This window comes from Somniosus microcephalus, chromosome 2 (assembly GCF_052327205.1).
Source record: "Somniosus microcephalus isolate GS21.2 chromosome 2, FLI_Smic_1.0, whole genome shotgun sequence".
In the NCBI taxonomy this organism is placed as follows: Eukaryota; Metazoa; Chordata; class Chondrichthyes; order Squaliformes; family Somniosidae; genus Somniosus; species Somniosus microcephalus.
The window spans coordinates 273,501,892-273,722,041 of record NC_140988.1 but is presented as its reverse complement, the minus strand read 5'-3'; the positions used below and the strand labels follow the sequence as shown (position 1 = coordinate 273,722,041).

At 45.8% G+C, this 220,150-nt stretch overlaps 2 protein-coding genes across 3 annotated transcripts; both read left to right on the top strand.

The window, feature by feature from the left end:
- Positions 1–12,496: 12,496 nt before the first annotated feature.
- On the top strand, positions 12,497–202,932 carry LOC147123409 (sodium channel protein type 9 subunit alpha-like; the record flags this gene model as incomplete). The annotated part of the gene is given in 14 exon segments (XM_085965975.1): positions 12,497–12,694; positions 57,182–57,365; positions 60,058–60,227; positions 64,851–65,094; positions 75,225–75,397; positions 77,809–78,186; positions 96,332–96,549; positions 98,316–98,403; positions 131,730–132,002; positions 137,562–137,615; positions 139,311–139,440; positions 162,554–162,663; positions 191,287–191,557; positions 199,527–202,932. Coding segments are annotated over 14 exon segments (3,498 nt in total), but the record flags the coding sequence as incomplete, so codon positions are not given.
- Positions 202,933–207,323: 4,391 nt separating this feature from the next.
- On the top strand, positions 207,324–215,503 carry LOC147123408 (follistatin-A-like). Of its 2 annotated transcripts, none has more exons than XM_085972509.1 (6): positions 207,324–207,551; positions 208,824–209,015; positions 209,446–209,664; positions 210,098–210,325; positions 211,565–211,792; positions 214,456–214,695. In XM_085972509.1, coding segments are annotated over exons 1-6 (954 nt in total). In that variant the 5' UTR covers positions 207,324–207,466; the 3' UTR covers positions 214,458–214,695. The 2 variants fall into 2 exon arrangements, with proteins under 2 accessions (XP_085828635.1, XP_085828634.1); XM_085972508.1 differs by having other exon boundaries at positions 207,334–207,551; positions 214,670–215,503.
- The last annotated feature ends 4,647 nt before the right edge of the window (positions 215,504–220,150 follow it).

Here is a 220,150-nt window from a genome sequence, read left to right as displayed (position 1 = left end):
AGCGCCTTTCCTGAGTGTCTTGCTCTTGGTGCGGAGGCGATTCTGGCCCCCTGTCGTCGGTTGGTTCATCAGTTTCCGATGCTACTGTTTCTGGGGTAGATGCTACATGTATGTCGGGTTCATCACCAGGTACGCGAGACATGGGGTTGACTCGTTCCTGTGACTCTAGGATCTGGTCAACATGGCGTTTCACAATGTTCTCCCCAACATCCACTGTGTATATTAGTGGCCCCTGCCGTGTGCATATCATTCCTGGTTGCCATTTCTCTGTTCGGTAGTCGCGGGCCAAGACTGGTTGCCCTACATTGAAGCTCCTTGTCGGCTTCTCATTGATGTGCTGGAATTGCTTATTCTCAACATCTCTTCGTACATTTGGTCTGAGCAAATCCAGACGAGATCTCAACCTTCGGTTAAAGAACATCATGGCCGGGGTCTGGTTGGTGACTGCATGTGTCGCATTTCTGTAGGCTAACAGGAAATTGTCCACCTTATGCTGCAGTGGAATGTCGTCATCGCACATGGCCTTTACTGCTTTTTTAAAGGTTTGTACGAACCTCTCAGCCAATCCATTTGTGGCTGGATGATACGGGGCGGATGTGTAATGCCTTACCCCATTCCTTTTCATAAATCTTCAAAACTCTTCGGACACAAACTGTGGTCCGTTATCAGAGCAAATCTGCTCTGGCAAGCCGTTCCTGGCAAAAATGGTCCGTAGGACTGCAATAGTTTTCTCCGTGGTGGTGGAGGACATTTTCATCACCTCAGGCCATTTCGAGTGCGCATCCACGGCTATTAAAAACATTGAGTCCATGAATGGACCAGCAAAATCAATATGCACCCGTTGCCATGGAGATGAGGGCCACTCCCATGGGTATAGAGGGGCATGTGGTGGTGCATTTTGTGGTCCTTGATTTGCTGATCGATCCCCGGCCACCACACATAAGCCCTAGCAAGGCTTTTCATTTTCACCCCTCCCAGATGGCCTTCGTGAAGCTCATTGAGCACTCTCTCCCTTAACTCGGGTGGAATTACCACTCGGGATCCACACATCAAGGTCCCCTGGCATACTGACAGCTGTTCTCTTCTGGATGAGAATGCTGGCAACAGTGAGTCGCCATGTGTTGGCCATCCCTTCACCGTCAAGTCATATACCCGAGACAGTGTCGGGTCATTTCGGGTCTCCTTCTCTATATCAGCGTTAGTTACTGGCAAGCGTTCAATTATAGTCGAATAAAATATTTCGACAGGGTCCACTGCTGGTGCTTCCTCCGCAGTAGGCAGTGGCAGGCATGATAGCCCATCAGCGTTTCCATGCTGTTTCGTGCCGTTATACTCGATTTCATATTGGTTCGCCCCTAGAAAAAGGGACCATCTTTGTAGCCGTTGCGCAGTCATCACCGGAACGCCCTTCTTTGGATTAAAGATAGATACAAGTGGTTGGTGGTCAGTCAGCAAGGTGAACTTCTGCCCGTGCAGATAGTGTTGAACTTTTTCACTCCCCACACTAGGCTGAGGGCCTCCCTGTCAATCTGGGCGTAGTTACGCTCGGCTGAGGTTAGTGACCGAGACGCAAAGGCTACTGGCCTCTCCGAGCCGTCTGGGAATTTGTGCGACAGCACCGCTCCAATGCCATAGGGTGATGCATCACACGCCAACCGAATTGGTAGTGCTGGGTTGAAATGAGCCAACACCTCTTTTGATGTGATCAATTCTTTGCACTTCTGGAAAGCTCGTTTACATTTGTCATTCCACTTCCATGGTACCCCCGTTTGCAGTAGGGTGTTCAGTGGGTGTAGTACTGTAGACAAATTCGGCAAGAACTTATGGTAATAGTTCACCAGTCCGAGGAACGACCTCAGTTGTGACACATTTTCCGGTGCTGGAGCCTTGACTACTGCCTCAATCTTTTCAGGGGACTTATGTAACCCCTCTTCATCAATAACGTGGCCACAATACGAGATCTGCTTCTGGAAAAACTCGCATTTGTGGCGATTAGCTCGGAGCCCATATTCCTTCAATCTAGTGAGCACCTGCTCCAGGTTGGCGAGGTGATCACTGTCATTTTCGCCCATGACCAGGATGTCGTCCAAATAACACTGGGTCCCTGGAATCCCTTGCAGGACTTGATCCATTGCCCTTTGCCAAATAGCCGGAGCTGATGCTACCCCGAACACCAGCCGGTTGTATTGGTAGAGACCTTTATGAGTGTTGATCGTGAGGTACTGTTTCGAGGCTTCTTCTACCTCCATTTGCAGGTATGCCTGGGCCAGATCAATCTTAGTGAAATGTTTCCCTCCAGATAGTGAGGCGAAAATATCTTCAATCCGCGGAAGCGGATATTGTACAGTGTGAAGGACTGGGTTCACTGTCACCTTAAAGTCCCCACAGATGCGAACCTTCTTTGGTTCCCCAGGCGTATTACTCAACGACCTCTTCATTACAGTAAGGATGGGTGTAGCCCACTCGCTCCAGTCCACTTTGGACAGTACTCCTGAACGTTCCAAACATTCCAGCTCTGCTTCGACGGCTGGGCGGATCGCATAAGGTACCGGTCTGGCCTTAAAAAACTTTGGGCTTACATTTTCCTCTATTTTGATCATCGCTGTTCTGCCTTTTAGTGTTCCGAGTCCCTCCTGGAACACTTCTTGTGTGTCAGTTAGCATTTTTGACAGTTGTCCAGGTGTGACGTCATCATCCTTTTTGGCATCTACAGTCAGTGCTTGTATGGAATGCCAATCTAGCTGTATCTTCCGGATCCATTCATGTCCTAGTAGTGGTGGTCCTCCATCTGGCAATACATATAGGTCCATTTTTGGTGTTTCCTTGCCGTTATATATAACGTTCACCCTTATTTTTCCTTTGGGGTAGACTTTTTGCCCCGTGTACGTCTTCAAGACAATCTCTGTATCTCTCAAGGGTATATGTGAGAATAGCCGCTTGTAGTCCCTTCGGTTTATCACTGTTAGGGCTGATCCTGTGTCCAATTCCATTTTCACTTGGACTCCGGCTATCTTGAGCGTGACCCAGATAGTTTGGTGATCCTCCGTTTTGATCACATTATGTAGTTTCAGACAACCCAGCTCCTTGCTTCCAGAGTCTGTATCACTTTTCTGTTCATCTGCACTACTCTCCGTCACCTTATGTACCTTCTTGTACTTCTCCTGTGGGGATTTCTTGATGCTGGTTTTCTTTTCCGACCTGCAGACTCTTGCTATGTGTGCTACTTTTCCACACTGTCTGCACACTTGGTCCTTGAACCAGCAATCCTTATGGCCGTGTGTTGTTCTGCCGCAGCGATAGCACTTCACTGTTCCGTATGACATTTCATTTGTGCCATATTCTTGTGGTCTCCGTTTTATCTCTGCCGCGCCCCGTGCTGCTGCTTTGTGTGATACTGCCATGCTGAAAGCCTTGTCCAGCGTAAGATCCTTTTCTGATAGAAGCCGTTTCTGGGTTCCTTCACTTTGAAGCCCACACGCAAACTTATCCCTTAAAGTATCTGCTAGTCCCGTTCCAAACTGGCAGTGTTTCGATAGCTTGCACAGTTCCGTTAAAAACTCAGCATTACGTTCATCTTTATGCTGGTTCCTTTTGTGAAACTTAAATCCTTCCGCTATCAGCAGAGGTGTGGGGTCTAAGTGGTCCTGTAGGATTTACACTATGTTTTCAAAATCCTTTTCCACTGGCTTCTCTGGGGTTACTAGGTTTCGCAGTAAGCCATACGTTTTTGCACCCATTGAATTCAACAATACCAGCGCTTTCCTGTCATCTGGCACTTCATTCGCCTTGCAGTACACTTCTATGCGTTCGACGTATGTCGTCCAATCTTCGACTTCATTGTCGAACGCTGTGACACTGCCACTCTTTGGCATCCCTGGGTGTGGTTAGACTGGCTCAAAATGGCGTCTCCCGCGCTCTCCATTCTTCTCCGCTGCGGCTGAAAATGGCGTCTCCCGCACTTTCCTTTCTTCCCCACTGACGCTGCTCGGCCCTTGAACACCGGCTGCGCTCTGCGCGTTTTCCTGCGCGCCTCTCTCTCTCGTTGACGCTGCTCAGCCCTTGAACACCGGCTACGCTCTGCTCTCTCTCGTTGACGCCGCTCGGTCCTGAACACCGGCTGCGCCCTGTGCGCTCTACCCTTTCTCTTCTCCCGTCGACGCCTCTCGGTCCTGAACACCGGCTGCGCCCTATGCGCTCTACGCTCTCTCTTCTCCCGTCGACGCTGCTTGGCCTTTTTCAGTGCCATCAGTCGGCTCTAGCCGCCGCTGTCCGGGAAGGGTCTGCGCCGTACCTGCTGCCAGCCCGTTTCGCTGGACCACCGTGACTGGAGAACCAAGCCCAGCTCTCAACAGCCTCCCCTGCGATGCTCAAGTCTCCGCTGGATGGTCGACGCCCGTGCTTCTGGACTCGGCCTTCTTCTTTCACTGTTCTCCAGGAGCGAATCCCTGGGAGGTGATGCAGAGTTGCAGGTAGGTTTGAATCTTCTCGTCGCCAATGTTAGATCCGTGTATCTTGATGTTGTGTGTCCTTCAATACTTAGACAAGAGACTGCAGGGAACAATCAACAGGTGTTTACTGGATGAGGGTTATTCTAAAACTAACTGTACAGATCCCTACTCAGGGTTTATATACAGGTGTGGTCACTGCCGGTACTACAGTATACAGGAGTTGTAAAAAGTAGTTCTCCCCTTAAAGGTACATACACTACAACTGCCTTCTGTGGTAGAGAATTCCACAGGTTCACCACTCTCTGTACGTCATTCCTGCCATCCCAGGTATCAGTCTGGTGAATCTTCGCTGCACTCGCTCCATGGCAAGAACATCATTCCTCAGATAAGGCAACCAAAACTGCACACAATACTCAAGGTGTGGTCTCACCAAGGCCCTGTACAACTGCAGCAAGACATCTTTGTTCCTGTACTCGAACCCTCTCACTACGAAGGCCAACATACCATTTGCCTTCTTAACCGCCTGCTGCACCTGCATGCTTACCTTCAGCGACTGGTGCACAAGGACACCCAGGTCTCGTTGCACTTCTCCTTCTCCCAATCTATTGCTGTTCAGATAATAACCTGCCTTCCTGTTTTTGCCACCAAAGTGGATAACCTCGCATTTATCCACATTATACTGCATCTGCCATGCTTCTGCCCAATCACCCAACCTGTCCAAGTCATACTGGAGTTTCTCGGCATCCTCCTCACATCACACATGCCCACCCAGCTTCATGTCATCTGCAAACTTGGAGATATTACATCTAGTTCCCTCGTCTAGATCATTAATATATATTGTGAATAGCTGGCGTCCTAGGACCGATCCCTGCGGTACCCCACTAGTCACTGCTTGCCACTCGGAAAAAGAGCCGTTTATTCCAACTCTTTGCTTCCTGTCTGCCAACCAGTTCTCTATCCAAGTCAATACCTTGCCCCCACTCCCATGTACCTTAACTTTACACGCTAATCTCTTATGGTACAAATGAGTGGAGCGTGCACAGTGCCTGCTCCAGCCATTTGTACCTGAAAATTGTGAACAGGTGTCCACAATGGGCTTAGGGCCCAATTTGCATATGCAAGCAGTCTCCAGCCTGTTTTAGGTGGGTGTGCTAAAAATTGCATGAGGCAGGCCTTAGGCATTGAAGGGGCAGCAAAATGCTCATTCCACCCACCAGCCCCCCACCCTGATTTTCTTCTGTCAGACACCCATTTTTCAGGCGAGAAACAGGTGGGCAGCAGGCAGTTGAAAATCACCCCCAATATTGATTTGAAGATGTCATCTAATTTAATACATCTGGCCAGTCCCACATTTCAAAGTACACTGTACATGATTCTGTCTCTCTTGTCTATCACTTCATACTGAGGAGCTGCTGCTGCAAAATACGACTTTGACTAAACTAGTGGAGAAAATAAAACCAGCTCTAAGGACTCCATCAACATTTATTATGTAGAATAAGGCAGGATGGAATGTGTTTCAAAGATGTAATGCAGGGTTTAGCTGGTATTGTTAAATGATTTGAGCTTTAGTCTTGAGGTGTATAATGGAGTCTGGGCAAGATGACACCTGAATGCATTACTATCTCATAGCATACTCCATTCTACAATACTGGCAAGAACTGTTAATTTGCACAAGGCAGAAGCTACCTTTCATCAGCTATTGACCCTGTCGGGGGAAAGAACTTTTATAGAAACATAGAAACATAGAAGATAGGAGCAGGAGTAGGCCATTCGGCCCCTCGAGCCTGCTCCGCCATTCAATGAGATCATGGCTGATCATCCAAATTCAGTACCCTGTCCCTGCCTTCTCCCCATATCCCTTGATCCCTTTAGCCTTAAGAAATATATCCAACTCCTTCTTGAATATATTTAATGAACTGGCCTCCACCGCCCTCTGTGGCAGAGAATTCCACAGGTTAACCACTCTCTGGGTGAAGAAATTCCTCCTCATTTCAGTCCTAAATAGGTTACCCCTTATCCTTAGACTATGATCCCTGGTTGGGGACTCCCCGGCCATCGGAAACATCCTTCCTGCATCTAGTCTGTCCAGGCCTGACAGAATTTCATAGGTTTCAATGAGATCCCCTCTCAATCTTCTAAACTCCAGTGAGTATAAGCCCAATCGACACAATCTCTCCTCATAAGTCATTCCTGCCATCCCAGGTATCAGCCTGGTGAATCTTCGCTGCACTCCTTCCATGGCAAGTACGTCCTTCCTCAGATAAGGCGACCAAAACTGTACACAATACTCAAGGTGCGGTCTCACCAAGGCCCTATACAACTGCAGCAAGACATCCTTGTTCCTGTACTCGAACCCTCTTGCTACGAAGGCCAACATACCATTTGCCTTCTTAACCGTCTGCTGCACCTGCATGCTTACCTTCAGCGACTGGTGCACAATAACACCCAGGTCTCTTTGCACTTCCCCTTCTCCCAATCTATTGCCATTCAAATAATAGTCTGCCTTCCTGTTTTTGCCACCAAAGTGGATAACCTCACATTTATCCACATTATAGTGCATTTGCCATGTTTCTGCCCAATCACCCAACCTGTCCAAATCGTACTGGAGTTTCACGACATCCTCCTCACAGCATACCCTCCCACCCAGCTTTGTGTCGTCTACAAATTTGGAGATATTACATCCAATTCCCTCGTCCAGATCATTAATATATATTGTGAACAGATGGGGTCCTAGGAACAACCCTTGCGGTACCCCACTAGTCACTGCCTGCCACTCGGAAAACGACCCGTTTTTTCCAACTCTTTGCTTTCTATCCGCCAACCAGTTCTCTATCCAAGTCAATACCTTGCCCCCAATCCCATGTGCCTTAATTTTGCACGCTAATCTCTTATGTGGGACCTTATCGAAAGCCTTCTGAAAGTCCAAATACACCACATCCACCGGTTCTCTCTTATCTATTTTACCAGTTACATCCTCAAAAAATTCCAGTAGATTAGTCAAGCACGATTTACCTTTTGTAAATCCATGTTGACTTTGTCCGATCCTGTCACTGCTTTCCAAGTGCTCTGTTATTACATATTTTATAATGGACTCTAGCATTTTCCTCACTACCGATGTCAGGCTTACCGGTCTATAATTCCCCGCTTTTTCTCTACCACCTTTTTTGAATAGTGGGGTAACATTAGCTACCCTCCAATCCATGGGTACTGTTCCAGAGTCTATCGAGTTCTGGAAGATGACCAGCAATGCATCTACTATTTCTAGGGCCACTTCCTTAAGTACCCTAGGATGTAGATTATCAGGCTCTGGGGATTTATCGGCCTTCAGTCCCATCAATTTTCCTAACGCCATTTCCCTACAAATACTGATTTCTTTCAGTTCCACCCTTTCATCAGACCCTATGTTCACCAGCATCTCTGGGAGGTTATTTGTGTCCTCCTTTGTGAAGACAGAACCAAAATATGTATTTAGTTGGTCTGCCATTTCTTTGTTCCCCATTATAAATTCCCCTGATTCTGACTGTAAGGGACCTACACTTGACTTCACCAATCTTTTTCTCTTCACCTATCTATAAAAGCTTTTACAGTTAGTTTTTATGTTCCCTGAAAGCTTACTCTCATATTCTATTTTCCCCTTCTTAATTAATCCCTTTGTCCTCCTTTGTTGAATCCTAAACTGCTCCCAATCCTCAGGATTATTGCTTTTCCTGGCCAATTTATATGTTCTCTCCTTTGATCTTATGCTATCCCTAATTTCCCTTGTTAGCCATGGTTGAGTCACCTTTTTTGTTTTATTTTTATGCCAAACTGGGATGAACAAATTCTGTAGTTCATCCATTTGGTGTTTGAATGTTTGCTATTGCCTATCCACCGTCAACCCTTTGAGTGACATTCCCCAATCAATCCTACCCAACTCGCTCCTCAGACCATCGTAGTTTCCTTTATTTAAATTTAGGACCCTAGTCTCTGAGTCAACTACTTCATTCTCCATCTTAATGAAGAATTCGATCATATTATGATCGCTCCAACCCAAGGGGCCTTGTACAACAAGATTGCTAATTAATCCTTTCTCGTTAGATAATACCCAGTCTAAGATGGCCTGATCTCTGGTTGGTTCCTCGACATATTGGTCCAAGAAACCATCCCGTAAACACTCCAGGAATTCCTCCTCCACAGTATTGTTACTAATTTGGTTAGCCCAATCAATATGTAGATTAAAGTCACCCATGATGACTGCTGTGCCCTTTTTTCACGCTTCTTTAATTTCCCTTTTAATGCCATCCCCAACCTCCGCCTTACTGTTTGGAGGTCTATATACCACTCCCACTAACGTTTTCTGCCCCTTAGTATTTCTCAATTCTACCCATACAGATTCCACATCATCAGAGCTAATATCCTTCCTTACAATTGTGTTAATCCCTTCTTTAACCAGTAATGCTACCCCACCTCCCTTTCCTTTTTGCCTATCTTTCCTGAATATCGAATACCCCTGGATGTTGAGTTCCCAGCCTTGGCCATCCTTGAGCCACGTTTCCGTAATCCCAACCAAATCATATTCGTTTACCTCTATTTGCGCAGCCAATTCATCCACCTTATTACGAATGCTCCTCGCATTAAGACACAAAGCCTTCAGGCTTGTTTTTTTAACATTCTTAGACCTATTCGAATTATTATTTACTGTGGCCACGTTTGATTTAAACCGTTGATTTCTCTGACTGCCACTTGTGTCTTTCTCCTTCCTATCTTTTGCTTTTATCCTAGTTTCCCTTTCCTCTGTCTCCCTGCTCAGGTTCCCAATCCCCTGCAATTTTAGTTTAAACCCTCCCCCAGAGCACTAGCAAACACTCCCCCTAGGACATCATTTCCAGCCCTGCCCAGGTGCAAACTGTCCGGTTTGAACTGGTCCCACCTCCCCCAGAACCGGTTCCAATGTCCCAGGAACTTGAATCCCTCCCTGTTGCACCATTCCTCTAGCCACGTATTCACCTGAAATATCCTTCTATTTCCACTCTGACTAGCACGTGGCACTGGTAGCAATCCTGAGATTACTACCTTTGAGGTCCTATTTTTTAATTTACCTCCTAACTCCCTATATTCCGCTTTTAGGACCTCATCCCGCTTTTTACCTATATCGTTGGTGCCTATATGCACCACGACAACTGGCTGTTCACCCTCCCCTTCCAAGATGTTCTGCAGCCGCTCTGAGTCATCCTTGACCCTTGCACCAGGGAGGCAACACACCATCCTGGAGTCTCGTTTGCGACCGCAGAAACGCCTATCTATTCCCCTATTACTATAGCTCTACCCCTCTTTTTCCTCTCGTGCTGTGCAGCAGAGCCAACCCTGGTGCCAGGAAGTTGTCTGCTGCTGCTTTCCCCTGATAAGCCATCCCCCCCAACAGCACTCAAAGTGGTGTATCTGTTTTAGAGGGGGATGACCACAGGGGACCCCTGCTGTACCTGCCTGCGCCGAGTACTCTGCCTGTTGGTCACCCATTCCCTTTCTTCCTGTCCAACCTTTACCTGCGGTGTGTCCAACTCTGTAAACATTTGAGAAAGAATCTTCTACATCATGACTTTATTAACAAAGGATATACTGAAAGAAATATACAGTGCTTAATATTACAAAACATAAACAAAAACATATTTCTGCTACTAGACTGAGAAAATATAAAATTATAAACTCGTTAATGGGCTAGACCTTGCTGCAGTGGGGCATCTGACAGCCTGCCCCGTTCGACTGTTTTCTGCACCTTCAGCTCAAAATTATTTTACGCCATAACTTGCCAGAAGGGCGAGCTGATAATGTTGCAACGAGGGTAACGGGGGCATCTGGTACCCGAGTGAATGACGGGGCCAACAGTGTTTCTCCTTAACCATGAGATTTAAGGGTTGAGAAAGAAACAGAGGAATGACTGAGAAGAAGGGTGAATTAGAGTCAAATCAGGTACAGATAGAGAAATAAAGAGATGGAAAGAAAGATTGGATTAACAGAGAGAGAAAACAGACACGGAAAGGAAAAGTAAGGGAAAAAATTAAATTTAAAACTTGACATTTTTCATATCTCCAAGAACAATTTACTACCTGAAGGAATGAGACTCCAGAGTTTAAATTGTTCAGTATTGGGGCCAGAGAGCCTGATTGGCACTGCATTAACAATTATCACATTGTTAAAAAGATACTTGCACTGTTAATTACCAGACATAACTTTCAGTAGTAAGATTAATGGACAATTAGGGCAGAATTTTCATTGGGCCGTGGAGGCGGGATTGGAAGCATGTGGGGGGTTAAAATCTCAAAATTGGGGGGCATGAACCCATCCCGCCCCCAACCCGCCTCCATGCCAGTTTCAAAGGAGGTGGATACCCGACTTGTGCTGGGACCCGCCTCCCTGAGGCGGAAAGGGGATTAGTGCCAATTAACTGCCTGTTAACAGGTAGTTAACAGGCAGTTTTTAGCCTAATCCCTATTATTGCTGAAGTGTGGGATTCCCGACGGCTCCAAACCATGCCAAGTTAGCGAGGCGGACCGTCGGGCTGAAGGGCTTGGAGGGTTCGAGATGTCCGGTGTTCAGGTGAGTGATGGGTGCATGAGTGCAGACGTAAGTGTGCTTGGTGTGTGTAAAGTGTTTAAAGATGTTTAATTACCTTAACAGCCTTCCTTCCTTCAGGTCTCGGGAGTTCCTCATCTCACCGGCACAGAAAGCAGAATGGCTGTCAAAAGTTGCAGCATTCAGCTTTCTGTTCTGGAGAGATCTCTAAATCAGCCTGAGAGGAAGGAATTAAATTGGAGTACAGATTGTCAATGGTTGACAGCTTCAAAGAGCTGTCAAACATTGATATTTCATCTGTCAAAAGCTTTTGACAGATGAAATGTCAATCTGTGACGTCACCTGTTGCCAGGTGGCCCTTAATTGGCCTACTGAGCCCGCTGGGCTGGCTCATCAAGGTCAATCAAGTGAAAATCGCGTGGGTTGGCCACAACTCAATGGAGGCGGGACTACAACCCCGAAAGTTGTAGTCCCGCCTCCTACACGCCTCCAGTATCAAAATCCAGCCCTTAATGTGCAAATACAGCAAGTTGTTAAAAATAACAAGCATGCTAAGTGCAAGATGCCGTTTGTGCCAAGTGGCGTGAATTGGCCATCAAGTTCTGGAGAATTGCAACTCACGACTTATCTCGTAATCCCCTGAAATTGCTGGCTGATTTGCACACCAAAATGGCGAACTCATAACCTAGCAGGCCACTCAGTTATATTAAACTACTAAAAGGCCCACAGCCACCTTCTTAGGGCATTTAATGCCCATCGTGAGAATGAAAAAAAGAAAATTCTCTTTTGCGTATTCAAGCCTATTCCAGTATTAGCTGCGTTTTTGAACTAGGAACACCTGTGATTCAACATGAGAGGACCCATTGCTAAGGCTGTTTGGATGAAAGTGGGAGATCACAGACGTGCTCTCATAGACTTCTATTGTTTCATTTTTTGGGTCAGGTGACCTGGCAGGGTGCTGCCATACTCTGATTCCTGGGCAGCCTACCTTTTCTGGTGATGGCCTAAGATAAGTTTCCAGGCTTCAAGATTAATTTTAAATAGAGGGGGAATAGAGACTCAACAATCATACATGATCTTCGCGAAGCGGAGTTGGGGTGTGTGGGGGTGGTTGCAAACAATAGACTAGCTACATTATGCTGTGCACAGTTTTCCCCACAGCACTGTGCAAGATGGCAGTTGCCATCTTGTGCAAGTCATCCTCAAAGATTCTGCCACCATTAAATGTGGATCCATTTGTACATTTGATTTTGAGTTCTGTACCTGGGCTCCCCTGAAAATTCAGTGGGCACACCATACAGGCCTAATAAATGTGTAAATTCACTGCCTGGTGTGTTACTGAGGCACTCAGGAAAGGAAGGTTTGATCCCTTGCATTTGCTGAGTTAGTTTATTGTGGTATTTTCCAGATTATCTGCTTATTGAAATATGATTAAACCATCAACCCTCCATTGCATCTGTTATTTCTAAATTTGTTACTGATTCTCAATAACTGTTTCTCATTTAATACAGGTTTTGTCAATTATTTTTATAATAGAAGCTATTTTGAAGGTGACTGCTCTAAATCCTATGCCCTATGTGAGAAACGGATGGAATGCATTTGATTTTATTATTGTTCTTCTGACTTGCTTAGAATGGGTACTTTCCATAATAAATATTCCAACACTAAAACTTTCCATGATACGATCACTGAGAATGGTAAGTACTTATTATTTGTCTCTATAAACTGTTCACAAAATTGTTCTGTTACAATTGCAGTCCATATGCTACTGTATTTAAAATGCTTAAGACATTTCTTTAATCGTGATTTGTGAATACATTAAAAAATATATATATCTACTCTATCCATCTGGTTATGTAACTATTGTTGGTTTCATTGTATGTGATAATGGCTATTATATTGATGGGCTACATACAAACAAAATCTTGTTGTTAAGCCTCACGTAGGAAACAGCAGTAATTACATTTTTGTTCCTTTAATTTTCTCCTCTCCCCTCCTGAAGGTGCTGGCTTATGCTTTGGTTGCATTGGTTGCCGCACCTCACCAGAGTACCCATTATTCAGGGTAGACAGCAAGGCCTCAAAATCCGTGGCCAGGCTCATACCAACATCTGCCTCCGACCTTCACCACTATCCCCAATGAAGTTCGACGGGTAAGGGGAGGGACCGGGTGGACCAGGTCTTTGGTGGGTTGCTGAGGAGACCAGAAATTCTGACAAAAGCTTTCTGGCAGGGTGGTGGGGTGGAGGGGGGGCGCTGGTGTGGGTGGTGCCGGGTCCCCCTCGGAAAGGTGATTGATACGATAGGCCCCCTTGTGTCAGACATACTCTGCCAAAGCTATGCCAGGGCCCAACTGAGGGCTGGGAAGTAGGAACTGCCAACTTACAGAGTCTCCACTCCTGATCCCGCTCCCCCTCCTTGTGTCGATGGCATTGTAGACGCAGGTGGAGGCTCTGGCCTCAGAAGACCACAGAGGAATTGCCGAATTGGGGATGAAACATGGAATAGATCCGGTCCGAGTTTGTGGCAGATCTGATGGATTCCCTCTAGAATTATGCTGTAACGACAATGGATTATTGGGCCCTTGAGTGTCTACAGGCTATTCATTACTGAGGACATTGCAGCTGAACCCAGTTCTCTCCTCATCCAATATCCATGTGTGCATAATTCATCAGATGTCATTGGATAGTGATTAGGATTAGGAACTCTAACTGATGTCCTTCCTCCAACACAGGTTCCTAAAGCCGATTGTAACACAACTAACTGCACACTTGCTGGAATCAACTAAATCAGCAAAATGGGGATCAAACCTGTGTCCTTACTGGTCTTTATAACTCTGTTCCATGCCGGGCAGTGCACTGAATAACTGATTCTTCAATGGAGTTATTTTTCTTGGTCAGCCAGGTTTGACATACACAGAATCCCAATCAATATCCTTAAGAACCTCCACTTAAATTTGCTTTATATTAACTGTGCACTCTTTACCCATAGTGACAAACCCCACTCACCTAAGCCCAGAGAACTTAAGTGCAGGTAGGCAAGAATCAAAGCTTAGGAACCTATAAGTGTTTGCAGGAATACGACTGGCGTTTCGCCAACTAAGTTGTGCAGCTTACCAGTACAGGCCACTAGTAAGCTTCCTGCTGTTGGTCTAGCACTGGCTTGCAGATTTATCTGAAGCCAAATTGGAAGAATCAGTGTGTTGATGATTGATCTAAAGGGATAGACTTTCACTGGGTGCTCCGGATCTGCCTGGTTCAGGTTTGTTACAGAGGAACGACTCAGTGTCAGTTTCTCTCATAATCAAATGTATCCTCTTGGAGCCAACTTGACCCCACCCTCCTACCCCACAAGGAGAATAGTCGTTACTTTGTCCTGTTACAGCGGACAAACATAGGCTTGATAGCTTTCTGGATGGACAGTGGTTTCTCAGAACTCCTCCTAAGCAGCACGATGAGCAACACAACTCACCGTAAACAGTGTGGGTACATCGGGAACAATTAGAAGAATTTATGAGAGTTATTTTTCAGTAATTATGTCTTTTTCAGATTCAATGGGGTCAATTTTAACTTAGCCAAATTGGCATTTACAAAGCGCTGATGGCCTCAAAATGGGGGTTGGTAGATTTACTGCCCTCTTAACGCCAACGCTCCGGCCACCACCATTTTTAAAGAGGCCTACCTCTGGGCAGCCGAAGCACACACCTGTTTCAGGTGGTAGGTCCTTTTAATATGCAAATCAAGGTTCTATGACGTACATTGGAGACAACTGGGTGGAACATGTGCTGTTTATGATCTGATCAATTTGACTGGCAGTACAGCCAAAGTGGACCAAAAAATGTAAGTTTTAAATTATTTTTGTGGGGCCAGGAGGATCTGGATTGCTTTATTCAGCTGTCAGATGGTAACCATATTCCTGGAGTATACATGGCACAGGAGTTACACATGCAAACAGCATTTCAGCAATTTAAAACAGGACTTACACACTGGTCATTTAGCATGACTGGAAAGGGCTGATTTTGAATGGCAAATCATGGGAAGCTACTCACAATTTTCTAATATCCGCTCACAGGGGCAGAGTGCCGACATCAGGAGTGTACATTTGGAAAATCACCATTAAAAAGTTCACCTCTCTTTCCCTTTCATTTTCTGACAGACCTGCTGTGCATCCCAACATTTTCTGCTTTTTACTTCAGCTTCCTATCGTTAGTGCATTTTCTGCTTTTTATCTCTGGCACTTCAGTGAACTACTGTGAGGGAAATCAACTCAAAATGAGAAGAACAAAAATGAGCTATATTCTAATAATATTGTAGCTTTTCAATAAATTAGCAGACAACTTGACCCAGGAAAGGCATCTAAAGTTAAGTACTTGGCAGGGAGAAAACCATGCATAAAATTAATTTTATTTGGAAAATCTCCTTAAAACATTCATTCTCTCCAATTGCTTAATTTATATTGCACAAATCCCTCGTCTGTAGAGTTATAACCAGGATATTAATAGCATCTGGGCATAACAAATATATTTTTGCCTTTCTATGATAATTTCTGATCTACCTTTTATTTTCACTCCTGTGTGCTTTGGCCAACAAATTCTGAAGTAACTTGGTCATAAAGTTCAACCAATTTATAAAATTAGGTGGGAAGAAGAAAAGACTCAGACGATTTTAATTCACCCTGCCCAGCAGGAACAGAGCAGTAGCGGCAAAGAAGAATTACAAGGATGATACCAGAACAGAGGGGTTATAACTATCAGGAAAGACTGAATAGGCTGGGGCTCTTTTCTCTAAAAAAAAGAGGGCTGAGGGGTGAACTAATAGAAGTCTTTAAAGTTATGAGAGGGTTCGATAGGATAGACGTAGAGAAAATTAAGGGCCATTGTGGTGTATGTAACCTGTTCCACCTTAAGAGAACTACCTTAAGAGATGTACTACTTTCTCTTGGCTGCTGTATACTGTAATACCGGTGGTGACCACAATATAAGTGTTGTGTAGGGATTTGCTGGGCAGTTCAGCCCTGACCTCCGAATAGTAAAGACCTGTTAAAGTTATTCTTGTGGTCTGTGTCCAGTGATTTATGTAGTGTATGTAACCGTTCCACCTTTAAGAGAACTATTTTAAGGGTTGCACTACTTTATCTTGGCTGCTGTATACTGTAATACCGGTGGTGACCACACCGGTATATAAGTGCTGTGTAATGATTTATTGGGCAGTTCCGCCCTGACCTTCAACTAGTAAAGACCTGTTAAAGTTTACTCTTGTGGTCTGTGTAGTAATTCTCCATATAACACACAGACTTAACAGTGGCGACGAGTACGATCTTACCCTGCGGCAGAGATACATCCAAGGCAGTTTAACGGGCGTCGAGAGGAGGCATCCGCCCTCATCATTCTGCTGAGAAAAGACTCAGGTCTGCAGAGCAAAGGAAGAATTCTGACACGAAGCCTTCCATCAGCAACAGGCAGTGATCATCCCTTCTATCACGGTGGTGGGTAAGCCGATCAGCGACGAGCAGCAAGTCGGCCACGTTGACTGTGAGTAGGGGAGAAAATAAAAAAAAAACGGAGGATATAAGGGCGGAGAACTCGACCACGGCCGGGGAAAGGAGCCGGCCAGAAGTTGGGGCCAGAGGCGCTGAGACTGGGGCAGCGTAAGGCACGGAAGCCGCGGTGAATGCAAACGCAGCCGGTGCGAAAGACCGGGCTGCAAGCGGGCTGGGAGACGCAACAGCGTCGAGAGAGAGCTCGACCGCGACCGGTGAAAAAGGCCGGGCAGCTACCGAGGCCACGAAGCGCAGCGACTGGGTCAGCGTAAGGCGCGGGAGAAAATAAAAAAACCGCGGAGAACTCAGCCGCAGCCGGGGGGGAAAGGACCGGACTGCAAGAGGGGCTGGGAGGCACGATTTGAAAACCGCTGGGGGAGGGCGAACGCAGCAGATCGGCAATCGCCATTACAGCCAGCGGGGGAGAAAGGCAAACGCGGGAAGCCACCATTTTCGGAGGCGGGGGAAGAAGACAAGCGCGGGAAACCGCCATTTTGTAAAAGAAAAAAAAAAAAAAATTCTTTTGTTTCTCAAGAAGATCGCAAGGATGCCTAAGCGTGGTAACATCAACGATTTCAATCCCGATGTTGAAGATTGGGCCACGTATGTAGAATGCATAGAGATATATTGTAAGGCAAATAAAATATCAGATGAAGATAAAGCACTAACCTTACTAAACTCAATGGGTGCGAAGACATACGGGCTATTGAAGCATCTTCTATCACCAGCTAAACCGGCGGATCAGACTTTCGCTAATATTGTTGCTGTCCTGAAGAATCATTTGAACCCCACACCGCTGATGTTAGCGGAACGGTTTAAATTTTATGCGAGAACGCAACTGAAAGAGGAAAGCAACGCGGAGTATTTAATTGAACTGCGCAAGCTAGCGAAATACTGTCAGTTTGGGGAAAGCCTGACAGAGGCACTGAGAGACAAATTCGTGTGTGGATTGTCGAAAGAAGGAACACAAAAGCGGTTGCTTAAAGAGAATGATCTTACACTTGATAAGGCTGTCACTATTGCAGTATCGAACGAAGCCGCAGCGAGAGGCACCGCGGAAATGCAGCTGAAGGCAGCGGTACTCAGCGTAGATCAAACGGCTTCGGGTACAACAAAATGTTATCGTTGTGGGAAGACAACACACGATCAGAACCAATGCTGGTTTAAAAACCAGGAATGTAGAAAATGTGGCAAGCTTGGTCACATAGCTAAAGTATGCCGGTCAGGAAAGAAGACCAGCAACAAAAAGTCACCACAGGAAAAGTGCAGAAAGGTACATAAGGTGGCTGAGAAGAGTTCGGATGAACAGAATTCGGATTCAGACTCCAACAGCAAGGAACTGGGTAGTCTGAGAATTCACAACGTGAGTAAGGAAGCTGACCGACAAACTATCTGGGTCACACTGCAGTTAGCAGGAGTCCAAGTGAAGATGGAATTGGACACCGGATCGGCGTTGACGGTCATGAATAAGCAAGATTACAAAAAGTTATTCAAACATATTCCCCTACGGGATACGGAGATAGTATTGCAGACATACACGGGGCAAAAAGTATACCCCATCGGAAAGATAAAAGTCAAGGTGATACACAAGGGCAAAGAACACCAACGAATGGACTTATATGTACTACCTGAGGGAGGTCCACCCCTTCTGGGACGGGAGTGGATCAGGAAAATAAATATGGACTGGCACTCCCTAAACGCAATAACGGTAGATTCCGGAAAAAAAGACGTCAAACCTGAACGATTGTCCAGAATATTGGATGAGGCTAAAGAGGTGTTCCAACAGGGACTGGGAACACTGAGAGGAATTAAGGCAAAAATCAAGATTGCAGAACATGCAAACCCAAAATTTTTCAAAGCCAGACCGGTACCGTATGCGATACAACCTGCTGTGGAAGCTGAGCTGGAAGGGCTGGAATGTTCAGGAGTACTGTCTAAGGTGGACTGGAGTGAGTGGGCCACGCCCATTGTTCCCGTCATGAAGCGTTCATCGAGTAACAAGCCAGGGGAACCGGGGAAGGTCCGCATCTGTGGAGACTTCAAGATCACAGTTAATCCGGTGCTTCACACGGTGCAATATCCGCTTCCGCGGATTGAGGATATCTTTGCTTCATTGTCTGGTGGGAAACGCTTCACCAAGATAGACCTGGCGCAAGCGTACTTACAGATGGAAGTTGAGGAAGAGTCGCGCCAGTATCTCACAATCAGCACGCACAGAGGCTTGTATCGATATAATAGACTGGTTTTTGGAGTGGCTTCAGCTCCGGCAATTTGGCAGAGGGCCATGGAGCAGGTATTACAGGGAATTCTAAGCACTCAATGTTACTTGGACGATATCCTGATTACAGGAGATGATGATGAGGAACACCTTGCAAATTTGAAACTGGTGCTCACCAGGTTGAAGGAATATGGCCTTCGAGTTAATCGCCAGAAATGTGAGTTCTTTCAGAAACGGATCTCGTACTGTGGTCATGTCATTGACCAGGAGGGGCTGCACAAGTCACCTGACAAGATCGAAGCTGTTGTGAAGGCTCCCGCTCCGGAAAATGTATCCCAGTTGAGATCGTTCCTAGGGTTGATTAACTATTACCATAAGTTTCTGCCAAATCTATCCACGGTGCTGCACCCGCTGAATGCTCTTTTGCAGAAAGAAGTACCATGGAAGTGGAGCGAGGACTGTAAGAAGGCCTTTCGCAAAAGCAAGGCATTGATCACCTCAGAGGAAGTGTTTGCTCACTTCAACCCAACGCTACCTATTCGTTTAGCTTGTGATGCTTCTCCTTATGGTATTGGAGCAGTACTCTCACACAAGTTGCCAAATGGCTCGGAAAGGCCAGTCGCATTTGCATCCAGATCATTGACCTCCGCTGAGCGCAACTATGCTCAGATAGATAGGGAGGCTCTCAGCCTGGTGTGGGGAGTAAAGAAGTTTAATCATTACCTGCAGGGCCAGAAGTTTACACTGCTGACAGACCACCAGCCGTTGGTATCCATATTCAACCCTAAAAAGGGCGTTTCCATTATGACAGCGCAAAGACTACAGAGGTGGTCCCTTTTCCTAGGGGCACACCAATATGACATAGAATACAAAGGATCAAAACAGCATGGGAATGCTGACGGTTTATCACGCCTACCGTTGCCAACGGTAGAAGAGGCGCCTACAGTGGACCCAGTGGAGATGTTCCACTCAACAATAGTGGAATGTCTACCAGTGACAAATTCTACGATCGAAAAGGAAACAAGAAATGACCCGACTCTCTCACGAGTCTACGATTTAACGGTGAAGGGATGGCCAGCACATGGCGAACCACTGTTGCCAGCATTTTCGCAAAGAAGAGAACAGCTGTCAGTGTGCCGAGGAACTTTGATGTGTGGATCCAGAGTGGTGATTCCACCCAAACTCCAGCAAAAAGTGCTAAAGGAGCTTCACGAGGGGCATCTGGGTGGAGTGAAAATGAAGAACCTAGCCAGAGCGTTCGTGTGGTGGCCAGGTACCGATGGAGACATCGAAGAAATGACCAAGAGCTGTCTAGGATGCCAGAAGGTCCAAAACGCCCCACCACAAGCTCCTCTGCATCCATGGGAGTGGCCCTCATCTCCATGGCAAAGGGTACATATCGACTTTGCTGGTCCATTTATGGACTCAATGTTCTTAATCGCGGTGGATGCACACTCCAAGTGGCCGGAGGTAATAAAGATGTCCTCCACCACCACGGAAAAAACCATCACAGTATTAAGGACCATATTTGCCAGGAATGGGCTGCCGGAACAGACCTGTTCTGATAATGGACCGCAATTTGTGTCCGAAGAATTCAGGAAGTTCTTAAAAAACAATGGGGTTAAGCACTACACGTCCGCCCCATACCATCCCGCCACCAATGGATTAGCTGAAAGGTTTGTCCAGACCTTCAAGAAGGCCATAAAGGCCATGGGTAATGAAGACATAAATCTACAACATAAGGTAGATAACTTCTTGTTGGCGTACAGGAATGCAACACATGCGGTCACAAACCAAACTCCCGCCATGATGTTTTTCAATAGAAGACTAAGATGCCGGCTGGATTTGATCAAGCCAAACATCAGAAGGGACGTAGAGAACCGGCAATTTCAAGGCATGAATGAAAGGCCAACTAGAACCTTCCAGATAGGTCAACAAGTTTTGGCTCGGGACTACCGTACCGAGAAATGGCAGCCTGGAACTATTTGCACACGACTAGGACCGCTGATGTATACCGTGGACATTGGTGAAAGCATAATAAGGCGCCATGCTGACCAGATCATAGCGTCATCCGAAAAGGGACAACCTACACCACAACTCTATACGCCTAATGATGAAGCAGAGATACCCATAGTATCTACCTCCGATCCGGTGATACTGGAACCAGATGAACCCGACACTGACATTCAAGCCGAATCGACCTTGCCAAAAGAACCTACTACACCACCGAAAACTACTACACCACCGAGGCGTTATCCGGACCGAGTCAGGAAGCCTCCAGAAAGACTGAATCTGTGAACTGTTTTTACATTAAGTTGTGTATATATGTTATGATGTTATGTTTAATGGGAAGATATACTGTTAACCTAAAAAGGGAGGATTGTAGTGTATGTAACCGTTCCACCTTTAAGAGAACTATTTTAAGGGTTGCACTACTTTATCTTGGCTGCTGTATACTGTAATACCGGTGGTGACCACACCGGTATATAAGTGCTGTGTAATGATTTATTGGGCAGTTCCGCCCTGACCTTCAACTAGTAAAGACCTGTTAAAGTTTACTCTTGTGGTCTGTGTGGTAATTCTCCATATAACACACAGACTTAACAATTTATAATAAGCATAACTGGGACACACAGACTTAACAGTGGCGACGAGTCCGATCTTATCCTGCGGCAGTTTTACATCCAAGGCAGCTTCGTCCTCAGAACGGGCGTCAAGAAGAGGCATCCGCCCTCATCATGCTGCTGAGCACCATCACACGGGAGGCATCGCGAACCCGGGTTAAAAAGAAAAATTCTGACCACGAAGCCCTCCATCAGCGACAGGCAGTGATCATCCCTTCTACCACGGTGGTGGGTAAGCCGATCAGCGACACGAGCAGAAAGTCGGCCGCGCTGACTGTGGAGTGGGGGAGGGAAAACGGAGGAAAAAGGGCGGAGAACTCGACCACGGCCGGTGAAAAGGGCCGGGCTGCAATCGAGGCCGAGAGGCGCAGCGACTGGGGCAGCTTAAGGCACGAGAGCCGCGGAGAACTCAAACGCAGCCGGTGTAAAGGACCGGACTGCATGCGGGGCTGAGAGGCGCAACAGCAGGGGAAGCGTGAATGCCCACGGGAACCGCAGGGGAGTAAAAGCAGCGTTGGGGAATTGAGAACCGCTGGGGAGGCGAGAACAGCAGCAGCACGGCAATCGCCATTGCATCCAGCGGGGGAAGAAGGCAAACGCGGGAATCCGCCATTGTAGTCGGCGGGGGAAGAAGACGAGCGCGGGAAAGACCGCCAAGCGCGGGAAGCCGCCATTTTAGTAGGCGGGGGAAGAAGACAAGCGCGGGAAGCCGCCATTTTGAGAAAAAAGAAAAATTTAAAAACTTGCAAGGATGCCTAAACATGGGAACATTAATACCTTTGATAGCGATATCGAATATTGGACCACGTATGTAGAACGCATGGAAGTTTATTGTAAAGCAAATAAGGTACCAGATGATGAGAAAGCACTAACCTTATTAAGCTCAATGGGTGCGAAGACATACGGGCTATTGAAGCACCTTCTATCACCAGATAAACCGGCGGATCAGACTTTCGCGAATATTGTTACTGTCCTGAAAAATCATTTAAACCCCACGCCGCTGATGATAGCGGAACGATTTAAATTTTACAGAAGAACGCAGCTGAAAGACGAAAGCAACGCTGAATTTTTAATTGAACTGCGTAAGCTATCAAAGTACTGTCAGTTTGGAACAGGACTAGCAGATGCGCTGAGAGATAAATTTGTGTGTGGATTGTTAAAAGAAGGAACACAAAAGCGACTGCTTGAGGAGAATGACCTTACGCTTGATAAAGCTGTCACTATTGCAGCATCGCACGAAGCCGCAGCGAGAGGCACTGCGGAAATGCAGCTACGGTCACCGGAACTCAGCACCAATCAAATGGTCTTGGGTACAGTAAAATGTTATCGTTGTGGAAAGACAACGCATGATCAGAACCAGAGCTGGTTCAAAAATCAGGAATGCAGAAAATGTGGCAGGCTTGGTCACATAGCTAAAGTATGCCGGTCAGGAAAGAAGACCAGCAACAAAAAGTCACCGCAGGAAAAGTACAGAAAGGTACACAAGGTGACAGAGAACAGTTCGAACGAACAGAAGTCAAATTCAGACTCCAGCAGTAATGAACTGGGTAGTCTAAGAGTACACAATGTTGGTAATGAAGCAGACCTCCAAACAATCTGGGTCACACTTCAGATAGCAGGAGTCCAAGTGAAGATGGAATTGGACACTGGATCGGCATTGACGGTCATGAATAAGCAAGATTACAAAAGGTTATTCCCACATATTCCCCTACGGGATACGGAGATTGTATTGAAAACATACACGGGGCAAAGAGTATACCCCATCGGGAAGATAGAGGTAAAAGTGGTCCACAAGGGCAAAGAAAGCCGAGGAATGGACTTATATGTGCTACCTGAGGGAGGTCCACCACTACTGGGACGGGAGTGGATTAGGAAAATAAATATGGACTGGCATTCCTTAAAAGCACTAACGGTAGATTCCGGAAAAAAAGATTTCAAACCTAAACGATTGTCCAGAATATTGGACGATGCTAAAGAGGTGTTCCAACAGGGACTGGGAACACTGAGAGGAATTACGGCAAACATCAAGGTTGAAGAACATGCAAACCCGAAATTTTTCAAAGCCAGACCGGTACCTTATGCGATACGACCTGCTGTGGAAGCTGAGCTGGAAGGGCTAGAACGTTCAGGAGTACTGTCTAAGGTAGACTGGAGTGAGTGGGCCACGCCCATTGTCCCCGTCATGAAGCGTTCATCGAGCAACAAGCCGGGGGAACCGGGGAAGGTTCGCATCTGTGGAGATTTCAAGATCACTGTTAATCCGGTGCTTCACACGGTGCAGTATCCGCTTCCGCGGATTGAGGATATCTTCGCTTCGTTGTCTGGCGGGAAACACTTCACCAAGATAGACCTGGCGCAGGCGTACTTACAGATGGAAGTTGAGGAAGAGTCACGCCAGTATCTCACGATCAACATGCATAGAGGCTTGTACCGGTATAATAGACTGGTTTTTGGAGTGGCATCGGCTCCAGCAATTTGGCAGAGGGCCATGGAGCAGGTATTACAGGGAATTCCAGGCACACAATGTTACCTGGACGATATTCTGATTACAGGAGATGATGACGAGGAACACCTTGCAAATTTGGAAATGGTGCTCACCAGATTGAAAGAATATGGACTTCGAGTTAATCGCCAGAAATGTGAGTTCTTTCAGAAGCGGATCTCGTACTGTGGTCATGTCATTGACCAGGAGGGGCTTCATAAGTCTCCTGACAAGATCGAAGCTGTTGTGAAGGCTCCCGCTCCGGATAATGTATCCCAGTTGAGGTCGTTCCTAGGGTTGATTAACTATTACCATAAGTTTCTGCCAAATTTATCCACGGTGCTGCACCCGCTGAACGCTCTTTTGCAGAAGGGAGTACCATGGAAGTGGAGTGAGGACTGTAAGAGGGCCTTTCGCAAAAGCAAGGCATTGATCACCTCAGAGGAAGTGTTGGCTCACTTCAACTCAACGCTGCCTATTTGTTTGGCTTGTGATGCTTCTCCATATGGTATTGGGGCAGTACTCTCACACAAGTTGCCAAATGGCCTGGAGAGGCCAGTTGCGTTCGCATCCAGATCATTGACCTCCGCTGAGCGCAACTATGCTCAGATAGATAGGGAGGCTCTCAGCCTTGTGTGGGGAGTAAAGAAGTTTAATCATTACCTGCAGGGCCAAAAGTTTACGCTTCTGACAGACCACCAGCCGTTGGTATCCATTTTTAACCCTAAGAAGGGTGTTTCGGTGATGACAGCACAGAGACTCCAGAGATGGTCCCTTTTCCTAGGGGCACATCAATATCAGATCGAATTCAAAGGTACAAAGCAGCATGGTAATGCTGATGGGCTGTCGCGCCTGCCACTACCTACAGAGGAGGAGGCACCGACGGTTGACCCTGTTGAGTTATTTCACTCGACCATCATCGAATGTTTACCAGTCACCAATGCAAGTATTGAAAGAGAAACCAGGAACGACCCGACACTGTCCCGGGTCTACGAAGTGACAGTGAAGGGATGGCCAGCACATGGTGATCCACTGTTACCGGCATTCTCAGCAAGACGAGAACAGCTGTCCGTCTGTCAAGGAACATTGATGTATGGAACAAGGGTGATTATTCCTCCTAAGTTAAGAGAGAGAGTTCTAAAGGAACTGCATGAAGGTCATCTGGGGGGAGTCAAGATGAAAAGCCTTGCTAGGGCTTATGTGTGGTGGCCGGGTATCGACCAACAGATAGAGGATCTGACGAAAAGCTGCTCAGGGTGCCAAAAAGTGCAAAATGCACCTCCGATTGCACCGCTGCATCCATGGGAATGGCCTTCAACCCCATGGCAACGTGTACATATTGACTTTGCTGGTCCATTCATGGACTCCATGTTTTTAATTGCGGTGGACGCACATTCTAAATGGCCAGAAGTGATTAAGATGACTACCACTACCTCGGAAAAGATGATCGCGGTGCTAAGAACGATATTTGCAAGAAATGGATTGCCAGAACAAATATGTTCAGACAACGGACCGCAGTTCGTGTCAGAAGAATTCCAGAAATTCATGAAGAAGAATGGGGTGAAACATTATACCTCTGCCCCATATCATCCGGCTACAAACGGGTTGGCCGAGAGATTTGTACAAACGTTCAAAAAAGCAATAAAGGCCATGAGCGAAGATCAGATTCCACTACAACACAAGGTGGACAAATTCCTACTGGCATATCGAAACGCCACTCATGCAGTGACAAACCAAAGTCCTGCCATGATGTTCTATAACAGGAGGTTGCGGTCCAGGTTGGACTTGTTAAAACCAAATGTGCGGAGGGAAGTTGAAAACAAACAGTTCCAGCATATAAATAACAAGACCACTCGAAGTTTCGAAATAGGACAATCAGTGTTAGCCCAGGACTATAAAAACGAGAAATGGCAATCTGGAACAATTCGGGCCAGACAAGGACCCCTGATGTACACGGTAGATATTGGTGAAAATGTAATACGGCGTCATGCTGACCAACTGGTAGAATCGAGAACAAGGGTCGAACCCATGGTTACGGCAGAGACAACCGTGGAAGAAGTTAGTGAACCTGAAGCATCTACCTCAGAAGTGAATGTACCTGATGATGATGTCCAATCCATAAGAGACCAACTAGATGAGTCACCCCAGCAACGAGAATCAGAGACCCCTGAAAGGCGTTATCCAACTCGAATCAGGAGGCCTCCTCAGAGACTGATTCTTTGAACTGTCTTGCATGAAGTTGTATATATATATGTTACAGGTAGACTACCCTTTATCCGGACTTCCGAAAACCGAAACCCTCTAAAAACCGAAGGTTTTTTCGGTCAGCGTAAGTCCAGCGTAAGTCGTGCGCACGACCCCCCGCGGACCCCCGCGGACCCCTGCCGGCCCCGACCCCCGCCGACCCCCCCGCGGACCCCCGCCGACCCCGACCCCCGCCGACTTACGCTGAGCGTCAGTGTAAGTTGTGCGCACGACCCCCCGCCGACCCCCCCGCGGACCCCCGCCGGCCCCGACCCCCGCCGACCCCCCCGCGGACCCCCGCCGACCCCGACCATAAGTCGGCGGGGGTCGGGGTCGGCGGGGGTCCGCGGGGGGGTCGGCGCCGGCGGGGGTCCACGGGGGGGTCGGCGGGGGTTGGGGCTGGCGGGGGTCCACGGGGGGGGGGTTGGTGGGGGGCGGGGCCGGCGGGGGGGGTCGGCGGGGGTCGGGCCGGCGGGGGGGTCGGCGGGGGTCGGGGCCGGCGGGGGTCGGGGCCGGGGGGGGGGTCCGCGGGGGGGTCCGCGGGGGGGGTCGGGGCCGGCGGGGGTCGGCGGGGGGTCGTGCGCATGACCCCCCGCCGACCCCCCCGCGGACCCCTGCCGACCCACCTTCCGAAATCCGAAATTCTCCGAAAACCGAAACACGGCTGGTCCCGAGGTTTTCGGATAAAGGATAGTCTACCTGTATTATGTTATGTTAAATGGGGATATAACTGTTAAGCTAAAAAGGGAGGATTGTGGTGTATGTAACCTGTTCCACCTTAAGAGAACTACCTTAAGAGATGTACTACTTTCTCTTGGCTGCTGTATACTGTAATACCGGTGGTGACCACACCGGTATATAAGTGTTGTGTAGGGATTTGCTGGGCAGTTCAGCCCTGACCTCCGAATAGTAAAGACCTGTTAAAGTTATTCTTGTGGTCTGTGTCCAGTGATTTATAATAAGCATAATGGGCAGCATGGTGGCATCGTGGTTAGCACTGTTGCCTCACAGCGCCAGGGACCCGGGTTCGAATCCGGCCTCGGGTGACCGTCTGTGTGGAGTTTGCACATTCTCCCCGTGTTTGCGTGGGTTTCCTCCGGGTGCTCCGGTTTCCTCCCACAGTCCAAAGATGTGCGGTTAGGTTGATTGGCTATGATAAATTGACCCTTAGTGTTAGGGGGATTAAATACGTGGGGATAGGGTGGGACATGTGTTGGTGTAGGGGTTACGGGGATCGGGTGGGATATGTGTCGGTGCAGGCTCGATGGGCCGAAATGGCCTCTATCTGCACTGTGGGGTTTCTGTGATTTCTGTGATTTCTGTGATAACTGGGACACACAGACTTAACAGCCATAGTTACCATTAATTTGTGTGGGAGTCCAAAACTAGGGCCCATAAATTTAAGACAGTCACTAATAAATCCAGTAAGTAATTCAAGAGAAATGTCTTTACACAGGAAGTGGTTAGAATGTGGAACTTGCTTCCACATGGAGCAATTGGGGCGAATACCATAGATGCCTTTAAGGGGAAGCTAGATAAATAAATGAGGGAGAAAGGAATAGAAGGTTATGCTGATATGGTTAGATGAAGTAGGGTGGGAGGAGCCTTGTGTGGAGCATAAACACCAGCACAGACCAGTTGGGCCGAATGGCCTTTTTCCATGCAGTAAAATGTAAGAAGCCCAGAAAGAGACTGCACAGTGCAGAAGATGGGAGTCATCCTGGCTGCTCTACTCTGGTTAGAGGAAGAGGAGCAAAAGAAACAACAGCAGCAGGTTAGGGAACCTGAGAGAGCTGCAGTTGAGCCTCTGAGAAGACCTCTGAGGAGGGCTGTTCATGAGCATCCTTACCCTGCTCATAGGGTCTACAGGCCCAGAGTCAGTTACCTCCAGTTTTCCGAGGGGGGTTGACGTCTCCAGAGCGGCTGTCACGGATCTGTGCATCCTCTTACAGCAAGACCTGTAACCCACTCTTCCAGCTGGCCATGCATTGCCTGTGGCAATAAAGGTAACTGTAGCCCGTAATTTTTTCACCTTGGGCTCTTTCCAGACTGCAGCAGGTGACATCAGTCACAATGGTCAATCTGCAGACCATGCATGCATCAAGCAGGTCACTGACATCCTCTTTGCCAAGGACAATGATTTTATAACATTTCCAATGGACACCAGCAGTCAGCAGGAATGGGCTGTCGGTTTTGCTGCCACAGCAGGCTTCCCACAATTTCAGGCTGTGATTGACTGCACCATGTAACCATCAGGGCATTTCCCAATGAGCCAGCACCCTTCATGAACAGAAAAGGCTTCCATTCCATTAATGTTCAACTAGTGCGTGATCGCCAGCATATCATGCGGGTTTATACCCAGTTTCCTGGCAGCTGATTTGATGCCAGCATACTGCATGAGTCCACCATTTCTCCCAGCTCAGCAATTCAGAGGCTGGCTGCTTGGGGACAAGGGTTATCCTCTTTACATCTGGCTCACAAACCTCTACAAAACCCATGCTGAATGTAGATACAACCAGAACCATAAGATCATTACAGCCATCATCAAGGACACCACTGGCTTGCACAAACAAAGCTGTCACTGGCTGGACAGGTCTGGGAGCTTTCTACCAGGTAGGCCACAGAGAGGCTCCCGGATTGTAGTCATCTGGTACATTCTGTACAGCTTTGCTCTGCAACGGAGATAGCACATGGACCCTGCACCAAGAAGACCTTCCACAATCTGATGAAGAAGACTCCAACATCAGCGATGATGGAGCAGAAGCAAGAGGGTGACGGCACCAGCCTGCAGGCAGAGCTCTTCACCAGCAGTTGACTGACCAATGTGTCAGCTGGTCTGCTTCATCCCCCTACCTCTCCCATCCACCCTTGCATTAACAGTTCTCAACACCATCTCTACCAGCCCCTCTACCTTTCATAAAGAACTTTCAACCTCTGACCAACATTGATATACATGACACTTGACATTGTAGGCTCAGTAGCTGCTATGGAACAACACTAGATAAAGTTGGAAAGTCATAAGAACATAGGAAATAAGAGCAGGAGTAGGCCATTTGGCCCTTCGAGCCTGCTCCACCATTCAATAGATTATGGCTGATCTTCTACCTCAACTCCACCTTCCCGCACTATCCCCATATCCCTTGATTTCCTTAGTATCCAAAAATCTATCGAACTCTGTCTTGACTATACTCAATGACTGAGCCTCCACAGCTCTCTGGAGTAGAGAATTCCAAAAGTTCACAACCTATGAGTGAAGAAATTTCTCCTCATCTAAGTCTAAAGCTGTGATTTTTTTACTGGGTAACAGAAGATCTACAACATACTATTTTCACCCATGTGTTGACCCATAAAGGGCAATTTTCCTGGAGCCATCAGGCGGGCTTTCAGGCGTGTGGGGGGGGGGAAAATCGCAAAAATAGGGGGCCGCGACCCCCCCCCCACCATCGCCTGATTCCGCGCCCCGTCCGATTTTCACCCACCTGACCCGAATCAGTCCCGCCCGCAGCAGGCGGGAGTGGTCTTCAGGCACCTTAATCACCAATAATTGGCATCTATAATGCCATTTTAAGGGGCCCTTGCTATTTTCAGCCTTTTCCCACGTTAAACACGTCTGGTGGGAACCCCGCTGATGAAACCTGGCGTGAACAATACCGGATTGCTGACTATCAGCTACAGGTCAATCAGGAAAGAAGAGATTTAATCAGACATCATTTGTAGGTTGCAGGACCTTATTGTTTCAGGCTTGGGGCAACTTGTTCCAGGCTTAGGCACAGCTGTGGAAGGTTGGAGCCTCACACGCTTCTCCAGTGTGAGCTCCTGGGAAGCCCCTCTCGCCACCCTCACTCAGCGTTTCCTCAACAGAGGCATCTACCAGAAGCATGGGAGGCCTTTTTTTCCTTCCCTTCTTGGCATTAGAGGATCTCCAGCAGCAGAGGCAGCAGCAGCAGATCCAGCAACAACAGCAGCACCAGCAACAGCAGCAGCAGCAGGAGCAACAGGCTGCGGCTCACCTACCTGAGGCAGCACAGGCCAGAAGGGGCCAGCGCATGGAAAGCCGTCGGCGCAGGAGATACCCCCCAAACAGGGTCTACAGACACAGGGTCAGCTACCTCAACATGACTGAGCAGCAGTGCCAAAGGCGGCTCCGACTTTCGCGAGAGGTTGTGACTGACATCTGCGCAATGCTGCAGCAAGACCTGGAGCCCAGAGCACCAGGTCGACACTCCTTACCAGTGGCCATCAAAGTCACCACCGCACTCAACGTTTTTGCCTCAGGCTCCTTCCAGGGATCAGCAGCAGACATCAGCGGCATCTCCCAGGCGGCCGCACACACTTGCATCACGCAGGTAACCAATGCCCTCTTTGCCCTCGCGCACAATCACATCCATTTCACCAGGGATCGCGCAAGTGTGAGGGCGCGAGCACTTGGATTAGCTCATCTGGCAGACTTTCCAAGGGTGCAGGGCATCATTGACTGCACACATGTGGCCCTTAGGGCACCCCATCGCAATCCAGGAGTTTTTGTCAACCGCAAGGGCTTTCACTCCCTTAACGTTCAGCTGGTGTGTGACCACAAGAAGGAGATTTTGCAAGTTTGTGCCAAGTACCCTGGCAGCTGCCATGCCCTCATACTGCGCCAGTCTACTGTGCCTCCACCATTCAGGCCGCCAGACGAACTTCAGGGATGGCTACTTGGAGACAAGGGCTATCCCCTGCGGACTTGGCTAATGACGCCGTTGAGGAGACCAACCAACGAAGCTGAGGAGCGCTACAACTCCAGCCACATTTCCACCAGATGCATTATCGAGCAAACCATCGGATTGCTGAAGATGCGCTTCAGATGCCTTGATAGATCAGGTGGAGCCCTACAGTACTCAGCAGCCAGGGTCTCCAAAATCATCGTGGTTTGCTGTGTACTTCACAACATGGCACAGCGTCGTGGCTTGCAGATTCCTCAGGACCAAGTGGCTCCTCACAGACCCGCCTCGGATGAAGATGATGCTGAGGAGGAGGAGGGCGAAAACGACTATCCTGCAGAGGCCCATCAACCAGCGGCACCATTACGCGAGAACATTGCTGCCCGGGATGCAAGGAACGCACTCATCCGGTCCAGATTTGCTTAGCCTAGTACATCAAACACTGTAGCCTCGCTGCTTCTTACCTGAGCATGGACAATGGCCAAACCCTGCACATTCCTACCTATTTGACCAGCATCCTGACAAGTGCAAGTAATCCTAAGGCCTCAATGTGAAATCCCCATTCGCCAAATGACACACGCCACAACTGCAGCAGTTGCCATCAGATTTTTTATAAACAAGATACTGATGACATAATAACTATATACAAAACTTTTCACCCAAGTGACTACCCTTGTGATTAGTGGTGCTTTATTTTTCTCTTACGCGTGCTCCTATGTAGTGGTTCCCCTGTGGCTTCAGCAGATGTGGAGGCCCCTTGCTAACTTTCCTGCTGCTCCTGTCTCGACACCTTTGGCGGGCGTCCTCTGGGCAGTCTGCTGCTGCTGCGGCTGTGCAGGGGTTGAGACACCTATCTCACTTGGGTGTGGACTTCAGCGGGGCTCTGACCGAGGGCTCTGCAGTGACATGGAAGTGTGAGCGCATGGAGAGGAGCCCCCACTTCCTTGAGGTGTGCCAACAACCTCCCTCTCATGGGTCAGGCCCCCCTCAGCGTCTGCAAGTGGCTGGAGAGCACCTTGCTGCACATCAGGGGAGCCATGGGGACCCGTATCTGCACTGGAAGTCCTACTCAGAAGGACTTCAATGAAGGTCTGGTTTCTGTGTTCAATAGATGCCCATCACTCCTCAAGAGATGTCATTCTATTCTGAACACTCACCATGCTTTCCATACCCTGGCGACTAATCTCCTCCATGGCTGTAGCCCTCCTCTCCTCAGCCGTAGCCCTCCTTTCCTCGGCCGTAGCCCTCCTCTCCTCGGCCGTAGCCCTCCTCTCCTTGGCCGTAGCCCTCTTCTCCTCGGCCGTAGCCATCCTCTCCTCTACCGTAGCCAGCCTTACCACGGAGGTAGCCATCCTTTCCATGGTGATGCGTTCATGCACCAATGACTCCACTAAGGCTCTGCTCATGTTCGCTATGGACTCCTCCATTCGCTCCACACTCGCAGCGACCCTGGAGACAAAACCTGCCAGAGACTCCTGCATCTGTGCATGGAGATCCATCACCTCTTCTCTTGCGGATGAACCCAGAGGCAGAGGGTCGACATGCAGCTGAGCTGAGCTGGCAGAGTCCTGCGCCCTCCGACGAGGACTCTCCACTGCTGTCCCTGTCTCCACAATCTGCTGATGCTCACTTGTGAGCTGTGAAACACCAGGTGACAACACTACTCTATGTCCCAAAGGTCCCCCCGAGGTGTGAATGTCTGCGCTGGTGCTGGGTGCGCTTACTTCTGCTGATGCTGCGACCTCAGAGGTTGGAGCTATTATGTCCGTGTATAATTGAGACACGGACTGCAGGAGTTGATTATAACAAGTCTTTACTGGATGGAGACAACCTGGAAGCCTGCTAGGGCCTTTTATACAGGGGTGGTCACTGCCGGTACTGCAGTCTGAGACCAGTTATTCCCTTAAAGGTACATACACAACAATTCCTCCCCTTTTAGATAAACAGTACATAACATTCATTTAACAACTAAATAATAACTAATTACAATTACAATTACGGTTGCTAGATACATTGGTTGAAGTTAAGCAATTATAAGTTCAGTCTTTGAGGAGGCTTCCTGATTCTGTCTGGATAACGCCTCTTTGGGATATCAGGTTCTTCTGGCAAGGTTGCGTCAGGATCAATGTCGTTGTTTGGTTCGTCTGCTTCCAATATCACCGATTCTGCGGTAGATGCAATTGGTACTTCGGTTTCATCGCCAGGTGTATCAGATCGTGGTGTGGAGTTGACGTTTTCCAGTGACTCTAGAATCTGGTCAGCATGGCATCTTAAAATGCTCTCTCCAACGTCCACGGTATACATTAGAGGTCCTTGCCGTGTACAGATCGTTCCTGGCTGCCATTTCTCTGTGCGGTAGTCCCGGGCCAAAACTGGTTGACCTATCTTAAAACTCCTGGTCGGCCTTTCATTCATATTCTGAAACTGCCTGTTCTCCACATCTCTTCTGACGTTTGGCTTAACCCAAATCCAAGCGGCATCGTAGACTTCGATTGAAGAACATCATGGCTGGAGTTTGGTTGATAACCGCATGTGTCGCATTCCGGTAGGCAAACAAGAAGTTATCCACCTTGCGTTGTAGGGGTATATCTTCATTACACATTGCCTTGATAGCCTTCTTGAATGTTTGAACAAACCTCTCGGCCAATCCATTAGTGGCTGGATGATATGGGGCGGGTGTGTAATGCTTAACACCATTGTTCTTTAAGAACCTCCGGAACTCTTCAGACACAAACTGTGGTCCATTGTCAGGGCAAATCTGTTCAGGCAGCCCATTCCTGGAGAATATGGTTCGTAAGACTGTGATAGTTTTTTCTGTGGTGGTTGAGGACATTTTTATTACCTCTGGCCACTTTGAATGTGCATCCACCGCAATTAAAAACATCGAGTCCATAAAGGGACCAGCAAAATCAATGTGCACCCTTTGCCATGGAAATGAGGGCCACTCCCATGGATGTAGAGGGGCTTGTGGTGGGGCGTTTTGGACCTTCTGGCATCCTGTACAGCTCTTGGTCATCTCTTCGATTTCTCTATCGATTCCCGGCCACCACACAAACGCTCTGGCTAAGTTCTTCATTTTTACCCCTCCCAGATGACCCTCATGAAGCTCATTGAGCACTCTATCCTTCAATTTGGGTGGAATTACTACTCTGGATCCACACATCAAGGTTCCTCTGCACACTGACAGCTGTTCTCTTCTCGGCGAGAATGCTGGCAGCAGTGGTTCGCCATGTGCTGGCCATCCCTTCACCGTTAAATCATAGACCCAGGAGAGTGTCGGGTCATTTCGTGTTTCCTTTTCTATGTTTGCATTCGTCACAGGGAGACATTCGACTATAGTCGAGTGGAATAACTCCACTGGATCCACTGCCAGTTCTTCTTCCACCGTCGGCAACGGTAGGCGCGACAATCCATCAGCATTCCCATGCTGTTTAGTTCCTTTGTACTCGGTGTCATATTGGTGTGCCCCTAGGAAAAGGGATCACCTCTGTAGCCGTTGTGCCGTCATTATCGGTACGCCCTTCTGAGGGTTGAAAATGGAGACGAGAGGTTGATGATCAGTTAGTAGAGTAAATTTCTGACCGTGCAGGTAGTGATTGAACTTCTTCACCCCCCACACCAGGCTGAGGGCCTCTCTGTCAATCTGGGCGTAGTTACGCTCGGCTGAAGTTAACGAGCGTGACGCAAAAGCTATCGGCCTCTCTGAACCATCAAGGAATTTATATGACAGTACCGCCCCAACATCGTAGGGAGACGCATCACACGCCAGTCTTATCGGTAGTGAGGGGTTGTAGTGAGCCAATACTTCTCTTGAAGTGATTAGGTCCTTACTCTTCTGAAAGGCCCGTTTACATTCATCGCTCCATTTCCATGCTACTCCCGTTCGTAGTAGGGCGTTCAGTGGATGCAGAATTGTGGACAAATTCGGCAAAAACTTATGGTAGTAATTCACCAATCCGAGGAATTACCTCAGTTGCGACACATTTTCAGGCACTGGAGCCTTAACTACCGCTTCAATTTTGTCAGGGGACTTATGCAACCCCTCTTCATCAATCACGTGGCCACAATACGATATCTGTTTCTTAAAAAACTCGCACTTAGGGCGATTGGCTCGTAGCCCATGTTCACGTAGTCCAGTGAGCACCTGCTCTAGGTTGGCAAGGTGTTCACTGTCATCTTCACCTGTCACTAGGATGTCGTCCAAGTAACACTGAGTCCCGGAATCCCTTGCAGGACTTGTTCCATTGCTCTTTGCCATATCGCCGGAGCTGATGCTACTCCGAATACCAGTCGATTATACTGGTAAAGACCTTTGTGAGTGTTTATCGTGAGATACTTCCTAGAGGATTCTTCAACCTCCATCTGCAAATATGCTTGTGCTAGGTCAATTTTTGTGAAACGCTTCCCTCCAGATAGTGAGGCGAAGATATCTTCTATCCTTGGAAGAGGATATTGTACTGTGTGAAGGACTGGGTTCACCGTCACCTTGAAGTCCCCACAGATGCGAACCTTCCTTGGCTCCTCAGACTTATTGTTTAACGTTTTCTTCATGACAGGAATGATGGGTGTCGCCCACTCGCTCCAGTCTACCTTAGATAACACGCCTGCCTTCTCCAGATTCTCCAGCTCTGCCTCGACGGCTGGGCGAATTGCATATGGTACCGGTCTTGCTTTGAAAAACTTGGGAATTGCATTCTCCTCTATTTTTATCGAGGCGGTTACGCCTTTAAGAGTGCCCAGTTCTTGTTGAAATACCTCTTTGGCATCAGCTAAGATTGTTGACAATCATCCAGGAGTGACGTCGTCATCCTTTTTACCAGCCACCGTCAGTGCCTGAATGGAGTGCCAGTCTAAACTTATCTTTCTGATCCATTCACGTCCGAATAACGGTGGTCACCATCTTGCAGAATGTAGAGATACAATTTCCGTATTTTCTTGCCGTTGTATTCGACAGGCACCCTTATTTTTCCTCTGGGGTATACTATTTGCCCCGTATACGTCCTCAAGACAATGGATGTTTCCCTCAGGGGTATGTGTGAGAATAGCCGCTTGTAGTCTCGTCGATTCATGACGGTTAGAGCTGATCCTGTATCCAATTCCATTTTGACTTGGGACCCTGCTATCGTGAGGGTGACCCAAATGGTTCGGTGATCCTCTTTTGCGATTACGTTGTGAAGTTTGAGACAGCTTAGTCTCCTGTTCCCGAATTCACTATCGCTCATCTGGTCTTCGGAACTACTGTCCGTCATCTTTTGTACTTTCCTGTACGGTTCCTTAGTAGCCTTTTTGTTGTCGTTGGTCTTCTTCCCAGACCTGCAAACTCGTGCAATGTGTCCCATCTTTCCGCATTGCCTGCATATTTTGTCCTTGGACCAGCAGTCCTTCTGGTCATGGTTTGTTCTGCCGCAGCGATAACATTTTGCAAATCCCCGTGTCATTTCATGGGTGCCGTATTCCTGTGGCTTTTGTTGTATTTCCGCAGCTCCCCTTGCTGCTGCTTCGTACGATACTGCCATGCTGAAAGCCTTATCTAGCATCAGCTCTTTCTCTGAGAGTAACCTCTTCTGGGTTCCTTCACTCAGGAGTCCACAGAAAAATTTGTCCCGTAAGGTATCTGCCAGTCCTGCTCCGAACTGGCAGTGCTTTGATAGCTTGCGTAGTTCCGTAAGGTAATCAGCATTGCTCTCATTTTTATGCTGATTTCTCCTGTGGAATTTAAATCTTTCTGCTATCAGCAGCGGTGTAGGATTTAGGTGTTCCTGTAGGATAGCAACAATTTCGTTAAAACTCTTCGCCTTCAGTTTGGCTGGAGTAATCAGGTCCCGCAATAGGCCGTATGTTCTTGCGCCCATTAAATTTAGCAATACCGATGCCTTTTTCTCATCGGCTATTTCGTTTGCCTCGCAATATACCTCGACTCTTTCCACATACGTGGTCCAGTCTTCTATTGCATTATCGAAGGCAGTGATATCGCCAGTCTTTGGCATCTTGAAAATCTAAGATGGCGCCTCCCGCGCTTTGCCTTCGTCCCCGATGGATCAAAATGGCGCCTCCCGCGCTTTTCCTTCTTCCCCGCCGAGTTAAGGTGGCGCCTCCCGCGCTTTCCCGCCGCTGCCGCTGCTCTCCGCGGTATTTTTATTTTTCTATCGCGCTTCAATATTTGCTCCGTTAATTGAAGAACCGTTCCCGTCGTGGAGCAGACCCTCTGGGACACTTCCCTCCCTCTTCTTAGGTCTGAACGCTGCCCGGCTGCGAAGCACCAGCCCCGCCCTGTGTGCTCCACCCTCTCTCTCTCTCTTTGCTTCCCGACTCGCTGCCCGGCCCCGTTGCAGAGCCACCCGATCGAGCTCTAGCCCGCCGCAGCCCAGGAAGGATCAATGCACTACCTGCCACCAGCCCGATTAGCTGGGAAACCACAGACTGGAGACCAAGCCTGGCTCTCGACAGTCTCTCCTGCACTTTTCAATTCGATGATTTGGAGGGCGGTTGCCCACGGTCGACACCCGTTTCTCGAGTTTCTTTGGATTATTTTTTTTTTTCTTTCTTCTGGCTTCGACCTTCAATAACGTCGTCTGAGGTGCTGCCGAGTTGCAGGTAAATTTGTTTCTTACTCGTCGCCAGTATTATGTCCATGTATAATTGAGACACGGACTGCAGGAGTTGATTATAACAAGTCTTTACTGGATGGAGACAACCTGGAAACAAACTACAGAAGCCTGCTAGGGCCTTTTATACAGGGGTGGTCATTGCCGCTACTGCAGTCTGAGACCAGTTATTCCCTTAAAGGTACATACACAACAGGAGCTTCCTCTGAGGAGTCTGGCTGCTCAGCCTCTTCCTCCTCCACAGTGGGGACGGGGGCTCTGGATGGTCCTGTGGGGGAGTAAAGGAAAGAGTTAGAGATTTGATGCCAAGGCTACATGCACATTGGATTTTGCAGATGTTCATAAGTCCAAATGATGTAGCTTCAGAATCTTAACAGCGACTCATGCTATGTCAATGAGAGAGATGGAAAACTATTCTGTCACCAGCTTGCGGGACTGCCCCTGTCTCTCCTTCCCCATCTTCCGCAGCCACATCAGCCCCGACAATTTCCAGCACTCCTTCCTCCCAGGGGGTCAGGTGGGCTATTGAGGGTGGGCCTCCTCCAGTCCTGGCTCGCTCTCTGTTGTTGTGAGCTCTCTTTTCCTGCAATGAGGGAGACAAGTGGAGTTTGAGTGAGAATGAAGGAGTGAGTGTAGAGATTGCATAGCATAGATACTTAGAGGGAGACAAAGATGGTGTGAGGCTGCAAGACCAAGGGCCCTCCCTGTGTGTTGTCAGTTGTGTTCAAAGCATCAGAATGAGAGGGAGTGTGAGTGCTGCATGGTGGAATAGTTATGTGAATGTGAGCATAGGGAGAAAGGGAATGGGTAAGGGTGCATGGATATGACTGTGAAGTGTGATGTGGAGGAAGAGAGTGCTAAAGCTGAGTGCTGGTGGGGAAAGTCAATGGGGATCAGTTTGAGGGTGATGGAAACTTCACACTTACTTTTCCTGTACGGTGAAGGTCATGGAATTGTTTCCGACACTGTATCCAGGTTCTTCTGGTGACTCCCAGCGAGTTGACATCTGCTGACACCTGCATCCATGCAGCCTTGGTCTCAGTGGGAGGCCTCTTCCTCCCTGACCTAGGGAAGAGGACCTCCCTGTGGGCCCTAACCCCATCCAATAATGCCTGCAGTGAAGCCTCGTCGAATTTGGAGGCAGCTCGGGGTCTGGCACTGGCCACAACTGCTGCAGGCTCCTCTGCTATCCTGTATGGTTCGTTTGGAAGCCTGCAGAGGAAGCAATGCTTGCTGTGGACCTTAAAAGCACCACGAATTATGACATCATACTGTGCGACTTTCTGACTGGAAATAGTCAATTAGCAAGGGTTCCCACACGCTGGAAATGAATTGGCCAATTGAGGGAAAATTGCATCAATCTGGCAGACCCATTTAGATTCGTGTGGGATCCCTGACATTCGGGGAACCCGACAATTCCCCACACCTGCAGGAAAATCGCCCCCATAGTGTTGTGCTCATCCTGAGGGAAGAGCAACATGTGCCAATCCATTACACCATTGCCACGCCCATGGGGTTGTGGCTCATCATTCCCACTGATATGAAGGAGAGCAGACTGTACCAGGTCTGTGAGGTGAGTGAAGCCCCAAAAAGTGCATTCCCCAAGAATTTTGAAAGTGTAGGAGAGGCCCAGAGCCTGAGTGACACCAGTTTGAGCATCCATCAAAGCTGCCAGAGCTGGTGACACAGATTCCTGTTGTGTGGGCCCTGCTGTAGTGTCCACAGAGTTGAACACATGCAAAGTAGACTGCAGAGTGCTGATGCTCTGCGACAGAACACCACACAAGATGGAAGCAGACTCCTCCATTCTCAGAAATAATGCAGCAGTTTTCTTTTGTAGGCTGGGTTCCTGATGTCAGCATCTCTATTCCCCTTAGCACAGTTATGAGCTGAGCTTGCCCTCCGACAAGCCATCTCCTGGGTTTCCTTTCCACTCGCCCCTCTCCTACTCACGTGCTCTGTGATTCAGACCCCTCTAACTCACTTTCTATCACTTTTGGAGTGGTGATTTTTGGGCTAATGCTTGGGAGTGATGGAGTGAGTTTCCCATGCTTCTTTGGGAGGAGTCTGCAGGGTCTAGGCCTTCAGATAGTGAAAGGGAAGACAGACAAGGGTTAGCATGACACAGAAAAGCTAGACATGGCTAGATTATCATGCTGCCTGTGTGATTTTTTGAGGAGAGAGAAAAGTACAATAATAGGCAGACACCCTACTGAGCATGGCCTCCAGCCTCACCGTCACCAAGGCTCCTTCTGGATGAGAGCCTTGATGGATATTTTTAATTTCATTCTTGAATATGGGCATTACTGGCAAAGCCAGCATTTACTATCCATTCCTAGTTACCCTTGAGAACGTAGTGGTGGGCTTTCTTTTTGAACCGTTACAGTCGGTGTGGTGAAGGTGCTTTCACAATACTGTTGGGGCGGGAGTTCCAGGATTTTGACCCCAGTGACAATGAAGGAAAGGTGCTATATGTCCAAGTCAGGATTATGTGTGACTTGGAGGGGAACTTGGAGGTGATGGTGTTTCCATACATTTGCTGCCCTTGTCCTTCTAGGTGGTGAAGGTTGCGAGTTTGGGAGGTGCTGTCAGAGAAGCCTTGACAAGTAGCTGCAGCGTATCCTATAGATAGGTCGCACTTCAGCCATAGTAGGCCAGTGGTGGCGGGATGTTTAAGGTGGTGGATGAAGTGCCGATCAAGTGGATTGCTTTGTCTTGGATGGTTGTTGAGCTTCTTGAGTATTGTTACAGTTGGACTCATCCAGCCAACTGAAGGGTATTCCATCACACTCCTGCTTTGTAGGTGGTAGAGAGGCTTTTGGGAGTCAAGAGGTGAGCCACTCACCACAGAAAATCTAGCCTCTGACCTGCTCTGGTAGCTACGGCATTTATGCGGCTGGTCCTGTTGAGTTTCTTGTCAATGGTGACCCCCCCAAGATGTTGATGGTGGGGGGACTGAGAGATTCTAATACGATTGAATGTCAGGGATAAGTAGTTAGGCTCTATCTTATTGGGGATGGTCATTACCTGGCACTTGTGTGGTGCAAATGTTACTTGCCACTTATCAGCCTAAGCCTGGATGTTGTTCAGGTCTTGTTGCATGCGGGCATGGACTACTTCATTATCTGAGGAATTGCCAATAGAGCTGAACACTGTGCAATCATCTGTGAACAGCCCCACTTCTGACCTTATGATGAAGGGAAGGTCATTGATGAAGCAGCTAAAGATAGTTGGGCCTAGGATGCATTCTTGAAGATCTCCTGTAACGATGTCCTTAGGCTGAGATGATAGGCCTCCAACAACCACAACCATTTTCCTTTGTGCAAAGCATAACTCCAGCCACTGGAGAGTTTTCCCGCTGATCCACATTGACGTCAGTTTTACTAGGACTACTGGGTGCTGGAGTCCTCTCCCCAGTTCTAGTGCTCTCCCCATTGGTGTGAGACAGTTTCTCCTGCAGAAAGAGAGGGAGTGAGTTAGTGTGTTGCTATTGTAAAGGGTTATGCAGATGTGGGAGGCACCTTCATATATTGTGCATGCTGCAAGGGAGAAGCAGCAAGTTTGTGAGTGGGAGGCGGTCATGTAATGGAAAGTGGCTCCAGTGTGAAATGTGAAAGCAGTCAGCATAGGAGTTGCTACCAGGTAAAAGCAGAATGCTGTCGTGCCTGTTGTGAGGGCAGTAGCAAGAGGTGAGTGTATGTGATTGGAATGAAAAGCAGAGTTGGTACGGTGTCCCCCTGTGATTGGTAGAAAAGTATGTGGAGAAGTGTTTAGAGTGCTGTGGTGGGGGTGGGGTGGGGTGGGGGTGCGTTGTGGTGGTAGAACTACAGTGGCCAAGTTGAGATATGAAGACATCATTCTCACCCTTGCTCTCTGGGTCAGGTCTTTGAAGTGCGTGCAGCAGGCAACCTTTGTCCTGGGGGTGATGCTGCGGGTATTGACAGTGTCTACTACCTCCATCCAGGCTTGCTACAATGTCTGTTTAGACAAAGTGCTGCCATGCGAGACAAATAGGACCTGCCTGGATGCCTTCACCTGTTCTACAAACATCTCCATTGCTGTGTCAGAGAATCGAGGTCCTGCTCTTCAAAAACCACCCAGTAGCAGCATAGAGTTGAATGATGTAAGAGATGTATTCACTCTTTAAATGGGAGCTGTGCTTGCCATATATCCTGCTCTCCAACTGGCTTTCAATCACCACTGGAAACGCATGAGCCGACCACCAATGAAACGGAAATGAGGCCCGACTATCAAGATGGTTCAGGCCTCAGACTGACGGCATTGGGACCACCCACCTGAAAACACCCGCAGTGAAAATCTACCCAAGTGCCAAACTTTCAAGTTGTCACCATGCCTACAGATTTTTGTAACCCTCTTAAGTTATACCATGAGGAAAACATTATTTTGAAAGTTGCTCAAGAAGCACTAGACTATGTTTGACAGAAATAACCCTGGAGGTTAGCAAAATACTGTTTGCACTCTCTTTTGTCAAACATCTTGCAAAATTAAACATTTGTGGAACGGGAAATACAGTATAGTCAAGAATTCATCATATCAATCATGTGGACTGAAATGCACATCACCAATATGTTTAAACAAAGGAAAGTGTTTTGCACATCAGGGCTTTACTACTTTCTCTTCTACTCCAGCAAAACAAAGCTGTATAAATAATTCAAAACATTTGTAGACAAGTTCACACAATAATTCATCTGTAGTGGATATTGGAAGAAGTGAAAGATATCTTGTAGTGAATAAATAATTACTAAAATGACCAGGTTTTTCATGTATCATTAAATGGATACATAGCACAAAACATAACAAACATTGTGTTGTTCAATTAAAGGGAATGCATCACCAATAATGTCCCATTAAAAAAAAATCAGTCAATACAGATGGCGAGAGAAATTGGGTTTTGGAGTGTCTGTTTTTTGAGCGCTACGAGGCCTCCTAAAGTTTGAAAATGGCGTCCGCTATGCACATGCACACTTCTGATGTGAAGTGCGCCGGACAGCATATTTGTAAAGGGGTTTGTGGCGCAGAGCTAATGACCGCTGGAACCATGCAGAGCAGGCAAATAATGATGTCAATCAGTGTGCTGCTAGTTTCGAGCTTCACGCTCCAGCCTATGCCCTCTCTTAACTTCATACAGCTGAACACGATGTGAAACAGCATGAATGACCCCCCCACCAGCGCTATTTAAAGGGATCATGAACTATTTACCGATTAGTAGGTGGATTATTTCTTCTGGCTGTTGGTGCAATTCTACGCATTTTGGGAACTTTTCCATACTTGTCTAAAGCTTGCACACATGAGTGGCCTAGTAGGCCTTCCTCTTGGAATTGAGCATGACTGGGAGAATGAAGAGAAGCCATGTAGAGCAGGACAAGCTGCTAGAAGAGGGAGGAGGAGGATGGGGAGAAGGGGTGTCAGCAGGAGGCCATATGCAGAGAGGTGCCGCTCCGGGAGAATGGCAGTGGCTCCATGGAATACGAACCTGCTTGTCCTTTCTCAGGATGACAACATTTGTGCTCTCACCCCTGCCATCCAGCCCAGATTGCTGTAGCTCAGGCCGAGATGGTGCAGTCTGAAGCCTGAGCTGCAGCAATCTGGGCTGGATGGCTGACGGGCAGCAGCAAGGGCACTGGCGGAGTGGCAGGGGTGAGAGCACAAATGTTGTCATCCTGAGAAAGGACAAGCAGGTTCGTATTCCATGGAGCCACTGCCATTCTCCCGGAGCGGCACCTCAGCAGTCCTAGTAACTCATTGGAGAACAGATTGCTGGAGTACTGTAATGCCCTGCAAGCCCCTTTGAACACTGGTATCCAGAGTCATGATGACAGCAGTCTGAGCCTGCATGGCACTCAGACTTTTGGTGGAAGCTCCTCGTGCTGCAATGGAAGCTGAGACATCAGTCATCAGATAAGAAAATAAGAAATAGGAGCAGGAATAGACCATTTGGCCCTTTGAGCCTGCTCTGCCATTCATAAAGATCATGGCTGATCTTCTACCTCATCTCCACTTTTCTGCACTATCCCCATATCCTATGATTCCCATAATATTCAAAAATCTATCGATGTCTATCTTGAATATACTCAATGACTGAGCCTCCCCAGCCCTCTGGGGTAGAGAATTCCACGATTCACCACTCTCTGAGTGAAGAAATTTCTCCTCATCTCAGTCCTAAATGGCTGACCCCTTATTCTGAGACTGTGACCCCTGGTTTTAGACTCCCCATCCTCCCTGCATCTACCCTGTCAAGCCCTGTAAGAATTTTGTATGTTTCAATGAGATCACCTCTCATTCTTCTAAACGCTAGAGAATATAGGCCTAGTCTACTCAATCTCTCCTCATAGGACAATCACCCCCATCCCAGGAACCAGTCTGGTGAACCTTTGTTGCACTCCCTCTATGGCAAGTATATCCTTCCTTAGGTAAGGAGACCAAAACTCTACACAGTACTCCAGGTGTGGTCTCATCAGGACCCTATATAATTGCAGTAAGACATCTTTACTCTTATACTCAAATCTTCTTGTAGTAAAGGCCAACATACCATTTGCTTTCCTAATTGTTTGCTGTACCTGCATGTTAACTTTCAGTGATTCATGTACAAGGACACCCAGGTCCCTCTGATCACCAACATTTCCCAATCTCTCACCATTTAAAAAATACTCTGCTTTTCTATTTTTCCTACCAAAGTGGATAACTTCACATTTCTCCACATTATATTCCATTTGTCATGTTCTTGCCCACTCACTTAGCCTGTCTATATCCCCTTGAAGCCTCCTTGCATCCTCCTCACAAATTGCATTCCCACCCAGCTTTGTATCTGCAGCAAACTTGGATATAATACATTTGGTCCCCTCATCCAAATCATTGATGTAGATTGTGAATAGCTGAGGCCTAAGCACTGATCCTTGCGGTACCCCACTAGTTACAGCCTGCCAACCCGAAAATGACCCGATTATTCCTACTCTCTGTTTTCTGTCCATTAACCAATCCTCAATCCATGCCAGTATATTACCCCCAATCCCATGAGCCCTAATTTTGTTTAATAACCTCTTGTGTGGCACCTTATCAGATGCCTTCTGAAAATCCAAATACACCACATCCACTGGTTTCCCTTTATCGAGTTACAACTTCAAAAAAACTCTTAACAAATTCGTCAAACACGATTTCCCTTTCATAAATCTGTGTTGACTTTGCCCAATCCTATTATTATTTTCTAAGTGCCCTGTTACCACTTCCTCAATAATAGAATCTAGCACTTTCCCTACTACTGATGTCAGGCTAACTGGTCTGTAGTTCCCCATTTTCTCTCTCCCTCCTTTCTTAAATAGTGGGGTTACATTTGCTATCTTCCAATCCATGGGAACCATTCTCGAATCTATGGAATTTTGGAAAATGACAACCAATGCATCCACTATCTCTATAGCCACCTCTTTCAAAACCCTAGGATGTAGGCCATCAGGTCCAGGGGATTTATCGGCTTTCAGTCACATTAATTTCTCCAGTACGATTTTTTTACTAATACTAATTTCTTTCAGTTCCTCATTCTCGCTAGTCCCTTGGTTCTCTGCTATTTCCAGGAAATTTTTTGCATCTTCTTCCGTGAAGACAGACACTGTGGCCACGAGAATTTTCCCATCGATGCAGCTTGGTGGCGGGACAGCTGCCCTCCGGGTTCCAGTCCTGCCCCCAACGATACCAGACGCACAGACGCAATTTTGTGTCAACTGGCCTTGTTAAGCCTGCCCTATGGGCTTGCCAGCCAATTAGGAGGAAGCCGGTGTCAGATGACGTCAGTTGATGACACGTCATCTGCCGGTTTTCTTAAAGGGGCCACGCACAATTTTTTTTGACAGCTGATTTTTCAATGTTTGACAGCATTGAGGTGCTGCAAACATTGACAATCACTGTACAAAGGTGGGCCCTTGCACCCAGGCTCTCCAGTGACTTCCTCCTTAGGCTAGAACAGATGACAGCTGCAGGTGAGGTTACAGAAGCAATCTGTCACTGGTGAGGGAGGTTCTGCCAGTGAGGTGGGACTACACACACAATCCAAAACTTGTCACCTACAGAAAAGTGTAAATGCATTAAAAATGATTTTCCCAACATTTTCTTACCTCTGAAACTTACCAGTGTACCATTGGATCCTTCACACCACTTCTGCAACTGTCATCAATGCAGAAACATTACAGTAGACCCACAGCACGCCACACACTTTTGCAATAGACCTGTCAAAATTGCAAAAAGCCTCTTAACTGCCTGTTAACAAGCAGTTAAGTGCCTATAATCCTCTTCCCGCCGCTAGCTGTCGGGTCCATGTGCAAATCGGGGACCCGACATCTAGAAAGATTTTTGGAGGCAGCTTGACAGCGAGTTTCCAACCCACTGTCAATCTTTGCAATTTTTCCTGCCACCAAATCAACCCCCTGAGCGGTGGCAAAATTCCAGCCAAACTATTTGTTTAATTTCTCTGTCACTGAACGGCTGCAGGGCATTCTGAAGGGGGAGGGTTAACAGTCAGAGGTTGTGGTTCACATTGGGACCAATGACATGGGTAGGAAGAGGGATGAGGTCCTGCAGCAAGAATTTAGGGAACTAGGTAGCAGATTAAAGAGCAGGACGTCAAAGGTTGTAATCTCTGGATTACTCCCGGTGTCACGTGCTAGTGAGTATAGGAATAGGAGGATAGAGCAGATGAATGCGTGGCTAAAGAGTTGGTGCAGGAGGGAGGGCTTTAGTTTCCTGGATCACTGGGCCTGCTTCTGGGGAAGGTGGGACTTGTACAAGTCGGACGGGTTGCACCTGAACCAGAACGGGACAAATATCCTTGCGGGGAGGTTTGCTAGCACTGTTCGGGGGGTTTAACTAAAATGGCAGGGGGTTGGGAACCTGAGCAGGGAGACAGAGGAAAGGGAAACAGGGATAAAAGCAAAAGATAGGAAGGAGAAAAACAAAAGTGGCTGTCAGAGAAATCAACGGTTTAAATCAAACGTGGCCACAGTAAATAATAATTCTAATAGGTCTAAGAGCATTAAAAAAACAAGCCTGAAGGCTTTGTGTCTTAATGCGAGGAGCATTTGTAATAAGGTGGACAAATTGGCTGCGCAAATAGAGGTAAACAAATATGATTTGGTTGGGATTACAGAAACGTGGCTCAAGGATGGCCAAGACTGGGAACGCAACATCCAGGGGTATTCGATATTCAGGAAAGATAGGCAAAAAGGAAAGGGAGGTGGGGTAGCATTACTGGTTAAAGAAGGGATTAATACAATTGTAATGAAGGATATTAGCTCTGATGATGTGGAATCTGTATGGGTAGAATTGAGAAATACTAAGGGAAAAAAAACATTAGTGGGAGTGGTATATAGACCTCCCAACAGTAAGGCGGAGGTTGGGGATGGCATTAAAAGGGAAATTAAAGAAGCGTGCAATAAGGGCACAGCAGTCATCATGGGTGACTTTAATCTACATATAAATTGGGCCAACCAAATTAGTAACAATACTGTGGAGGAGGAATTCCTGGAGTGTTTACGGGATGGTTTCCTGGACCAATATGTCGAGGAACCAAACAGAGATCAGGCCATCTTAGACTGGGTATTATGTAACGAGAAAGGAGTAATTAGCAATCTTGTTGTACGAGGCCCCTTGGGTCGGAGCAATCATAATATGATCGAATTCTTCATTAAGATGGAGAATGAAGTAGTTGACTCAGAGACTAGGGTCCTCAATTTAAATAAAGGAAACTACGATGGTCTGAGGAGCGAGTTGGCTAGGATTGATTGGGGAATGGCACTCAAAGGGTTGACGGTGGATAGGCAATGGCAAACATTCAAAGACCGAATGGATGAGCTACAGAATTTGTTCATCCCAGTTTGGCATAAAAATAAAACAAAAAAGGTGACTCAACCGTGGCTAACAAGGGAAATTAGGGATAGCATAAGATCCAAGGAGACAACATATAAATTGTCCAGAAAAAGCAATAATCCTGAGGATTGGGAGCAGTTTAGGATTCAACAAAGGAGGACAAAGGGATTAATTAAGAAAGGGAAAATAAAATATGAGAGTAAGCTAGCAGGGAACATAAAAACTGACTGTAAAAGCTTTTATAGATATGTGAAGAGAAAAAGATTGGTGAAGTCAAACGTAGGTCCCTTGCAGTCAGAATTAGGGGAATTTATAATGGGAAACAAAGAAATGGCAGACCAACTAAATTCATACTTTGGTTCTGTCTTCACAAAGGAGGACACAAATAACCTCCCAGAGATGCTGGGGAACATAGGGTCTGATGAAAGGGTGGAACTGAAAGAAATCAGTATTTGTAGGGAAATGGTGTTAGGAAAATTGATGGGACTGAAGGTCGATAAATCCCCAGGGCCTGATACTCTACATCCCAGGGTACTTAAGGAAGTGGCCCTAGAAATAGTAGATGCATTGCTGGTCATCTTCCAGAACTCGATAGACTCTGGAACAGTACCCATGGATTGGAGGGTGTTGTATCCGTGTGTTAATGGAGACACGGAATGCAGGAGTTGGTTTCACAGGTGTTTACTGAACAAAGTCTGGAGGTGAACTAACAGATACAAGACACTATACAGGCTTATATAGCCCGAGTGGCCATTACCGGCATTACAGTACACAGGGGGCTCTTAAAGGCACATACACCACAATTCCTCCCCTTTTAGACAACCAGTACATAACATTTTAAGTAATCATTAATCAACATATTACAAGAACAATAATCTACACATTTGCTGCAGTTAATCAATGATAAGTCAGTCTCTCTGGAGGCTTCCTGACTCGGTCCGGATAACGCCTCGGTGGTGTAGTAGTTTCTGGTGGTGTAGTAGGTTCTTTTGGCAAGGTCGATTCGGCTTGAATGCCAGTGTCGGGTTCATCTGGTTCCAGTATCACCGGATCGGAGGTAGATACTATGGGTATCTCTGCTTCATCATTAGGCGTATAGAGTTGTGGTGTAGGTTGTCCCTTTTCGGATGACTCTATGATCTGGTCAGCATGGCGCCTTATTATGCTTTCTCCAATGTCCACGGTATACATCAGCGGTCCTAGTCGTGTGCAAATAGTTCCAGGCTGCCATTTCTCGGTACGGTCGTCCCGGGCCAAAACTTGTTGACCTATCTGGAAGGTTCTAGTTGGCCTTTCATTCATGCCTTGAAATTGCCGGTTCTCCACGTCCCTTCTGATGTTTGGTTTGATCAAATCCAGCCGGCATCTTAGGCTTCTATTGAAGAACATCATGGCGGGAGTTTGGTTTGTAACCACATGTATTGCATTCCTGTATGCAAACAAGAAGTTATCTACCTTATGCTGAAGTTTTATGTCTTCATTACCCATGGCCTTTATGGCCTTCTTGAAGGTCTGGACAAACCTTTCAGCCAATCCATTGGTGGCGGGATGGTATGGGGCGGACGTGTAATGCTTAACCCCATTGTTTTTTAAGAACTTCCTGAATTCTTCGGATACAAATTGCGGTCCATTATCAGAACAGATCTGTTCCGGCAGCCCATTCCTGGCAAATATGGTCCTTAATACTGTGATGGTTTTTTCCGTGGTGGTGGCGGACATCTTTATTACCTCCGGCCACTTGGAGTGTGCATCAACCGCAATTAAGAACATTGAGTCCATAAATGGACCAGCAAAGTCGATGTGTACCCTTTGCCATGGAGATGAGGGCCACTCCCGTGGATGTAGAGGGGCTTGTGGTGGGGCGTTTTGGACCTTCTGGCATCCTAGGCAGCTCTTGGTCATTTCTTCGATGTCTCCATCGATACCTGGCCACCACACAAACGCTCTGGCGAGGTTCTTCATTTTCACTCCACCCAGATGCCCCTCGTGAAGCTCCTTTAGCACTTTATCCTGGAGTTTGGGTGGAATCACCACTCTGGATCCACACATCAAAGTTCCTCGGCACACTGACAGCTGTTCTCTTCTTTGCGAGAATGCTGGCAACAGTGGTTCACCATGTGCTGGCCATCCCTTCACCGTTAAATCGTAGACTCGTGAGAGAGTTGGGTCATTTCTCGTTTCCTATTCAATGGGAGAATTTGTTACTGGTAGACATTCCACTGTGGTTGAGTGGAACATCTCCACTTGGTCCACTGTAGGTGCCTCTTCTACCGTTGGCAACGGTAGGCGCGATAAACCGTCAGCATTCCCATGCTGTTTTGATCCTTTGTATTCTATGTCATATTGGTGTGCCCCTAGGAAAAGGGACCACCTCTGTAGCCTTTGCGCTGTCATAATGGGAACACCCTTTTTAGGGTTGAATATGGAGACGAGGGGTTGATGGTCAGTCAACAAGGTAAATTTTTGTCCGTGTAGGTAATGGTTGAATTTCTTCACTCCCCATACCAGGCTGAGTGCTTCCCTGTCGATCTGGGCATAGTTACGCTCAGCTGAGTTCAATGAGCGTGACGCAAAAGCTATCGGCCACTCCGAGCCATCAGGGAATCTATGTGATAATACAGCTCCTACGCCGTAAGGGGATGCATTGCACGCCAGTCTGATTGGCAGTGATGGGTTGTAATGAGCCAAAACTTCCTTGGACGTGATCAAGCCTTTGCATTTATGGAAGGCACGTTTACAGTCTTCGCTCCATTTCCAAATTACTCCCGTTTGTAGCAGTTCGTTAAGAGGGTGCAGAAGACTTGACAAGTTCGGTAAAAATTTATGATAGTAATTTATCAATCCCAGGAACGACCTTAATTGTGAGACATTTTCAGGTGCTGGGGCTTTTATGACCGCTTCAATTTTTTCAGGTGACTCATGCAACCCTTCCACGTTAATTATGTGGCCACAATATGATATTTGTTTCTGGAAAAATTCGCACTTGGGGCGATTTGCTCGTAGGCCCCGTTCTCTCAGCCTAGTGAGCACCTGCTCCAAATTGGCAAGGTGCTCGTTGTCATTTTCTCCTGTTACAAGGATGTCGTCTAGGTAGCATTGAGTCCCCGGAATCCCTTGGAGGACTTGCTCCATAGCTCTTTGCCAGATAGCTGGAGCTGATGCTACTCCGAAAACCAGTCGATTGTACTGGTACAGGCCTTTGTGTGTATTTATCGTGAGATACTTTTTAGAGGCCTCTTCAACCTTCATCTGTAGATATGCCTGTGCTAAGTCAATTTTGGTGAAACATTTCCCTCCGGATAGTGAGGCGAAAATATCTTCGGATACTGTACCGTGTGAAGAACCGGGTTTACAGTCACCTTGAAGTCCCCACAGATGCGAATTTTTCTCTGTTCTTCAGATTTCTCATTATTCAACGTTTTCTTCATGACCGGGACGATGGGTGTTGCCCACTCGCTCCAATCTATCTTGGATAATACGCCTGCTTTTTCCAAATTCTCCAGCTCTGCCTCGACTGCTGGACGAATTGTGTATGGCACCGGCCTTGCCTTAAAAACCTTGGGAATTGCCGCATCTTCCACTTTTATTGAGGCAGTGACGCCTTTCAAGGTTCCTAGTTCCTGTTGAAACACTTCCTTGGCGTTGGCCAAGATGTCTTTTAATCGTTCAGGTATGACGTCATCATCATTTTTTTTCTTACTGGTCACCGTCAGTGCCTGAATGGAGTGCCAGTCTAAACGTATCTTCCTGATCCATTCACGTCCCAACAGCGGTGGACCACCATCTTGCAGAACGTATAAATACAACTTCTGTATTTCTTTGCCGTTGTATACAACAGGCACCTTTATTTTCCCTTTTGGGTATACTTTCTGCCCCGTATATGTTTTCAAGATAATGGATGTGTCTTTCAAAGGTATATGCGGAAATAGCCGCTCGTAATCCCGTCGACTTATGACGGTCAGAGCTGATCCTGTATCTAGCTCCATTTTAACTGGGGACCCCGCTATCGTGAGGGTAACCCAAATGGTCTGGTAATCTTCTTTGGCAATTACATTATGTAATTTGAGACAGCTTAGTCTCTTGTTTCCGGAGTCACTATCGCTCTTCTGGTCTTCGGAGCTACTGTCCGTCATCATTTGTACCTTTCTGTACTTTTCCTTATTGATTTTTTTCCTGTCCGTGGATTTTTTTTGTCCAGATCGGCATACACGTGCAATGTGTCCAATCTTTCTGCATTGCCTGCATGCTTTGTCCTTGAACCAGCAGTCCCTCTGGTCATGGGTGGATCTGCCGCAGCGATAACATCTCTCAAAACCCTGTGTCATTTCATGGGTGCCGAAGTCCTGTGGCTTTTGCTGTATCTCTGCAGCTCCTCTTGCGGCTGCTTCGTATGATACAGCCATACTGAAAGCCTTGTCCAGTGTCAAATCTTTCTCAGAAAGTAACCTTTTCTGTGTTCCTTCACTTAGGAGACCGCAGACAAATTTGTCTCGAAGAGAATCTGCCAGTCCTGCCCTGAATTGGCAGTGCTTTGACAGCTTCCTTAATTCGGTGAGGTAATCAGCGTTCCTTTCATTCTTATGCTGATTCCTCTTGAAGAATTTGAATCGTTCCACTATCAGCAGCGGTGTTGGGTTTAAGTGCTCCTGTAGGGTATCAACAATTTCCTTAAAATTCTTGTCCTTTGGTTTGGCTGGAGTGATCAAGTTTCGTAACAGCCCGTATGTCCTTGCGCCTATTAGATTTAGAAGTACTGATGCCTTTTTATCATCTTCTATTTCATTTGCTGTGCAATATACCTCCACTCTTTCCACATATGTGGTCCAATCCTCTATATCGTTATCGAAAGCATTAATATTGCCAGCCTTAGGCATCCTGAAAAAAAAATGGCGCCTCCTGCGCTTTCCTTTCTTCCCTGCAAAAAAAATGGCGCTTCCCGCTGTTCTCTGCGGTTTTTATTTACATAGGTTTTTTTTTCAATCGGTGGAGACTCATTCCCGCCGGACTCTCTGGGACTTTTCCCTCCCTCTGCTTGGTCCGAATGCCGACCTGCTTTGCAGCGCCGGCCGTCTCCGGAGTGCTCCCCCGCTCTGTCTCTGTTTGCCTCCGCCTTCGTTGCTCGGCCCCGCTGCAGAGCCAGCCGATGGAGCCCCAGCCCGCCGCCCAGGAAGGATTATTGCAGTACCTGCCACCAGCTCGGCTAGCTGGTGAAACCACAGTTTTTTTTTTGTTTTTTTTTTCTTTCTTGTTTTTCTTCGATCTCCTTGAGGTGCTGCTGAATTGCAGGTAAGTCCGTTTCCAATTCGTCGCCACTGTTGTATCCGTGTGTTAATGGAGACACGGAGTGCAGGAGTTGGTTTCACAGGTGTTTACTGAACAAAGTCTGGAGGTGAACTAACAGATACAAGACACTATACAGGCTTATATAGCCCGAGTGGCCATTACCGGCATTACAGTTGTGGTAAACCACTGTTTGTATTCCACTGTGTACATGCCTCGGCTGACTCCTCCCACGAATCCAGGTATAAAGGTGACTGCTCCACAGCCCCTTTGTATTCTGGACCGGTCGACCACTCGAGGCACACCTTCATTCTCTTGTTAATAAAAGCCTGTTAATTACTCGCTTAATCTCAGTCTTTTGAGTTATTGATAGCGCATCAATTTTATTAACAAGATTTTTATAATGGAGAAGATCCTCACACCAGCATGCCTGGACTTAGACCATCGGGAAGCGGACGCATCCACCAAGTTTACTCACTGGCTTAGGTGTTTCGAAAAATTCCTGACCGCCTCCGCTGCAATCAAATCGGACGAGGACAAACTGGATGTCCTGACCTCCAAAGTGAACCACCGAGTGTACTCGGTCATCCAAGACGCGACCTCGTACGCGGATGCTATCAAGCTCCTCAAGGACCAGTACACGCGCCCAGTGAACGAAGTGTACGCCAGGCACCTTCTGGGGAGTCGTAAACAACAACCTGGGGAATCGACCGAGGAATACCTTCAGGCACTGTCTGTGCTTGACCGGGCCTGTGGTTGTAAGGATGTAAAGGCCGCCGTGTACACAGGGGAACTTATCCGGGACGCTTTTGTAGCGGGCCACAAGTCCAATTACACCCGACAGCGACTGTTGGAGCAGAGTGACCTCGACCTCAACAAGGCCTCTGAACTCGCACTATCATTGGACGCAGCCTACCTGGGCATGGATGCCTACTCCTCTGCACCGTGGACGCCGCGGGGAACGACAGCCTGGGACACGGTAGGACCGTCTCATAGCACCGTGCCACCCCAGCCACATCCCAGCAACGGCCCAACTACCGCAGCAGTGTCCCAAGGCCAGACAGCAGTGCCCCAAGGCCAGAAATGCTACTTCTGTGGCCAGGCCAAACACCCCAGAGCGCGCTGCCCGGCGAAAAATGCGATCTGCTCGGGCTGCGGGAAGAAGGGACACTACGCCAGCGTCTGCAGGGCCAAAGCCACCCCGAACCCCAGCAGCGCCGCGTGTGGGCCGTGCGGGCCGCCATCTTGGGCCTCCCCAGCCATGTGCGAACCCCCGGAACAGCAGCCATTTTGGACGCCTCCAGCCACATGGGGATCATGGACGCCGCCATCTTGGACGACAGCTGGGACGCAGCAGGCCCCCAACACCGCCTCATCTGATACCCGCAGCGACACACCGACCCCTACGCTGGCCTCCGTTACACTGGACCAAGCGAGACCGCACCAGCTGGCCAGTTCCACAATGGACATTAAGGTAAATGGTCACGAAACAATCTGCCTTTTTGACTCTGGGAGCACGGAGAGCTTCATCCACCCCGTCACGGTGCGGCGTTGCTCTCTCCCAGTCCTGCCTGCGCACCAGCGGATTTCTATGGCCTCCGAGTCCCAGTCGGCGGACATTGGCGGCTACTGCGTGGTGACACTCGTAGTAGACGGGACTGTGTACGATAATTTTAAACTTCTGGTCCTGCCCGACCTCTGCGCTGCCGTTCTACTGGGGTTAGATTTTCAGTGCCACCTTAAAAGTGTTACGATGGCGTACGGTGGACCCCTCCCCCCACTCACATTCCGCAGCCAGCAGCTTCCAAATTGCCCGCCGCGCACCAGGTGCAACCTCTCCACACTCAGAGTCACCCCCCCCCACCGTTTGCTAACCTCACCCCCGACTGTAAGCCCATCGCCACAAAGAGCAGGCGATACAGTACAGTTCCTGATTTATACTCTGTCCTAAATTACAACTACTGTTTGGGGGCCTATAAACAACTCCCACCAATGTTTTCTGCCCCTTGCTATTTCTTAGCTCCACCCAAACTGATTCTACTTTTTGATTTTCAGAGCTAAAATCCTTTCTCACTACTGTCTTTATCCCATCCTTTATTATCAGGGCTACCCCTCCTTTTCCATTTTGCCTATCCCTTCTAAAAGTTAAGTATCAGATGCTGCATCATTGTTGGTTCCACAGGTGTGCTGATGGAAGTGACCACCCGTTCCATGTTGGAAAGGATGGGCTCTAAGCTCTGTGCAAAGCCTTGTGCCAAGCTGGTGCTGGACTCCTCCATGCTGCTTGACATTGAGCGCAGGGTTCCCAGTGCACCAAGCATTTGGGTGTGTATACTCATCAGCCTTCTTCTGTAGCCTGGCCCATCAAAGTCATCATCTGAGTCTTCTGCCGCAGAACTAGTGTGCGACCTTGCCCTCTGGCGAGCTGGCACCTGCGCTACCCTTTACCCCAGCCCTGGCTCCTGCACACTTGTGCCTGGTGTCTCACCCCGTGCACCCTCCTCTATCCTACCCTCTAAAGTACTGTCTCCTTCCTTTTCCTTCACTGGCTGGGAAGGTTCGAGTTCTTGGGTGTCTGAAATGAAAAAGGGACAATGGCTGGGTTGTGGTGAGAGGAGAGGAGAAAGTACGAAGTGCATGCTTACACCATCTGAAGCTTTGAATAAGAGATTGTGCAATGAGAAAAGGAGAATTAGGTATCCAGATAACTTATCATCGAACCCTCCAGCCCTGCCAGTGACCACGGCCTCAGTGATGCCCCTCCCCATGATGGCCAGCACTGTCTCCTCCATGGGGGTTAAAACATGCAGGCGCACTTGTCCTCCTCCAGTTCTTTGCTGCTACTTGCTGTTATGCCCCACCTTCTCCTGCAAGAAAGAGAGAAGTGTGTCAGTGAGTGCCATGCAAAATGTTTGGGTGGTGTGACTGTCATGATTGAATAGCTGCTATTGTGTGCAAACTGTGAGATGTGGGTGTGAGCCTTGCAATAGTGCTAAGTGTGTGAGGGTGTACTGAATTGAACAGTGGATGAGGCTCGTGCTGCAGCTGGTAGGATATGGCATTTGAAAATAAACTCACAGACCTTGACAACTCGTGAGAGATCATTAAACTTCTCCCTGCATTACGTCCAGGTTCTTGCAGCTATACTCCTGGCATTGACCTCTGCCGCTATCTCTTCCCACTGCCTCCTGAGCATGTGCCTGGAGCCCCTCCCCCCCCCTGCCTGAGGATACGGGGCATCTTTCCTCCATTCCAGCTCTTCCACTAAGACCTCCAGTGCAGTGTCTGAAAACCTTGGTGCACATTCTCTACCATGGTCATCTATTGTTGAATCTTCCACAGCACACTTTTGAAAATACTCCCAGCACCTATTCCAGCCACAATGCACCCCCGTTGAAGAGGAGCAGGCTGGTTTTAAGTAGCACTAGGCATTGGCATTCACGATATCAGGCTCCCTGCTGATGCACGCAGCCAATGAACAACTCTTGGAGCGCTGGCTGCACGCAGCAATCATTTAAAACAGCAGGCAGCACAAATTTGACGTCCTGTCTGCATCACAGTGAACGGGCGCGATCCCTGCGACCGTTTAAGGGTTATTCAGTATAACCCACATGGATTGTTGAGCTGGCCCCACTAAAAAAATTTTTTTAATTACCTGCCTGCAACAGCCCATTTAAGGACGACTATTTAGGCCGCTCAATGCCTGATACCAAGGGATGAGGCCGCGTGCTGCATGCTCCACTTGTTGGTACCTAAAAATTGCATCAGGGTATGTCGTAGTACTCCGATTTGTTTTCTGTGCCTGAAGGCATGACTGTCCTATTTACGCTGGTTGGTCTGAGTTAAAGTTGACCCCCTTGTTTTTATTATGGAAAAATCTTTAGAAATGTAAATTATTTTTATGAAGTCATCCCAAGATGGTTAGCCACTCAATGGGGATGTCACTTGTATTGCATTTTGAAAGTTTAGCATTGAAATGTAACGTGCATGCCCTAGGCAAGTTTTTAGTTCACCCCATTGTTCACTGAAAGCTATGCACATCCTGGAATATTTATTTAAGCAGAATCAGAAGAAGCAAAAAAATAATACAACGTTATCAAATGTTATTTCTTATTCTTGTCACACTGTGGGAACAGGTACATTGGGAACAGTAGCATAGTGGTTATATTACTGGTACTAGTAATCCAGAGCCTGGATTAATGATCCAGAGATATGTGTTAAAATCCCACCACGGCAGCTGGGGAATTTAAATTCAGTTAATTAAATAAATCTGGAATAAAAAGCTAGTATCAGTAATGGTGACTATGAAACTACCGGATAGTCGTAAAAACCCAACTGGTTCACTAATGTCCTTTAGAGAAGGAAATCTGCCGTCCTTACCCAATCTGACCTATATGTGACTCCAGACCCACAGCAATGTGGTCAACTCTTAATTGCCCTCTGAAATGGCCTAGCAAGCCACTCAGTTGTCAAGAAGGTGACTTGTTACTGTCTCAAGGGCAATGGGATGGGCAATAAATGCTGGCCTTGCCAGTGACATCCACATCCTGTGAATGAATTTTTTTTAAACTGTGAAACCTCCCAAAATTTTGAGTGTTTTAAATTTGTTGCTTTCTTTTAAAAACAGCTTAGAGTCTTCAAACTAGCAAAGAACTGGAAAACGCTAAACACATTGATCAACATCATATTCAAATCATTGAAAGAGATGGGAAATCTGACACTTATAGTCATCATCGTCATTTATATATTCACCGTAATAGGAATGCAGCTTGTTGGGCATGATTATGAAAATAAAGTAAGTATATTACAAAGTCTTACTTCTTTTGGTTGTTTGTTAAACTAGGTAATCACTCTGATTCTGACCTTATAAATATATCTATTCCATTTTTACATGCTACAAATTTACCCAAGCTTTAATTAAAAATGGATCCTAATAATGTGATTTTGTGATATGTGATCGTGGGTATTACTGCTCTAGAGATGCTCCACATGGTGCAGAGAGCTGGCCTCGTAAAGCACTCAAGTGAACACCTCACAATGACCTGTGTTACCCACTCCTACACAGATACACCCAATTGGGGGAGTCTGTGTTTCATGTTTACACGGCGTGTGAGAGGTTGCTGCCCCTCTTTGAAGGGGCTGCTCCTCGATTTTTGGCTGCACTTCAGTCCCACGCTCCTGATCTTTGGTCACCCGGTGCGGAGGGGAGCGGGCAGATCGGAGGACCTCCTCATAGGACTGCTCCTGGGCCTGGCCAAAAAAGGCCATCAATTGGTCCAGGCAGCGGGCAGTCGAGGGGGTCGCTGGGCCCGATTGCCTGCCTCTCTTCCGCGGCCATGTTCGCGCCCGGGTGGCCCTGGAGATGGAGCACGCGATGTCAGCCGGTACGCTTGAGGCCTTCTGCGACCGGTGGGTGCTGCAGGGACTGGAGTGCATCATCACCCCGGCCAACCAAATTTTAATTTAATTAGTTTTATTTAAAGTTTTATTGATTTACAGTTCATTTGTTTTAACCACCCAAACTAAAAAGAGTACACCCAATTGGGGAATTAGTTAATAAGTTGCAGGAGGTAGTACTTGGCAAAGCACAGAGCATGATAGAGGAGGAGGAAGAATGATACCGGGGCTTTCAGAATGATACCGAGGTTTAGAGGGTTAAATTATGAAGACAGCTTGTATAAACTTGGCTTGTATTCCCTTGAGCATAGAAGATTGAGGGGTGATATGATCGAGGTGTGTAAAATATTAAAAGGATTCAATAGGGTAGATACAGAGAAACTATTTCCTCAGGATGGGGAATCAGGTACACAGGGACATAATCTTAAAATTAGAGCTAGGCCATTCAGGAGTGAAATCAGGAAAGTCTTTTTCACACAAAGAATAGTGGGAATCTGGAATTCTCCCTCAAAAGGCTGTGGATGCTGGGTCAGTTGGAACTTTCAAGAGTGCCATCTTCTGGCTCAGATTGCTCATGGTGCCACCTGAGTTTCAGCTCCCCGGTTCGGTGAACTGCCCACGAGTAAAGGCACAACAGATGCACCATTGACATTGTGCCCATTTTGGCCGTATGTTTAAAATCACCGCTGCGTGCAATGAAAGTACAGTAGGCCTCAGTGCCCAATAATGGGGGTCACCTGTGCCTGATACACATCAGCATTATCGGTGCCAAACATTGTATATTTAGGGCCACAATTGTCTTTTTTTCCCATTTTCTCTCCTTCTCTCCTCAAGTCACTGGCTCTTACTGAGTACAGTTCTGCAGGTGTTGGCAACCATCCAGTACCTCAGCCAAGTGAACACTCTTTGCATGAACTCTTTGTTGTGTCAGCTGTGGCTCAGTGGGTAGCACGCTCGCCTCCGAGTCAGAAGGTTGTGGGTTTAAGTCTCACTCCAGGGACTTGAGCACATAAAGCTAGGCTGACACTTCAGTGCAGTGCTCAGGGAATGCTGCACTGTTGGAGATGCCGTCTTCAGATGAGATGTTAAACCAACGCCCTGTCTGCTCTCTCAGGTAAAAGATCCCATGGCACTACTTCAAAGAAGAGCAGTGGAGTTATCCCCAGTGTCCTGGCCAATGTTTATCCCTCAACCAACATAACAAAAACAGATTATCTGGTTATTAGCACATTGCTGTTTGTGGGACCTTGCTGTGCGCAAATTGCCTGCCGCATTTCCCACATTACAACAGTGACTCCACTTCAAAAGTACTTCATTGGCTGTAAAGTGCTTTGAAACGTCCGGTGGTTGTGAAAGGCGCTATATAAATGCAAGTCTTTCTTTAGCCTAGACCGCAAGTATCAACAGGGTATTTGACTGTAAATAGGCTGACATTTAAAAATATGCTAAAAACAAAAATGATTATATCGTATCACAATATCAAATATTCATACTAGCTCAGTGACTCTTAAGAAGCAAATAGTATTGGAAGTAGAGAGAGCCTCTTAATTATAATACTTAATGCCCATGGAGCAGATGTTCAAAGCAGTAGCCAGTCTCTTCTGGTGAGAGGCAGCCCACAACATGATCTTGGAGTACTTGCAGTACATCATTAAAACAAATTAAAATCATAACTTAGAAATTACTGTTGATGATACTAGCAGATGAATGCTTAACATGCTTGTATGTTTACTGTTGTAATAGGGACTTAAGCCTGTTTATTTTAAATGAGTTAACACCTCTTGTAAAATAGAGGACGGAGCAATGTTACATATACGTACTATATTTTTATCCACTAGTGTTACCAAGAGTAATTCCCAGGCTAATAACAATTGTTAACAGAATACAGAGTGGAAACAGCAATGGCTCTATATTTTCCATAGGTGATAAAGAAGTTCATAACTCATTGAGACTTCAACACACTAGATATATCAAATCTTTCTCACTCATGGAATTAGATGAGTATGCCACTGTTCCCCACTCTGCACCTTTTATTCATCTGCTTTGTTTTACGTCAGCCCATGTTTTTCATCTGACATTATGTTACGTTATAGGAGGCATTTGAAGGCAATAAAATACCAAGATGGAATTTCAGAGGCTTTTACAATTCCTTTATAATGGTGTTTCGAATTTTATGTGGGGAATGGATAGAACCATTATATGACTGTATGCGCTGCTCAAAGATGTACTTCTGTCTCCCACTGTTCTTGCTGACATACATAGCTGGAAACTTTCTGGTAAGATCACATTATGTGTGGCCTCAGACTATATCAAATGTATTGTTTCTTAGCATGATATTCTTAAGGCATTAGTATTTTTAAAATGAATAGGACAACATGCTCAAAACATACAGTGCAATGCAAAAAATATAGTGAACTAACTATAACTAACTGTAGGTCGGGGGGAGAAATTCATTATAGCCCCGTTTGGGGCACTAAAACTTCGAAAGCTGAAAAATTAGCGCCAGGCGCTAATGATGATAGGCTCCCGCGAAATTCAGTTTTAGCACTCCAAGAGGGAAGTGGAGCACTAAATCAAGCACTAACCACTTCTCTTAGGGCGTTAAAGTCGGAGAGTGGGGCGGTACTGGCAGAGTGCGAGACAATTTGCAGCGCATTCCAGACGGCACTCTTCAATCACAGCGGCTGCTTCCCTCGCTTAAAGGAAAGGGACAATACTGCAGCAGAAGTTATTTGTCAGCACTGCAGTCTTGCAAGGCGACTGCCAATACAGACCCAAACACTGTCACCAAGTGAAGGGCTTGGACATCCTGCAACAATAAAAGAGTGAAAACTTTGCGCAGGCACCAGACTGGTGCAAATAATAACAGTTCAGCGATCTGAAAAGCATTCCCTTTAATTACCGCTCCCGAAGCGGCCATCCGACTTCAGAACGCCTCCTCTAACTGACGTCAGCGCGAGGCGATAATGCAGGGGACGAAAGTTACTTTCACATCCGGGGCGGTAACGGGGCACTGCACACTTGATGACATCACGATCTAAGGGGCGCTAGAGACCAAGGCGGTAAGTGTTAGCGCCAACGCAAAACCGGCAGGGAAGTTCGCGGGCATCGCTGAATTCACCGCGCCCGATCGGTAACCCCTTAGCGCCTCATTACCACCCCCCGCAGGTGCTAACGGGAGGTGCAAAGCAGCCAAATTTCTAGCTTTTAATAAATGCTAATATATGGTATGGTACCGTGCAAGATGTGGTATATTCATACCATTCTTTAGCATTCATTAATCTGATCTACAGTCAGCTGCGGTTATATTTCTACATTGAAAATGCATATTTTGCATTTCATAGGTTTTGAAATAAATCTATATAATAAGTCTATTATGATCCATTGTCTGAGAAAGTCTTGCATCCAACACAGCAACTGTACTTTGTTGTGGCTCTAGAAACACAGAGAGCTTGTCCACTAATGTGGTGCAGGGCATCAAGGACATCATTCCAGATTGGAAGATTGAGAGTATCACAATGTGGCTAAAGCCAGCGTTATAACTATAGAAGAGGCTCTTGTGATGGAAATGTTTCTCATTCATTATCATTTCCATGAGGTTTGATGTGATTAGAAGTTGTTATTAAGGGGGCTAGTTTTAACTTTTATCGCCGGGCGAAAAACAGGCGGCAGCGAGTCAGCAGCCTATTTTACACATCACCCGATTTTCTAAGAGGTCACATAGTTTGAAGAAATTAGGGCGAGGTATAAAATGGGCTGCCGACTCACTATCACCCGTCTTTCACCCAGCGACAGTTAAAATTGTCCCCCTGTGAAACTTGATTTCTTCCTGTGCTAAACACAATGAGGAAGATTTCCTCTTTGCACAATGTGAAGCAAAATTTAAACCCTTTTATAAAGAATGGATTTACACATAAGCACACAGAGAAAATCTTTCTCCACATTTACCACTAACCACTCAGTTGACAAGGACAGTTACAGTAGTGAGGGGAGCAGCTAGTTTCTTGGACAGGGGCTGTGTGAACCCAGACACTTTGCCAGTACCAGTTAATTTTCTGGACAAAAAGGTTTTTGAAAGAGGTGTCAAACTTGGTTGTGCCTCATCTTAATTCAGCAGACTGAGTTTTACACTTTAATAGACTTTTAAGGGCCGATTTTAACCCTGCACTGTTATATTGGGCCATGGGACTTACCCGAACCGATCCCGCTGTCTCCCCACAGGTTCTGATCTTAATCTGCTGCCCGACATCCTGCTCCCGCCAGCTGCTGCTTCCCCCCCCCCCCGGTATCAGGCGGGAGATTGTTAAAACTCCTGGGTCTCATGCTGCTGAGTTCCGGACAGTTTGCCATCTGCCTCAGCCCCCGCCCCCTCCCACCAACTCCCGTCCCGAGGCAGGGGCTTTAGTACCTCAACTTGAAGTCTGAGCATTAGGTTTCTGTTATATTTTGGGTTTTTTTCCATACTTCTTACTCTAGATTTTTTGGCTGTAATATTTTAGATCACCCTCATAGGTGAATCCCACCTTCCTATCCCTTCAAGAACATCTTCACTATACTTAGTATCTAGGTAAGCTTTCAGTAATGTGCCCAGGCCAATGAACAGAACAATCGTTCTGTTAATTATTTTAGTTACTGAAAATATCCTATAGAAACCATAGGATCTCCCTCCTTTCGTTGATAAGCAGTAGAGCAGCACATCAGGCCCCGTTTTAGGTTTAAACTATTAAGCAAAATTATTTGATAAAAAATGAACAAGTGATTAAGTAATATTAATACAATAGTCATGTATTTACAGTAGAAAGTCTGCTATCTAGCTCCTGAAAGAAAAACAATAAAAGATCATGGGGTAAAAATTGGGGGGCGCTACCTTCGCCGATGTGCTAATTTTAGCACCCCGAAAATGTTAGCGCCCCCGCGGCTGATTTTCCCAGGTAGCGCCCCGAGAGGGAGGAGGGGCGCTACTGGAAACACCCCGCGTCCCTCTTGGGGCGCTACGTGCCGCGATACTGCAGGCCTTCCTCCCCTTATTAAAGGGGAGGGGCCTGGTGCAGCGTGTCCCAGCGCCCAGCTGGGCCACCAGGGATTGGGAGTGCTGGCAAACGAGTCCAGCACTCAAGAGGGGTGCCGGGCTCACGGAGAGCAGCCGGCATCCTGCGGGGGGACTTCACGGGGGCTGGAGACAGCACGGGGCAGGTGCTGGCAGGTGGCCAGCAACAAAAATGGCAGCCCGCCACCTCCCCTTTAACTAGCGCTACCCCAACCGCAGGTAGGCCCCCCTGACCCTGGTGGACATAGCGTCCGGCGGTAAGTCGGGGGGAGCCACCCACTATTAAAGCCGGGGCGCTAATGGGAGGCGCAAATCAACTGAATTTAGCCCCCCACAATCTTTGTGTCAGCTTTTGCTCAGTGGTAGCACTTTCCTGGAACTTGGAACTGACCATCAGATTTGAACAGCTACAGCTCCGTAAATATCCCTGAAAACAGTTGCCAGTTTTCCTGGATTTGAATATCTGTCAATCAAATTCAAAAATAACCAGCTGTCCAACACATATTTGAATAAGTCACATAGTCTATATTTGTTCAAAAGTAGCTTCGCTCCTCCATCAAGCTGTGTAGACAACTGACCAAAATCACACCACTGTATTGAGTTAAACTTCGGACAAGATTCTGACTCTTTGGGCTAGAAATTGCGTAGCGCCCCGTTTGGGGCAATAACTTTTGAGGGAGCGCAAAAGTATCGACGGACGCTACACAATTGAATCAGATACGAACTTCCGGTTTAGCGCTCCAGGAGGGAAGTGGAGTGTTAAATCAAGCGCTACCACTTCCCTTAGAGCGCTAAACAGAGCAAGCAGGTCGGTAACGGCAGAGCGCTGCACAATGTCCCGTGCAGTGCTGCCTAATTCATAGGCTCCTTCCCTCCCTTAAAGGGAAGGACCAATGCTGAGGTCATTTCAAGGTAAAGCTGGGAATGGTTGGCCACAGCACCTGCGATCCACGAAGAGCAGCCCAAGCACTCTAAGAGAGAGAGTGCAGGGCTGATCAATCGCGGGATGGAAAACATTCAAAAAACAGCACACTGGGGTGATAATAAAATTTTGCCCTACCTGACCACCACTGCCTTTAATTACCGCTCCCCAAATGGCCATCCTCGGTGACAATGCCTCCTACAGCTGCTGTTGTTGATGCCCGGCGATGCTGCAGGGGGCGGAAGCGAATTTCAGATCCGGGGCGATAACGGGGCGCTGCGCACCGGATGACATCACGATCACCAGGGCGCTAGGGACCTAGGCGCTAAGTCTTAGTGCCAGCGCAAACGCGGCAACGAATTTTGTGGGCGTTGCTCAATTCGCGGTGCCCAGTCACAAACCCATTTGCGCCATGTTATCGCCCCCCGGAGGCGCTAGCGGGAGGCGCAAAGGAGGCCAATTTTTCCCCCCTAATGTCTAGTGACTGAAATTTAAGGAATCTCAACAAATTAAAACAAGATGGGACATCTCCATTTTATCACAGGCTCCATGAGTTAAATGTTTTTTTATTGATTTTTATCTCCTTCATTAGGAAAGGGTGGCCACACAACAGATAACACCATTAGGAAGTGCACAGGAGTGACCTAGGATAAATTTGCTGCATATTTTCTCTCCATTGGGCACTGTTTCTGACAATCCAGCTGAGGCAGAACACAATATATAGGGTATTATTGCCATTAACCTGTTTATTGACTGTAACTGGTAGAAAAGCAGGAAGGCAGATTAGCTGAAATCAATGTCACCATATCATCAGTTGTTCTTTTTAAACTGTATCTTGCCTGAATCGTTATTAAGACGTATTGTGGAACATTATTGTTATCATTTTAACCACTAATAATGATTTTAAATTCCCTCTATACTATTCTGCAGGTGTTAAACTTGTTCTTGGCTCTTCTTCTCAATTTCTTTTCTGGGGATACGCTAACTGCAAATGCAAAGGAAGAAAAGGCATCTCCATATAAAGATTATATCAAGAGCTTTCTACTTTTGTTAACATGCCGAAAACCAAATAAACCATTTTTGGGTAAAATACAACCAGATGAGAAAAAGGATAACTCAGAGGCGGACAGTGTTCATCCTACTAATGACGTCCCTTTATCAGACTGCAATACGAGTAAGAGTCTGAGAGCTTTGTATATCAGCATTTCAGCACAAACCAAATTGTACTCTTTTTACTTTTAATCAGCTTCCCTGACATAGTGGAAGCATTGCAAATATATTTTACATTTATTTATTATAATACAATCGGTTAGAAATTACTGTTGGTGCTATTAGTTAACAATTAGCCACATTCCTTTCTTCACTAATTCAACAGAGATATTAACTAATACCACAGTTGAAATAGCAGAGTCTTAGAAATGTGGCCAATGAAATCACCCATAATCATTTCTAGCTTAATAATTTTACCTAATAGTTTCACATTTAGTATTTTTTCTAATATATCCTAATATACTTCTAGTAGGTGTTGAAGATACCTGTTGTTATGGCAAAAAAATGAAAATTTGCAATTAATAGAATTAATCGAATGATACAGCACAGGAGGCCATTCAGCCCATTGTGCCTGTGCCGACCCTTTGGTAGAGTTATCCAATTAGTCCTACTCCCCTGCTCTTCCCCCTTAGCCCTGTAAAATTTTCTCTTCAAGTATTTATCCAATTCCCTTTTGAAAGTTACTATTGAATCTGCTTTCACCACCCTTTCAGACAGTGCATTCCAGATCACAACAACTCGCTGCGTAAAAAAAATGTTTCCTCATGTCGCCTCTGGTTGTTTTGCCAATCACCTTCAATCTGTGTCCTCTGGTTGCCGACCCTTCCGTTTCAGAAAATGCAGATCCATTCTCCATTATTGTGTTGTCCTACATACTCTCATGCTGACTGTGGCAAGGTACTAACATAACTCCAGAAGTGCAGTTTATATATACTGCTAGTGACAGCATCAACAATTTGCTATTTAAAGATTGCTTTAATACTCAATTTTAAAATGAATGTTAGCATTTCTAACATCCATTTGAATAATGTCAGAAAATAAGTTACCAAAACAATATGATACATTATTACTTGTCAAAAAGTGACAATTTATGCAGGATGGTTAGAAATGAACTTTTTCCTATAACATTGTACACTCCATTATGATAAGCTCGTTGATTAATTAATGATAGTAGCTAGATTGCTTGCTAATAAATAACCAGAACACTGAGAACAATTAAGGAAGTTTTGCTTCGAAATTAAACAACAAAGAATGTAACAGAAATTACACCACTGGCATTTGCATGTAGTCAATTATTAAAAATTAGTGATATCAAATATTTTGACTGGAATAATGTAACAACACTGATGACAAATTTTTTTCAGGGATTATCTGACATATAGACCGCAATTTTAAAGCCACACCCCCACGACGGGTGGAAGAGGGTCAGGGATTAAAATATCGGAATCAAGCAAACCAAGCCCAGCCTGCCACATTCCCAAGCGATTCATGCGTTGGATGAGGCTCCCACTAAAAGCAGGCGGGGGCCTATTTAACATGCAAAAGTCGTGGCCCAATGATGTCCTCGCCACAGCGACTTATTTTTAACCTCAACATGGGGAGTCCCATTCTGTCTGCTGCCTGGCAGCAGCAACAGCAGAGACCCAGGAAAGTTTCAGAACTTTGCCTGATAGTAGGCTCCTTTTGGGCCAGGAGGAGCAGGAGTGCTCACCCCAGGTCTTACAAGGAAGCTTTTGGCCACCCCAACTCGACACCTGCTTCCCAGCCCCCCGATCACAGTCTCAGCCTTCCCCCCCGCACCGATCACAATCTCAGCCTTCCCCCCCCACCGATCACAATCTCAACCTTCCCCCCCCCGATCACAATCTCAGCCTTCCCCCCGCCGATCACAGTCTCAACCTTCCCCCCCCGATCACAATCTCAACCTTCCCCCCCACGATCACAATCTCAACCTTCCCCCCCGCCGATCACAATCTCAACCTTCCCCCCCCCCGATCACAATCTCAGCCTTCCCCCCGCCGATCACAGTCTCAACCTTCCCCCCCCCCGATCACAATCTCAACCTTCCCCCCCGCCGATCACAATCTCAGCCTTCCCCCCCCCGATCACAATCTCAACCTTCCCCCCGCCGATCAGTCTCAACCTTCCCCCCCCGATCACAATCTCAACCTTCCCCCCCCCGATCACAATCTCAACCTTCCCCCCCCCCGATCACAATCTCAGCCTTCCCCCCCCCGATCACAGTCTCAACCTTCCCCGCCCCCCCGATCAGAGTCTCAACCTTCCCCCCATCACAATCTCAACCATCCCCCCCCCCGATCACAATCTCAACCTTCCCCCCCGATCACAATCTCAACCTTCCCCCCCATCACAATCTCAACCTTCCCCCCCGCCGATCACAATCTCAACCATCCCCCCCCCCCGATCACAATCTCAACCTTCCCCCCGATCACAATCTCAACCTTCCCCCCCGATCACAATCTCAACCTTCCCCCCCCGCCGATCACAATCTCAACCTTCCCCCCCCCCGATCACAGTCTCAACCTTCCCCCCCGATCACAATCTCAACCTTCCCCCCCCGATCACAATCTCAACCTTCCCCCCCCCGATCACAGTCTCAACCTTCCCCCCCGATCACAATCTCAACCTTCCCCCCCACCGATCACAATCTCAACCTTCCCCCCCCGATCACAATCTCAACCTTCCCCCCCGATCACAATCTCAACCTTCCCCCCCCGATCACAATCTCAACCTTCCCCCCCCCGATCACAATCTCAACCTTCCCCCCCCGATCACAATCTCAACCTTCCCCCCGCGATCACAATCTCAACCTTCCCCCCCGATCACAATCTCAACCTTCCCCCCCCGATCACAGTCTCAACCTTCCCCCCCCCGATCACAATCTCAACCTTCCCCCCCCCCGATCACAATCTCAACCTTCCCCCCACCGATCACAATCTCAACCTTCCCCCCCATCACAATCTCAACCTTCCCCCCACCGATCACAATCTCAACCTTCCCCCCCCCCGATCACAGTCTCAACCTTCCCCCCCCCGATCACAATCTCAACCTTCCGCCCCCCCGATCACAGTCTCAACCTTCCCCCCACCAATCACAGTCTCAACCTTCCCCCCCCAATCACAATCTCAACCTTCCCCCCCCGATCACAATCTCAACCTTCCCCCCCCGATCACAATCTCAACCTTCCCCCCCCCCGAACACAATCTCAACCTTCCCCCCCCCGATCACAATCTCAACCTTCCCCCCCCGATCACAGTCTCAACCTTCCCCCCCGATCACAATCTCAACCTTCCCCCCCCCCGATCACAATCTCAACCTTCCCCCCCCGATCACAATCTCAACCTTCCCCCACCGATCACAATCTCAACCTTTCCCCCCCCCGATCACAATCTCAACCTTCCCCCCCCGATCACAGTCTCAACCTTCCCCCCCATCACAATCTCAACCTTCCCCCCCGATCACAATCTCAACCTTCCCCCCCCCGATCACAATCTCAACCTTCCCCCCCCCGATCACAGTCTCAACCTTCCCCCCCCCGATCACAATCTCAACCTTCCCCCCACCGATCACAATCTCAACCTTCCCCCCCCCGATCACAATCTCAACCTTCCCCCACCGATCACAATCTCAACCTTCCCCCCCACGATCACAATCTCAACCTTCCGCCCCCCCCGATCACAATCTCAACCTTCCACCCCCCGATCACAATCTCAACCTTCCCCCCCCGATCACAGTCTCAACCTTCCCCCCCCCCGATCACAGTCTCAACCTTCCCCCCCCCCGATCACAATCTCAACCTTCCCCCCCCCGATCACAATCTCAACCTTCCCCCCCCCGATCACAATCTCAACCTTCCCCCCCCCGGATCACAATCTCAACCTTCCCCCCCCGATCACAGTCTCAACCTTCCCCCCCCCGATCACAGTCTCAACCTTCCCCCCCCCGATCACAATCTCAACCTTCCGCCCCCCCCGATCACAATCGCAACCTTCCCCCCCCCCGATCACAATCTCAACCTTCCCCCCCCCGATCACAATCTCAACCTTCCCCCCCCCCGATCACAATCTCAGCCTTCCCCCCCCGATCACAGTCTCAACCTTCCCCGCCCCCCCGATCAGAGTCTCAACCTTCCCCCCATCACAATCTCAACCATCCCCCCCCCCGATCACAATCTCAACCTTCCCCCCCGATCACAATCTCAACCTTCCCCCCCATCACAATCTCAACCTTCCCCCCCGCCGATCACAATCTCAACCATCCCCCCCCCCCCGATCACAATCTCAACCTTCCCCCCCCGATCACAATCTCAACCTTCCCCCCCGATCACAATCTCAACCTTCCCCCCCCCGCCGATCACAATCTCAACCTTCCCCCCCCCCGATCACAGTCTCAACCTTCCCCCCCGATCACAATCTCAACCTTCCCCCCCCCGATCACAATCTCAACCTTCCCCCCCCCGATCACAGTCTCAACCTTCCCCCCCGATCACAATCTCAACCTTCCCCCCCACCGATCACAATCTCAACCTTCCCCCCCCGATCACAATCTCAACCTTCCCCCCCCCCGATCACAATCTCAACCTTCCCCCCCCCGATCACAATCTCAACCTTCCCCCCCCGATCACAGTCTCAACCTTCCCCCCCGATCACAATCTCAACCTTCCCCCCCCCGGATCACAATCTCAACATTCCCCCCCGCCCGATCACAATCTCAACCTTCCCCCACCGATCACAATCTCAACCTTCCCCCCCCGATCACAATCTCAACCTTCCCCCCCCCGATCACAGTCTCAACCTTCCCCCCCCCATCACAATCTCAACCTTCCCCCCCGATCACAATCTCAACCTTCCCCCCCCCGATCACAATCTCAACCTTCCCCCCCCCGATCACAGTCTCAACCTTCCCCCCCCCGATCACAATCTCAACCTTCCCCCCACCGATCACAATCTCAACCTTCCCCCCCGATCACAATCTCAACCTTCCCCCACCGATCACAATCTCAACCTTCCCCCCCACGATCACAATCTCAACCTTCCGCCCCCCCCGATCACAATCTCAACCTTCCCCCCCCGATCACAATCTCAACCTTCCCCCCCCGATCACAACCTCAACCTTCCCCCCCCCGATCACAGTCTCAACCTTCCCCCCCAGATCACAATCTCAACCTTCCCCCCCCCGATCACAATCTCAACCTTCCCCCCCCGATCACAATCTCAACCTTCCCCCCCCCGATCACAATCTCAACCTTCCCCCCCCCGGATCACAATCTCAACCTTCCCCCCCCCGATCACAGTCTCAACCTTCCCCCCCCCGATCACAGTCTCAACCTTCCCCCCCCGATCACAGTCTCAACCTTCCCCCCCCGATCACAATCTCAACCTTCCCCCCACGATCACAGTCTCAAACTTCCCCCCCCCCGATCACAATCTCAACCTTCCCCCCCACAGATCACAATCTCAACCTTCGCCCCCCCCGATCACAATCTCAACCTTCCCCCCCCCGATCACAATCTCAACCTTCCCCCCCCCGATCACAATCTCAACCTTCCCCCCCCCAATCACAATCTCAACCTTCCCCCCCCCCAATCACAATCTCAACCTTCCCCTCCCCGATCACACTCTCAACCTTCCCCCCCCCGATCACAATCTCAACCTTCCCCCCCACGATCACAATCTCAACCTTCCCCCCCATCACAATCTCAACCTTCCGCCCCCCCGATCACAATCGCAACCTTCCCCCCCCCGATCGCAATCTCAACCTTCTCCCCCCCCCATCACAATCTCAACCTTCCCCCCCCCGATCACAATCTCAACCTTCCCCCCCCGATCACAATCTCAACCTTCCCCCCCATCACAATCTCAACCTTCCCCCCCCGATCACAATCTCAACCTTCCCCCCCCGATTACAATCTCAACCTTCCCTCCCGATCACAGTCTTAACCTTCCCCCCCCGATCACAATCTCAACCTTCCCCCCCGATCACAATCTCAACCTTCCCCCCCCGATCACAATCTCAACCTTCCCCCCCCATCACAATCTCAACCTTCCCCCCCCCGATCACAATCTCAACCTTCCCCCCCGATCACAATCTCAACCTTCCCCCCCCGATCACAGTCTCAACCTTCCCCCCCCCGATCACAGTCTCAACCTTCCCCCCCCCCGATCACAATCTCAACCTTCCCCCCCCGATCACAATCTCAACCTTCCCCCCCCCGATCACAATCTCAACCTTCCCCCCCCCGGATCACAATCTCAACCTTCCCCCCCCCGATCACAGTCTCAACCTTCCCCCCCCCGATCACAGTCTCAACCTTCCCCCCCCCGATCACAATCTCAACCTTCCCCCCCCGATCACAATCTCAACCTTCCCCCCCCCGATCACAATCTCAACCTTCCCCCCCCCGGATCACAATCTCAACCTTCCCCCCCCCGATCACAGTCTCAACCTTCCCCCCCCCGATCACAGTCTCAACCTTCCCCCCCCCGATCACAATCTCAACCTTCCCCCCCCCGATCACAATCTCAACCTTCCCCCCCCGATCACAATCTCAACCTTCCCCCCCCCGATCACAATCTCAACCTTCCCCCCCCCGGATCACAATCTCAACCTTCCCCCCCCCGATCACAGTCTCAACCTTCCCCCCCCCGATCACAGTCTCAACCTTCCCCCCCCCGATCACAATCTCAACCTTCCCCCCCCCGATCACAGTCTCAACCTTCCCCCCCCCCATCACAATCTCAACCTTCCCCCCCACAGATCACGATCTCAACCTTCCCCCCCCCCGATCACAATCTCAACCTTCCCCCCCCCGATCACAATCTCAACCTTCCCCCCCCCCGATCACAATCTCAACCTTCCCCCCCCGATCACAATCTCAACCTTCCCCCCCCGATCACAATCTCAACCTTCCCCCCCAGATCACAATCTCAACCTTCCCCCCCCGATCACAATCTCAACCTTCCCCCCCCATCACAATCTCAACCTTCCCCCCCCAATCACAATCTCAACCTTCCCCTCCCCGATCACACTCTCAACCTTCCCCCCCCGATCACAATCTCAACCTTCCCCCCCACGATCACAATCTCAACCTTCCCCCCCCATCACAATCTCAACCTTCCGCCCCCCCCGATCACAATCGCAACCTTCCCCCCCCCCGATCACAATCTCAACCTTCCCCCCCCCCGATCACAATCTCAACCTTCCCCCCCCGATCACAATCTCAACCTTCCCCCCCCCGATCACAATCTCAACCTTCCCCCCCCCGGATCACAATCTCAACCTTCCCCCCCCCGATCACAGTCTCAACCTTCCCCCCCCCGATCACAGTCTCAACCTTCCCCCCCCCGATCACAATCTCAACCTTCCCCCCCCGATCACAGTCTCAACCTTCCCCCCCCCCATCACAATCTCAACCTTCCCCCCCACAGATCACGATCTCAACCTTCCCCCCCCCGATCACAATCTCAACCTTCCCCCCCCCGATCACAATCTCAACCTTCCCCCCCCCCCGATCACAATCTCAACCTTCCCCCCCCGATCACAATCTCAACCTTCCCCCCCCGATCACAATCTCAACCTTCCCCCCCAGATCACAATCTCAACCTTCCCCCCCCGATCACAATCTCAACCTTCCCCCCCCATCACAATCTCAACCTTCCCCCCCCAATCACAATCTCAACCTTCCCCTCCCCGATCACACTCTCAACCTTCCCCCCCCGATCACAATCTCAACCTTCCCCCCCACGATCACAATCTCAACCTTCCCCCCCATCACAATCTCAACCTTCCGCCCCCCCCGATCACAATCGCAACCTTCCCCCCCCCCGATCACAATCTCAACCTTCTCCCCCCCCCATCACAATCTCAACCTTCCCCCCCCCGATCACAATCTCAACCTTCCCCCCCCCGATCACAATCTCAACCTTCCCCCCCATCACAATCTCAACCTTCCCCCCCCGATCACAATCTCAACCTTCCCCCCCCGATCACAATCTCAACCTTCCCTCCCGATCACAGTCTTAACCTTCCCCCCCCGATCACAATCTCAACCTTCCCCCCCGATCACAATCTCAACCTTCCCCCCCATCACAATCTCAACCTTCCCCCCCGATCACAATCTCAACCTTCCCCCCCCGATCACAATCTCAACCTTCCCCCCCCCCCGATCACAATCTCAACCTTCCCCCCCCAATCACAGTCTCAACCTTCCCCCCCCGATCACAATCTCAACCTTCCCCCCACCGATCACAATCTCAACCTTCCCCCCCGATCACAATCTCAACCTTCCGCCCCCCCCGATCACAATCTCAACCTTCCCCCACCGATCACAATCTCAACCTTCCCCCCCGATCACAATCTCAACCTTCCCCCCCCGATCACAATCTCAACCTTCCCCCCCGATCACAATCTCAACCTTCCCCCCCCCGATCACAATCTCAACCTTCCCTCCCCCAATCACAATCTCAACCTTCCCCCCCCGATCACAATCTCAACCTTCCCCCCCCGATCGCAATCTCAACCTTCCCCCCCGATCACAATCTCAACCTTCCCCCCCCGATCACAGTCTCAACCTTCCCCCCCCACCGATCACAATCTCAACCTTCCCCCCCCCGATCACAATCTCAACCTTCCCCCCCCCGATCACAATCTCAGCCTTCCCCCCACCGATCACAATCTCAACCTTCCCCCCCGCCGATCACAATCTCAACCTTCCCCCCCCGATCACAATCACAACCTTCCCCCCCCGATCACAATCTCAACCTTCCCCCCCGATCACAGTCTCAACCTTCCCCCCCCCGATCACAATCTCAACCTTCCCCCCCCGATCACAATCTCAACCTTCCCCCCCCGATCACAGTCTCAACCTTCCCCCCCCCATCACAATCTCAACCTTCCCCCCCCGATCACAATCTCAACCTTCCCCCCCCGATCACAGTCTCAACCTTCCCCCCCCCGATCACAATCTCAACCTTCCCCCCCCGATCACAATCTCAACCTTCCCCCCCCATCACAGTCTCAACCTTCCCCCCCCCCGATCACAATCTCAACCTTGCCCCCCCCCGATCACAGTCTCAACCTTCCCCCCCCATCACAATCTCAACCTTCCCCCCCCCCCGATCACAGACTCAACCTTCCTTCCCAGCCCTCCCCCCAGATAGTGGCCTCAGCCTTTCTCTACCCCTTCCGATCGTGGTCTCAGCATTCCTCCCCTGCACTCCCATCGGATAGGCAGTCAATCTGTCCGACGGGAGTCAGCACAAAATTATTTAAATGGGGCCCTGCCATTAAAATTGGCAGGGCCTCCACTTCCACGCCTTGCCTGGTTCTTTGTCCACTACCGGACTTCCACACACCCTCCCCGTTAATAACAAGGCCTCAATATCGTTTAATTCAGTAAGAAATCATTCCACTCAAAAAATCAGTGTACAGTACAGCAAATCTGAATCAATTTTTTCGTGAAATGAAACGAAAACTTCATTCAACATTAAGCTCACCAGCTGTATGTAAATGAGGCCCGGGCTTCAAACTGGCTTGTGCCTCCCTGTGAGAACAATGAACAGACAACAGTCCTGCTCTGCTGACCAACCATCCATTGTGCCCTTCTAGTAAAAATTGCCCTCATTGTACCCACCAAGAGTATCACCTGCGACCTCTGTCCAACTTTCATTCCCTTTGACTGGGATATCTTGAAGTTTCCAGTTGGTACCTCCGAATAATTACATGGCTAAGACCGAAGGCTCAGTATAGGGGAGTCACAGACACAAACCCTCAACTGAACTTTCCATGTTATAGAGTGTTGGATCTCCAATACATTGCAATCCACGTCTCCCTCTGTAATTGTTATTTTGTACCCATTATTCTCATAGTGGTGTTATCAAAATCTATTGTAAAACTTGGAAATCGCGTGGAAGTTAGACCATCTTCAGAGCTGCAGTCGCCTCACACTGGATTGTTCTCTTAATCCCTCTTTTGTGAGCACAGTTCCAGTGCTGGGAGCAGCGCAGGGTGACTTCCACTGTTATTGGTGCGATATAAGTAATAATGTAATGCCATTTTAAAGTGAAAGAGTTTGTCACTGATAACACTTCCACTAAATGGAAATTATTAAGACTGTTGGTTTTTCAAATTCGACTTTTGTTGTACAAATGTTAGACCCGATGATACTCCGCAATAAGCAAACTATGCTTCTGTTTCATAAGTGTATCGTTTGAAACTATCTGTTCTTTCTTGTAGACGTGGAAAAAGAAATAAGATCGTCAAGCACTGTTGAACCAACAGCATTGCCAACGTTCTCCCGTAGTGGTGCACTCCCTCCAATAGGCAAAAGTGAAGTGCCTACTGTCAGCGCACTGTGTGATCCAGCTATAAGTGGGCGGAAGTATGAAAATGGATCAGCGGTCTTGATGGTAACACGTGAATTCAATTCTACCCATTTGGATTTAGTATCTCGTCTTATAGACACCAGGCCCAAAATTCCACTGTGGCTGCTTCACCAGTGGAGAAGTGGCAGAGCAGAGCTCCTGTCCGCTTTTTGCAATAAGCAGTAGACTTCATCCCAAATTGCGAGGTTGGGGTCACTTTCATGGTCAGAGCTCTTCAGTGTTTCCCACCCCAATCCATCCTCGTAAGGCCCTTCTGAACCAAAGATAAAAATAAACTTTGGAATCTTCAGCTTCCTCCAAGCAGAAAGTAATTGATCCCCTTAGTCTTGGAAAGGTTTCAAGCCTTTCGAAAACCCTTAAAGAGACTCAACTGGCCTCAGTTTTGCTGAGGCCTTTTAAAGGTAGAATTTCAAGGCTAGCCCCAGAGCAACCCCTGACATACCCCTCCACCCCCCCCCCACCGACCCCCCCCCCACCCCACCCACCCTGCCCCCCCTCCAGTCTCCTCCCCGCTTCATGTTTGGGAGAAACGGAAGATCCACCCTATGGTCCCCACCTGAAAATAGCTGGAGTGACAAAACAGGATGGGATCCTTGCAGGTTCCATTCCAAATTTTTCCTGCACTAGCCAATCTGCCCTTGATCTGGGCTGAAACTTTAAGGTCACTATATTTCATTTCATTTAAACATTGTGGAACAAACCTTTAAAATAAAGACTTGCATTTATACAGTACCCTGTCGTGTTTCTTAGAAATATCCCAAAATGCTTCAATGCGATGAATTACTTTGAAAGTGCAGTTACGGTTGTTATATAAGCAAATGTGGCAGACATTCTGCACATAGTGAGATTCCAGAGACAGCATTGAGATTGAAGGTGCCAGAAAGGAATCTAGGCTGCCTATTAGCCATGAATAAATTTTCTCTTTCAGTTGCTATGGCACATAGGCACCTAGAAACATTTATGAGCAAGCTATAAAAGTTGGGCTATATCACTAAGATTTAGCTATGAATCTGGTTAACTAAAGTGTATGAATACTTCATTCCACTTTGCTATTTAACACTGCTGCTTCATGAAATATTATTTTTTTTCTTATTCATTATTGGGATGTGGGCATCACTGACATTTATTGCACACCTCTAATTGCCCTGAGAAAGTGGTGGTGGGCCTTTTTCTTGAACCATTGCACTTTTTGTAGTGATTTGATACAGCTGAGGGGCATGTTAAGAGTCAACCACGATCGTGCGGGACTGGAGTCACATATAGGCCAGGCAGGGTAAGGATGGCAGGTTTCCTTCCCTAAACTGAATTCAAATTCTCAAACTACCATGGTGGGATTTGTACTCATGTTCTCTAGATTATTAGTCCAGGCCTCTGGATTATTCATCCAGTAACATAACTGTTACTCTAAAAAAAAAACCTCTTCATATTGCTTTATGAAATATCTTATTATCATGCTCCATGATGTAAAATAAAACACATTTCTTGGTCACGAGAAAGGCTTCATGGCTGCATTTCACCTGGACATGGAGCATGCCTAGTTCATGCTAATTACAAGAGCCAGGAAACTGGTACACTCTTTCAGATCTGCCTGATGGATACATTTCTGGTGCACAGTGCTGGTGTTGCACTCAGTTGCATTCCCTGCCAAGCAAATTCGGTACTCTGAACTCTAGGAGTCATACTGAATGCAGTGGGCCACAGGCCATCAATCTACGCTACAGGTACACCCAACATTCTATCACACTTACTGTAGCATAAAAAAGGACAATTATCAGCAGCGATTTAGAAATTACAGATGAGGCTGAAGGCATAAGAATTATTTTTTAGAGGATACGTTCAATTGCTATGTTGTGAAAAAATGTTCAAGTGTAGAGGAGAATCAGAGGAGTAGGGGGAGAGACCAAGATGGGATTTTGAGATGGTGCTGCACTGCAACACAGGTTAAATTGGGGATATGAATCCAGGCGGGGCAGCTTGTTGAGAAGAATGGAGTTGGCATCTGTGAGCCAGATTTCAGTTAGGTCAGGATGTCATACATTCCTCGAGGGTGAGATCATGGCCTGTGTTTGCAAGAACATGAGCATTTTATGAGGAAGGGTAAGAGGGTAGCAGTAGGCTTATTAAGGGAGAAAGGCTAGCCCCTATCCTCCTCCAGTGAGCCTCTGACAACCTGCTCCCTCTACACTGTCCTACAAATTTACTGGAGACAATAACCTGTTTAAATACTATGGTATAATTTGCTTCACAACATGTTTCCAGTATTTTCTGTTTTTATCTTACTATAAGCTTAGTATTAAACTCTGTGAATGCAGATCCTGTTGCATCCTATTATGTTGAACAGGTATTTGGAAGAGTTAGCTTGTGGTGTTCATGGGTTTTGCATCATATATTCTGTTGGGCAAAGTTGTTTAACCCATAATTCTTTCTTACTTTAGCTAGAGACGTTGGAGGAAGTGCAGCAGGAAAGGGAAATTGAATTGCACCATCCAGCTATGGACACAAGTAGTCCAGAAATAGCAAAGCATTTGAATGATAAGCATATTACTGAAGATAATAAAACAGAAGATGAAAAATATTCATGCTCAATTGAAGATGAAGCCATGGAGGACGAGGAACCCAAAGCAGAAATAAAAACAATGCAACCCTGCTTGCCGACCTTTTGCACTGGAAAGTGCAATTGTTGTAATGTACTTACGACGTCGTTCATGGCAGATCTCTTTCTCACACTGAGGACACTAATGTTCAAAGTGGTGAATAATCGTGTGTTTGATGGGAGTGTACTGTTTGTCATACTTTTGAGTACAATAACGCTGGTAAGTACTAATATATTGAAAGAAAATCTATTACTGTCCTCAACCTCAACACGCACAGACAGGAGGTCACAAAACCATCACAGTACTGTATAATGTCCTTGTTTGGATCTGGTTTTGCTTTTTATTTGAACTTGAATTTTCTGGCAACCTTTTCTGTTTTTAATCTGTCACCTAATCAAATGCTTACTCATATTTTAATTGCAAACAGTCATCTAATCTTAGAATGTCGGCTCATTCTGAAAATGCATGATTGCAAGCATATATATAAACTCAGAAATCTTAGCACCTTGTTTAGCTTCAACCCAGATGATGATTATACAATAGGACCCATGAGGTCACAATTAATGTTCTTAGATGATTCCATGTATACCCCTTGCATTTATCTATCTTCCACAGGACTTTTTTCTTTATGGACTTAAGTAACACCCAAGAAAAACAGGCCATTCACTCACAAACTATTCCTGATGTGTGTTGAGAACTTAATGTTCTCCGTTGATGCTCAGTTGGTAAATGTACTGCCCAATATGAAACTGAGCTATATTAACCAGGAAAGTCCCAGCTTTGATTCCTGGTCTGTGCTGAGTTTGCTGATCTCAGCCAGGGTAGTAATAGAGCCATCACATTTACCCTCAGTGCCCATGGGCTAAGGAGGGGCAAAAGTAACTGGCTTCGTACTCGTGATCGCTATCCAGTGACGCCTGCTGGAAAGTGTCTGTGTGGACATGTGAGGACAGGCCAGACTTAGTTGTGATGCCCCTATTCAAATATCCTATGGATACTCATCGTCTAGGGGCATGCACAAATAATTGTTCTTTTGGTGAGGTACCAGAATGCAGCCTGTGTTCATAGGATCATATCTAAGTATGAGTCTGTGCCTTAAGGAGAGGTGGGGATAAAAACATGGAAGAAATAAAGATTAAAGAGCATTACATATAGCAATGAAGAATACATGAGGGAAAAGGGAAGAGAGGGATTATGGGGGGAAGGATGGGAAGAGGTAATTACAGTGACCGTGTGGAGTATAAACACTGGCATAGACCAGTTGGGCACAATGGCCTGTTTCTGTGCTGTAGATTCTATGTAATTCAATGTAGTTCTATGTAATGGCATTAACCCATTTAAGTAAATGGCTAATGCCTTTTGTTAAAATAGCTGACAAAGAAATTTCATACAGATGTGTTAATGGGTTTATTATTATTATAGCACAGAGCAATTTCAATCCTTTAGCTGCTAAGGAAAATTAAGCAACAGACAAATAACAAGTGGCTCCACCCACTTTCATGTAAAATAACTGCATGCTTAGTGCTTCCACATCTATCGATATCTTGCCCTCACAAATTCGTAATGTCTCAAATTGAGTCCAATGTTTCCTCCGTTGCTAAAACTCCTTCAAGAAGCATGGTTTCCGCCTTCATTCCAAACACTTCTTTTCCCCTGAACTACTGTTAACTTTCTAATATGCCCAAGTCCACCCAATACTTGACTCCAATTCTCATATTTTGAGAGGCTCCGCTAACACTTTTCACATTGCTGGACAAAAACATTTGGGGCTAGAAATTTGTGTCGGGCGGTGGCACAGAACAGGCAGTATCGGATCGGCCACCCATTATGTGCAGTGTCTGATATTCAGTTCGATTGCAGTCAATATAAAAAGGAACAGATTAGCAAAAGTTAATGTGGGTCCCTTACAGGCTGAGACAGGAGAAATTATAATGGGGAATAAGGAAATGGCAGAGAAATTAAACAAATACTTTGACCGCGAATTTAATTCTGGATGCGGTATGGGGGCGGGACAGTTGGTTTCCGGGCTCTGGTCCCACTCCCAGCTGCATCCATTTTGCAGACGTGATTTTCCCTTGATTGGCCTTGTTAAGCCCGCCACGGCCAATTAACAGGAAGCAGGTCTGATGACATAATTTGATGACACATCATCAGCCGGTTTCCTTAAAGGGACCACATCCACATGGAGTTTGACCGTTGTTCTGTCAGTGTTTGATAGAAACATAGAAACATAGAAGATAGGAGCAGGAGTAGGCCATTCGGCCCTTCGAGCCTGCTCCGCCATTCAACAAGATCATGGCTGATCATCCAAACCTTAGCACCCGATCCCTACACCGACAACCATCCCACCCAAGCCCTATCCCCGTAACCCCACGTATTTAATCCCCCCTAACACTAAGGGCCAATTTTTATCATGGCCAATCAACCTAACCCGCACATCTTTGGACTGTGGGAGGAAACCGGAGCACCCGGAGAAAACCCACGCAAACACGGGGAGAATGTGCAAACTCCACACAGACAGTCACCCGAGGCCAGATTTGAACCCGGGTCCCTGGCGCTGTGAGGCAACAGTGCTAACCACTATGCCACCGTGATGGCATTGAGGTGCTGCAAACACTGACAATCACTGCACAAAAGTGAACGCTTGCACCCAGGCTCTCCAATGACTCCCGCCATATGCTAATGGAGGGAGTCACAGCACGCAGGGAGGTTCTCTTTCCTTCCAAGGGTGGAAGAGACCTCCCCAGGACACCAACTTACCTTGTACCTCCACCTAACCCTCTCTATCTACTTTATCACTTCCCCATTTCACTAGCCACCCCTCACACTCACCCTCATCATACTGCAAGCATATCAACTAACAACACACAAGGGTAGGCACTTGAGAGGTTTAGCCAATGTCCATGAGAAGTTTCTGGTAATGTGTTGTCATACAGTGAAATCTCCATTTCAAAAAGTGCCCCTTATTGGACAGATCTGAGTGCACCTTGAGAAGTGTCTTACTGAGTTCCAGTGATTGTTCAGTCATAACTTCCCCGCTCCCCCCTGCCACCCTCCTAGCTATAGTGATGAGTGTGCATGGAATGGCTTGGACATTAAAGGGATGCTTCACGGTGCTGGTGTGGGATGGTGTCAACCTGGTGCATCATGTGGCAGCCAGGGTTTACAGTGTCAAGTGAAGAAAATCTGGCCATGGTGATGCCATCGCTGGCCTCCCGGACAGCAATGTTGTCAGGGGCTGATGCCCTGTGTCCAGTGCAGCATCAGGTGATGGCAGAGATGGTTGGTGATGAGGTTGGTGATGTTGTTGGTGATGTTGGTGTGCCTGGTGATTTTGGTGTAGGGGCTGATCGTGGAAGGATTCGGAGGACCGTGGTTTGAATGTTTCATTAGCTCCGATGTTGCTGCACTAGATGGCAGGTGAGATGACAGAAGCGATCTGTCAATGGTGAGAGAGGTTCTCCCAATGAGGTGGCACTGGATATACAGTTGGATCTAAAAACTTGTAAGCTAAAGAAATCTCTACATGTATTAAAAATGCAGTAACCAACGTTTTCTGCACTCTGAAACTCACCATCCGCAACATGGCATCCTTTACACCACTTCTGCAGCTGTCAGCTTTTCACAAACAACACGCCAGGTTGAGCTGGCGTGTTCCCCAAACAGCGGGTAACCCATGGGGGATAAGGTAAAATTAGAAGTAAGCCTCAAATACTCTTAAATTGGCTCTTAACAAGCTATTTAAGTAGCTGAATTGTACCCCCCGCCGCTTGGTGTCGGGTCAGTTCTCTGCTGACAGACCCGACACCTGGGAGACTTGTGTGAAGGCGTGTTGACAGCGGGCTTCCTACCCTCTGTCAATCTTTGCGATTTTTACAGCGGACCCGCCTCCAAACCCGCCCCCTCAGCGCTATTAAATTCGCGGCCTATGTGTCTGTCTTCATGGAAGAAGACGCAAAAAACTTCCCAGAAATAGTGGAGAACCAAGGCTCTAGCGAGAATGAGGAACTGACAGAAATTAGTAATAGTAAAAAAATAGTACTGGAGAAATTAATGGGACTGAAAGCCAATAAATCTCCTGGACTTGATGGCCTGCATCCTAGTTTTGAAAGAGGTGGCTATAGAGATAGTGGATGCATTGGTTGTCATTTTCCAAAATTCCATAGATTCTAAAATGGTTCCCGCAGATTGGAAGGTGGCAAATGTGACCCCACTATTTAAGAAAGGGAGAGAGAAAATGGGGAACTACAGACCAGTTAGCCTGACATCAGTAATGAGGAAAATGCTTGAATCTATTATTAAGAATGTGGTAACAGGGCATTTAGAAAATAATAATAGGATTGGGGAGAGTCAACACGGATTTTTGAAAGGGAAATCATATTTGACGAATCTGTTAGAGTTTTTTGAGGTTGTAACTAGCAGAATAGATAAGGGGGAACCAGTGGGTGTGGTCTATTTGGATTTTCAGAAGGCATTCGATAAGGTGCCACACAAGAGGTTATTAAACAAAATTAGGGCTCATGGGATTGGGGGTAATATACTCGCATGGATTGAGGATTGGTTAACGGACAGAAAACAGAGAGTAGGAATAAACGGGTCATTTTCAGGTTGGCAGGCTGTAACTAATGGGATACCGCAAGGATCAGTGCTTAGGCCTCAGCTATTTACAATCTACATCAATGATTTGGATGAGGGGACCAAATGTAATATATCCAAATTTGCTGATGATACAAAGCTGGGTGGAAATGTAAGCTGTGAGGAGGATGCAAGGAGGCTTCAAGGGGATATAGACAGACTAAGTGAGTGGGCAAGAACATGGCAAATAGAATATAATGTGGAGAAATGTGAAGTTATCCACTTTTGTAGGAAAAATAGAAAAGCAGAGTATTTTTTAAATGGTGAGAGATTGGGAAATGTTGGTGTTCAGAGGGAGCTGGGTGTCCTTGTACAAGAGTCACTGAAAGTTAACATGCAGGTACAGCAAGCAATTTGGAAACAAATGGAATGTTGTGTAATGTATATACCTTTAAGGGGGGAACTATGTTTTACATCTCATGTATACTGCAGTACCGGCAGTGACCACACCTGTATATAGCACTGAGTAGTAATCTGTACAGATCAGTTGCAGTGTGAGCCACGTTGAGTAAACACCTGTTGTACTGTTCTCCGCAGTCTGTGTCTTATTATACACGGACGCAACATTGGCGACGAGGCAGGTTCGAACCTACCTGCAACTCTGCATCACCTCCCGGGGATTCATTCCTGGAGATCAGTGGATTGGAGGTCAAGGCCAGAGACTCGGGCGTCGACCACGGGCAACCGCCCAGTCATCCAGCAGAGACTCGAGAATTGCGGGGGAGGCTGTCGAGAGCCAGGCTTGGCTTTCCAGTCGAGGTGGTCCAGCGAAACGGGCTGGCAACAGGTAGTGCGCAGACCCTTCCCGGACAGCGGCGGGCTAGAGCCCGACCGAGCGGCACAGCAAAGGGCCGAGCAGCATCGACGGGGGAGAGAGAGAGAGGGCAGAGCGCACAGGGCGCAGCCAGTGTTCAGGGGCCGAGCAGCGTCGGAGAGAGGGAGAGAGAGACGCGCAGAAACCCTTGAGGCCCCGCCATTGCCACGAGGACCGCCGAGAGCAGCGTTGGCAGCAGCGCAGGAGAAGCGTGCGAAACCTACAGGGCGCCGCCATTGCCACGAGAACCACCGGGAGCAGCGTTGGCAGCAGCGGGGGAGGAAGGAAAGCGCGGGAGATGCCATTTTAAGCCATTGGGAGACGCCATTTTAAAGCACACCCAAAATGCCGAAGAGTGGCAGTATCACCGCATTTGACAATGAAGTCGAAGATTGGACTACATATGTCGAATGAATAGAGGTGTACTGCAAGGCAAATGAGGTGTCAGATGACAAGAAAGCATCGGTATTGTTAAATTTAATGGGTGCAAAGACGTATGGTTTATTACGAAATCTAGTAACCCCAACGAAGCCAATGGAAAAGAGTTTTGAAGACATAGTAACAATACTAAAGGAACATTTAAACCCCACACCGCTGCTGATAGCAGAAAGATTCAAGTTTCACAAACGGAACCAGCATAAGGATGAAAGCAATGCTGATTATTTAACAGAACTGCGCAAACTATCGAAACACTGCCAGTTTGGAGTGGGACTGGCAGATACCTTAAGGGACAAGTTTGTGTGTGGGCTTCAAAGTGAAGGAACCCAGAAACGGCTTTTATCTGAAAAGGACCTTATGCTGGATAAGGCTTTCAGCATTGCGGTATCATATGAAGCAGCAGCACGGGGTGCTACAGAGATACAACAGAGACCGCAAGAATATGGCACAAACGAAATGTCATATGGAACAGAGAAGTGCTATCGCTGCGGCAGAACAACACACGACCAGAATGATTGCTGGTTCAAAGACAAAGTGTGCAGACAGTGTGGAAAAGTAGGACACATAGCACGAGTCTGCAGGTCGGGAAAGAAAACCAGCAATAAGAAACCTACCAAAGGAAAGTACAAGAAGGTACATAAGATGACGGAGAATAGTTCAGATGAACAAAAGAGTGATAACGACTCCGAAAGCAGGGAACTGAGTTGTCTGAAACTACATAATGTGATCACAACGGAGGATCACCGAACCATTTGGGTCACTCTCAAGTTAGCAGGAGTCCAGGTAAAGATGGAATTGGACACAGGATCAGCCCTAACAGCCATAAACCGACGGGACTACGAACGGCTATTCTCACACATACCCTTGAGAGACACAAAAATTATTTTGAAGACGTACACGGGGCAAAAAGTCTACTCCAAAGGAAAAATAAGGGTGACCGTTATATATAACGGTAAGGAAACACCAAAACTAGACCTGTATGTATTGCAAGATGGAGGACCACCATTACTGGGGCGTGAATGGATCCGGAAAATACAACTGGATTGGCATTCCATACAGGCACTGACTGTGGCTGACAAAAAGGATGATGACGTCACACCTGGGCGAATGTCAAAGATCCTAACTGACGCGAAAGAAGTGTTCCAGCAAGGACTCGGAACACTAAAAGGCATGACAGCGACGATTAAAATTGAAGAAAACGCAAGCCCAAAATTTTTTAAGGCCAGACCGGTACCTTATGCGATCCGCCCAGCCGTCGAAGCAGAGCTGGAGAGTCTGGAACGTTCAGGTGTACTGTCCAAGGTAGACTGGAGCGAGTGGGCTACACCCATCGTCCCCGTGATGAAAAAGTCGTTGAGCAGCACACCTGGGGAACCAAGGAAGGTTCGCATCTGTGGGGACTTTAAGGTAACAGTGAACCCGGTCCTTCACACCGTACAATATCCACTTCCGCGGATTGAAGATATTTTCGCCTCGCTATCTGGAGGGAAACGCTTCACTAAGATTGATCTGGCCCAGGCGTATCTGCAAATGGAGGTAGAAGAAGCATCAAGAAAATACCTCACAATCAACACCCTTAAAGGTCTCTACCAATACAACCGGCTGGTATTCGGGGTAGCATCAGCTCCGGCTATTTGGCAGAGGGCAATGGAACAAGTCCTGCAAGGGATCCCAGGGACCCAGTGTTATTTGGATGACATCCTGGTCACGGGCGAAAATGACAGTGATCACCTTGCCAACCTGGAGCAGGTGCTCACTAGATTGCAGGAATATGAGCTCCGAGCTAACCGCCCCAAATGCGAGTTTTTTAGAAAACAGATCTCGTATTGTGGCCACGTTATCGATAAAGAGGGGTTACATAAGTCCCCAGAGAAGATTGAGGCAGTAGTCAAGGCTCCAGCACCGGAAAATGTGTCACAACTGAGGTCGTTCCTCGGGCTGGTAAACTACTACCATAAGTTCTTGCCAAATTTGTCTACAATACTACACCCACTGAACACCCTACTGCAAACTGGGGTGCTATGGAAGTGGAGTGACGAATGTAGACGAGCTTTCCAGAAGAGCAAAACACTAATCACATCGAAAGAGGTATTGGCCCATTACAACCTGGCATTACCAATTCGGTTGGCATGTGATGCGTCACCCTACGGCATTGGAGCGGTGCTGCCGCACAAATTCTCGGACGGCTCAGAGAGGCCAACAGCCTTTGCGTCATGATCACTAACCTCAGCCGAGCGTAACTATGCTCAGCCTAGTGTGGGGAGTGAAAAAGTTCAATCACTATCTGCACGGGCAGAAATTCACTTTGCTGACTGATCACCAGCCTCTTGTCTCCATTTTTAATCCGAAGAAGGGCGTTCCGGTGATGACTGCACAACGACTACAAAGATGGTCACTTTTTCTAGGGGCGCACCACTATGAGATTGAATTTAAGGGCACGAAACAGCATGGAAATGCTGATGGGCTGTCACGCCTGCCACTGCCTACGGCGGAGGAAGCACCAGCAATGGATCCTGTCGAAATGTTCCATTCGACTATAGTTGAATACCTACCGGTAACTAACGCTTGTATCGAAAAGGAAACCCGAAATGACCCGACACTGTCTCGGGTATATGATTTGACGGTGAAGAGATGGCCAGCACATGGCGACTCACTGTTGCCAGCATTCTCGACAAGGAGAGAACAGCTGTCAGTGTGCCGGGGGACCTCCAAGTTAAGGGATAGAGTGCTCAATGAGCTTCATGAGGGTCATCTGGGAGGGGTAAAAATGAAAAGCCTAGCCAGGGCTTATGTGTGGTGGCCGGGAATCGATAAACAAATCGAGGACCTGACCAAGAGCTGCTCAGGATGCCAGAAAGTCCAAAATGCACCACCACAGGCCCCTCTACACCCATGGGAGTGGCCCTCATCTCCATGGCAACGGGTGCATATTGATTTTGCTGGTCCATTCATGGACTCAATGTTTTTAATAGCCGTGGATGCGCACTCGAAATGACCTGAGGTCATCAAAATGTCCTCCACCACCACGGAGAAAACTATTGCAGTCCTACGGACCATTTTTGCCAGGAATGGCTTGCCAGAACAGATTTGCTCTGACAACGGACCACAGTTTGTGTCCGAAGAGTTCCGGAGGTTCTTGAAAAAGAATGGGGTAAGGCATTACACATCCGCCCCGTATCATCCAGCCACAAATGGATTGGCTGAGAGGTTCATACAAACCTTTAAGAAGGCAATAAAGGCTATGTACAATGACAACATTCTGCTGCAGCACAAGGTGGACAATTTCCTGTTCGCCTACCGGAATGCGACACATGCAGTCACCAACCAGCCCCAGCCATGATGTTCTTTAACCGAAGGTTAAGATCTCGCCTGGATTTGCCCAGACCAAACGTACGAAGAGATGTTGAGAGTAAGCAATTCCAGCACATCCATGAGAAGCCAACAAGGAGCTTCAATGTAGGGCAACCAGTCTTGGCCCGCGACTACCGAACAGAAAAATGGCAGCCAGGAACGATATGCACACGGCAGGGCCCACTAATGTACACAGTGGACGTTGGGGAGAGCATCGTGAGACGCCATGCTGACCAGATCCTAGAGTCACAGGAACAAGTCAACCCCATGCCTCGCCCATACGTACCTGGTGATGAACCCGACGTACAGGTCGCATCTACCCCAGAAACAGTAGCATCGGAAACTGATGAACCAACCGACGACAGGGGGCCAGAATCGCCTCCGCACCAACAGCAAGACACTCGGGAAAGGCACTATCCAGAAAGGATCAGGAAGCCTCCCCAAAGACTGAATATATAAATAGACTATTTTCAGCTAATGTTGCATGTTAAAAGTGTTAATTGTAATTAGTTTGATATTTAATTGTTAAATGAGTGTTATGGTACTGTTAATCTAAAAGGGGAGGAATTGTAATGTATATACCTTTAAAGGGGGAACTATGTTTTACAGCTCATGTATACTGCAGTACCGGCAGTGACCACACCTGTATATAGCACTGAGTAGTAATCTGTACAGATCAGTTGCAGTGTGAGCCACGTTGAGTAAACACCTGTTGTACCGTTCTCCGCAGTCTGTGTCTTATTATACACGGACGCAACATGTTGGCCTTTATGTTAAGAGGATTTGAGTGTAAGAGTAAAGACGTCTTACTGCAATTATGTAGGGCCCTGGTGAGACCACACCTGGAATATTGTGTACAGTTTTGGTCTCCTTACATAAGGAAGGATATACTTGTCATAGAGGGAGTGCAACAAAGGCTCACCAGACTGGTTCCTGGAATGGGGGGGATTGCCCTATGAAGAGAGATTGAGTAGACTAGGCCTATATCCTCTAGAGTTTAGAAGAATGAGAGGTGATCTCATTGAAACATACAAAATTCTTACAGGACTTGATAGGGTAGATGCAGGGAGGATGTTTCCCGTGGCTGGGGAGTCTAGAACCGGGGGTCACAGTCTCAGAATAAGGGGTCAGCCATTAAGGACTGAGATGAGAAATTTCTTCACTCAGAGGGTGGTGAATCTTTGGAATTCTCTACCCCAGAGGGCTGTAGAGGCTCAGTCGTTGAGTATATTCAAAACAGAGATCGATAAATTTTTGAATATTAAGGGAATCAAGGGATATGAGGATAGTGCAGGAAAGTGGAGATGAGGTAAAAGATCAGCCATGATCATATTGAATGGCAGCGCAAGCTCGAAGGGCCAAATGGCCTACTCCTGCTCCTAGTTCTTATATTCTTATGTTCTTATGAGAACGAGGGGACATAATCTTAAAATTAGAGCTAAGCCATTTAGGAGTGAAATCAGGAAGCACTTTTTCACACAAGGGGTAATAGAAATCTAGAATTTTCTCCCCCAAAAGGCTGTAAATGCTTGGATAATTGGAGCTTTCAAGACTGAAATTATCAATTTTTGTTAGCTAAGGGATATGGAGCTAAGGCGGGTACATTGAGTTAAGATACAGATCAGCTGTGCTCCAATTGCATGACAAAGCAGCCTTGAGGGGCTAAATGGCATACTTCTGTTCCTGTGTAAAGTCAAGCTCAAGTTCTCCACATAAAAAGTAAACTAAAATGAAGATAGCATAAGGAAACCCCATTCTAGAACAGTGAATGGAGCTATTTAATGCACTTAGCTTTTGCCTCATTCTTTAATGAGTTTTGTGTCCCCTATTCCCAGTAAATCATAGAATGGTTACAAAACAGGCCATTCAGCCCATCAAGCCTAAGCCAGCTCTCTGCAAGAGCACTTCAGCTAGTCCCACTCCCCCACCCTTTCCCTATAGCCCTGCAAATTTTTTTCCTTCAGGTACTTATCCAACTCCCTTTTGAAAGCCACGATTAAATCTGCTTCCACCATCCTTTCAGGCAGTGCATTCCAGATCCTAACCACTCACTGCATAAAAAAGTTTTTCCTCATGTTGCCTTTGGTTCTTCTGCCAATCACCTTAAATCTGTGGCCTCTGGTTCTCGACCCTTCCACCAATTCAAAACATACAGGTTAACTCAGTTAGACAAAAGCTAAACCTCCACTGGTCCAACTAAATGCTGGCTGACTGAATTGCTGTAATACAATCAGGTGTGCCTGCCTACTTTCAAAATTCACTTCAAAGCAACAGTTTGGTGCTGCAAAGATTACAGGCAGATTCTTCAAATTGAAGTGTCCTTACCAATGTAACTATTCATATATATGTCTGTTGGCTCATCTCCTGCAGCCTCTCCCCTGTTTTTGTATCCCTGAGGAAGACAACAAGCTGCAGCTGTTTAGTATCTGACAGCTATCCAGGCAATCACTGTTGGTGGCAAACAAACTAAAACTGCCTTTGCATAATACCCCATTTGTGCTGATATTTGGAAACTGAATTGCATCTGTGGTTTGACCTCTATTTCACAATATAGATCAGGCAAATTATGTGGATTTTAACTAGAACTACATCAGCGATACGTTTCATGCTGGTATCAATTCAACTGCACATTAGTAGAAACTGTAAGTTGATTCACTGCTAAATCAGTGAGTTAAGCCAATTATACACAGTTCCATTTATGCAAATTATAGGCTTAAATTAGAAGACATTCTGTGTTCCTTTCATTGCGTTGTTTCTAATTGGTCCATGACATTGCTGAAAGATCTCTTTTTGTAAATAGTTTTTAAAATCCTATTAAAGAAGCTTTGAATATGTTTCTAAACCTTCCAATATAACATGATCTCCTAATTAAGTATTTAGTCATCTTTTGTATTGTTATTTTCCACAATTTCTCCCCCTTCCTTCTACTGAATTGTGAAACTCATTCGTTAGCAAAAGTCTGAATGCAAATATAAGTCCTCACTGGAATTTTGTTTCACTTTATTTTTTCATGTACTTTCTCTAATTTTATCCATTTCTTTGTTTAGCTGATGGCTGCAGCCTATTTCTATATCTCTCAGCCTTGTGGCCCCGCAGTGAGGGATGCAGAATTCTAAAATGTCAGACATTATAAGACACTGGCGCCCATAATATGAGACACAATCTGTGGCAACATCTTTTTAGTACACATAAATATTATTTTTTATGGCAACAAACTGTTCACAAAGCTTGAAATATAAAATAAGACCACTTTTTTTTTCATTGTTCAAGATTTCCTCGTCTTTCTTCCACTCTTTTCTGACTTAATAATTTGCAGTTTTTAAATTAAGTATTCCTGTAACTTTTGTCCATCTTCCTTAATATTATAATGTTTTCCTCTTTCCTCCTTCAGTAATTGATCATCACCCTACTAGATCACAGTAGTGGGGTGGCAATTTTAGAAGTGAGTGGTTTGTACAAACAAATCAGCCACGGGTGTGGGCTCTGAGCCCCTGAAACCTTTGGGGTTGTCTATGTCCTCAGATGCAGTCTGAAGTATATCCGGGATTCTGATGCATGAAGCTACAAAGGTATAGACTCACTACAAATTTTATATAAAATATGTTGTATAGGAAACAATAAAAATAATAACAAATGTCAAAACTTAGCAAAGTGGCTAAAAACAGAAGCTGTCAAAAAATTTTAAAGAGCAATTTGCAATTTTAGTAAATTGTTATTTGCCAAAATACAAGCCTGACATATCAATAAGTTACCACTGTATCAGAATCCCTCTTGTTTTTTTTTGCAGTTTCATTTTATTATTCACACTTGTGTGTTGTTGAAGTGTGCTATCTTTCTCTATGTTTCAATACTGGCCTGGTTTCTCTCTATACATTTTCCTGATTTACTGGCCCTGATATTAATGTGAAGGTGGCTTTCAAGTGGGGAGGGGGATTGGGATTGCTTGGGCAAAACCCGGAAGTGAAGTCAGCGCGTCTGATTTCAGCTAGATTGAGGCAATAAATTTTGACTTCCGGGTTTCGCATCGCCAAACTGCGTAGCATGATACAATCTCAACTATATTTAAAGGGACAAATTAGAAATGGAATTTGGAGGAGCCAAGAAGTGTTAAGGATGGATGCACAGAGAGCAAGGGCAGCACCCAGGTTTAATAATGCATCCCTGGAATTACTGCTGGGTGCAGTCAGGAGCAGTACAGTCCTACTTTTTACCAGCAATGGGAGGAAGAAACCTGCGACTCTCACCAAGAAGGCATGGTTGGCGGTGGCTGAGGAAGTGAGCAGCAGGAGCATTGTGCCCCGGTTGTGGATGCAGTGCATGAAGTGGTTTAATGACCTAACCAGGTCAGGAAAAGTGAGAACATTTGCTGATTCACCTACATCCTGTGGTTTAAGCTCCCCACCCCTTTCACTCTGTCTTGCCAAGCGTACTCCATCACATGACTCCTCACAACCACTCAACTTTCAGCAGCACCCAGCCTTCACTGTCTATGCACCTCATCATTTCCCCTTTTATCAATCCACCACTGACACTCACCCCAATCCTTATATAATGTGATGCATCTGTCTAATAGTCACCCTCACTGAATGCACTGCATCCTTTGGGTGGACTGCAGCAGAGTGGTAGGAGTGACGTGGTGCTGGCCCAGTAGAGGGATGATGGCGAAAGGGTACATGGATGTGGGAACTCCACTCAAAGCCCTCACACTTCTCACCCGTTGACCCCACCTTCGCCCCCCCCGCCACATACACACACACCCCCAGCCAGTACCCGACATTGCCTCGTCTCCCAATGGACGAGTCTGCCCCTGCACAGCTGCAGGTCGAGCAGTCATTGACGGGGCCCCCAGGGGCTCCGAAACCCAGAGGCCTTTGGCCAAAAGCATCTCAGCAGTCAGAGCAGGGATCTGAGCAGCCTGCCTCTACCTCTGCTGAAGCCGCAAGGGATGTATACATAGAAGCGGTAGGAAGAGTAAGAGAAAGCTATTGTAATTCAGCAAGGGTATGCACATGGGTGTTTAACAAAATGTTATGTTTCTAAGTTTTCTTTTCTTATAACGACACATAAAATTTGTTGCTTAGCACCACTTCCACGTCTTGCCCATTACTGCGTCCCAGGTATCAACTCGCCCTTTCACTTGTTTCATGATGTATGTCAATATATGACAGGACTCATTGGGCAGATGTGCAACTAGTGGATGCCTGGTTGAAGGACTGTTAAGTACAAGGGGCGGTGGGAGTTGGTGCTGGTGGTAGGGGCAGGCTAGAGGATTAACTTTGTGATGTTTTCCTGTCTGAGCCTTCGCGCTACTAGGGCATTCCTGGCAGCAACTTACACGACTGGTCTGGTAATGGGTGCCCCAGCTTCATATTCCTCCTTCTCCTCCTCAATGTTCTCCTCATCTGAAGATGGGAAATGAGCGCCTTCATCCTCCTCCATCTTGTAGATGGTAAACACTGCAGCCATGGTACACCGGTGGTGGAGGGAGTGAATATTTAAGGTGGTGGATGGGGTGCCAATCAAGCAGGCTGCTTTGTCCTGGATGTTGTCGAGCTTCTTGAGTGTTGTTGGAGCAGCACTCATCCAGGCAAGTGGAAAGTATTCCATCACACTCCTGACTTGTGCCTTGTAGATGGTGGAAAGGCTTTGGGGAATCAGGAGGTGAGACACTCGCTGCAGAATACCCAGCCTCTGACCTGCTCTTGTTGCCACAGTATTTATGTGGCTAATCCAGTTAAGATTCTGGTCAATGGCGACCCCTAGGATATTGATGGTGGGGGATTAGGCGATGATGATGCTGGAGATTCGGTGATGGTAATGCCATTGAATGTCAAGGGGCGGTGGTTAGACACTCGCTTGTTGGAGATAGTCATTGCCTGGCACTTGTGTGGTGCGAATGTTACTTGCCACTTATCAGCCCAAGCCTGAATGTCGTCCAGGTCTTGCCGCATGCGGGCATGGGCTGCTTCATTATCTGAGGAGTTGTGAATGGCACTGAACATTGTGCAGTCATCAGTGAACATCCCCACTTCTGACCTTATGATGGAGGGAACGTCATTGATGAAGCAGCTAAAGATGTTTGGGCCTTGGGCACTGCCCAAAGGAACTCCTGCAGCAATGTCCTGGTGCTGTGATGATTGACCTCCAACAACCACAACCATCTTCCTTTGTGCTAAGGTGCTAGGTATGACTGCAGCCAGTGGAGAATTTTCCCTCTGAATTCCCATTGACTTCAATTTTGCTAGGGCTCCTTGATGCCACACTCAGTCACATGCTGCCTTCATAAGGGCAGTCACTTTCACCTCATCTCTGGAATTCAGCTCTTTTGTCCTTGTTTGGACCAAGGCTGTAATGAGGTCTGAAGCTGAGTGGTCCTGCCGGAACCCAAACTAAGCATCAGTGAGCAGGTTATTGGTGAGTAAGTGCCGCTTGATAGCACTGTCAATAACACCTTCCATCACTTTGCTGATGATTGAGAGTAGACTGATGGGGCGGTAATTGGCCAGGTTAGATTTGTCCTGCTTTTTGTGAACAGGACATACCTGGACAGTTTTCCACATTGTCGGATAGATGCCAGTGTTGTAGTTGCACTGGAACAGCTTGGCTAGAGGTGCGGCTAGTTCTGGAGCACAAGTCCTCAGCATGACAGCCGGGATGTTGTCGGGACCCATAGCCTTTGCTGTATCCAGTGCACTGAGCCGTTTCTTGATATAACGTGGAGTGAATCAAATTGGCTGAAGACTGGCTTCTGTGATGATGGGGATCTCAGGAGGAGGCCGATATGGATCATCCACTCTGCACTTCTTGCTGAAGATGGTTGCAAATGCTTCAGCCTTGTCTTTTGCACTCACGTGCTGGGCTCTGCCATTATTGAGAATGTGGATATCCATGGAGGCTCCTCCTCCCATTAGTTGTTTAATGGTCCACCACCATTCACGACTGGATGTGGCAGGACTGCAGAGCTTTGATCTGATCAGTTGATTATGGGATCGCTTAGCTCTGTCTATAACATGCTGCTTCCGCTGTTTAGCATGCATGTAGTCCTGTGTTGCAGCTTCCCCAGGTTGGCACCTCATTTTTAGGTACGCCTGGTGCTGCTCCTGGCATGCTCTTCTACACTCCTCATTGAACCAGGGCTGGTCCCCTGGCTTGATGGTAATGGTAGAGTGAGGGATATGCCGGGCCATGAGGTTACAGAGTGTGGTGGAATACAATTCCGCTGCGCTGATGGCCCACAGCGCCTCATGGATGCCTAGTTTTTGAGCTGCTAGATCTGTTCTGAATCTATCCCATTTAGCACGGTGGTAGTCTCACACAACACGACGGAGGGTGTCCTCAGTGTGAAGACAGGACTTCATCTCCACAATCACTGTGCGGTGATCACTGCTACCAATGCTGTCAGGGATAGATGCATTTGCGACAGGTAGATTGGTGAGGATGAGTTCAAGTAGGTTTTTCCATCGTGTTGGTTCTCTCACCACCTGCCGTAGGCCTCATCGGGCAGTTATATCCTTCAGGACGCGGCCAGCTCGGTCAGTAGTGGTGCTATCGAACCATTCTTGGTGATGGACATTGAAGTCCCCACCCAGAGTACATTCTGTGCCCTTGCTACCCTCAGTGCTTCTTCCAAGTGGTCATAGAGTCAATGGGGGAAAAATTGGGTTGCTTTGTGCCTCCCATTAGCGCCATAAGAGGACGGTAACGGGGCGCAAAGCAACTAGCGCCTGGGCGCGGCGCCGCCCACGCCTCCCGTGAAATTTAGTGGGAGGTTAGTGGCGGCACTAACCGGTAGTGCCCTGCAGCGCTGCGCCCCACTCGCGCCCCGGCCACGATCTTCGGTAGCGCCCCCTGACTTACTGCCGGACGCTATATCCGACGGGGTCAGGGTGGCCTACCTGCGGCCGGGGAGGCGCTATTTAAAGGCGAGGTGCGGGGCGGCCATTTTTGTTGCTGGCCACCTGCCAGCACCTGCCTGCGCTCCCGTCCACGGCCTCCTGAAACGTCCCCCCTGCGGAGTGCTGGCTGCGCTCCAAGAGCCCAGCACTTCTCTTGAGTGTGGGCTCTTTTGTCGACACTCCCGATCCCCGGGGACCCAGCTGGGCCCTGGTTCGTGCTGCGCAAGGCCCCTCCCCTTTAAGAAGGGGAGGAAGGCCTGCAATACCGCGACGTGACCATGCGCTGCGGCATGTAGCACCACAATATTCCCACGCAGCACCCCAAGAGGGATGCGGGGTGCTTCCAGTAGCACCCCGCTTCCCCCTTGTGGAGCAACCACTCAATTTCCGTCGTGGGGGCGCTAATTTTTCCGGGGTGCTAAAAGTAGCGCTCTGGCGAAGTTAGCACCCCAAATGGGGCGCTACTCAATTTTTAGCCCATAGAGTCATAACGGCACAGAAGGAGGCCATTCGGCCCATCAAGTCCATGCCGGCTCTCTGTAGAGCAATCCAATCAGTCCCATTCCCCCGCTCTATCCCCGTAGCCCTGCAAGCTTATTTCCCTCAAGTGCCTATCCAGCCTCCCCTTGAAAACATTGCGTGTCTCTGCTTCCACCACTTCTATCGGCAGCAAATTCCAGGTCATCACCACTCGCTACGTAAAATAAATGTTTCTCACAACGATCTCTTGCCCAAAACCTTAAATCTGTGTCCCCTAGTCCTTGTACCATCAACTAGTGGGAACAGCCTTTCCCCGTCTAGCCTATCCAAACCCATCATAATCTTGTACACCTCTATCAAATCACCCCTCAACCTCCTTTGCTCTAATGAAAACAAATCACTCCAACATGTCGTTGTAGCTAAGATCCCCATCCCCAGAACAATTCTGGTAAATCTCCTCTGCACCCTTCCAAGGGCCTTCACAACCTTCCTAAAGTGTGGTGTTCAACATGGAGGAGTACTGATTCATCAGCTGAGGGAGGGCGGTACGTGGTCATCAGCAGGAGGTTTCCTTGTCCATGCTTGACCTGAAGCCATGAGACTTATTGGGGTCCGGAGTCAATGTTGAGGACTCCCAAATGTTGAGGACTACCAAAAAGAAACATTAAAAGGTCATAACTACTTCTAAATTGAAAGAGTTGTATTAATAAAGTCTACCTTATGTTCCCGAATATTTATTTTTTCCTTATAGACTTTAGATGATAAATACTTGCAAAAAGATGCAAAGGTCCAGCTGGCACTGCAATACCTGGATTACTTCTACGCCTTCTTTTTCAATTTCGAAATGATTGTCAAGGTACTAGGCCTCGGCCTAACAGACTATTTTACAAATGTCTGGACATTGCTGGATTTCTTTCTTGTTGTGGTAAGTTTTTGTTTATTAATTTAGTATAAAAGTTTTTTACAGGAGTAATTTTTAAAATGTTAATCTTGTTTCAATTACTTTAAAAAATTGTTAGTAAAAAAATCATTTTGATTCTGTTCTAGGGCTTGCAATAATCAGATAGCATCTGTACACCATTTCACAACATGTAGCATGGTTGTTTATTCATAAGTTATTAGTGTTCAAAGGACAATGTGTTTTTTAACAAATTTAAGCTGTATGGGAACTGCCTGGAGTGACATCTCCTCATAAAACACCTGATACACATCTGTGGATTAGCTGTAAAGCTACAACATTATTTCATTGCAGACAGATGTCTTACTCAGAGTAAACAGAATTGTAAAGACCAGACAAATTATTTTGATTAGAAACATCCTTCAAAAGATTTTGTTTTCCTTCACTTTATTTATTTGTAATCCTCCTCTTGTTACAACTATTCCTTTGCCTTTTTGAAAGTTTCCCAATGCCATGCTTTATTTCCTGACTGAGAGGCAGCTTCTGGCCTCTAGAATACAGAGGGAAACTGAACAAGGTAACTTGTCCATCAATTTTCTATCTGTCTGTGAAGAGGACTGCCTTAGGTCTGGTTGGAGCCTCTTTCTAATGTACCAAGCAAGATCAGGAACTCACTGCGTTGGAATCACAACAATAAACTCGAAGGCCGTGCACTTCGTGGCACAGCGCAAAAGTACATCAGCCCACTGTGCCGCAAAAGTTTCACACAAAATCGTTCTATCTTGTATATCTTAGTTTGTCTGTTAAAATCCATAATTAAGTGATATACAAATGCATAATTTTGTTACCATTAGCATCAGCACTCCCAGGCTAAGGAGGGAAAAAAATCAGTTAGAGTTCCCACACCTCACCACCATCTTGTGACTCCGACTCAAACGTGCATGTGTGTGAATGTCAGGTGAGGACAGAATCAGATTCAGCTGTGATACCACCCATTAAAATGGCCCATTGGAAGACACTGTCTAGGCTCACATAGGAAGATTAGCCACTTTGCCATGCTATCAGCATCTTTAAAAACTGTACCCAAAAAGGGAAAAAAACACTCATATATTCTTTGTACAAGCGACATGGCCTCTGGGACACTGTGATGGGCCCAGTCTGATATTTTGCCATTAGTCTATTTTTGAATGTTGCAAGTTACACCATGTGATTGTGCTACATGTGGTTGTGCACTTGCTTCCAGAGTCAACTTTCAGTACAAAGAGGATGACCAAATTACAAAATACACTTCAACACAAAAACATTTAAATAAAATTAAAAATGTGAAAACATTCCTCTGAATTTTAAACAATTTCTCTCCCCCCGCCTTTGATTCCCTCCCACACCACACTCCATTCCCCAATGGAGAGAACAAGCAACCTTCTCTCAGACCTTTGTTGTGTTCTCTAGTCATTTACTGGATCAGGTGTGGGAGTACTACAGCTTGCCTCATTCTTCCTATGGACAGGGAGCTTCTTCACTCAGCACGGTTCCTGATAGTTTGGATCCCACATGGAATTACTCGGAGTGCCACGCTGTGTATAGCAATGGCATGTATTAGACTACATTACTCAGCTCTATTTACACCCGTCTACCTCTGTGTAAGAAATATTGCTCCAAAAGAAATTCCAAAAAGTTTAAAAATGAGAACTAGGTTATAAAATAATAGTGTATTCTGTATTTGTTAGCTGTATTTATATAATCATGCAAAACAATTCATTTGTATTATCGACTATGATTTTCATTTTTAAATTTTTTTTTTCTTGTAGATAGGATGGCTCAGTATGTTAGGCAACAGCATTCAAGCCTTCAAATCACTTCGATCCCTCAGAACACTGCGCGCTTTGAGGCCTCTGCGAGCCATTTCCCGTTGGGAAGGAATGAGGGTTGGTTGTGTCTACTTTTATTTTAGTTGACCTTGTGTAAAGTTTCAAATAAGTTTAACTAATAATTTAAGTACTGTAATGAGGCTCTGGCTGGCACAGTGACTTAACAAACTGGGGTAGAAATTCACCTTGGGTGGTAGCGCAAAACAGGCAGTATCGCATTGGCCACCTGTTGTACGCCATGCCCAATATTCAGTTCCATTGAAGTCGGGTACTGCACTGAAGAATCAACATAGATTATGTAGTCTAGTCTCTGGAGTGGGGCTTGAACCAATGTCTTTCTTTCTCAGAAGCAAAAGTGATACCCCTGAGCCAAGGCCAATCTCTCTAGTCTCTCCTCATAACTTAAGAGATTCACAAAACTGTGCACAATATTCAATATGCAGTCTAACCATTGATTTTTATAGGTTTAGCATTACTGCTTTGCTTTGTGCTGTATTGCCTTACTAATTAAACTCAGGATCCCATATATGATCCTCATATATGTGCTCTTGAATGCCTCTATATTATTGGGCACTACTTGAACAATATGATCCTCTTTGATTCTATTCAGTTGTCCTTCTATCTTTTTCTCAGTGTGCACAGCTCCAGCTGTAGGTGTGCAACGTACTAACCTGTAGACTTTGGGGTCGATTTTCAGTGTGCCGTGAAGCGGGCTTTTAGGCGTGCAGGGGGCTGAAATCCCGAATTCGGGGGTCCCGACACCATCCCGCCCAAAACCCACCTCCATGTAAATTTCAAAGGAGGCGGGTACCCGCCCCGCACTGGGACCCGCCGACCCGAGGCGGGAAGGGATTAGTGCCAATTAACTGCCTGTTAACAGGTAGTTAACAGGCAGTTTTTAGCCTAATCCCTATTTTGAAGGGTGTCGTGTGGGATTCCCGATGGCTCCAAACCACGCCAGGTTAGAGGAGTCGGGCCGTGGGGTTGAATGACTTGGAGGAGTCGAGATGTCGGTGTTCAGGTGAGTGATGCATGCATGAGTGCGAAGGTAAGTGTGTTTGGTGTGTCTAAAGTGTGTAAAGAAGTTTAAATTACCTGTACTTACCTTTACAGCCTTCCTTTCTCTAGGCTTCGGGAGTCCATCATTCAGCCGGCATAGAAAGCAGAATGGCCGCGAGCTGTCAAAAGTGACAGCCTGCAGCTTTCAGTGCCGGCGAGATTTCTAACTGAGTCTGCGTAGAAGGACTCAGGTTAGAAGTAAGACTGTCAGTGTTTGACCGCTTCAAACAGCTGTGAAACACTGATATTTCATCTGTCAACACGTCTTGACAGATGAAATTTCAGTCTGTGACGTCACCTGTTGCTGGGTGGCCCTTAATTGGCCTGCTGAGCCCGCTGGGTGGGCTCAACAAGGTCAATCAAGTGAAAATCGCGTGGATTGGCCGCATCTCGATGGAGGCGGGACTACAACCCGAAAGTTGTAGTCCCGCCTCCTTCCCGACTTCTGAATGAAAATCCAGCCCTTTATCTTTGACATTAAGCAGCTGTTTCTTACAGTGCACAATTCTCACAATGACTATCTACTGCTCCCCATGCCTGTCCCTCGCTCCTTGTGATTAAGCAACTGTTATTTTACTGTGCACCATTCTTGCAAGCTGTGCCAACAATGAGTTCCCTACAAATACTAACTCACTAGCCCTGAAATTCCAGACCGGGAGCTGCACCACCAGAAATGTAGCAGGAAGGGAACTCCGCCCGTCAGCCTGCCCTGGCAATGACTTTGTCTCAAATCTCAGGGACAGGGATATTTGAAAAAATCTGTGCCATTTACAGAGCTACTGAGGGTACTGGAATTTCACCCCCACAAGAAATCCCACCCCAGAACCTGTGCCTATGTGAGTTGAGCCAATTACTTTTCTTCAATCAAGTTTTTGAAGGAAATGTTTAACGTTCTTGTAATTATCCTAATCCTCACATTGTGGGGGGACTGCATTTTCTGTTTCTTTGAATGTATTTTTATTGCATTAATGTACGTCACATTGAACATGCTGTATCTAAAGTGCATGAATGATGGTTAGATGGTATGAAACCATAATTTTCAAACTTAAAAGGAATATGTGAGTTCAGCACTTTCCTCAGCCCTCAATTGTTTACACTGATTTTAGCTTATTTACGCATGTTTTTACATTCTGCCGTATGCTGATGAGATTGGCAGGAAATTTGGGTGTAAATAGACATCGGTAAAATGGGCACACAAATGGGCGTAATTTCAGGTTTAACTTACTGATTACACCCCTGTTAGATCCGTGTGTTAATGGAGGCACGGAATGCAGGAGTTGATTTAACAAGTGTTTACTGAACAAAGTCTGGAGGTGAACTAACTACACAAAACGCTACACAGGCTTATATACCCGAGTGGTCACTACTGGTACTACAGTATACAGGAGCTTCAAAAACATAGTTCCTCTTGAAGGTACATACACTACAATTCCTCCCCTTTTAGATAAATAGTACATAACATTTTAAGTAATCATTAAATAACATTTTTACAAGAACAATAATATACACATTTGCTGAAGTTAATCAATTACAAATTCAGTCTCTCTGGAGGCTTCCTGACTCGGTCCGGATAACGCCTCGGTGGTGTAGTAGGTTCTTTTGGCAAGGTCGATTCGGCTTCAATGCCAGTGTCGGGTTCATCTGGTTCCAGTATCACCGGATCGGAGGTAGATACTATGGGTATCTCTGCTTCATCACTAGGCGTATAGAGTTGTGGTGTAGGTTGTCCTTTTTCAGATGACTCTATGATCTGGTCAGCATGGCGCCTTATTATGCTTTCTCCAATGTCCACGGTATACATCAGCGGTCCTAGTCGTGTGCAAATAGTTCCAGGCTGCCATTTCTCGGTACGGTAGTCCCGGGCCAAAACTGGTTGACCTATCTGGAAGGTTCTAGTTGGCCTTTCATTCATGCTTTGAAATTGCTGGTTCTCTACGTCCCTTCTGACGTTTGGCTTGACCAAATCCAGCCGGCATCTTAGGCTTCTATTGAAAAACATCATGGCGGGGGTTTGGTTTGTAACCACATGTGTTGCATTCCTGTACGCAAACAAGAAGTTATCTACCTTATGTTGTAGATTTATGTCTTCATTACCCATGGCCTTTATGGCCTTCTTGAAGGTCTGGACAAACCTTTCAGCTAATCCATTGGTGGCGGGATGGTATGGGGCAGACGTGTAGTGCTTAACCCCATTGTTTTTTAAGAACTTCCTGAATTCTTCGGATACAAATTGCGGTCCATTATCAGAACAGATCTGTTCAGGCAGCCCATTCCTGGCGAATATGGTCCTTAATACTGTGATGGTTTTTTCCGTGGTGGTGGAGGACATCTTTATTACCTCCAGCCACTTGGAGTGTGCATCCACCGCGATTAAGAACATTGAATCCTTAAATGGACCAGCAAAGTCGATATGTACCCCTTGCCATGGAGATGAGGGCCACTCCCATGGATGTAGAGGGGCTTGTGCTGGGGCGTTTTGGACCTTCTGGCATCCTAGACAACTCTTGGTCATTTCTTCGATGTCTCCATCGATACCTGGCCACCACACAAACGCTCTGGCTACGTTTTTCATTTTCACTCCACCCAGATGCCCCTCGTGAAGCTCCTTTAGCACTCTATCCTTGAGTTTGGGTGGAATCACCACTCTGGATCCACACATCAAGGTTCCTTGGCACACTGACAGCTGTTCTCTTCTTTGCGAGAATGCTGGCAACAGTGGTTCACCATGTGCTGGCCATCCCTTCACCGTTAAATCGTAGACTCGTGAGAGAGTCGGGTCATTTCGCGTTTCCTTTTCAATGGTAGAATTTGTCACCGGTAGACATTCCACTATGGTCGAGTGGAACATCTCCACTGGGTCCACTGTAGGCGCCTCTTCCACCGTTGGCAACGGTAGGCGCGATAACCCGTCAGCATTCCCATGCTGTTTTGTTCCTTTGTATTCTATGTCATATTGGTGTGCCCCTAGGAAAAGGGACCACCTCTGTAGCCTTTGCGCTGTCATAATGGGAACGCCCTTTTTAGGGTTGAATATGGAGACGAGGGGTTGATGGTCAGTCAACAAGGTAAATATTTGTCCGTGTAGGTAATGGTTGAATTTCTTCACCCCCCACACCAGGCTGAGTGCCTCCCTGTCGATCTGGGCATAGTTACGCTCAGCTGAGTTCAATGAGCGTGACGCAAAAGCTATCGGCCGCTCCGAGCCATCAGGGAATCTATGCGATAATACCGCTCCCACGCCGTAAGGGGATGCATCGCACACCAGTCTGATTGGCAGTGATGGGTTGTAATGAGCCAACACTTCCCTGGACGTGATCAAGCCTTTGCATTTATGGAAGGCACGTTTACAGTCTTCGCTCCATTTCCAAACTACTCCCGTTTGTAGCAGTGCATTAAGAGGGTGCAGAACCATCGACAAGTTTGGTAAAAATTTATGATAGTAATTTACTAATCCCAGGAATGACCTTAATTGTGAGACATTTTCAGGTGCTGGGGCCTTTACGACCGCTTCAATTTTTTCAGGTGACTTATGCAACCCTTCTTCATTAATGACATGGCCACAATATGATATTTGTTTCTGGAAAAATTCGCACTTGGGGCGATTTGCTCGTAGGCCCCGTTCTCTCAGCCTCGTGAGCACCTGCTCCAAGTTGGCAAGGTGCTCGTTGTCATTTTCTCCTGTTACAAGGATGTCGTCTAGGTAGCATTGAGTCCCCGGAATCCCTTGCAGGACTTGCTCCATAGCTCTTTGCCAGATAGCCGGAGCTGATGCCACTCCGAAAACCAGTCGATTGTACTGGTACAGGCCTTTGTGTGTGTTTATCGTGAGATACTTTTTAGAGGCCTCCTCAACCTCCGTCTGTAGATATGCCTGTGCTAAGTCAATTTTGGTGAAACGTTTCCCTCCGGATAGTGAGGCGAAAATATCTTCTATCCTCGGAAGAGGATACTGTACCGTGTGAAGAACCGGGTTTACAGTCACCTTGAAGTCCCCACAGATGCGAACTTTTCTCTGTTCTTCAGATTTATCATTATTCAACGTTTTCTTCATGACCAGGACGATGGGTGTTGCCCACTCGCTCCAACCTACCTTGGATAACACGCCTGCTTTTTCCAAATTCTCCAGCTCTGCCTCGACGGCTGGACGAATTGCATATGGCACCGGCCTTGCCTTAAAAAACTTGGGAATTGCCGCATCTTCCACTTTTATTGAGGCGGTGGCGCCTTTCAGGGTTCCTAGTTCCTGTTGAAACACTTCTTTGGCGTTAGCCAAGATTTCTTTTAATCGTCCAGGTATGACGTCATCATCGTTTTTTTTCTTACTGGTCACCGTCAGTGCCTGAATGGAGTGCCAGTCTAAGCGTATCTTTCTGATCCATTCACGTCCCAACAACGGTGGACCACCATCTTGCAGAACGTATAAATACAACTTCTGTATTTCCTTGCCTTTGTATACAACAGGCACCCTTATTTTCCATCTGGGGTATACTTTCTGCCCCGTATATGTCTTCAAGACAATGGATGTGTCTTTCAAAGGTATATGCGGAAATAGCCGCTCGTAATCCCGTCGACTCATGATGGTCAGAGCTGATCCTGTATCTAGCTCCATTTTGACTGGGGACCCCGCTATCGTGAGGGTAACCCAAATGGTCTGGTAATCTTCTTTGGCAATTACATTATGTAATTTGAGACAGCTTAGTCTCTTGTTTCCGGAGTCGCTATCGCTCTTCTGGTCTTCGGAGCTACTGTCCGTCATCATTTGTACCTTTCTGTACTTTTCCTTATTGACCTTTTTACTGTCAGCGGATTTCTTTCCAGATCTGCATACACGTGCAATGTGTCCCATCTTTCTGCATTGCCTGCATGCTTTGTCCTTGAACCAGCAATCCTTCTGGTCATGGGTGGATCTGCCGCAGCGATAACATCTCTCGAAACCCCGTGTCATTTCATGGGTGCCGAAGTCCTGTGGCTTTTGCTGTATCTCTGCAGCTCCTCTTGCTGCTGCTTCGTATGATACAGCCACACTGAAAGCCTTGTCCAGTGTTAAATCTTTCTCAGAAAGTAGTCTTTTCTGTGTTCCTTCGCTTAGGAGACCGCAGACGAATTTGTCTCGTAGAGAATCTGCCAGCCCTGCCCCGAATTGGCAGTGCTTTGACAGCTTTCATAATTCGGTGAGGTAATCAGCGTTACTTTCATTCTTGTGCTGATTCCTCCTGAAGAATTTGAATCGTTTCGCTATCAGCAGCGGTGTTGGGTTTAAGTGCTCCTGTAAGGTATCAACAATCTCATTAAAATTCTTGTCCATCGGTTTGGCTGGAGTGATCAAGTTTCGTAACAGCCCGTATGTCCTTGCGCCCATCAGATTTAGAAGTACCGATGCCTTTTTATCATCCGCTACTTCATTCGCCTTGCAATATACCTCCACTCTTTCCACATATGTGGTCCAATCTTCTATATCACTATCGAAAGCAGTAATATTGCCAGTCTTCGGCATCTTGAAAATCTAAAATGGCGCTTCCCGCACTTTTCCTCCGTCCCCGATGGATCAAAATGGCGCCTCCCGCGCTTTGCTTTCTTCCCCGCCGAGTTAAGATGGCGCCTCCTGCGTTTTCCCGCTGCTGCCGCTGCTGCCAACGCTGTTCTCCGCGGTTCCCATTGCGACCTGCAGCTTTTCGCGGTATTTCTATTTTTTTTATATATCGCTTCAATAGTTTCTCCGTTACTTGGAGAACCATTCCCATCGTGGAGCGGACCCTCTGGGACTTTCCCCTCCCTCTGCTCGGTCCGAACGCCGACCTGCTTTGCAGCACCGGCCGCGCCCTGAGTGCTCCACCCTCTCTCTCTCTTTGCTTCTGCTTCCCGACTCGCTGCCCGGCCCTGTTGCAGAGCCACCCGATCGAGCTCTAGCCCGCCGCAGCCCAGGAAGGATCAGTGCACTACCTGCCACCAGCCCGTTTAGCTGGTGAAACCACAGTTTTTTGTTTTTTTTTCTTCTTGCTTCTGGCTTCGACCTTCGTCTGAGGAATCGATCCCCTTGAGGTGCTGCCGAATTGCAGGTAAGTTCGTTTCTAACTCGTCGCCACTGTTAGATCCGTGTGTTAATGGAGACACGGAATGCAGGAGTTGATTTAACAAGTGTTTACTGAACAAAGTCTGGAGGTGAACTAACTACACAAGACGCTACACAGGCTTATATACCCGAGTGGTCACTACTGGTACTACAGTATACAGGGGCTTCAAAAACATAGTTCCTCTTAAAGGTACATACACTACAACCCCCACAAGAAATCCCACCCCAGAACCTGTGCCTGTGTGAGTTGAGCCAATTACTTTTCTTCAATCAAGTTTTTGAAGGAAATGTTTAACGTTCTTGTAATTATCCTAATTGGACTGATGTACTTCAAAATAACTTTTGATAACCTGACTTTTCAATAACTGTGCTGGTCAGTAGTTCCGCCATTCTCCTCTCCTACTCGAAGATTAACATGAGACAGATTTGGGTTGATAATATTCCTGATTTCCCCTACCTCCCTGTGATTAAGTTATTGTGCACCATTCTCACAATGGAATGGCTGAAGTTAGTAATTCACGCTCAGATAAGATTTTGTCCCTTCGCTATTTGTAGCAAAATCATAAATGCATTCTTTATAAATGTGTTTACAATTTCACTACAAATAGCGAACAGAAACATTTTCTTCCCATATGTGGAATCATGATTAAATTTCAGCATACTATCATTCCACAGCACAGAGCAATGGTGCTCTAACACACTGTACCACCACAGTACCCCTCAATTTTACAGATGTTTTTCATTTCTTTGACCACAGATTAGTATTATTGACATGTGTATAGCATATGTTCTGTACTGGGAGTGAAATTTATTGATGCTTATGACCTATTAGTACAGAAGGCTTTTAGGTACAAAATTAAGGCAATTGAGAAGAAAATATTAATTGGAGCTTCATCATCAGTACAGATGGAATGGGTCCTTCCTGCTGAAATTGGGGTATAATACAGAACATTGGCATGGAAAAAGATCACTTTGAGATCATTTTAATGAGTAAGGAAAGGAAAGCATTTGCTAGGTGTCAGCCTTGGCTCAGTGGTAGCACTTTCACCTCTGAGTCAGAAGGTTGAGGTTCAAGTACCATGCCAAAGACTAGACTGATACTTCAGTGCCATATCGAGGGAGTGCTGCAATCTCAGAGGTGCTGTCTTTGGGATGAGATGTTAAACCAAGTCACCGTCTGCCCTCTCAAGTGGATGTAAAACATCCCATGGCACTATTTGAAGTTGAGCAGGGGAGTTCACCAGGGTGTCATTATTTATCCCTCAACCAACATCACTAAAAAACATTGGCCCAGAAATTCGGGTCGGGGGCTTCCCGCGGGTGCAAGCCCCCGACCTGCACTAACCTTGCACGCCGGCAGTTGAGCTGTAGGGCCCCGTGAAATTCCGCTCGGGGGCCTGGCCCAGCTGCTGGCGCGCTGTGCTTGCATGTCCCAGGGGCGTAGTTAGTGCGATGCGTCCCCTGGGATCACGTGAGCCATGGGCAGCCAATCGGAGGAGGGAAAAGCCCATTCATAAGATTGACAGGAAGACCTGTCTAAACTTATGAATACTACATAAGAACATAAGAACATAAGAACATAAGAAATAGGAGCAGGAGTAGGCCAATCGGCCCCTCGAGCCTGCTCCACCATTCAATAAGATCATGGCTGATCTGATCCTAACCTCAAATCTTCTATCACTCTGCATCCACCCGAACCCATGTGATCTCCCGGGAGAGGCGAAAAACCAGATAAAGACCCAATGGCCAATTTGGGAGAAAAAAATCTGGGAAATTCCTCTCCGACCCATCTAGGCGATCGAAATTCTTCCAGGAGATCACTCTGTCCCTATATTTTCTACAGTACTTACCTTCTGTAAAGGCGATCTCCACCCCAGCCAGGAACAGGAATAAAACCATCTCCTGAAATCTAACAGAATTAGAACACAGTAGGAGCAGAACAAGGCTACACGGCCCCTGGGCCCGCTCCACTACCCACAGGGCCATGACCATTCCGAACCCAGACTCATGTCCAATTTCCTGCCCGCTCCCCGTAACCCTTTATTCCCTTTACTTCTAGGAAACTATCTATTTCTGTTTTAAATTTATTTAATGATGTAGCTTCCACAGCTTTCTGGGGCAGCAAATTCCACAAACCTACCACCCTCTGAGTGAAGAAGTTTCTCCTCATCTCAGTTTTGAATGAGCAGCCCCTTATTTTAAGATTATGCCCCCTAGTTCTAGTTTCACCCATCATTGGGAACATCCTCACCGCATCCACCCGATCAAGCCCCTTCACAATCTTATATGTTTCAATAAGATCGCCTCTCATTCTTCTGAACTCCAATGAGTAGAGTCCCAATCTACTCAACCTCTCCTCATATGACCACCCCCTCATCCCCGGGATTAACCGAGTGAACCTTCTTTGTACTGACTCGAGAGCAAGTATGTCTTTTCTTAAGTATGGACACCAAAACTGTATGCAGTATTCCAGGTGCGGCCTCACCAATACCTTGTACAACTGCAGCAATACCTCCCTGTTTTTATATTCCAACCCCCTAGCAATAAAAGCCAACATTCCATTGGCCTTCTTAATCACTTGCTGCACCTGCATACTAACTTTTTGAGTTTCGTGCACCAGGACCCCCAGATCCCTTTGTACTACAGTACTTTCCAGTTTCTTGCCATTAAGATAATAACTTGCTCTATGATTTTTCCTGCCAAAGTGCATAACCTCACACTTTCCAGTATTGTATTCCATCTGCCAAATCTCTGCCCACTTACTTAGCCTGTCTATGTCCCTTTGCAGGTTTTTTATGTCCTCCTCACTCACTACTTTCCCTCCCATCTTTGTATCATCTGCAAACTTTGATATGTTACACTCGGTCCCCTCCTCCAAATCGTTGATATAGATTGTAAAGAGTTGGGGACCCAGCACTGACCCCTGCGGAACACCACTAGTTACTGGTTGCCAATCTGAGAACGAACCATTTATCCCAACTCTCTGCTTTCTGTTAGAGAGCCAATCCTCCACCCACGCCAGAATATTACCCCCAATCCCGTGATTTTTTATCTTGAGCAATAATCTTTTGTGTGGCACCTTGTCAAATGCCTTTTGGAAGTCTAAATACACTACGTCCACTGGTTCCCCTTTATCCACCCTGTATGTTACTTCCTCAAAAAACTCAAGCAAATTTGTTAAACATGACTTCCCCTTCATGAAACCATGCTGAGTTTGCCCTATTAAATTATGTTTATCCAAATGTCCCATTACTGTCTCCTTAATAATGGACTCTAACATTTTACCAACCACAGATGTTAGGCTAACAGGTCTATAGTTTCCAGCCTTCTGCCTACTACCCTTTTTAAATAAGGGTGTTACATTAGCAGTTTTCCAATCTGCTGGGACCTTTGCTGAGTCCAGTGAGTTTTGGAAAATTATTACCAATGCATCCACAATCCCTACCGCTACTTCCCTCAAGACCCTGGGATGAAAGCCATCAGGTCCAGGGGATTTATCCGCCTTGAGTCCCATTATTTTACCAAGTACCACGGGCCTCAAAATAGCATTAAACCTTCAAATAATTTTTTTTTTAAATCACACTTTTTCAATAAACTACAAATTACATTAAATAACTATTTTAAACAATAATTTAAATTTTTGAAAAAAATAATTTAATAAAAAAACGGGGCTAAAAATAACCTTACCTTGCTTTAAAGTATTTAAAAATAATAAACCTGTGGAAAAAATGTTTTAATTTTAATTAATTGACCACTTACCTTGTAAAAAGCAGGCCTTACGCCTGCTTTTTAAATGTGTAAATCCTACCTCGCGTGAAAACCTGCAAAAAAAAACTAAGTTCAAAGCGCACGCGCAGCCTCCCCTGCGCGCGCGATCGACCTCTGAACCCCTTCGTTCAGAGGATCGGAAGTGCCGGTTTCCCGCGCATGCGCAGTGCATGCAGGAAACCCGCACTTCCATTCGGCCTACGGGTGAGTACCCCGTGCGTACTCACCCGTGGAGAGCCGAATTTCTGGGCCAAAATCTGGACACTATCACATTACTGTTTGTGGGTCCTTGCTGTGCACAAATTGGCTGCCGCGTTTCCTACATTACAATAGTGACTACACTTCAAAAGTAGTTAATTGGCTGTAAAGCACTTTGGGATATCTTGAGGTCGTGAAAGGTGCTATATAAATGCAGGTATTGCTTTTTTCCTTTATATCGCACTTGTCACATTCTCAGGACATCCCAAAGCACTTCATAGCCAATTAATTATCGCTGTTGTTATACAGGCAAACATAGCAGCCCATTTGTGCACAGCAAGGTTCCACTAACAAAAATGGGAAAAATGACCAGTTAATCATTTTTGCTGCTGTTGGTTAGGGATAAATGTTGTCTAAGACAATGGGAAAAATCCCCTGCTCTTCTTCAAATAGTGCCATGGTAGTTTTTACATCCACCTGAACAGATAGACATGGACTTGATTCAGCATGTCATCCATAAGACAGTGGTTGTGATTTACCCTACCTCGGTGGGCCCGTGGCGGGCAATGTCGGTCGCAGGTCTCAGCCCCACTGCTGGCTCCATCCCAGCCTCCAAAATGACTTTCCGATGATTGGGCTTGTTAAGCCCGCCCAGCGAGATTCCCAGCCATTGGATACAGCAAAGGCTATGGGCCCCGACAAAATTCCGGCTATTGTGCTGAAGACTTGTGCTCCAGAACTAGCTGCGCTTCTAGCCAAGCTGTTCCAGTACAGCTACAACACTGGCATCTATCCGACAATGTGGAAAACTGCCCAGGTATGACCTGTCCACAAAAAGCAGGACAAATCCAATCCGGCCAATTACCGCCCCATCAGTCTACTGTCAATCATCAGCAAAGTGATGGAAGGTGTCATCGACAGTGCTATCAAGCAGCACTTACTCACCAATAACCTGCTCACTGATGCCCAGTTTGGGTTTCGCCAAGACCACTCAGCTCCCGACCTCATTACAGCCTTGGTCCAAACATGGACAAAGGAGCTGAATTCCAGAGGTGAGTTGAGAGTAACAGCCCTTGACATCAAGGCAGCATTTGACTGAGTGTGGCAGCATGGAGCCCTAGTAAAACTGAAGTCAATGGGAATCGGGGTGGAAAACTCTCCACTGGCTGGAGTCATACCTAGCACAAAGGAAGATGGTTGTGGGTGTTGTGTATGTACCTTTAAGGGAATAACTGGTCTTAGACTGCAGTACCGGCAGTGACCACCCCTGTATAAAAGGCCCTAGCAGGCTTCTGTAGTTTCAGTTTCAAGCTGCCTCTTGTTCAGTAAAGTACCTGTTAAACTGTTCTCCCAAAGTCCGTGTATTATTGAGGCGCGGACTTTACAGTGGCGACGAGTAAGTTCGAACTCACCTGCAGTATGGCATCATCTCACGGGGATCTCGCCTGAAAGGAAGGTCCTGGAAGGTCGTAGTCTGAGCAACGGGTGTCGACCGAGGGCAACCGCCCAAAGAATCCATCGGTGTTTGGAGAATTGCGGGAGAGACTGTGGTTGCAGCGAATCATGCTGGTAGCAGGTAGCGCGCTGACCCTTCCGGACTGTGGCGGGCTCAAGCTCGATCGAGCAGCTCTACAAATCGGGCCGCGCAGCGTCGCCGGGAAAAGAAAACAAGAGAGAGAGGGTTGAGCGCACAGGGCGCGGTCGGTGCTCGAGAACAGGACAGCGGAGAGAAACTAAACGGGGGGGAAGGAAAGCGAGATGCGCCGAAGCTGCGGGTCGCCGCCATTACCCCATAGAACGCTAGGAGCAGCGTGGCAGTAAGGGGAAGAAGCAAAAGCGTGGGAGGCGCCATTTTATTCCATTGGGGAAGAAGCAAAAACGTGGGAGACGCCATTTTAAATCGCCCAAGATGCCGAAAACTGGCAGTATCACTGCTTTTGACAATGAGGTAGAAGACTGGACCACGTATGTGGAAAGAATTGAAGTGTACTGCAAGGCAAATGAGGTGGCTGATGGAAAGAGGGCGTCGGTATTATTAAATCTGATGGGTGCGAGTACGTACGGCCTATTGCGGAATTTAATTACCCCAGCTAAACCAATGGAGAAAAGTTTTGAGGAGATTGTTCATATCTTACAGGAACATCTAAGCCCTACACCACTGCTGATAGCAGAAAGATTCAAGTTCCATAAAAGAAACCAGCACAAAGATGAGAGCAATGCTGACTATCTTACGGAACTACGCAAGTTATCGAAGCACTGCCAATTCGGAGCAGGACTGGCAGACACCTTACGGGATAAGTTTGTCTGCGGGCTCCAGAGTGAAGGAACCCAGAAACGACTACTTTCAAAAAAGGACCTGACGCTAGAACAGGCTTTCAGCGTGGCAGTATCCTACGAAGCAGCAGCACGGGGAGCTGCGGAAATACAACAGAAACCACAAGAATACAGCGCTAACGAAATGGCGTATGGAGCCGAAAAGTGCTATCGCTGCGGCAGAACAACCCATGAGCAGAAGGACTGCCGGTTTAAAGACAAAATATGCAGGCAATGCAGGAAAATGGGACATATAGCAAGAGTCTGCAGGTCGGGAAAGAAGACCAACACGACAAGAACTACTAAGGAACAGTACAGGAAAGTAAAGAAACTGACAGATAGTAGTTCAGAAGATCAGGAGAGTGATAAGGACTCCGGGAGCAGGCGACTAAGTTGTTTAAAGTTACACAACGTGATCGCAAAAGATCACCGAACCATTTGGGTCACCCTCATGATAGCAGGGTCCCCAGTGAAGATGGAATTGGACACAGGATCAGCCCTAACTGTCATGAATCGACGAGACTATGAGCGGCTATTCTCACACATACCCTTAAAGGACACGTCCATTGTATTGAAGACATACACGGGGCAAAAGGCCTACCCCGGAGGAAAAATAAGGGTGCCAGTTGAATATAACGGAAAGGAAACACAGAAACTATACATGTATATACTACGAGATGGAGGACCACCATTATTGGGACGTGAATGGATCCGAAGACTACAATTGGATTGGCATTCCATTCTGGCACTAACTGTGACTGACAAAAAAGACAAAAAGTCGCACCTGGACGTCTGTCACAAATTCTATCTGACGTGGAAGAGGTGTTCCAACAAGGACTTGGGACTCTAAAAGGAGTAAAGGCAACCATAAAGATTGAGGATAACGCAACCCCAAAATTTTTCAAGGCCAGACCGGTGCCATACGCGATACGCCCAGCTGTGGAAGCTGAACTGGAGAGTCTGGAGCGTTCGGGGATGCTGTCTAAGGTGGACTGGAGCGAGTGGGCCACACCCATCGTTCCTGTAATGAAGAAAGCATTGAGCAGCACGCCTGGGGAGTCAAGGAAGGTTCGCATCTGTGGGGACTTCAAGGTGACTGTGAACCCAGTCCTGCACACAGTACAGTATCCGCTTCCGCGGATAGAAGATATTTTCACCTCACTATCTGGAGGGAAACGTTTTACAAAGATTGACCTGGCTCAAGCGTATCTACAAATGGAGGTGGAAGAAGCATCTAGGAAATACCTCACGATAAACACTCACAAAGGCCTTTACCAATACAATCGACTGGTATTTGGGGTAGCATCGGCCCCGGCTATGTGGCAGAGGGCAATGGAACAAGTCCTGCAAGGGATCCCGGGGACCCAGTGTTATTTGGACGACATCCTGATTATGGGCAAAAATGACAATGAACACCTTGCCAACCTGGAACAGGTGCTCACGAGATTGCAGGAATATGGGCTACGAGCCAACCGTCCCAAATGCGAGTTCTTCAGGAGACAAATCTCGTATTGTGGCCGCATGATTGATGAGGAAGGGTTGCATAAGTCGCCGGACAAGATTGAGGCTGTAGTCAAGGCTCCAGCACCAGAAAATGTGTCGCAACTGAGGTCGTTCCTCGGGTTGGTGAACTACTACCATAAGTTCTTGCCGAATTTATCTACAATTCTGCACCCACTGAACGCCCTCCTTCAAACTGGTGTAATATGGAAATGGAGTGATGAGTGTAAGCGTGCCTTTCAGGAATGTAAATGCCAAATCACTTCAAAAGAAGTATTGGCCCACTACAACCCAACACTACCGATTCGGTTGGCATGTGATGCGTCACCTTACGGCATTGGAGCGGTGCTGTCACACAAATTCCGTGACGGTTCAGAGAGGCCAATAGCCTTTGCATCGCGCTCGCTAACCTCAGCCGAGCGTAACTACGCCCAGATTGACAGGGAGGCCCTCAGCCTGGTGTGGGGGGTGAAGAAGTTCAATCACTATCTGCACGGGCAGAAGTTCACCCTACTGACTGATCATCAACCCCTGGTCTCAATTTTTAACCCAAAGAAGGGCGTTCCGGTGATGACGGCGCAACGGCTGCAAAGATGGTCACTTTTTCTAGGGGCACATCAGTATGACATAGAGTACAAAGGTACGAAACAACATGGAAACGCTGATGGGCTGTCGCGCCTACCGTTGCCTACGGTGGAAGAAGCACCTGCAGTGGACCCGGTGGAGATATTCCATGCGACCATAGTCGAATGTTTGCCTGTTACAAACGCAAGTATTGAGAAGGAAACCCGAAATGACCCGACACTCTCTCGGGTCTATGTTTTGACGGTGAAGGGATGGCCAGCATATGGCGACTCACTGTTGCCAGCATTCTTGCCAAGGAGGGAACAGCTGTCAGTGTGCCGGGGAACCTTGATGTCTGGATCCCGAGTGGTAATTCCACCCAAGTTGAGAGATAGAGTACTCAATGAGCTTCACGAGGGTCATCTGGGAGGGGTAAAAATGAAGAGCCTAGCCAGGGCGTTTGTGTGGTGGCCGGGAATCGATAAAGAAATCGAGGATATGACCAAGAGATGCACAGGATGCCAGAAGGTCCAAAACGCTCCACCACAGGCCCCGCTACATCCATGGGAGTGGCCCTCATCTCCATGGCGACGGGTACACATTGATTTCGCTGGTCCATTTATGGACTCAATGTTTCTAATCGCTGTGGACGCCCATTCGAAATGGCCAGAGGTCATTAAAATGTCCTCCACCACCACGGAGAAAACTATTGCAGTCCTAAGGACCATCTTCGCCAGGAATGGGTTGCCAGAACAGATCTGTTCCGACAATGGCCCACAGTTTGTGTCTGAGGATTTCCGGAGGTTCCTGAAGAATAATGGGGTGAAACATTACACATCTGCCCCATATCATCCAGCCACAAATGGATTGGCTGAGAGGTTTGTTCAGACCTTTAAAAAGGCCATAAAGGCAATGTATAATGACGACATACCACTGCAACACAAGGTGGATAACTTCCTGTTTGCTTACCGGAATGCGACACATGCAGTAACCAACCAAACTCCAGCCGTACTGTTTTTCAACCGGAGACTAAGATATCGCTTGGATTTGCTCAAACCAAACATAAGACGAGATGTTGAGGATAAGCAGTTCCAGCACATAAATGAGAAGCCAACCAGGAGCTTCAAGATAGGGCAACCAGTCTTGGCCCGCGATTACCGAACAGAAAAATGGCAGCCAGGCACGATATGCACACAGCAGGGACCACTAATGTACACAGTGGACGTTGGAGAGAGCATCATGAGACGCCATGCTGACCAGATTCTAGAGTCACAGGAACAAGCCAAACCTGTGCCACAAGCATGTGCACCTGGTAATGAGCCCGAAGGGCAGATTGCGTCTACCTCAGAAGCAGGGGTATTGGAAGCTGACGAACCAACCAATGACAATGAGCCAGAATTGACTCCACCGCCAGAACAGGATACTCGAGAAAGGCGCTATCCAGTCCGGATCAGGAAGCCTCCTCAAAGACTGAACTTATAAATGACTATTTCAGTTGATGTATATATTACTGAGAAAATTGTAATTGTAATTAGTTATTATTTAGTTGTTAAATGAATGTTATGTACTGTTTATCTAAATGGGGAGGAATTGTTGTGTATGTACCTTTAAGGGAATAACTGGTCTTAGACTGCAGTACCGGCAGTGACCACCCCTGTATAAAAGGCCCTAGCAGGCTTCTGTAGTTTCAGTTTCAAGCTGCCTCTTGTTCAGTAAAGTACCTGTTAAACTATTCTCCCGAAGTCCGTGTATTATTGAGGTGCGGACTTTACAGTGGGGGTTGAAGGTCAATCATCACAGCCCCAGGACATTGCTGCAGGAGTTCCTCAGGGCAGTGTCCGAGGCTCAACCATCTTCAGCTGCTTCATCAATGACCTTCCCTCCAACATAAGGTCAGAAATGGGGATGTTGTAGCAGAGCCACCAAGGGACTCTTATATCGATGTACATAATTACCTGTAACAGAATGAATCTGTACCTGTATTCGTTTTACTGCATGTAAATAGCGCAGTCTCTGTAGGATTAAGACCAAACGCGATGACGTCACCACGTGGGTCACGTGACGTTCCCAATGGCGGGAAACGTGCTGACGTCAGACTGAGGAGCCTTCTCTCTCAGTCCTCGTGGAGCCAGCATTGTTAGTTAGTTAGTTAGTTCTCCTGCATTTTGATTGTTACTTCTGCAAAACAGTTGACAGACTGACTCGATCTCAGTCCTTTGGTTAGGAATCTAGCAATTCCTACAGTGGTGACACCGAACTTTCGCAAACGATCTTCGCGGAGGAAGCGAAACGCAACGAAACGATGGAAGCGAACGCGGTGGCTTTGAAGCTCCCTCAGTTTTGGGAACAACAGGCGGCCTCCTGGTTCGTGCAAGCGGAAGCTCAGTTTGAACTTCGAAACATCGTGGCGGATCAGACCCGTTACCTTTACGTGGTCTCCACACTCGACGGCTCCACGGCTTCAAGGATCATCAACCTGCTTGAAAACCCCCCCCGGTCGATGGCAAGTACAACACGCTAAAAGCACGGTTAATTCAGGTTTTCGGCCTCACGAAGGCGGAACACGCACGCCGCTTACTTACGCTGCCCGGGTTAGGTGACTCCAAGCCATCGGAGTTAATGTGCCAGATGCTCACACTCCTTGGCTCCGAACCGCAATGCTTTCTCTTTCGAGAGTTGTTCTTGAGTCAATTGCCCGAGCAGGTACAGGCAGCCCTCGCAAGATCAGATGCTACGGATTGCGTCGCGCTTGCTGCCGAAGCAGACACTATTTATGCGGTCACGCAGCAATACTGCGCCACCACGAGGTGCCCCTCCCTCGTGGACTCTGCCCCGACACCTCCATCGCCTGGCTTGTGTTTTTACCACGCTCGTTTTGGCGCGAGAGCCAGATGCTGCCGGCCTCCCTGCAGTTTCACGCCTCAAATGAAGAAAAAACACCAGCACCAAATACAGAAAAGGAAGACCGAGCCTGAGGGATGTCCCACGGCCGCGATGGCGATTGGCGATTCCGGGAAGCTCCTTTATATTACTGATTCCATCTCGGGCCGACGGTTTTTATGCGACACAGGGGCGCAGTGTAGCATCCTTCCCGCCTCCGTCCTCGACATCCGGACTGGGAGGCGTGGTTTTCCCCTCCAGGCCGCCAACGGCGGTGCCATCCGTACCTTTGGTAAACGGCGGGCCCAGGTGTGATTCGGCGGACAGCGTTTTCAATGGGACTTTATCACTGCCAAAATCTCACAAGCCATCCTCAGCGCCGATTTTTTATGCGCCAACAGTCTTTTGATGGATGTGAGAAATCGTCGACTGATTAACGCGGCCACTTTCAACTCCATCCCTTGCTTCCGCAATGCAGTTGTGTCGCACATGGTCTCCTGCGCTTTGCCTGCGCCTAATGAATTCACTCGCCTGCTCGGGGAATTCCCGGAACTAACCAAGCCCACTTTCTCCTCATCGACCACCAAACACGGCGTGGAGCATCACATCGCAACGACCGGCTCTCCAGTCTACGCATGGGCTCGGCGCCTAGAACCCAGCAAACTCGCGGCCGCAAAGGCAGAGTTCACCGCAATGGAGCGGCTGGGGATTATTCATCGGTCGAATAGTCCCTGGTCCTCGCCTCTCCATATCGTCCCGAAACCCGGTGGCGGATGGCGGCCATGCGGTGACTACCGACGCCTTAATGACGTCACAACTCCCGATCGGTACCCAATACCGCACATCCAGGATTCCTCTGCGCATTTGGTGGGAAAGCCAATATTCTCCAAGATTGACCTCGTACGTGGATACCATCAAGTGCCTGTACACCCCCAAGACATCCAAAAGATGGCGGTCATTACTCCCTTTGGCCTTTTCGAGTTCCTCCGGATGCCATTTGGGCTCAAGAATGCGGCGCAGGCGTATCAGCGCCTGATGGATTCGGTGCTGCGGGACCTTACCTTCTTATTTGTCTACCTTGACGATATCCTGATCGCCAGCTCTACCAAAGAGGAACACATCTGCCAGTTGCACACCCTCTTTCGCCGCCTCCATCAACATGGCTTGATCATCAACCCGGCCAAATGTCAGTTCGGCCTACCACATATCGACTTCTTGGGTCACCGCATCACTTCGGAGGGCGCGATACCGCTTCAGTCGAAGGTAGAGGCGATTACAGCTTTCCCATGGCCGCAGTCCATCAAGGCCTTCCAGGAGTTCCTGGGTATGGTAAATTTTTACCACCGTTTCGTACCTAGGGCTGCTCAACTTATGCAACCACTCTACGAGGCTCTCAGAGGAAAGCCGGGAAAAGGGTCCGTAGTTTGGACGCCCGAGATGGACTGCGCCTTCAGCGACACAAAGACCGCTCGAGCAAATGCAACTATGTTGGCACATCCACTGCCTGGTGCCACCATCGCTCTTACGACCGACGCTTCTGACTACGCCATAGGCGCCGTACAAGAACAGTGGGTCAGCGGCACGTGGCAGCCACTGGCGTTTTTTAGTCACCAACTATGATGTAACGAGCACAAATACAGCACGTTCAACAGGGAGTTGTTGGCGCTGTTTCTGGCTATCCGCCATTTTCGATTTTTATTAGAGGGATGCCACTTCACCGCGTTCGTGGATCACAAACCACTGACGTTTGCTATGGCCAAGACTGCCGAACCGTGGTCGGCTCGACAGCAGTGACAACTTACCTTTATTTCGGAGTTTACGACCGACATTCAGCATGTGGCCGGCAAGGACAATGTGGTGGCTGATTGTCTTTCGCGTGCGACCGTCCAAGCCGTTCAGCTGGGAATAGCCTATTCCCACATGGCTGCTGACCAAGCAACCGATCTGGAAACACAGGCGTTCCGCTCCGACTCCTCCTGCCTCCAGCCAGCAGATGTGCAATTCCACTCAGCAGGCACCTCCATGCTCTGCGACGTCTCCTTGGGAGATCCCCGCCCGATCGTTCCGACTTCCTGGCATCGCAAAGTCTTTGATGCCATACACGGACCTTCGCACCCTGGCGTGAAGGCGTCTCAAAGATTACTGGCATCTAAATTCGTCTGGAGAGGGATGCATAAAGATGTTCGCGACTAGGCTAACACCTGCGTCGTTTGTCAAAAATCTAAAGTACAACGGCATGTAAAAGCCCCCTTGGCCACTTTCGAAGTGCCAGAACGCCATTTCGACCATGTCCACGTAGACCTCGTTGGGCCGCTTCCGCCGTCACAAGGTTTCACACACCTCCTGACCATGGTCGACCGCACTATAAGATGGCCAGAGGTGGTTCCTTTGGCGTCTACTACCTCCACTGATGTCGCCAGGGCTTTTATCTCCTCGTGGGTCGCATGTTTCGGTGTCCTGGCAGATATTTCGTCCGACCGCTGTCCACAGTTTTCGTCCGAACTTTGGAACGCTGTAGCCTTAGGTTTGGGCACCAAGCTCCATCGCACCATGGCCTACGACCCGCAGGCAAACGGGTTGTGTGAACGTTTCTATCGGTTGTTAAAGGCATCGCTAAGGGCCACCCTTCAGGGCACCGCATGGGTGGATCGGCTCCCGTGGGCTATGCTTGGTTTGCGCATAGCGCCTAAAGAAGACCTGCAGTCATCTTCTGCGGAACTGGTGTACGGCCAGCCACTCCGGGTGCCCGGCGATTTCCAGCCATCGCCGACTCAGCCGTGGTCCGCAGCCGACCAACTCTGCACCCACTGGGAAACAGCCGACTCCTTTAAGCCAATTCCAACGTCGCACCACAGCCTTCCTTCCTCTCACATACCAACAGAGTTAATGCAAGCCGAGTTTGTCTTCGTTCGCAATGATGCCCATCGCGGTCCACTCAAGCCTCCTTATACGGGCCCCTTCCGAGTACGGGAGGCAGGCGACAAGAGTTTTTTGGTTGACATCGGTGGCAAACCCGACTACATTTCAATTGACCGCCTCAAGCCCGCGCACCTGGTCCTCGACCGACCGGTCGAGACTGCACAGCCACCACGTCATGGTCGACCGCCCGCTGCTACTACATCCGACCGGATCGTTCCACCTGTCAGCCCATCTACTGCTCAGCAAATTCCTCTCCGGGAATATAGGAGTCGTTCGAACAGGCTTGTCCGACCTCCTCTTCGATTGACTTTCACTGTTAAAGACAATTCTGGGGGGGCGCATGTGGCAGAGCCACCAAGGGACTCTTATATCGATGTACATAATTATCTGTAACAGAATGAATCTGTACCTGTATTCGTTTTACTGCATGTAAATAGCGCGGTCTCTGTAGGATTAAGACCAAACGCGATGACATCACCACGTGGGTCATGTGATGTTCCCAATGGCGGGAAACGTGCTGACATCATGATGTCAGACTGAGGAGCCTCCTCTCTCAGTCCTCGTGGAGCCAGCATTGAGCATAGACCTGTTAGTTAGATCTCCTGCGTTTTGATTGTTACTTCTGCAAAACAGTGTTAAATTTCGTTTGGTTGACAGACTGACTCGATCTCAGTCCTTTGGTTAGGAATCTAGCAATTCCTACAATGTTCACTGATGACTGCACAGTGTTCAGTGCCATTCATAACTCCTCAGATAATGAAGCAGTCCATGCCCGCATGCAACAAGACTTGGATGATGTTCAGGCTTGGACTGATAAGTGGCAGGTAACATTCGTGCCACAGAAGTACCAGGCAATGACTATCTCCAACAAGCGAGAGTCTAACTGCCTTCCCTTGACATTCAACGGCATTACCATTGCCAAATCCCCCACCATCAACTTCCTGGGGGTCACCATTGACCAGAAATTTAACTGGACCAGCCACATAAATATTATGGCAACAAGACCAGGTCAGAGGCTAGGTATTCTGCGGCGAGTGTCTCACCACCTGACTCCCCAAAGTCTTTCCACCATCTACAAGGCACAAGTAAGGAGTGTGATGGAATACTCTTCACTTGCCTGGATGAATGCAGCTCCAACAACACTCAAGCAGCTCGACACCATCCAGGAAAAGACAGCCCACTTGATTGGCACCCCATCTACCACCTTAAACCTTCACTCCCTCCACCGTGTACCATGGCTGCAGTGTATACCATCTACAAGATGCACTGCAGCAACTCGCCAAGGCTTCTTCGGCAGCACCTCCCAAACCCACGACCTCTTCCACCTAGAAGGACAAGGGAATATCACCAGCTCCAAGTTCCCCTCCAAGTCACACACCATCCTGACTTAGAAATATATCGCTGGGTCAAAATCCTGGAACTCCCTATCTAACAGCACTGTGGGAATACCTTCACCACGGACTGCAGCAGTTCAAGAAGGCAGCTCACCACCACCTTCTCAATGGCAATTAGGGATGGGCAATAAATGCTGGCCTTGCCAACGACGCCCACATCCCATAAAACAATTTTTTTTTCATTGAAAGAAGCAGGTCTGATGACATCATTTATGACACGTCAGCAGCCAGTTTCCTTAAAGGGACCATGCCCAAATTTATCTTAACATTTGTACTGTCAGTGTTCTACAGCATTGAGGTGCTACAAACACTGACAAGCGCTGCACAGAGGTGTACAGCTGCACCCAGGTTCTCTCATGACTTCTCCATATGCTTAAAAGCTGGGAAAAAACCATTGATAAGTGGCTGTAAACAAGCCACTAATGATTTTAATTGCCTCCCCCACCGTTGCCTGTCGGGTCTGCTCAGTGCTGGCAGACCCGACATTGGGAAAGTGCAGTGTGTGCGTTTTGACAGTGGGTTCCCGACCCGCTGTCAATCATTTTAAATTTAACAGCTGACCCGCCACCCATCCCGTCCACTGAGTGCCGGCAAAATTCCAGCCAATATTTCTGACAATGCAGCACTTCCTCGGTACTGCACTGGAGAATAAGTTTAGCTTATATGCTCAAGACCTGGAGGAGAATTTGAACTGACAACCTTCTGACTCACAGGTGAGAGGGCTATCACTTTAAAGTCACTACTTGGACAAGGCAGAGAGGTAAAATCGGAAGAGGCTCGGACTCACCAGGGAGATCATAATAGAGGCCTGCCATCTGAACCTCAACCAGCTGCAATACACTGCCATGAGTAGTGAAGCTCAGCACTACCCTCAACGTTTATGCCACAGCAACCTTGTAGCCACCCATAAGGGGCATCACAGGAGTCGGCTGCTTTGCCATGTCCCCTCCATTAACAAATAACTGAAGCTCTGCATTGCCATTCACCCTGCTACATACATCTCAACTAGACTCAGGAACCAAACAGCTACTGCAGGCAGGAATGCAATTTGTTTAATGGTCCAGTTCTTCCATTAGGTGTTCCAATTGGACATAATTACAATCACAGAAATGTTATTTGTTATAATTGTTTAGTTTATTGCTGGTATGTTATGTGTTTGTTTAGGCTTTTGGACAACTGGTGCTTTAGTTTCTGTACAATGAAACAGTGAATGACTAGAAGATATGGTACTAATAATTCAATTTTATTGAGTGGTGCTGTGCTAGTAGTGCAAGCATCTTATGTATTTTTCTGCTGTGTTCATCCCTCTATATTATGAATGTCTTGCCCTTGGCTAAGGTAGCAACATTAAATAATTGCTGCATAACCAACTACAGTGTTTCAGAAGTTGCAGAAGAATTGGAAATGTATCTGCAGTTAACCATGAAGAAATGCATTAGTGCCAGCAGTCTCTGGTGCTGTAGTTGTTGTGGGCTCAATACCTTCTGAGGCAGTCTTGATTTGTACCATGCTACATGATGGCACAGAGCTGTCACTGACATGATATTAGCTGGCTGCATCTGTCCTGTGCCACAAATGCCACTGTCAGAGGGCACTTTCTCATGTACCTCCCCCCCACCCCCAACTAATTGGAACATAGAACAGTGGATGACAATAACAACAACTTGTATTTATATAGCGCCTTTAATGTAGTAAAGCATCCCAAGGCACTTCACTGGCGCGTGGTCAAACACAATTTAACACCGAGCCACATAAGGAGGTATTAGGGCAGATGACCAAAAGCTTGGTCAAAGAGGTAAGTTTCAAGGAGTGTCTTAAGGGAGCAAAGAAAGGTAGAGAGGCAAAGAGGTTTATGGAGAGAATTCTAGAGCTTAGGGCCTCAGCAGATGAAGGCACAGCTGCCAATGGTGGAGAAATTCAAATCAGGGATGCTCAAGAGGCCAGAATTGGAGAATCGTAGATATCTCGGAGGGTTGTAGGGCTGGAGGAGATTACAGAGATAGGGAGGGGCGATGCCATAGAGGGATTTGAAAACAAGGATGAGAATTTTAAAATTGAGGCATTGCTTAACCGGAAGCCAATGTAGGTCAGTGAGCACAGGAGTGATGGGTAAATGGGACTTGGTACGAGTTAAACATAGAAACATAGAAACTAGAAGTAGGCCATTCGGCCCTTCAAGCCTGCTCCCCATTCAACGAGATCATGGCTGATCATCCAAACCCTAGCACCCAGTCCCTACACCGACAGCCATCCCACCCAAGTCCTATCCCCGTAACCCCACGTATTTAATCCCCCCTAACACTAAGGGCCAATTTTTATCATGGCCAATCAACCTAACCCACACATCTTTGGACTGTGGGAGGAAACCGGAGCACCCGGAGGAAACCCACGCAAACACGGGGAGAATGTGCAAACTCCACACAGATAGTCACCCGAGGCCGGATTTGTATACCCTCGCATTTCTGGTATCATCCTTGTTAATCTTCTCTGCACCCTCTCCAGTGCCTCTATATCCTTTTTATAATATGGCAACCAGAACTGTATGCAGTGTGGTCTAACCAAGGTTTGATACAGGTTTAGCATAACTTCCCTACTTTTCAATTCTATCCCTTTAGAAATAAACCCTAGTGCTTGGTTTGCTTTTTTTATGTTCTTACTAACCTGTGTTGCAACTTTTAGTGATTTGTGTATTTGTACTCCTAGATCCCTTTGTTCCTCTACCCAACCTAGACTCGCACCCTCCAAGTGATAAGTGACCTCCCTATTCTTCCTACCAAAATGTAATACCTCACATTTATCTATGTTGAACTTCATTTGCCAATTATATGTCCATTCTGCAAGTTTATTAATGTCCTCCTGTAACTTGTTGCAGTCCTCCTCAATATTGACTATCCCCCCCAATTTGATGTCATCTGCAAATTTAGAAATTGTGTTTTTGATTCCTAAGTCTAATTCGTTAATGTAAATTGTGAACAACAGTGGTCCCAGCACTGATCCTTGTGGAACACCACTACCCACCTTCTGCCACTGTGAATAGCTACCCTTTACTCCTACTCTCTGCTTTCTGTCTTGAAGCCAGCCAGCAATCCATTCTGTTACTTATCCCCTGACTCCGCATTATCTGAACTTGTTCATCAGTCTATTATGGGGTACCTTATCGAAGGTCTTTTTAAAATCGAGGTAATATACATCTACTGCATTACCATTGTCTACTCTCTCTGTTACCTCTTCTAAAAATTCAATAACGCTGGTCAAGCAAGACTTTTCCTTTTGAAATCCACGTTGACTATTCATCATTATACTTTTGGTTTCTAGATGTTCTTCTATTTTCTCCTTTAGTAGGGATTCCATTATTTTTCCTATCACCGATGTTAAGCTGGCTGGTCTATAATTCCCTGGACATGTTCTATTCCCCTTCTTAAATATCGGTATTACGTTAGCTATCCGCCAGTCCTCTGGCACTATACCTTTTTCTAATGAATTATTAAATATGCATAGTTATGCCTCTGCTATCTCTTCCCTAGGTTCTTTTAAAATGTGTGGATGCAATCCATCTGGACCAGGGGTTTTATCCTCTTTGAGTTTGATTAATTTATTTAATATGTCCCCTTTTTTATTTTAAATGCACTTATCTCATTACTAATCTCATCATCCAATGTCATGTCAACCTGTTCTATCTCCCTGGTAAATACTGAAGCAAAATACTTATTTAATATTTCTGCTATCTCTCTATCGTTATCTGTGGTATTATCCTGACTATCCGTTAATGGCCCTATTCCCATCCCAACCTTCCTTTTTTTATTGATGTGCCTATAAAATATTTCACTATTTTGTTTTATGTTCCTTGATCATTTAATTTCATTTGAAGGGAAGGTGGACATTACCTGAGGAGAGAGAACCGTTAACAATATCAGATAACATGGGAACTATGAAGGGAAGTAGGGTGGTCAGCAGTTTAGTGGGAATAGGGTACAGATACAGAACAGATTTCAGAATCCCTCTCCCTTGGTTGTCTAGAACCACTCCCCAAGTGATCTGCAACCAGCCATCACTGTATATTTTACTTTTTGACCCACAGCCTCATAGCAATACTCATGAGAGATGCTTCTACTGCACCTGTGGCCTGCATATGTGAGGTAGCATTGAACATGTCACTTTTGTTACCATGTGTTCAATCACAGACTGCAGTGCAGAAACTATTATTCCACACTGTACTCACCTAGGAAATGACAGTACATCTCTGAGTTTTCAACTCCCAGACAAATGATTCCTCAATATGGTCTTACTGCTATCATTGCCTCTGTTTGAAAGTGGGCCCACTAAGATCTGGATTCCCATACAACTCGGGAGGATCACTCACCAAGCTAGGTTCCATCCTGTATTAACCACCACCACCAGTACACCTTCATCACCAGTGCTTGGTACGTCTTCCCATGCTTCCTTGTCATCATCAGTATCAATATCTTCCACAGTGTATCAATTTTTGGTACCTGCTTTAAGTAGGGGAATACTTGGTGCTGTAGTGTTTGATGTTCAACTGAATTCTGTTTGATTTGTGAAGAAAGAAGATTGTATATTTTGAGTACATAAGAACACGTATGGTACAGCATTGCCATTATAGGTATTATTATGTACTTATGGAAATCAGTGTGTGGGGACATGTTTCTGTAACATAACATGCAAACTATAGAATATCTGATTAATATGATGCAAATTTTTTGTGATATTCCAATCCCCACAGATTCAGCCCTGCCAGTCTCTCCTCCCCCACCACCAAAGAAATCATCCTGCTTTCATCATTTAAATTGAATAGCTTCAGGTCTAGGCATCCACCACCTGTGGTATGTTGTGCCCCCTATTATGTAAGAGCTGTTTCAGACTTGGCTCAGTGGTAGCACTCTTGCCTCTGAATCAGAGGGTTGTGGGTTCAAGCTCCAATCCAGAAACTACAGCGCACAATCAAAGCTAAGACTTCAGTGCAGTGCTGAGAGGTTAATGTTCTGTCAGAGGTGCGAAATTTCAGATGAGTTGTTAAATCGAGACCCTTTCTGAGCTGTCAGGTGGATGTAAAAAATCCCATGGTATTATTTGAAGAAGAGCTGGGGCGTTCTCCCTGGTGTCCAGGCCAATATTTATCCCTCAACTGATGGCCCTAAAAGAAAGATTATCTGGTCATTTATCTCTGTTGTTTGTAGGACCTTGCTATGAGCAAACTGACTGCTGCATTTCTCTACATTACAATAGTGACTACACTTCAAAAGTACTTAATTCACTTTGGGACATCCTGGGGTTGTGAAAGGCACTATATAAATGTAACCTTCCCCTTTCTTTCCTTAAGAACAGTGGTGTTTGGGCCACAATAATTTGACCTCTGAAATTTCCTTCCTGTAGTACATTCAATCTGTCATCATGCAACGTATAGATTCAATTTGCATAGCCCTTCTATTTTCTCTTCTAAAACCTTACTTGCAGCATTCTTATTAGCATTTCTGTGTCAGTAAGCATTGTTCACATATCCTTACAACTGCCGCTTTCCCTTGTGGACATACATCCTATGCCTCTATTTTGTAGGAATATTTATGCCTTACCTTTGTACTTCTCTATAAATCATGCACATTTTTCCAGACCTCCTGCCAGATTTCCAATTGAAGACAGCATTTATACTGTCCATGACATATTGCCATGCTTGGCACCATTCTTTGTTTGTACTGTCCCACCAAAAATGCGCTGATCAACATTTGGAGAGACTCCTTGCTAGCTTACAACTGATGTTGTTCTGCCATTTTTCCACTGCTAGATTCTTGGGACCCAAAATTCCACCCTTGCTGCTGGAGGGGTGATGGATGAAATGTAGTTGAACCCAGGTCCTCTAGGATTCCACCCCAATTATGCAAAATTCCAGTAAGAGGACCTGTGGATGGATCAACAGTTTGCCCCATCTATCTCAAGAGTGCAATTTGGGAGTATTCCCAGGCTATCCTAGGAAATTCCATCTAGTACGTTTTCTGATAGGCCCAACTGAACTTACCCCTGCTTAGAACAGGCCTAGGCTCTGTTATGGGCTATGTAAAGGCCCCAGAATGCTGGAAGGAGCAGGTAATCGATCCTGGAAGGGTTTTATTACCATGCAGGGAAGCCCCAACAGCTCTTTTGGGAGCAACAGTGTTGGGGCTGCTCTGATCCTGTGAAGCCCTTCTTGGGCCGGCATACAGCTGCGTCAACATTTCGGGCCTCAGTTGAGATAGGTGCCACTGATACGTATGCCTTGACCTTGCTAATGACCCTGTCTTTGCAAATGGAGATGGCGTCAGTGGCCTTTACTTTAACAACAGAGCAGGTCCAATGGAATTTCAGTCCCTTGGACATTTAATAAGGATAAACTAACTTGTTAGATGCTTCAAAAGCGTGGAAAGATCAATATTGCAATTGTATTATGATTGATTTTTAATTTTTCATTCGCCCTTATGAATTTGCATTTTGCATTGTCAGCACTTAGGAAAACAGTGTGCTGCAAAAATGTTGTAACTGGGTCTATTAAAAGTTTGAAAAACATGCTTTATGTTTATTTTTTATGAACTGAGGAAGGATAAGCCCCAATGTAGGTCTAGAATAGGCATCAAATAATGTATAAAATATTTGGTTTCAACACCTGTGTGATTTACAGAAAGGCCTCACCACACCTGACCCTTGGGAATGTGCTCTGCACTCAGTTCCAAAAAATGCATCTCATCTGACAATCTAGCATGCCCATAAAATAACACCGTAAACAAGAGTTGAAGATAAGCAAATTCCAGCTCATAAGCACATAAGAAACAACTTTTAATCAAAGTAAGAGAACCGGATGTTACAAAAGCTGATATAAAAAATGTTCATCATCTCCAAGGTTCAAGATTCAAACTCAGCTCTGGGAATAGGCATTAAAGAATATGCAAAATCCAGATGTTGTTGTAGCAGATGTTCCACCAATGTATATTCCTAGGGAAACAATTTTTTTTAATTTAATTTACAAGGAAATAAATCCAGCTCAGGGACATGAAGTAATTTTCTCTTTGTTGGCTGTATAAAACTATTCTGAACTTGACATCTGATTTGTGCATGTTTGGCTCTGAGGGAGATGGGCAGGAGTTTACAGCACTCCTGTGGGCCCTTAAGAATGGAAATTAAATTATTTCCAAACTATTTTCATCACATTGGATTAGTGACATCACGAGACCCAAAATATGGGATAAATCAGAAAATAGATTTTTGGAGTACAACAGAAAAATGTTACAGTCGAAAATTTGCTTTGTTAGATCTGTGGCGAAATGGTAAACACAGGTGTAAATAGCACATTTCCAAGTTCAGTGCAAAAAGCAAATTAAATCTTTCCTCTATGTGTTGAAATAGAATTCTGAATTCCATGTCTCATTATAAATATGATCATAATTCACTTTGAGCTTTATCCCTTATGAGTAGTAAAGTTTTCTTTGGTCAACCAGGTGTTTGACATAAATGAAAACCCATCACCATGCTTAAGAGACTCCCAAAAAAACTACTGAGAATCTACAAGTAGAGTTTCTATTTGCATGATATCAAGTGCAGACGCTGTCCCCATAGGAATACATCATACTTGATATAAGCCCAAAAACGTAGGCACAGGTTGACAAGAACCAAGACATGGAGAGCCTCAAGTATGTGTAGGTGTATTGCTGGAAATTAATCAGCTAAGACTGTACAGCTTACCAGCTCAGAGTACTGGTATTTTATTTTCCGTTCCTGGGATGTGGGCGTCACTGGCAAGGCCAGCATTTATTGCCCATCCCTAATTGCCCTTGAGAAGGTGGTGGTGAGCTGCCTTCTTGAACTGCTGCAGACCTTGTGGTGAAGGTGCTCCCATAGTGCTGTTAGAGAGGGAGTTCCAGGATTTTGACCCAGCGACAATGAAGGAGTGGTGATATATTTCCAAGTCAGGATGGTGTGTGACTTGGAGGAGAATTGGAGGTGATGGTGTTCCCATGCGCCTGCTGCCCTAGTCCTTCTAGGTGGCAGAGGTCGTGGGTTTGGGAGGTGCTGTCGAAGAAGCCTTGGCATCTTGTAGATGGTACACACTGCAGCCGCGGTACGTCGGTGGTGGAGGGAGTGAATGTTTCAGATTGTGGATGGGGTGCCAATCAAGAGGGCTGCTTTGTCCTGGATGGTGTCGAACTTCTTGAGTATTGTTGGAGCTGTACTCATCCAGGCAAGTGGAGAGTATTCCATCACACTCCTTACTTGTGCCTTGTAGATGGTAGGAAGGCTTTGGGGAGTCAGGAGGTGAGACACTCGCTGCAGAATACCAAGCCTCTGACCTGCTCTTGTAGCTACAGTATTTATGTGGCTGGTCCAGTTAAGTTTCTGGTCAATGGTGGCCCCCAGGATGTTGATAGTGGGGGATTCGATGATGGTAATGCCGTTGAATATCATGGGGAGGTGGTTAGACTCTCGCTTGTTGGAGATAATCATTGCCTGGCACTTGTGTGGTGCGAATGTTACCTGCCACTTATTGGCCCAAGCCTGAATGTCATTCAGCTCATGCTGCATGCGGGCATGGATTGCTTCATTATCTGAGGAGATGTGAATGGCACTGAACACGGAGCAGCCATCAGCGAACATCCCCATTTCTGACCTTATGATGGAGGGAAGGTCATTGATGAAGCAGCTGAAGATAGCTGGGCCTAGGACACTGCCCTGAGGAACTCCTGCAGCGATGTCCTGGGGCTGTGATGATTGACCTCCAACCACCACAATTATCTTCCTTTGTGCCAGTGGAGAGTTTTCCCCCTGATTCCCATTGACTTCAATTTTACTAGGGCTCCTTGATGCCACACTACCTCTTGACTAGGTAAGACCACACTATTTGTCAATGCATTGAATACAGGGTTACCTGGACTTCATGGGGGGAATCTGAGCTCCCAATAATATTTGTCTTTCTCCAGGTCTCATTAATGAATCATCAGCATCAGCCCCGAATACTGCTGTACTACCTGGCTCAAGTATTAAATGACCAAATCTGACCCCGGGAAACCCATGCAGCCGCAGTGAATTTTAAATCTGGCTCCCAATTGCACTGTGGGAGCCCGATTTAAATATGTTAATGACAGACTCGCCTCTCCATGATGGGACGTCCTGATGTCCACTGGCATAAAAACGGCAACGGGTGCGTGCATGGTGGGTTAGGGTCGCTTCTGCATTTGACAGTTTAACCACCCGACCCTCTCCCGCCCATTGTGGGGGTTTAATAACGAGGCCAACATCTCCCCAAGGAGGATAGTCACCTCATATAAGTATAAACCATATTAGAGAGTGGAAGTGGCTTTATTACTTAAAACAAAATAATGGGCCGAATTTTGTGACCCCTACGGGTGCATACGAGGTGCGTTCGCGCCCGTAGGGGCCTCGCAAGTGCCGGTTTCAGGCATGCGAAGTGCATGCGCTGAAAACTGGCACTTGCGATCTGCCAAAAATTCTCTTGACAGATCATCCGCATGCCCAAGAAAAGTGCCTCTGCGGGTGGAGAGTTGTGCTTTTTGCACAACTTCCGCCCGCTGAATGACTGTCAGATTCTTATGCCTAGTAAAAGCAGGCGTAAGGCCAATATATTAGGAAGTTTCTATGGACCTGAAATCAGCAATCTTTTGTGGGTATAAGTGGTGTAGTTTCCGTATAGGAGGCAGGAATTTGGGGCATGAGTCAGAGTTACACCATTCTGAAATACGTGCTAAATTCCAGTGGACCTGGGTGCACGTATGCAAATGATAAGATAGCGAGGGCAAAAGCTGCTGCCCCAGGCATTCTGCCATTCACACCAAAATTCCACTGGACTTAAGTCTGTAGAAAAGAGCTATAAGTCACCTGCATGACTTGTCAAATTGGCAGCACTGCAGTGTGTCGAATCCTTCTCAGATATCAGGACTGAGAAGGGCTTGAACTTGGCTGTGACTTCTGCCATCTCTCTCAGCTCCTTCAAGCTGGTCTTCAGTACCTCATTGTAAGTGTGATACTCATTCAGCATACTTTCCAGAGAACTGAGCCCTCAGGCTCTGGAGCCACAAATTGCCTTTTGCAGAGCCTTGGCTCTCCTCTGTTAGTTCCCACTTTCAGCTCTGACTCCATTAGATTGTTTGTGCGTTGTGTCTCACCCAGTGAAAAACTCCCATTAGAACAGTCTACATCCTCTCTGGATGGATTTTCTGGGTTGGTGAGCAGGGTGAATGATGGAGTAGGTGAAGATGCGACTGGTTGGACAGAGGTAGAATGGCCGAGAGTCTGCGGCAGATGCTCTGCCCAGTAGACTGTTAAAATAGCTTCAGGGTCCTCTGGACAGTAGCCTCAACCGCCAAGAAAATAGCTGTGGAATGTCTGCGAGGGAGTAAAAGAGCAGTAAGTGTACCCCTTGAATTTTAACTCCTGTTCCACCCAGTTTTTGCTGATGGAAGGAGTTTAAATTCGAAGTTTATATCAAAGTATTTTCACAATATTATCAAATTATAATTTTTTTGAATACACAGTCCTCATACTGTGACATATATTTGAACTAAAAAGATATTAATGTGTAGCATTGTTGGGTAAATAGCTTGAATCACATTATTATTCGATTCATAATCATTTTGTACAATGAGGATTTGCTGTCAAACTAATCTGTGTTTCTTTTTGTTTGGTTTGCTGAGTCGACAATTTAATGTTTTTCTTTTGCCTTACAGCTTGTTGTTAATGCTTTGGTTGCTTCAATCCCATCAATTTCCAATGTCATGTTCGTATGTCTCATATTCTGGCTGATATTTGGCATTGTTGGTGTTCAGATCTTTGGTGGAGCCTTCTTTCAATGTGTGGATGAAAATAACGAGCGTCTTCCCATTAGTGTTGTAAATAATCGATCTGAATGTTATGCATATCAGGATATTGGGTACCAGTGGGTCAACCCCAAGATTAACTTTGATAATGTATTGGCTGCATACATGGCTCTCCTACAGGTGGTAAGTAAGCAAGAGTGCATTTGCAAATGGTCTTCAATATATACCTTAAGCTATACTGTATTTAGACATAATTTAGGAAAGCTTTGTGACAGGAATTTATATCAATTGTGAATGTGTAACAGGGTAGTGGCCTTTTTGGCACAACAATCCCAGGGGCAGTGGAAACTATTCACAAATTTTCTTTTCTTTCTGGCCTTAGTGCATGCATTTATAGAATGGAAAAAAATTGGAAAAAATCATAAAGCATGTTGCTGCAGGGTTTTACTAAAATTGTTAATTTCATTGAGCTTTATTTATAAATAGCTTTAAATCTGGTGTGGAAAGAATATCTTTATACATGACTTATGTCTTCTAAATATAAAATAACTCATACACTGGTGCAATTTATAGTCCAATTTTATGATACATGCATAAAGGAAACGTGTTTAATGTTTTTCTAACATGGATATTATCATTATTATTTATGGCCTCTTTTGTATGGGAAATATCACTTCGGCTTGTTCTGGAGCGTCGTGAGCTGTTAACAGCAAGTTATACTAACAGTATTGTGCAAACTAGAAGTTTGTGGATGTGTATACAAATTCTTGAGTTCTGCTCGTGACATTTTTAAAGTTAACGAATAGCCAGTTCTCCTATTCTCCATTTATATAGAGCCTTTCACATCTTCAAATCAGCCAAAGCCTTTCACAGCCAATTAATAACTTTTTTTAAGTGAAGTCACTGTAGTTTAAAAATCTGGGTTCACTTATAATGCAGCTGGTGTAAAGCCCAAGTGATGTGATAATTTCCTTCTCAAGGTGTTCTCACACCATTTGCCAAAAAAAAAGTTGAATTTATATATTTTTTTCATGAACTCAGGACATCCCAAAGTACTTCACAGCCAGTGAATCATTGTTGTTTTGTAGGCAAACATAGCAGCCAATTTGGAGCAGAGCAAGGTCCCACAAACAGCAAATGACCATTTAATCTGTTTGCTGGGGTGAATTGAGGGACGAACATTGGCTAAGAAACCAGGAGAACTTCCTGTTCTTTTTCACAAAAGTGCCATGGTATTTTATACATCCACCTAAACAGGCAGACAAGGCCTCGGTTTAAAGTCAGCGCCTCAGAAAATGGAGCATTTCCTCTGAAGTGCCAGCCTAGATTAGCTGTTTAAGACCGGAGCAGGACTTGAACTCATAGAACATAACATAAGAATATAAGAAGTAGGAGCAGGAGTAGGCCATACGGCCCCTCGGGCCTGCTCCGCCATTCAATAGGATCATGGCTGATCCGAACCTAGACTCACGTCCACTTCCCTGCCCGCTCCCCGTAACCTCTAATTCCCTTATCAGCTAGGAAACTGTCTGTCTCCGTTTTAAATTTATTTAATGTTGCAGCTTCCACAGCTCTCTGAGGTAGCAAATTCCATAGATTTACTACCCTCTGAGTGAAGAAGTTTCTCCTCATCTCAGTTTTGAAACGGCAACCCCTTATTCTAAGATTATGCCCCCTAGTTCTAGTCTTACCCATCTGTGGAAACATCCTCCCCACATCCACCCGATCAAGCCCCCTCACAATCTTATATGTTTCGATAAGATCGCCTCTCATTCTTCTGAATTCCAATGAGTAGAGGCCCAACCTACTCAACCTTTCCTCATAAGTCAACCCCCTCATCTCCGGAATCAACCGAGTGAACCTCCTCTGAACTGCCTCGAGAGCAAGTATATCTTTTCTTAAATATGGAAACCAAAACTGTACGCAATATTCCAGGTGTGGCCTCACCAGTACCCTGTATAACTGAAGCAAGACTGCCCTGCTTTTATACTCCATCCCCCTTGCAATAAAAGCCAAGATTCCATTGGCCTTCCTGATCACCTGCTGTACCTGCATACTAACCTTCTGTGTTTCATGTACCAGGAGCCCAGATCCCTTTGTACTGTAGCACTTTGCAGTTTCTCTCCATTTAGATAATAACTTGCTCTTTGATTTTTTCTGCCAAAGTGCATAACCTCACACTTTCCAACATTATATTCCATCTGCCAAATTTCTGCCCACTCACTTAGCCTGTCTATGTCCTTTTGCGGGTTTTTTATGTCCTCCTCACTCACTGCTTTCCCTCCCATCTTTGTATCATCGGCAAACTTGGATATGTTGCACTTGGTCCCCTCCTCCAAATCGTTAATATAGATTGTAAAGAATTGGGGTCCCAGCACTGACCCCTGCGGAACACCACTAGTTACTGATTGCCAACCCGAGAATGAACCATTTATCCCAACTCTCTGTTTTCTGTTAGATAGCCAATCTTCCACCCATGCCAATATATTGCCCCCAATCCCGTGATTTTTTATCTTGTGCAGTAATCTTTTGTGTGGCACCTTGTCAAATGCCTTTTGGAAGTCCAAATACACCACATCCACTGGTTCCCCTTTATCCACCCTGTTTGTTACATCCTCAAAGAATTCGAGCAAATTTGTCAAACAGGACTTCCCCTTCATAAAACCATGCTGACTCTGTCCAATTAAATTATGCTTATCCAAATGTCCCGTTACTGCTTCCTTAATAATGGACTCCAACATTTTACCAACCACAGATGTTAGGCTAACTGGTCTATAGTTTCCAGCCTTTTGTCTACTTCCCTTTTTAAATAAGGGCATTACATTAGTAGTTTTCCAATTTGCTGGGACCTTTCCTGAATCCAGGGAGTTTTGGAAAATTACCACCAATGCATCCGCAATCCCTACCGCTACTTCTCTCAAGACCCTAGGATGTAAGCCATCAGGTCCAGGGGATTTATCCACCTTAAGTCTCATTATCTTACCGAGTACCATCTCCTTAGTGATTTTAATCGTGTTTAGCTCCTCCCCCCCTATAGCCCCCTGTTTGACCAGTGTTGGGATATTTTTAGTGTCCCCTACTGTAAAGACTGATACAAAATATTTGTTCAGCGTTTTTGCCATCTCCATGTTCCCCACTACTAATTTCTCGGTCTCGTCCTCTAAGGAACCAACATTCACTTTAACCACTCTTTTTCTTTTTATATAACTGTAGAAACTCTTGCTATCTGTTTTTATATTTTTTGCTAGTTTACTTTCATAATCTATCTGATTATGGGGTGCAAGTGTTACCAACTGATCCAAGCTGATACAAATCGCCCTCAAATAAGCAACTTCAAACTACAGTTGCAAGATCTGTGTCTGTTAGTGTTGCCAACTCTGGTTGGACATATTCCTGGAGGCGTCATCACATGACCTTCTGCCTCCAAGCACCTCGCCCCCACATTCTTGCCATTGGTCGCCCAACACATCCACACTTGCGACGCAGCACCTTCCAACAACTCATTACCCGATTGGATGATTCTTGGCTGTCAGTCAAACAGCCCTTTTACCCCAAATCCAATATTTTTATAACTAATGAGCAAAAGTGTTCAAAGAAAATTAAAATATATATATATTCATTGCCCCTCTGTTTTTTCTCCTGGGTTGCTCACAGCAGTGTCCTGGAGATTAGTCTTTAATTCCTGTTGAATCCAGGACAATTCTGGAGGGTTGGCAAGACTAGTGTCTGTGATGTGAAACTAGATCATATCAACACAGAAAGTGCAGTAGAACTGGACCATTGAAAAATTTTAAATATTTCACTTTCTTTTGAACCACTGATTACTCATTAATCAGCTAATTAAGCTGTTCTTTAAATGCTGACTAAATTCCAAGAGTAACTTCTTTTATTACATCATTCACTTTGTTATTTTAATTGCTGGGAAGGTTTCTAATCCACTTATTCCTCTTATCACAGTACTCTGTTCCTTCTTAGGTCACCTGTGTTGTTGGGCTCTTTTTCCTTCTCAGTACTATGGGTAAACATAATAAGGACTGGTACTCCCATTTATATCCTGTCCCCATGGGCACAAATTTCATTATGTGAAGAGGGTATCTCCGAATAAGGGTGAACGATGTCATTGCTGGAGAATGGAATTGTTTTCTATTTTTGTTGCCTAGTTTCAAAGGCAAGCACTCCTAGGTGCAGTTGTGCCCCGTCCAGTTTTGGATTGGACAATCCAGGTTTTGAGTGGCCTGTCTGAAAATTTGCCAAATGTAAACTGGACACATATTTGAAATTTGTGGGATTTGCCACATTTGACATCATCCTGGGAAGGCCCTTTGAAGCCTCTTTGAAGTATGCTATTAAGAGAGGCTACAACCAAGGATTCTGTTAAAGTCTATCTTCGGACTAGGCAATAGGTCCTAACCCTAGTCTGAAACAAGTAATCCAATAGAAAACTGGCTAAAGGATGCTGAATTTAATCATTTTCTTTAACTACTTGATTTCTAAAAGGGTGCTATTGGAGCATTAACTTTCCTTACTGCCTTTTAAATGAGCAGACATTATAGAAGCATACTTTTCACAGGCAATAGGCAGGACACATTTCTTATCCATAGCTTGCAGCAGGACAACATGTCACGGTAACCTAACCTAGGTGGCATAAGCAACTGATCACAGAGTGCTGTGATCAGAGAAAAGGGAAACAGTCTACAAATTCATAGTAATTTAAAAGAACTGGGACTTAGGTACCAAGTGGAATTACAAAAGAAAAATACTGCGGATGCCGGAAATCTGAAATAAAAACAGAAAATGCTTGAAATACTGATCAGGTCAGGCAGCATCTGTGGAGAGAGAAACAGAGTTAATGGCCCAGAAATTCGAGTCGGGGGCTTCCCGCGGGTGCAAGCGCGCCGGCCGTTGAGCTGTGGGCCCGCATGGGATTCCGATCCTGGGCCTCCTCCAACTGCCGGTGCGCAGTGCTTGCGTATCCCAGGGTGCAGTTAGTTTGATGCGTTCCCTGGGATCACGTGGGCCATGGAGAGCCAATGGTAGCAGGGAATACTTCATTCATAAGTTTGACAGGAAGACCTGTCAAACCTATAAATACTACAAGCCCCAAAACATCACTAAATCTTCAAATAATTTTTTTTTTAAATCACATTTTTAAAATAAACTATAAATTACATGAAATAACTATTTTAAACAATAATTTAAATTTTTGAAAAAATGAATTACATTTTCTAACAGGGCTAAAAATAAACTTACCTTTCTTTAAAGTATTTAAAAATAATAAACCTGTGGAAAAAATGTTTTAATTTTAATTAATTCACCACTTACCTTGTAAAAAGCAGGCCTTGCGACTGCTTTTTACATGTCTAACTTCTGGAGACTTACCCACCCGGAGAAACCTGCAAAAAAAATGTAAGTTCGATGCGCACGCGCTGCCTCTCCTGCGCACGCGTTCGACTTCTGAACCCCTTCTTTCAGGGGAATGGAAGTGCCGGTTTCCCACGCATGCGCAGTGCATGCACGAAACCGGCACTTCCATTGGGTTTACGGGTGAGTACCCCGTGCGTACTCACCCATGGAGACCCGAATTTCTGGGCCAACGTTTCAGGTCAATGACCTTTCATCAGATGAATTACTTCAATACTGAAATTCAGTCCTACATCAAAAATCAGTTTTGGTTATAATATTAGCATGCTTAATAAGATTCATGTTAATCACATCATTTTGTGTTTGTTTTTATATTTACAGGCAACATTTGAGGGCTGGTTAGAAATTATGGCAAATGCTGCTGATACTCGTGGGGTAGGTTTAGGATTATTTGTGTCCTGTAGCATTTAGTTTATATTTCCACTGGTTATTTCCATTCATTGGCATTATTATGTTCCATTTGACCATATTAAATGCCATTTGGCACTCATCCAGCCACATACTTAACCTAAATGGATCCCATTATATTTGATTTGTCTCTGTACTATCGTTTGGACCTACCCTTCCACTTTGGTGTCATCTGCAGATCCAAATCATTTATATACACTGTAAACAACAATGGCCCAGCATTAATCCCTGTGATAACTTGCTGGTGACGCTTGCTATGTCAACATGGCTTTATTCACAAGTTTTGCTTTCTCCAGTTTAACCAATTTTCAGTCTACCTTAGAAGCTTGCATCCTATTTCCATCTTGTGGACTAATTGCTTATGTGACATGATATCAAAAGCCATGCTGAAAACTAAACATATCACATTCACAAATTTATGTTGTCAACAAGGTGATAATTTCATCAAAGATCTCCATTAAATTTGTTAGGCAAGACATCATACCCTGCCACTACACTTGACCTTGTTAGGTTTACAAGAATAGCTACCAGTAAAAATAATGTAAGTGGCCCACTTATTGCAGCACTGCGGTAGTGGGAGAATGCAAGCTTGATTCATACGCTGCTGAGTTGCTGACCTACGCTGTCAAGTAGAACCATGCACTTCCCCATAACAAGGAGGGAAAATTAGAGGGACAGTCATCTACAAGTCTCCATCATGTGCATCCTAGTGGCCAGTATGAGCAACTTGGAAGAAGACTGCAAGTGGGTCAGCAGCTATGGGTCACTTGTAGCCCGTAGAGACAAGGGTCACTGAGGCAAATAAAGGAATTTGATGGGAAAAAATGGTTATAATAATCTGCACTTCAAAGGCTCTTCATTGTCTCGCAATAAAGCAAAGCAAGTTGTACCAAAAAATAATCAGCATTTCAAGGGGCTCCTTAGTAGCGTCCATGAGTGCATTCTACTAATGTCAAACAGGAGTAGCCCTAATTAATGAGGTAGCATTAAGATCTGTACAGATGTGTAAAAACACCAATAACATCAGGGAAAAGGGTGCACGCAGAGAATATCCATTGGCAGAGTTTTACATACACATGCCAACCAGTGGTGATCCCCACTGTGTTTTGCTTTCTACTTCACCAACAAATGTCAATTTTTTTTTTTAAAGCTCCTAATCAGCATGTACACACAGCTGTACAGAACACAGTGCTGGCTTCTTATCCCATTGGGGCTGCTCCTGTTTGACATTATCAGAATGTATCTACTTCACATAAGCTGCACACTAATGCTTGGTTCCTGGGGTCTACCAAAATGTTGGTTATCTTTCAATGGTAATTCTTATTTTATTCTTAATATGAGACATAGACCATGCTGGCCCTACACTGATATTCTCATTTATTTGGTTAAACATTAGAATTTTATAGCGCTTATATTCAAAGATATAAGTTAATTACAATGGTGATCTTGCAGCTGAAACAAATTAATGCTACCTCTGAGTAGTATTATCTGCATAAACAAAGTAACGATTGTTAATAATTGGGGAAATTAACATAGTTTGCCATTTTCAAAGAAATTAATGGCAAATAGGAATTGTCATTTTTTTTCTGTTTACTGCTTGTAATATAAATGTTGATACTTCTACTGGGCAATGAATGCTAACATTTGTAATGTCTTCTGCAGATTGACCTTCAGCCAGAAATGAGTGCAAATCCATACAGCCTCTTCTACTTTGTAGCTTTTATTGTCATTGGAACATTTTTCACTCTAAATCTTTTCATTGGTATAATTATTGATAATTTTAACACCATGCATAAAAGGGTGAGTATTATCAAATATTGTTAATGAGGAAATGTTCCTTTTTCTTTTATATTTGTGCTGAAGATTGGTAATTATTTTATTTGTGGCTGAATTGTTTGACTACCAAATTTGCTATTTTTAAATCCACTTATTACAGTATCTATAAATTATCTGCATAATGAGTAATGTTGCAGTTGGAAGTTCTAGCTTTCTCTTCCTGCACCTCTGCACCCTATTTGGTAGCAGTAAGTGATACTAGGCCTCCATTAGGATAACCTTCAGAGGGTTGCAGGTAGCCATTTTGTTTCTTGTGCTGTGGAAATATTGCATTTTGTGTAGCAAAATAATGGTGGAAAAATATTGTTTAATTTTTTTTAATCAAAAATTAATGGCCCAGAAATTCGGGTCTCCACGGGTGAGTACGTACGAGGTACTCACCCGTAGGCCCAATGGAAGTGCCGGTTTCCTGCATGCACTGCGCATGCGTGGGAAACCGGCACTTCCGTTCCTCTGAAAGCAGAGGTTCAGAGGTCGAACGTGTGCGCAGGGGAGGCAGCGCGTGTGCATCGAACTTAGGATTTTTTTGCAGGTTTTCCCGGGAGGGTAAGTCTCCAGAATTTAGAAATGTAAAAAGCAGGCGTAAGGCCTGCTTTTTGCAAGGTAAGTGGTGAATTAATTAAAATTAAAACATTTTTTCCACAGGTTATTATTTTTAAATATTTAAAGCAAGGTAAGTTTATTTTTAGCCCCATTAGAATATAAAATTATTTTTTTCAAAAATTTAAATTATTGTTTAAAATAGTTATTTCATGTAATTTATAGTTTATTTTAAAAATGTGACTTTAAAAAAAAAATTATTTGAAGGTTTAGTGCTATTTTGGGGCCGTAGTATTTATAAGTCTTGACAGCACTTCCTGTCAAGTCCTGACAGCACATACATAATGGCCCAGTAATTCCGGGCCCAACGCGTGAATAAGGATAGGGTACTCACGCGTGTGCCCGGAGGAATTGCCGGTTTTCAGCATGCACAACGCATGCGCTGAAAACCGGCTATTTCCTGTCCTCTGACCCAAGGGGTTAAGAGGCTGAACGCGTGCGCGGTATCGGGCAGCGCGTGCGACTTGGATTTCCTCTATTTTTAGAGAGTTGCGCGTGTGTAAAGGCCTCCGGTATTTATGCATTGAAAAACCACACGTAAGTACTTAGTTTTTCAGGTAAGTGGTCTATTAATACAATTGAGAATTTTTTTTTCCACAGGTTTGTTATTTTTAAAGAATTTACAGTAAGGTAAGTTTAGTTTTAGCCCCGATTTTTTTATATAATTTTTTTTTTCAAATTTTAAAATTATTGTTTAAAATTGTTTTTCAGAGTTCTTTATGGTTCATTTAAGTAGTGCAATGTTTTTTTTAAATTTTCTTTCAGGTTTAAGTAGTGTTTTGGGGCCAGGAGTTTTCATGAGTTTGACAGCTCTCACTGTCAAACTCATGAATGAACTTTTGCAACCACCCATTGGTTGCCCTGTGCTCACATGATCCCAGCCAGCTCATCGCACTAAGTACGCCGCTGGGTCACGCACGCACAGCGCGGCAGGACCTCAAGCGGGCCAGTCAATGGAAATGCAATGCGGGCCAGAATTAAAATGTCAGCGCGCTGGGTAAGTGAACATCGGGGGCTTGCTCCCGATCCTAATTTCAGGGCCATTATTTGCACAGAGCTCCCCTTAGAGTGTAGAGTAATATGGAGGCAGCATGGCTGCATCTAATTACTTGTCTTTTGGAGCTACAACCTCATATATTCATACAATGTTAGGCCAGAATTTACTGTAGCTGATGAACGAATGGCACCCGCCGTTCCTTAGTCTTGCCCTTGGCCACTTCATTTTTATGACCTTTTGCATTGGAAGTTGCTATAAATTAGAGATCCAAACAGCGCAGCACCCTCTACAGAGCATTTGGGGCCTGTGTGAACAAGCAACTGTGTGTCTCCTTAATCAACCACTCAGATTGAAGTATTGTTAATGTGCAGCGCAGAATCTAAACCAGGAAGTGTAAGTTAGAAATAACAACAGAAAATGCTGGAAAAACTCAGCAGGCCAGGCAACATCCGTGGAGAGAAATTAGAGTTGATGTTTCGGGTCTAAACCTTTTTCAAAACTGGAAACGAAATAAAATAGATCGAAAGGCAGGGCTGGGAGAGAACAAAAGAAGTGAAGAGACATTAAGAGGTATTGAAAACGAGACGAGATGGTGATAGGACTAGTGTAGACAAAAGACGGCTCAGATTAGGTGTGAAATGTTCTGGCAGAATGAGAGACAGCTGCCATGTGGGAGAGAGAAAAAAAAGGAAAGGGGGGGGGAGGGAAAAACCAAAACAAAGGGGTGGATAAAAAATATAAGTAAAAATGTAATAGGGGCCAAGGTTATGATCTGAAATTGTTGAACTCGATATTGAGTCCGGAAGGCTGTAAAGTGCCTAATCGGGAGATGAGGTGCTGTCCCTCGAGTTTACGTTGAGCTTCCGTGGAACAATGCAAGAGGCCAAGGACGGTGAGGTCCGAATGGGAATGGAGCGGTGAATTAAAATGACAGGCGACCGGTCATTTTAAGTTAGAATATTGAATTCAATGTCAAAACAGGTACAGAAAGCGAATCAAGAGAGGGAAAGAAAGATTGGATTAAGAGAGAGAAAAAAGAGACAGAAAGAAAAAGTAAAAACAAGAATTTAAAATCCCCAACAACAATTAATCGCTGAAGGAATAAGACTCCACACTTGAAAAAGTTAATTTTCAGTGCCAGAGAGGTTGTTTGGCAGTAATTAAGACTTACCACACTGTGATAATAATAATAACTTCCGGGAAGTTATGTCATCACTTCCTGTGAACTGTAAACTATGAACTATGAACTGTGTACATACCTCACTTCCTGTCATATGTCACTTCCTGTTGGACTGGTATAAATACTGGTCTGTTCAGTATTGTAAGAGGCTTCTACCAGAGGCATGGTAAAGACCTCTCTTGTATATAGTGTGTTTATAAGTTACTTAAAGCTTACTTTAAAGTTACTTGATGGTAAGACTCCTTTTTCTTACATCAATTTAAGTAACTTAGTATTTACACTCACAAATACTAGACCTTCGGACAAACTCGGAGTTAAGGATCCAGGGAACCACCCATCATGGAGAGAATCCTTAGACCTATTCGTCTGGACTTGGACCCGAATACACCAGCAGCTGGCAGGGTATGGAAGCATTGGTACCGTACTTTTGAGAATTTTCTGGATGAATGTGAAGCGGATGCTCCTGCTAGATTGAGGATACTTATCAATTATGTGACCCCAAAAGTGTTCGAATATGTTGATGAATGGGATAATTATGATGAGGTGATTCGGGCACTTAAGAAACTGTATGCCAAGACCCCAAATGAGGTCTATGCTAGACATCTACTGGCCACAGCCCAACAAGGGCCAGGGGAATCAATTGACGAATTCCTGCAAGAACTTCGCAGGCTCAGCATAGATTGTAACTTTCAGGCAGCCTCAGCTGAGCTGTCCCGCAATGAAATGATTCATGATGCTTTCATCTGCGGGATTGCCTCTCCATTTATACGCCAGCGTCTACTAGAAAGTAAAACACTTGAGCTACAAAAAGCTTTTGACCTAGCTTGTTCTCTGGATTTGGCAAAGAGAAATGCAGACCTCTATCAGCTGCCCAGATCTCGATCTGCTGCTGTAGCTGCAACCAGACAATTCAAGCGGTCTCAGGTGAACCCTATCATGGGGGAATCTAATTCTGATAATTCTGATGAAGAAGAGGAGGATGACCCCACTTTAGCAGCCTCTTGGCAATCTAGGAAGGAGTGCTTCTTTTGTGGAGATGCTTTTCACCCTAGGAAAACCTGCCCTGCTCGCAATGTAATCTGCAGTTATTGCAAGAAAAAAGGACACTTTGCTAAAGTTTGCCTATCAAGGGCCTCTACGAGGGCCAATCCAGCTAAGGCCTACCGAACTGCCTCAATTAGGGCCTATCAAGATGCTCCAGCTAGGACCTATCAAGCTTCCTCTCGAGCTCTCTCCCGAAGAAGCACACCGAGAGTTTTAGCCACTCTCTGTGCAACGACACCAATTACAACTGCTTGCCCACAGAACCTGTCTCATGCAGCCACAAAAATTTCAATTAAAGGGCATACCTTAGATGCCTTAATTGACTCAGGAAGTACTGATAGTTTCATTAAGGAACAGATTGTTGCGAAATTGAAACTACATGTCTTCCCATCGGACCAGGCAATTGCGATGGCTCAGTCATCACTTAATACCAGAATCTCCGGCTTTTGTGTTGTTGATATGACACTTCATGGTCGTATGTATCCCTCCACCCGACTTTCGGTGGTCAAGGACTTATGTAGTGATCTCCTCTTAGGGCTGGACTTCCAAAAACAGCATAAGAAACTCACCATTGAGTTTGGTGGATACAAACCCGGACTTACTATTTCTAATATACCGTCTAAATTACCGTTTTGTGCATTGTCAGCAGCTTCACTTGATGAACCCTCATTATTTGCCAGTATTCCGCCTCAATGCAAACCAATAATAACGAAATCGCGGCGCTTTAATCAGGAAGACCAATCTTTTATTGCGGCTGAGATCTCTCGACTTCTAGCAGAGGATATCATCGAACCATGTTCGTCGCCCTGGCGGGCTCAAGTCGTCATTGTCAAGAACCCTCTAAAACCTCACAAACAGCGACTATGCATCGATTATTCGCAAACCATCAATCAATATACCGACTTGGACGCCTACCCATTGCCACGCATTGATGATATGGTTAATAAACTGGCCGAATACAAAGTGTTCTCAACTTACGATTTAAAAAGTGCCTATCATCAGGTACCCTTGAAGGTCTCAGATAAGCAGTACACGACCTTTGAGGCTAATGGACGGCTGTACCAATTTCGTCGCCTCCCATTCGGGGTTACTAATGGAGTGGCTGTCTTCCAACGGGCAATGGATGGCCTGGTTAAGCAGGAAAATCTAAGGGACACTTTTCCCTATCTTGATAACATTACCATTGCAGGTCACGATCAACAGGAACACGACGCCAACCTCCAAAAATTTCGGGATGCCCTCCATCGCCGTAATTTGACCCTGAATGAATCCAAATCTGTTGAGTCGCAACCGACCATCAACATCCTTGGCTACTGCGTAGGCAATGGTATCATTAAGCCAGACCCAGAAAGACTTCGCCCGCTCCAAGAGCTCCCGTCACCTAAGAATCCGGCTTCTTTACGTTGGGCTCTCGGTCTGTTTGCATACTACGCTAAATGGATTCCTCATTTTTCGGACAAAATCCAACCCTTGCTGCATGCTAGATCATTTCCACTGGGAACAGCGGCTGTTGCAGCCTTTAACCTTCTCAAAAAACAGTTGGAGAAAGCGGCTCTTCACTCCATCGATGAGAATCTCCCTTTCGTGGTTGAATGTGATGCCTCGGAGGTGGCGATCTCGGCTACTCTGAATCAGGAAGGTCGTCCTGTAGCATTTATGTCCAGGACCTTACAAGGTGCCGAGCTACATTATCCTCCAGTTGAGAAAGAAGCCACAGCCATCATAGAGGCAGTACGGAAGTGGAACCATTTTCTAGCTCGCCAGCACTTTACATTGATCACGGACCAACGATCAGTCGCCTTCATGCTCGATAATCGGAAACGAACCAAAATTAAGAATAATAAAATACAACTTTGGAGGATGGAACTGGCCTCTTTTGGCTATACCATTCTCTATCGGCCTGGCAAGGAGAATGTGGCCCCGGACACCCTCACACGGGCATTCTGCTCCACTATGTCATCCTCTACTCTCATGGATGTCCACAATGGATTATGTCATCCTGGCGTTACGCGCATGCTACATTTCGTACGATCACGGAATCTCCCTTTTTCCACTGGAGATGTAAAGAAAATATGCTCAGAATGCCGGCTTTGTGCGGAATTAAAACCTCAGTTCTTCCGCCCCTCAGATGGTATACTCATACATGCAACCCAACCGATGCAACGACTTAGCATCGATTTTAAGGGCCCAGTGCCCTCTTCAACTCGGAACACATATTTGCTCACCATGATCGACGAATATTCACGTTTTCCGTTTGCCTTCCCCTGCTCCAATATGCTGGCGTCCACAGTAATCTGCTGCCTTGAGCAGGTATTTTCTCTCTGTGGCATGCCGGCTTATATTCACTCAGATCGGGGTCCATCCTTTATGTCAAGGGAACTCAAGGACTACCTCTCAGAACGGGGAATTGCTACAAGCAAAACAACACCATACCATCCCATCGGAAATGGGCAGGTAGAGAGGTATAACGGTATCATCTGGAATTCCGTACGTCTCGCTTTAAGATCTCGGGGCCTACCAGACCAGCAATGGGAAACAGTGCTTCCGGATGCATTGCACTCTATACGGTCCCTGCTTTCTACAGCCACAAATACTACACCTCATGAGCGGTTCTTTGGATTCCAGCGTCGCTCATCTCATGGGACATCACTCCCGTCATGGCTAACTACTCCTGGACCTGTATTACTCCGAAGATACGTTCGGACGTCTAAAAATGACCCTCTCGTAGACGAGGTCGAACTAACTGATGCCAACCCCACCTATGCAAACATACGATATTCCGATGGCCGAGAATCTACCGTATCATTACGGGATCTGGCTCCCTGCCCACCAGGACCTAGTGGGACATCGGGTGATGGCATTTCTCCAGGAAACTCTTGGGACCTATCGGGTACCCCTCTCCAGGATCCTGATCGGACACCAACTAGCTTGGGGCCGGTAGAACCCCGTACTCAAGGTTGCGACCCTCCCAGTACCACGCATGAAAGTACTGATCCACCACAGACCAGCTCTGCACCTCCCTCTGAACAGAGGCAGTCCGACTTTGAACCTATTGGGGCTCGTACTCGAAGCCATGATCTCCCCAACCCTTCACAGGGCAATCCAGGCCACACAGACTCTGACCAATGGCCAACCGCATGTAAGCGGACCAGCGACCCTCTACGACGGGAATCCAAACGGGTGCGACTCTTCCTTGTTCGGCGGCTGCGGACCAAAAGGTAGACCACAGCCTCCTAATCCTGCAGGAGGGAAGAATGTGATAATAATAATAACTTCCGGGAAGTTATGTCATCACTTCCTGTGAACTGTGAACTATGAACTATGAACTGTGTACATACCTCACTTCCTGTCATGTCACTTCCTGTTGGACTGGTATAAATACTGGTCTGTTCAGTATTGTAAGAGGCTTCTACCAGAGGCATGGTAAAGACCTCTCTTGTATATAGTGTGTTTATAAGTTACTTAAAGCTTACTTTAAAGTTACTTGATGGTAAGACTCCTTTTTCTTACATCACACACCATTAAAAAGGGTACTTAGACTCAAGTGGACAAGCCCTAACTTTCTGTGGTGAGTTTAATCTGTATCTACCATGCAAGTACAGGAACTTCACACTATTCAATATATTTGAATGGTGAGTCAGACAGCGAGATGCTCGTTTCGTGCAGCGCATCGAGCGGCGCATCTTGCACAGCAACGTCTGGATTTTTGCGTTTAGTTGCGCATCTGCGCTCGCCTGAAGTTGCTGTCCTATTTGCGCATAAGTGCCATTAGCCTCACTGTTATTTTTGCAGTAAATTCTGGCCCAATATCTCTTTAAGCTGCTTGATTCTATTTGTAATGATAAGTAACCCATATTTGTATACAGGACAACTGTGAATAGGTAAGTGTTTATGGAGGAGTAGCTGTTTTTTGAAAGCGACTATTTCAGCATCTCAGTACAAGGGTAAAATGTTTTTTATGATGTACTGGATTTTCAGTCCTTAATTGGAAACAGTAACCATGGATTTGAAAAGGAAAGATTTGCCTGACAAAACTTCTTGACTTCTCTGAGGATGCTACAGATAAAGTAGAGAGTGGAACTATCTATAATTATTTGAACTTTCAGAAAGCTTTTGACAAAGTTTCACATCAAAGACTTCTAATTAATTTAAAAGCCACAGGAATCCAGTCTAGAATATGGAACCAGAGAAGAAGCTGGTTAAATACTAGGAACCAGAGAGATCACATGAAAAATAATGTCAGACTGGGGAAGTGGTGAGTGGAATGCTGCAGGGGTCAGTGCTTCGACCCATGTGGTTGTTAACGGATATTACTCAACAACAACAACAACTTGCCTTTATATAACGCCTTTAACATAGCAAAACCTCCCAAGGTACATCATAGGAGCGATTATCAAACAAAATTTGACACTGAACCACATAGAAAATATTAGGACATGTGAACAAAGGCTTGGTCAAAGAGGTAGGTTTTAAGGAGTGCCTTAAAGGAGGAGAGAGAAGTAGAGAGGCAGAGAGGTTTAGGGAGTGTTATGTTCATTACTAACTAGACATTCTTATTATGAACACAGCTAGCTTTTGCTAGACACTTTTATTGAGCACATGTGGACTTGTACAGCATCTTGTAGAGGCTTCCATCTTGACTGCTGCCTTGTGGGTAGCCTAGCCTCATGGGTAATGTAGTCTTAATATAATATATAGCTGGGTAGTGTAGTCTTATACATACAGCTATATACAGCTCTACTGCTCTACCTAGTGTCCACCACAGAATGACATGTTATTGATCACTACAGGGAGGGAATTCCAGAACTTAGGGCCCAGGTAGCTGAAGGCACAGCCAACAGTGTGGCAGCTAGAAAATCGGGAATGTGCAAGAGGCCAGAATTGGAGGAACGCAGGGATCACGGAGGTTTGGAGGAGGTTACAGAGATAAGGAGGGGGGGTGAGGCCATGGAGGGATTTGAAAACAAGGATGAGAATTTTTAAATCAAGGCGCTGTCGGACCGGAGCCAATGTAGGTCAGCGAGCAAAGGGGGGATAGGTGAACGGCTCTTGGTGTAAGTTGGGATATGGGCGGCAGAGTTTTGGATGAACTCAAGTTTACAGAGGGTGCAAGGTGAGAGGCCAGCCAGGAGAGGGTTGGAATAGTTGAGTCTAGAGGTAACAAAGGCATGGATGAGGGTTTCAGCAGCAGATGAACTGAGGCAGGGGCAGAGACGGGCAATATTACAGAGGTGGAAGTAGGCGGTCTTGATGATGGAGCGGATATGGGGTCGGAAGCTCAGCTCAGGGTCAAATAGGACACCAAGGTTGTGAACAGTCTGGTTCAGCCTCAGACAGTGGCCAGGGACAGGAATGGAGTCAGTGGCTAGGGAACGGAATTTGTGGCGGGGACCAAAAACAATGGTTTCGGTCTTCCCAATACTTAATTGGAGGAAATTTCTGCTCATGTCGGACAAACAGCATTCCAAATCAGAGACAGTGGAGGGTGGTGGTGAAGTAGAGCTGGATGTTGTCAGCGTATTCAAAAAAGGTGGTAGAGAGAAAACGGGGAATTACAGACCGGTAAGCCTGACACCGGTAGTGGGGAAAATGCTAGAGTCCATTATAAAAGATGTAATAGCAGAGCACTTGGAAAACAGTGACAGGATCGGACAAAGTCAACATGGATTTACAAAAGGTAAATCGTGCTTGACTAATCTACTGGAATGTTTTGAGGCTGTAACTAGTAAAATAGATAAGGGAGAACCAGTGGATGTGGTGTATTTGGACTTTCAGAAGGCCTTCGATAAGGTCCCACATAAGAGATTAGCGTGTAAAGTTAAGGCACATGGGATTGGGGGCAAGGTCTTGACTTGGATAGAGAACTGCTTGGCAGATAGAAAGCAAAGAGTTGGAATAAACGGGTCTTTTTCCGAGTGGCAGGCAGTGACTAGTGGGGTACCACAGGGATCGGTCCTTGGACCCCAGCTATTCACAATGGCCCAGAAATTCGGGTCTCCACGGGTGAGTACACACGGGGTACTCACCCGTAGGCCCGATGGAAGTACCGGTTTTCTGCATGCACTGTGCATGCGCGGGAAGCCGGCACTTCTGTTCCTCTGAACGAAGGGGTTCAGAGGTCGAACGCATGCGCGGGGGAGGCTGCGCGTGCGCATCAAACTTAGTTTTTTTTTACAGGTTTTCCCGTGAGGGTAAGTCTCCAGAATTTAGACATGTAAAAAGCAGGCCCTGCTTTTTACAAGGTAAGTGGTGAATTAATTAAAATTAAAACATTTTTTCCACAGGTTTATTATTTTTAAATACTTTAAAGCAAGGTAAGTTTATTTTTAGCCCTGTTAGAATATAAAATTATTTTTTTCAAAAATTTGAATTATTGTTTAAAATAGTTATTTCATGTAATTTATAGTTTATTTAAAAAATGTGATTTAAAAAAACAATGTATTTGAAGGTTTAGTGCTATTTTGGGGCCGTTGTATTTATAAGTCCTGACAGCACTTCCTGTCAAGACTTATGAATGGAGCATTCCCTGCTCCGATTGGCTCCCCATGGCCCACATGATCCCAGGGGACGCATCGAACTAACTGCGCCCCTGGGATACGCAAGCACTGCGCGCCGGCAGCTGGACCAGGCCCCAGATTGGAATTCCACGGGGCCCTACAGCTCAACAGCCGGCGCACAAGATAAGTGCAGGTCGGGGGCTTGCACCCCGGGAAGCCCCCGACCCGAATTTCTGGGCCAATATATATTAATGATCTAGACAAGGGAACTAGATGTAATATCTCCAAATTTGCAGACGACACAAAGCTGGGTGGGCGTGTGTGCTGTGAGGAGGATGCCGAGAAACTACAGGATGATTTGGACAGGTTGGGTGATTGGGCAGAAGCATGGCAGATGCAATATAACGTGGATAAATGTGAGGTTATCCACTTTGGTGTCAAAAACAGGAAGGCAGATTATTATCTGAATGGCAATAGATTGGGAGAAGGGGAAGCGCAACGAGACCTGGGTGTCCTTGTCGCTGAAGGTAAGCATGCAGGTGCAGCAGGCGGTTAAGAAGGCAAATGGTATGTTGACCTTCATAGCGAGAGGGTTTGAGTACAGGAACAAGGATGTCTTGCTGCAGTTGTACAGGGCCTTGGTGAGACCACACCTTGAGTATTGTGTGCAGTTTTGGTCACCTTATCTGAGGAAGGATATTCTTGCCATGGAAGGAGTTCAGCGAAGATTCACCAGGCTGATACCTGGGATGGCAGGAATGACGTATGAGGAGAGATTGGGTCGATTGGGCTTATACTCGCTGGAGTTTAGAAGAATAAGAGGGGATCTCATTGAAGCTTATAAATTTCTGGCAGGACTGGACAGACTAGATGCAGGGAGGATGTTCCCGATGGTCAGGGAATCCAGAACCAGGGGTCACAGTCTAAGGATAAGGGGTAGGCCTTTTAGGACAGAAATGAGGAGGAATTTCTTCACCCAGAGAGTGGTGAACCTGTGGAATTCTCTACCACAGAAGGCAGTAGAGGCCAATTCATTAAATATATTCAAGAAGGAGTTGGATATATTTCTTAAGGCTAAAGGGATCAAGGGGTATGGGGAGAAAGCAGAGACCGGGTACTGAACTTGGATGATTAGCCATGATCGCATTGAATGGCGGAGCAGGCTCGAGGGGCCGAATGGCCTACTCCTGCTCCTATCTTCTATGTTTACATGTGGAACCTGATCTGTTTTTGGATGATGTTGCCATGGGGCAATATGTAGGTGAGAAATAGGAGGGGGCAAAGGATAGATCCTTTGGGAACTCCAGAAGTAACAGTGTGGGTCTAGGAAGAGAAGCCATTGCAGGTGATTTTCTGGCTACGACTGGATAGATAGGAATAGAACTAGGCACGGGCCATCGCACCCAACTAGATAAAGAAGGAGAGGCGTTGGAGGAGGCTGGTGTGGTCAACCATGTCAAAGGTTGCAGAAAGGTCGAGAAGGAAGAGAGGAATGGTTTACCACAGTCACAGACACATGGGATGTCATTTGTGACTTTGATAAGGATCATTTCAGTGCTGTGGCAGGGGCGGAAACCTGATTGGAGGGGTTCAAACATGGAGTTGCGGGAAGGATGGCCACGGATTTGGGAGGAGATAACACGTTAAAGGACTTAGGAGAGGAAAGGGAGGTTGGAGATGGGTCGGTAGTTTGCAAGGACAGAGGAGTCAAAGATAGGATTTTTGAGGAGGCGGGTGATGACAGCAAGTTTGAAGGGTAGGGGGACAATACCTGAGGAGAGGAAACCGTTAACAGCATCAGCTAACTTGGGGGCCAGGAAGGGAAGTTGGTTGGTCAGCAGTTTGGTTGGAATAGGGTCAAGGGAGCAGGAGGTGGCATGGACAGGATGAGTTTGGAGAGGGCGTGAGGGGAGATAGGAGAGAAACTAGAGAAAAATGTAAGTTCAGGTCTAGGGCAGGGGGGAACTTTAGGGAAAGTTTGGCTTGGTGGGCTGGAGGAAGGGAGGAAAATGGCAGAGGCAGCTGAATGGATGGTCTCAATCTTAGAGACAAACAAATCCATGGGCTCGATTTTAATAGCCCTGAGGAGGTGGGTTTGGAGGCGGGTCTGTAGCAAAAATCGGAAAAAATGACTTCAGACACCCAACCTGCATACATCCCACCTCCACCTGATTTTCGTGAGTGTCTGTTTAGCCGCTCCCAAACTGACCCGCCTGGAACCATTGGGACAGGTAGTTAAGGCAGTTAACAACCTGTTAACTGCCTTGCTAATCCTATTTTGATAGTGGTTTCCCATTTTCGTGGTTCTAGCTCCTGCTTCCTGACTTGTCTGAAACAGGCCAGCTACAAGGAGACGACTTGCTGGACATGATTTGTATACATTGGTGGAGCAGTTTAAAAGCACCCCTGAAACGTGGCAGACATTCAAATGCAACAACTTAGCGGTTGTAGGTATGGGATAAGATTTTGCACATCTACTGACCTTCTGACTGTTCAAGCTGACACCCATCTGCAGTGTGACCTGAATGGAATAATTTCAGGCCACTTCGACTGTGCACTTGCAAGCTTGTTGCCTCAAATGAAATCTATAGCAAGGGGATGGGAAAAATTTATGTCCTCTCATCCTGGTCCTTATAACCGGAGGAGCAGCAGCCATGTGACTCAGTGCAGATCTTCCTGGGAAGAAGAGTGGGAGGAGGACGAGGGGCACCTTGCATGCCCTGTTGTGACCAATGCAGCATCCCTCCAGTTCACTGCTGCCCGTCAAGCAGGGTACCAACACTGCCATGCCACACTACCATAAGCTGCCTCTTCAACCATAGGTGGCTACCACATGGCTCTGTAATTGCAGGTGACATTATTCCAACATCATACAACATGTCTGCTATACCCTCTTATTTCCTATCACTTTCACCATCAGCATTATGAAAGCAAGTCGCCCTGAGCCCTCAATGCGTTTTTGCCATTTCCCAGAACACATAGGCCTCACAATCACTGTTTGCCATAATTTTTCTTTTACACATGACAAAAGGATAATAAACCAACAACAGTCAGAAAAATAAGACAAAACACCCAAGTGAGTCCCCTTGTGAATGTAGGTGCTAAATCTTTCTCTTACGCGTGCTTTTACATGGTGCTTCCCCTGTGGCTTCAACAGATGTCATAGAGTCATAGGGCTGGATTTTTTCAGTGTGGGCGGGCTAGGGCGTGTCAGGTGGAAATTGTGTCAGGACCCCGACTCCCAGTTGAAGTGTTGAAAAAGTAGTATTTTCCCCTAATTGGGCAATTGATTTCCTGTATGTGGGAACACCTGGCCCAATGAGTCTTTTCATACAGAAAGTCGCCTCCGATGACATCATCAATGCTGCTGGATTTAAGGCCTGCAAGCAGCCTTGCTTCCTCTGGAGACTGCAAAGGCTCTGCAAATTGTATGAAGGTGTTGATTTCCCGACAATGTCCACGATCAAGCAAAAGTGTGCACCTCGGTTTGATGAGCCCTCCCTCCAAGCTCTGGTGCATGGAGTCAGATGTAATAAGGAGGTGCTATTCCCTTCCTCAGGGAGAAAAAAGCCACCCCAGCAGACAAAAGCTGTGTGGCTGCAAGTGGCCCAGGAGGTCAACTCCATTTCGCTGAGCCGCAGAACCTGGCTGCAATACAGGAAGAGTTTTCATGATCTTCTCCGCACAGGAAAAGTGAGTATGACTTTCCCATCACCCTCAATCTGATCCCCATCGCCTCTGCTCACCAGCACTCTGCTTTGCCAACCTCTTCCTCCACATGCCACTTGACACTTACATGCCTGCACCCTTACCCATTCCCTCTCTCTCGAAGGTCACATTCACTTAACTATTCGACCATGCAGCCCTCACACTCCCTATCACTGTGATGCCATGACAACAACAACTTTCAACAAACAGGGATGGTCCTTTGTATCCTTCTAAGCATCTATGCTATGGATTATCTATACTTCTTCATTCCCACTCAAATTCCACTTGTGTCCCTCATTGCAGGAAAAGAGAGCCCACAATAAGAGGTAAAGAGCCATGATAGGAGGAGGGCCACCCTCAGTAGCCCAGCTCACCGCCTGGAAGAAGGCGGCCCTGGAAATCACTGGGATCGAGGAGGATTCCCAAGTGGGTGACGGACAGATGGGCGCATAGCAGCAAGCTGGTGACAGAATAGCTTGGCATCTCTCTCATTAACATTGCATGAGTCACTGATAATGAATCTGATGCTCTAACAAATTGACTTATGATCATCTGCACTATTCAATGTTCATGTAACCTTGACCTCACATCTCTAACTCTTTTACTCCCCCACAGGACCATCGAAAGCCGCCATCCCCACTGTCCAGGAGGAAGAGCCTGAGCTTCCGGACTCCTCAGAGGAAGCTGCAACCTCTGAGGGCGCAGCGTCAGCAGAATTCAGCGCACCCAGCACCAGTGCTGACACTCACACCTCGGTGGGACATTCGCGAGATAGAGTAGTGTTGGCACCTGGTGTATCACAGCTCACAAGTGAGCATCAGCAGATGGTGGAGACAGGGACAGCAGTGGAGAGTTCTTGTCGGAGAGCGCAGGACTCTGCCAGCTCGGCTCAGCTGCATGTCGACCCTGTGCCTCCGGGTCCATCCAGAATGAGAGCGGTGCTGGAACTCCAGGAACAGGTGTAGGATTCTCTGGCAGGTTTTGTCTCCAGGGTCGCTGCGAGTGTCGAGCGAATGGAGGAGTCCATCGCGAACATGAGCAGAGCCTTTGTGGAGGCGTTGGCGCATGCACGCATCAACACGGAAAGGATGGCAACCTTCGTGGAAAGGATGGCTACAGTAGAGGAGAGGATGGCTACGGCCATGGAGGAGCTAAGTTGCCAGAGTGTAGAAAACATGGGCATTGTTCAGAATAGACTGGCATCTCTTGAGGAGCGATGGTCAGCTACTGAGCATAGAAACCAGACCTTCATGGAAGTCCTCTGGAGTAGGACTTCCAGTGCAGAAATGGGTCCTCGTGGCCCCCCTGAAGTGCAGGAAGGTGCTGTCAAGCCACTTGCTAGCTCTGAAGTGGGGCTGACCCATGAGAGGGATGCTGGTGGCAGACAACAAGGAAGTGGGGGCTCCTCTCCAAGTGCTCACGCGACCCTGCCACTGCAAAGCCCTCGGTCAGAGCCCCACCAGAGTCCTCACCCAACTGAGATAGGCGTCTCATCCCCTGCACAGCCGCAGGAGCAGCAGACTGTTGCCGAGCCCCCACAGGTTTGCAACCCCAGAGGATGGCTGCCATAGGTGTCGAGACAGGAGCAGCAAGAAAGTGAGCAAGGGGCCCCCACATCTGCTGAAGCCACAGGGGAAGCACCACGTAGAAGCACGCGTAAGAAGAAGATAATGTACAGGTAGTCACAAGGGTAGTCACTTGGGTGTTATGTTGTGTTTATTTTTGAAATGCCACCAGTTGCTTGTTGTGATAAAAAATTCTAATGGCAAACTGTTGAAGTTGTGGCCTGTGTCATTTCACAAATGGGACTTCCACATTGAGGGCTTAGAGCGACTTGCAATTGTCAGTATGGTGGTCAGAGTGATAGGGATCCGTAGGTTCTTGTCCATTGTCGATGCTCTGGTAAGAAGGTGTGAGGCAAAAGTGTTTGATTGTACAGGCTAAGCAAATGTGACCAACATGAGTGCGTCCCTTGCATCACAGGCAGCAATATGGTCGCGCTCTGGTGACTTCTGGCCTGTGCATCTTCAGGTGGGTAACTAGCAGCTTGGCGTTCCTGTTGATGTTCCTGCTATTGGTGCTGCTGTTGCTTATGGTTCTGCTGCTGCCACTGCTGGTCTTCATCCAAATCTGATGTCCAGGAGGAAGGGAATTAAATGGTCGCCATGCTTCTGATATATGCCTCAGTTGAGGAAGGGCTTAGTCAAGGTGGGGAGAGGGGTTTCCCAGGAGTTCACACTGGAGATGGGTGTCAGGCTCCAAACTTCCACAACACTGAGTATGCCTGCTAAAAGTTCCCCCAGACCTGAAACAACAAAGTTCTGCCACCTGAAAATGATCATTGGTGAAAACTCCTTTTTAATGGTGGAGCTGCAGCTGTTCGTAAGCAATCCACTAGTGAGGCCGCCAGCATTACCTGGCGTGTTCCAGAGGAAGCGTGAGGGATGGGGGGAATGACTAAAAATCTGAAAGGCCTCTCAAAATGGGATTATAGAGGCTATTAAGTGGTTGTTAAGGGCCTTAAGGGCCTATCCAGCCTTTTGGAGGCAGGATGGAAAGATGGTCAGAAAACACGCTTTTGGGAAAATTGCTTGGAGGCGGGATGGAGGCGGGATCAGGCCCCCCTGCCATTTTTGGCGATTTTAACAACTCACACGCCTCCAATCCTGCTTCCTCGGGCCTGGCAAAATCGAGCCCATAGAGTCATAACGGCACAGAAGGAGGCCATTCGGCCCATCAAGTCCGTGCCGGCTCTCTGTAGAGCAATGCAGTCAGTTCCATTCCCCCACTCTATCCCCGTAGCCCTGCAAGTTTATTTCCCTCAATTGCCTATCCAGTCTCCCCTTGAAAACATGACTGTCTCCGTTTCCACCACTTCTGTCGGAAGTGAATTCCAGGTCATCACCACTCGCTGCGTAAAAAAGTTCTTCCTCACATCACCCCTGTATCTCTTGCCCAAAACCTTAAATCTGTACCGTCAGCTAATGGGAACAGCCTTTCCCCGTTTAGCCTATCCAAACCCGTCATAATCTTGTACACCTCTATCAAATCACCCCTCAACCTCCTTTGCTGTAATGAAAACAAATCCAGCTTCTCCAATCTGTCCTTGTAGCTAAGATCCCCCATCCCCGGAACCATTCTGGTAAATCTCCTCTGCACCCTCTCAAGGGCCTTCACATCCTTCCTAAAGTGTGGTGACCAGAACTGGACACAATACTCTAGTTGTGGCCTAACCAGCGCTTTATAAAGGTTCAGCATAACTTCTCTACTTTTGTACTCAATACCTCTATATGAAGCCCAGGATCCCAGTTGCTTTGTTAACCACTCTCTCAATATGTCCTGCCACCTTCAGGGACCTATGCACATTAACTCCCAGGTCCCTCTGTCCCTGCACACTCTTTAAAACTGTGCCATTAAGTGTATATTGCCTCTCTCTGTTCCTTCTGTCAAAATGCATCACCTCACACTTCTCTGCATTAAATTCCATCTGACACTTGTCTGCCCATTCTGCTAACCTTTCTATGTCCTGTTGCAGTCGATTGGTATCATCCTCACTGTTTGCCACACCCCGAAGTTTGGTGTCATCGGCAAATTTAGAAATTCTACTTTGTATTCCAATATCCAGGTCATTTATATATATCAAAAACAGCAGTGGCCACAGCACTGACCCTTGAGGAACACCTCGGTCTACCAGCCTCCAGTCTGAAAAACAGCCATTTACCACAACTTGCTGTTTTCTGTCCTTAAGCCAATTCCTTATCCAAGCTGGCACTGACCCATCTATTCCAAGAGCCTCAATTTTGTTAACCAGCCTTCTATGTGGTGCTTTGTCAAACGCCTTCCGAAAATCCATGTAGACAACATCCATTGCGTTCTCTTTATCAATCCTCTGTTACTTCATCAATAAATTCAATTAGATTAGTCAAACACAATCTTCCTTTTACAAATCTGTGTTGGCTCTCCTTAATTAACTTAAACCTCTCCGTGTAGAGGCACCTTGCTGACTAGGATGCTGCGCCTGCTTAGACGCCTTTGGCGGGCATCCTCTGGGTTTGGGAGCCTGGGAGGGCTCTTCAACAGTCTGCTCTTCCTACGGCAGTGCAGGGACTGAAACGGCCATCTCAGTTGTCTCCGCCAAGTGGGTCACTGACCGAGGGTTCTGCAGTGGCATGGTCGTGTGAGCGCTTTGAGAGGAGCCCACACTTCCTTCTGTCCTGCCAACAACATCCCTCTCATGGGTCAGCCGCACCTCAGTGCTGGCAGAGCACCTTGCTGCACTTCAGGGGGGCCATGAGGACCATCTCTGCACTGGCAGTCCTCATCACAAGGACATCCATGATGCTCTGGTCTCTCTGCTCAATAGCTGCCCATCGCTCCTCCAGAGATGACATTCTATTTTGAACAGTCACCCTGTTTTCCTGACACTGGCAACTTATTTCCTCCGTGGCGGTAGCCATCCTTTCCACTAAGGTAGCCACCCTATCCATGGTGGTTGCCATTCTGTCCATGGAGGTGCATTCATGCGCCATTGCCTCCACCATGGCAGTGCTGATGTTAGAGATGAACTCCTTCATTCTCTCCACACTTGCACTAACCCTGGAGGCAAACCCTTCCAGAGACTCCGGCACTTGTTCCTGTATTTCCCGAGACGCTCTTTTTCTGGATGGCCCCAGAGGCACAGCGTCTGCATGCAGCTCAGCAGAGCTAGGAGAGTCCTGCGACCTCCACCGAGGACTCTCCACTGCTGTCACTGTCTCCACCATCTGCTGATGTTCACTTTTGCGCTGTGATAGACCAGGTGGCAACACTACTCTAACTTGCGCGGACCCCACCGAGGTGAGCATTGCTGCGCTGGTGCTGAGTTCTAGTGACGCTGCTCCCTTAGAGGCTTCAGGTTCCTCTGAGGAGTTGTCCGACTCTTTGTCCTGGATTGTGGGGAAGGGGGCGCTCAATGGTCCTGTGGGAGAGTAAAGGCATGATTTAGACATCTGATATTGATGTAGCAGGCACATCCTTTTGAGTAGATGATACAATGCGATTCTCTATGAACATCATATGCCATTGCATTCCGAGATGGATGAAACTCTATTATGTCACCAGCTTCCTCTAGTGTGCCCGTCTCTCCATCGCCCACTTCCAGGTCCTCGACACCTCCAACAATCTCGTATGCAGCCTCCTCAGCACTGGACAGGCTTGCTTTCTTCTGCTAGCCTGGAGTGGTTATTCTGATTGGTGGAGCTGACCACGGTGACAGCTGCCCTCTCCATACAATGTTGCTGGTGTTTCCATGGTTCTAAATTCTGGTGTTTTGCTCCGACCCTCTTCTGACTTGAGTTTAGGTGGTGGGAAAGGCATAGCTGATCAGAGTTAAAAGAGCAGTCGAGGCTCGATGATGTCATTGGACCCCGATCCCCATATTTATAGAAGGACCCCCTGACTTCAGGGGTGTCTTTGCCACCTGTTCAGAAGAGCAGTAAGTCACCTGCTTGATTTTAACTGTCTACCCGCCTGGTTTCCACTGGTTAAAATCGACACCTTTATTTTAAAATTTTGCTCCAAATGCGGTCCCATGGGAGATCAACTGGTAAAAATAAGAAAACTTCGACACTTCAATTTCCCTCCCTTTTCCCCAATTTCTCTTTTTTATTTGCTCTTCTATTTCTATTATTTAACTTTACTTTTTTTTATATAATCTATACTAAGTTTTTTTTGTACATACATAACTTTAAGACATTTTCTTCACTTATTTCTTCTGTGCAAATTAACTTATCTGTTACATAGCAGACGTTAAATCTTTTGTTTTATTAGTTATGACATACTGCAACTTTATACTGAGGATTTTTTCAATCCATTATAAACTTATGTACATACAGTAGATCATAATGCAGAATCCGTTCACATCAAGTCATCCTGCACATCTGGCTAGTCGTCTATCCCTACCCAGTGTGATGTCGCGCTCCGGAACATCCAAGGGAAGGGTTCAGTTCTCCTGAATTGCTTTTCCTTGGGAATTTTCATAGAATTGATTGCAATGAAATATTAGCTTTCATAGATAGTGTTCAAGCTTTCTTTATGCTACCCCAAAATCTAGAATTACATATTCACCCAAAAGGGCAGAAATCTGCATTATGGCATTGAGTAATTTAATGGTTTCGTGCTGTGGCATTAATGAAGACAATTAGAAATGACACTAGGGTTGACACTGGGACCAAGAACAAAATTTTGACCAAAAGAACAAGCTTTGACAAGCAAACAGCAGGGTTTTAATGGCCTAGCCGCAAGCTGTCTGTACAAATCTATTCCTTTAGAGTTAAACAGTAATAGACGTGTGCGTGAAAGGAATGGACCTAATAACTAATTCACATTAAAAGGCTTTTTTTTTTAAAAAAGCTACTGTTCAAAAAATATACTTTACTTTTGGGATTACTTCTGATAAGAGTACACCCTACCAAGTTCAGATCAGAACAGTTTTGTTTTTGAGTAGCTGTCTGGAAATTTCTGAATGTGAACCAGACACCAAAGGGGGAATTTGACCCCCGCCCCCCACCGCCAGGACAGGCTGGAGAGGGGCGGAGGGAGAGTTTAAAATTTCACAAGTCGGAAACCCGACCCCAACCCAACCTCAACCCGCCGTCAACACTACTGGTTTTAACGGAGGCGGTTTGGGAGCGGATGTCCAACCTACTCTCCAGAGGCGTCCCATCATTTAAATATTTTAATGAGGCTGCATGTCTCAACTTTTACGAGAGTTTTAGATTTAATGCCTGCAGGCCGGGTTTCCCAACTGGAGGGTGGCAAGAAGGGCCGGATCCAGCAGGTAAGTGCTTTTTAGAGCACCGCTTGTGGGCCAGGAGGACCAGGAGTGCTTCCCCCCCTTGCACCATCCCAGCTAACCTGCTACCCTCCCCACGATCAGACCCTCCCTCCGCAATCGGCCGACACTCACCCCCGCAACCCCACCCCCTGTGATCTGATCTGCCCCCCTGACCCACGATCTCCCCAATGCTGCCAATCTCCCCAACCTCCGATCTCCCCCCCACCTCCGATCTCCCCAAGCCCCCTGATCTCCCAAAGGCCTCCGATCTCCCCCCGCTCTGTCCCAGCCTTTCCCATCTCCCCAAGGATTTCCGACCTCCACAATCCCTCCCTCCTTCCCTCCTCTCCGCTCCCTGGTTGTGGCCAACAGTGCAGGCCTTCCTCCATGACAGCCAGCCAGCCTTTCAATCTGGCAGGCTGCCGGCCGGGAAACGGAGACAAAAAATTTGAGGTCTTATCATGATATTTGGCAGGACTTCCGCGTTACCTGCATTTCCGCGTTTCCCAGCTGCTACAAACCCCTCCTCCCCACCCCCGCCTCCCCGTAAATATCGGGGTCCAGAGGACAATTTTTTTTTTTAATCAATTTGTTTTTTTCTACTTAATTCTGCATCTTATGATGTTAAGGCATTAGTTACTAAGGTATTCAATTAATTTTGAGCAGCAGAAATGAAAACATTGGGGGTAGATTTTTACTTTCACCGCTGAACAGTAAACTGGGCCCTGGGGATTGGCCGTCCGCTCTATGTCCTGCCCGACTTCAATGGAAAAGAGAACTTGTACTGCGTGGTAGCCACTGGTATCCTTGCAGTTGATCCTAAAGCTTGGCATCCTCCCCTCTGCTGGTCATCATTCTCAGAAGGTAGGTTACCACAGCCATTCCCAGCTGGGTTTATCAGGACCTGCAGAAATGGTTGGTGGCATCTTGCCAAACCAGCAAGGCTAGCTCCTCATCACCCTGGCATGCCTTCTTCTCATGCAATACCATGTAATGCGTGACATGCAGCAATTAGGATGCTTCTGAAGAAACTTCCAACATAAGGGTTTGACAGGCATTCTCATCTCATTGTGATGTCGTCGGGAGGTCTGCTGGCACCACTGTCGTTTGGAGGAGGAGCTTCCATCAACAGTGAGGTTTCCTGCCTCTCTCTGCAGATGTTGGGGTGTGGGTGGGGGTGACGGCAGGAGGGCCCAGAGCATCTCTCAGGCAGCCTGATCGGCCTGGCATCCTCCTGTTGGTCGCCTTTTCCTCCGAACACATCAACTCGAAGAATTTTTTGTGGCAAAAGCTCTGGTGCCAATAAAAGCTCAGGGTAAAATATTTTTTTTAAATAACGGCACCTAGCCCAAATGCTCCTGAAAGCCTAAGTACCAGCTGGAAATAAAAACAAACGATAAGAAAAGCCTTTACAAGACCTAATGCACTTAACCTTGAAAGTATATGGGCCTTTTAAATGCTCTCCTGCTTGCAGGTCTCACCAAGGCCTTGTCCCCTGCCAGGTTTTACTGACATGCTTGAGACTTGGCATCCAGCAAGCCCCAGAGCATGAAACTGCCACGGAGCCCTTCCCCAACCCCTTCTGATTAATGAAAATCAAGCAAGGCCTTAAACAAGCGGGAATCTGGCAGAACTGATTGCCAATATATTCCACTTGACTACTTTCCCACTACCTTCCCAAATCAGATGAAAATCACTCCCGTGATTCCTCCCAATACTCGTATCAGCTATTGTGATACATGCCATTTCCACTGTGCTGACGTCATTTTGCACTGATCCAAAAAATAAACAAAATAATGCAGATAATCAAGATTTGCTAGTACTGTATCAGATAATACAGTCAGGCCTATTGTCTTTTACCTCATTTGAGCCCAAATGTGAACCTTAGCTACAGTGATTAAAATTTATGTGTTATTTAGCTGAGGCACCTAGTCTGCATATTTTCAACATTGTTTGTTTATTTATGTTGAAGTTGGGAATTGGGTTGAATGGTGGGTTGTCATACACGATTCGGTAATTGAAAACAGGCTTATATTACTTTGACAGTGATATTCTCACAGGGAGTACTGATAAATCAAAGAAAATACAACATAAATTGCACGTCTCACATAAGGCAGACAATGCTTTGTTAAAATGCTGTAATCACAGCTGAAATCTGTTGTGCAATACGTAAAGATTTTGTCTTAGTTTATGCATTTCTGAATTTCCCTTTGCTTTTGTTGTAGTCACGAAAAGAAGGAGCTTTAGTTACGGTTCTCACTGAAGATCAAAGAAGATTTTATGGCACACTTAAACGTCTATCTAAGACTAAACCAGTTAAGAAAATTCCAACTCCCAAGGTATGCTTTGTTAACAAGAGTTTGCTTAACAAAAATGCGCATAAAATGCATTTATTTCACCGAACATGATTATTATCTAGCTATAAAGCACTAATAGAATCTTATAATTTTAGAGATATAATAAAATAGTTTTAACAGTTTATACATTTGATCCCCATTATTTATCATGCTGTTGGGGGTTTCTATCTTGATTTTTGCATGTGCAGTACTGGTTCCTTACTTTATTAGTTCATCTGTTTACATGGGATAGATTTTGACCCCGCGCGGACTTCGCGTGTCAGGCTAGGGAGCGCTTGGGGAAAGGGGCCAATCTCGGGAGAGGCTGAGGCAGAGTTGCAGTGGCCCAGGCTGGTTTTGTGGAGCACTCCAGCTCCTCCCGGCCCCACATAATAAAGATAAACTTACCTGCTGACTTTTCTTCGGCTGGGCCACTAGTTGATATTGTGCAGAGTGCGTACAGTGTACGCTTCCCCCAGTGCTCTCCCGAAATGGCAAACAGGGTCCCATGCACGATGCAGGACCCCGATTTGCTTTTGAAGTGGGCCAACTACCTGAATCGTGCGGGCGCTCCAGCCGCTCAGCGGTTGGTCTGGGGAAAGATTGTGACTGGCACAGCAACGGCAGGAACGGAGCGGTAAGTCCTTCCCACCATTTTCAGTGCACTGCCATCTTGTTTCTGCTGGGCGTGAGGCCATATAATTTCCCCCCACCTGTTTATTAAGGGCAAAATTCAACTATTACTCAAAGAATGGAAGTTTAAAACAAATGCACGATATAAAATCCTTCCATTTCTTATGTATGATATCTTACATGATATATGTATCTTATTTCTGGGAACTCATATTTATTGGAAAAAATACTCTTAAACTGTTCAATTACTGTGCTGGTGCAAGGACTGATAAACATTTATATTTTTACTTTAATTTCTGAATACTGTCATCTTAAGGTGCTAAAATATTGGGAGGACTGAAGCCATTGTCTTCGGTCCCCACCACAAACTCCATTCCCTAGCCACCGACTCCATCCCTCTCCCTAGCATCTGTCTGAGGCTGACCTAGCCTGTTCACAATCTTGGTGTCATATTTGACCCTGAAATGAGCTTCCGACCACATATCTGCACCATAACTAAGACCACCTATTTCCACCTCCATAACATCACCCGACTCCGCCCTTCCCTCAGCTCATCTGCTGCTGAAACCCTCATCCATGCCTTTGTTACCACTAGACTTGACTATTCCAACGTACTCCTGGCTGGCCTCCCACGTTCTACGCTACATAAACTTGAGGTCATCCAAAACTCAGCTGCCCATGTCCTAACTCGCACCAAGTCCCGTTCACCCATCACCCCTGTGCTCGCTGACCTACTTTGGCTTCCGGTTAAGCAACACCACTTTAAAATTCTCATCTTTATTTTTGATTCCCTCCATGGCCTCGCCCCTTCCTATCTCTGTAATCTCCTCCAGCCCCACAACTCACCCAAGATATCTGCACTCCTTTAATCTGGCCTCTTGAGCATCCCTGATTTTAATCGCTCAACCATTGGTGGCAGTGCCTTCAGTTGCCTTGGCCCTAAGCCCTGGAATTCCCTTCCTAAACCTCTCCGCTTCTCTACCTCTCTTTCCTCCTTTAAGACACTCCTTAAAACCTACCTCTTTGACCAAGCTTTTGGTTATCTGCCCTAATTTCTCCTTATAACTCCTGTGAAGCGCCTTGGGACGTTTTACTATGTTAAAGGTGCGATATAAATACAAGTTGTTGTTGTTATAAAGAAATGAGAACTGCTATGTTAAAAGGATATTTACAGAGAAAATGATTCCTTTTCCATATGCTTAGTAACAACTCCAGCAGTAATAACACAAGCATAAAAAGCCGTTAGGTGATAATGGATTAGCCTGTGTGAAAAACAAGTGTATATTTTATTACTGAATGTTTCAAAGTGTCCTTCTGTGCTGAAGTATATAGAATACCTGTCTATTACTTTTTATTTCACTGTACTCATTCAGGCCATGAGACTGACCATGTGTGCACACCATAAAAAATGGAACAATCTGGAACTTGCCCACCTGACAGATAGAACAGTTGTTCAATAGTTTTGTGCAAATAAAATCCACTGGATGCTTATTTATAGAAAAAGAAATGCACCCGAAAGCCCACAAGACTGACATTGCGGCATAAATGCAGTGATGCGCACATCAGTGACCTCCGGCGCTAAGTCCACCAAAGTTCATGGGCTTAGGGGGAGGTCACTTAATTTAAACAAAGTAGGTGAGTGCCCAAGCCACTCGGGGAAGATTTTGTGCCCACCTCTGCCCCAGAAGGTTGCAAACTGCGGCAGATTGTGCGGGTCCATGGGGAACTTCTAGGGCACTCCTCAGAAATATTGGCCCAAAATTTTCTGCTAAAATAATGGCGAGTTTAATGACGCTCACCATTATTCGTTTGTGGCGAGGAAGAGATAATCCGTGAATTGCAAATCGCTGGACAATTTTGCACCACTCCGCTGTTAGCCTCGCGAAAATGGCAGCTCACCCTCAACCTCCCTGTGAGTTTCACAAATAGCTGTATTTGCACAGTAAATACAAATTAAACTTGCCGCAGAAAGTTAGGGCTGGTACATACGGCGTAAGGACTCTTTTATGTTCCTGCAATGCCACTCAACCTCTCTGGCTCAGAAAGGGAACAATTGAAACTGTGGAGCCTCATTCCTGCCGGTGGTAAATTGTTCTTGGAGGTTTTTAAATTTTTAATTATACATTTTTTTTTTATTCTTATTTTTCCTTTCTGGCTTTTTTTCCTCTCAATCCAATCTTTTTTTCCCTTTCTTTATTTCTCCTTCTGTGCCTAATTAGACTCTATTTCATTCTCTTTCTTTCTCCGTCGTTCCTCTGTTTCTTTCTCTATCCTTTGGTCCCATTGTTCACCACGGTCTCAGATGCCCCACTGATCTCGCATTTCCAGCAATTTGAGGCACAAAAATGTTCAACCTGAAGGGTGAGGATGAAACTCTAACAGGGCATGGCGTGAGATGCTCCACTCCAGCAAATTCTGAGCCAGTATTTCTGCAGCCCCCTCAGCCCCTTTGTAAGGGGCTGCAAATCTTGCTAAACTTTCTGATCTTTGGGGGTCTAAGCCACTACTCAGGCTTTCTACTTTCCACCTTCAGCATTTTTGCCCAGCTTTCCAATTCACAAAATATAAAACAACCACCAAATTATTGTTGTATTTGCACCTTTTCCGTATATTTATTTTTAGGCCCTGCTGCCCTCAGAGAGAAAATAGGCTTGTTGTTCATGGCAGCCAGTCAAGCCATATGTGCACGGACTTGCACCCATTTTTGCACTTGCTGACAAGGAGGAAGGAATTGGGGTTTTTAGTCTTTCCACAGCAGCAGCCAATTAAACTTTAAAAAAAACATGATTTGTGCTTCAGCTCCAAATTAAACAATACTTGAGAGGTTTTTTTTTATATCAGTTTCTGGCAAGTTTTTCAGCAGACTTAATTAAAAAAAAGAAGGCTCCCATCCAGCCTGGAAACAGGCGAAAAACATCAATACCAGTACTGGATAGTGAGTGCACTCCATGGGGAGCTCCTTGGCTGACATCACCAGAGTGAGCCAATTACACTTCCTTAACAACTGGATGTTTTTTTGCGTGTTACAGAGCAGCATTCCAAATACAGATTTCAAAAATAACTGCCTGGAAAATATCAACACAGTATTTCATATTCAAAGTACATACCTGTATCACTAAAGCAAAAGCAAGATACTGCGGATGCTGGCAATCTGAAATAAAAGCACAACATTCTGGAAGTACTCAGCAGGTCAGGTAGAGAGAAACAAAGTTAACGTTTCTGGTCGCTGACCTTTTGTGAGTTCTGACACAGTTCACTAGTCGGGGTCTTTACAAAACCGGCCGGCTCAGACACTGAGCCAGACAGCAGGTAAGTCCTGAAAGGAGGAGGAATGGGAGGAGGGGAAGCTTGGGCCCTCAGCAGCCTGCAGTATTGCTGTGGAGCCAGGAGAAGCACTGGTATTGAGGTAAGTGAAAACTAAGAAATTTACCTGTTCTTCTGTCACCTCCGGTGGTCCCTTTAAGAATAGACCCGGAAAAGCTGAGTGGAGCATTCGCGATGTAAGGTGATCCCAGTTTCTGTTGAATTTGGCAGCAGAGTCCTAAAACAGGTGTTAGGCCCCTGATTAGCAGTTCAAGGGGCCCAATGCCTGTTTTAGGCAGGGGTCCCGGGCATTCAGAAGTCGCTGGCTGCTATTTTGGTGACCGGCACACTTCTAGGGTTGGGGAACCAGGTGCGGGAGATTGTACCCAGAAACTGGTCCTCCCCCCCAGCTCCTATTTTTCATCCAAAAATCGGGCGTGATGAGGACCAATTTCTCCCCCATAAACTGTAGATTAGGTAAGGTTTAATGAAGTGGCTTTTTGATAATTGTCTCCAGAAGCTTATGATCACTCTCCGCCTTGTATAGACATAATAGTAGAACTTTTTGCATTCATCTACTACAGCTGTGAGCTCTTTCTCTATTTTGGGTATCCCTGTTTTGAGTTGGTATAAATGCTTATGAAGCATAAGCTATTGGTTGGCCTTCTTGAACTGGAAACATCAATGATAATCTTCACTGGTTTGGTCATGTTTTAGTAATTCAGCACTAGAGTTTGCATCACTAAGCAGTGCATCTTTTGAAAGTTCCCATCTCATGTTCTTCAGTCAAATGCCATTTGATGTCTTTTTCATGAAGATTTTTTTGCAGTTTTGTGACATCTGACAAGTTAGGCAGGAACATACCTAAATATTTCACCATGTAACACATACTGTTGCAGGTCTTCTTGTTGCTTGGTTTTCTCATGTATTTGATTGCTTCCACTTTGTTTTAATCCTTTTGATGTGAGTGTGTTCAATGTATCTGGGTTATATTACTTTAGACATGCACTTGTTCGTATTTAGCTGCAGGAATTTTTCCATCTTAGGTCATGTTTCTGTTCATTCTCTCCCTAAATCAGGACATTATCTATTATAACATCCCCTCCTTCAATGTCATGCTGCACCTGTGTTGTGATGTGTTGGATAATTTCACAGTTGAAGTGATCCCAAAGGGCATATCTGCCAAAAGGACTATTAAATGTGTACAACTTTGATGAGTCTTCATGTAATTGTACTTGCTCATAGCCAAAAGTTGTAGCAAGCCTGCTAAAGATTTTTAGCTTTGATAACTGTGACACTACTTCCTCAATGATCTGCACTGGATAATGTTCCTTTTCTATAGCTTTATCTTTAAGCTCAAGACATATTCTCACTCATCCACTATGTAACTTGACTACTGTCACCACACTGCTGACCCATTGCCTTATTTCTTTCACTTTCTTTATTATTTAAGTTTCTCCATTATGTCTAGCTCATTGTGAACTTTATCACAAAGCGCAAATGGCACATTCTTTGGTGGGTAAATGATTGGTTGAGCATCTGGCCTTAGTCATACACATTGCAAGCCTTTAAATGTATCAGCATACTTCTCTGTCACTTTTATGCATTTATTGTTAATGACTGCAATAGTCTTTTGAGCCGTCCTACTGTTGACATGTGCAATGTCCAAGGACTGGCTGTGCGCACTGTTCCATAATTAAAATTCTAGACTTTGATATTGGACCGGATATTCCAGTCCCTACAGGTGTGTACGAGCTGTGTACTCACCCATAGGGACATCGGAAATGCCGGTTTCAGGCATGCGAAGCGCATGCGCTGCAAACCGATATTTCTGATCTGGACAGATCGGACTCCTGCCGTAGAGAAGAGCCTCTGCGGGGGGGAGAGATCCGCTTTCTGGAGAACCTCCGCCCGCAGAAAACCCTTAGAAATCTTACGCCTGGTAAAAGCAGGCGTACCAGCATAAGATTTGAAAAAAGTAAAAAAAAATTTTTTTAATTTCACTCATTTATCATTTAAAAATACTTTTAAAAAGGTAAGCTTAATTTTAGCCCCGTAAAAAACTTTAATTATTTTTTTCAAAAAATTACATTTTTGTTTAAAATATTTAATTTATTGTAATTTCAACTCATTTTGAAAATATGATTTTTTTATTTTATTTAATGCTTTACAGTGTTTTTGGGGTGATCTCCATTCATATATTTGTCAGTTCTATCTGTCAAGTGTATGAAGGGAGATTCCCTTCTTTGATTGGCTCCCCATGGCCCACGTGATCTCAGGGATGCTTGCGAACCGCATGTGCCTCTGGAATATGTGGGCCCTGCACATTTCAAGTTGGAGAGGCCCAGGAGCGGAAGTGTCAAGACCTCGGGAGCCCTCAGGTAAGTCCGTAGATTTTTTCCAGATCGGACATTGTGGTCAAAGCATTTCACCAACTTTTTATCAGGTTTGCATAATTTTGTACCTGGCTTCTTGTAACCTGAAAAAAGACTCTGGCATAACATTACATTGGGCTCAGGTGTCTAATTTGAAACAAACAGTTCTGTCATTCATCGTGTGGTCAACTGTCTATTCAACATCATCGCCTGTCTGACATCATCACCTGTCTGACATCATCGCCTGTCTGACATCATCGCCTGTCTGACATCATCACCTGTCTGACATCATCACCTGTCTGACATCATTGCCTGTCTGACGTAGAATCATAGAATGGTTACAGCACAGAATGAGGCCATTCAGCTCATTGAGCCTCTGCCGGCTTTCTGCAAGAGCACTTAGAAACATAGAAAAATAGGAGCAGGAGTAGGCCATTCGGCCCTTAGAGCCTGCTCCACCATTCAATATGATCATGGCTGATCCTCTATCTCAATACCATATTCAGCTAGTCCCACTCCCCCGCCCTTTTCCCGTAGCCCTGCAATTTTTTTTCCTTCAGGTACTTATCCAATTCCCTTTTGAAAGCCACAATTCAATTTGCCTCCACCACCCTCTCAGGCAGTGCATTCAAGATCCTAACCACTCACTGCGTAAAAAAGTTTCCCCTCATGTCGCCTCTTCTGCCAATCACCTTAAATCGGTGTCCTCTAGTTCTCGACCCTTCTGCCAATTTTCATCCTCATGTTTAACTTCTATCATATTCTTGCTCCTTCCTACCTCTATAACCTCCTCCAGCCCTACAGCCCACTCAGATCTCTCCATTCCTCTGACTCTGGCCTCTTGTGTTTCCCGCCCTCCCATCTCCTCACCATTTCATAGAATCATAGAATGATACATAGAAACATAGAAGATAGGAGCAGGAGTAGGCCATTTGGCCCCTCGAGCCTGCTCCACCATTTAATGAGATCATGGCTGATCATCCAAATTCAGTATCCTGTCCCTGCTTTCTCCCCATATCCCTTGATCCCTTTAGCCTTAAGAAATATATCTAACTCCTTCTTGAATATATTTAATGAATTGGCCTCAACTGCCTTGTGTGGTAGAGAATTCCATAGGTTCAGCACTCTCTGGGTGAAGAAATTCCCCCTCATCTCAGTCCTAAATGGCTTACCCCTTATCCTTAGACTGTGACCCCTGGTTCTAGACTCCCCTGCCATCGGGAACATCCTTCCTGCATCTAGTCTGTCTAGCCCTGTTAGAATTTTATAAGTTTCAATGAGATTCCCTCTCATTCTTCTAAACTCTAGCGAATATAAGCCTAATCGACCCAATCTCTCTTCACACGTCATTCCTGCCATCCCAGGTATCAGTCTGGTGAATCTTGGCTGCACTCGCTCCATGGCAAGAACATCCTTCCTCAGATAAGGCGACCAAAACTGCACACAATACTCAAGGTATGGTCTCACCAAGGCCCTGTACAACTGCAGCAAGACATCCTTGCTCCTGTACTCGAATCCTCTCACTATGAAGGCCAACATACCATTTGCCTTCTTAACTGCCTGCTGCACCTGCATGCTTACTTTTAGCGACTGGTGCACAAGGACACCCAGGTCTCGTTGCACTTCCCCTTTTCCCAATCTATTGCCGTTCAGATAATAATCTGTCTTCCTGTTTTTGCCACCAAAGTGGATAACCTCGCATTTATGCACATTATACTGCATCTGCCATGCATCTGCCCAATCACCCAACCTGTCCAAATCATACTGGAGTTTCTCTGCATCCTCCTCACAGCACACATGCCCACCTAGCTTTGTGTCATCTGCAAACTTGGAGATATTACATCTAGTTCCCTCGTCTAGATCATTTACATATATTGTGAATAGCTGGGGTCCTAGCACAGATCCCTGCGACACCCCACTAACCAGTTCTCTATCCAAGTCAGTACCTTACCCCCAATCCCATGTGCTTTAATTTTGCATGCTAATCTCTTATACGGGACCTTATCGAAAGCCTTCTGAAAATCCAAATACACCACATCCACTGGTTCTCCCATATCTATTCTACCAGTTACATTCTCAAAAAATTCCAGTAGATTAGTCAAACATGATTTACCTTATGTAAATCCATGTTTACTTTGTCTGATCATGTCACTGTTTTCCAAGTGCTCTGCTATTACATCTTTTATAATGGACTCTAGCATTTTCCCCACTACCAATGTCAGGCTTACCGGTCTATAATTCCCCATTTTCTCTCTACCACGTTTTTTAAATATTGGGGTTACATTAGCTACCCTCCAATCCATGGGAACTATTCCAGCGTCCATAGAATTTTGGAAGATGACCAGCAATGCATCTACTATTTCTAGGGCCACTTCCTTAAGTACCCTAGGATGTAGATTATCAAGCCCTGGGGATTTATCGGCCTTCAATGCCGTCAATTTCCCTAACACCATTTCACTACAAATACTGATTTCATTCAATTCCTCCCTCTCATTAGACCCTATGTTCCCCGACATCTCTGGAAGGTTATTTGTGTCCTCCTTTGTGAAGGCAGAACCAAAGTATGTATTTCATTGGTCTGCCATTTCTTTGTTCCCCATTATAAATTCCCCTGATTCTGACTGCAAGGGACCTACGCTTGACTTCACCAATCTTTTTCTCTTCACATATCTATAGAAGCTTTTCAGTCAGGTTTTATGTACCCTGCAAGCTTACCCTCATATTCTATTTTCCCCCTCTTAATTAATCCCTTTGTCCTCCTTTGCGGAATCCTAAACTGCTCCCAATCCTCAGGTTTGCTGCTTTTTCTGGCCAATTTATATGTCCGCTCCTTGGATCATATGCTATCCCTAATTTCCCTTGTTAGCCACAGTTGCGTCACCTTTTTTGTTTTATTTTTATGCCAAACAGGGAAGAACAAATTCTGTAGTTCACCCATGCGATCTTTAAATGTTTGCCATTGCCTATCCACCATCAACCCTTTAAGTAACATTCCCCAATCAATCCTAGGCAACTCGCGCCTCATACCATTGTAGTTTCCTTTATTTAAATTCAGGACCCTAGTCTCTGAGTCAAATACTTCACTCTACATCTTAATGAAGAATTCTATCATATTATGATCACTCCTCCCCAAGGGGCTTCGCACAACAAGATTGCTAATTATTCCTTTCTCATTACATAATACCCAGTCTAAGATGACCTGATCTCTAGTTGGTTCCTCGAGATATTGGTCCAGGAAACCATCCCGTATACACTCTAGGAATTCCTCCTCCACAGTATTGTTACTAATTTGGTTAGCCCAATCTATATGTAGATTAAAGTCACCATGATAACTGCTGTGCCCTTATTACACTCATCTCTAATTTCCCATTTAATGCCATCCCCAACCTCAGCATTACTGTTTGGAGGTCTCTATACAATTGCCACTAACATTTTCTGCCCCTTGGTATTTCTCAGCTCTACCCATACAGATTCCACATTATCAAAGCTAATATCCTTCCTTACTATTGTGTTAATCTCTTTAACCAGCAATGCTACCCCACCTCCTTTTCCTTTTTGCCTGTCCTTCCTGAATATTGAATACCCCTGGATGTTGAATTCCCAGCCTTGGTCACCCTGGAGCTATGTCTCCGTAATTCCAATTACATCATATCCGTTTACATCTATTTGCACAGCTAATTCATCCACCTTATTATGAATGCTCCTCGCATTAAGACACAAAGCCTTCAGGCTTTTTTTTAACACTCTTAGTCCTTTTAGAATTATTATTTACTGTAGCCCTGTTTGATTTACACCCTTGATTTCTCTGCCTTCTACTTTTGCTTTTCTCCTTCCTGTTTTTTGTTTCTATCCTTGCTTCCCTTTCCTTTGTCTCCCTGCACAGGTTCCCAACCCCCTGCCATTTTAGTTTAAACCCTCCCCAACAACACTAGCAAACACTCCCCCTAGGACATCAGTCCCGGTCCTGCCCAGGTGCAAACCGTCCAGTTTGTACTGGTCCCACCTCCCCCAGAACCGGTTCCAATGTCCCAGGAATTTGAATCCCTCCCCTGTGCACCATTCCTCTAGCCACGTATTCATCTGATATATTCTTCTATTTCTACTCTGACTAGCATGTGGCACTGGTAGCAATCCTGTGATTACTACCTTTGAGGTCCTATTTTTTAATTTACCTCCTAACTCCCTATATTCAGCTTTTAGGACCTCATCCCATTTTTTACCTATATCGTTGGTACCTATATGCACCACGACAACTGGTTGTTCACCCTCCCCCTCCAGAATGCCCTGCAGCCGCCCCGAGACATCCTTGACCCTTGCACCAGGGAGGCAACATACCATCCTGGAGTCTCATTTGCGGCCGCAGAAACGCCTATCTATTCCCCTTACAATAGAATCCCCTATCACTATAACTCTCCCATTCTTTTTCCTCCCGTCCTGTGCAGCAGAACCACCCATGGTGCCAGGAAGTTGGCTGCTGCTGCCTTCCCCCAATAAGCCATCTCCCTCAACAATATCTGAAGTGGTATATCTGTTTGAGAGGGGGATGGCCACAGGAGACTCCTGCACTACCTGCCTGCACCTACTACTCTGCCTGGTGGTCACCCATTCCCTTCCTGCCTGTGCAGCCTTTACCTGCGGTGTGACCAAATCCCTAAACGTGCTATCCACGATGTCCTCAGCTTCGCGAATGCTCCAGTATGTATCCATTCGCAGCTCCAGCGCCGCAATGCAGTCTGTCAGTAGCTGCAGCTGGATACACTTCCCACACACATGGTCGTCAGGGACACAGGAAGTCTCCCTGATTTCCCACATAGTGCAGGAGGAGCAAGCCACGGGGCCGAGCTGTCATAGAAACATAGAAGATAGGAGCAGGAGTAGGCCATTCGGCCCTTCGAGCCTGCTCCGCCATTCAACGAGATCATGGCTGATCATCCAAACCCTAGCACCCGGTCCCTACACTGACAGCCATCCCACACAAGCCCTATCCCCGTAACCCCACGTATTTAACCTCCCCTAACACTAAGGGCCAATTTTTATCATGGCCAATCAACCTAACCCGCACATCTTTGGACTGTGGGAGGAAACCGGAGCACCCGGAGAAAACCCACGCAAACACGGGGAGAATGTGCAAACTCCACACAGACAGTCACCCGAGGCCGGATTTGAACCTGGGTCCCTGGTGCTGTGAGGCAACAGTGCTAACCACTATGCCACCGTCCTGCCATGACTTACCCTTTAATTAATTTAAATTAAATTAAATCAAATCAATACCATTAATTACACTACAATTAAATGATATACTCAAGGGCCCTTGGTTACTAGCACTCCCCGATACACAACAGAGACCTTAGAAATTATAACCACAAAAATTAAGACCTTCTAAATTTTATAAACTATTAATCTTAACTGTCAAACTATAGAGTAGTATAAATACTCACCTGGCCGTACTCACCCAATCAGCTGCTTCCTCTTGTCCGCGTCAATTTTTGAATCGTGACGTGGCTCTGGAACACCGCCGCCAATCTGTGAGATTGGTAAGCCTCTGTAAAAAAGCCCACGAAAGTGAATTTAAGTATTCACTGTACCACCGCTCTCTGCTCCTCCCGACACTGGCCTCTGTAAAAAAGCCCACGAAAGTGAATTTAAGTATTCACTGTACCACTGCTCTCTGCTCCTCCCGACACTGGCCTCTGTAAAAAAGCCCGCGAAAGTGAGTTTAAGTACTCACTGTACTGCTGCTCTCTGCTCCTCCCGACACCGGCCTCTGTAAAAAAAGCCCGCGAAAGTGAGTTTAAGTACTCACTGCACCACCGCTCTCTGCTCCTCCCGACACTGGCCTCTGTAAAAAAGCCCACGAAAGTGAGTTTAAGTACTCACTGTACTGCCACTCTCTGCTCCTCCCGACACAGCACAGAAGGAGGCCATTCAGTCCATCGTGCCTGTGCCAGCTCTTTGGTAAAGCTATCCAATTAATCCCATTTCCCTGCTCTTTCCCCATAGCTCTGTAATTTTTTTCACTTCAAGTATTTATCCAATTCCCTTTTGAAAGTTAATATTGAATCTGCTTCCACCGCCCTTTCAGGCTGTGCATTCCAGATCACAACAACTTGCTGCGTAAAAAATTGGGCACAATACTCCAGTATTTTAGAAAAGTTTAGCATAACTTCCTTGCCTTTGTACTCTATGCCTCTGTTAATAAAGCCAAGGATCCTACATGCATTTTTAACAGCCTTCTCAACTTGTTCCTTCAAAGATTTGTGTACTTTCATCCCTCCCAGGTCTCTCTGTTCTACAATTTTAAATTGTACCATTTAGTACTATAATTATCAATAGAAAGGGGCAAAATCAAAGATTGGGGTACACATGTGTGGGAATCCCCGGAGAAGAATGGCTCTTCTCACCAAAAGCCAGGTGACATAACCAGGTGTATCTTGACACATTGACTGACTCTTTCAATATAAACTGGGGCTGGGGAGAGTCTTTGGGAAAATTTGCGGCCATGCCTTCAGCCGTCTAGACTCCAAGCTCTGAGATTCCCTCCCTAAAACTTTCAACCTCTCCACCTCCCTCTCTTCATTTAATACCCTCCTTAAAACCTATCTTTTTGACCAAGCTTTTGGAAGTGATGGTGTTCCCATGATCTTGCTGCTCTTGTTCTTCTTGGTGGTAGAGGTCACAGGGCTGAGAGTAACTACTGTACATTCTGTCGATAGCACATACTGCAGCCGCAATGTGCTGGTGGTAGAGAGGATGGATATGGCATCTAGTGGCAGGGGAAGTGATCAAGCAGACTACTTTGTCCTGGATGGTGTCAAGCTGCTTGAGTATTGTTGCAGCTGCACCCATCCAGGCGAATGGTAAGTATTTCATCACACTCCTGACGAGCTATTAAATGGTGGGTAAGCTTTGAGTGGTCACTTGTGAGTCACTTGTCACAAAGCACCCAGGCTCTGAATTGCTCTTGTAGCCATGTTGTTGATATGGCTGATCTAGTTAAACTATTGGTCAGTGGTGACCCCCATATTTATGGTGGGTGGCTTGCCAATTGAAGTTCAGAACTGTAATAGAGCCACCTGGTGGACTACTGATGTATATAATAATAAAGCCATGTGCACTACAGTTCTTACCGGAAGCCATGTTGTGCTGTTGTGCATATATATGCTGTGTCTCAAGATATCACAGAATTGGCGATGAGGATGCGATTGCGGATTCCCTAGCTGAAATTTTTGTTCGAGGATAATCCTGCCAACTGACAGAGGGACTGTTAGAGGTTCTTCGTTTTGCAGAAAAACTTAAAAATCCGAGGTAAATTTCAAGCACACGTGTCTGAACTGTCGACGTTGCCAGAGTCCAGATGACCATGCCTATGGGAATAATAGGGCACTTGGGTGAGTTCCATCATGACCGAGAGACTTTCGGAGCATATGTGGAGTGGCTAGAAATGTTTTTCACTGCAAATAGTATCGTCGAAGTCCCCGATGATGTAAACCATAACCGGGCGGTTTTAGAAATGAAACGGGCTATTTTTTTTGACTGAAGCAGGCCCCGAGGTGTATGAAACCCTGAAAAATGTGCTTGTTCCCGCCAAGCCAAAGGACACGCCACTGAAGGAGATCCTAACCAAGTTAGAACAGCACAACAGTCCTGAGCCCCTGTAAATTGCTGAAAGTTATCGTTTTGGAACACGTGATCAATTAAATGACAAGGGTATCAGTGAGTACATTGTAGCTTTAAAAAAGCTATCTATTCACTGTCATTTCGGAAACTTTCAGGACCGAGCTTTGCGTGACCGCTTTGTTTGTGGGTTGAAAAGTGAACATATCAGAAGTAAATTGTTAACAACCCCTAACTTGACTTTTGAATTAGCTTGTCAGACAGCTATGTCGATGGATATGGCCGACCGATACTCCCGAGAGTTCAGTGCCATTTCCAGTCATCAGACAACCGAGGTGAATCAGCTACAGGCCAAGGTAACAGTGCATTGAAGTCGTGCTATCGGTGCCTGGGACAACACGTCGCTCAAAGCTGTCCATGTGTGAAGGGAGAGTGTTTCTACTGCAAGAAAACTGGGCATCTTGCGAAGGCGTGTCGACAGAAGAGGAAACCGACTGGCAATGCTAGAAGTAGAAATCGGCAGACACTACATACCTTTGAAGAGAAGCAGCAGGACAAGGAGTTTCTGGAGATTCACGTCATCAGGAGCACGAAGGTATCTAACAGCGATTCGTAAGGTATTGTCATCCAAGTAGATGTCGCAGGAACAAGGATACCCATGGAAATTAACACGGGTGCATCTGTGAGTGTAGTACCGGAATCGTTGTATCGCAACAAGTTGCGCGATTATCGACTAGAGAAATTGTAGTAAGAAGTGTCACCATACCAGTGAAATACAAGGATCAGTGTCAGAGCTTGCTTCTCATAATAGTGGCAGGAGACAAGCCTGCCTTGATAGGTAGAAATTGGTTGGGATCACTGAAGCTGGATTGGATTGAGATTTTTCATGTGGAAGCGAAATTTGCATCGAAAGAATGATATCATCAAACAGTATCTGAAGGTGTTCAGCAAAATGGGCAATCCGATCCAAGACTTTAAGGAGAGTGTCAGAGTGCAGAAGGACGCAAGACCAGTTTACTGCAAGCCATGTCCCGTACCATACACACTCAAGGAGAAAGTTGAGCAAGAATTCAAAAGACGAGAAACTGAGAACATTGGCCTAGAAATTCAGTTGGCTGCGCCAGCCGTTAGCGCCTTAGGAGGAGTAGATCTCGAGCGCTAGGCGCTTAGCGCCCGGGCGCAGCGCGATCTGCGCCTCGCCCCAACTTCAGTAGACATTTAGCGCCGGCGCAAAGTCATTGCGCGCGCTCATCTGCGCGCGCAGATCATGACGTCATTTTGTCGTGCAACGCCCTTTGTGCGCCCGGAACCGGAACTTCACTCGCGCCGCCCCATTGTGCGCCTGGCGGCCCTAGCGACTGTTGAGTCAAACGGTGCTCAGCCGATGTGGGCCGCGGGGAGCGCAAATTAAAGGGCACTCCTGCAGTAGAAAAGGCAGCCGTTTTGCAACACTCCTTCTGGAGGAGGAGGAGGAGGAGGAGGAGGAGAACTGATGGAGAGAAGCCCTCCCCAAAAACACAAATACACTAGTCTCGGCCTTTCAAAAAAACAAATCCACCCTCCCCCTTTAAGAGCTCACCGGAGCCAGAGTGTCTGCTGGCAATCAGCAGCTCACCGCACCTGCCCTGCGCCCAACTTCCAGTGTTAGCGCCCCGGGCTGCCGGCTTAGCGCCTAATGATAGTCGTGCATCATCTGTTTTAGCGCAGCAGCAACCTCTTAGGGCGATGCAACTGAATATCGGCGAAGGGGGCTCGACTTTGCGCCGGGCGCAAACTTTAGCGGCCGCCCGACTTTACCGCCCCAAAAGTGGCTATACTGAATTTCTGGGCCATTATCTCTAAGGTAGATCTGAGTAATTGGGCTACACCCATTGTTGTTGTACCTAAAGTCAGATAGTAAGATAAGGTTGTGTGGTGATTATAAGGTAACCGTAAACCAGGTTCTAGAGTGTAATCTACCCAATACATTGCCAAATATGAAAGAATTGTTCACAACGCTGACGGGTGGCCAGATCTTTTCGAAGTTAGATCTAACAAACGCCTACCTACAACTTGAGTTAGATGAAGAGTCCAAGTCATGCTTGACAAAAAATACTCACCGAGATCTGTATCAGTTCAATAGGCTACCATTTGGAGCGTCTTCTGCCCCAGAGATATTCACGGGATGATGAACCAAATTTTGCAAAGGATTGAAGGGGTAGTGTGTTATTTGGATGACATACTCATTTCAGCACCAGACAGGCAAATCTATGATGAGGTGTTGAATGAAGTGCTCAAATGGCTAGAGAAACATGGAGTACAAGTGATAGCTCACAAGTGTAAGTTGTTTCAAAACTCAGTGGAGTACTTAGGGCACAGAGTAGACAAAGATGGTTTACATCCAACCAAGGGAAAGCTAGATGCAATCAGAAATGCCCCCATTCCCAAGAATGTCTCTGAACTTCGATCATTTTTGGGTCTTTTGAATTATTACGGAAAGTTCCTCCCAAACTTGGCTACATTGTTACATCCACTGAATGAGCTAGTGAGAAAATAGGTCCCTTGGAAGTGGTCAAAAGAATGTGACACAGCATTCAAAGAGTGTAAAAGCCAGTTAGTAGAGAGTACCATGTTAGTTCACTATGATGTATCTAAGGAGATCAAACTAGCGTGTGATGCCTCTCTGTATGGAGTTGTGGTAGTGATCTCTCATGTACTAGATAGTAGGGAGGAGAGACCAATTGCTTTTGCTTCAAGCAATCTCAGTGCCAGTGAGCAGAATTATGCGCAGATTGAAAGGGAAGCTTTGTCATTAATTTTTGGTCGTAAGTTTACCATAGTTACTGATCATAAGCCCCTGACAGCAATCCTCCATCCAAAGTCCCCAGTTCCAACCTTAGCTGCAGCCTGAATGCAGAGATGAGCTTTGATTTTGTCAGCATATATGTAAGACATTGAGTACAGATGATCAGCTGATCACAGTAATGCTGATGCTATGTCCAGGTTGCCAGCCCCATTACAAGTTACACCCAATAAGGAAGAAGTGTTCTATTTCTCATACATTGATGAGCTGCCAGTCACAGCTGAAGAGATTGGTAGGGCAACCAAACGTGACCCAATTATGTCAAAGGTGTATGATTACATAGCAAATGGATGGCCAAACCAGGTATCAGAGGAAGATATCTCCATACTTCTTCGTAGGAATGAATTGACATTGGATAAAGACTGTATCATTTGGGGAGCAAGTGTGGTTATCCCAAATAGGTTCAGGTCTAAATTGTTAGAAGATCTTCATGACCAGCACCTGGGAATGTGCTTGGCTAAAAGCTTTGCACGCAGTTACTTATGGTGGCCAGGTTTAGATAAAGAGATAGAGTCAGTGTACAACATGTCAATCGGTGAGCAAGAAACCACCATCAGTACCATTACAGCCATGGAAATGGCCTCCCAGAGTGTGGAAAAGGTTACATGTAGATTTTGCTGAGCTAGAAGGACAGCAATTGTCCATCGTGATAGATGGTCATTCAAAGTGGGCAGAGGTGTTTCCGATGTGGATAATAACAACAAGCAAAGCACTAGACAATTTGCAAAGATTGTTTCCTTCATACAGCCTCCCAGAAAAAATTGTGTCTGATAATGGGCCGCAATTTTGCTCAGAAAAGTTCACACAGTTCATGAACAGAAACGGTGTGAAAGATACCAAAGTTCCCCAGTGGTACAGGGAGTGAATGTTTAATGTGGTGGATGGGGTACCAATCAAGCGGGCTGCTTTGTCCTCATCCAAGCAAGTGGAGAGTATTCCATCACACTCCTTACTTGTGCCTTGTAGATGGTGGAAAGGCTTTGGGGAATCAGGAGGTGAGACACTCGCCGCAGAATACCTAGCCTCTGACCTGCTCTTGTTGCCATAGTATTTATGTGGCTGGTCCAGTTAAGTTTCTGGTCAATGGTGATCCCCAGGATGTTGATGGTGGGGGTTTTGGTGATGGTAATGCCATTGTATGTCAAGGGGTGGTGTTTAGACTGTCGCTTGTTGGAGATAGTCATTGCCTGGCACTTCTGTGGCGCGAATGTTACCTGCCACTTATCAGCCCAAGCCTGAACGTCGTCCAGGTCTTGTTGCATGCGGGCATGGACTGCTTCATTATCTGAGGCATTGTGAATGGCATTGAACACTGTGCAGTCATCAGTGAACATCCTCATTTCTGACCTTATGTTGGAGGGAAGGTCATTGATGAAACAGCTGAAGATGGTTGGGTCTAGGACACTGCCCTGAGGAACTCCTGCAGCGATGACCTGAGGCTGTGATGATTGACCTTCAATCACCGCAACCATTTTCCTTTGTGCTAGGTATGACTCCAGCCAGTGGAGAGTTTTCCCCCCGATTCCCATTGACTTCAGTTTTACTAGGGCTCCTTCATGCCATACTCAGTTCTCACCTCACCTCTGGAATTCAGCTCCTTTGTCCATGTTTGGACCAAGGCTATAATGAGATCTGGAGCCGAGTGGTCCTGGCGGAACCCAAACTGGGCATCAGTGAGCAGGTTATTGGGGAGTAAGTGCCGCTTGATAGCACTGTCGACGACACCTTCCATCATATTGCTGATTATTGAAAGTAGACTGATGGGGCGGTAATTGGCCGGATTGGATTTGTCCTGCTTTTTGTGGACAGGGCATACCTGGGCAGTTTTCCACATTGTCGGATAGATGCCAGTGTTGTAGCTGTACTGGAACAGCTTGGCTAGAGGTGCGGCTAGTTCTGGAGCACAAGTCTTCAGCACAACAGCCGGGATGTTGTCGGGTCCCATAGCCTTTGCTGTATCCAGTGTGCTCAGCCATTTATTGATATCACATGGAGTGAATCGAACCCTAACCATTCCTGATATTTCACAACTCAGGAACTTATGTACACTTTGCCACTGATGAAGCCAGTGTTACTGAGCGGGCGCTCAGCTTTGTGACTCTGGCTAGCTTCCCACAGGTGCAGGGCGTCATCGACTGCATGCATGTGCCCATCAAGGCACCCCCAGATCATCCAGGAGTGTTCATGAACCAGAAGGGCTTCCACTCCCTCAATGTGCAGCTTGTCTGCAACCATAAAAAGATAATCATGCAAGTATGTGCCAGATTCCCAGGGAGCTGTCATGTCTCTTTCGTCCAGCACCAGTCCACCCTCCCTCAGCTCTTCACATCTCCGAACAGACTTACCAGCTGGCTGCTTGGAGACAAAGGCTATCCACTGAAGACATGGCTGATAACACCCTCGAGGAGGCCAAGCAATGAGGCCGAAGAGCACTCTAATCAAAGCCACATGATGACCAGATGTGTCATAGAGCAAGCAATCGACAGGCTGAAGATGCGCTTCAGATGCTTTGACAGATCTGGAGGAGCCATTCAGTACACACCAGCAGGGTCTCCAGAATGATTGCTGTTGGCTGCGCATTGCACAACATAGCGCAGCAGCGATGATTGGAGCTGCAGGAGGAGCAAGGCGCAGTGCACACAGCCTCTTCAGAGGATGAGGAGGAGGAACAGGTGGAACATGAGAAGGAGGAGGAGGAACCCAAGGTGGAGATGGCATCAGCAGTGGCGCGCATTGCTGCCCGGGAGGCCTGGGGGGGCCTCATATTGGCCCGATTTAGTTAAGTTGCACCCATATGGCTCCCACATGCTGTATCAACTTTTCCCCACCCACCCCCACCAACACCACAAAGCAGTCTGAAAATGACCAAACCATTCCTGTCACACACACACCCATTGCTTGAAGTTACGTAATGTCTCACCATTCACTCCAAGTGACAAAGCCACTTCCCAGGTAGTAGGCAAAAATGGACAAGACGGGAAAGTGGTGCAAAGAAATAAATTTATGTGCATCATAAATAGAACTGAAACTTAACCCTCTTAACAGTTTGGCAAACACCCATGTGCTTACCCTTGTGCATTGACGATTGTGTCATTTTTCCTTTCCGAGTGCTTCTATGAGGTGCACCCACTGTGGCTTCAGCAGAGGTAGAGGCAGGCTGCTCACTTCCCTGCTGTGACTGCTTAGACACGTTTGACGGACATCCTCTGAGTTTGGAGCCTGTGAGGGCCCCGCCAAGGACTGCTCCTCCTGCAACTGTGCTCGGACAGACTTGGTCATTGGGATCCGAGGCAGCATGTGGGGTTCTGACTGAGGTGGGGGCAATGGGGGAGAAGTGGGAGTGCTTTGAGCAGAGCCCCACTTACATGTGTCAGCTATGGCTCAGTGGGTAGCACACTCGCCTCTGAGTCAGAAGGTTGTGGGTTCAAGTCCCACTCCAGGGAGTTGAGCACATTAAAGCTAGGCTGACACTTCAGTGCAGTGCAGTGCTGAGGGAGTGCTGCACTGTCGGAGGTGCCATCTTTCAGATGAGACATTAAACCGAGGCCCTGTCTGCTCTCTCAGGTGGACGTAAAAGATCCTCATGGCACTATTTCAAAGAAGAGCAGGGGAATTAGCCCTGGTATCCAGGCCAATATTTATCCCTCAACCAACATAACAAAAACAGATTATCTGGTCATTATCACATTGCTGTTTGTGGGAGCTTGCTGGGTGCAAATTGGCTGCCACGTTTCCCACATTACAACAGTGACTCCAATTCAAAAGTACTTAATTTGCCGTAAAGCACTTTGAGACATCCAGTGGTCGTGAAAGGCGCTATATAAATGCAAGTCTTTTTTTCTCACCATCATCCCTCTCATGGGCCACCCTGCTAGCAAGAAGCTGGAGAGCACCTTGCTGCACATCAGTGGGGTGATGATGGACCTGTGGCTGAGTAAATACGTGAATTAGAACTGTTATGTTAAGAATGTGTTACATTACCATTATACACATGATGATATTTCAGTGGCTGCTGACATCAGTCACCATGAGTGATTGTTGTATGCCATGTGGGATATTTAATTCTGTCACCAGGTTGCTGGGAGGTCCCCCTCTCTCCATCTCCCACCACCAGTAGCTCTGCACTTCACTTATTTCCAGTGCCTCCTCCTCTGCTGGCATCAAATTAGTATACATTGCCGCGCCACCTCCGGTTCTTTCTCTTTCTCTGTTGTTCTCCACTCTCTTCTGCAAGAAGGGAAAGAAGAGAAGTTTGAGTGAGAGTGGTGGAATGAGTGTAAGGGATGGATGGGCTATATCTGTAGAGGGTGATTATGAGGGAGTGGCGTGACATTGCCAAATGGCCTCCTTCTGTGCCATTACTTTCTACAACAACAACAACTTGTATTTATATAACACCTTTAACATAGTAAAACGTCCCAAGGTGCTTCCCAGGAGTATTATAAGACAAAATATTTTACACCGAGCCACATAAGGAGGAATTAGGGCAGGTGACCAAAAGCTTGGTCAAAGAGGTAGGTTTTAAGGAGTGTCTTAAAGGAGGAAAGAGAGGTAGAGAGATGGAGAGGTTTAGGCAGGGAATTCCAGAGCTTAGGGCCTAGGCAACAGAAGGCACAGCCACCAATGGTTGAGCGATTATAATCAGGGATGCTCAAGAGGGCAGAATTAGAGGAGCGCAGATATCTCGGGGGTTGTGGGGCTGAAGGAGATTACAGAGATAGGGAGGGACGAGGCCATGGAGGGATTTGAGAACAAGGATGAGAATTTTGAAATTGAGGCGTTGCCTAACCGGGAGCCAATGTAGGTCAGCAAGCACAGAGGAGATGGGTGAATGGGACTTGGTGCGAGTTAGGACACGGGCAGCCGAGTTTTGGATCACCTCAAGGTTGCATAGGGTAGAATGTGGGAGGCCAGCCAGGAGTGTGTTGGAATAGTCAAGTCTAGAGGTAACAAAGATATGGATGAGGGTTTCAGCAGCAGATAAGCTGAGGCAAGGGCAGAGATGGGAGATGTTACGGAGGTGGAAATAGGCAGTCTTAGTTATGCTCCGGATATGTGGTCGGAAGCTCATTTCAGGGTCAACTATGACACTAAGGTTGCGAACAGTGTGGTTCAGCCTCAGAGGGATGGAGTCAATGGCTAGGGAATGGAGTTTGTGGCGGGGAGTGAAAACAATGGCTTCGGTCTTCCCAATATTTAATCGGAGAAAATTTCTGCTTATCCAGAACTGGATGTCGGACAAGCAGTCTGACAATTTAGAGACTGCGGAGGGGTCAAGAGAAGTGGTGGTGAGGTAGAGCTGGGTGTCGTTAGCGTACATCTGGAAACTGACGCTGTGTTTTCAGAAGATGTCGACAAGGGGCAACATGTAGATGAGAAATAGGAGGGGGCCAAGGATAGATCCTTGGGGGACACCAGAGGTAACGATGCAGGAGTGGGAAGAGAAGCCGTTGCAGGTGATTCTCTAGCTACGATTAGATAGATAAGAATGGAACCAGGCGAGTGCAGTCCCACCCAGCTGGATGACAGTGGAGAGGCATTGGAGAAGAATGGAGTGGTCAACCATATCAAAGGCTGCAGGCAAGTCAAGAAGGACGAGGAGGGATATTTTACCTTTGTCGCAGTCACAAAGGATGTCATTTGTGACTTTGATGAGAGCCGTTTCGGTACTGTGGCAGGGGCAGAAACCTGATTGGAGGGATTCAAACATGGAGTTGTGGGAAAGATGGGCACGGATTTGGGAGGCGACAACATGTTCAAGGACTTGAGAGGAAAGGGAGGTTGGAGATGGGGCAGTGGTTTGCAAGGACGGAGGGGGTCAAAGGTTGTTTTTTTTTAGGAGAGGGGTGATGACGGCGGAGGGGATCAGCTAACATGGGAGCCAGAAAAGGAAGTTGGGTGGTCAGCAGTTTTGTGGGAATAAGGTCGAGGGAGCAGGAAGTGGGTCTCATGGACAAGATGAACGCGGAGAGGTCATGAGGGGAGATCGGAGAGAAACTGGAGAAAGATGTGAGTTCAGGGCTAGGGCAGGGGGGAACCTTGGTGGAAGTTTGGCCCGGTGGGCGAGGGGAAGGAAGGGAAGTGGCAGAGGCAGCTAAATGGGTGGTCTCAATCTTAGAGACAAAGAAGTCCATGAGCTCCTCACAATTGTTGTCGGAGGTGAGGGTGGAGGAGACGGGGAGAGGGGTTTAAGAAGACCGTTAGCAGTGGAGAATAGAAGCCAGGGTTTATCTTTGCATTCCAGAATGATTCTGGAATAGCGAGCAATTTTGGCAGACGAGAGCAGGACCTGATAATACTTTATGTGGTCCAGCCAGATCTGGCAGTGAATGGCTAAACCAGTTGTCCACCATATCCATTCAAGTCTGCGTCCCTTGGACTTAAAGGACCAAAGATGAGGGCCGTACCAGGGGAACAGCCAGGGTGAGAGAGAGTAATTATTTTAATAGGGACTAGGGCATCAAAGGTGGTGGTGAGGGTGTGGTTGAGCAGATCAGTAGCTGCAGAAATGTCATGGTGAATGGAGGGCCAAAGGCTGGACAGTTGGAATTTCATAAGGGCAGTTGTAAGAGAGTTGGGAGAGAGTTTTTTCCAGGAGCGGACACAGAAGGAAGTAGGGTTGTGGGTGGTGGTGGAAGGGGGATGTGGGTGGATAGTGATATGAGGAAGTGGTCAGAGATGGCCTTATCTGCGATTGACACAATGGGAGTAATGAGGCCACGAGAGATGGCAAGGTCAAGGGGGTGGCCGTAGATATGGGTTGGGGAGTTTACATGGCGGGAGAGTTTAAGGGAAGATAGGAGGCTAGTGAACTCGGAGGAGAGAGAGCATGGTGAATTGAGATGGAGGTTGAAATCACCAAGGATGAGAAGTCGTTCAGTGCAGAGGGAGGAAGGCAGTGAAGATATCTCGGTAATAACATTTTTATGGTTCTTGGGTGGGCGGTAGAGAAAGAGAATTTTAAATGAGAAGTGAGAGGGGTGGAATAAGGTGAGATGCTCAAAGGAGGAGAAAGTGCCAGAGGTGTAGGGAGACAGACAAAGGTGTGATTTGGTGATGAGAGCTACATCACCACCACAACGATCTGAGCGGGGCAAGTGGTGGAAGGTATAGCCAGGCAGGGAGGCTTCATTTAAAGGTAAGGTGTCATCACCCTTCAACCAAGTTTCCGTCAGGGCCATGATGTCAATGCAATCATCCACGATAAGCTCATGGATGGCAAGGGCCTTGTTCGCAAGTGAACGGACATTCTGGAGGGAGATGCAGAGAGGGTCGGTGATAGCTGCTCCACTGCCATCGTCCACAGGGTCAGCGCTGGGGGGGGGGATGAGTTGGATGGGGAGGAGATTGGCAAGATATATCCCCAGTGGGCGTGCTGGCCAAGAATGTTGGCAAGAGTGTAGGATGGAACAGTTTGGGTTGCTGCTCATAAAGGAGGCAGCGATGAGTGCCTCGATGGGCCTTTTGGAGGATGACAAGAGAGGAACAGAGGGAAGCTGTAGGCTTATCTAAGAGGGAGTCAAGCCTGGGATGGTGGCAGGAGAGTAGAAAGGCCGAAGAGTAATGAAAGGTTGGGGTAGTGATTTGGGAGGGCAGAGTATCCGAGAGAGGAGAAATTAAAGGAGGCATGACGACAGGAGAGAGGGGTCAGGGAGGGATAGAGAGAAAAGGAAAAGACGGAGAAAAAGTGGAAAAGTATTGAATGACTCGGGTCCAGAGCGACAGCCAAAATGCGCATGCAAATGGACACGGGAAAAGCTCAGGTTACATAGGCCTGATTAAATGTAGTAATTAATTGGATACATATTTCCTGGTAACAGGGAATAGGTTGGAGACAATAGTAGGGAGCCCAGGGTCAAAGTCAGAGGTACAAGAGCAAAATACTGCGGATACTGGAAATCTGAAATAAAAACAGAAAATGCTAGAAATACTCAGCAGGCCAGGCAGCATCTGTGGAGAGTGAAACAGAGTTTCAGGTTGCTGACCCTTTGTCAGAACTGAAAAAAGTTGGAGATGTAAAAGGTTTTTAAGCAAGTGTAGGGGCAGGGAGAGGGGGAGGAGAGGAAAGAACAAAGGGGAAGGTCTGTGATAGGATGGAAGACAGGAGAGATTAAGAAACAAAAGGGATGATGGTGCAAGGCAAAAAGAGATGGTAATGGGACAAGTTAAGAAACAAAAGATTAGTCTAGATGAAGTGTAAATGGCAATGGCAGAATGATCAACAGCTGCCATGTGAAAAAAAATAGGGGCAGAGGTTATAGTCTGAAATTGTTGAACTCAATGTTCAGTCCAGAAGGCTGTAAAGTGCCTAATCGAAAGATGAGGTGCTGTTCCTTGAGCTTACGTTGAGCTTCATTGGAACAGTGTAAGAGGCCGAGGACGGAGAGGTCAGAGTGGGAGTGGAGCGGAGAATTAAATTGACAGGCGACCGGAAGCTCGGGGTCACGCTTACCGACTGAACGGAGGTGTTCTGCAAAGCAGTCACCCAATCTGCGTTTGGTCTCCCCAATGCAGAGGAGACTGCATCGTGAGCAGCGAATACAGCATACTAAATTGCAAGAAGTACAAGTAAATCGCTGTTTCACCTGGAAGGGGTGTTTGGGGCCCTGGACAGTGGGAAGGGGGGAGGTATAAGGGCAGGTGTTGCATCGCCTGCGCTTGCATGGGAAGGTGCCATGGGAAGGGGAAGGGCTGTTGTTGGGGGTGATTGAGGAGTGGAGCAGGGTGTTGCGGAGGGAGTGGTCCCTTCGGAATGCTGAAAGGGGAGGTGAGGGGAAGACGTGTTTGGTGGTGGGATCACGCTGGAGGTGGCGTAAATGGCGGATGCTGATGCATTGAATGTGGAGGCTGGTGGGGTGAAAGGTGAGGACAAGGGGAACCCTATCGTGGTTCCAGGAGGGAGGGGAAGGGGTGAGAGCAGAAGTGTGGGAAATAGAACGGACACGGTCAAGGCCGTGTCAATCATGGTAGAGGCGAATCCTCGGTTGAGGACATGTTGAAAGCACTAGTATGGAAGGTGGCATCATCAGAACAGATGCGGCGGAGACGGAGAAACTGGGAGAATGGAATAGAGTCCTTACAAGAAGCGGGGTGGGAGGAAGTGTAGTCCAGGTAGCTGTGGGAGTCAGTGGGCTTATAGTGAATGTTTGTCAATAGTCTATCCCCAGCGATGGAGACAGAGACGTTGAGGAAGGGAAGGGAAGAGTCGGAGATGAACCATGTGAAGGCGAGGGAAGGGTGGAAATTGGAAGCAAAGTGAATGAAATTTTCTGGTTGAAAGTCAGAGGTCCCATGGAAGGACAACGCCAACGTAAGCAGGATGGGGCCGGCACGGAGCATCGATGAACCACTGTCCAAATCAGGCAAGCGAAGTCCAGAAGCTATTTGAAGGGTAGAGAGTTCGAGGATGGAGGTTGTTACTGTAGGAATGAGAGTCGGTAGCGGTGCAGAAAGATGATGGCAAAATTGATGTAAGTTGGAGGTCACTGTAGATCAAAGTGGCAGAAAAAAAGTAAAACCACAAGCCAGCAACCAGCAAAGCTGAAAACCGGTAGAACAAGTCACCGGACAGCAAGTGAAGCAGCAGCTGCTAGCTAGAAGCCAGCAGAGCTGACAAACCATTGAAACCAGTTCTAGGATTGCATTACGCCGAGGGTGAGTGTCAGTGGTGGTTAGCCAGATGGGAATGTGAGTAGGTACATAGACAGTGAGGGATTGGTGCACCTGCAAGGTAGGTTGGATTGAGGAGTGACGTGTAGGAGTAGGCTTGGGAAGGTAGAGTGATGGGGTTGGGGTGACACACACATCAGGATGTAGTTGAGTGCGGCATTGTACTCACCTTTCCTGACCTCATGAGATCATTAAATCTCTTGTGGCACTGGATCCAAGAGCGGCTCACTACACCCCGCTGCTGACTTCTTGGGCAATTTCCAGCCATGTCCTCTTGGTTTCACTGGCTGGTCTCTTCCTGCCATTCCCAGGGAATAGGAGCTCCCTCCGTGCTCTGACTCCCTAGACCAGGACTTCCAGGGAGGAATCCGAAAACCTGGGCGCAGCCTTCTGGTGCTGAGACTCCATCCTTCCTTGCACTCTCATAAAAGTCTTCGATAGATAAGAATAGCCACCTCTCCCAACCACCTCTAAGCCTCCTACAACAACCTTCAACGCTGATGAGTGCATTGCTCCTTTAAATATCTGAGCTGAAAGTGAGTCATCGGTGACGTCATCAGACCCGCTCCAGGTAATTGGCCGGGTAACCTGCATGACTCATTCAATTGATCTAATTCAGTTAAACGCACAGTGCAGAACGCGCTGTTGAGAATTTTGTGATGGCGACCCGCACGCACCTGCCCCAACTCTAAGGTAAAAATTCCTGTGAAGATATAGCAGAAGAAAAGACTATGGCCCAGAAATTGGTGTCGGGGGCTTCCCGCGGGTGCAAGCCCCCGACCTACACTTACATAGCGCGCCGACAGTTGAAGCCTGGCCCTGCGTGGATTTCCTGTCAGTGGCCCGGTTCAGCTCCCGGCGCGCTGTGCTTGCGTGATCCAGCGGCGTAGTTAGTTCGATGAGCCGGCTGGGATCACGTGAGCACTGAGCAACCAATCGGAGGATGCATAAGTTCATTCATGAGTTTGATAGTAAGAACTGTCAAACTCATGAAAACTCCGGGCGCCCAAAACAGTACTTAAACTTCAAATAAAAGTTTTAAAAAATCCCACTAATTAAATGAACTATTAATAACTGTAAAAAACTAATTTAAACAATTATTCAAATTTTTGAAAAAAATAATTTTTTAACAAATCGGGTCTAAAAATACACTTACCTTACTGTAAAGTCTTTAAAAATAATAAAGCTGTGGAAAAAAAATTCTAACTTTAATTAATAGACCACTTACCTTTTAAAACTAAGTACTTACGTCTGCTTTTTTCTTGCGTAAAAACTGGAGGCCTTATCGCACGGGCAACCCTGTTTTAAAAAAAAGGAATTTCAGCGCGCACGCGCAGACTCCTGCGCGCACGCATTCGACCTCTGAACCCCTTGGTTCAGAGGATCAGAAATGCCGGTTTCCCGCGCATGCACTGTGCATGCAGAAAACCGGCAATTCCATCGGTCCCACGCGTGAGTACACGGTGCTTACTCAAGCGTTGGGACCCTAATTACTAGGCCATTAACAGACTTGCTTCCTTTGCTTGCCTGCCCTTTAATCAATTACACAGGATGTTTGGAATTGAAAGAGGTAGCATGGCCATTTAAACAACTAACAAATTAAACTCTCTTATTCATCAGGAATGAATTTACATGTGCATGCTCATACAGATAATCCAGCTAGGTTTATCTATTGGATAGGACACTAGAACTCCCCTACTCTTATGCGAGGTGGTGAGTAGGTAGGCAGAACCTTAGTTTCACGTCTCACCTGAAAGATGGCATTCTCTCAGTACAGCGTGGAATGTCAAGTGAGATTATGTGCTCAAGTCTTGAAGTGGGGTTTGAATCAACAACCATCTGACTCAGAGGCAAGAGTGCTACCACTGAGCCAAGGCTGACACTTAGTACAATGGATGCAAATCATCATCTTAATATAGGAAAACATACATTCAGTCACAAATAGTAATTACAGAAGGTACACTTATATTCTCATTTAGTTATATTTGCCTATACAATATAGAACAAAAAAATATGCAGTTTACTTTGTTTTACCATAGGCTTCATGTTGGTTGTGAGTTTTTTTTATGCACTTGATATTGTCAGTCAAATCTTAATTAGGTTGCAATTAATAGAGCCAAAAATTGTTTTAAATATGTAGCAGAGATTCATGTGATATTTTGTTACTAATTATTCATTTCTTTTCTCTAGAGTAAGATACTTTTCAAGTTCTACAAGCTAGTGAGCCATAAATGGTTTGAACCATTCACCATTGCTTTGATAACCATGAACGTGCTGGTGATGGCATGTGATCATTATGGGCAGACAAAATTATTCGCCTTAATTTTAAATTGGTTCAACCTAATATTTGCAGCTCTGTTTACAGTTGAAGCAATTTTAAAACTTTTGGGCCAACGACAATACTATTTCACTCAAGCCTGGAATATCTTTGATTTTCTAGTCGTCGTACTTTCCCTTGTAGGTAAGTCACATTTTACTATTGATCTTTCTTATTTGATAAAAATCACTTTTGGAGGAAGGTTGTTTAACGAAGGGAAGGAAAACCAAATTTTGCGGGGATCCTTTCCTAAAATGCTCAAGTACATTACCAGGTGGACCAACCAAGGAGCAACTTAGAAGAAATCCATAGAGATGTATATAGGCTGGATCTTCTTCCCCTCCACACCAATTATGCAAAGACCCATTTTAAAGTTACTTGTTCATGATTAACTTTTTAATTGATTAAAGCTTGTGTTTTTCTTAAAGAAGTGGCATTGTTCGTACTATATTTCTCCAACTTTATTTAGGAAAAAATATTGAATCTTGTCAGTTATTTACTAGATTCATTTTGTAACATACTAGTTTTACAATAACACTGAATGCACTTGTTTTGAAACCTTGCAATAAGTACTGCCATAATGTGTGTAGAGCATTCTGAAATATGCAAGGAGACATCTTCCTTTTATTTCAGTTACAGCTGATATTATTTTATCGGTGGCTTGAGCTGTCTGTAAATAATATCCCTTGTTTTTTTGTCATGTGGTCCTTGTTCAACCCACATACCAAAAACCACAAATAGACAGCCACCGATGTTTCCTTGAAAAAGTGTTATTTTAATTTTACATGATGAGAAAAGATGAGGGGTCGATTAATGTTTGTAAATCAAAGGCAAATTCATTTGGAGGAAAATAATCTAATCAATTAAGTATATTTCGAAAACATAAATGTGCATCACTACAAAGGTCAAATTGTAGGTGTAATTTTCTAATCATGTTATCAACAGGAGCATTACCCATTGGGAACACATATGGAAAATTTGGGCACATTGTGGGCATGATTTTCTGCCCATGTTTAAATGGTAGCAAATTCATGTGCAATACTGCCTGAATTTATCATATATGCTTCTGGAGGGCGGGGTTCTGCACTGGAAGCACAAAATTGGAAAATTACTCCTTGCGCCTCCAGTATAGAATTGCAAAATAGATCTTTTCCTTAATGTTGATAATTTTGTGAATTGCAATCACTTAACCTTTTCTGTACCTTATAAATGAACCTGTCCAATTATATTATAATCAGTGGTGGACCGTAGCTGGATGAAGTCTGATTGAGTCTAATCCACTAATATTGTTGCACTAAAATGCTTCCCATTTACTAAAGACCACATAATAGCAATAATAAATTGTAGATCAGATAAAAATTTCTGAGTATCATTCCAAACTCAAGCTACATTGCACCCATGCCTCAACTCCATGCAATCATTCCTGCTCTTCTTATTATAGCACTCACTAACAACTCTTGGCGAATAACAAGCAATTTGGCAGATACGGCTGCTTTAATTAATTAAATTCAACAGCTTAAGATGAACATGATCTCTTCAGTCACCATAGTCAATATGGAAAAGTAGGATCTTAATAAAGCAATCTCCAAGTCCAGGATGGTGAAGATCAGGTCAATCATCCTTCGCCCAATTTTTACTTGCCTAGGTTTTGCTCTAGGCCTGCAATGGAGAATGAGGAGGCTCCTGCTGCTTCCTGGTGCCAGCCTCATTCAGGATACTAATTTTATTTATTTGGGGGATGTCCTTACTGCCCCATATATTCTGTAGCATCACATCATCGGTACAATATCATTGCTGTCTGTCTGTAAAACCTAGAGCACAGCATACTTTGGCAGGCATACACTACCAGATGTAACCTTAAAGCTGTCCTGTCTGACCTTTTGCAGTCATTTAGGAGACTTTGTTGTGGGGCTATATTTTTTTTGTTTCTTTGCAGTGCATTTTTATTCTGGCATAGTTTATTTGGACTGGATCTTTAATTTGTTGTCTGTTTTTTCTTTGAATTTAACTTTTGCTCTCCTACCATTCAAGATACTTTGCCTGAGCTTGATGCATAGTGTGGGCACTTCCCTGGGAATTGCCCTTGCCTTTGGGGAGCTGGAGGATGAAGGTGATTTTTATAGTCAGGAGCAGTCAGGTGGACCTGTGCCTACCCAAGGAGTCACATCTATTAAACATGCCACCACTTACACTTCACCAGGAAGGCAATCACAGAACATTGCTGTCTCTTCCAAACCCTCTCTATGACTGGCACAGCTCCGCGCCTGGTAGCAAAAATCACAACTGCCTTGAACTTCTCTACCACTTGCTTTTTTCAGAGTGCCGCAGTTAACATCTCCAAGGTCAGCCAGTATTCTACAACAGTCTGTGTAGCACCCATATTTCAAGGTCGTTCAGCCCTAGATGTGAGGTCGGTGAAGCCCTACATCAAATTCCTGAGCAGACGATCCCCTAGCATGGAGAATTTAATAAGAGTGAGTCGTGAAAATGGGAGTCCAAGATCTCTATAGCACCAATTATGGTGTTCTTGAGAGAGCCCACCACTGCACTTAGGACCTTTGTTAAAGGGATTTCCCTGCAGGTGCCACTGAAGAGCCACATGCTTCAGGTGGAATTGAAGTTCTGTGATGCACCCAAAGATCACTGCAAGGATACAGTTAGTGGATTCATATTTTGCAGGGTACTTTGCACACTCTCAGAGGACTTAATAAATTGATGGTGCTCAGAAAGTAAGCTTTTAAAGGCGTCAATCCTAGAATTCAGCATAACAACAGAAAATGCTGGAAAAACTCAGCAGGCCAGGCAACATCCGTGGAGAGAAAATAGAGTCAACGTTTCAGGTCAAACCCTTTGTCAAGACTCGGGTTTGACCCGAAACGTTGACTCTATTTTCTCTCCACGGATGTTGCCTGGCCTGCTGAGTTTTTCCAGCATTTTCTGTTGTTATTTCGGATTTCCAGCATCTGCAGTATTTTTCTATCGTACTAGAATTCAGCATCCTGCTGCTCCTCCTCAATCATGCTTGGAAGATGTAGGAGGGGTTCTAAATGAATTTTTTGCATCTGTTTTCACTATGGAGAAGGACGATGTAGACATAGAAATAGGGCGGGGGGACTGTGATATGCTCGAACATATTAACATCGAGAGGGAGGAGGTATTGGCGGTTTTAGCTGGCCTAAAAATGGATAAATCCCCAGGCCCGGATGAAATGTATCCCAGGCTGCTGTGTGAGGCAAAGGAGGAGATTGCGGGGGCTCTAACACATATATTCAGGACCTCTCTGGCCACAGGGGTTGTGCCAGAGGACTGGAGAACCGCTAATGTAGTACCATTATTCAAGAAGGGTAGTAGGGAAAAACCGGGGAACTACAGGCCAGTGAGCCTAACATCAGTGGTAGGAAAATTATTGGAAAAAATCCTGAGGGACAAAATTTGTCTCCACTTGGAGAGGCAAGGATTAATCAGGGATAGTCAACATGGCTTTGTCAAGGGAAGATCATGTCTGACTAATTTGATTGAATTTTTTGAGGGGGTGACTAGGTGTGTGGATGAGGGTAACGCAGTGGATGTGGTATACATGGATTTCAGTAAGGCCTTCGATAAAGTCCCGCACAGGAGACTGGTCAAGAAGGTAAGAGCCCATGGAATCCAGGGTGCCTTGGCACATTGGATACAAAACTGGCTTAGTGGCAGAAGGCAGAGGGTGATGGTCGAAGGTTGTTTTTGTGACTGGAAGCCTGTGGCCAGTGGGGTACCACAAGGATCGGTGCTGGGTCCCTTGCTGTTTGTGGTCTACATTAATGACTTGGATATGAATGTAAAGGGTATGATCAGTAAGTTCGCGGATGATACAAAAATTGGTAGGGTGGTAAATAGCGAGGAGGGTAGCCTCAGTCTGCAGGACGATATAGATGGGTTGGTCAGATGGGCGGAACAGTGGCAAATGGAATTTAACCCGGAAAAGTGCGAGGTGATGCACTTTGGGGGGACTAACAAGGCAAAGGAATACACAATGAATGGAAAGACCCTAGGCAAGACGGAGGGTCAGAGGGATCTGGGTGTGCAAGTACACAGATCCCTGAAGGCGGCGGAACAGGTGGATAAGGTGGTAAAAAAGGCATATGGGATACTTGCCTTCATTAGCCGAGGCATTGAATATAAGAGCAAGGAGGTTATGATGGAGCTGTATAAAACACTGGTTAGGCCACAGCTGGAATATTGTGTGCAGTTCTGGTCGCCACACTACAGGAAGGATGTGATCGCGTTAGAGAGGGTGCAGAGGAGGTTCACCAGGATGTTACCAGGGCTGGAGCGCTTCAGCTATGAAGAGAGACTGGGCAGGTTGGGTTTGTTTTCCTTGGAGCTGAGGAGGCTGAGGGGGGACATGATTGAGGTGTACAAAATTATGAGGGGCATAGATAGGATGGATGCTGAGGAGCTTTTTCCCTTAGTAGAGGGGTCAATAACTAGGGGGCATAGATTCAAGGTAAAGGGCGGGACGTTTAGAGGGGATTTGAGAAAGAACTTTTTCACCCAGAGGGTGGTTGGAGTCTGGAACTCACTGCCTGAAAGGGTTGTGGAGGCAGAAACCCTCACAACATTTAAGAAGCATTTGGATGTGCACTTGAAATGCCATAGCATACAAGGCTACGGGCCAAATGCTGGAATATGGGATTAGATTAGACAGGGCTTGATGGCCGGCGCGGACACGATGGGCCGAAGGGCCTCTATCCGTGCTGTATTACTCTATGACTCTATGACTCTATGCTGGGCCTTTCACTCAGTGCTGCCCATTCTAACTCTACTCCTTTCCCCAGAGTGGATATTCCAGGGTTGTTGCTTGTAGCAGGTGGAGTAAGTGATGCAGTATGGTGGGTAGTGGATGTGCCCTTTCTCTCTGGCCTATTTTCTGCTGTTCCTCAGACAGCCTTACATAAACAGCATCAATTTATAATCTGCAATACACTCCTTGGAATGCATTTCAGTAGCCAACAATATGATATAGTGGTGCTAGTTAAGTTGCCTATTGGCTGAATGTGTAAGTGAATGACTAATTCCTAACAGGAAGAGAAAGATGAAAGAATGGGTACTGGCCTACAGATTCAAGTTCATCACATGACTATTGTTTACTACTTTAATACTCAGAATTAATTATTTTGATCCCACTGCCCCTCCTAGTTTGGTATTATCTGCAAGTTTAACCAATTTGCATTGAGTTGAAGAACTCAAGTCATTGATGGAAATTAGAAACAATAGTGGTTCCAACAATTGCCTCTGGCGCACCTTAGTCAGTACTTCTCTCCACCCAAACATGACCCTTCGAAACAGTATCCATTGGTTGCTACACTGTTTTTCAAGGAGGAGCAAGGGAGTTCTCCCCAGTGTCCTGGCCAACATTTATCTCTCAACGAACATCACTAAAACACATTATCTGGTCATTATCTTATTGCTGTTTGTGGGACCTTGCTGTGCATAAATTGGCTGCTATGTTTCCTACATTACAATAGTGACTACACTTCAAAAGTATTTAATTGACTGTAAAGTGTTTTGGGACATCCTGAGAAGATAAAAATTCATTATAAAAATGCAAGCCTTTCCTAAGCCAGTATCTTTTCTATACCCAGGTATTGCCCTGAATTCCCACAGCTTTGATCTTAATTAGTAATCTTTCATGTGTAATTGTATCAAATACATTTTGAATGTCTAAGTACACTGTAGGTTTTACCACCATTGGCTTGGGTTGTCACTTCCCAAAGGAATTAGGGACTTTTGTCAGCTAGAATGTTCCCCATCTAATATCATGTTGCCTGCTGTTTGCTCAGCTGTTGTAGTACAGATAATTCTCAGGTTTCCTCCTGACTATCAATTCCATTATTTTACATGGAATTGAAGATTAATGGGTCTGTAGTTGCCTGTGCCTAGTTTGTCACCCTTTTTTAAATATGGGCAGCACATCAGCCTATTTACAATGTACCCAGTGTCCATTGACTTCCTCATCTCCCTTGTAATGACTGTCAGTACCTCACAATCTCCTTACTAGTCTCTCTCAACAAGCTGGGATAAATACCATCTAATCCTAAAGATTTATTTGTTTTGAGCCCGTTCGGCTTAAAGTCTTGAATTATGACTTGATACTCTTTTTTCTGTTATAATATTCTTGTATGGATGTTTTGTGGACCAAAGTTCAAATACTCCCCATCAACCAATAACAATTTATTCCTGCTTTTGTCCAATCCTCTTAAAGCTACAAAAATATTTCTGCAGCTCTTTTTTTAAGTGTCAGTGTAATGGCAGACTGCAGTTAAGCAGCAGAGTCTTGCAGAAACGAAATTCTGTAAATTAATGAAACGTGTTCTTCAAAGAAAACTTTCAAATTTAAATATAATTCTGTTCAATCCGCCCATCACTAATTTGTAGAATTTATATTATTTTCCCCAAGTCAAAAGCCACTGCACTATAAGTCCTGCCTAATAAAGAAAGTTTGCTTTGATGTTTTAATACAGATAAGATGAAAACTTTGATAGAGCTGACTATATCTGTAATAAAAGGAAATTAACAGTGAATATGTTTGACTCTCACCAAATATTCCCTGCGTGGTTAGTGTAAAGTCAATTGTTATTAATATATATGACATTTTAAGATAAAACTATGCTTACGATGACCACAGATGGATATGGTCGATATGTAGAATAGCTACATTTAACATTGTTTACACAATGTCTTAGCACTTACCCCATTATTATCTCTTTACAAAAGAAAACATTTAGGGGAGTAATGAAGTTCTCATTCTTCTGTGGAATTTGGAGTTGACTCCAGTGTGAATACTGTTTAAAAGCCTTTATCACACATCACATTATTGCGCTATTATTAATTGTATCCAATATAAACAGTATAAATGCGTGAGGACATTTCATAATTCAATGTAGTCCTTATTATATGTATATTCCTTTATGTCTGCGTATTCGCAAATGAGTTTGGTATCATGTTAAACTGTAGCTGGAATGAATTGGGTGCAATTACAAATGCAGAGTCGTGCCTGGGAGTTATGTTAGTTAAAGGTAAAGAAATGTGAGGAGTCGCCTGTTGAAGAACGTTTCGTGTTGTCTAGTGGAGCGACACTTTACAGAAAGTATGACATATACCGTAAAACTAACGATGATTTAATTAATGGTGCCCTTAAAAAGCGTTGTTCAATTGTACTTCGCAACAAAAGCCTGCAGACAAGACTTTCTTCGTTCTAGTTTTACTTATCAATGTTCAACATTTCAAATATTGATAGGTAAATCCCGAAGGCACATTCAGCTGGTCTTGAACTGGTTCAAATTCGGCTGATTTAGAGTCTAATCAACTCTAAACCTTGTGCACGTTTAAGAAATGTAGAGTCATGTCGGAACTGATAGCTTTCGCTAAACTTTTTAAAAAATATACGATTTGCTGTGTTAGACAGTTGGCGAATTTGCATCCAATGTTTCTCTAATAGTCCCAAAATAACTAAGAACAAATTACATCTGAACTAAAAACAGAAAATGCTGGAAATACTCATCAGGTCAGGCAGCATCTGTGGAGAGAGAAACAGAGTTAACGTTTCAGGTCGATGACCCTTCGTCAGAACTGGAAAAAGTTGGAGAAGTAACAGATTTTAAGCAGGTGCAGGGGCAGGGAAAGGGGGGAGGGAAGGAAAGAACAAAAGGGGAAGGTCTGGGATAGGATGGAAGGCTGGAGAGATTAAATGACAAAAGTTATGATAGTACAAGGCAAAAGGAGATGGCGATTTTAGGCAGGTGCAGAGGCAGGGATAATTTGCGTGTGTCACTCTTCAGCGAGTTACTTTTAAAATGATAGCAAAATACTGCAGATGTTGGAGATCCGAAATAACAACAGAAAATGCTGGAAAAACTCAGCAGGTCAGGCAACATCCGTGGAGAGAAATTTGAGTTGACGTTTCGGGTTTGACCCTTCTTCAAAAACTTTTAAAATGATCTGGATTGGTTTGTTTTCATGGCGTCCGCTCGAATCTAATGCGGATTGATAGGGTATTTCAAGAGTGTGTTTAAGATCAAGGTACGTGGTCATTTGGAATTTAACCACTCCTTCCCCCTCTTCATTCCTTCAGGAATTTTGTTGGATTCATCCGCATCCAAAAAGCAAGGCGTTTCACCAACTATTTTACGAGTATTCCGAATTGTAAGACTTGCACGATTGTTGAGGCTGGTAAGGTCTTTAAAAGGAATTCGAAAACTGCTCTTTACGTTGGTAATATCTATCCCAGCTCTTTTCAACATTGGACTGCTCTTGGGTCTCGTAATGTTTATTTATTCAATATTGGGAATGAGTTTGTTCCAGGATCTACCTAGAGAATCACCAATAAATGACATGGTAAATTTCGAAACTTTTGGAAACAGTATGATGCTTCTGTTTAGACTGACAACAGCCGCCGCGTGGAATGAGATTCTTCACGTGATGATTAATTCTCCTGTGCAACGTCAGTTTGTATCAGTCACGTACATGACATCCTACATATTAGTCGCGAATATCGTGATAATCAATATGTACGTGGCTGTCATTTTAGAAAACTTCCACGAAGCCCAAGAACAAGAACTTGCTGGAGTAACTGATGAAGACGTCGACATGTTTTATGAGGTCTGGAGTAATTATGATGTGAAGGCTACACAATTTATCACCTATGAACAGCTACCTGATTTCTTAAATGAACTGAAATCTCCTTTACGAATACCAAAGCCTAACGCGGTGAAACTTGCGGCTCTCAATCTACCATTAATCGACGGCAACATGTTGCATTGCCTGGACATCCTCGAAGCGCTTAGTGCATGTATCGTTGGGAAAGTAACCGAGTCAGGGCCCCTGAAAAAGCTAACTGGTGAAATTTATAAAATGTCAATGAAAAAATTCCCAATTCGTAGCACCATGGAAACGATCACAACTACGCTAATGATACGAAAAGAGTTCAAGGCCGCCTTGACCATCCAGAAAGCATTTCGGAGGTGGCAAGTGCGTCAATACCATAAAATAGCCAAAGTGAAACTTGAAAGATCTTACAGCTCCTTAAGAAAATCGCTACGAAGTCTACGTTCCATCAGACCTAACTCCCCTTTAACATGACCTTCACATGTTGTTAGTAGAAACGTTTACAGTGGTAAACTGAAACCCTTCACTTTATATGGGTGTCTTTGGTGATTAAAAAAAAGAACCTTTGAGAGGGTTACATTGGTTACCGTTACATTTGGTAATCCAACGTGTTTACATTCCATTTGTGTAATTGTTATGCATGAATTTGACTTTATAACCTAAAAACCCCGTTTATTTGGGAAAGTACATCTATGACAATGGAACTGAATTATGAAATGACGCTGAAGGAGATGCAATATCAACAGAATGAAAGATCGATCGTGTACTGCTGTGACTTGGGATAGAATGTGTCCGGGAGATGTCAACAGATTCCGGACAATAAATATGTATAGTTTAAATGGATGTCAGAGCCATAACCGAACTATGTGTTTGCAGTGTATAAAACACAATGATGGCACAATGCGCTTGGTATGGCGCAGTCAGGTTTGCTTGTACTTTAAGAACGTGATATATCTATTTGTCAATTAAACATTTATTCGGTGGCCTTTTATAGTAATAATGTTAGCGTCACATCATAACGGAAAATATCCTGCAGGTAGTTAGAATGCTTGACCTTTGTCAATGATCTTGAATGGTAAAGCACTTATCGCAGTTCAAGTGCCTCCTGCACCATTTTTTCACGTAACTAGATTTCCCTAGTTGGCATTTCACAGACGATTCCAAATTGAACCTCAAGTTCGAGTTTTTGAAAATGTTAGTTTACATCAGATTTGTGTCACAACAACGGATTTAGAGATGTGCGGTCATTTTTGTAATGTTAGGATGATTTCTGATAGGAGCTTTTTTTGCAAATAAGAGATATATAGAATGCGTACCTGAGTGGTAAAAAAACATTACGTCCGTGACAAGTTCTGTAGCTGCAATAATGTCATCCCCTTTGTATTTATTTGTGTGAAGCATTATTGTTTTTTTCTACCTAACCCCCTCCCCATCAAAAAAGTTTGTTAAAAAGTAAACCCTTCGGTGATTGTTGCAGATGGTGATAATTGCATGGGTTTATAGTGACTGGAAATGTTAGGCTCTCCTTTCATAACGTGGTATTTACGTGCGATGTGGAAGTTGTATTCCGAGATTCTATTCATTTCCCCATGAAAACGGAGAACCAGTGGCTTTGCCTAGTGTACACCAAAGGGCTACTGTTGCATATGATCAAGACCATTGTTTTACAGTGACTGAAGGTCGAGTTCTGTTTTCATTACATAGAATTCCTCGAATTTTCCAATGATTGTCAGTGTAAGCCAAACCCGGTGGCCTTGGTTTTATGTGATTACACTGGGATCTGTCAACAAATGCATCAAGCCGATCATTTGTGTTGAAATTAGAGCTGTTTTTAATCTATCCACGTTATCTTTGATGAGTCTGTTCTGGGTTGCTTGCCTTCAATCTGATTGGTCTATTACGTAATCGGTTTCGCTTTTCTGCTATCTTATTGGTCTGTTAGCTGAAGCCAACAATGAAGCTCTGATTCTGTGATCTAATTTGTCCATTCGCTGGCTTCTTCGCTAGAGTAATAATTGTTGTTTTAAATATCTCTGCTAAAAAGAATGGTTTTTAAAGACCGAGGCCAATACATGTATTCGGGGTAAAGACAAACAGCAGCTTGTATTTATACAGCGTCTTTAAGGTAGTAAAACGTCCCAAGGCGCTTCACAGGAGCGATTATCAAAACATTTGATGTGACTAGTTCTTTGTGGCACTGTAAGTATATGACATTGCAGTTGAGATGTAAACAGAATGAGACCAAAAAATAATTTATATTTATACCTAGGAACCAATGCCTAGGATCATAATTGTTTAAAAAATCAAAAGCTGTTTAGAAACTATATCCAGTTTTCTGTTAACGGCTAGGTAACGGCCTATCAGCTCATTTGGGAATTAATATTCGTAGCTACTTTCTACCAAATCTTATTTGTGCTTTGGGAAATGTAGTTATTATATTTCCGCTGTCAGACTTAGAAATTGTAGTATTAAAATCAATTAATGTCTCCGAAGTAGATTTAATGATTGTATCCATCCATCGTGGAAAAATGAATAAATCTCGGAATGCAACCTCCAAATCGCATGTTAAATATTTAATTTAATAAGTAAATCAACACAGGCACTAAATAAAGTTAAGCTGTGTTACGTGATTGTTAACATATTTTGAATATGAGATATTTTAGATACAGTAGCAGAAATTCACTTTTGTTGGGCTTCCGGTCATTTTTCTACCTTATTTTTTTTCTTATCTACCTTATTTATTGACAGTGGCTATATGGTCAGGAAAACTGTGTAACTGATGAAACTGTACCCTTGCCTTTCTCTTGTAATACACCTGTGTATTCTGCTATTGCATGAATGAATTCATTGTAATAAATATTCACCGAACCTAACTCTGCCAGTCACGCGTCAGTTAGTACAATTATGTTTCTCTGTTTTCTGTTTTAAATAGAAGAATCCTTAAGATTGTTTCTAAACGTACGTCGCAGGAAGAGTAAAGTGATTCTCTCGATGCGCACTAAACACCAAAACTTTTTATATAATCTGATGACATTCAGTAATATGTTTTCAATAACTTAAACAAAGTTTTATGTACAAACATGTTGGCTCTTTGGGGATCTTAATCCCGAAGACAACAAATTCAATAAAATTTGGATGATAGACTAAAGAATCTGGAGTGTCGAATCAGTTCGGATATTATTGGGTATTCATGTGCGAGTTCGTGTGATTGTTAAACTCAGAACAAAATACATCTTCATGTTGAAGTTGCAATTAATGCACTCAGGCGGGCTTTCCAGTCGCCATGTCAGTATTTGACTGGTGGCAATCTATTCATATCAGACAAGTGCGGCGCCTTTAGGTTGTTATAATGCTTATTCTTTCCGCTAATCGCTCAAAAACCATTGTTTGATACTCTTCCCCACTTGATGAGCAATTCAGGTACTCAAAAACATTAGTCGTTTCATGTCAGTCGGCAACTGTGAAAAGAATAGGTTCTGGTGTCCGAACCCATGAAGTGTACACACCCGAAGCATCAGAACCGCTCTTTTTACAGATGCTGACTGGCCTATTGTGTATTTCCGATATTTCCTTTATTTATAACAGATTTCTAGTGTTTGCATTTTTTCTTTGTATGGGTGATTTCATATTTTGTAAGAAAGGTTTCCCTATGGATATAACTTACTAAAGACCAGCCTGCATGATTGTGGAGCCACAACAAGGCTATTCACTTCTTATGGCGCTTATCTGGTCATCAGAAAATTACTTTCAGAGCGATCTTTCCTGGTGTTCACGCACAATCTTTTCAAATACCATCTGACACCTATTTTGTATTTACCTACTGGAGACAGACAACCTAAATCGTCGGTTTTAACTCAATTTTAAATAATATCCAGCGATTAAACATCAAAACATCTAATTGTTAATATTTATTGTTAATAAAATATTTTTCCTATGCATCCAATAGGCAATAAAATATCACCGCCCCGCCGCCAGAAGACTAATTTGTTTTAAGTTGACGACGCATTAGAATGTTTGAATGCAAAGTGTAGACTTTGTTCAGACTTTAGAATGAACGATGTTGTGTGGCGCACGGATATGAATTCATGTTATCTGCATTAACTAGGCCTATGTTGCTTGATTCTATTAGAGCATCGAAGGAAGCATTTATATTTATCAACCAGCTTAGATAAATACTGTCGTTCTCGTATCAAAACAACATTGGGTTGTACAAGAAAGCAAATTCATTCGTATATTAGGGATGAGGAATGATTTATTACGCAAAGATACACGCTCGTGAAATGCACCAAATAGAGTTGTTAATACCACGGAACTGCGCATTAATAAAAAAAAACAGTTGTACTGGAATGATATATTACCTATCAAGGTCTCTTCTGCATGGAAGTAGTGAATTGCCTTAAAGCATTTGATTGTCATATTAAGATATTGCTAGTCATATTAAAATAATGACTGACTCAAATTCTTGATTGCTCAAGTGCATCATGAAACCCATTAACATTCACGAAAATTGAAAAAGTACCTGTCGGGTTCTGAAAATAACTGTAAAATACGTGGGTGAGCGCATACAACTTTCGTCCTCCAGAGGTCTCACTTTGCTTTTACATCAGATTTGAGTAAGAACTGCATTTCTGTCTCCCGTCTCATTTTTCTCATTTTTTCTAAGTTTCTGTCCTCGCCATTTCTGTTTCTCTCTCTCATTTTTCTGCCTCTTGCGACAATCTCGCTTTGCTATTTTGAATCTCCCTTTCTTCTCTTTCGTGTAGTATGTTCTGTTGGTTTTCGTGACTTCACTTAATCATGTTTGTTTCCATTTATTTTCTCTGAACTTTATGTTGTATGATCCTCTTCTGTTCCATTCAGCCCCATGTATCCGTATTTCTCACACAATCTCCAATTGTCGTTTCCAATTGTGACCTCTTTACATCGATGTCGAGATTTTTGAAGGATCTCCCTTTACCTTTCTGTTTGTGGGGATGTAATTTGCCGAATCGGCATTCGGTGCTGTTCACCAGATGATTCAGTGTTATGTGTCAGATTGTCTTTTTTGTCACTTTATTTTCCATTTGCAATAAATATTTTCTGTTTGACTATCAAAACTGAACAGCTAATCGCAATAGTGATACATTATTTAAAACAAAGGAGGACGCGAGTAGGATATGTGCAGTTTCTGCTGGAAGGAGACTATTTCCGAAACAAATACTTAAATGGATATATTAACGTCATTCTCAAGAAACTCAAGGCGCAGTGGCAGTTTAAATAACTACTTATTGGTAACTTGCAACTGGTTTATTAAAAACTAAATATCATCTCAGGATGAAAAGACAATTACCCATGCCTGCCTAATGATACTGTTTGTCGCCCTGAAGTTTGATTTGATCGAAGATTGGTTTCGACTTTATATATGTCTTCGTTGTTTGCCAATACCAACTCAGATCTCGGCCTCTGCAACCAGCCAGCCTACGTTACGAAAACGTGACACAAAATATTAAAACGATCTTTCGCTGGTCCAATTCCACTAACAAGACAAAGAAGCTAGATTTGGCAATAAGGGAAAATAATTTAGTCGCTTGGGTCAGATAAACTGGAAATCACTAATGACGCTCAATTTAGCTGCAGTTACCTTGTTTGAATCGTTAGGGGGCTGTAGAAGGTTTTAAAAACAAATCAGATCACAATTGCCATGTTGTGGAACAACAGCCCAGGATGATCCAGATATAGGAGCTACATTTTCGCGGCACTGAAAACGAAAATAATTTGCATGGAATTGCCGTTCCTAAAAGGTGATTTTCCTACTGCGTGATGGCATGGCATTGCTTTTATTGTGATGTCTATTTTGAACGCTATTTTGTGTGAAATCAGTCTGAAGTACCCAAACAACTGTCTCTTCTAATATTAGAACGATTGCATTTCTGGCGTTTATTATAAAGAGATCTTAAGAGCCTATTGTAATAAGTCTTTATTAAAAGATTACCACTATATCCTGCAGCTGGTGGAAAACGTCTGCTATCGCTGAGTTATTTCTAGTGAGATCGGTACACCTATCATTACTAAAAAGTTGCCTGATTATTTCTGGGTATTAAGGGTGATTACGATTTAAGTCGGATCATGCGTTTTATCTTTTCTTGGAGGGAGGTTTCGGACAAAACGTGATAACGCCAAAACGACAATTGAACAAGGAAGCGTATTCCCTGTGATAGGTGGCGACAGATCGCCTACGTACTACTTCTCCCTGCCAAAAGTGACTTCATTGAGCAACACTAAAATTCGACTTTCGATGTCACAATCTCTTAAATGGAGAATACAAGACTGCCTACGGCATTTCACAGATATGCGAAGTCTGCTCCAGTAATAGACGTGTAACTTTGCCTGATCTGGGTATTAAATCTAACTGCTTTTCTAATACCTAGTGGCTGAATGTGCACACGGTGCCAGTGTCCTTGGTTTACATTTTGATTGTGCATTGTATTATTTATTTATTGCAATGCTGTGTTTGGCCAAAATAGTTAGATGGCAATATATTAATAATAAAAACGGAGAATTCTAACTTTGCTTTGAACACCGGCCCTGTAATTGAATACTGCAGTGTAAAAACTCTCCCATGTGCTTTTTGAGCCTGAGCTTAAGGAGGTAAGTTATAACAATAACTTATTTTCTGTATAATCAATCCACCCACTCATAGACATTAGGGGAAATGTTAACATTGAAGTATACAAATTATCTGGGGTTTTTTGTTACTTTACGAGTGAAATTGGATTAGAAAATCTGGAATCCGTTCATTTTACGATGTTTTTATTTTCTTATGCATAGCTAGGACGGTTTATATTCGCCCACAGACGATGCCTATCTGCTGGTTATAAACATTTTTGGAGTATAAATTACCTAGAAATTCAGCAGTTTATGAATATTGCTGCATTGTAGATATAAAGCTTAAGATGGCCCAATAGGAAAAGAAAATCCAAGAACAGGCTACATTTGCCTAAGAATACCAGTAAGGATATTTTCATCCATCTGCCGCATTGTTTCACTATAAACTTGTCCAATCTTGTCAATTACGAAGAAATTGACACCGTGACCTGTAACCCAGCGCGGATATTATATAAATGTATTTTGTATTTGCGGTTTTATTGACTGAGATTTTAGCTGGAAAGTTTAGTGTAGGCGGTGAAATGTCACCTGATTAAGTTTCCGTCCACCTTAACTTTTTTGATCACTTCCTCCTCCCCCATCCTGCCAAACACATTACCATGCCATCAGAAGACCGCCCACCAAACAGGCCAGCCAAGACCCCTTTCAGCCAAAATATTTAAGAGTGACTGCATTCACAGATTGACGTTCATTCAACACAGCGATCGGACTTGACTGGTGCTCTCAGATCAGTACTTATCTGCGGTGAAACTGAGTGCCACAATGCTAAGGATGCTAAATAACAGAGCTGCGTCTCTCACTGTTTCACTTTTTATCTTCCTCACCATTGGAGACCAACGAGTGCAGGGTAAGTTAAAGACAGATTAGGGAAGGGTTATCTTATGTGTGTGCATTTGTGGATATAGCTCTTAGTTTCATGCTCTGTTCGGTCATGCGCCTCGTGTATTCTTTTCTTGGGAGAAGATACTGAAAAAGCCCAAAGCTGATTCATAAAGCACAACGCTTTCTATCGTTTGCTTTTAGTTAGAAGTTTTCAGGTCAAAATCCGATGTGGCAAGTTACATTTCGAACACGTGTTTCTGTACTTTATTCACATTTACTAGAACATCGTCCCGTAGAATTAAGTCAGGGTGTAGTTAGCATTACCTGTGTTAGCATTTCATAGACCTAATTACAAAATAAAGAACTGCGCTTGGATCCTTGGAGTCAAGTTTTGTAGATCTCTATTCAGTTAGTAAAATCAAAGGGGAGTTACATATAGACAAAATGCCTCATTGATCTTGCATATCAATCGACGTGTAAATGTCCGATCGAGCTGTTAGAGGTGAGTCACGTCGCTCTATCACGCGACTAAAGCAGGATTTAGAAGCTGGTATGATTATTTGGTCCAGTGGAAATAATTGCCACGTGTCTTTTCCAATTACCCTGTTTTATGTTACTAACTAAAAAAAAGTGTCTTCCTTGTAACTGAGCACTCGATATATATAGAGAGATTTATATCAGGCGGTACCAACTAGAAGTCTAGACTCTCCAGAAGAGGCAGCAGAGTTCAGGCATTTCTGGAACGAGTTAGTACTACAGAAAAATAGCAAATGTTTCTATTCCTGAGTGACTATGTGAATAGATAGAAAAATCAACGGGATAATGGTTTACAGATAATCGCCGATGTAGTGTGCGGTGCTAAATACAGACGCATGTCAAGCTGTCAACTACACCACACAAGTCCAACTGAAGAGTAGCTCGCCACGCATTTATTTCTTGCGGATTTGGCGCTTCGTTGTTTGGCTGAAAGGGTGAGTTCTGGTAGGCTGTGCTTTTTTGCACTGCACGCGTGTACAGGACTTCAGCTTGTGCTGTCTTGGGGCAGAGCCAGATAACTTTACGAGTACGATAAATCGTTATTCAAAAATATCAAAAGGTTATGGCGTAGCGTTGTACATTTCTGGCATTTCTGCTTGTTGTCGACTGACTAAGGGACATGTCGATTATTTCAGCTTCACTGGTTTACACAGACTGAGACAGAATACTTTAAGTAAACACTCTTGTAACGTCAATACAAAGTGCACGTGTTGTGTCTGGATCCGTGAAACTGACACTGATATGACTGTGTGTGTTGCAGCTGGGAACTGCTGGCTACAGCAAGCCAAGAACGGCAAATGCCAGGTCCTCTATATGACCGGGGTCAGCCGGGAAGAGTGCTGCAAAAGTGGAAGGTTGGGCACAGCGTGGACAGAAGATGATGTGCCATCCAGTACCCTTTTCCGATGGATCATCTTTAACGGTGGAGCCCCTGGTTGCACGCCTTGTAAAGGTACAGATTTCGCTTAGCCTATATGAATCGAAAAATCGTTTGCATTCGTATTCTTTAAATCGTTTTTCCTGCAAGATTTATATTTACAAATCGCTTGCTAAACCATTCTAATGTACGGACCCAGCGCCCCCCCCCCCCCCCCCTCCAAGTCTCGACTCGTCAAAATACTACTTTGCGTAAAAAGCTTCAGATAGAATGGCTTGAATGTCACGGTTTTGCGGAGCGGTCTATTAAGATGGCGACTGATTCTGCGCTGTTTTACCAAATCTTTAATTAAACATCTGGAAAAAGCTCATAAAAATGCAAACATCTGTCATTTGGTGATTATGTATTCAGTTCAGCTAACAAGAATAACAATTTACCTTTAAGTTTCCAATACTTTTTTGAAACAGTTTCCAGAAAATTATATGTGGTTTCTTTCTTTTAATAGAAACCTGTGATAACGTCGATTGTGGTCCAGGTAAAAGGTGCAAAATGAACAAAAAGAATAAACCTCGATGTGTCTGTGCACCCGACTGCTCGAACGTTACTTGGAAGGGCTCCGTTTGTGGGACTGACGGGAAAACATACAAAGACGAGTGCGTCCTGCTGAAGGCGAGATGCAAAGGACACCCCGAACTGGAGGTCCAGTACCAAGGCAAATGCAGAAGTATGTGTGCAACAAGTACATGCTCATAACAAGAAGCTTCAAGGGGAGAAGGGAGAGAGGCACGCGCTTAAAGAGTGTTTGCATTCCATTCTCCCCCCTATGAAGTAACACATTGCTCAACTCAATTGCGTGCAGTGTCTGTTCTTGAATTGTTTTTTTCATACATATATGATTTTATATTAAGTTGTGTTAAGCGGTTCACTCTTTGTCTGTAATTGGGAAACATAGGGACTGGACTACTTCACCTGGATTTTTTTATTGTTCAAGTTCGTGCCTATTATAGACGTATTACAAATACAAGATTAATCTGTGTTTACTATAAACACAGTTTGACCCATTAACTTGGGCCTCACAAAGATCAGCCGATCGTATTGCAAACGATTATTTTCAACAGGTGCGCATCTCATTTTTTTAAATTGTTTTTATTTTTCAGAAACGTGCAGGGATGTCTTATGTCCAGGCAGCTCGGTGTGTGTGGTAGATCAGACGAGCAGCGCCTACTGTGTGATGTGTAACCCAAGGATTTGCCCTGAGCCCTCTAGCCCCGAGCAGTATCTGTGCGGCAACGATGGGATCACGTACGCCAGCGCCTGCCATATCAGACGGGCCACCTGCTTGATGGGCAGATCCATTGGAGTGGCATACGAAGGGAAATGTATAAGTACGTACTCAAGACCTCACAAAGTGTAAACTGCATAACATTACGCAGCCACAAAAACGAGTACAAATACAATGTGGGAGGAGTTTCCTTTTTGTCAGTATAATTAGGGTGCAATGGATAAATGTCAAAATCAAACCTAACAAAGCACTTTTGAATATTTAAATTTAGCGCTAAAACTACATTGATATGGCTTATAGCACCAAGCATAATCTATGTAGGGCAAAGGTCATCTTTATTAATCAGCGTAATTTGTTCATCGTATCTTTTGAATCTTTTCCTAATGCTGAGAAATGAAACTCAATAATGTAAAGATATGTTTATTTCCAAGCTTCTTGCTTTATGGGTTTGCAAAAGGACGCTGAACTGCGCCTAAAATTGCAATTACACGAAGCTCAAGGACGTTCAACTTTTAATATCCCACCTGGAGCTATGTTGTTAAAAACAATACTTTAACACGGAGACGCATCACTCCTACACTATTGGCTTGGACCATTGTATAGAATAATAAGAGAGAAAGAAAAACTGGGAAACTGAATCTTTTCCGACTGAGGTTTTCAAACGTTCAAGTGTTATTGAAAGGTACACGACTGGTACCTTCAACCTTTTCCTAATGCTTCAACACCCAACTATAATATTAGAAATTCAGCCTCAGTGTCTGTTGGTGGAGTTTGCATTTGCTCGTGTGGATTATGACCTTCCAGTAATAGGAGCAAATGTACAGCACTGAGAATTGGATTATACAATGATGGTAATTTGATTCATTAATGTTTATTTTGGAAAACACATTTCCAGAAGATTTAAAAAAAATATTGAATTCTTAAGTTGCACGTAACAAAGTGAAACTAATGCTTAATTACAGATATTTAAAGATGATGCAGAACACCCACAGCAATAATGGACTTCTTGGGTGTGTTTTCTGTACTTCCTTGGGGGGAAAAAAACCAATTACAAAGGGAAACATTAAACATCATATGTGGTGTATTTATCAAGGCCTATATGTTAAAATTTGATCAATAAATATCGTGAGGGATGTCAGGAGTTAATATGATTTTGAATTCTGACACACAAATTGTTACCACTGGCACATGTAGACAATGCATTGAAGAGTTTCAGTTTACCAGAGAAATGAGCTGAAGGTCAGGTCCGATAGTTCGACAGTATTGTTGAAGACTGAAAGGACAATTCTTAGCAGAGACAGTTGTCTTTTTACAAACGTGTTTTGGTTTTTCTTTTTTTCAGAAGCGAAATCCTGTGACGACATACAGTGTAGGTCTGGAAAGAAGTGTCTCTGGGATAGCCGGCTCGGCAGGGGTCGGTGCGCCGTTTGCAATGTGTGTCAGGGTGGACGCTCGGATGAGCCAGTCTGCGCCACTGATAACACCACCTACCCCAATGAGTGTGCAATGAAAAGTTCAGCCTGTTCCTCTGGCACCCTCCTGGAGATCAAACACACAGGATCGTGCAATTGTAAGTAACTTTTAGACCACAAATAAGATTTGCTGTTTGTGCCATATTTTGCTATAAAGGTTTTACTTTATCAGCCAACATTTGAGCTCTCCTATGACAAGAATCTACCAAATATAATCTTACCATCTATATCTTCTTCTTCTTAGGCAGTCCCTCGGAACCAAGGATGACTTGCTTCCACATTAAAAATGAGTTCTCAGGTGACTGATGAGTCCAATGCGGGACCTACAGTCTCTGTCACAGGTGGGGCAGACGGTGGTTGAAAGGGCAGGTGGGTGGGGTGCTTGGGTTGACGTGCGCTCCTTGCGCTGCCTGCGCTTGGCTTCCACTTGCTCCCGGCGAAGAGACTCGAGGTGTTCGGCGCCTTCCCTGATGCTTCTCCTCCACTTTGTGCGGTCTTGGGCCAGGGATTCCCAGTTGTCGGTGGGGATGTTACACTTTTTCAAGGAGGCTTTGAGGGTGTCCTTGAAGCATTTCCTCTGCCCACCTGGGGCTCTCTTGCCGTGCCGGAGCTCCGAATAGAGCGCTTGTTTTGAGAGTCTTGTATCGGGCATGCGGACAATGTGACCCATCCATCGGAGCTGATCGAGTGTGGTCAAAGCTTCAATGCTGGGGATGTTGGCCTGAGCGAGAACACTGACGTTGGTGCGCCTATCCTGCCAATGGATTTGCAGGATCTTGCGGAGGCAGCGTTGGTGGTACCTCTTCAGTGCTTTGAGGTACATCAATATCTATCAACTTGAGAATATGCATAGCTTCCATGCCATTTTAAAGGGCAGTGGAGGATGATTTGCTCTGTGTGCAAGGTGTAGCCAGATGATAAACTCGTTCTTTATAAACATGTTTAAGATTTTGCCACACATTGATAACGGGAGAAAGCTAACCCTCCCCCGCAACAGTATCACTAAAGAACTGTACTTTTCATTAAAGCGGGTTGGGGAATTTGACACAAGGATTTGTGAGGTGCGTGATGATAGCAGTACAGGTATAAAATACCTTCCTCAGTGGAGCAGATAAAGCATATCAACCTCTTCTGGTGATCTCAAACTCCCCATTCCAATGGGGTTATTACATAGGATATACGGCACAGAAACAGGCCATTCGGCCCAACCAGTTTATGCTCCACTCGAGCCTCCTCCCGTCTTTCCTCATCTAAATCTATCAGCATAACCCTCTATTTCCTTCTCCCTAATATGCTTGTCTAGCCTCCCCTTAAATGCATCTATACTATTCGCTTCAACCACTCCCTGTGGTAGCGAGTTCCACATTCTCAACACTCTTTGGGTAAGGAAATTTCTTCTGAATTCCCTATTTGATTTCTTGGTGACTATCTTATATTGATGGCCTCTAGTTATGCTCTTCCCCACAAGTGGAAACATTCTGTATCCACTCTATCAAAACCTTTCATAATTTTAAAGACCTCTATTAGGTCACCCCTCAGCCTTCTTTTTTTGAGAGAAAAGAAACCCAGCCTGTTCATCCTTTCCTGATATGTATACCCTCGCATTTCTGGTATCATCCTTGTAAATCTTCTCTGCACCCTTTCCAGTGCCCCTATATCTTTTTATAATTTGGCGACCAGAACTGTACACAGTACTCTTAAGTGTGGTCTAACCAAGGTTCAATACAGGTTTAGCATAACTTCCCCACTTTTCAATTCTATCCCTCTAGAAATAAACCCTAGTGCTTGGTTTGCTTTTTTTTATGGCCTTGCTAACCTGTGTCGCAACTTTTAGTGATTTGTGTATTTGTACTCCGCGATCCCTTTGTTCCTCTACCCCACCTGGACTCGCACCCTCCAAATAATAAGTGACCTCCCTATTCTTCCTACCAAAATGTAATACCTCACATTTATCTGTGTTGAACTTCATTTACCAATTATATGCCCATTCTGCAAGTTTATTAATGCTCTCCTGTAATTTGTTGCAGTTGTCCTCAGTATTGACTATCCCCCCCATTTAGTGTCATCCGCAAATTTAGAAATTGTGTTTTTGATTCCAAAGTCTAAATTGTTACCCACTCCCTTCCATCCCCCCCCCACCCCATACACGCATACTTATTAAATACTGTCATTGTTGGTGTAGCAAATCAATTATGTTTTATAGACATGCTCCTTATAATTATTGTACACTTTTAATTGGCAAGCGCCATGTGCTTGATTCCCCGAGGGAGTATGCTTTATTGAGCATCCAGTGATGTCGGTGTGAAAACAGATGACATAATATATCATAAGAAATAATTGGGCATCAAGTGTAACTTCCTATCACTTCAGTTAAAATGAGGACAGGTTGATTTAAACAATCGAGAGGAGTTATGGTTATGTATCTGATTCAATTCTAAATAAGAAATATTAAAGTTAATAAATGATGAAAGTTTTCTTGAACAACAACACAATGGGTCTTGAAGAGATTCCTGTTCACGTTGAGAGGAAGAAGATATCGTGAGGGATTAAAATGCCATAATAGTGATAGATTCGAACATCTATTCCTTTTCAACCTGATGCCGTCTTATCAGTAGCAATCTTCCAAAGGCTTCACTACAATTGTTTTGGATTTTAAAGGTATTAAAATAGTCCATAGGTTTAATTCAGTAGCGCTGACGAATGCAATGGATGAATACAAAGTAAATATTAGAACACAAGAACACTTTTTATGTGATTCCAGGAATCTGCCATAAAGCCTGACCATTGATTCTTCAGAACTCACTGCAGTAATGGTATTATGTAAAATTACTTCATAATAGCGAATGTCACAAACTTCACTCTTATGCCACATAAAAGACTATTGTGGCTTTACAGAGAGATTTGAAAACATGCACTGAGGTTCTGCGCTGTTGTGATCCTTATTTATACAACAGCTACCGTATATTCCCCCATAGCCATAACTGAAGAAGACGAAGATGAAGAAGACGAGCAAGAAAATAACACCTTTCCTAAATCTACGTTTCCGATTTGGTAATTTCCTTCACCTGTTGGAAGAGAAAGGAGTCGCTGTACTTATTTGTAAATAAGTGTACGCTTATTTATTTTGAAGAAGTATACATAGTTGAGTTTAGTAGATTTTTATTTATACTGTCATGTTTTATAATTTATACATAAAATTGGTTAACTATACCTGTTTTGGAAATTTATTCGTCAAGAGAGCAGTGTTACCGTTAATTTATTGTGACGTATGATGCTTGTAAAGTATACCTTTTCCTGCAAACTGTAAATTGCATTATGATAGCTGTAAATGTGGCTGGTCGTTTTCCTTTTGTACTACAAATTTTAGTTATATTATCTGCATGTTTTACCGTGTATATTTATTTATTGGAATATGTTACACATTGATGTAAATAAAGCTTCAGATATTGTTTACAGCATGCCATATAACTGACCAAATGTGCTCTGTTTGGAACTTGCTGTCAACTGGAAATGTTCTGCAGCTGTGTGGTTACAGGATCATTTTCTGGCCGCGTGTAATCTGATTGACTTTAGTGGTTTGATTCTGTAAAGGTTTTAACATAATGCAAACAGTTCAGGTTTTTCATTTTGCTTAAAAAATTATGTTGCAGATGCAATTTTATATTTTCGAACATGACAGATTTAAATTCATCTAAATATATAGTTTTGTACTTTTTCTATCATGTAAATGTGCAATGTATATAAAAATAACGTGGATTTGTAAATACATAATGAATAAACAATAAAAAGCCATGAGAATTTTCATTTTACGCTGTGTCCCTGTCTGAATTATCCTATCACAAGAAATAAAGACTTCACATGAAACAAAAGGAAATACTCGTTTCTGCAATATTAAGAATCTTCTAATATCTCTTTCACAAATAATATTAAATACACCGTAAGAAACATATGGGGGTGTATTCTATTCTCTGAAACCTGGAGCAAGTGTTTACATTTATATCCTATTTTAGACATCTTGGGAACTTCAGGATCTTGGAACATTTCAGTTATCTTTTTAGGAGACACTTGTCCCAGAGCATGTACCCACTGGATATATATTGTATGTCGACCCCTCCACTGTCTCTAAATAGTCAGACTACTTGCCCGACATCCAGTACTGGATAAGCAGAAATTTCCTCCAACTAAATATTTAGAAGCCCAAAGCCATTGTTTTTGGTCCCCGCCACAAACTCCGTTCCCTAGCCACCGACTCCATCCCTCTCCCTGGCAACTGTCTGAGGCTGAACCAGGCTGTTCGCAACCTTGGTGTCATATTTGACCCAGAGATGAGCTTCCAACCACATGTCTGCGTAATCACTTAAGACCACCTATTTCCACCTACGGAACATCACCCGACTCCGTCCCTGCCTCAGTTCATCTGCTGCTGAAACCCTCATCCATGCCCTTGTTACCTCTAGACCTGACTATTCCAACACACTCCTGGCCGGCCTCCCACATTCTACCCTCCATAACTTGAGGTCATCCAATACTCTGCTGCTCGTGTCCTAACTCACACCAAGTCCTGTTCACCCACCACCCCTTTCTTGCTGACCTACATTGGCTCTCAGTTAAGCAACGACTCAATTTTAAAATTCTGAACCTTGTTTTCAAATCCCTCCATGGCCTCGCTCCTCCCCATCTCTGTAATCTCCAACAGCCCCACAACCCTCCGAGATATCTGTGTTCCTCTAACCCTGGCCTCTTGAGCATCCCTGATTATAATCGCTCCACCATTGATGGCCGTGCCTTCAGCTGCCAAGGCCCTAAGCTCTGAAATTCCCTGCCTAAACCTCTCCGCCTCTCTTTCCTCCTTTAAGACTCTCCTTAAAACCAACTCTTTGACCAACCTCTTTGTCATCTGCCCTAATATCTCCTTATGTGGATTGGTGTCAATTTTGTTTTAATACGCTCCTGTGAAGCGCCTTGGGACGCTTTACTACATTAAAGGCACTATATAAATACAAGTTGTTGTTGTTGTATAACCAAGTCGCATGGTTTGATCTACAACAATCTTTGCAGTTGGTGATTTCAGATCATTCTTACAATTTACACTCACATCTGTAAGATACCCATAACTTTAGCTCTATAGTAATAATAAATTCTTAACATAACAAAAGAACAAATAAGAATCAGGGAAAGGTAGCAAATTACTGTGGCATAGCATAGCCTTGGATAATTTGCTAACAGTTGATTACAATCATTTAAAAGTCATGTACAAATGCAAAAGGTTACAAAATGTTATGCTGTCACCAAAAGAAACGGTAAACATTCTGATTTAATCTGCTTACCTTTCTTCAGTTCTCATGCAACTAAAATTGACAGTCCTACATAGATTTACATAGAAAGTACAGTACAGAAACAGGCCATTCGGCCCAACTGGTTCATGCCAGTTTTTATGCTCCACACGTGCCTTCTCCCACCACTCTTTGTCTAACCCTTTCAGCATAACCTTCTATTCCTTTCTCCCTCATGTATTTATTTAGCTTACCCTTAAATGCATACATGCATATGTTTGAATTTACCTATTTTAGAAATAGTTTAGTCACTTGGTTGTCCCTCATAATAATGAAATTGGTGTGGCTGCCATTTTTTGTAAGATGCATGAAATGTATTAACTTCACTATAAGAATTAAAGGGGTATGATAATTATATTAAAAAAAGGTCATTATAGCGGAAAGAAAAAATACTTTTCTCTTAATAATACATTAAAGTGTAAACATTTTACAAGATATTTATCTTCTACTACCAAAGAGACTTTAAAACTCAGAGTATTCTTAAACTGTGTGTATGTGTGGCAGAATATCTAGGCCTATATTCAACCAACATTGGACTAAAAACTAAGAAAGTGCTGCATATTTTCATACCAACATTTGTGTACATTCAGAGTGAATATGATTCCAAGTTCCTAAAATATGCTAAATATACAGATAACTACAACTTCCATTTATATAGTGCTTTTAATGTAGTAAAACATCCCAAGGCACGTCACAGGAGAATTATCAAACAAAATTTGATACAAAGGAGATATTAGGGCAGCTGACTAAATGCTTGGTCAAAGAGGTAGGTTTTAAGGAGCGTCTTAAAGGACAAAAGAGAGTGAGAAGAGCGGAAAGGTTTAGGGAGGCGAATCCCACAGCTTAGGGACTAGGCAGCTGAAAGCACGGCTGCCAATGGTGGAGCAATTAAAATTGGGGATGCGCAAGAGGCTAGAATTGGAGGAGTGCAGATATCTCGGAGGGTTGTGGGGCTGGAGGAGGTTACAGAGATAGGGAGGGGTGAGGCCATGGAGGGATTTGAAAACAAGGATGAGAATTTTTAAAATCGAGCCATTGCTTAACCGGGAGCCAATGTAGGTCAGTGAGTACAGGGGTGGTGGGTGAAAAGGACTTGGTGCGAGTTAGGATATGGACAGCTGAGTTTTGGATGATCTTAAGTTTACGAAGATTGGAAGAGGGGAGGCCGACCAGGAGTGCATTGGAATAGTCAGCTCTAGAGGTAACAAAGACATGGATGAGGGGATAAATATCGGCCAGGACACGAGGGAGAACACCCCTGCTCTTCTTTGAAATAGTGTCATGGGATATTTTACATCCACCTGAGAGGGAAGATGGAGCCTCAGTTTAATGTCTCATCAGAAAGACAGCGCCTCTGAAGTGTCAGCCTAGATTTTCTGCTTGTCTCTGGAGTGGGACTTGAACCCAAAGCCTTCTGATCAGGGAGAGTCACAAAGATAGGTGGAAGTGTAGATGGAACCATAAAATTACGAAGGGATATCAACAGATTACGTGAATGGACAAAATTGTGGCAAATGGATTTCAATGTAGGCAAATGTGAGGCCATCCACATTGGATCTAAAAAGGATAGAACAGGGCACTTTCCAAATGGTGAAAGGCTAAAAATAGTGGAGGTCCAAAGACACTTGGGATCCAGGTACATAGTTCATTGAAATGTCATGAACAGGTACAGAAACCAGTCTTCAGCCAATTCGATTCACTCCACATGATATCAAGAAACGGCTCAGTGCACTGGATACAGCAAAGGCTATGGGCCCCAACAACATCCTGGCTGTGGTGCTGAAGACTTGTGCTCCAGAACTAGCCGCGCCTCTAGCCAAGCTGTTCCAGTACAGCTACAACACTGGCATCTATCCGACAATGTGGAAAACTGCTCAGGTATGTCTTGTCCACAAAAAGCAGGACAAATCCAATCCGGCCAATTACCGCCCCATCAGTCTACTCTCAATCATCAGCAAAGTGATGGAAGGTGTCATCAACAGTGCTATCAAGCGGCACTTACTCACCAATAACCTGCTCACTGATGCCCAGTTTGGGTTCCGCCAGACCACTTGGCTCCCGACCTCATTACAGCCTTGGTCCAAAAATGGCCAAAGGAGCTGAATTCCAGAGGTGAGGTGAGAGTAACTGCCTTAGACATCAAGGCAGCATTTGAACAGGTGTGGCATCAGGAGCCTGAGTAAAACTGAAGTCATTAGGAATTGGGGGGGAAACTCTCCACTGGCTGGAGTCATACCTAGCACAAAGGAAGATGGTTGTGGTGGTTGAAGGTCAATCATCACTGCAGGAGTTCCTCAGGGCAGTGTCCTAGGCCCAACCATCTTCAGCTGCTTCATCAATGACCTTCCCTCCATCATAAGGTCAGAAATGGGGATGTTCGCTGATGACTGCACAGTGTTCAACGCCATTCACAACTCCTCAGATAATGAAGCAGTCCGTGCCCGCCTGCAACAAGACCTGGATGACGTTCAGGCTTGGGCTGATAAGTGGCAGGTAACATTCGCACCACAGAAGTGCCAGGCAATGACTATCTCCAACAAGCGAGAGTCTAACCACCGCCCCCTGACATTCAACGGCATTACCATCGCCGAATCCCCCACCATCAACATCCTGGGGGGTCACCATTGACCAGAAACCTAACTGGACCAGCCACATAAATACTGTGGCAACAAGAGCAGGTCAGAAGCTAGGTATTCTGTGGCGAGTGTCTCACCTCCTGACTCCCCAAAGCCTTTCCACCATCTACAAGGTACAAGTCAGGGGTGTGATGGAATTCTCTCCACTTGCCTGGATGAGTGCAGCTCCAACAACACTCAAGAAGCTCGACACCATCCAGAACAAAGCAGCCCGCTTGATTGGCACCCCATCCACCACCTTAAACATTCACTCCCTCCACCACTGGCGTACCATGGCTGCAATGTGTACCATCTACAAGATGCACCACAGCAACTCACCAAGGCTTCTTCAGCAGCACCTCCCAAACCCACGACCTCTTCCACCTCGAAGGACAAGGGCAGCAGGCGCATGGGAACACCACCAGTTCCAAGTTCCCCTCCAAGTTACACACCATCCTGACTTGGAAATATAGCGCCAATCCTTCATCGTCACTGGGTCAAAATCCTG

What these genes read in the sequence shown, in the direction of transcription:
- LOC147123408 (XM_085972508.1), top strand. Translation starts at nt 207,467, where the DNA reads ATGCTAAGGATGCTAAATAACAGAGCTGCGTCTCTCACTGTTTCACTT. An exon ending in TGGTTGCACGCCTTGTAAAG is followed by an intron (nt 209,016 to 209,445) that starts GTACAGATTTCG and finishes TTCTTTTAATAG; the next exon opens with AAACCTGTGATAACGTCGAT. An exon ending in ACACACAGGATCGTGCAATT is followed by an intron (nt 211,793 to 214,669) that starts GTAAGTAACTTT and finishes ATTCCCCCATAG; the next exon opens with CCATAACTGAAGAAGACGAA.